The sequence below is a fragment of the Natrix helvetica genome, assembly GCF_964273705.1.
Source record: "Natrix helvetica genome assembly, chromosome: 6".
Taxonomy (NCBI): Eukaryota; Metazoa; Chordata; class Lepidosauria; order Squamata; family Natricidae; genus Natrix; species Natrix helvetica.
The window spans coordinates 7,838,800-8,127,157 of record NC_138553.1 but is presented as its reverse complement, the minus strand read 5'-3'; the positions used below and the strand labels follow the sequence as shown (position 1 = coordinate 8,127,157).

At 42.0% G+C, this 288,358-nt stretch overlaps 5 protein-coding genes across 18 annotated transcripts; 3 read left to right on the top strand and 2 right to left on the bottom strand.

Annotated features, from left to right (window-relative positions):
- Nucleotides 1-10,169: 10,169 nt before the first annotated feature.
- On the bottom strand, nucleotides 10,170-44,486 carry ETNK1 (ethanolamine kinase 1). Its single transcript, XM_081958099.1, has 8 exons — nucleotides 43,922-44,486; nucleotides 35,908-36,167; nucleotides 33,682-33,822; nucleotides 33,323-33,465; nucleotides 27,217-27,300; nucleotides 24,049-24,209; nucleotides 17,582-17,655; nucleotides 10,170-16,549 (listed from the first exon to the last, which is right to left on the bottom strand). Exons 1-8 carry the CDS (start codon nucleotides 44,090-44,092, stop codon nucleotides 16,477-16,479), a joined length of 1,107 nt encoding a protein of 368 aa, XP_081814225.1. The 5' UTR covers nucleotides 44,093-44,486; the 3' UTR covers nucleotides 10,170-16,476.
- Nucleotides 44,487-73,796: 29,310 nt separating this feature from the next.
- C2CD5 (C2 calcium dependent domain containing 5) lies at nucleotides 73,797-161,619 on the top strand. 12 transcript variants are annotated; one of them, XM_081957785.1, is made up of 27 exons: nucleotides 73,800-74,809; nucleotides 84,160-84,246; nucleotides 86,781-86,952; nucleotides 90,462-90,557; nucleotides 91,272-91,427; nucleotides 94,733-94,931; nucleotides 98,199-98,350; nucleotides 101,530-101,721; nucleotides 104,609-104,694; nucleotides 112,161-112,269; nucleotides 127,877-127,991; nucleotides 129,851-129,946; nucleotides 133,357-133,551; nucleotides 135,909-136,095; nucleotides 138,844-139,008; nucleotides 140,730-140,870; nucleotides 142,315-142,378; nucleotides 143,474-143,535; nucleotides 144,521-144,619; nucleotides 147,578-147,667; nucleotides 149,333-149,417; nucleotides 149,541-149,627; nucleotides 154,394-154,444; nucleotides 156,443-156,544; nucleotides 157,470-157,660; nucleotides 159,397-159,543; nucleotides 160,846-161,619. In XM_081957785.1, the coding sequence occupies exons 1-27, from the start codon at nucleotides 74,720-74,722 to the stop codon at nucleotides 160,957-160,959; spliced, it is 3,330 nt and encodes a 1,109-aa protein (XP_081813911.1). In that variant the 5' UTR covers nucleotides 73,800-74,719; the 3' UTR covers nucleotides 160,960-161,619. The 12 variants fall into 12 exon arrangements, 11 of the variants coding, with proteins under 11 accessions (XP_081813920.1, XP_081813911.1, XP_081813912.1 ...); XM_081957786.1 differs by lacking the exons at nucleotides 98,199-98,350; nucleotides 101,530-101,721 and adding an exon at nucleotides 97,125-97,249 and having other exon boundaries at nucleotides 73,801-74,809; XM_081957788.1 differs by lacking the exon at nucleotides 101,530-101,721 and having other exon boundaries at nucleotides 73,804-74,809; nucleotides 129,851-129,979; nucleotides 160,846-161,617.
- CMAS (cytidine monophosphate N-acetylneuraminic acid synthetase) lies at nucleotides 93,655-283,323 on the bottom strand. 2 transcript variants are annotated; one of them, XM_081957861.1, is made up of 9 exons: nucleotides 283,071-283,323; nucleotides 279,858-280,000; nucleotides 279,133-279,288; nucleotides 278,471-278,604; nucleotides 275,554-275,648; nucleotides 273,676-273,847; nucleotides 273,278-273,431; nucleotides 271,395-272,079; nucleotides 93,655-93,664 (listed from the first exon to the last, which is right to left on the bottom strand). In XM_081957861.1, exons 1-8 carry the CDS (start codon nucleotides 283,283-283,285, stop codon nucleotides 271,874-271,876), a joined length of 1,275 nt encoding a protein of 424 aa, XP_081813987.1. In that variant the 5' UTR covers nucleotides 283,286-283,323; the 3' UTR covers nucleotides 93,655-93,664; nucleotides 271,395-271,873. The 2 variants fall into 2 exon arrangements, with proteins under 2 accessions (XP_081813987.1, XP_081813986.1); XM_081957860.1 differs by lacking the exon at nucleotides 93,655-93,664 and adding an exon at nucleotides 268,088-271,251.
- ST8SIA1 (ST8 alpha-N-acetyl-neuraminide alpha-2,8-sialyltransferase 1) lies at nucleotides 173,406-218,088 on the top strand. Of its 2 annotated transcripts, XM_081957384.1 has the most exons (7): nucleotides 173,406-174,057; nucleotides 188,336-188,480; nucleotides 203,399-203,508; nucleotides 204,483-204,575; nucleotides 215,647-216,833; nucleotides 216,950-217,489; nucleotides 217,777-218,088. In XM_081957384.1, the coding sequence occupies exons 1-5, from the start codon at nucleotides 173,855-173,857 to the stop codon at nucleotides 216,113-216,115; spliced, it is 1,020 nt and encodes a 339-aa protein (XP_081813510.1). In that variant the 5' UTR covers nucleotides 173,406-173,854; the 3' UTR covers nucleotides 216,116-216,833; nucleotides 216,950-217,489; nucleotides 217,777-218,088. The 2 variants fall into 2 exon arrangements, with proteins under 2 accessions (XP_081813510.1, XP_081813509.1); XM_081957383.1 differs by having other exon boundaries at nucleotides 216,950-218,088.
- Nucleotides 250,926-259,688, top strand: LOC309394807 (sulfotransferase 6B1-like; the record flags this gene model as incomplete). The annotated part of the gene is made up of 6 exons (XM_081958428.1): nucleotides 250,926-251,067; nucleotides 252,641-252,825; nucleotides 253,721-253,847; nucleotides 256,238-256,332; nucleotides 258,331-258,517; nucleotides 259,570-259,688. The coding sequence occupies 6 exons, from the start codon at nucleotides 250,926-250,928 to the stop codon at nucleotides 259,686-259,688; spliced, it is 855 nt and encodes a 284-aa protein (XP_081814554.1).
- Nucleotides 283,324-288,358: the final 5,035 nt, after the last annotated feature.

Sequence of the window (288,358 nt, the reverse complement as noted above, 5' to 3'; positions counted from 1 at the left end):
GAAAGGAAGAAAGAAAAGGAAAAGGAAGGAAGGAAAAGGAAAAGGAAAAGAAAGGAAGGTAGGAAGGAAAAGGAAAAGGAAGAACGGAAGAAAGGAAAACAAAAAGGAAGAAAGGAGGAAAGGAGGAAAGGAAAAAAGGAAAAGGAAAGGAGGAAAGGAAAAAAGGAAAAGGAAAGGGAAAAGGAAAGGGAAAAGGAAAAGGAAAAGGAAAAGGAAAAGGAAAAGGAAGGAAGGTAGAAAGGAAGGAAGCTTCCAATTTACTTCCCAGCAAATATAAGGACAATTACAAAAAAAAAAAATCTTATTTTACTTTACTAAATAAAACTCACTCTTCAGTGTTATTCAGGGTTTTATTTTCGTAATCATTGAAAGCAAAAGCAAAAGTGCATTATTTTTCCATTTTATGTCAAAAGTCTTTTAAGATCATTCTGGTCAATCATATTGTAGAACCTTCGGTTTTTCTCTCTAATCAAAGAAGCTACCAACTACAGGAGAATATTTGTAGCTAAGGGTTGAAGTGAGGGATCCTTGGTGCTCTCTGAGCTTGCTTGTTTTCTTGAAGACGTTTCATTACCCAAACTAGGTAACACCACTAGCACTGATGACGTTACATAGTTTGGGTGAGGAAACGTCTGCAAGAAAACAAGCAAGCTCAGAGAGCACCAAGGACCCCCTGAAAGAAGTTAGTTTAGTCGACTCCACAAGTTCCATCATCCCCACCAGCCAATCAGTGGTGGGTTGCTCTTACCGTCGCTACCGGTACCCTCCTCGTGGTCCGTTTGTGCATGCGCTTGATGTGCTCTGTGCACACACCTGACATGCACTGTGCTCGCATATGCACTCCACCGCCCGTGACACCCAGCTACTCATCGGAGGTCACGCAAGTATGGAACGCGGGTGGGCTAAATGAGCCACCGTACCGGTACAGTGACAATTGCTCCTGACTACCTGACGGCCATACCAGCCACAACCCACCATTGCAGCCAATCCTCTGTTGTGGGATTCCTTCAATATTTTTGACTCCACAAAGCCTTGAATGTTTCTGCCATCTGCCCAGAGGTGGTATTCAGCAGGTTCCGACCAGTTCTGGAGAACCGGTAGCGGAAAGTTTGAGTAGTTCGGAGAACCGGTAAATAGCACCTCTGGCTGGCCCCGCCCCATCTAGTCTCTGCCTCCCGAGTCCCAGCTGATCGGGAGGGAATGGGGATATTACAGTATCCTTCCCCTGCCACACCCACCTATTACTGTTGGGTCGGTGTGCAAAACAATATGTGCGCAATTACGCCAAAATAGATCCGTTAGAAAACGGGGGAAAGTACATTTTTTGCAATGGAGATGGTTCTGGATATGCAAAATCAAGATGCCAATAGAACCGGTTCGGGTTCATGGGCAGCCAAGTTACTACCTATTGGAACCCACTTCTGGCACCTGTAGTTAAAATTATTGAATTCCCAACACTGCATCGATCTCTCATTTCCAGAATGGCTTTCCAAACACCATTCTAACTTAGAAGATTATTGAGTGACTTTGGGTCTGTCACCATAATACAGGTAGTCCTCAACTTACAAGGACAACTGAGTCCAACAGTTCCATTGTTAAGCGAGACAGCTGTTACGTGAGTTTTGCCCCATTTTGCGACCTGTCTTGCCACCATGTTAACCGAACCTCTGCGGTTGTTAGGTTTGTAACATGGTTGTTAAGTGAGTCTGGCTTCCCCATTCACCTTGCTGAACAGAAGGTTCGCCAAAAATGATCCCATGACCCCAGGACACTGCAACTGTCATAAGTACATGTCAGTTGCCAAGCACCTGAATTTTGATCTCGTGACCGTGGGGATGCTGCAACGGTCATATGTGTGAAAAGCGATCACAAGTCACTTTTTTCAGTGCCGATGTAACTTTGAACAGTCCTTAAATGATTGTAAGTTGAGGTCTATCTAGATTGTCTTCCTTTAATGACCCCATAACCTCTTGTAGGGTGGAGTCTGGGCCACTGAATGGAGCTGAGTGTTTACTGGCCAGATGCCTTTCCTGTCACCAATGCGGAGTTTTGTTCAGCAGATATATTCTCATTGTGCCCAGAGAGAGAAATATCTGCCTCTACGTAGGATCGAACTCACAGCCTCCTGATTGTTTGGCAAGAGCTCTGCTTCTAGGCCACCACACTACTCCTGAGGACTACCTGTATGTCAGGCTTCGAGTCCCATCATCCCAGTCAATATGGCTGAGGATGATGGGGGCTGTAGTTCGGCGCACCTTGAAGACGCCAAAAGGGGGCAAAAGCGAGAGCTGCGTCTTGTCTGGTTCATTTGTGTTGTTGTGCTTCCTGCACCAGCCATTCTGTTCATCATCTTTCTCATTATCCAAATAGGCGAGCTGATTGTCCCTTTGTTCATTCTGCACAGGTTGCAGTTCTGAGTCCATCTCCGCACAGCTGGTCCTGGCGGGCGGCCAGTCACTCCATCCACCTACACGTGGTCTTCTTTCTCCTTTATGGTTGTGATTAGAAGGCAATCTCATGCCATTAGGAAGACGGTCCCTGCCAATGGCAGCGGAAGGCTGTTGTCCACTTAAGTATCCAACCTTGTATCAGAATGCGAAATGGAACAGCACGCCATGTTTTTTAATGTAGGATTGAGTGAGCGAGTACCTAAAAATAAGACAAATGTCTTGTAACCATTTTAAAAAGCCCTACATTGTTGTGGCCCGCCAGCAGCCAGTGGAGCTGGTAGCAGATTCAGACAGTGAGGAAGTTGGGGAGGAACATGGGCCTGGAGCAGGGATAGGTTTCTATACTGGTCGCAGTGGTGGGTTTCAAAAATTTTTAGAAACTTTTCCGCAGGTGTGGCCTGCTTTGTGGGAGTGGCTTGCCAGCCATGTGACTGGGTGGAAGTGGCTTGCCGGTCATGTGACTGGGTGGGAGTGGCTTGCCAGCCATGTGACCGGGTGGGAGTGGCTTGCCAGCCATGAGACTGGGTGGGAGTGGCTTGCCAGGCATGTGACCGGGTGGGAGTGGCTTGCCGGCCATGTGACCGGGTGGCAGTGGCTTGCCAGCCATGTGACTGGGTGGGCGTGGCCAACTTGTAAAATGTGGTGAAACTCATTTAACAACGCTCTTGCTTAGCAACCAAAATGTTGGCTCAGAAACTCTGGCCAGTCTTAAAGCTGTCAAGTTACAAGCTTTACAGCTTGTACAAGACCCTTGCACCCCTAACTCTTTAGGGGAAAAAAAACCCCAGGGGTGTTCAAACTTGACAGCTTTAAGACTTGTGGACTTCAACTCCCAGAATTCCTCCTCTCGTTCTTCATCTTGATGATGTGCGGACGGGTGGGGGGAGGGAGCTGGAACCGGTTCTAAACGGCACTGTAGATTTGTGGAACCTCTTCTATAGAAGAGGTTAGAACTGGCAGGAACCCATTCCTGACCGGTCGGTACCAGTTCGCTGTACGTGCCCTGGGGGCTGAAGCCACACTGGCCCAATGTTTCCTCTTCACATTGGGTAGACCAGATCGAAGCGACATGGGCCAGCCCCTTACATTTTCTAGGATGGCCCCACGGACTGGATCTGACCACATCGTGGGCAAGATCTGGCCCGTGGGCCTTGTGTTTGACACCCCTGCCCTATACCATTCTCTTCTTTAAAGCCTCAGGTGATGGAGCACCCAAGACTTAGAGGTAAACTGTTGCCCTGATTAACTGTTCTCACTGTCAGGAAAGTTCTCCTTCATTCTAGGTGGGATCTATCCTTATTGATCTTCCATTACTTCTTGTTCTGCTCTCAGGTGGATTGGAGAATAGGTTCACCCCCTATTTACATTCCTTGCAGACCGCTGGTCATTTGCATCCTTTTAAGGGGTCATGGGAGCACTTGGAGGTTTCATCTGTGTCCTCAGGGTCACCTGAGTTAGTGCTCCTGGTTCCTGCAGTCTGCAATTTTTTCCTCTGGAAATCCATTCCTACTCCCACACCCTTCAAAGAGCGTCCATCCCAAATTGTATAGCTAAACATCTGTAGAGATTCTTAGTCATCCAGGTCATCGTTGCCCCAAAGATGCTTTTTTTTTCAGGTGGCAACTGGACATTCTTGTTGTTGTTTTTCTTTTGAAGATGTTTTCTCCAAGAGCTTCAATAACACTAAAAGGATGCATATGACCAGCTGTCATCAAGTAATATAAATCCTTCCATTCCCCACTATCCTGTCAAAGCTGAAGAAGTTTCTTGGATGAGAAGCAAAACATCTTCAAAAGCAAAAACAAGGAAGTCCAGTTGCCTCCTGAAAAAGCACATTTGGGGACAACCATGGCCTGGAGGACTGAGAATCTCTACAGAATTCCATCAAACTAATAAGAAGTGGTATCCGAGCATTCACACAATTCTTTTCTCACCTATTGTTTCTCTTTCTAGTTTTATCTCTTTGTTGATTTCTAATTCACACTTGGGGGTGGGCAGGGAATTCCATTCACAGCTCGGATAAGAAGACTTTAAATTTAAAAAAATGCATACCTAGTATGTAAATATGTATTTTCATTTAAATAAGACCGCCAACGAAAATTGCATATGTCAAACATTTGGAGGGTAGAAAAACCATGCAGATTCTTGCTCCTTCAGTAATACAATTGTTGAAATGGACAAGAAATTGGTGGTAAACTCCCTAAGGCTTCCTATATACAGACCCCTCACATTCTGGACATAAATTGTTTCAACTCCTACCCTCAAAATGACACTATAGAGCACTGCACACCAAAGCAACTAGACACAAGAACAGTTTTTCCAGAACACCATCACTCTGCTAAACAAATAATTCCCTCAACACTGTCAAACTATTCACTAAGGCTGCATTACTATTACTATTAGTCTTCTCATTGTTCCTATCAACCATCTCCTCCCACTTATCAGTGCAGGACTGTAACTTTGCTGCTTGTATCCTTACGATTTATATTGATATTGATTGTTTCCTGATTGCTTATTTGTACCCTATGACTATCATTAAGTGTTGTGATATGATTCTTGACAAATGTATTGTCTTTTTATGTACACTGAGAGCATATGCACCAAAAACAAATTCCTTGTGTGTCCAATCACACTTGGCCAATAAAAATGTTTATTCTATTCTAAAAATTGGCTAAAATTAGCCAGAAAAAACTCATAATGGAGAATTTGTTTTAAAGGCAAATTTGAATTCTCAGGATTCTCTCTGATAGCTGAGAATTCAGCCCAATTCTAGCTAAGAGGAGGGGAAAACTTTACTGTAAAATTGGTAGCTTATCAGTATGAGCATCACCGATAAAAACAATTTCAGAATTAAACCCAAAGGGGATATTTTAAGCCTAGCTGTCGCAAAGAGATGCCAAAATGGGCTACCATTTGCTACGCCCATTTAGAAATATCAAACATCTCGCTTGCACATTCCTCCTAAGATCATTTTAAAAATGGTTTCATTTTTATCTGAAAATCTGGGGGAAAATATGCTGTTTTTATAGCCCAACACAGTTGGCAATCCTTCACTTTCACAAAATGTGGGCTGGAACGTGCCTGACTAACGATTAATGATGCTCATTAAAAAATGAAGTTCTGGTAAAAATTCATTAATGCTTGGCTTGAGTCTTGCTAACAGTTACGCAACATTAGGAGCAAGGCAATTACAGATCTTGGCTGCAACTCGTTGGGAGAGAAAAGGAGAAAAAGAACACTTTCTTCTTAGCAACTCACCCACAAGGCATCGAGGTATCTTTGATAGCAACTGGAAAGAGCAGGTGGCAAGAAGGACACACAACTTGTCTCTCGCCACTGCTTTCTACCTTGTGTCCTCAAAAAGATTTTGGGGTTGCAATACTGGCTAGGATTCCTGGAGCACCTCAGGCAAAGAAATGAAACTCCTTATTCATGACAGATTTCTAGAGCAGTGGTCACCAACAGGGGATCCGTGGACCACTGGTGGTCTACAAGAAAATGTTGGTGGTCTGCAGAAAAATTATTTGCATTGTTTATATTGCACTAAATCAGGGGTCCTCAAACTACAGCCCCTGGGACGGATACGTGCAATGAACGTTTGTGTTGCTGCAGAGAGTCTCCTCCTTCAGGGTCCTTTTGTGCGGGTTGGAGGGGGGAAGAAATTCTGATTTGGGGTCTGCTTCGGCCTCCTGGTGCAGGTCTTTGGGCGAAGGCTGGAGGGAAGCGCCACTGGTGACAAAGAGCCGAAGGGCCTTGTTCCAGTGGGACTGCATCATGGCCTGGAACTGGCTGACTATCTCAGCCCACTAAGCCTCCAGGTGCCGGTACCTGGCCTTGAACTCCCGCAGGTCTTCCCTTTGCTTGGAAAGCCTAGGCTCATAGTCCTCAGTGAGGTGCTTCTGCTTCTCGGTCAGATCCAATTTGAACTGAGCCAGCTGTTTTGTCAACTCTTTTTCATGGTGGCTGCTTAGCTCCAGCAACTGCTTCCTGTTGGGGCCCTAAGGAGTCCAGGCGGGCAAGCGAGGAGTGGCGAGTAGAGGCTGGTGAGGTGCCCCTTGATGTAAATAACATTGAGTTGGCCACACCCACCCAGTCACATGACCACTTAGCCACGCCCACTCAGCCAGTCTTTAGGCAGATCATATTAGTGATCTGGGGGATTTAAAATTATGAATTTAGTGATCCCTGAGGTCCGCAAGGTTGGTGACCTCTGTTCTAGGGGACCTCACTTTCTGTATTTTGGTCAGAGCTCAGCAGTAAAAAGTTCACTTCAATTTTCAACCATCGAGGCTGACTCTCACCAGCCAGTGAGGAATCAGTTAATGAGACTTAGACATTTGCTCCTAAGATCCTAAAGAATGTATGTCGTAATTTACAAGTATTTGTTATGCACGTCTTTTCAAGGCTTCTTAGAAATGGATATGAGGTTCCTATAGATCAGGGGTGTCCAACTTGATTTCACTGAGGGCCACATCAGGGTTTTGTTTGACTACAGGGGGTGCATGGAGCCATGGCTAGGTGGGCGTGGCCAGCTCGATGTCCCTCATGCCAGGGTGCCTGTGGCAGCCCAAACGCTCTGCCAGCAAAAACAGGTTCCCGGGCTCCGTTTTCAGCTTCAACAGCCTCCTGCAACCTTCTGCCAGGGAAAATGGAGCTCCATTTTTGCTGGCAGAGGACCATGGGCTGGAGGACCCTGTGGGCCAGATCTAAGCACCCTGCGGGCCACATCCAGCCTGCGGGCGTGGAGTTTGACACCACTGGTATAGATGATCATCTTTATGTCCCATATATAGCTTTAGGTGCATTATTTCTTGACTGCAATCAACCTTTTAGAGCGGACATTGTGTAATAAACAGTGCCACCAAATGTTTCTCAACCTTTAGCCACTTTAAAATATATGGACTTCAATTTCCAGGATTTGGGTGTTGAAGTCCACATATCTTGAAGTTGCCAAGGTTGGGAAACATTTTAAGGTGACACTGTCTTTATTACATTTTGTGTCTTTTCACACACACACACCCCTTGAAAAAATGGGTGCTAGGAAAGACTTCAGATTATAGATTTCAGATTACAGTTAAATCTCTGGTGAAAATGTCTATGGAGATTCTCAGTCATGATTGTCCCAAAGGTACTTTTCTTTGAAGACATTTCCCTTCTCATCCAAGAAGCTTCTTCAGCTCTGCTTCTTCGAAGCGTCTTCGAAGAAGAACCAGGAAGTCCAGTTGCCTCTTGAAAAAGCACATTTGGGTCTCTTGTGAAAAATAAAAACCATTTTTAAGTGTGTAAATTAATTGCCTTAAAGTAGTCGTGTGGTGGTTAAAATGCAGTAGGATTAGGGAGACTCGGTTTTCAGTCTGTTCTCAACCATGAAAATGTCTAGATGATTTATCACTTTCTCAACTCAACTTAATTTTCAGGGTTATTGTCGGAAAAATGGGGGAGTGCGCCAGTGGTAGGTTCTGGGCGGTACGGCCTGGTACGGACATACCAGTGGCAGCTGGCAGCAGAGGCCACTGTACTGGAACGGTGGTTCGTTGGGGCCACCCGCCCATGTTCCTTACCGCTTTTTGAGGGAAACGGGCCAATTGCGTACATGCGCACAGCATACGGCCGCCAAGCTGCCAAGCAGCTGGGGCATCACAGGGTGGTAGCGTGTGCATGCATGCACAGCCCGCGTGTCTGAGGTGGACGCCCGGCCCCGTTGCAACGTACCAGTTGCGACAGGATCTGGAACCCACCACTGGAGTGTGTTGTATGCTATTTCAAGCTTCTGCAATGTACCAATCTAATAGGTTTTGCTCAACGGGTGGTGTATCATAAAATACTTTTTTGTTCTTGTTTTGATATAGGTTACTTGCTTGATATTTTATGAAGTATAATGATTTCATGGCACCTGGTTAGCGCTGGGTATCCACCCAAGTTATGGATGATTAATGTAATCACTCAGATAATTATTCAAGAAGTATTCTGTTACTTGCAAATTACATTTATATCCAAACCTTTCTAAGAATTTAAGGTGGTGTATATGATGCTCCGAATGGGAGAAACATTTTCTGAATATTTTAAGCTTGAAATAGTGTCGCAAATTTTAATGTTCCAGGCTGAAAATATAATACCTCCAGATTTTGATCTCTGTCCTTGGTTTGGAACAAACTTAAGGCATGTTGTATGGTACTATATTGCTTTAAGTGCACCTCTGATTGAACATTTGCTTTTAAAAGACATTATTTATTCCAAGCCACAATGTCCTGGAAAATGCATTACTCAACAAAACAGCCCCCAAAATTGCTCTGGATAAGTTCCCAGTTCATATTTGTATCAATATCATTTTCTGGTATACTTTTTCATATGTAGTGTCAAATGCAAATATGTGTGTGTGTATATAGGTTGTTGAGGTTTCAGCTTGCCAAATATGAAGCTGTGTTGCTGCATTGTTTGTTGAGCTTTGCTGACTAGTCTCACACACAAGAAATAACCCACTATACATGGTCATTAGGTAGTTAAAAATAGCCAGAAAATTTGTTGTTCATCTCTCTATATATATATATCTGTGTGGGTGGGTGTGTTCCAGCATAATCTGGAACGTCTCGAGCAATTTCAACCAAACTTGGTACACAGAAGACTTACTCTCTGAAACAAATACTGTGGGGAGTAAGACACCCCTAACACCCCTCAGCGTGTGTGTGTCCATGTGTATGTGTTCCAGCATAATTCCAGAACGCCTGGGATGCTGAAATGAAAAGGACTGGTTTATATCTATAGTGTCAAATCACAGTACTTTTGAGAGTTTGTTTTGGATTCAAGTTCTATTAAGATACAGCCAAGTTCGAATCTCACCTGACTTAAGGATGACTCAGCCTTCCATCCTTCCGAGATCAATAAAATGAGGACCCAGATTATTGGGGGCAATAGGCCGTTTCCTAGCTGAGGGAACCAGTGTTGTCTGAAGACTTTCCATGGGCATGTGGCCGGCATGACTATATGCCAAGGTGCATGGAAGTGTTACCTTCCCACCGAACTGGTACTTGCATTTGCATGCTAGGTTGGTAGGAACTGGGGCAAGAACAAGTGCTCACCCCGTCATATGGGGTTTGGATCTTGAACTGCCAACTTTCCAGTTGACAAGCCTAGCACCTTAACCTCTAGGCCAGGGGTCTCCAACCTTGGCACTTGTGGACTTCAACTCGCAGAATTCCTCAGGCAGCTGCTGGCTGAGGAATTCTGGGAGCTGAAGTCCACAAGTCTTAAAAGTTGCCAAGGTTGGAGACCCCTGCTCTTGACCACCGCGCCTAGTGGTGTCATGTCTTTTCCCATGGGAAGGCATTATTTAATTGAAGTTGAACCTTGAAGTTCTGAGCTACTGTTTCTCCCCAGGGAAGCAGTTGAGCAAAGTATAATAATCAGATGAGGTTTTGAGTTGTTTTAGGCAAGTAAAAGAAAAGCCTACTAATGAAGATGTGTTGTTTGATACAAATGTGTGAGACATCGATTTAATATTTGCTTATTGGGGGGGAGGGGAAGAGGTGCTACCAATATTTTAATCTGGACTTTCATATCAGAAATACACTTGAAAGCTCACTAGTAAGCATGATTCATTTTTTCTGATATTAAAAATAACCAACAGAGGAGGATTTAGGGGCCATTCAGAAGTCAGGAAACGGTTGATTCTGAGAAACTTTCTTTTCCCCAAAAAAGTTATGAAAAGTAAAACAACTGAAATGCAGTTAAAAACCAGCTTTATTGTTACAACCAATTTTGAATTATTTACATAATATAAATCTCTTTGCAAGATACATTCCTTCATTGAAATCAATGATAAAAGGCCTTAATATAGAGCTTCAACAATGCTTCGCTAAAAAGAAAATTCACTCCAGTACAAGCCAATGAACAGAAAAGCACAATTTTTAGTTCCATTCATAACATACAAATTAGGGATTTTTCCTCTCCCTTTCATTGGACAGGCAACCCTTCACAGGACAAGACTGACTCAACAAACAAAAGATTTAAAATGCAAGGAGAGAAGAGAGCCAAAGTGGTGGTCTACTCCTATATGATGTTGTTGTTGTTGTCGTCACACATGGATGCTCAGCCTCAAGAAATGAATCCTTGTAAATGCAAAAAAATTTAATTGCCCCAAGATGTTAAAAAATATATATTTTACACCGCTGACACAATTCACAATGAAAGATAAGGCTTCTTACACAACTAGGATCCACCTCTGAAAATAAACAGGATATAGGCGTTTATCAGAAACACAAGGAATTTTAACCATACTGAAATTAAGCCCGGCAGTAACGTTGCCGAGCTATCCTTGTGACTGGTATTTTAAATCGGTATTTTCACAGTGGAGCCACTGCGTTTGCTGGTCTGCGTTAGTATTTGTCTTCAAACTACTGAGAATTGCTTTTGCTGTTATTTAGAATTTATACAGCACTTTCCGGCAGCAAAGGCTTACAATTCCTTTAAGTGCTTATTTATTATCTCAATCAACCTATTAATTAGCACTTGCAGTATGGAGATGGAAAGCCAAGCCAAAAAGAACATGATTGGCCACCATACTTCGACTGGGTTTCAGGATTTTGTCAAAATGGCAGGCTCCCCCAAAAGGCTTTAATTTTTTTTAAAAAAAAAATTCTAACACAACACAAATATCAATTCATCATTTAAAGCACATCGGATATCAATGTACTCTACCAAATGAAGATCTTATATAGCAAGTTCTGTTATTTTTCATCTATAATGATGCAGCAGTGGACAATTATTCGTCCATAATGATATCAGATTCCCTACATGTGGCCAATCTGATTAAACAGAAACTGAACTCCAGGCCAAAAAACCCCTCTAGATTTAACTGTTCATTTCAAGCCCTAGCAACTTTCGTGCGTGTGAAGAAAATTTTAAGAATCACAGGTAAATTAATTTTTAAAAAGTAGGCTCAACAAAATACAACTTTTCAAGAACGTGTACCAGAACTGACAAGGACAAAAGTTTCACTTTTAGGGGTTTGGTTTCTTTAAACCAAAAGGAAAATTAGGAGAAATTGAGAAAATGTTCAATTTCATCAATTCTACAGAACCAGCATAAAGCACCCTTGAACTTAAAGCAACTTTAACAACTTTCAAGGGTGTCCACAAATCCTCTATGGGATTTTTTTTTTTTAAAAAAAATGTCAATGAATCAGAGGATGCAAATCCAGATTTTATGAAAAGTCAGATTGAACCAGGAATAAAACAAAGTTCTCTTAAGCACGTCTTACAGAAATTTCTCAACTATGTTAAGGACTTGATTGTATCATTTGCTGCTTCAGTTGTGTGTGTGTGTGTATCTTTCTTTTTGCATGAGCTGTTTCTATTTGCAATAGTGGTGAATTCTATTTCTATGTCTCATGTTTGATGATGTTGCTGCTTTATATGCAGGAGCCTCCACTGTTAGGAATTTGTACAAGGGTTTTTCAAAGCAAGAGTTACCTGTGCATGACAAGCCCAACTCGGAGTGGACCTTCATTATATCTCAGAAGAGAAAACCGTTTTTCCCCCCCTTCTAATTAGCCAACCTGCTTCCTACTGGAAGAATGGATATTGTCACTTGAAAGCAATTGTTGTGCTAACCCATGTTTAGATTGATTAGCTCTTCCAACAAAAATGTATGAATACTAAGGCAGACGCTACAAACACTGTAAGAAAGACACCTTATGTAAGCTAATATGCATCCTCAGGTACTGAACCCTATTGTTTTCCAACTGGGAATTCCCTTGAAGGCAGCCTATTTAACAAAAAGAGTTCAACAGATGTCAAGAACTGGATATTTGGGTTTACATCCAAATTCTACAAAAAGGAACATAAAATGAAAATACATAAATTCATAAATGTGAGGTACCATACAATTCACACTAATTTACAAATGGTTATTTACACTATTATATATACACAGTCAGACCCGGTTACCATAAATTGATTAGCTCATCCTTCTACAAAATTCACATTAAGAACCCCAGGCCCAGAGTTCAAAACAATGCCAATTTTCTTTTAAATCCACCACTGTTACACCAAGGAAGCTTCGATGTCAGAATCCATCGGGTAGGTTGATTAACCTGGTCTGATTGCCAGTGTCATGAAAAATTCACGCATTTCTGCTTTACAAAAGCTACTAGGCCACTATGGTCTGTAGGCTTATGTTTACAGTGTCAAATGCTGTTTCTAGTAACTCCCTATTTTTCACTACATTTTACAACAATGTCACTAGTGATGGCATTAGGATCTTTTAGCTTAATAGTACAGGCAACAGTTTAGTTTGTTACCACAATTACCTGAGGTTGTTTTCTAGAGCTCTGGAAAATAAAAGATTCAAGTACTTGAAAAATGAGAGCAAGCTGGAAAGCGTGACAAAGTCATCTCAAAAATCCAAAATGAGAATTTAAAAAGCGGAGAGCAGAAAACAGCAGCTTCTGAAATAACAAAATGTAACTATATTAAGCTACATGTACTACTCTTTAAGGTAAATGGACATTTTCTCTTAAGATGACTTTAAACCACTAATTATTTTTATACATCTTCAATGTATTCAGAAACACACTGTGCTGGAAAATGTTCAATCTCACACCATTCTGGCAAAAATGGGAACACGATTGAAATCCAGCCACTTTGGAGACTAAGCCAAAATACATCTCTTCTAAAGAGCTCATTATTATTATTTTTAAAGAAAAACTTTTAATTAGTTCATATTAAGCTCAGTTGAAATGTAATAAAAGTTTATCAATATTTGCAGATTCATCCACTGAGGCACATTCTTCTCTATCCAGCTTAACAGAGGAGCTGATACTTTGGATATCATTTTTTATGTATAATAAAAGCTTATTATTATGTAACAAAAATAAGGGAGATGATAACCATTATGATAATGAACTAAAATAACCTTCAAAAATATTACTAAACCTTTAAGCCTTGCCAGGATGGGGGGGGGGGGGAAACGTAGCTGGAAAAGTAACTTTTACTTTTTTCCAACAATCTCTAAAGGTTTAATTCAGAGAGTATTTTGAGCAAAGCAGTTCTAGGCTTTTGAAAATTAAAGCTTTCTGTAACTTAATTCTGCCTAATTCCTAAGGGCCTCACCGTAAAATGGCATTGAAGAATATATAAAATGAATGCAAAGACATAAGAAGGGGCTGTTTTCTTATTTTCTAGAGCTCGAGCAACACCCTTTTACCTGATAAATTAGAAGTTTTCTTTAATAATTGGCTCAACACTGATCATCAAGAGAAGCTGTCCAATTTATGTACAACTGTGGTAAGAGCTGAAATGTATCTTAAAAGTAAAACTACCCTTCTCCATATGAAAGCTTTAAGTAGGAGTAGAATATAATTCCTGTTACCATACTGATAACCTGGAACCTCAGAACTATCCACGCAATTACGTTCATCACACCCATTCAGCACCACACTGGGGGAAACTGATTGTACCCTACTTTCTCTAAACTAATTAGCTGAATAATGGGACGCTTGAGGTATCACTATTCTAAGACAATGCTTTTAAAAATATTTCAAAATGCATGTGGTCATGTTTTTATTTCCGTAAACAGATGTTATCAGTATAATTTTTTTCATTCATATCCTACATCAGATCAAGTCAGGTTTATTTTTTAGCCAATGTTTGTTTTACAGAGTCCCATAAAATATTTCTGAATAAATATTTTACTGAGTCTGGGCAACAGGTTCCTCACTTCATCGCTGTTTAAGGTATATTTGCATTGACACATAATGCATATGAACACACAGACTTCGCATATATGGGCACTTAAGTGACCAAAATGGACAAAAAAATATATAACACCTACAGAAACTATTATTGAACTTAAATGTTGCGACTTTCAAAGTTTAACGCAACTCCCCCATTCTTAAACACGCACACACGTACGCTAGCTAAGTAAACATTGTGTTTCATTTCACATTTTTTTTTTGAAATTTAAACCATTCCTGGTAGGATGGCTTTTGAAAAAGAAGATTAAAATGTCTGTGACCAATTCTCGTTCTTCTAATGCCACTACCATTTACTAAAGAAAAGAAGGCGAAGAAAGTGGAATCAAGGTAAGGGAGTCAATGAAGAAAAATGAGCACTCACCAAGCCTAAAGAAATAAAAATTTAAGTGGTACACTTTTGCTCCCAATTATTACAGGACTTCTCAACAAAAACACTGTTGGTTTTTACTAAAGTTTCTAGCTAATATCTTTATCCCTAGATTTTATAACAAGGTGTTCGAAGATTTCAAAAAACTTGCTAAGGAAGAAAACACGCAACACCTGGATGGCCACTTAAAGCTTACATTTCAGGGTAAGATCCCTCTTCAAATTTAAAAGCTGAGAGAGAGTGGGTATCATTTCCTTAATGCAGTAAGCAGGTCTCCCCAAAATTTTTGCTTCCACTATATACAAGAACGGTCATTCCCCCCCCCCCCCCAATACAGCAGCTTGCTAGAGGTGAGAGAAACAAGAGAATGAAAATTATTTTGTTCCACCCTGATATAATCTCCAGTCAGCACCAGTGGCTCAAGTACAAACTGGGATACCGTTTTTCTCCGAAAATACGACCTGTCCTGAAACTAACACCGTGCCACATTTTTTGCATGGGCAAAAATATAAGCCCACTGCCGAAAATAAGCCCCCTGGACAACCCCCCCTTCCAGCCAGGCAGAGCACCGCTCACTGATCTAGCGGTATCCCGAAAGCACCAAGTTGCGGCAGCCGGGGGGGAGGCGCTCACGTTGCTTGGGGTCTTCGGGATACTGCTAGGTTGGGGAGTGGCGTTCTGCCTGGCTAGAGGGGGGAGTTGCCAGGTGGCTGCTCCCTTGTGAATGGGCTCCCAAAGAGCCGGGCACAACCTCAGGGGCGAAGCAGCCATGAAGTGACCATGCTCATGAGCAGCCGCCCGGCAAACCCCCTCTCCAGCCAGGCAGAGCGCTATTCACTGACCTAGGGGGTATCCCTAAGACGCCAAGCCATGTGGTGCTCTGCCCGCCCCCAGCTGTCTGTCTGTGCGGAAGACTCTGTCCGGCAGCCGGCCCACAACCATAGAGCACACTCCTAGAGCGGCCGCTGCTGGAAGACTCGACAGCCGAGTTTTGGAGTTTGGAAGCTAGTTATGCTCGGAGCACCACAGCAGCACCCTGCAAGGAGAGCTAGGCCAGGGCATGGTGTGTCTGGGAGCATGCTTGCTGGGGGCAGAACAGGTGCTCACGCAACCCCCTTCACCAGGAAGGCAGAGCTCCAGGCACTGACCTAGGGGGTATCCCTAATGTGCCAAGCCGCAGGAGCTGGGGGGCGGGCAGATTGCCACGTGGCTTGGCGGCTTAGGGATACCCCCTAGAATGGTGAATGGCGCCTTGCCTGGCTGGAGAGGGGGTTTGCTGGGTGGCTGATCGTGAGCATGGTCACCTCATGGCTGCTTCGCCTCTGAGGCTGTGCCCGGCTCTTCGGGAGCCCGCTCACAAGGGAGCAGCTGCCCAGCAACCCCAAAACAATAAATCCTCCCCCTATAATAAGCCCAAGGCCATATTTCGTGGGGCAAAAGAAAATAAGACCCTGTCTTATTTTCGGGAAAACACGGTATTTTGTTGTGTAGATTCCATGTGGTTCACGGTTAAACAACTGAATGCTGTACCAATTTGAGATGTAAAAAAAGTTTACAGAATGATCGCCTGCACTCGCTCCCATAAGGAGGACCGATAAACAACAGCAATGGAATGTTAAACTCATAATAAATAATTCATGTCTCACATTAAAAAAAAATACAAGAAAAAGAATTAAATTTGCTCTCCTTGTGTTTCAGAAATCCATTAGCTTCTAATCCTTCCACAATATCCGAAAGACCTTCATTTGAAGTTTACCATTGAAAGATTGTTATTTAGAGGCAGTGAAAAGCAAAAAAAAAGAAGAAGAAGAAGGAATAATACAAATGTAGAGCTTTTCCTATTATGTACTCATGAAAAAAAACAGTAAGGAATCTTCTCAACAGGAGGGTAACCAAGTTCTCAAATTCTACTCAGGAAGTTTTAATGCCATTACTTCATTCTTCATTTTGAAGTACTGATTGAAGCGAACAACTGCATACCTATGTGAGCAAACAAAAGCATTCGGTGAAATATGATTTTGGGTCCAGTTTTCCATGAATCACAATATTTAACTTTTATACACACTTATTTTTAGTTTTTCCTGCCATCTAGTGGTTATGTAATGCTTTCGTAAAAATTGCCAGAGATATGCAGATAGCTTTTCCAACTTTTAAAAATATATATGAGCCAGATTATATGATATGGATAGCAGATTAAGGTTATATTTCCACAGACATTTCAACCTAATCCCAGGTCAACTTGATTAGCAAATATAACCCGTTCAGCATTTATGTTTTGAGTTTATGTAGCCAAAAATCTTGGTATTTATAACCAGCCTTAATAAGGTTAGGATTATGGTTCCGGTAAGCAAGGCATATATCTGGGGCTATATGTTGGGACTTCAATTCCCATGTCACTTCAGCCAATGTGGTACATAATCATGCTGGATGGAGTATTATGGAAATTCAAAGAACACATCTAAGGGATACCAGGTTAGGAAAGGTTGATGCACTGGATTTACATGAAAAAGAAGCATGAAAATTGGACAGTTCTCGCTCTCTTTAATCTATTTAAATTAGTTTAATTCAAAATGATTTAAATTAGACTCTGCTTGTTCAGTTATAATGGGTTTTTAAACATTTTAAAAGTTAATTTGGTTGAACTGCAATTCTCTGAGAGGGGTTAAAAATAGTTTGTATTCATAAATCATTAGCACTTGATCACAAGCAGCTATTCATCAAACTTTTGAATAAATGAAATTTTAATACTTTTAATCAAAGAAGCAGCTCTTTGTGTTTATGCTTTACTGTTTTAGTTTTACACAAATGAATATCCTGACAAAAAAATTTGTATCAACAAAAATCTATTTCACAGTCAATTATAGTTATTTCAAATTTAAAGATCTGTATCTTAAACCAAAAAGTTTACAAAAATATTACTTGAAAGGTGAAGCCAAGTATTTTTAATATAAAATCCTATGATTACAGAATATTTTATATAGCCAACATAAGGTGACTCTGTTAATTACTTACCCTAGAAAATCAAAGTCAATAGTGGAGTATTTGGCTTGAATTAGGGCCCACAATCCCCAGAAGAAATGAGAGGCCTGCAGAGGAAGACAAATAACCCTGATCAGTAAAATTAGTCAGAATGGTTTTGCTTTCAGAGACTACTTAGAAAAAGCAATGTAAATTAATGAATATGCATACTATGATACCAGTTTTCCCCAAATTCAATTTGCACAGACAACCTCAAATTCTGAAAGCTCTAATTGTACTATACTTTTGTTTCCTTTGAAATATTTAAGACTTCTACAAAAAAAAATACAATATCATATAATGTAAATGTTAACAAAACATCTATTTTATCTCTCTATCATTTGACATGAAGAGCTTCCAGTGTAATTTTCAATATCAAACCACAATTTAACAGATATGGTTAATGAGTTTTAAATACATTATCACAATAATGAAAATTTTCTGAAAACTTAAAACTGAAGAGGCATATTTCCATTAGTCCATTGTACCGGTATACTGTGTATATATGTACAATGACAATAAAGTATTCTTATTCTTAAATATTAAGGCTGCAATATCTAACATCCAAAATATGTTTTGAAAGATACCAAATCTCCCTTATTTACAGAGTTGATGTATTTCTGTTTCTATCACATTATTTCATAGTTGCTTGATAACAATTCCTGTTTTTTCTATATTACCCTATTGTGTGATACCTCAAACACAAAAGACACTTTGTTCACATGTAACTTGCAAATTAGATCTTACACATTAATAATCTGAAGTGGCAACATGGCACACACTAAGGCAATATCACAATAATCCACTCATTTATGAAGCAAAGGTTTTACAGGTACTATACTAAATAGTGCCATTCAATTCTACAATCTAACCTGAAAGTTCTTATAAAATTTGTAGTGCAAAATAAAGTTGAAAAACAATTGAAATTAAATCAAAGAATATATACACAAAGAAATGTACATTTTAGACTTATATAGCCAATAAACTGTATTTTATGGGAAATATTTTTAGCCAAGTAGCTTATTAAAGTCACATGTAAGCATTAGGACTCACACGAGTAGATTGGTTAAAATTCCGTGAACCCTCTTGAAGTTTTAATATTTTTCCATAAATGCCACCTAAAACATGATCTGTTCTCCAAACAAATCCTAAAACTAGAGACAACCCAATTAAACAGAAGACTCAAAAAAACATTATATTTGTTCATTTCTTTATTGAAGAAAATCATCTAAAGTTACATATCGGGGGGGGGAGGGGGGAACGTATGTGAACTTCTACAATTATCAGTTTATTTGAATGGGAAATTACAGCCAAGTGCTTCAATCTAAGGGGGATAATCAGGTGCCAAGTATGGAAGATTCTACCTTATTGGTGGAATTAGAGGCAGTCCCTTACCTGGTCACGGCTGGGAAGGACCAGGCCTGGAATGGCTTGGTTTGACTGATGATCAGTAACATTTGCTTAACAAAATTTACATTTATTGCGATCACTAAATCATGTGTTCATGTGACATCTTATTCAGTGGTGGGATTCAAATAATCTCACCACCGGTTCTCTGCCCTAATTATTTCTTCCAACAACCAGTTCACCAAACTGCTCAGAAAGTTCACAACCTTTTCTCCTGAAATGGTACGAACTGGCTGAATCCCACCACTGATCTTATTTTATGAATGCATTGTTGACGACCAAAATTCAAGCCCAATTGTGGTTGTTGAGGACTGAGACTATAAAAGTTACGTTAAAGGGTCCAAAGGAGGAAGTTCATTCAAAGAAGTCGAAGCTGCTCTGTAAGGAGGAATGGCCTAAATTCTTCTAAGATGATGTCCAATTTGATCAACAGACATTGGAAATGTTTAATTGCAGTTATTGCTACCCAAACTGCTACATCACTTACTGAAAACAAAAGCTTTTGCCCTACACAAACATGTAGCTTTCATCGTTTCAAGTAAATAAGTGAATAAATTTGATGTTTTTGATGAATTTAATTGGATTCCTTTTGCCTAGTTTTAAGTCCCGCGTGGAGAAGATATCATATTTTAGGTCATATTGATACAGAAATATTGAAAATTCAAACAGGTTCACAAACTCCTAAGCAGCTCTGCATGCTAGTACTGGTAAGTCACCTCCCCTAGGAGTATCTGCATCCTTTGGAAGGCCTACGCAGCCATTCTGCTGCAAGCGTGGGCACATTCAGCCACTTTGCTAGTGACCCAACTGCTCAGATGGGGCCAGCCTTCAAAGTAGCTATGTGAGTCGCAAAAAGGAGGGATTACCTCTTGAAGAGAAGTAATTTGTTTCTTCTAACACATTACGTAGAGCACCTCTTTAAAACACTTTGTAAAGCCCTCATAAACGTAAGGCAAGATGTATTTCCAACAGTAAAACCGCTTTCAAGTAGCGGAAGATATTCAAGCACTTCCTGGTATAGGGAAATGGCCTTATTCCTACAACACTTTACATTACTAGCTATTTTTAAGCGAGTTTGCTATCTTGAGAGCTACAGCATTTTGTGCCATATTTTATTTCATGCTATATTTCAGTAGGAATTGCAAGGCAGTCTTTGACTTACAACAGTGCGTTTAGTGGCCATTCGAAGTTACGGCAACACTGACAAAAGGGACTGTTTTCCACACGTATGACCACTGCAGCATCCACATGGTCACATGATCAAAATTTATGCTTGGCATAGCATAACGGTTTTGTGCCATAGCTTGGCACAAAACCGATGCTTGGCAATTGACATGAATTTATCCAGGTTGCCGTGTCCCAGGGTCATGCGATCATCTTTGCGGCATCTTTGTGGCCTTCTGACAAGCAAAGCCAAAGGAGAAGCCAGATCCACTTGACCATTGTTACTAACTTAACAACATCAGTGATTCACTTAACAACTGTGGCAAGAAAGGTCATAAAATGGGGTAAAATTCATTTAGCAAATGTCTCGCTTAGCAACAAAAATTTTGGGCTCAATTGTGGTCATAAGTCAAGTAGGTTACTAGCTGTAGTCATCCTCTAAATGCCACCTCTTTTATGAATAACTACAAACATTTGCCTGAAATGGTAGCAGGGGTTTGGACTAGAAGACCTCCAAGGTCCTTTCCAATTTGGGTCTGGTCTCACAATGATGGCATAAAATAGAGGCTAGTTAGGAAGGTCCTTAGAAAACAAGCCAACATGGTTAGCACTTGTGCATACCATGACCAGAATAGACACGGTGGCAACATGATAAAGCCCTAGAAACTTTTTTGTCTCTGCAAATGAACTGTGTACAGATGGCAGTAAGCAATTAAAGCAGACTGATTCCTATTTTCTAAGGATGCTTTGGTTTTGACTGGAAGTAGGTACTTTGGAACATATGGCAGTGTAAACACAATTGTCGGTGACTATCATTGAAGTAGCGGTGTCTGTACCCATACCCTGGAGCCTCACAGCAGCTGCCCTGGCCTGGAGTCAGACACAGCTGCTTTAATGACCATGAAATAGATCCTTCCTTCAAGCTGGGTACTCCTAAATTACTTCTTCCCAAATTGCACAACCCTATTTATTTTATATATGCGTACGATGCTGTAAAATGCTTCTGTGTTCTGTGATGAAGAAAAGCAAATGAAGTAAACCAAGGACTATCTGTAGAGGGATCTTACAGTTACCATCTAACACTATTTTATGAATAACTACATTCCAAATAATTTGGTTCTAGTCTCACGATAATAGCAGAACATAGAGGCTAGTTAGGAATGTACTTAAGAAAACAAGCCAACATGGGAGGAGGAGGAGCCAATGTCGCGACGAGACGACGTGCAATCTCAATGCTCTGAGATCGCTGTCGATACTTTTGCCGCTGGGTGGTCCAAACGGACCTAAACCGTCCCGCAGAGACGGTGAACAGGAAGAACACGTCTTGCTGATCTCAGGGACATCGCAAAGACCATGATCGATCCAAGAGAAGTTCTTCAAGCCGGCGACAAAAAATCCAGCCATTAGGCTGATGAAGTCGGGGCGGCTCCAAAACGGAAGGATACGGAAAGAGAAAGTGTTTCCAGCTGGTGAGGAATTTTTACTGTTTTAAAAGAGACTGCCTATAAAAAACTTAAAACTAATTTAAATTGGAGAACAGAAGAAATAAGCAGTGGAATTAAATTTGGAATCGTTTTGGACAGTGGGTTATCTTACTTTTTAAATGCTATCTTCATGGATGGAATTTATGCAAGCCTTTTAAAACGAATGGATTAAGTTTTCTTCTTCTATTTTTTTTCTTTTATTATTCTTTGTAACCTATGGACTAAAATTCTTCTCTTTCATTACTGTGGGTGTTCTAACTAATTCAAGAATCGGACTTTTTTTTTAAAGTTGAAATACAAAAAAGATACAAAAAGAAACAAAGAAGATTGCAACAATAACACTGCTACTCGGAGGCTGGAGGTTTGTGTATTGGAAATGAAACACTCTTACTTTTCTCACTGATTATCCTGCCTTGGCACTCCAAGGTCTCACTGCTTGTTTATAGAGAATGATAAGAAGAAAAGCTATGCGATTTCCAGCCTTCCTTATCCACACATGAAAAATATTAATGATGGTGAGAGCATGAATAAAATGTACCCAATATAATATTTGAATTTAGTGTTATAAGAAAAAGTATCTCCTATTCCATTAATCAAACTTTGTACTGCAAAATCAGCAATATAAGACGTGGTTTTGCCTAGGAGATCTTAGGGTCTTCAGCAAGACTGAAAGCACTAGAAATTGGAGAATGGAAACAGTATCACTTTAAACTTAGTATTTTATCCTCTGCGAAGACAGCAAGAGAATTTGTTGTAGGAACAGACATTCTAATGGATCTAGATCAAATGGATCGGGAAAAGTTCTGCTTAGAGATTAATAGAGCAGATCTCATGGATTGATGGCAATAGAAAGAATCTGAAGCTGACTTAGTACATGCAGCCTTCACTAAGGATAAGATCTTGAGCCAAAAGAATATTGATTGTATCTCAAATACAGGATCTGTCTGAATAAAAATTATTTGAGAAGATTCCTGTGACTAAGAGAGAGATACTTGGAAAAGGTATCAAGCGGTTAGTCAAAGACATGATTGGGCAACAATCATGCCTTTGACCAAGAACATGGAAGGAAATTGGACACTCCTGCTTCTATCTTAGCCACGGTGGTGTAGTGATTAGAATGCAGTGCTACAGGCTACTTCTGCTGACTGCCAGCAGTTTGGCAGTTCTAATCTCACCAGCCTCAAGGTTGACTCAGCCTTCCGTACTTCTGAGGTTGGTAAAAGTGAGGACCCAGATTGTTGGGGGCAATATGCTGACTCTGTAAATCGCTTAGAGAGAGCTGTAAAGTGATATATAAGTCTTAAGTGCTATTGCTATTAGGTTATTTCAAAGAGGTTGAAATGGGGATTATGAAAGAGGACCTGGTGGGCAGGGAGGCAACTGAACTATGAGAAATGGGCCTTTTGGAAGTTGAATAATCATGAGATGGCCAATTACAATCTTGATAGTCTCAATATAACTTAAGCGAAAAGTCTCAATTTGGACTATCCTGATGAGTAAGAAAGTAATCCAGAAGAGGTCACAGCTGTCTCAGACCTTTTTCTCAGATGAACTCATAGTCTACCCCCCCCCCCAAAAAAAAAGCTAGTGAGGATTGAATAGTATAAATTGGACCATCTTATGGTGGAACTGGTGATAATGGAATTGGAAGTCATTATGAAGGGGCTACTGATGACTAGCACTGATGATGTTACCTAGTTTAGGTAATGAAACATCTGCAAGAAAACAACCAAGTTCAGAGAGCACCAAGGACTCGATACAGCAACAGGATGATCATCTCAAATATGAATGTGCTGAGAAAGCAGTGGTTGCAAACACACTGAAATTTGAATAGAAAGTGTAGAAGGCGCCGGTGAAATAATTTCATAAAATCTAGAAGGTTCTGAAGAGGGCTTAGCATAAATACATAAACAATGTGTGCAAATCACAGTGACCATGCTGAAAAACCCACTTGTTCGATATGTAAAAAAATCCCCAACAGTAATGTTTATTTTTGCTCCTAGTTAAGGACAAAAAAGACATGCATTTTCACTGTAGTAGTAAAGATGACAAAAGCATAGCATTTGTAAATTTGGTATGGCCAATACAAAAGAGAAATTGTGGCTATCCTTTTTAGACACATGAAAGATACTGTCCTGCCCTGGAAAATTTGAGAATGTTTTATTTTGCCTCTGAACTGTCATACCAGAAGTAATTGAGCAGTTTTGTGAAAACTATTTCCACAAACACTCCACCAAAGCACCCCTTGCATAACAATCTGGAGAAAAAATCAAACATTCCACAATCCTACAGAACTTTCTTTTTATGGTAGGTTTGGCATACGAAAGATGAACAACAGGATGGAAAAACCTTGTCAAGATCTCTTGCACCCAGTCCTGGTGTTAGCAAAATAAAATCTAAACTTACCAGAGCAAACTGGTTCACTTGGACGTAAAGTACCTCAACCTCTTTTTCAGTGACATCTGTTCCAAAGCCTTTACATTCCTTGTAAGCTTCCAAGTAAGATCTCAACCATTGTTCTTGCAGCTTTCTGCTTGGATAGAGGTTATAGTCGACCTCACTCACTCCTATAAAACAGTAACTCGTTAAAAAGAAAAATTGCAATTTCAAAATAACAACAACAAATTCTGTATTCCCGTGTTCAGCTTTGCTCTTTATTTATCTCAGAATCTGAAACAGAAAGTAAGCACTCATTTGATCCATGTCTTAGCACCTAACATTCTTTAGTACCCATCAAACTTCCCACTCTTTATTTTTTTAAGATTATTTGTATTTAAAAATAGATAGGGAAAAGGGCAAAGTAGTTGCCTTAAGAGTATTTTTCCCCCAATAATTCCTTAGGCATCCATAAACATCTAAGAAATATTTTTATAAAATGAAAATGGGAGCTGACTAGCCAAAGCTTTTTTTTTTTTTTGCCTCTGGTGCACCGGGGGATTTCTGACTGTATGCAGAGAAGGGGGGTTGGGGGCAGAAGAGCAGTTGGGAGGCAATTGCTAGACACAAGAAAGGAATAGAAAGATAAATTCACTGCTATGCTTTAAAAATTCCATAGGCGGGGTTTAAATCTAAGTGCGATCTCATTTCAAGTTTCACTCTATTTAAATATTAAATCATAATGTCCCACAAAAGAGATTAAGACATTTTGGTTCTGCCTTCTGCAATAAACTAGTTCGGAATGAGTCTTAACTGAAGAAATTTAGGAACCTCTTTTCTTTTCTTATACAACAACTGCCCCCTTTATTTCTCATCCAACATTCTTATTTGAAGGCCAGAGGGGAATAGCAAACTTTTCAGGGTCTTTTTGAAGAGTTCAAGGGTTCTTACAAACCTGAATAGAGAAGTCTAGCAGCTTTTTATTTCACCTTTCACTTTCTCTCTGCCTTCAGCTTGTGCTCTGCATCCCCCTGCTCCTAATCCCGAGCCCTCTTTTCAAAGTCTCTATAGTCATCAGGGCAGGTTCAGAGACTCAAAATATTCACCCCTTAAAGATGAGGTTTCCACAAAAAAAGCTAGTGATTTAACTTCACCACAGCCATAATTACCATAGTGTCAGTTTTGTGAGAGCAATAATACATAGCATGTTCTTTACATAATGTTTTTTTTTTAGTTAAGAGATGGAAATTAGGTTAGCAGTCTTAATGGAACCTGCTGTCATGTGCAGCATTCCTTACTATACAGTATCAAGTTTTGACACAAGTTGGCCAATACAGCACTACCTAACTTAAGCTTTATTCGAGGATTGCTTGCATATCCTTTGCGAGCTTGGTATTCAACGCTAGAGGCTACTTTAGCAGTCAAAAATAAAACAGAATGCTTGAAGCAGCATATGGATTTAGTGCAAAGATGGCTCTTAAAAATATAAAGTAGTGAATAGCATGGATATAAACTTGATTTAGGCATATTTTTCTCATCTCATTCATTTATTTTCTTTATTAGTTTCTCCAATTTGTATAACATTGCACAGCAGATAAATATACAGTACATATACTGTCAGAATTCAAAATGTGGCCCAACGAAACCCCAAAATAACATGGCAACAGGTGCAAGGCTAGCAATTAATTTTAAAAAGCTGGCCAGCAGTTCCTAACCCTAACCCTGTCCTACTATACTGCATTTTTCATAACAATGTAATCCTTATTGCTCTTTACTTAGCAAAATACTCAGGCAATTCTGATTTATTTTATATATAGCTTTTATTAGTATGGTTCAACTTCAATGAGTAAAGCCCAATTTTGCTACACTGTTGGTAAAATCAGACAGACTTTGATTACATCATGTTCTAGCTGTAAATTATAATGTTTTATTCCATTTAATTTGCTGGAAATTATTTGAATTCTGCTCTATGATGATAATAAAGAATTAAAATGTAGTCCTCCCAAAAGAATTTTTCAAAAAGGATTTTTAATGTCAATTCAAGGTACCAATGCAAAGTTATTTAAAAATATGAGCAGCTTCTGCAGATATAGAAAATATTTTTAGAACACATTGTACATTGGCACAAAAGTACCTTAAAATATCCTTGTGATATTTTTAAAGAAAATATCTTAGATGGAAACCAAATCAAAATATTTTAAGTAGTTTTAAAGATGATGTTGGATAGCCATTTGTCTGAAGTGGTGTAGGGTTTTCTGCCCAAGCAGGGGGTTGGACTAGAGACCTCCAAGTTCCCTTCCAACTCTGTTGTTCTTTCTATTTCAAGATGTCTCTGCAGCAATACTAAGGAAAAGAATTCGCATTTCTCCCAGGAATATTAAGGAGAAGCAAATCAGATATAAACGGAAAATTCCGTTTGTTCTGTAAGTCATCTTGGAAATGGAGGGGGGGGGGGGCAGTATCAAAATGGACTTTTAAAAACAGTTTTGCAATCTAGGTGTTTCTTTTTCGCAGATTACATTCCTTCCTCTAAGTAAATGGAGCATGAAGTGCACATAACTATAGCTTCCAATTTTACATAATTTCACATGCATTATGACCCAATTTTCATAGCTGGAATTGGTGTAATAGACCATAAAGAATGCTCTGTTAGAGCATATTCATACAGACTTTCATATAGCCCTAATTAAGAGTTTTAATCCTTCAGCAGGAATACCTGCTACATTATCTCATTGTGGAGGAGCAAAAAGGGTACATGTATTCCTTCTTCCTCTCATTTCCCCCCACAATTCTATAGGGGAAGGCTGTCCCCATGAGCTTCTGAAACCAAGGATGGCCCACGTACTCTTTCTTCCCAGGAATTCAAAAATCTATATTAAATTCTAAATGGAAGACTCCCCGCTTCCACTACAGGCACAATGAAGAAAGGGAAATAAGGAAGTCCAGGGACATTGCAGGCTGACAAGAGGGAAGATTTATCTTAGGTCATTGAGTCTTCTTCCCAGGAAAGCAGCTATGTGTGCAAACACACGGAAGCAATCGGAACAAGTCTCAAAGCACCTGCGCATGCCTTGCAAAAGATGCTTCAAGAAATCTGAGAAGTGGTTCTATTTGTACAGCTGCACATTGTGAGGCACTCATCCAATCCTGATGCAGCGCTAATGGTCCAAGCCATTAGAAGCCAGGTTACTACCGTACCTGCAAACTCATTGAAGTGGTTCCCAATATCATAAGCCAGGTAATTATATCCAGAGTACTCGTAGTCAATGAACCGAACATCACCTACACGAGACACAAAAATAAAATTGGTAAGAGTAAGAGCGGAGCGCTATGAATCTGCACTGTGCCCCTTAATATCTGCCAGTGTGTTCCACTCTGCCGTGCTCTGTATAGCATGCATTTTAGGAAATTCCAAGATTGCATTTTTTTTTGTTTTTTGTTTTAACGAACAGAATAAACTTCTTTTATCAGATACCTTTTTTCTTAATTACTTAGGGATAGAACCTCTGCTTTTGTACCACAGGGGGGCATCAGTTATCTCAAATTCCATTAGTTGGGAGGACTTGGTCTCTAAATATAATATTCAAACCATTCTTAAACTATTCTTCATCCAATGTTAGCAGGGCTGAACACAAAATAAGTTAGTACCGTTACAGGCAAGGGGTTCTTTAATAGACTGCTTATCATTTTGCAAAAGGGGTACTGTATACGTGCTGTTATTTTGCTTCCTTTATACAAAACGTGTTCATTTTGCTTACAGTACAGCACATCTTCCCTAAGTATTTACCTACTATCAGAACAACACCTGCATGAAGCCATATGGGTTGTATTCAAATATGAATTCACATTGTCATTAAGTCTCTCCTGACATATATCTCAGATTAAAATGTGAAAAAAAGGTAGCAGCACTATATATTCCCAAGCAATAGAGTATGAACTTTGAACCCCTGAACAATTAAACTGCTTTTCCTTACTTTAAGTGTGTTTAATATATCACATATGTGGCGATACAATCATAAAAAATAGTTTACATTGTGCAGTGCAAGTAGAGGCATTAAATGTTCTCACTGCTAGGATATATTGCTAGCAATCCTCATCAGTCATTCCAAAGAAGCTCTGGGAAATATAGTTCCATAAAAGGGTTGAGGATATGTCAGTCTATATTCCAAATAGTCTACCTACCATTACATATTTCAGGATTCTTTGCGATTACAGTTAATTGAGAAAAATTCACATCAGATACATAATAAATGTGGTCAACTTTAAGATGCCACAAGACCTAGGATATTTTTTTAGTTGGGGTGGGTGGTGGTGGAACAAACTAATATAGTTAAAACATATATAGAGGCTTCTCACAATAGTATCTTACAAGCCGGGGAGTAACTTTATACCCTACAGGCTAATCAGAAAATATTTTGGATGGCCCCTAAACAAATCCTGTTTCCCAAATCACTCATCTTATAAAGATGATTCATTAAAAACAAATTGCACGGTCGGTTTAACTCTTCTTTTGCCATCCAATGCAGCTAACCCTTAACAGAATTATACTTTATCCAAATGTTTGCAGTTAAAAAACAAAACAAAACCAATAAAGGTAGCAGGTGAAAAACCTGCATGCACAATACTAAGTAAATCAAACATTATTTGTATTCAAGATATACTACGTTAATTATGTCTGCAATGCTGTTATCACCATACGTTAAACCCCTTGCTAACTTTCAGTTATAATTAATAACATTACAAAACAAAAACAAAAAGACAGAAAGAAAGAAAGAAAATGAAGCTAAGATACAGATGAGGCTGTTACCAGGCTCCGTGCTCTCCTAGGGGGAGGTGCATGCGAACAAGTGATGCGATAATACCTCCAGTCAGTGCCTGTAAGTAGCACGGTGCACGCCGCCACTTGGCAGCAACAATGGCATACCTAATCTGTAGCAGATGAAGAAAATTTGGCAAACTCATATTTGACAAGACACAAAACTTTAAAGAGAAAAGTTCTGCATTTCACGGGTCTTTCTTCTGACAGACTGACATTACAGTGGAACTCAGCCTTAAATTTAAGTTTTGCAAGAAATTCAATTACTGCCGTCAAGATGCACAGCTCAGTTTCATTTTGGAATTTAAGGAAATAGGGGCTGCTTCCAGACATAATGTTATCATTTGGATGCAATATTCTTTTGTCTTTTTTTATTGATATAATGAATCATAATTACAGGCAAAGGCGTTGTTTCCCAAATATTCACGGGAATGGCATGTAGCATGGTCCCCAAAAATCCTCAGAGTAATTAGAGCCCGACTCCAAATATGTTCTTAAAAATCCTGATTAAAATTCTGTTTATGGTGTCTGACACATTCAATGCAACGTGAATATCCAGCAGGTAGTGAAAGAAAACGTTTATGTAAAAACAGTTCGGGCTAATTGCCTTTGTCTATTTCCTCTTACAGAGCAGGGATGCAAACAACTATACGAATAGCTTGCATCTGTAATAAATACAAATAAAATTATGACAGTATTTCTTCAGGAAAATTAAAAACTGAATGTCAAAATTAGTCTTCTACTCCCACTTCTTCAAAGCTTTGAGTACTTGCTACTAATTGTGAAGCACTAATGCAGTTTTGCCTGTTATTTTTTTCAGAAATAATTATAGATGTATTATGTAAGGCAAGGTAACACTATTTAAAAATAATGTTGATGCTAGCTTGAATTCATAAAGTACCAAAGACCAGATTTAAAAGGCACATTAAGAATATATTTGGTTTACTATATCTTTAGAGATCATTAAAAAGTATTAATTTTCAAGTGGGTAAGCTACAATGACTAAATTTAACAGATTAATGCACTGATAAGCTTTTATATACAAATGTAATCAGAAAGGAAAAAATGGACTGTTATTTAGATCTGATGTTTAGACATCAGATGCATTGGAACTGGAATTGTATTTGAACACTTTGTTATTATTAATAAGACAATGCAATGTTTTTACTAATAGCTCTTTTTCTGTTTTATATAATTAAAAACTATAAGAGAATATTTTAACATTAAAATAAAATAATCTTCCAGTAGGAAGCTTCAGAAAAATTATACAACTCAAAATTAAGACATCAAATGCTCTTGAAAAATGATTGCACATTCCTCTTTAATTCTACAGTTAAATTTCTCTTCACATCTGCCACCTAAACCTTATTTAACAGCCTATTAACTGGATTCAATTATAACATTTGCAGGAATTATTTACTTATTTATCCAAAAGGAAGACTTACTATCCCTCTTATCCCCCCAAAAAATTAAATTTCCAAAAGGAAAAGTCATCTTCAAATTTGCTGAGATTATAACTGCAACCTATTATTTTTTTCTTCTTAATAATTGGGGCAGGGGTTTCACACATGCTTGCACTTCAGGTAACTACTGTAATTGTAGGTTGTTCTATACTTTTAAAAGGTGTTTATAAGCTTTTATGGATAAAGACCAACTGAATAGTCAATCACATTTTGAAATGATCTAGTAACATTTAAGTTCAAGTCCTTTGAGTAAAAAAAAAGTGCATAACAAGACTAGGTTAGAAATTAAATGTTTTCTGCAGTTGCTTTAATAAATGAGTCACAACAAATGTGCTTTGATTCTTTTTTCCTTGTTGCTGCACTACAGGAGGAAGAGGAAGCAATCAAATTAAGGTTTGTTTAGCATTATATCTGAACTGTTTGCTTCTTATTTATTTATTTATTTATTTATTATTAGCGTTTATATACCGCCCCCTCTCCCGAAAGGGACTCTGTCTGTCTCAATATGAGTTGGGACAATTTGTAATTAGTTTAAAAAACATGATTTCTAGATCCAGATCTGTTTGCACAAAACCATAGATTAAACAAATCAGTTTGTTCAGATTCATACTCCTCTGCAGACATTCTTACATTTCTTTAAAAATTATCTAAACAATTTTCTCTGAAAAAGATTTGTCACTGACACGAATTAAATCAATAATAGAAATAAGGAGAGAGAACACCGTGCATCTTAAAAAAAAAATTCAAGTAGCCTGCAAAACATTTCAGCACGAGTGACATATTAACAGCACTGTATAAGAATTTACCTTCCACAGCACAAAAGTTAAAGTTAAAGCTGAGTTTCCACTGCAAAAATAAATGGTTCCCCTATAATACTGTTACCAGTTTCATAAACACTGTTGCCAAGTACAAGACAATACACAGTTTTTTTTTCCAGTTTACTTATTCCAAGGTTAAAGCAATACTCCATACTGGGGTTGCTCACAGTATCAGAATTAACAAATAATAGTTAGGGCTATTATTTGTTAACTTCAACTACCATAACATAATCAACTTGTACTGTGCCCTAACTGTGTATGTGTTGTGCTGCAACATTTAAACACGTCAGCTTTAATGGTACACTCTAGCTACTATATTCGCTTGGTACTTTCCCCCCCTTTAAAAAGTTGCAAGCAATTTTACATATTGAGAATTCTCCCTCTCCCCCTCCCTGTTCCCAAATACTAAACACTCACACACTGGTTTTTGTAGATATGCTCTTAAATGATGTACTGCTCTCACTGATTTATTCTCCATTCTGTTCACAAAAGAAAATGACAGCAGATTTGTTTCAAAAGTAGGCATGTGACGCCTAGAAACTTTGATAGTGTTCTGAACTGTTTGTCAAGATACTTGTTTGAAAAGAGTTCCATCAGCTCTACAGAAGAGACACTTTCCTCAGATTTGATGAAATAACTGTCAATAATATGAATTAAGTTCACATCTCTTATGCAATCTTACATTAGGACTCAACATCAAATCTAAGGAGAGTAATCTAGACAGATGGCCAATAAGTCACATTAGCGTATCAACAGGTAAGGTCTTGGCTGCAAGAGAAGAGCTATGAGGCATTTAATTTCTGGCTGTGATTAAAATCTCACAGATGGGTCAAAAGAAAAAGCAATAATTTCACTGGTGTCTCTTTAATGTAGAATTTGGATTCAATTGAAAAAAAACAAAGCTAATGTAACTGTCATTGTATGGCTTGCTTAGAAATATAATTTCCACATAGGAGAAAATTATCAATACTTGAAATATTTATAATTACTTGAGAAATCTGAAGTCATATGTTCATCTAGGAATTTCATATACTACTTCAAGTTTTTAAGGAGTTGCTTGTTTCAATACCAGTAAAGAAAGAGAAAATATTAAAAAGTTCCATGCACTTTACTTAAAACAATTTAAGGGGGATATTCTATTTATTTTTATCCCCTCATAAAGCAAGCATCAACTTCAAGGCAGAATGTTCTATGATTTATGTCATCCCATCCAATTCCTACTTTTTTGAATTTTGTTGATTTATTTAATTCAAAGAAAGGTCTTAGTTCAAGTTAATGCTGGTTAAACAGAAGTTGTATTTTGAATTTGGAATGGGAAATAATATTCCTTCCAAAGTAATTTTCTTCTCTATTCCAGTACTGCATTTGTATTGATTTTAACGCAAATAAAGATATCTCAAATAGTCTTGAGAACTCCAAACCATGTTTTCGGTCTTAGGGTTATACTAAGACCATAATCTGAATTGGGATATATGCAATTCCAAAATATAATGAATATGAAAGGAGGGAGGGAAACAGGCATGCATTGCTAGCTTGTCCACATTATTATCAAATAACCAAGTTATGTCACTGAAAACAGTAAATGTTAAAATGTTTTAATACCATTGGACCATGTTATAAATTATAGGCAATTCTGACAATATAATTATTTTCAGGTTGAATGCCTCTGAAACTGATGGAAAATTAAGTCAAAAAGCCAATTTTCAAAATACTTCCAACAGAAAATATATTTACAAACAGATGCTCGACTTTAAGGATAACTATGTACCTCATCAGCAGGTATAAACAGAGACTTGGAAAGTATCTTTTCAGATACTTCACCATGCAGAATTCCTCCAGGGCATCAATATATCTGATAATTCAGAATACAGAGATAATACACAATAACCTAGAGACATTTGCTCTCAAAGCTATCAGAAATAACAAGTCTCATCAAAGATATAGTTAAGACAACAATTTATGCTTAAATTGCTGCTGTCTACACAGAATAAAAATATCAATATGGAAAATAATATAATATTTATTATAAATATTATAAACCTTCATATATTAAAATATCAGTTATGGCTATTAAAGCAATTTATAAGCAACATTTAGAAATACTCTAAAATAGATTTGAAATTGTCCACCCTCCACAAGCCGTTGCTCTATATCAGGCAATATAAAACAATTCTTAAAAGTTACTTACAGCTGTGTTCCATACCTACCTTGTTTTCCATTGTAGATGATATTTTTACACAAAAGATCATTATGACAAAGTACCACTGGTGAACCTAGGTTAGAGAGTCTCTCCTTCATCCATGCCATTTCATCCTGTAGAATTTGACGACTTGGCACATCTTGTAGAAACCTTTTAGAATTTGAGAACGGTTAAAAAAAGTTTCAAGGATACTTCTCAGAATTTTATGAAGGTTCTCTTATTTTGGTGGTGCAAGTTAAAACTTTCTAAGCTCCACATATTCTAAAACTATACTTTCACTTTACATTTTTAAACCAGAGAGTGATACTGAGATATATTCATGTATGAGCTCGGAAATAATTGTCATAGATAGTTGAAAGTATCTACCTCTTATGCAACTCCTCATCTGCAAATTCTGTTGGTGTAAGAGAGAAGTACTTTCCCATCTTTATCCATAAGTTCGACTTGGGTATCCATCCATTATGAGCATGAATAGCATGTATTTTAGCAAGTTGTCTTGCTATCAGTCTGAAATACAGGTAATCCTCCAGTTACGACAGTTTACTAACTGACCGTTTGAAGTTATGCAATAACCCCCAGTATTTATGTCTAAGTCCCAAAATTATGAATGTTGCAGCACCATGGTAGTTATTCACCCTTTTGAACGACCACAGAGGCACTGCAACATTCACCTTATCCCCCCAGCTCCCCACAACTCCTTCCCTCTCCTATCCTGCCACATTGGACACACTTACCCTGCAAAGATCTGTCTCCTCTCTGCCACAGTTTCTTTGCCTTTGAGGGAGAGGAGACCAGGATGATTTCCCTTCTAGAGTCTGATCAGCTTGCAAATGCTTTTTGGGCCGAGAGTGAAATGTTCTGGAGGCCATGATCTTGACTGACTTCAGGCACCCATTCTCTGCAAAAGTGAATGAACATTTCACTCTTGGCCCAAAAAGCATCTGCAAGCTGATTAGATGTGTGGCAGAGAAGAGACAGATCTTTGCAGGATAAATGAGCCCAGCACAGCAGGATGGAAGGGGTGGGAAACATAAGGTATCTCAGTGGGTCGGGGAAGCTTGGTGGCCTGTTCCACCACTAGCTCCCCCCATGGCCTTCCCCATCCTGAGATACCTCGTGCACTTAACAACTCACATATTAGAATAGCAAATGCATGATCACTTTCAACTTTCATTATTCACTCCTATGAATCCTCGAGTTACAAATGTAATTAATTGGCAGGCTGCATTACATTTGTAACTAGAGAATTACCTGTACAATGAAAATTACACTAAAAAAAATCATTGTAATTACAAACACATTGTCTTTTATCAATCTCAGCTCAGAATAATGAGAAATCAGCTAGCTGTATATTATTAGGACAGCAATGGCACAGAAGAAGGACATTAGCACATTATTTTGTTTTAAATGAGAAACTTCACAGTACAAAGTTATTTTTTAAAAAATCTTGTATGTTTGATAAATAGCTGCATGAAAGAGGATGTTGAACCAGAAAGGACTTTAATTCAATAAGATTAACTTCATGGGTGTGTATCTTGATGACTGGAACATCACCTGTTCCATGGTGAGAACTTCCATAATGTTCAGAAGGGTTAGGTTATGACTGGAACCCAAAATTATTTTTCTACTAACTGCATTGCTTCTACCCCCAAAAGATGATTCTGTGTTCTCATCACCTGGAAGCCACCAGGTGATAAAACCTGAACTTTAGGCCTGTAAGTTTTTTGCAGAATGCAGATAGCTAGAAAGGGGGACGGACAGGAATACCATTTTTCTTCTTGTAAAAGCAGAGCTACAGAAGAGCAAGGAGGATCCACTGTATAATATACCAATAGTTCTACAAACCACAAAAACCAAACTGATTCTTTGCAGTAAAATCTATAAGAAATTTATTTTTCTAAAGTCAGCTGATTCAATTACCTTGGAAGAAATTGTATGTAGTATACAAAATGTTAACCATGTATATTTGAAGAGAAATATCCCTATGTATGTTCTGGGATAATTTAAAGCAAGCTGGGGCAAATGACTAAGAAAAAATATTGTAAGAAACTTTGAGTATTATAGAGCACCAATAAAATTCAAGCTAGAAAAATATGTTAGAAGATAGATAAAGCTAAATGAGGAAAGTCCCTGGCAGATTTGCTAAATCAAATTAAACCTTTATTACAGCCTTTCAATCAGAAAGCACAACAATAAAATCTATAGACTCATAATTACTAATAAAATTTTCAAAATGCAATGAAATTATATAAAATACAATGTTATTTCAAGACATGGTCTGAATAAAAAAAGCAAAAATATTTGACAATAAAATTACATAAAAGCTACTCTATCACTCAATCACAAAACAGTACTGCAGAACAAAGGTGACACTGGAATAATCGTGTAAGATGTTTCATCCATTAAAGCCTACACTATTAATTAACTAAGATTTTAAGCTATTAACGAACTGGATTTTAGAACAATAGTTCACTTGATTTCTCTGGAAATTGAGATAAATTTATTTAATCAAAAAACACTACAAGCACGGTAGTGTAGCTAGCAACCTCTTTGAATAAATTGTGTGTTTAAAAAAAATTCCATAATGTTTACCGAAATATCTCTGGGTTGCAAACATGTTCTGGATCCAGAGCTTCTCCTTGCATGAACTCATAGCACAGACCATTGCTGAAGGTGCAATAAAGTTGGGGTGCACAACCATGGGCCTGCAGCACACGGAAGCTCTTCACTTCCTCTTCTCGATCAACTAGGAGTTCCGTCTTATTCCCATAAATTCTAACAAGGACAACATCATCCATTTTTTCATCCATGTAACAGCCAATGAGTTTATTTGTGATTCCATCTGTAAATATCTGAAAAGAAAAAGCAATGGTTATTAGTTTAGTGAAATAGCTGTATATCTTAAGTACTGTTACGCTATGTTTTGGTTACGGCCTTGAAAGAAGTTTGCGTGGCAGAATTTGGTTGACCTTTTCTGAGTTCAGAAGGTAAATTGGATTGGGCCTGGCTAATACAGGTAATTCTTGATTTATAGCCATTCATTTAGTGACCATTCAAAGTTACATCACCACTGAAAAAAGTGACTTATAACTACTTTTCACAATCACGACTGTTGCAGCATCCCTATGGTCATGTGATCAAAATTTGGGTGCTTGGTAACTGGCACTTATTTATGACAGGTGAACTGTCCCTGGGTCATATGATTGCCATTTGTAACCTTCCTAGCTGACTTCCAACAAGCAAAGTCAACAGGGGAAGCCAGAGTCGCTTAACCATGATTCACTTAACTGTGGCAAAGGTTGTAAAATGGGGTGCAACCAGGGGTGCGTTCCTGTACAGGTTGGTACCGGTTGGCTACGCGCATGGCTGTCACAGTTGCCTGCAGTTGCCCGTGCATACGCAGTTGACTGGAAATTGTCCTGCGCATGTGCAGAAACATGCTGGCGATGGCATAAGAGACCAGGGTTCAGGGATGTGGCCAGCCTGGGTCGCTGCTGGTTCTGCTACCCAGGCGAAACCACCACTACCAGTTCAGCCGAACCCGGAGCAGCCCACCTCTGGGTGAAACTCATTTAACAGTCTTGCTTGGCAGCAGACGTTTTGGACTCTATTGTGGTCATAAGCCAAGAATTAACTGGGAAACTTTAAGTCATTTGTTAATCAAGGTTATATGCTAATCAGGAAAGTAAAAACAAAACAAAACATTTTCATGTTCTTCCCAGGATGGATATGGATACGTCTGCATAATCATTAGTATTATGCTGAACTTGTCTAAGACTTAACTTTTCTCCACCAATAACCCAACCCACTTTGAGGGATACAGCTGAGTAAAATTATTTCCTAATTTAGAGATGTCTCAGCTAAATTTAAACATCTTTGTAAATGATGGCACTTTAGAGTCCAGTTTATCATAAAATGTATTAGTCTAATAGAATAACCATAACTCAATAGAAACAAATGTAATTAAAGAAAGATTCACTAAGTGTGAAAGTATGCTGTCAAATGAAGATAATTATTTTATTAAGAGCAAAACCGAGGACCAGTAAATAGAAAGAACAAAAAAAGAAAAAAGAAAAGAATGCTAACAACAAAGTCATTAGGCAAGGAAGAGAATGTAGTGAAATTCAATACTTGAATCAAACATAAATCCAATATCAGTTTAAGTTTTAATGTATTGGCTTTCAGCCAGCCCATTAACAAATGTAGATACCTATTCAAGAGAGCCTTATTAGTTTAGATTAAAAGAAATAATGACGATGCCACATCCCAAAATTTAGGATTAGATCTCTTCTTCAGTGGTTTCACTTAACACAACCATGTTGCTAACTTAATTGTAGTGATTCACTTAACAACTGTGGCAAGAAAGGTGATAAAACTCTATCTGCTTAATACAGAACATGTTTGTAACACTTTTGCAGAATGTATTTCAGTACTTCCTCCCCCCCCCCCCTCCGGTAGTTAGATATTTTAGACAGCAGAGGCTGCTGTGGTACTTTTCTGACTATCCCAGTACTATGATGTCAGTAAATCCAAGTGCGAGAACCTCAAGAAATGGTTGCCAAGAGAGAATATTAATAGAAGAGGAAATAATGGTTTGCTGGTATAACCTGCCTCATGAAACATCAATCCTGACATACCCCTATCTTTATGCTACAGATAGCAAGCATTTCCATAGGAAACTAGCCATTTCTCTTTCACACACACATAAAATATAATTTGTTTTCTCCCTTATTTAAGATATTAGAATCCCAGGCTTTATCATAGTTATTCTTTTACAGTAATGTCCTAGGTATGAATGAGCTACTCACAACTACTGTAATTACCATATTTAGTAATTATTAGTGCATCCCCATAAGCTATGTAGGAAAACATTCTCTTCTGACTCCAATGTGTTCAAATTCTTCATTAAATTTCTATACAACAGTTTGGCATTAGCCAAACTCAATCAAGTAACGCTATCCTTCTTTGTGGCTCTAGTATATTGAATTATAACTGCATTTTAATTTTAGTACTGCACTGCCAGGGCAGCAATGATGTTGGGAACTACACATGCAGAAATTATAAGTAGAAATGATTTCCGCCTTTCAGGAAGAAAACCTATCCCCTCCTGATACAATTGTGATGGCTATCTATCAAATTATAAATATAGGTTTAAGAAATTAAATGTGCAATTATGTTTCACTTGGATGCTTATGTTCCACATTTTGTATAGCATACTATAGATTTATGCCAATTAACAGCGTGAACAAAGCTTACAAAAGAGTTATAAAGTCTATCTGCAAAAATAATTTTACCCAAGAATGCAAAATTACCGCTAAAGATGCTTGCATCAAATGAACTAGAAACTACTAAAACTAACTCATTATAATATATGTATGTATGTATGTATGTATGTATGTATGTATGTATGTATGTATGTATAGATGCATGTAAATTATTAATATTTATAGCATTGGCTGCCTATCCAATAAAAATAGGACGGTCATGTTACAAGAAACCCTTCTTGTAGCGTCGGTGACAAACCACCTGGACACAACCTTCTGCTATAGAGATCCTTTTTGGATTAGCTTAACTCTGAAATAAAGATGCCCTACCTCTCTTGACATACTAGAACACAGTCCAGATATGTAGCTCTTCTTCAGGGCTTATGCAAACTGTTCCCCAGGCTGGAGAGAGGGCGCTTAGTGAACCAGTGTTACCCACCAAGTTGTTTTACATCTAATTATTATAACTGGAATATTACAGTATTAGTTGCTCAACACCTTTGGGCTGAAAAAACTATTTATTTATTTATCCAATTTATTTACAGATAGTCCTCAACTTACAATCATAATTGAGCCCAAATTTTTTGTTGCTAAGCAAGACAGTTAAATGAATTTTGCCCCATTTTACAACCTTTCTTGCCACAGTTGTTAAGTGAATCACTGCGGTTTCTCCAGTAGTAACATTTGTTCTGTGAATCTGGCTTCCTCAATGATTTTGCTTATTAGAGGATCACAAAAAGTGATCACATGACCCTGGGACACTGCAACTGTCATAAATGTGAGTTATTTTTCAAGTGTCTCAATTTTGATCACATGACCATGGGGATCCCACAACAGTTGTAAATGTTAAAAATGGTCATGTCACTTTTTTCAGTGCTGCTTTAACTTCGAACAGCCACTAAATGAACCGTTGTAAGTCAAGGACTACCTGTATTGCCCATCCCACCTGTGTGACTCCAAGCACAAATCTTTACAAATAAAACATATAATTCATTTTTAAATTATGTTCTCAGTTTGTGTATGTGCATATGGATATACTCCCCACGTATCAGGGAGTTGTAGTGACATCATGAGTAGTTCAGGGCCAATTCTGTGGAATGCAAGTTTACAAGTAAAATTGGTAGATTCACAAGGTTCTTATGCTTCCATTCCCACCTTTATATTGCAGTTTCTGACCTAATATTTGTCTGCTGAAATTTAGCTATAATGATGGTGTGATTTAGGATTACTTTGAGATTCTTAAAGGCTGCTTTTTGGGGAGAGCTTTTCTTTTCTTTTTTAAACTAGCATCTCATCTTGTATTAATTCATCCTTAACCAAAGAGTTTACTATAGTATTAAAATTGAAAGGTCATTTGCTGAAGCCATTCTCTTTCCCTTAAGGCTCCTTAACATCTCTTTCATGCCATCAAGAATCTTAACAACTCTTATGATGCTTGCAAGCCAATTTTTCCTACATGTATACAGTATCATTAAAACAGTGAGCTCCCATCCTCACCCCAGCTTCTGCCAACCTAGCAGTTCAAAAGCGTGCAAAAGCAAGTAGATAAATAGGTACCACTTTGGTGGGAGGGTAACAGCACTCCGTGAGGTCATACTAGCCACGTGACCACAGAAATGTTTTCAGACAGTGCTGGCTCAATGGCCTTGAAACAGAGAGCACAGCCCCACTATAGTCACCAATGACTAGTGGAGTAAAATCCTTCACCTTTTTTACTCTATCATTAGTCCTCAATACAAAGCCACATTCATTGATGGATCTCCTTTACGCATCTAATCTAAAAGCATGAAAGCCAGCTGGGTGACCTTAAACCAGCCACTCTCAGTCCACCCCACCACACAGGGTTGTTATTGTGGGGAAAATAGGAGGAAGAAGGAATATTAGGTATGCCCTCAGATATTTATAAAAATAAAGGCGGGATGCAAATAAATGTTTCACAAGTCTCATGTAGTGATGAGTATTTAATTGACTCATGTCTAACGCAATAGTAGATCCTAGACTGCAAAGCAACTATGGCATGATGTAAAATACAAGTCAGTATAGTAAGCAATATGTATGCTATTAATTGCGTAACATATTTTTTTAAACATATCAAAATTAAAACACATAGTTTAAATATTTGATCTAAACAAGAAAAAAGGTTGCAAACTTGTTTAAAGTGATTCAATGATCCATGTTGAGTTGTAGGAAAACCTACAAGGGTCCAGGTTTCCAACACTGCTTTAAGTACATTATTTCTTCTTTGCTTGTTTATTGTGAACCTCAACCTTGTGATGATTTTTAGTTCCTTTTAGCAGAACAAAGCTACAATTACAATATGCAACCTATTTTTCTATCATTATATTATTTGTTTCTGCTGTCTCTCAGCAAGTGTGGCGTAAAATCTAGCTGAAACCAGTAAAATAGTTAGTGCCCAAGCTCATAATAACACTTATAACAATTATATCAGTTTTCCTAAACTGATATAATTCAGTAAATTATCCTTTTCCAAAGTAACCATGTTCATTATCATCTATCTAACATAAAAAAATATTTTCTACTTGGTATCTTTTTCTAAATATGGTCATTGAAGCATAGAAGCAATTACCACTGAATCAGCAATATGAATGAACAAATGCAATTAATTAGTGTTGTAATAGATAATATCTGCTTGTAAAAGAAAGTGTAAATGTATCTATTTCAAACATATCCAAATTTATACATGTTCAATTTTTGGATGTAAGTGAACGCCATTGTTTGAGATTATAATGTTCTGGACCTTAAAACCAATAGGAAAAATGTTTTGGACTATATGCTTTACAAAGTTTTACTTTCCTTCAGAGGACCCTAATTAAAATGTTTTTAGCACTTAACAAGTATATGAAATCAGTGCTCCCTATAATATGCAACATGGGTAAATTCTTCAGTATATCTGATAGCTAATTGACTCAGTCTATTATTACATTTCAAATATTTTGTATTCTCAAAAAGGTTCTATAAATTTTGATATCAAAAATTTTGTAAGAAAATGTGGTTAAAAAAGAAGTCATTAAAAAGTTACCACAAAGCTCATCATAGTACTTTTAAAAAAATACATCTTGCTACTTAATTTTTGTTGTCTATGAACTATTTATAATAAACCTTTTTCCAGACCCTGAAAACATTTTACTGTAATCTGTAATTGTATTGTTTCAGAGTTTTATTATGCACTATTTTTAACTTTTGAAATATAATTGCTTTCTAAAATAATTATATACTATTTAAACTTTCATTATTACTTTAACACCAATATGAAATTTTACTGAGAACAAGTCACATTTTTATAAACATTTTTTACATGTAGAAGAAAAGAAATCAGATAAGTGAGGCAGGAATATAAGGCTACATTTACAGTGGGCCATTTTCAGGCTATGAAAGGCTAGGAATGCAGCTTTCGTCCATATAAGACACATCTTCAAGAAATGAAATTTTAGTGGAACAAAGGTGATGGCCTAAGCTTGCCCAGGTAATTAGCTCCTGGATAGATACAGCTATCTCTGGAAAGGCCAACATTTTATTTTGCGGCTGCAGTAAGCATTCTAATATACATTCAATATCTATATCATTATAACTTTAATATATAGAGCAGTGTTTCTCAAACTTGGCGACTTTTAAGTCCTGTGGACTTCAACTCCCAGAATTCTGGGAGTTGAAGTCCACAGGACTTAAAGTCGCCAAGTTTGAGAAACACTGATATAGAGGGATTTATTTTGTGGAGACATTGGTGCTCTTTGAGCTTGTCTGCCTGCAGATGTTTCCATTACCCAACTATGTAACATTAAACCACCAAGCCCAGAGAGCACCAAGGACTCCATAGTTCAATCCTAAACTACCTCTCTTTATGGGAGAGACCCACTTGCATCAAAGAATCAGGAAATCCTGCATTCTTTATCATTCACACCAAGTTACGCCAAGATGTGCACGTGTATGGTGTATGACAATGACAGAACAATAGCTTTAACGCTTAAAGATTAACAGCATGAATCTAGGCACATCTTAAAGATAAACAGAGCTGTGATGCAAAAGCTCAGGCAGACAACCATTCAAACTCCATCAGAACCCAATACTTCTTTAATGAAAGAGAAGGCTAACCAGGACAATGGGTGCAAAAATAAATAAATAAATGAGAATTGTGCATTTACACCACACTCTCACTTTTGGTCACTTTCCCTGAAAAGAGATGATAATAGGAGCTGCTGTGATGACACTCCCAAAAGCTGGCATAGTGCTAAGCTTGCTTTCTGACCCCTACCAGAACTCGGATGCTGGGGGGTGAGGAAGCAAAGACCCCACATTCATTCCTCCCAAACACACACTCTCTCTCTCTGTCTATGGGTCTTTTCTCACCACTAACAGAACTGGGGTACTTTGGGGGGGGGAGCAAAGACCCCTCCACATTCATTCCTCCCAAACTGTGTGTGTGTGTGTGTTCTCACCACTAATAGATCTGGGATGCCAGGGAATCAAAGACCCCACATTCATGCCACCCAAACTTTGTGCGTGTTCTCACCACTAACAGAACTGGGATGCTTTTGAGGGGAGGGGGTAGCAAAGACCCTACATTCATTCCTCCCAAACTGTGTGTGTGTGTGTGTGGTGTGTGTGTGTGTGTGTGGTGTGTGTGTGTCCGTCCGAAGCTACATCATCCTTTTCGACATGAGGGGTGGGAAAAGCCCTGCCCAACTTCTTCCAACCCTCCCGTTTGGGCGTGTGGACGGGGGGGGGGGGGGGAGAAGAAGGAACCCCCCCTTTTTTTTCTTTCCTTTTCCCCTTTGCGGGAAAGCCAGAGACCCGCTCCGTTCCCCACCCAACCTCCAGACAAGCTCCCTTGACACGCGTCTCGCAGGCCAGCTAGAAAGACGACGACGCAGCTGCCTGCCTCCTTCCTCCCTCCTCCTCCTCCTCCTCCCAGCGAACGAGCCGAGCCGGTGTGTGCGTGTGTGTGTGTGTAAGCCAGGGGGGGGGGGGCTTCCTGAGGAAAGAGGGGTTGCCTCCTTCCCTCTCCCATCCCCGCCGCCTTCCAGCACCGCCAGACTCCCAACTCCCACCGCACCCCGTTGGGGCGGGCATGGCCGCCTGCGAGGGGCGTCCGAGTGGGGGAACGTCGAGGCCTGGCTGGCTGTACTCAGCCTCGGAGCGCCGAGAAAGGCGACCGAAGAGGACGACGACGACGAAGGGGGAGAAACCCGGCTTTGCTTCAGCCCGGGCCCGCCCGCCCTGCCTCCCTCCGCAGCCCCTCACAGGCCGCCGCCGCCGCGCCCCCTTCGTCAGCCGGCGAGCGGCCGCCGCCCTCTGGGCTGTTTTTTCCCCCCCTTCTTTTCTACCTTCAGCGTCACCTCCTCGGGCTTCCAACCGGGCCTAAGCCAGCGAAGCAGCTCCAGGGCTCCGCGGCGGTAACCCGGGTTGCCGCCGCCCGAAGGGTCCCTCTCGCTGACGAAGATATCCAGCTTGGGTACCTCAGGGGAGCCCGACGGGACGTGGATGTAGTTGGCCATGGAGACGACGTGAGGGAAGCGAGAGAGAGAGAGAGAGAGAAAAGAAGAGAGAGAGAGCAGAGCGAGAGAAGCGCCTGAGGAAAGAGCGAGAAAAACGGCGGCAGCAACTGCGGCGTCACGCGAACAGCGCAGCCGGCAAATGAAGGCGCGAGACCGGCGGGGAGGGGCAGGAGGAAAAGGAGGGGGCTGGCTTTTCTTTCTCTCTCTCTCTCCTGCTCCGCCCCCTTTGCGCTACGAAGGGGAAGCTCCGCCCTTTTCTATTGGGACGGCACCACGCAGGCGTCAACGCCGCTAAGCACGCTCCGGCGCAAAGCAGCCTGGGGGGGAGGGGAAGGAGGGAGGAGCGGCGGCCCCTCCCAGGGTCCCCTGGCTGCGCGTGCGCTGTCGCTTTTTTTGCTGCAGAGGGTCGGCTGCTTTTTTGGGGGGGGGGGGGTTTCCTCTGATATTGCATTAAATGCATTTTTTTTGCTTGTTTCCCTCCTCCTTTTTCTGGAATTGGGAATTCGGCGCGAAATGTGCTCTTCGTTTTTAGGAACGTTCCCTTTCAGGCAGTGTGTGAGCCTTGGTAACTTTTATTATAAGATGGGTTGGGCTTCCAACTCCCAGAATCCCCCAGCCAGTTGTTAAAGCAGCCTGTGGGTGGGTCTCCCAAAGGAGAGGGGGGGAAGACCCTCCCCAACCCTTAAAGGAGGCGATGGTGGAACCTTTTTTTTTAATAGAATAGCGTAGACTAGGATATAGAAGAGAATAGAATAATAGAGTAGAATAGAATAGAATAGAATTCTTCATTGGCCAAGTGTGATTGGACACACAAGGAATTTGTCTTTGGGGCATATGCTCTCAGTGTACATAAAAAAAAAACAAAATACATTTGTCAAGAATCATAAAGCACAACACTTAATGATAGTCATAGGATACAAAAAAGCAATCAAATCATACTAGGAAACACTATAAATCATAAGGATGCAAGCCACAAAGTTACAGTCCTAAGTGGGAGGAGATGGGTGATAGGAATGATGAGAAGATTAATAGTAATAGGAATGCAGACTTGGTAAATAGTTTGACAGTGTTGAGGGAATTATTTGCTTAGCTGAGTGATGGCGTTTGTGGAAAAAAACTGTCCTTGTGTCTAGTTGTTCTGGTGTGCAATGCCCTGTAGTGTCGTTTTGAAGGTAGAAGTTGAAACAATTTATGTCCAGGATGTGAGGCGTCTGTAAATATTTTTACAGCCTTCTTTTTGACTAATGCAATATGCAGGCCCTCAATAGAAGGCAGGTTGGTAGTAATTGTTTTTTCTGCATTTCTAATTCTGGAATATATATAGTTCTGAATTTAGGATCACAGCTGAGCCCAAAATTTCTGTTGCTAAGTGAAACATTGTGATTTTATTTTTGTCCCAAGTGATGATTTTGTGCTTTTTGAAAGAGGGAAAAGCCTTAAAGGAGGCGGTAGTGGAACTCCATTCTGGAATACATAAAGTCCTTGATTTAGGATCACAATTGAGCCGAAAATGCCTGTTGCTAAGTGAAACATTTATGGAGTGAATTTTGCCCTGTTTTACGGCCTTTTTTGCCACCGAATCACTGCAAGTTGTTTAGTAACACAGTGGATCGGATTTTCCCATTGACTTTGCTTATCGGAAGGTCAGCAAAAGGAGATCACATGACTCCAGGACACTACGACCGTCATAAATATGAGTCACTTGCCGAGCCTCTGAATTTTGATGATGTGGGCCATGGGGATGCTGCAGTGGTCGTAAGTGTGAAAAACAGTCATAAGTCCCTTTTTTCAATTGTGTTGCAACTTTGGTTGCTAAATGAAGTGTTGTAAGTCAAGGACTACTGTATCTTCGGGTTTCTTTTCTCTCGGCTCCTGCGTGGGACTTCTCTTTAACAACCTTGATGCCAGCCAGTTATGGAGCTGCTCTGAAAATAGCTGTTGATGCCCAGCTGTGATAAGTGATGAGATGAAAATTGGAGCAAGTAAGAGTGTCTCCAAAAAAGCCAGCAGTTAGATTATATTTCTGACCCAAATAGCATTGAAGGCACTTAAGATGTTTTTTGGGGAACTCCCTTTTGATTGATCAAAAGTGTATTTGCTTCTCTGGTTTAAACGTTAGCATTTATTCATCAAGCAATGACAAAAGTTTTGGGATTTCCAGCATCTTAAGGTTTCAGCCTTTGGGATGTAGGAAGTTAAAACCCAGCCCTCTTCTAGAAAAATGAAATATCCTGGGAAATATTAAGGAGGTAGAATATTATATTTCCCTGGATAAGAAATGGAGAAACATGTTTTTAGGCAGGAAACAGACTCACTCTTAATAGCCCCACCTTTGTCAAATGGGCCATTAAAAAGACTGAGCTAGTCTACTCTACATAACAAAGGTAGGATTAACCCTCTACAGAAACTCACCACGTGGCATCTGGGAACACAGTCAAGCTTGGGACTCAAAAGACACACAACCTACAAAGTTAACTAAGGCACACACACACCGGTCCTGGGAGTCTAACAACCAATCAGAATTCATTTCTTACACAGGAACAGGAAACAGTTGGGGCCAAACAAAGAGTATAAAAAACCCAAGAACTCTCAGCAAGCCCCCCTTTCCCCCTTTTTCTTCTTCACCCAACATTTTGAAGCATGTGATCACCTTTTCCACCATTAAACCATCTTTCCAAGCAGCCTCCATGTTCCCAGTGTCTTTTTCCCCACTTGGAACTGAACCCAGAAGGACATTTTTCCAACGGGGGATTTTATCCACAGGTGAACAGGTGTACGCTTTGATGGGCGAGGGGGGGAACCTGGTAGACCAAACACGCCAATACCTCAAGATCAGATCTATTTGTTTTGGTACAGCTGATACTCTGGCTATTTAATCATTATTTGAACAATAAAAACGTTAGGAATTGCGCTTTCGTTAAATGTGCAACCAGACACAAAATATGTGATTGATTTATTAAGCAAAATTAAGAGAGCTGCCCAACTCACACGAAGTGACTCTTGCATAAATGCCGTGGGCTGCTACATTTTGAGCCCCAAAATGAAGCTTCCAGATGCTCCTGGGACAAAACATGCAACCCAAGAGGATGTGCACAATGTGACATTCAAATCAAGGCCTTGCTCTCTGGCGGAAACTTCGATGCTGGGAAAAGTGGAAGGAAACAAAAGAAGATGGCCAGCAGAAAGGCAGATTGGCTCAATGACCGTGATGTTGGATCCACTGTTGAAAAATCCAAAGAAGCAGGCTGGGGATAGATCCTTCTGGGGGGAAACTTTTATCTATGTGGTTTTGTAACAGCAAACACAACTTTTTTTTAAAAAAGTGTTTTATTAGTTAAACATTAGAAACATTGGACATAGTGCGACATTTCTGGCGTAAACGTTTCCATATAGTGATTAGATCTTACAACAATTGCATTTTATAACCATTACATAGGTGTATGTAGTCAACCAGATTACTTGTCCGTTGATCCTTTCTTTTATATAATTACTAATCATACAAATACATATCCTATTCCAACCTATCGCACATTCTTAATACCATTTTCTCCAATTCTTAACTTGGCTCTGTTTCTCTGTCCCGGCCTTTTTCCCCTCATTTCTAACTATCGGTACCATTTGTCCCAGATTTCGTGATATTCTGTCTTACCCTTGTTTTTAAGCTCTAGTCTGTCCATCTCTGCGCATCTCAGTATCTTATTTATTATTTCTTGTTTCGAGGGAGTCTCCTTATTTTTTCAATTTTTGTGCAAAACCCAGTCTTCCTGCTGTTAAAAATGCAGCATTAAATATAGTCCACCCTTGCCACCCTTTTTCTCTTGTGACCCCTAGTCGAAAAAATCCGGGCCACAATTCCATCCTTTGATTTAGCACCTCTTCCAAATATTTTCTTACCTGGTGCCAAAAGGCCCTAGCTTTCGTGCACTTCCACCATATGACCTAGTTACTTGCGGGAGCGCATCCTGCCCCATACATCCCTATGACCAATTCGCTCTCACAGAGAGGGACTCCTCCGGGTGCCGTCCACTAAGCAGTGCCAGAGGGCGGCACCCAGGAGCAGGGCCTTCTCTGTGATGGGCCCAGCCCTCTGGAATGACCTCCCCCCCGACATTAGGATTACTACCGATCTCCGCTCCTTCCGTAAAAAACTCAAGACCCACCTGTTCCAACTAGCTGGCCTGGCTCAACTATAGTTCTATTCCTAATCCTCCTGGCAATTTTAAACTTTAAATTTTAAATTTTAGGGTATTTTAATGCTTTTTAACCTTATTATTATTGTTGTTTTATGTATTGTAACAATTGTTGTTGTGACTTTATACCTCCTCTGTGTAATGTCTAACGTGTAACATGTGATGTATTTATTGTACGCTGCCCCGAGTCCCTTCGTGGAGAGGGAGCGGCTAACAAGTCCAATAAATAATAATAATAAAATAACCATATATGGTAGAAGGTCCCTGGTGCAACATTACATTTCCAACATCATGAGGATAATTTTTTTTGTTAATTTTAGCTAATCTTGTGGGTGGGATGTGCCACCTGTACAACATCTTTTATACGTTTTCCTTATACGAGGTGGATAAAGTTAACTTTCTGTTTCTTTCCCACAAAGCAAACACAAATTTGATGGCACATGGTCAGTGCAATAATCCATGTTTGCTGGAATGGCTTATCAGCAAGCGAAAGTGATTTCCAATATTTACCATATCTATTTGTCCCCCACCTGATTGCAAAATTCAATCCCCACCCACAAGAGTCTGATGATATTTTACAACAAGACTAGAATAAACTTTGGTAGCCGAAGCCATGATTAACATAGGAGGATGGGGGAGAGAGTGCAGTAGGTCAAAAAAATAGGTTCGGTTGGGTTTACGGAAGGGCGGGCAGGGGTCTGAGTTCAGTGATCTGTATATTTTAGCATTTACCAATACAATTTTCCATTACCCCCACTTCTGAATGGTATGAAACCATCCTGGGCCTAAGTGGTAGGATTCAAATAATTTAACAACCGGTTCTCTGCCCTAATGACCAGTTGGGTAGGCGGGACTCATTGGTCATGTGACCACGTGCATGTGGCCAACTCAACATCACTTGGAGGGGCGCTCCGCCTTATCTGTTACAATGTAGCAAGGGTTAACCGGAGAGGCAGTTTCTGTAAGCAGGGCAACAAAGATGAGGCTAGAAACAACACCAGAATTTCCCTCCTGCCTTCCTTACAGGATTAGCCCTGCAAAGTGGGGGAAAAAACAAAATGACTGGTTCTCTGAACTGCTTAGAAAGTTAACAGCCGGTTCTCCCAAATAGGTGCGAACTGGCTGAATCCCACCACTGGTTACGGCCAAAAGAATCGCCCAGAGCTACAAGTTACTCACTGTCACTCTACACCAGTGTTTCTCAAACTTGGCGGCTTTAAGTCCTGTGGACTTCAACTCCCAGAATTCCCCAGCCAGCTATGCTGGCTGGGGGATTCTGGGAGTTGAAGTCCACAGGACTTAAAGTCGCCAAGTTTGAGAAACACTGCTCTACACAATGCAAACAGCTGCATGAGGTTGAAGGAAAGGCGCTGGCTAAAAGATCCCAGATCTAGCCCTGTCCTCTCCTGAGAAAGGTTCTATGTTAAAGTCGTGAAAAGCTGTTGCTTAATAAGGGTCAGGAGAGGGATAGATTAACGAACGGTCTCATTCGGTAAAATCAATTTTCCATGTTCCCATTCTAAAGCACTGTTGGAGCTCTTTCCCTTTAAGCTAACAAATCATGAGGAATAAACTCTATGAAAAAGGTGATGTTGCAAGAACATTTCTAGAATGCTGTGTAAAGTTTCTGTTGTGGGATATGGCATGAAACCATAAACACAGAGAGAGAGAGAGGGAGAGGGAGGGAGAGAGGTGGAAACATTGGTCTACACCAGGGGTATCAAACTCAAATTCATTGAGGGCCGCACAGGGTTGTGTTTGACCTGGGGTGGGAGGAGGTCTGGCATGGATATAGCAAGGTGGGTGTGGCCAGCTCAAAGTCACTCATGTCAGTGGTGCCGGGTTGGCCTGAGCGCTTTGCCAGCGAAAATATGCTCCCGAGCACTGTTTTCGGCTGTGACAACCTCCTGCAACCCTCTGCCAGTCAAAATAGGGCTTGGAGAGGGCTGCATGCGGCCATCCAGAGCTGCATTTTCATTGGAAGAGGCACCGCGGGCCAGTCCGCAGTTTCCCGTGTGGCCCCGCGGGCCAGATCTAAGCCCCCTGCTGGCCAGATACGTCCCCCAGGCCTTGTTTGACATCCCTGGTCTATACACTTTACCTGGTTGTAAAAAACACCAGTTTGGTGACATGGCAAAAAATAAAAGCTTAAGCCATAATTTTAGCCATCTTGAACTACTAGATGTTTCATGTATCTGTAACAGGCTTTCCTTAATTAACCTAACTCGAATCTATTTTTTCTGGGTCGGCATGAGGCGTTTGGCTGTTAATTAATCAACATTAGGTTACAGTGTACTTAGGTTCTTGTTCTTTTTGCTTACACCCTTACCCTGTGTTAACTCAAGCATGGTTTGCCCAATTAACTCTATATTGGGTTCATACAGCACCACTGAACCAATTATTAGCCCCATTGGCTGGGACTGCACATCGCAGTAGATTAAAATGTGGTTGGTAGGTTGATGATCCAGTCTAGCATGCCAATATGACTATTTGATGGTTTTGCTGCAAACGTTTAACAGGAGTAACCCTGCAGGAAACCATTGTGTAGTGAGTATTCCAACTACATATGTTGGTGCCTGGATACACTAAAGCAGGAGTGTCCAACCTTGGCAACTTCAAGACCTGTGGATTTCAACTCCCAGAATTCCCCACTAGCCAATCTTAAAAGTTGCCAAGGTTGGGCAGGCCTGCACTAAATAGCCCAGGTTGAAATGTAAATAGGTAGTTTCTGGTTCATTGTGTTGTCCAACCTCAGGCATTCATGTTAAGCCACTAAACCAGGGGTCGGCAACCTGTAGCTCTGGAGCCGCATGTGGCTCTTTCGTCCCTCTACTGCAGCTCCCTATCACTGGTTGGCTTCACAATTTCGAGAGGAGCTTCCGGTTAGGAGGGGGAAGCATGGCGCTCCAGGAGGAGACTCTATGGCAAGGGGCAGGTTTTCCGGTCAGCTCCACAATTGATAGGGCTTTCGGTTAGGATAGGTAGAGGAAAAAGGATGCCGTGCTAGGAAGGGGGAACTGGACTTCCAGTCGGCTCCGGAATTGAACGGTGGGCTTCTGGTTAAGACCTTTGTGGGTCTTTGATTGTTTAAGGTTGCCGACCCCTGCACTAAACCTTGTGCCAGCTAGACAGGGGTTACACTGTGGACCTCTGTGGAGACAAGCCCACGATCTAAAAAATAAGTTGTGGGGAATCAAACCATTAGATCCAGACCTCTGATGCAAACAATTAAGTACTTGCTAATGAAGGATTACTAAAGCTATCTTGTGAATGCCACTGTCTGTGCTTGCAAACCAACTTAATAATAGCCCATCTTCCTTTTTCAACAAGGATAACTTGACGCATAATATGAGCATACACGACAAATGGGTCAAAGTAGGGGATGGGGAAGGCCATTGCTCTCATCTGTTGCCCTTGCAGAGAGACTGATTTTGCCAGTGGAGGTGGGACAGGGTGGCCCTGAAAGAGCCAATGGAAAACTCCTCACAGGGCATTATCCTTTATCATCAAAGGATGATAAAGTTGGCTAATCCCAGTTTGGTTAGTCCCTGTCATTTAGAAACCTCCTTTCCATTTCTAGATTAACATGAAAGCTGGCTCTTTGAAAACACCCACTGAATAGTTATCTCACTGTGTACATAGGAAAAACAGCATGCACTTTATCGAGTTCCAAAACATGTGGCCGGCATGACTAAACGCTGAAGGTGCACGGAACGCTGTTACCTTCCCACCAAAGGTGGTTCCTATTTTTTCCACTTGCATTTTTACATACTTTCAAACTGCTAAGTTGGCAGAAGCTGGGACCAGTAACGGGAGCTCGTGCTGTTACGCAGCGCTAGGGATTTTAACCGCCAAACTGCTGACCTCTCTGATCGACAAGCTCAGTGTCTTAGCCACTGAGCCACCTTTATATGTAGTTTAATTTTAAGCAAATTTATTCAAACCAGAAGCTAGCACTAATTAAAACGTACACCAAGCACAGAAGGAGTGTGTGATATGATTGAATGTTTAAATTTGATGGATAGATGTTTCATATTTGATTTTTTTTGGGGGGGGGGTGTAATTTTGATACTACATTTGTCGTGTGGCTATTATATTTGAAGAGTGTTTTGCTTGGCAGTGATTCCGATGATTATCTGCCCACAGCCTTTAAAAATGGGTGGCACACCAAATAAATAAATACATACATATTTTACTCAAAGTTCTTTCCAAGGCTTAGAATTTACTTTTCTACATTGACCATGATATAGAAATCAAATGCAATTCCTCATATAACAGCATTTTCTATTCTGCAGCTGAACTGAAGCAGGGGGAAAATATCATTGGGGTTAGGGAAATGATTAATGAAAGTTGATCATTATCTGGTGGAAAAAATGTGCATTTACATAGAAAAGATTAACCCTAAAGGAATAATTCAAACAAACTAGCATCAACTCCTAGTTATTACCGGTTTCAAGAGTAATTTACAAGTCAACTGACACGCCTCCACTGATTGCTGGAATCTATGCATAGTTATGTAATTGTTAGTGGTGCCTTTCATTTTTTACTTTAGATATTTTTGAAACATCTTCCAATTTAGAGTTCTTTTCTTTGTAATTCTTCTTACTACCCTTGTCACAATTCTTCTAGTTTTGACTGACTTTGCTTCTATGCTGTTTGGCTTGTCTTTTTAAGCTGATGAACTGTTTTTGAGTGTGTCAACTGATATCAAATTATTACCTTATTATGTCCAAACTATTCTGTTCAGACCTAGGCATAGGATGAATCTTTCTACTCTTCCCTCACACACACATCCCTCATTCACACAACGCTTAGAGAGTCTGTACTGTAACTTCGTAGGTCACCTGGTATTTTGGAAAACAATTACAAACCATATGTGAGTCCATTCAGGGTTCTCTAAGAGTCCTACTGGACATCATTTAAAATTCTCATCATGGGTTTTTTGATGCTCTCTGACCTTGGCTGTTTTCTTGCAGATGTTTCATTAGCAAACTAGGTAATGTCATCAGCGCTTTGTTGTTGTTAGTTGCCAAGTAGTGTCTGACCCATCGCAACCCCATGGACAATGTACCTCCAGGCCTCTACCCTCCTCCGGAGTCCATTTAAGCTCACGCCGACTGCTTCGGTGACTCCATCCAGCCACCTCATTCTCTGTCGTCCCCTTCTTCTTTTGCCCTCCGTCTTTCCCAGCATTAGGCTCTTCTCCAGGGAGTCCTTCCTTCTCCTTATGTGGCCAAAGTACTTGAGTTTCCTCTTCAGGATCTGGCCTTCTAAAGAGCAATCAGGGTTGATCTCCTCTAGGACTGAAAGGTTTTATCACCTTGCAGTTCAAGGGACTCGCAGGAGTCTTCTCCAGCACCAGAGTTCAAAGGCCTCAGTTCTTTGGCACCCAGCCTTTGTTATGGTCCAACTTTCACATTGCAACTGAGAAAACCATCATCGCTAAAAGTCATCTAATTGGGTAATGAAATATCTTCAAGAAAACTATCAAGCTCAGAGAGCACTAAGGACCTCGCAGTTAAATTCTGAACGACATGTCTATGGAGAGTCTATGTCTATGACATGTCTATGGAGAGTCTATGTCTGGTCACCACAATACAGAAAAGTTCTTGGTGGATTGTGAAGGATTGTAAGGTTTATAGTTATAGAAGACAAAAGGTGCTGCATATAGATACTGCCTTACAATATGACAATGGTTTGCAATTTTTGTATTGAAAGTATAACACTATTTCAGGCTTAACATTTACACTCTTCAGTAAGAAAGATTATTAAGAATTCCTATTTGGGAATATATAATAAGAGCCCTTCTATCCAAGTAAGTTATAGGAGAAACTTCCTGAGAGTTAGAACAATTAATCAATGGAACAGAAGTTGCCTCCAGAAGTTGTGAATGCCCCAACACTGGAAGTCTTTAAGAAGATGTTGGATAGCCATCTGTCTGAAACGGTATAGGGTTTCCTGCCTAGGCAGGGGGTTGGACTAGAAGACCTCCAAGGTCCCTTCCAACTCTACTATTGTATTGTATTGTATTGAGATTGTCAATCATCCAGGTTATGGTTGTCCTAAAGGCATCTGGACTTTCTCGGTCTTTTCCTTGAAAATGTTTAGCTTCTCATCCAAAGGGCTTCTTCAGTTCTTGGATGAGAATCGAAATGTTTTTTTCAAGGAGGAAAAAAAACAGGAAAGTCCAGCTGCCTTTTGGAAAAGCACCTTTGGGACAATCCTGAGCTACAAATATTTTCTTGAATGGAATAGAATGCAATGGCAATACTAATAGCGCTTAGTCTTATATATCGCTTTGCAGTGCTATCTGGTCCCCTCTAAGCGGTTTATAGAGTTAACATATTGCTCCCAACAATCTGGGTCCTCATTTTACCGACCTCCAAAGGATGGAAGGCTGAGTCAACCTTGAGCTAGTCAGGATCAAACTCCAGGCTGTGGGCAGAGTTACCCTACATTCTAACCACTACACCACCACAGCAGAAGGGGACGGGACGGAACAGAACAATAGTGTATATGAACAGAGAGCAAAGCCCTCTCCCTTCTTGCACTGATATTAACTAATTTGGTAATGAAATGTCTGGAAGTAAACAACGAAGCACAGAGAGCACTAAGTACCCCACAGTTCAATCCTAAACTACAAATATTCTATCAATTTTTCCTTGTAGGTCTGTATCGAGGCTGTTAACAAGTTCTATTCAATACATCAGAGCTCTAAATTAAGAGTTTCACTCAATATCATTTTCGCCTTCCACCTTAGCTGCTTGAGGCCCTTAAGTCATTTTGCCTCTTTTAAGAAATCAGGGATGCCCCCCATCCCCACCCCAACTCTCCTGTATTTCTGTGTTCTCTCTTTCACACTGGCTTGTTTCAGCATGGCCATATCCCACTTATTCATCCAAATCATCCATCCAAACAATGAATCTTTGTTGTTGTTTTTACAAAGAACGAATGCAGAGATTTAGGAAACAAAGCAGCTTTCTTTTAAAATGCAGAAAAAGGTTTACACAAAGGTCAGGCGTCCCTATTTCTGACTGAGGTTCATAGAATGATTCTAACTAGGTGTACCCTAACCAGGGGTGGAATTCGGGAGGTTCACACCGGTTCGGGTAAACCAGGGGTGTCCAAACTTGGGAACTTTAAGACTTGTGGACTTCAACTCCCAGAATTCCCCAGCCAGCATGGCTGGCTGGGGAATTCTGGGAGTTGAAGTCCACAAATCTTAAAGTTCCCAAGTTTGGACACCCCTGGGGTAAACTGTATGTTAATTTTGCATCCGGTTCAGTGAACCGGTTGTTGCAAGAACCGGCTGGCCCTGCCCACCTCATCCCTCCCCTCCCAGGAGTCTCCACGCGGCTGGTTCATCATGCAAGGTAAATGCAAGGCCTGCGTAGAGGCTCTGGAAGGGCGAAAAACAGGCCTCCCAGAAGTCCAGAAATGGTCCTCTTTCTGGCCTCCGGAGGGCATCCAGAGCCCGGGGGAAGTGATTTTTGCCCTCCTGGAGACTTGGGGAAAGCCTCCGGAGCCTGGAGAACTCCCACCACCACCACAGTGCAGGCGGCTGAGAAGGCCATGCCCACCATGGCCACTCCCACCCAGCAACCGGGAGGAGAACCAGTTGCTAACATTTTTTCAATCCCACCCCTGACCCTAACTTATAGAAAGGAAGGGGCGAGGAAGGCAAGAGGCATAGAGGAAGGCAAGGAAAGGATTGTTGAAAGAAAGGAATTGTTGAAAGAAATGTCCTTCTGGGTTCGGCTCCAAGTGGGGAAAAAGACACGAGAGACACGGAGGCTGCTTGGAAATGGTTTAATGGTATCCTTCCCCTGGGAGTGGGGAGGGAATGGGGATTTTGCAGTATCCTTCCCCTGGAGTGGGGAGGGAATGGGGATTTTGCAGTATCCTTTCCCTGAAGTGAAAAGGGAATGGAGATTTTGCAGTATCCTTCCCCTGGAGTGGGGAGGGAATGGGGATTTTGCAGTATCCTTTCCCTGAAGTGAAAAGGGAATGGAGATTTTGCAGTATCCTTCCCCTGGAGTGGGGAGGGAATGGGGATTTTGCAGTATCCTTCCCCTGGAGTGGGGAGGGAATGGGGATTTTGCAGTATCCTTCCCCTGGAGTGAAAAGGGAATGGAGATTTTGCAGTATCCTTCCCCTGGAGTGGGGAGGGAATGGAGATTTTGCAGTATCCTTCCCCTGGAGTGGGGAGGGAATGGAGATTTTGCAGTATCCTTCCCCTGGAGTGGGGAGGGAATGGAGATTTTGCAGTATCCTTCCCCTGGAGTGGGGAGGGAATGGAGATTTTGCAGTATCCTTCCCCTGGAGTGAAAAGGGAACGGAGATTTTGCAGTATCCTTCCCCTGCCACACCCACCTAGCCACAGCTACAGCCACAGAACTGATAGTAAAAAAAATTTGAATTTCACCACTGGTGTGTGCGCTGGCCTGCCACTTGCATGAGTCAAACTGCATGCATGTATGTGCATACCAGTCCACCATTTATATGAGTCAAACTGCACATGTATGCATGTACACTGGCCCACCTCTTGTGCAGCCCGGTTCACGATCTAGGGGTTGGAGACCCCTGTTGTTACAGATCTATTCTGTTTAAGGAAACCCATCTAGCGGGACCAAGAAGAAAGAGCCTTCTCTTTGGTAGATCCTTTTCTGTGGAGCTTCATCAATGAAGAAATGAGATTTGCCCCAACTAACGTGCACAGAACGCTGTTACCTTCTCACCAAAGGTGGTTCCTATTTTTCTACTTACTTTTTTATGTGCTTTCGAACGGCTAGGTTGGCAGAAGCTGGGACAAGTAACAGGAGCTCACTCCGTTACGCGGCGCTAGGGATTTGAACCGCCGAACTGCCCATCTTTTTGATCGACAAGCTCAGCATCTTAGCCACTGAGCCACTGCGTGCCTACCAGGGTATCACAGAGCCCATCAAATGGTTGTTTTCAATTGTTGTTGCCAGGGAGGTGAGGGGTGTTTGGTTTTGCATTGGGGTTTTATTTCTGTAAGCCGCCCAGAGTGGTCTTGAGTGAGTTAAGATAGATTTCCTTCGTAAATAAATAAAAGTTCTTCAAAAACTTCCAGAATCAGTACGGCTGGAAAGAAATGTCTCTTGCAGTCTGCAGTTGATCTATTCAGATATGGGTTTGGAGTGGTGAAATTCCATTTTTTTTTCTTGCCGTTCTGTGGGCGTGGCTTGGTGGGTGTGGCCGGGGAAGGATACTGCAAAATCCCCATTCCCTCCCCACTCTAGGGAAAGGATACTGCAAAATCTCTATTCCCTCCCCACTCCAGGGAAAGGATACTGCAAAATCCCCATTTCCTCCCCATTCCAGGGAAAGGATACTGCAAAATCTCCATTCCCTCCCCACTCCAGGGAAAGGATACTGCAAAATCCCCATTTCCTCCCCACTCCAGGGGAAGGATACTGCAAAATCCCCATTCCCTCCCCACTCCAGGGGAAGGATACTGCAAAATCTCCATTCCCTCCCCACTCCTAGGGGAAGGATACTGCAAAATCCCTATTCCCTCCCCACTCCAGGGAAAGGATACTGCAAAATCCCCATTTCCTCCCCATTCCAGGGGAAGGATACTGCAAAATCCCTATTCCCTCCCCACTCCTGGAGGAAGGATATTACAAAATCTCCATTCCCACCCAACTTTGGGGCTAGTCAGGGGTGGTATTTGCCAGTTCTACGAAGTCCTCAAAATTTTCGCTACCGGTTTTCCAGAGCCTGTCCGAATCTGCTGAATTTCACTCCTGGTTTGGATGAGGCAGGAAATAAAGTGAAAAATAGATCCCTTTGGAGATGAAGTAGCTGGACCTCCTCTTCATCGCAGCATCTCTTTCTTTTTTAAAACCTGACCTTTAATTTCTTGCTTTTCTGACATCTATATGAACCCACAACAAATCACATTCTCCAGGTCCCAGAGCCGATTATTTATCAGTGCTGTTCCAACTTGTTTCTGCTTGATTCTCTGCGATTAGCCATGACCTTGGTAGTTGGGGGTTCAAGCTGTATTGGTTTGGGGGAGGGGGTTGAAGAGAGAGGAGGGGAGTCTAGGAAAAGAACAGAAGTCTGAGTTCTTCAAACATCACACTGAAAATAGGCAAAGACTCAAAACTTAAAGCACCGGTTCAATACATTTTAATCTTGGCCTTTCTAGCAAATATCTAGGCCTGCTAAATTTAGGTATTCCTGTATTCTTAAAAATATTTTTGTCCATATTGGGTTGGTGGTATTATTATTATTATTATTATTATTCGATTGTATCACAGCGGCCAGTTGATTCGCCGGATTTGGCATTGATTACTAGTCGGGCCCCACCCAGGGGCCTAGGACGTCGTAACGTATTTTCTTAATATACGTGCAAATCCAAGCAGTGCAGCTTTTTGCATTTGACTGATGGTGATTTTGTCAAGTTTTAACTGTTTTAAATGTAATTCCAGTGCTTTTGGAATAGCACCCAGTGTGCCGATTACCACTGGAATTACCACTGCTGGTTTGTGCCATAATCGTTGGATTTCAATTTTTAAGTCCTGGTATTTCGCGACTTTTTCATGTTCCTTCTCCTCAACCCTGCTATCACCTGGTATTGCGATGTCTATGATTGTAACCTTCTTTTTCTCAACCAGTGTGATGTCTGGTGTGTTATGCGCTAGTATTTTATCTGTTTGTATACGAAAATCCCACAGGATCTTGACCATCTGATTTTCGGTGACTTTTTCAGGCTTATGTTCCCACCAGTTTGTTGTTGTTTTAATATTATAATTTTTGCACAAATTCCAGTGGATCATTTGTGCTACTGAATTGTGCCGCATTTTATAGTCAGTCTGCGCGATTTTTTTACAGCAGCTGAGTATGTGGTCAACAGTTTCATCAACTTCTTTGCAGAGTCTGCATTTGGCATCATCAGAGGATTTTTCGATTTTGGTCTTAATGGCATTTGTGCGGATAGCTTGTTCTTGCGCAGCCAGGATTAGTGACTCTGTTTCTTTCTTTAATGTACCTGCTGTTAACCATAACCAAGTTTTTTCACTGTCCACTTTATCTTTTATTTTTTCCAGAAATTGGCCATGCAATGCTTTGTTCTGCCAACTCTCCATTCTTAATTTTATCACATCTTTTTTGTATTCTTGTTTCGTCTGTTGGGCCTTCAATAGATTTTTGTTCTTTACTTCGATTAATAGATGTTCTTGACTTTCTTTTAAATAATCAGCCAGTGCATGTTTTTCTTCTTCAACTATTTGCTTCACTTGTAATAATCCTCTGCCACCTGATTTCCGGGGTAGGTATAGTCTATCAATATCACCACGTGGATGTAAACTGTAGTGCATTGTCATTAGTTTCCTGGTTTTTCGGTCTAAAATGTCCAAATCAGCTTGTGTCCAGTTAACTATACCAGCTGTGTATCTTATAACTGGTATTGCCCAGGTGTTTATGGCCTTGATTGTATTTCCACCATTCAATTTAGATTTCAAAATTTTCCTAACTCTGTTGGTGTACTCTCCCCTGACAATAGTTTTTACTTCTCCATGCTTGATGTTATCCAACTGCAGAATGCCTAAGTATTTGTAGGCTTCATTTTCGTTGCATTTAATTAGTTGGCCATTGGGCATTTCAATTCCCTCACACGCAGTGATTTTGCCCCTTTTTATGGATACAGTGGCACATTTTTCCATGCCAAACTTCATTGAAATATCGGTGCTGAATACTCGGACTGTGTTTGTCAATGATTGGATTTCTATTTCTGACTTTCCATAGAGTTTCAAATCATCCATATATAATAAATGCGAAATTTTTTCGGCTTCTTTGGCTGTTTGGTAGCCTCATTTCATTTTTTTTAAGATTACTGATAGTGGGATCATCGCGATGATGAAGAGAAGAGGTGAAAGTGAATCACCCTGGAAAATTCCTCGCTTGATATTAACCATTCCGTAGTTCTCATTCCATACTGCCAACTCGGTTCTCCATTGTTTCATCGCCTTTTCAGTAAAGGATGTAATATTTTTGCTAATGCCAGTTGTTTCTAAGCATTTTATGATCCAACTATGTGGCAATGAGTCAAATGCCTTTTTGTAATCAATCCAGACCATATTCAAGTTCATTTTTCTGTTCTTACAATTTTCTAATATCATTTTATCAATTAGGAGCTGATCTTTTGTGCCCCTGCTCCTTCTTTTGTTGCCTTTCTGCTCTACTGGCAAGATGTTGTTTGTTTCCAAATAATCCATAATGTTATCTGCAATAATGCCTGTGAGTAATTTGAAGGTTGTTGGCAAGCATGTTATTGGTCTGTAGTTTTCAGGTATTGTTCCTTTAGTTGCATCTTTCTGAATCAAGTATGTTTTTCCAGTTGTCAACCATTCATCAATTTGGCCATTTTGTAAAATCTCATTCAGTTGCCTGGCCAATATTGCATGTAAACTGGTCAGATATTTGAGCCAGAAACCATGTAATTGGTCCTTTCCAGGTGATGTCCAATTCTTTACTTTTTTTACTCGATTTTTGACCATCTCAGTTGTTATTTCTAATACTTGCATTTGTTTGTTGCCAATGCTTTTCTCAAAGTCATGTATCCATTTTGCTTCCTTATTGTAGTCCTTTGCATTTTCCCACAATTCTTTCCAGAATTCAACTGTGGCCTGCTTTTCTGGTTTTTGACTTTTGGTGTCATCATTCACATTAAGACTTTGATAAAAACGCCGTTGGTCTGATCGAAATTGCTGATTTTGTTTGTATTGGATGATTCGTGCCTCATATCTTTCAATTTTCCTAGCTGTTGCTGTTATCTGCTGTTTTACAATCTCTACAGCTTCATTGATGTTTCTTGTATCCAATCTATACCTTCTGATTAGCTGATCTATAATTTTGTTGTTTCTAAGTCGTTGCTCACGCATGTTCTTCAAATTGCTAGCATCTGCCCTTAATTTTTTGACTTTTTGTTCCAATCGGATTTTCCACTTTGGCTTTGATGCTTTTTCTGTTGTGTAACTAGGTGCTTTGATTTTAATGCCTAGTTCATTAGTGAACTACGGCTACACTGTACATTAACTGGTTCATTTCCAAGATGGATCCCGATTCAATTGTTGAAAGCACTGCATTAACCATTTTCATGATAGGGGCCAAAATTTTCTTAGGCACAGTTTTTAATGATGGTAAACGTTGCCGTTCCTTATTAAGCAGAAAATGCTCCATGATCTTGTCCTTCAATTCTTTTTGTTTCTGAGTTAGTTCATCAGTTGGTTCAGTGATAACTGGTTCTGGTGATAGTGTTGTTATTTCCTCCCCGACAGCTTCTTCTGGGAGTTCTACTACAATGCCTTTAGGTGTGTCTTGAGTATCAGTTATTTCTCCTTGTGGTGTTGTTTTCTTAGTTTTGCAATTTGCTTGAATTTCCTCAAGTTCAACTTCACTAAACACTTTATTCCGTGTAATAAATCGCCTTTGATCTGCAAGTCGTTGTTCACTAACATTTGAATCTGGATGTTGTTGTTTCCATAATTCATACATTCGCTTTAAATAACCTCTTTTCCCAGGCTCTGAGTTGTAATAACAGGCCATTATGGCACGGTTTTCATCTGCACTATATTTTTGTTGTTTTGTTGGCTGGTCCACTTGTAGCCCACTTGTCGACGGATGTCCAGGGACCTCAACATCTGCCGCGGCCCTTGTTAACCCGCGCGATGACCGATGCGGTTATTATTATTATTATTATTATTATTATTATTATTATTATTATTATTATTATTATTATTATTATATACTTTATTCATTAAACATGAAACTCAGCCAACTGAACATTCAGAAATGCATTATAAATACCAGTGACTGGTGCTAATGGTTGATACAGTTTGTTTTCCAGTGAATAATCTTAGCAACACGGTCATGTTGAATATATGAGGAGGTGAATGCTTTTACCTCCTATTTCCCCACAACAACCCTGTGAGGTGGGTTGGGCTGAGAGAAAGTGACTGGCCCAAGGTCACCCATCTGGTTTTTTGACTGTAGAAGGAATGGAGCTCAAACCTTTGTTGCAAATATGGGTATAAAAGGATTTGCAAGAAGAAATAAGATGGAAGGAATCGGAAGAATGTGAGCAAAGAGAAAAAGCCTTTGTCCTCTTCTAATATTAATTGAATTTGGGACTAAGTTGAATCTTCATTATCCCTGCTAGGTTGACCAGATAAGAAAATTAATTCCATAGGAACACTACAGCTTCATTTTATTGAGAGAGGCTACAATAACAAAATTTTGCAAATCTGATTGTACTTTATTCCTTTCCTTCTAATATCCTGGGGAATCAGGACGGCATTTGCATAAGCCTCTTCTGAATATTATCTTGCTTCTCACTGCTAAAAGAATGTTTCGACTTTCTTTGCCTCTGTCAGTCTTCCTCAGTCTTGACAGCTCTGGACATGAACTCCTAGAATTCCTCAGCCAGCATAGGGATTATTGCACATTTCTGTCAAGGTCATCTTCTATGGAAATCTTCTTGAGGAAGGCATTGTAGAAATTGAGTCTCACAGGGGTACTGTAAAAACCTCCCTGATTATTATTGCTCAAATCTTTAATATATCTTATTTTTGGTCCTTCCTTCCTTCCTTCCTTCCTTCCTTCCTTCCTTCCTTCCTTCCTTCCTTCCTTCCTTCCTTCCTCCCTCCCTCCCTCCCTCCCTCCCTCCCTCCCTCCCTTCCCTCTCTCCCTTTTCCTTCCTTCCTTCCTCTCTACCTACTTCCTCTTATAACTCACCCCAATCCAGTAGTAGAATTCAAAATTTTTTATTACCGGTTCTGTGGGTGTGGCTTGGTGGGTGTGGCATGGCTTGGTGGGTGTGGCAGGGGAAGGATACTGTAAAATCTCCATTCCCTCCCCACTCCAGGGGAAGGTTTCTGCGAAATCCCCATTTTCTCCCGATCAGCTGGAACTCGGGAGGCAGAGACTAGATGGGGGCGAGGCCAGTCAGAGGTGGTATTTACTGGTTCTCAGAACTACTCAAAATTTCCGCAACCGGTTTTACAGAACTGGTCAGAACCTGCTGAATACCACCTCAGACCCAATCCCAAAGAATGCTGGGCAATATACAATATCAAAGGCCAAATAAGACAGTTTTAAGTCATTTGCAGAAAAGCAATAAAGTGGAGGTTTGCACAGAGGAGAATTGCACAAGGGGGGGGGGCTGCTACAGAGAAGGCCTGCCATGTTATCTATAGCCCATATACCTCATGGAGAGAGGAAATTCTCTGGATGCCCCCCTCTCTGTTGGATCTATTGTTGAAGTAATGTTGAACTATATTGTGATCTGAGCATAAAGATCCCAAAGGGATCATAAAGAGGTTAAATATTTACAGCTTATCTGTCCAGTCATTCTAAAAACACGTTCTGAATCAAGTCGTCCTGTACAACATTATTGTGTATGCATGTTTTTATGCATTATTAGAGTATGTTCATTCTAAAATCTACTGTTGTGGCCCGCCAGCAGCTAGCAGAGCTGGCAGCAGATCCAGACAGTGAGGAGGATGGGGAGGAACATGGGCGAGTCCTGGAGTCTGGGGAAGGCTCTGATGAGGGCTCTGTGTTGGAGGCAGAGAGGGGGGCAGAGCCATGTGCCAGTTATCAGCTGCCTTCAGAGTCAGACATCAGTGAGGCAGACGAACAGCTGGAGCCTGTTCCCACTGTGCGCATGCACAGAGCTGCCAGACAAAGGGAACAGCTAAAGAACAAGGGTCGACTTGGGAGTAAGGCACAGGTGGATGCTGAATGGCCCCTCCCAGAGGAAATAAAAGAGGAGCGAAAGGGGAGGGGAGTTGGCAGGAGACAATTAGTTTGCTTAATTGGTTCGTGACTCTCTGAGACTCCATTGCTGTCACAAACTTGCCAAGTTGTGCAGATATCAGCCTGTCCCGAGTCCCTTTGGGGAGAGGGGGCGGTATAAAAATCGAAATAAAGGTAAGGTAAGGCTGTCAACTCTCCAAGCCAGATAAGATCTGTGACTGTACATCTTCCCTTGAAAGACTTTGCTGGTTGTGAATGAGCAGAATTCACAGCAAATAATAAAAGGGGTTTTTGTCGGGAAAAGGAGTTTGCTTCAGGCTCTTGGGAAGCCTCGGTCAGAACATCTACCAGATCAGCAAGGATTACTCAGAACTTTATTGTCTTGTGCAAACAAGGATAATCTTCAAAGTAATCATGTACTACCGGTATCTGCTGGTGACTAGGACAGTGCCCTACATGTGCCTTAGAAAACTGAAGTGTGTCTCACATTTCCGTCTCTACAACAGCGGCCCCATCTACATCATCTCAAAAGCAGTTAAATGTTCCTCCACCCACCCACAGTATCCAGCAAAAACTTGTCGTGTTCTTAAGCACAAAAGTATTATACTATTGAGATTATTACAAGGCATTTACTGGAGGAAAGGAAATAAGTCACGCCTGACCTATATTTAAATGGAAAAAGCTCTCAGGAATATATAATGAATGATGGGAGGGGGATTTAAAAACAGACAAAATATCGTCCAGTAAATGTCTTGAATTGTGCATAGATTGTGGGATTCTTGTCCAGATTCTTCCAGAAGAAACTGGACAAAGCCATCACTATACTAAGTGAGAGGGAACCAACAGCATGACCAGTTTTGAAAAGGAATAAATTAATTCAAAAAGGAAGAAATTGTCACTGGCTACCTGCCATGTAACTGTTAAATCTACCTCCAGGATCAAGGACAAAAGATATCAGCATACTAGCAAACAGGATAAGGCCAGTGCTTTTTTGCTGTATGTTTCGTTTCTCTATGGGCATCTGGTTAGCCACAGTGGGAAAGAACATACAGCTCTAGAAAATAACGAGAAGGTAGGTTATAGAATAGAGTAGAGTAGAGTAGAGTAGAGTAGAGTAGAGTAGAGTAGAGTAGAATAGAATTCTTTATTGGCCAAGTGTGATTGGACACACAAGGAATTTGTCTTTGGTGCATTTGCTCTCAGTGTACATAAAATGACAAGATACATTCAACAAGAATCATAAGGTATAATTCTTAATGATAGTCATAGGGTACAAATAAGCAATCAGGAAACAATATCAATCGTAAGGATACCAGCAAAGTTATAGTCATTCATTCGTAAGTGGGAGGAGATGGGTGATAGGAAAGATGAAAAGACTAATAGTAATGGTAATGCACCCTTCGTGAATAGTTTGACATTGTTGAGGGAATTAGTTGCTTAGCAGAGTGATGGCATTCGGGGGAAACCTGTTATTGTGTCTAGTTGTCTTGTTGTGTAGTGCTCTATAGCGTCCTTTTGAGGTTAGGAGTTGGAACAATTTATGTCCAGGATGCGAGGGGTCTGTAAATATTTTCAAGGCCCTCTTTTTGACTCGTGCAGTGTACAGGTCTTAAATGGAAGGCAGGTTGGTAGTAATTGTTTTGTCTGCAGTTCTAATTATCCTCTGAAGTCCATGTCTGTCCTGTTGGGTTGCAGAACCAAACCAGACAGTTATAGAGGTGCGGATGACAGACTCAATCCTTCCTCTGTAGAACTGAATCAGCAGCTCCTTGGGCAGTTTGAGCTTCCTGAGTTGGCGCAGAAAGAACAGTCTTTGTTGTGCTTTTTGGATGACGTTTTTGATGCTAGGTGTCCATTTTAAGTCTTGAGATATGATAGAATCTAGAAATGTGAAGGTCTCTACTGTTGATACTGTGTGAGCAACAGGATTGGGATGATCTCCTTACCTTCTAAGCCACTTGGCAGATTTGCAACGTAAAAATCAATGCATCCATAAATATAGATGCAGCCAAGCAAGGGTTTTTCCAGTGCTTTCGACACCCAGGAAAGATGAGCTAAAGGTTGCAGAGGTGAACCCTTGTGACCTCTTCAGGGTTGTGTATACGAATAGCTGCTCGTAAGGCAGGGGGCTTGGTACTTCTGCATGGCTCATTCATGGGTATTTTTAATCCATGCGTTTTACAGGAAGGCCTGTAAATGGGTCACAACATTCTAGGTGGTTCACTGAGATATGATTGTGTCATTCAATCTTGTGGGACTTAATGACCCTGTCAAACCCAACCTGGGACACCGGGAACTTCCTAGGCATCTTGGATTTGCTGAATCTGCTCAGAGCAGCAAAAATTGGATGTTGATCAAGCACCTGTCAGCCATGCAAGTTCAGATAGAATTATAAAATGTGAGCTAAGAACAACCTCGCAAACATTTTATAATTCTATTTGAACTTGCATGGCTCCAAGTGATTTTTGCTAGGAAATACATCTAGTCCTCAACTTACCACAGCTCGTTTAGTGACTGTTCGAAGTGACACTGAAAAAAAAGTGACTTGTGTGAGCGTTTTTCACACTTACGAATGTTGCAGCATCGCCCAGAGTCACGTGATCGAAATTCAGACGCTTGGCCAGTGACTCGTATTAGTAATGGTGGGAAATATTTGTAGCTCGGGTGGTAGACGGTGGTGGTGGTTTGTCTTCTGAGCTTGTTGTTTGGTTTCCAAATGCTTTGTCACCTAGGCTAGGTAACATCAACAGTGGAACTTCGGTTTTATAAAAGCAAAAGAGAAGTGAAACAAGACACTTCAGTCGAAGGTCTACCGATGATGTTACCTAGCTTGGTGAGAAACATTCCGAACAGAATAGAACAGAATAGAATAACAGAGTTGGAAGGTACCTTGGAGGTCTTCTAGTCCAACCACCTGATTAGGGAAGAAACCCTACACCACTTCAGACAAATGATTATCCAATTTAAAACTTCCAGTGTTGGAGCATTCACAACTTCTGGAAGCAAGTTATTCCATTGATTCATTGTTCTGTCAGGAAATTTCTCCTTAGTTCTAAGTTGCTTCTCTCCTTGATTAGTTTCCACCTATTGCTTCTTGTCCTGCCCTCAGGTGCTTTGGAGAATAGCTTGACTCCCTCTTCTTTGTGGCAACCCCTGAAATATTGGAAGACTGCTATCATGTCTCCCCTAGTGCTTCTTTCTATTAAACAAGACATAATAATAATAATAATAATAATAATAATAATAATAATAATAATAATAATAATAATAATAATAATAAATAATAAATAATAAATATTTATTTCTTAGCCGCACCCTCTCCCGAAGGACTCGGGGCGGCGTACAACAAAACATAGGAAATAAATATATCGACATACATATAACAAAACATATACCAAGACATATACACGACATATACAAGGAGGAGGTGAACTGATAGATAAAAACAAGTAAAAACACAATGTTTAAAAACCCCTAAATAAATTGAATGCAATTAAAATACCCCAAATAAAAAACCCGTCAGGAGCGATATAGTTGGATCAAAGTTGAGCCAGGCCAGCAACTTGAAAAAGGTGGGTCTTGAGCTTTACAAGAAAGGAGCGGAGGTCAGAGGTATTCCTAATATCCGGAGGGAGGTCATTCCACAGGGCTGGGCCCGCCACAGAGAAGGCTCTACTCCTAGGCGCCGCCCCTCGACACTGTCTGGTGGACGGCACCTGGAGGAGGCCCTCTCTGTGCGAGCGGATTGGTCGCAGGGATGTATGGGGCAGAATACGATCCCGCAAGTAACTAGGTCCTGAGCCATGGAGCGCTTTAAAGATTGTTATCAAAACCTTGAAACGCACCCGATAGACCACAGGAAGCCAGTGCAGCTCGCGCAGGAACGGTGTCACATGGGAGTACCTAGTACTCCCCATAATTACCCGCGCGGCTGCGTTCTGGACCAACTGTAGCCTCTGGGTGCATTTCAACATACCCAGTTCCTGCAACCGTTCTTCATATGTTTTAGCCTCCAGTCCCCTAATCCTCTTTGTTGCTCTTCTCTGCACTCTTTCTAGAGTCTCCACATCTTTTCTACATGGTGGCGACCAAAACTGAATGCAGTATTCCAAGTGTGGCCTTACCAAGGCATTATAAAGTGGTATTAACACATCATGTAATCTTGATTTGTTTATGCAGCCTAGAACAGTTGCTGCACACTGCTGGCTCATATTTAAATGGTTGTCCACTAGAACTGTTCAAATACTAAGCAAGTTCAGAGAACAAACCATCATCACCAAGTGACTCATATTTATGATGACTGCTGTGTCCCATGATCAACGTCTGACAAGCAAAGTCAACGGGGGAAGCCAGATTCACATCACATTACTAATTTAACAATCACAGAGATCCACTTAACAACTGTGGCAAGAAAGGCCGTAAAATAGATGAAAACTCACTTCACAACTGTCTTGCTTAGAAACGAAACTTTTGGGCTCAATGGTGGTCGTAAAACGAAGGCTACCTGTACTTTATTAGTCCCTATACATATGAAATATATTGAGGTTATGTCTGCTATTTACTTAATCTAGAAATAAAGGGCATACTTTATAAATGCCCCTTTTCAAAAATATGCCCAAGCACTTTAAGGATGCTTTCGTCAAATTTTAGTGGCACTGCTGTTCACCGTTACAAGATCACGCATGTTAGCAAAAACTAGAGGAGTGGATTAAACCAAACCGAGCCCAAGGTTACTAGGAGGGGAAGGGCAAAACACAGGTAAACTACTAATCTCCACATTTAAACTTGTTCTGAAAAGATTCCATGTTTCATGAGCGTGGGGAAGGAGTAACACGTTTGCCAGGCTGAAAGACACCAAGAAGGGAATTTAGGTGGCTCACGCAGGAGTTCTGCACTACAAAATTCAACAAAGGGAGATTGGGGGTGGGGGTGGTGAGGAAAAGCTGCTAAAGAATCTTGCTTTTATCCCTTCCAGCAAAAGAACACTTCAATTTTCTCCTGCCCTTGGGACTGTACTTGGAAAGGAGGTATGTGCTGGCCTGGGGCCAAAGAGAGGCCCAAGGAAAGGTTATTCTCCCACCCCCAAGAAGGAAGTGGGAGTCTAGCTGGCTCCATCAGCCAGAGAAGGAGCTGCCTCTCCATTGCTTCTTTCTTATCCTGCAGTTCTTTTCACATTTTAGAATAGAATTCTTTTGTGGCATGAACCCACAGCCAAGGCCTGCCTTATCTTTGTATAGTACTTTGAAAACACTAACTGCCTTATCAGTTAAATTAGCAACAATAACTCATAAAAAACGCTTTGAGGGAATTTCACCTACTTAGGGCAGGAAGCCTCCTACCCCAGACAAGGTCCAATCATAAAAATAAGCTCACCAGCATGCCTACCGTCCCTGTCCTACTGTCCCCATTTACTTGTATTCATTTATTTATTTCCTATCCGTTTATATCAATACCTGCTATCTTGTACATGTTTGACAAACTAATAAAATACAGAAATACAAATACAAAACCCAGGTATGGGTAGAAAAGCACGTTGGGATCAACTGGGTGACTCCCAGGTGATCTGCTAGTGATCTGCAGCAATAAAACAACTTTTTTGTGCCCTAAGTTATACTACTGAAATAAAGAACTCTTAAGATGTGTTTGGGGTGGGTGGGTGGTGGGTGGATTCAATTTGTGCAGAAAAGGCAGGCATAGGATCCTTTGAGTTCAACTCTTCCAGTATCTAGGATAGTGTTTTAAGTAAGTTTTATTGCTTAAATTTAGCCATTTGTGTGCCACTGCTGTCTTGAGTTTGTCATGTGTTGCAACAGCAGTGCCTATCTAATGCTTTCTTGGCACTGTGCTGAATCACAAGAAAAGATAGTCTTTTGTTTCCATCTGCTGAATGGGAGGGGCCAATTCAGTGCTTTTCTCTATACTACCACTTGTTTTGTTATTTCTGTTTGCTCCCCTGAGCCTAGAAATATTGGAGGAAAACCTTTTACCTCCTTTCCTCCGTTATACCCCCTGCTTGCATTTATCTCCAAAATAATCCTTTGAGTAATATGGTTGTTACCGTAGACTAAGATTACCAGAAGAATGTTAGGCTGGATAGCAATATGAAACTATGTCCTGACAGTACAAGGCTGGTTATTCAACTTGGGGGAGGGGGGCAGAGAAAGAGAGAGGAAAGGGGAAGGATAGAAAGAGAGAGAGAGAGAGAGAGGGGGGGGGAGGGAGGGAGGGAGGGAGGGAGGGAGAGAGAGAGAGAGAGAGAGAGACAGAGAGAGAGAGAGAGATTTAATCCCCCCAAAAAAGAGTTACAATTATTTAGGCAGTTTTACAATTCCTCAAGCCAGTTACAATATTTAACCTCTGTACTAACATTTTTGCTGCTTCTGCTGTTCTCTTGGATTATTAAATTCCATACTACATTTAATTATTGAAATGGACTTTTTATAATCTATTATTATCTAGTCAACTAAAATTCAAGACTAAATTGGTGCTAGGAATACAAGAGGGTTGAATTTAAGACCTTATCTGGGAGTCTAACAACTCTAGCTTCTGCCCCCCACTCCCACCCCCATCTGCCTGCTCTTCTCCTACATTTTTTTATGGAGTTTATAAACCACCCAGAGTCTATGTTAAATAGAATAAATTAGATAATTTTTAGAGGCCAAAACCAAGGCTTGAAGAAACAATGAATGCCCCTGATTGAATTGAATACTGAAGGATATTAATCCCAAACAATATGACTAATTTTGAAATAGGCAGCACCAGGTGTTATCACATAAAAGTGGCAATTGTTTTATGTTTTCAAAATTGTTATCGTACCGTCTGTTAGCTAATTCTTTTAGCACACTAAGAAAATACCTAACAGAGTTCTATAATAGGTCATTCTTTCCTGTCCCTCTAGTGTAGATAGTTTTCTAATTTTTTTTTAAATGCTGTGGGTGTGAATGAAAATATTATATTCCCTTGAGAATCTGGGGCTACTAATCCAAAACTGAAATCCTGCATAATCTTACTTGGAATTAAGTCCCACTGAATTTAGCACAACCTATTTTTGAATACATATAAATAGGATTTGGCTGAAAATACTACAAATAATCCAATATACAAATAACAATGACTAAACACACATGGGAAAAATTGATTTAAATGGACATAGGTTTGTAATTATGAAGCAACTGTTCATTTAAAAAAATATTTAATAGTCCAATTGTTAAAACTGTTAAAATAACATATATATTGTTGTACCTTATGATTCTTGACAAATGTATCTTGTCTTTTTATGTACACTGAGAGCCTATGCATCAAAGACAAATTCCTTGTGTGTCCAATCACACTTGGCCAATAAAGAATTCTATTCTATTCTATTCTATTCTATATTAAAATAACTGCTAATGAATTAACATTTTCACTCAAAAAAGGGCATTTGGTCTTTAAAACGTCTTTATAATGATAAACATGTCCAGACCTACATCATTCTACTCAATTTTCGATTATGTCTTGCGAAAATCTCTATTAACCACTTAACAAAATTCACGTTGTTGTTGTTTATATAATCTCATCCATTTAAAATAAACATCAATTTATCTGTAAAAACTGTAGCCTTTTAAAAAAGTGGCTGAAACCTTTTATTTACCCTTTAATATATAAATAAATTGAATGTTGAAATATCAGGATTATAGTCTAAAATGACTGTAAACATTAAAAAACATTTTTATATTATTTGTCTAATCTGGTTAATTGCTCAATAAATAGTTCAACAGCAACAAATTTCTGAGATCAGAAAGATCAAAGAACTGAACAGCTTAGAAGTAAGAAAAAATAATTTTGTGATATGCTTCTGTAAGCATTAGCATTCATGTTCAAGACTCTGTACGCAGCCTGCAGATTAGGTACATCCAGGATTTTTCCAAATGAGGACTATGGATTAATTGCCCTGTCTTAAAATCAAAAACTTGCCCTCCTTCATTTGCAGTCTCTTGACTTTATACTTCCCCCCAAAAATGCTATGGAAGGAGATGAACTGAAAAATGTTTTAAGAGCCCTTCATCTGCAACACACACATAGATCAGGCTTAGGGTTACCAGATTTCTAAACATGCAAAGAGGAAATGACATAACTGGAAATGAGAACAAATGGCAAGGAAAGAAAAACATATTGTTTAACTTTCTTGGCATCTGCCAAAAAAACCCTCCCAAGCCTACAAAAAATGTTCTTAGGTCTTTGTGTGGTTGAAATTACTTTTTCCACCCTCCAAAAAAACTGGTTTTCAATTGCAGTGCTTTTCCAATACACCTTCTTTTCAAGAACATACGCTAGCTATAATGTAGAATTGATGATGGCATACTTCCCAAATTTCCCCACAGAAGCATGTAAGTCATGTTATCTATAGACTGGTGTTTTTAGAGTTGAGGGGTCTGCACTACACACAAGGAAAAGAAACAATTTACAAAAGTTTGAATGATGACTGTTGTAAAAATAATCCAAAATAGTAAAAATAATAATCAAAAAAACCTGGGACAATCAAAAAGGGTTAATATTTGATTTTAAAGTTACGCCTGTCAAAGGACATGAAAACAAAGGGGAGCAGACCTCCTCTTTTTGTCCTTCATCTGGTAACCCACAATTCTGATATTTTTATTTGGAATTATAGGATGTGTAGTTCAATAAAAAATAATAAAGGTAGGCAAAAGTCTCATAAAAAAGTAAAATACGCTAGTCTTGATTCATTTACTCCTTTGTCTTACGTTATTTACCCTGTTAGTTTTTTTTCAGTCCCGGACACAACTTTGATACCTGCCTTATGCAACATCATCATCATCGCCACCAAAAGCAACCTGAGTTTGACTGGCTCCATCCCTATTAATTTTCCTGAAGTCCCTCTAAACTTGGTTCTTGTCCTGAGATCCCCAAGAGATCTGTGACTTGCTGAGGTAGCTCCACTGCACTTGACATGTACTGCCAGTTTAAACTTTTAATTTGAAACAATTAAATTAATTTTAATAATTTATTATTAATAATAATAAAGGTAAAGAGGGACGTGGTGACTCAGTGGCTAAGACGCTATCAGAAAGATCGGCAGTTTGGCGATTCGAATCCCTAGCGCCTCGTAACTGAGTGAGCTCCTGTTACTTGTCCCAGCTTCTGCCAAACTAGCAGTTCAAAAGCATGTAAAAAAATGCAAGTAGAAAAATAGGGACCATCTTTGTGGGAAGGCAATAGCGTTCTGTGCCGCTGGTTCTTCGTCTTAGAAACGGAGATGAGCACTGCCCCCTAGAGTCGGGAACAACTAGCACATATGTGTGTGTAACCTTTACTTTTATCTAAGAATAATAAATAATACCGTACATTTTAAAAATTAATAAAAATTAAAATAATAATAATAAAGGCCTTTTATTCAATTTCGCAATAAAATGTAATGTATTGAATTAAAACAATAATTGTAAGCCTTTTAATCCCAATTTTTAATCTTCTCAATCTGTTGGGGTTTTTTCCTGATGATTGTTTTGTAGATTTTATAGTAGCCGCCCAGAACCACGCTCTTTCATTGTAATGGAAAACAAAAAGATGAATGAAATAAAGAAATAAACTTTTATTTTTAAAAAAATAATTTTAATTAATATATTTATTTTAAAAAATAAAGGCTTTTTATCATAATAAAATGTAATGTGTTGAATGAAAAATTAATTTTAATTAATACTATTTTAAAAAACCAATAAAGGCCTTTTATTCAATTTCATAATATAATGCAACGTATTGAATTTTAAAAAAGGAATTTTAAGCCTTTCAATCCCAATTTTTAATCTTCTGAATCTGTTGGGGGTTTTTTCCCCTCGTATGATTGTTTTGTACATTTTATAGTACGCCGCGCACAACCACGCTCTTCCATTGAAATGGAAAACAAAAAGGTGATTGAAATAAAGAAATAAACTTTATTCGGTGGTCGGACCCAAATTCGCAGCGCAAAGCAGAAAAACCTCACATCATTTCAGGCCTTTCTCCGCAGGAGCCACGAAGTAACAACGGCCTCGACGTTACTTCGAGACATCGATCACTCTGGATCTTCCATGCAGCCTGGTAACCTAGGCAACCACAAACAGGTTTTCCCTCATCGAGAACCCCGGTACTCGATTTACCAGGCCTTTTTCTTAATTGCTCTCTCCGTTCCCTCTCTGGTTTGGATAACGGTTTGAGGAAGGAGGCTAGATTACTCGGTAGAGTCCAAACCGTCGGACTATAGAGACAAGCTACGGAACAAAGCTTGTTCGGAAGCGAACGTGAAAATATATAAATTATATAAATTATAAATTATATAAATTTCTGGAATGACGCACCACGCGAGCAACGGAACCCGGGGCGAGGCCACCGCGCACGCGCAGGGGGCACTCATCGAGGCGCGAGTCGAGTGAGGGAGGGGGGGAAAACAACAGGACGTTATCCTGACACAGCGCACGCGCAGTCTTAGAGACGAAAGCGCGGAGGAAGCGCCCCCCTCCCCGCAGCGGGCCGTCGGCGTCCCCCTGCGCGCGCGCGCATGCGCCCCGACAGCCCTTGACCCGGGCGCCTTCCTCCTGCCCGCTTCTATGGAAGAAGCGCGTCGCCCGTTTGCTCCGCGGCCGCCGTCGGGGAAAGAGGCGAGAGGCGGAGCGCTGGGAAAATGCCGGGAAAGCTGAAGGTCAAGATCGTGGCGGGGCGGCACCTGCCTGTCATGGACCGAGCCAGTGACTTGACGGACGCCTTCGTGGAGGTCTGGCGGAGAGGGGCTTTTCTGCGCGGCGACGCTCCGCAACAGCAACGGGGAAAAGCGGGGGAGGGGGGAGCACGTCGTCACTCTCTCCCCTCCCGTATTTGCATATATTTGCATAACGCCCGCGAAACTGGTCCTACAGATTCTAATGGTGCTGCCTTCTCCCCTTCACCGCCTATTCAAGGCAGGGTGGATGTGCTTCGCCTCCAGCAGTTTCCCTTCCTTTTTAGATGCCTCCAGGGAGGTCGATGGGACGCGGTGGCTAAGACACTGAGCTTGTCGATCAGAAAGGTCGTCAGTTCGGAGGTTCGAATCCCTAGTGCCGCGTATCGGAGTGAGCTCCCATTGCTTGTCCCAGCTTCTGCCAAACTAGCAATTCGGAAAATGCAAGTAGAAAAATAGGAACCACCGTTGGTGGGAAGGCGTTTAGTGATGCCAGCCACATGACCACGGAGACATCTTCGGATAGTGCTGGCTCTTTGGCTTAGAAATGGAGATGAGCCCCCTAGAGTCGGGAACGACTAGCACATACGTGCGAGGGGAATCTTTTACCTTTAGGGACGTAACCCTGATCAGGGGTCTTTCCAGGTGGGGACCCCATCTTGAAATTGAGATCCTCAAATTGGTAAATCGTGCTGGGTTTCCCCTCCAGCACAATCTGGGCCTTATGGTGATGATTCAGTCCTGTCTAACTCTCAGCAATTCTAAGGGCCAAGTTGTCACAATCTTCCAACCCCTCGACTTAACAATTGACCCCAACATTTCTCTTCTTAAGTGAGACATTGGTTATGTGAGGTTTGCCCCACTTTGCGACTTTTCCCATTACGGTTGTTAAGTGAATCACTGCCTCTGGTAAGTTAGTAACCCGGTTGTTAAATCAACCTGGCTTCCCTGTTGACTTTGGTCATTGGAAGGTTGCTAAAAGGGGATCCCATGACCTTGGGACACAGCAACGGTCATAAATGCGAGTCAGTTGCCAAGCGCCTGAATGTTGATCACATGATCGTGGGCATGTTGCAAAGGTCGTAACTCTGAAAGCCGGTCATAAAGTCACATTTCTCAGTGCCAAATCTTTGAGCGGATATTAAATGAACTGCTGTAAGTCAAGAACTACCTGCAATTGGTTCCATTCCCAACTCAACTTCTCACAAATGGCACAATGATTCATTTCCCCTTAAAGTTTAAATAGCTAAAATCTCCAGAAATGTGGCAAGTAAGATCTTATGAGCTTTCATGGCACTTAGAAAAAAATGATAATCTTGTGATTACTTTGTAAGATTCAGCAATCGTCTTTGGATAATTTTGGGGATATTTTCACAAGAAAGTGTTGAGCTATTCTGGGGTTCTTTGAGCTTTGGGTGGGGGCCCAGCCACTGGGTTTCTTTGGCAGCCCTCTTTCCTTTTACCGCTAACTTTTCTCCAGAAATCCCTTGCGTGACGTGGCCAAAATAAGTGACACAGTTTTGTGATGTTGCTTTCCAATGACATGTCGGGTGTTATGAACTCCAGTACTTGCTTGTTAGTCACCTTTGCTTTCAAGGAAAACCTAGGAGCCTTCTCCAGCACCACAGCTCAAATGAGTCGATTTTCTTCCTTCTTGCTTTTTTAAAATCCAACTTTCACAACCATAGGTATCTATGGGGAACACAATTAGAGCTACATTTGGTTGGTTATCCAGGCTGATGTCCTTGCTTTTCCATATTTGTTTCTTATGGTAGAAGCTCCTTATATTTCTTACAAGCTGGATACCCATGCTTCGCAATGAAGCTATGTGATCGGGCAATGCAGGAGAAATCCGGTTCGCTCAGGTTCAATCCATTGGCTCAGTGGTGGTCAGTGATTAAAACACATATTGCTCCTGCTGCCTTGAGTCCGGAATCAGTTCCATGGGTGGAAGGCGTAGACATTTTGGTGAAGTACTGACGTTTAGTACTGTAAGGAGCCCCAGACCGCTCCTGAGTGAAGGAGTGCAATGTCTGCCAGTTTGAACTGAGGTAACGGAATGTGAGGCAACTGGAAGTTGGAACAGAGTTCTTTTCAGGTGGGGAGGGGGAGTAGAATGTCTTAACTCCTTAGCATCAAAGCATGCTAATTATTGTATAAGAAATACTAATGATCTGATAGTGATTTTGAAAAATCCTTTCTTAACGAGCACCTAGAAGCCAAGAGGATATACATGCCAAATTTCAATTTTGTAGGCTTTACGGTTCTGGAGATTTCATTATGAGTGAGTGGTATTTGGCTTTTAGATATATAGATCTACTATCCCTTCGTTTTGTATCTTATTTCTGCAAATTACATTGTTTACTATTGTAAGAGGTAGAACCTGGAGTGACAAATAAAATACTGGAGTCCCTCTGGGGTTGATTCAACCACCTGGAGCAATTTTTAGGATGTTTTAATCAACTTAAAAGCCACCTAGAATCAGAAGGATATACAGCTGAGACAAATCATGTTATAGATTACCCTTAGCCAGTGGAGATAGATAGGTAGTCCTTGACTTATGACCATAGTTGGAACCAGAATTTCCATTGCTAAGCAAGGTGGTTGTTAAGTGACTTGTGCCAGATTTTTTTTTATAGCGTTTTGTCATGGTTGTTAAGTAAATCGTTAACTTTTCAAGCATTGCAAGGCTGTTATTTCCATTTCAAATGGCCAACGTGTTAATAAAAAGGGAAGGAATCATGCAGTAATTTCAGCGATGTTACCTAAGAAGCAGGAATTTCGAGAGGAATTATTATCTACTGTGCTGCTTTGAAAACAAAAATAAAAATGCAATTCAGTGGTATGACTTCGGGTAGCCAAAAAGCTGTACGTGGGTGTACTCAGGTGTCTGCATAGGTTATAATTCCCTTTATTGGCTAGGAATCATGGGAATTGTAGTAGCCATGCTTATGAAAAAGTAATGGTTTTGGCAGGCTGATTTAAAATTTGCTTTGGTTTTGAGGAATATGAGACCTTTGAGATAATGACCTATGCCGGTAACAGAAATGCCTTATTAAGAATTCACAGCTAGAGATAAACCAGAAAGAAATTCAAAAGATGAAAGAGTTTGTGACATTGCTGTAGGAAGTATTTGGTAGAGATTAAAGAATTGAGTTTCAATCGTGACAAAACCTCTGGCATCAAGAATGTCACTGATATTTATTGATGTTGGAATGCAATGAAGTGAAACAATTAACTTGGAGACTATTTAAAGTATCTTGGGCTGTAGGGTTTTGTTTACTTTAATTTTTACACACCCTAGAGCTGTGTTGGCACAGCGTGCTATGGAACGCGTGCTGGAAGCGGCATGCAGGGCCATCCCACGCGTGATGCATGGCCTCACTGGCTACTCTGCCGCATTCCTGTGGCCGTATGCGTGCTGGCCAGCTGGCCTTTGCATGCGCGGGAGTGCCAAAACACGGAAGACCAGCATTCTGTCATGCATGTACATGGCGGCACCCAAACTTCTGGGTTTCCAGCACGCGCATGCCAGCTGTTCGTTGAGCATGTACACGTGCCAGAAACTGGAAGTTTGGGTGCTGGCATGCGCATGTGCAATGGAACCCTGGTATTCCGTGTTTTGGCGCTCCCGTGTGCGTGAAGGCCAACAAGCCATGCGTTCCAGGCGGGATGATTTTGCATGCCATTTCCGGCACGCAAGGTCAGCACATGGTGACGTAAAAGGTTAGCCTTCACTGCCCTAGAGATTTGGAGATGCCTGGTGGGCAAGGTAAGGAAAAGGGAAGGTAGACAAATGTAATGAGAAGCCTAGGAGTAATTTTTCCTCGTTATTGTTTGAGCATGGAAACACAAAAGGTTGCATTTACATGACCTGTTGATCTTACTCCTGGAAGGAAGGCTTAATTTATGGATGGCACGCACTATTGGCGCATAAATGCAGAGGACAGAGTGACAAAAGCCTAGAGTGGCCCTATAAAACAGAGCCGTTCCACTTGATCTATCTCTAGATTTTTTTAAATTATTACTATTTTCACAAATGCATCCACCCACAGACCCGTGGGGGTGGGAGGTCACTGGTAGAAACAGGCTGGACCCACCTCTGGTGCTCTGACCCATTTAGGATGTCACCATAAACTTTCCTGGGACTTTGTTCAGAATGAATGGATTCGGGTCACGTTAAGACAGCGCTAGTATGTCAGTTGACCTATTTGCTCTTTATCTGAGATAACCGAACCGTGACCTTGCTTTGTCAGCTTTTGACAAGTTTTTTTTGAGCAAAGATATTTCATAACAGTGTATTTGGCCACTTGTGGATTTTAACTCCCAGAATTCCCTAGCCAGCCATGTTTGCTGGTGAATTCTGGGAGTTGTAGTCCATAGGTCTTAAAGGTTCTGGCCAAGGTTGGACACCCCTGCTTTAAGCCCAACCTGATTAACAAGATCACATGTGTTGTCCAATTCCTATTGCTCTTTAACCAAGTTCAGTTATTTACCGTATTTTTCGGAGTATAAGACACACTTTTTCTTTCCCAAAAGAGGCTGAAAATTTGGGCCTGTCTTATACTCCAAATGTAGCCCCGCCCACCCGCTGGCCCCTACCCTTCGGCCTCTGCGAATCCCCTTCCTGGCTGCAGAGATTGCCACCAACAATGGCTTGTGTTTTGGGCTCCGCGTGTTGCGTTTTCGGCCTCCAAGTGCTCGACGCGCAGTGCCCAAAATGGCAATCCGGAACAGCTGCTGACTTCTCTTACGTCTTCCCCGCTTTGCCTGCTTTAGTGACTGGAGCTGCCTCCCAGGATCAGCTGTGCTTTTGAAGCCCTTTTTCAGCCCAAACACGAGCTAAGCGATCTTCTCTGCTTTGCCTGCTTTTCTAATTTCTGCTCCCTCCGACAATCAGCTGTGCTTTGGAAGCACGGCTCCCATCATCCCCAACCTCAAAACCAGTGAGCGAACTAATGTGCTGAAGCTGACCAGGCTAAGGAGTAGCCAGATGAATATCTGGTAGTCAGAATCCCCCCCCCCCCTTCTTTCCTTCCCAAAAGCTAAGGTGCGTCTTATACTCCAGTGCGTCTTATATTCCCAAAAATATGGGCTATAGGAGTGTGCAGGTCATCTGAACCAGATCAGCCACCGTTTCCAGAATCGGAAATAAGAATAAATTTTACTTTTGAATGTTGCTTAGCAGACATTCAGAACTGATCCGTTATTCTTAAACCAGCCTGTTTTAATTTGATGGAAAACAGTGGTGCTTCGTCAGCGATGCAAAGAGAGGGTTAAAAGGAAGATTGAAGAGAGCCACCTGTTGTGAACAGAGGCTGTCATCGACATGAACTCGGAGTCCTCTTGGATCAGTATATCTGACCTTCTTACAGTTTCAAAATGAAATCTAGTCCAGAATCAGCCGGGGAATTATTAGACTGCCTCTGAACCTTTCATCTTGCATAACGGGCATTTGAACTCTGAAAACCCTCTCGCAAATACGTTGGTCAAAAGCAAAACAGAAACCATTCACATGTATGTTGATCAGGCTGTGTAATGGGAGGTGGTAGGAGCTTGGCACAGGATGTCTTGTGTTTTCACAAATGATCGTCTTTCTTCAGATTTTCCTGCATTTCACTCTGCAGGACTACCCTGTTTCCGTGAAAAGAAGCCCTCCCCGGATAACAAGCCCAATTGGGCTTTTGAGTACATGCACTAAAATAATCCCTCCCCCGAAAGTAATCCCTCTCCGAAAATATTGCAACACAGCAGCAGCCATGAGGTGACCATACTCGCCGCTTTCCGCACCTTAAAAATAATAAGACCTGCCCCAAAATAAGACCAAGCGCTTATTTCGGGGGGGGGGGAGGGGGGTTCAAAAGAAAATAAGACCCTGTCTTATTTTGGGGGAAACACGATATGTGCAATTATGGGAAGTCCTCAACTTATGACCACAATTGAGCCCGACATTTCTGCTGTTAAGCATCCTGCTGGTTAAAGTGCGTTTCACCCTGTTTTACGATCTTTCTTGCCACCGTTGTTAAATTAGTCACACGGTTGTTAAGTGAAACACTGCAGTTAAGTTAGTCACACCATTGTTAAGCAAATCTGGCTCCTCCATTGACTTTTCGTGTCGGAAGGTCAGAAAAGGGGGGATTATATGACCCCTGGACACGGCAGCCGTCATAAATACGAGTCGGTTGCCAAGCCACTGAATTTTAAATCACGTGACTGTGGGGAAGATAAGCATTGAAAACTAGTCATAAGTCACTTAAGTGCCATTGTAACTTTGAACGGGTCGCTAAATGAACCGTTGTAAGATGAGGACCGCCTGCACTTGGCTTCAGAACAGTGTACAGAAATCTGGTTGTACTGTATGCGTGCCCCTAGGCATAGCAGTATGCCCGTTCTTTCAATAGTTTAATCCAGGGGTGTCCAAACTTGGGAACTTTAAGACTTGTGGACTCCAACTCCCAGCTATGCTGGCTGGGGAATTCTGGGAGTTGAAGTCCACAAGTCTTAAAGTTCCCAAGTTTGGACACTCCTGGTTTAATCAAAACTTTCGCCTCCCAAATTCAGTCCTTTTCTTGTGCCCATTAACTAATGTTCACTGTGTCATATTATCTTTTCTCGTACCTAAAACAATTTATCACTGTTTGCCTCCTTTGTAAACACAATCCTCTCCTATTTCAATTGTCTTTCGGTGAGGCACTGGTATTAGGCTGAATCTAGAGCTTTTGTTGAATTTACAAAATCAAGCATTAGCAAATCTCCAATTTAGGCAATGTGGCAACGCAAAAAAAATACCCCCAGTATGTATGCATAACAATGTGTTTGACGTTCTTAAGACTCCTGGATCTTGTTCGTTAAGACAGAACATGATTTGTTTGAATTTGGCCTCAAGTATGTCGTGAAGGCCAGTTATTATGATTTCAAAACCATAATTGATTGCTTAAGCCTTTTGTGTCAACCTATCAGATTGTTTATTTTTTTCGGGTTTTTTCTTTGGTGGGTTAGGTGCTACAACAGCAAGAATGGAAATTTCTCTGGTAATATATTGAATTAAATTTAAGCTATGGATTTGCAATTTACATTTCATAATTTATTCAAAGAAACCCTGGTTGATCAACTTAACTGTCTTTTTTTTTTTTTTCAAACGGCATTCCTTCCAGCTACTCTTCACCGACAATTTTTGATCGGACCAATTCAAATTAATTAGTTGTTTTTTCTGAGATAGCATTAGCTGTCCTTTTCTCTCCATTGAAATTGAATTTGCCAAGGCGATGTCAGTGGGTCGCTGGGATTTTATTTATTTTCCAGCTGATAATCCGATGTATTCGGGTATTTATTTATGGGGGAAAATATCCAGACCAAACAAAATTTGTAATGTTGGCTTTTCCCCCTTACCAGAGGGAGCCCCCTTGTGGAGGACTGGGAAGCCATTGCCATGGCAATTCCACTGCGCTGTACAGTAGAAGCCATTTTACGGCAGTACAGTAGAAGCCATTTTAAGGCACAACAGGCTATATCTTAACAGAACACGCACCCCGAGGAGTGCCAGGGGTTTCTTACCTCTATAGTATTTTTTTCCCAGAGTAAGTCATCTGTGTACCAAGTTTGGTTGAAATTGCTTGAGGCATTCCAGAATAATGCTGGAACATACATACACACAGACACAAACACACACACATTTTCTTATATATATGAAATATATACATGAATATATATATTTGTGTTACAACCCCTGGTATGCCCAAATATGGGAGGGAACTCACTACTCCCCCTTTCTGTCTATCGGATCACTGCAGGAGACCATCCAGGCAGAAAACCATATTTTTAATGTTGCCTTTTTATATTTGTGTTGTTTATTTATTTATCAGCACAAATACAACACACACATATATATGTATATGTATGTATTTGTGTTACAACATACCTATTTCCCTGGCCTAGCTGATAAGGAAGAGAGCCTGTGGCTTAGTGGCAATTACATCGGCCTAATATGCAATACAGCCCTGGTTCGATTCCCAGTAAGGGTATGGCTAGCTGATGAGACCTAAATAGGTTGAAATAGATCTATACTAGTCTCCCTTTATTTATTTATCAGCACAAATACAACATATATATATACACACACACACATGTATACATACATACATACATACATACATACATACATACATACATACATAATTTATATAGCCAGCCACTACATAAACAGTGACTCCAGTTGGATGTGTTCTCATTACCCTAAGTTAAATCTGAATATACCCAAGTTAGTGTGTCTGGGATTTGGGAATCCTTCAACGAAAAACATTATTTGCAGTCTTTTGACTTGCTACCTTCTGAATATCCAAAAATGTCGCATTTCGTGCTTTGAGATGGCTAAGGATGGCTTAGTGATTTTCCATCTGAACACTTTTGCAGTAATATTTGAGATGGCTAAGGAGTTGTCTCATGCCTTAGTGATTATTCATCTGAATTCCTACAGTAATTCGTTGACAAGCCTTTTTTTTTAACCTTTGCTCTGTCCTGTAGTTTGTGTGGTTGTCACCTTTTTCTGACTCACTTATTATACTGACCAGATCTTAGGAAGGGTTTTGCTTGTTCAAAATTAAGTGCTGACCTTCCAGGCAGTGTGTACAGGGAATGCTCGACTTACGGCCAGATGTTGAGCCCAACATTTCTGTTGCAAAGCGAGTCATTTGTTAAGTGAGTTTTGCCTTTCTGGCCACAGTTGTTAAGTGGATCACAGCTGTTGTTAAATTAGTAATACGGTTGTTAAGTAAATCTGGCTTCCCCATTGACTTGTCGGAAGGTCGCAAAAGGGGATCGCATGACCCTGGGACAGTGTGACCGTCATAAATATGAGTCTGTTGCCAAGCGTCTGAATTTTGATCACAGGGTCATGGGGATACCACAAAGGTCATAACTGTGTAAAGTGGTCATAAGTCACATTTTTCAGTGCCGTTGTAACTTTGAACGGTCTCTAAACTAACTGTTGTAAACCGAGGACTGTCTGCACTTGCTTGTAGTGTACTGTCTGAACCATTAGTCCAAACTGAACTTAGACACTTAGTTACTTAGACACTTACATGTGAAAACAAACTGTAAGGATACTCCTATATTGTTGATATCAATATTGTCTTTAAGGCATAGTGTGATAAGGCTAATATTCCTATAGGAGTAAATTTAATGATAAACAGACGAGACTAGAAGGTGGCAGTGTATGCAATAGTTAAGAAATAGTTATTGTTTTATTTTGTTAAGAAAACTATATTAAATAATGACTTGGTCCATTCAACTGAAGAAATTAGGTTCTTGAAAAGCCCTGCACAATATTAAGAAATATTGCAAATGGAATAAAATGCAAAGACAAAAATGATTTTGTTATTAATTTTTCCATGTATTTTTATATTTTTCAGGTAAAGTTCGGAAACACTACATTTAAGACAGATGTCTATCCCAAATCTCTCAACCCTCAGTGGAACTCGGAGTGGTTTAAATTTGAGGTAAATAGACACGGGCATACACAAGCACACATCCTAATAAGCATAATTTATCGATAGGCTCCAAGGAAAACTTAATTATTAATTATGAGTCTGGCAAACCCAATAGAGTGTGTGTGTGTGTGTGAGAGAGAGAGAGAGGGATCTGTGTCTGAATATATATCAATATCGGCAATGTCAATATCCTGATTCTTTTCAAGAGAATTATGCAAGCTGGGTGAAATTGTTGTTGTTAGTTGCGAAGTTGTGTCTGATCCATCGCGACCCATAGACAATGTTCCTCCATGCCTTCCTGTCCTCTACCATCCTCTGGAGTCTATTCAAGCTCAGGCCTACTGCTTCAGTGACTCCATCAAGCCACCTCATTCTCTGTCGTCCCCTTCTTTTGTCCTTCTTTCCCAGCATAAGGCTCTTCTCCACTGACTCCTTCCTTCTCATTAGGTGGCCAAAGTCTTTGAGTTTCCTCTTCGGGATCTGGCCTTCTAAAGAGCAATCAGGGTTGACCTCCTCTAGGACTGAGCGGTTTGATGGCCTTGCAGTCCAAGGGACTCGCAGGAGTCTTCTCCAGCACCAGAGTTCAAAGGGCTTAATTCTTTGGCGCTCAGCCTTTCTTATGGTCCAAATACTATGATATTTTACATATGTCTAAACCGCTCCATTTATGGTGCTTTTTCTGGACCAAAAATGCACATTGAGGAATGGGGGGGGGGGGATGAGAAAACAGGAGGGACATCTGTCGAAGTGGCTAAGAAAAAAAAATATGAAAAGAAAGAGACAGGGAAGATGGAGCTGGTAGGCTGATTGGATAATGTCCTTGACTTCAAGAGGGCCCTGGCCTCCTCCTCCTATCTCCTCAGACCCTTTTCCTCCCTCTTATTCTGCACATAAAGTCAAGTGAGGATGAGGATTTGACAGTGACTAAGTGTCTCTGGAGAGTCTCGGTCATCCAGGTCATGGTTGTCCCGAAGGAGCTTTTTCAAAAGGCAGCTGGACTTTCTTACGGTTGTTCTTGAAGACGTTTCGCTTCTCATCCAAGAAATTTGTTCAGTTCTGACTGACAGTTCGATTCTGGCAGTTCTGATCGTCGGAGCTGAAGAAGCTTCTTGGATGAGAAGCAAAACGTCTTCGAAGAAAGTCCAGTTGCCTTTTGAAAAAAAGCACCTTTGGGACAGTGGCCATAGAGAAAAGAAGACCCTGGGGAAATTGCGGAGAAAGGTCAGTTGCAGAGTTACTGCCTCCGATGTCATTGGCTTTCAGACTTCCCATTTACAGTTTGGCTATGCCTTGCCTTTCCCTCCTTCCCACCTTCCCTCCCCTTAGTTGGCACCATAATGGGGAGGTAGAGAGAGTGAAAAACATAGAAAATTCAGTGGACCGGATACCACACAGAGATCATATAGAGACGTGGAGAAAGGAGTGAGGTGACACCACCCTTGGCCTACTCAGCTTCTCCAGATGTTGTCTCTGCCAAAATCTGGAAGAACCAGTTGTTGTGTGGTTTGGTTTTTACCAGATTACACTTTTCCTGGAACTGTTGGGCAGAACCTCTGTATTCATTTGGGGTCTGAAACAAAACCAATTTCTCTTATTCAGGCGTACCTCTAAATGTTTTACATCTTAATTTCCTTGCCATGTTTGGAAATGTCACCGAGTTTGATAAACAAACAAAAAAACATTTTGGAAATGTATGACAGGTTAAAAAAAACACATTTGTGAAGGAAAAGAAACAGGATGTGGAGAGATATAAACGAGAGGAAATTTGTATTTATAAAAAGGTTAGCTTTTCGTCTTCGAAATTCCTACCCAGATGCTTTTTGTAGAAATTGTTATCTGTTGGAAAAACGGGGCATGAAGATAGAGTAGTTTGCAATGATTTGGTTCAGCAGTGAGCCTACCCATTGGGGAGGATGAGTCTTGCTCTTATATCTCAGAGGAGCAAAAGGTTATGAGAAGATTGATTTAGAATTCGTGTGAAGAAGCCTCAAGGTTAATCATATCCTTCCCCTAAACTGGCATGATTGTAAGAAATGACCAGATGCATTTACTATTGTTTTCAGCTTGCTAGCAGCTTATAGAGCTTGGAACAACTTCATTCAAAAGCTCCTGTTTTGCACTGCCAACTAGGCTGTGCCACATACCATAATTAATGCAGCATCAGTTGGCATTTCAAGCGTATTCCAGTTCTTGATTTCAGTTGCTTCTGATAGAAAGATCCTGTTTGAACTGAACATCGACCCGCCGTTTAAGCTCCCTGCTTAGGTCAAAGCTCTGTTCTTAAGTGCAAGAAAATAGTTTGCATTAGCATTTGTGCATGACCTTGTGACGTGGGGACCTATTCGAACATGACTAAACACCAACCTGACTAATCACCCTGTGGTTTCGTCCAGTTAAACTGCGCATTGTATGAATAAGCGGAAAGCAGAGTTGGATGTGACTTGTTTAGACAAATTATAAATGGACCTCGGTGCGCTTTTTGCTTTGCAATGGCTCTGTTCGGTAAAATGTTGAAGCTTTGTTACACTTCTTCCGTTTTCTAGGTAGATGATGAAGATCTGCAGGATGAGCCTCTCCAGATAACCGTCCTTGATCACGATACGTACAGCGCTAACGATGCTATTGGAAAAGTTTACATTGATATCGATCCTCTTCTCTACAGTGAAGCAGCTACAGTTATTTCGGGCTGGTTTCCGATTTACGACACCATACATGGTGAGATTCTCAATCGTTATGCAGGTAGTCCTCGGTTTACAACCCTAATGGAGCCTGCTCCTTGTGGTCGTAAGCCGTGAAGGTCTTAAAGTGGGTCATCACGTCACCAACTTGATTTTAGGACTTTTCCCCCCGGGGTTTGTAAATGAATCACCACGGTTGTTAAGTGGACCCTGCAGTCATTAAACCAATGCCATGGTCGTTAAGTAAAGCGATTGTTTACTACAAACCGATTTTTTTTTGCTAAAAACAAGTTTTTGCTAAAAAAAAGAGAAACAAATGCTAGCTTTGTACAAAAACATGGTAAATTGCAGTCAGTCACATGACTGTGAGACACCACAAACAAGCATAAATATCGGCCGGTTGCCAAGCACTCAAAATGTAAACAGGTAACTGGAGGAGACAGCAGTCAGAATTCAGTAAAGATAAAGGTAATGGTTCCCCTCGCACATATGTGCTAGTCGTTCCCAACTCTAGGGTGCAGTGTTCATCTCTGTTTCAAAGCCGAAGAGCAAGCGCTCTCCAAAAAGGTAGCTGTGGTCATGTGGCCAGCATGACAAAACGTCAAAAGTGCACAGAATGCTGTTACCTTCCCAACAAAGGTGGTTCCTATTTTTCCACTTGTATTTTTACATCCTTTTGAACTGCTAGGTTGGCAGAAGCTGGGACAAGTAACAGGAGCTCATTCCGTTACATGGTGCTAGGGATTTGAACCGTCGAACTGCCGATCTTTCTGGTCGACAAGCTCAGCGTCTTAGCCACGTCCTTTTCATAATTCAGTACTGGGTTGTAAACACCATTTGGGGTCCATCATAACTTCAGACAGTTGATAAGTGACTGAAGGACTACCTGTATTTTTATTAGACAAATAAACAAATAAAGATCAAAATGTTAAAATAAACAATGCCTGCTGCAGGTATTGTTATTTTAACATTTTGATCTTTCCTAAAGAAATTTCATTTATAATTGTCCTGCATGTTTCTTTTGTAAAGGCATCAATAAGATTAGCAGGAAAAGACTGAGCGTGTGAATGAGAATTCAGACCCCAAACTGATTTTTGTTCATTCTTGGGTTCTTAAAGTTCAAACTGCGTTCTTTAAAACGCCTCTTTCTTTTTCCAAAGACTTGCTTTTAAGAATGTATTTATGGATGCATCCTGCGTCAATTTCTCCATGTAGTATCAGATGAAAGTTACGGTATGAGCTCAATCCTTTCCAGAATTTGCAGGACAGAACATAGGGTATTAAAGCTGTTGTCCCCCAGCCAGCTTCCTGATGGACCTATTGACTCCTTCTTATGTTTCATGAGTCTGGAGTTCAAACACTGGTGAGCAAAGACAATAAAAGAAGGAGGTTTAAAGCACAGTGTTTGGGGGTTCTCCTGGAGCTATAATAAAGTTCCTGCTGTACTCCCAGTTCTTCACTTAATAGGGCCTCATATTTTCAGGATAATTTGTTTCCAAGAAACTTTAATGCACCAAATGTTCAGCCTTTGTTTGTCTGTATTAAATTTACAGGCCACTCATCTCTCTATCAAGCACCTCTGGGCAGCTTACAATGTCATAGAATGACAGCATAAAACAATTTGAACATTGAAAATTAAGCGTTACAAGATAAAACAGTAAAATTACAGCAAACTGGAGAAAAAGGACTAAAACATAAATGCAGCGGAGGTGGGATCTTCTCCTAATTTACTAATCAACTTCAGAATGAGAGGTCCTTTTGATAGGCAAAAGGCAGTGATGGCGAATCTTTTTGGCACTGAAGAGCCCAAATCGGAACGCATACACACTGGCCAGCTGGTCTTTGGGTTTCCAGTGCTACAGCACGCACAAAGACCAATTGGCCGGCACACATGCACATGCCAGAAACCCAAAGAGCAGCTGGTGATAGCACGCGTGTCCACAGAGATGCTTTGCGTGCCATAGGTTCGCCATCACGGGGCTAAGAGGATGGGGAGGACCTCGCCTCAAGGGACTAGATATTCTAGAGCTGCTGGCCAGCTGAGTTCAGCCTTTTTTAAAAGGCATTTTTCGCTCTCCCCAGGCTTTATAGGAGCCTGGGGAGAGCGAAAAGAGCCTCCCCTGCCCCCTCCTCCCCCCTCCCCCCGGAGGCTTCAGGAGCATCCCTGAAACTTCCGCAGTGCAAATAAAACGCACCTATGGGCAAACCGAAAGTTTGGGAACAGACTTCCGGTTTGCTCTTAGGGTCGGTTTAAGCCCTCCGGAGGTTTCAGGGAAGCCTCCTGAAGGTCCCTGAAGGTTCCGGTGTGTGTGTGTGTGTGTGTGTGTGTAAGCTTTTTTCGCCCTCCCCAGGCTCCTATAAAGCCTCTGGAGCCTGGGGAGGGCAAAAAAAGCATGCAAAAAATGGGGAGGAGTGCCTCTCACGTATGCATGGGCAGTTGGGGGGGGCACACGTTGCATTATGGGTGCGGCACACCTGCGCACACACACCCCTGCCCTCCCTCCCCTATGGCATGCGAGCCAAAAACGGTTCGCCCTCGCTGTTCTAGAGGTTTGGAACCATTGCAGAAAAGACTCTGCCAGTAAAAAAATTCCTTGACAGGGTCCAATTTTTGGCAAAAATGCCCCATAACAAACAATAGCAATAGTACTTAGAAATGATTAGGGGACTGGAGACTAAAACATATGAAGAACGGTTGCAGGAACTAGGTATGTCTAGCTTAAGAGAAAGAAGGACTAGGGGAGACATGATAGCAGTGTTCCAATATCTCAGGGGTTGCCATAAAGAAGAGGGAGTCAAGCTATTCTCCAAGGCACCCGAGGACAGAACAAGAAGCAATGGGTGGAAACTAATCAAGGAGAGAAGCAACTTAGAACTGAGGAGAAACTTCCTGACAGTTAGAACAATTAATCAGTGGAACAGAAGTTGCCTCCAGAAGTTGTGAATGCCCCAACACTGGAAGTCTTTAAGAAGATGTTGGATAGCCATTTGTCTGAAACGGTATAGGGTTTCCTGCCTAGGCAGGGGGTTGGACTAGAAGACCTCCAAGGTCCCTTCCAACTCTACTATTGTATTGTAAATATACTGCTCCATGGTGCTTTGTGGCCCTCTCAGCATTTTGCCCCCAACAATCTGGGTCCTCGTTTTACCGACCTCAGAAAGATGAGTCAACCTTGAACCAGTCAGAATCGAACTTCAGTCTGTGGGCAGACTTAGCCTGCAATATTAGTTTCTAACCACTGTGTCACCATGGCAATAGGTTGGCTTAACGACTGCCAGGTTCGCTTCACCACCACCACAAAAAGGGTCATAAAATCAGTTTAGTTGACCTGCATAGATGACCTGCTTTACAACTCATAATGGTCACACTCCATTATGGTCGTAAGTCGATGACTGCCTGTATTCCATTTTTAGAAGCTTCTTTTCTGTTTGAAATTGTATCTGTGTTAGGGTTTAGATTAGAATGATAAGGCTTCAATCTGGTAAGAGTCAGTTTTTGTGTTCTGATGTAAATTCTCATCCTGTTGCTTTCATTTTCACCTCCAGGTATACGTGGGGAGATCAATGTGATGGTGAAGGTAGACCTTTTTAATGATTTAAACCGTTTTAGACAGTCGTCGTGTGGAGTAAAATTTTTCTGCAGTAAGTTGAAAAGCACATTTTTATTTGTATATGAAAAATGAAAGAACCAATGAACCAATTCAGACCATTTAAGACAGGAGTGTCCAAACTTGGGAACTTTAAGACTTGTGGACTTCAACTCCCAGAATTCCCTAGCCAGCTAGGGAATTCTGGGAGTTGAAGTCCACAAGTCTTAAAAGTTCCCAAGTTTGGACACCCCTGATTTAAGATGAAGAGTCTTTAGGTTTCTTTGGATGTTTCCAATCAGATTCCTCATTCTTTGATCATTCTTATTAGTGCACAATTGCCAGAATTGACTGGCAATTGCAGGGTTTCTCTGTCTTGGCAATTTTAAAATGTGTGGACTTCAACTCCCAGAATTCCCTAGCTGGCTTTTATCTTATTGGGTCCTCTCTCATTTGTTACAACTATCTTTGCTCGTAGTGAGATTTTGTTCTCATCCTGAGATCATCTTCTGAATACTCTACCTCAGGGGTGTCAAACTGGCAGCCTGCTCAATTGCTCTACCTCAGTTGCCTTCTGCTCCAACCGTCCTGTTTGGCAGAGGGGCACAACTTCGCAACAATGCAACATGATTTTTTTCTGTTTAATATATTTACGTATCATTGTTAATATATATTTATTGGGAATGTGGGGCTCCCTTGAATCAAAATTACAGCATCTCCATACATTATTTTCATTGATTAAATATAAGTCATACCCTATCTTTAACAGCTACGTCTATTCCGAAATGCTATAAAGCTGTAATTATTCATGGATTTGTAGAAGAACTTGTAGTTAATGAAGATCCAGAATATCAATGGATAGACCGAATTCGTACACCAAGAGCATCAAATGAAGCCAGGCAAAGACTTATTTCATTAATGTCAGGTAATTTTAATTTTTTTTTTAAAAAAATGGGTGTACAAGTAAGAACTGTTTTGCATTATTGTGCATTTTAATGACTAGTTTAATGAGTGGGACACGGTGGCTCAGTGGCTAAGACGCTGAGCTTGTTGATCGAAAAGTCGGCAGTTCGGTGGTTTGAATCCCTAGCGCCGTGTAATGGAGTGAGCTCCCACTATTTGTCCCAGCTTCCGCCAACTTAGCCGTTCGAAAGCATGTAAAAATGCAAGTAGAAAAATAGGGACCACTTTGGTGGGAAGGTAACAGCGCTCCCTGCGCCTTCAGTGTTTAGTCATGCCAGCCACATGACCACGGAGACGTCTTGGACAGCGCTGGCTCTTTGGCTTTTAAATGGAGATGAACACTGCCCCCGAGAGTAGGGAACGACTAGCACATATGTGTGAGGGAATCTTTACCTTTAATGACTAGTTTGTATTATTTAATTTATACCTTGTGTAAATTAATTAGTTGTAACTAACTGGCCAAAATAAAGCTACTGTGTCCTTAAAAAGAAAGAGACAATATTTTGTTTGCATACTGTATATTGTAGTAGGCATAATGGATGTTGTAAAGGCAATGAAATTGCTTTTACATTTCTAGCTAAGAATCTGCCCACAGAAAAATTACCCAAAGAAGTAATTGGTGAGCATTTTACCTGTTAACATATAACTTTATCCCAACAATAATTTACGAACAGATGGTGGTGATTTCGAGTCTGATCTGTAACTGTAGTTAAAGTTATAAAGCAGCCACGTAATCTCTGGCATGTTGGAATTTCAAAGGTCTCTTTGTATTGTTGAACTATGTAAATGTACATCTCAGGATGATAAATTTAGGCGCTGAGTGTGTGAATAACTGAGCTCCGCCATTAAATTTATGCATTCTTTTTCATCCAATTGGAAGCTAATCCAGTCCATAGTTCTAATATAGGAATCATTGAGTTACCAGGGTCTACAGGTTTGTTTATTTTAAAAATTTGTCCCAGAATTATAGATAGCTAACCATGGGTTCAAATTTTAGCTAATTTTTTTTTTAAAGGTTATAAGAATTGGGGGAAAAAAGGATGTAACTGAACACCCTGAATCATTGCACAAATAAACATGAAAATGCCACAGAATAAATTACATTCAGTTAAAGTAGTGTATGCAAAACCACATTCATAATGGAAAAAAGGGGGGAAAATAATATTTTCACAGAGAAGACCTGGGTGTGTTTAAGATGACAAATAGGTGCTTTAAAAAATGCCTCTGGGGAGCCAATGAGAACAGTCCTGAAAATAGGTGCTTTCCGCTTGGAAAAAACCGTTGTTTGAGTATCCTGCAGGAGACAAAGGAGGAAAAAAAAATGTCAGAATTCCTAGCCTGAACCATATATGCCAAAAATAGAAGCTTGAATATGGCTTAATAATTATAGTTATATAGCTACTTCCCCGTTTTGCAGCTTGTCATTCTGCAGCTGCTGCTGTTTCCAAGCTAAAGGAACTTTTGACTTTTGGGGGGGGGGGGGAAGGAAATGTAGCAAGCAAATCCCTATTTTCATAATTTGTTAGAGAAGTGTGGTGAAACTATTTTTAATTTTCCTAAGAATCATAGAGTTGGGAGAGTCCATACAGCAGAGTTACTCTAGATCTGAGGAACTATGGTCCTTTTATGACTTGGGGCCTTCCAGAACTCCTGAACCAGCCATACTGGCTCAGGAATTCTGGGAGTGGAAGTCCACAAGCCATAAAGGGGCCATATATATCGAGGAATTATGTAGCAAGTGTTCAAATGAGGCCAAAGACACCAGGGGTGAAATTGAGCAGGTCCTGACAGGTTCTGGAGAACCGGTAGCGGAAATTTTGAGTAGTTTGGAGAACCAGCAAATGCCGCCTCTGGCTGGCCCCAGAGTGGGGAGGGAATGGAGATTTTGCAGTATCCTTCCCCAAGCCACATCCGCCAAGCCACGGCAAGCCACGCCCACAGAACCGGTAGTAAAAAAAAAATGAATTTCACCACTGAGTGACACTGACACGAACTTGTAGTTTTATACAAATAAATGTATTTAACGTTCATATTTACACCAGACAAGATAGTCAGGGACACAAGAATATTGTGAGGTAAATTAATCTGCAGATAGAGCCCGCAGAAGAAAAAGGCGGGAAAAAGGAAGATGCTCATAGCAACCAATCATAGTGCAGATGACCTCATAGCAACCAATCATAGTGCAGATGGCCTCAATGACTACGATTGTGTGTTCTGGCCTGTTGCACACTTTGCTCTTCCAGCTATTAAATTTAATATCCTGACACCATAGTTCTCCACTTCCGAGCTAGATCAATCTCCTGCTCAGTGCAGGATTTACTAAAACGTTTTGGCGGGATATCAGATGCCTTTTCCAGTCTCTGAAGGTCTCCAGTGAATAGTAAATGTCATTTCACTGATTGAGACTCCTTATCTTTAGCAAAAAAAATATTGGTATCTTACATTTTATTTTATTTTACTTTATTTTACTTTACTTTATTTTACTTTACTTTATTTTACTTTATTTTTTATTATTTTATTTGGTTTTTATCCTGCCTTCATTACTGTATAAGTAACTCAAGGCATCGGACGTACATAATACTCTTTTCTGGTCCTATTTTCCCCACAACAACAACCCTATGAGATGGGTTATTGGACTGAGAGAAAGGAACTGGCCCAATGTCACCCAGCCAGCTTTCATGTCTTAAAACAAGACTAGAAGTCCCAGTCGCCTGGTGACTGGCCCAAAGTCACCCTGCCAGCTTTCATGTCTAAAACAAGACTAGAAATCCCAGTCTCCTGGTGACTGGCTCAATGTCACCCAGCCAGCTTTCATGTCTTAAAACAAGACTAGAAATCCCAGTCTCCTGGTGACTGGTCCAAAGCTACCCAGCCAGCTTTCATGTCTAAAACAAGACTAAAAGTCCCAGTCTCCTGGTGACTGGCCCAAAGCTACCTAGCCAGCTTTCATGTCTAAGACAAGACTAGAACTCCCAGTCTCCTGGTGATTGGCCCAAAGTCACCCAGCCAGCTTTCATGTCTAAGACAAGACTAGAACTCCCAGTCTCCTGGTGACAGGTCGAAAGTCACCCATCTAGCTTTCGTGCCTAAGGCGGGACTAGAACTCACAGTCTCCCGGGTTTTAGGCGAGCACCTTAACCACTACACTAAACTGGCCTAACATCTAGTGCAATTTAGTGCAATACTGAGGTAAAATTGAAGTTCAAAATCATTTTACATTAATTCTGTTTTAAATGATGTGTGTGTGTGTGTGTGTGTTTTTGACAGGGGAACTGCAAAGGAAGATTGGGCTGAAGGTACTTGAAATGAGAGGAAATGCAGTGGTTGGCTACTTGCAGTGTTTTGATCTGGAGGGAGAATCTGGCCTGGTAGTGCGAGCCATTGGAACAGCCTGTACCTTGGACAAATTAAGTAACACACCTGTATTCTTACCTGCATGTAATTCCCCATCCAAGGAGATAAAGGAGTAAGTATGAATTAAATGTTCCCTGGAAAGTTTCTTATGTGTATTCTTTTCAAATTGCATATTTTTTGTATGTGTCTGCTTAAAGATACACGCCCCTGTCTCCCTTTTATATTGACAACTTTGTTTTGTGCTGAGAAACCTGAATAATTAAAGTGACCAGATGTTGTGGGAATAAAGTGTGTGTCAGATGCCTCAGTTATGCATAATTCTTGTAGTTTTGCACAGCGTGATGGCCATGACATTAACCTGTTCTACATTCCAGAGTGTTTTCTCTTCTTAGTGGGTGATTGAAATTAATTAGCTTTAATGGGATGTTTATATTTTGCAATGTATTTTGCAAAATAAAATCCCACAGGACCTCTGTCTTTAGTATTTTTATTCTCAATGCAATTGCTGTACATGGATTTAAGAAAAAAAATCTTCCGTGTAATTCTAAGTTAATATGTCATAACTGAGTGCTATCAGGTTTTTACAACTGTCTGCAACATTTTCCTCTCTCTTACTTAGAACAAATTAAGTTTTGCTGCCCTTTCACTTAATTAGGAGGCAGTTGGTCAACTCTGAGTTCAGTAGCAAAAGTTTAAAGTTTAAAAGTTCAACTTTTAAAATGAGCCAGAGACATAGAAATAACACTGTGCCAATCTAAAAGTACTTTGGGAAAGCTAAGCGCCAATGAAAATATATTACTTTATGTCTTGCAATTATATAGCTCTTTTTATTGAAATCTAAACAGGAAAAATTGCTAGAAAACAATGTGAGATTATCTCAGTCATGCATACTGAAATTTTTAAATTAATTTAATTTAACCTATTGGCCGATACCACTCCCTAGGTTAAAAATAATCTTTTTTTTTTAGTCCAAGTGAGCACCCAAATAAGTGTTAGACTTCTATTTTAAGTTTTATATCTATGGAGATTCTCGGTCATCCAGGTCATGGTTATCCCAAAGGTGCTTTTTCAAGAGGCAACTGGACTTTCTTGGTTTGTCTTTGAAGATGTTTCGCTTCTCATCCAAGAAACTTCTTCATCCTTTCATTCTCCACCATCCAGTCAGAGCTGAAGAAGCTTCTTGGATGAGAAGCGAAACATCTTCAAAGAAAAACCAGAAAGTCCAGTTGCCTCTTGAAAAAGACCTTTGGGACATTTTAAATGTTACTTAAATTAAATACTTACTATGACCTTGTTGCTTTTTATAGCAGCAGAAATCTTTCATTGATTTCACTTAGCCTACTTAGACATTTACATTGATCAGAAATAAAATTAAGTTGGTCCAGTTCATTTCCTTACATTTAGATTTCAACTATTATTGGGGGCTTATTTTTAGCTTTCTAGCTAAACCTTTAGCCGAATTATAATTACATGTTAACTGAGTAATGGTTCTTTAGAGTTTCAATTCTTTAGAGTAGAGGTGTAAAACTCCAAAAGTAGGGCACTGTATTCCTCTGTGTAGATTCTGGAAAGTTTGTCTGTAGATCTTCTATTTTAAAAAATCAATTAGGCTACCCTTTCTTAAATATCAATCTCCCAAATTCCTATTCTCAATGTAAAGCATTGAGAAGGAAGAGGAAGGTCATGTGTGATTATCTAATAAGGTCTTTCTTCACCTTCTCCATGTTATGATCATTAACTAATTGCATGCTTAAGTGTTAAGTTAACTAAATTGCCAAGCTGGAGCCATTGCATCGGTGGATTGAATTTTTAGGAAGCTTCCCAATTTCCCATTCACCCCCCTGATTGAAATTGGTGGAATTTGGCTGAACCCTGGTGGCGTAATGGTTAGAATGCAGTATTGCAGGCTAACTCTGCCCACAGCCTAGAGTTCAATCCTTGACGGGACTCAAGGTTGACCCATCCTTCCATCCTTCTGAGGTTGGTAAAATTTGGACCCAAATTGTTGGGGGCAAGAGACTGACTCTGTAAACTGCTTAGAGAGGGCTGTAAAAGCACTATGTAGCGGTATATAAGTCTAAGTGCTCTTGCTATTAAATCTATGGGCAACATTGGGAATCCCCGCAGACCTTACATTTGACACTCCTGCTTCAGAGTTTGCTGTTCACCAACAAGCAAACCGCAACCGCAACCTTCCGGTAACTAGAACACCCTAGAATAATTTTTTTTTAAAAATGTAACTGCCATTTTTTTTGTATGTATTTTTCCCCCCCTTTCCTTCGATCTCGGCTGCAAATTCTCTCAGGTCTCTTCTGGCTCATCCGCCCAACCATGGATGTCGTTCGACTCACAACAGTCCAATTCACACTGCTACTGGCTCACGGCTTACTCAGAACTTCTCTGTGTCTGTTCCCACTCTCATCTACACTGGTACGCGACTGCTCAGATTCAGAAGCTGGGGAGAGACAGGCGGCAGACACAATGACAGGCAGGCAGGCAGTGTAGGCAGGTACCTATATCCCTTAGAGTTCTTCTTCTCCAGATAAGTCCTTTGTATTCACCTGCTAAGTCAGAGGAAACAGGAGACCTCAAGGATATCTTCTGATCTCTTTTTTTGCTTTATTGTGCATACCTGTTTTCTCTCCTCCCTCCCCCATTATGCAATAATGAAGTTTGCATCTCAGGTGTCTCTCTCGTAGTACGGAGAGAAATGTACAATTTGATCAGGCTTCAGGCTTGATGTTTGATGTTCTCAAAAATGGTTCTTTGCAAGATGTCTTAAATTGGACCGACAGGTAAGGCCTTGCTACCGGTAACAGCGCTTGTGAGTACCAACGTCTGGGTATGATTCTCCTCTTTCCGCTTTGTTTTTAGCTGTGGCAACCTGCAAATGCTAACGGATAAGGAAACTTTTTTTCCCCCAGAAATATATATGCGTCTTTATATATAAATATAAATATATATATATCCATATATAACATATCTGTCTGTGTGTACGTCAAGGCACAGATATATAACCTGCAACCATTGCTTTGTTTTCTTTTGTAAGAATCTGGTTTTAAAAAAAAACATACTGCATTCTTGCAGCCATGGTTTTTGATGGGTTTTATGTTCTTGTTTACTTTCCTGCTTTTTGATGCTTTATGCTTTAGCTGTGGTTTTTATTTTGCTGGTCAATAATGCCCATCTGCCTCCACAAAGTTGTGCGGTGAACAACCTTTTCCAATGCCTGTGGGCATCGTAATCTAGCTTCCCACCTTAAGTGAATCATTGGCCCTGTCCCCCCCGCCCCCTCCCTGTCCACCTCCTGGTTTTGGGATCATCAGCCTGGTCCTTTTGACGTAGGATCACTGAATCTGTTTCCACCTTCTTCTGGCAGGATTCCTTTCAATGAAGATCCCAACCCCAATCCTCATTCATCAGGACCCTCCACCCCTCTGAAAAACCAAATCTATTCCTTTTCACCTTCCAAGTCCTACAGTCGACAGTCCTCCTCTTCTGACACAGATTTGAGTTTGACACCCAAAACTGGTAAGGTGCTTCCACCCACATTATTTTAATTTGTTTGTGATTTGTTTTGCTGAATTTGTGTTGTTTCTATTTTAGCTTTTCACTCATGGCCTTTCTCTGTAAATCTTTGAATTGTTTATTGAATTATGGGGCATCTGGACATCTTCTGCAAACTGACATATAGCCACTACACTAAGATTATCCTAAAGAATTGCCTTTTCATTTCCTCCACATTATATTGCAAATTATGAGAAATAAAAGTAAGCACAATATGTTTGGGAGATAGTCTACCATGTCTTTCTTAATATGTACAAATAGGTATAACAAATTAAAACTTTTTTTTGTACCTGCACGTCTTTATAATCAACTGAATAAGGGCTGGTTGATGTCTTTGGGGCTGCTTTGAAGACAACAATAAGATATCTTTCATTATTTACCACTTTATAATGCCTTGGTAAGGCCACACTTGGAATACTGCATTCAGTTTTGGTCACCACGATGTAGAAAAGATGTGGAGACTCTGGAAAGAGTGCAGAGAAGAGCCACAAAGAGGATTAGGGGACAGGAGACTAAAACATAGGAAGAACGGTTGCTGGAACTGGGTATGTCTAGTTTAATAGAAAGAAGGTCTAGGGGAGACATGATAGCAGTGTTCCAACATCTCAGGGGTTGCCACAAAGAAGAGGGAGTCAAACTATTCTCCAAGGCACCAGAGGGTAGAACAAGAAGCAATGGGTGGAAACTAATCAAGGAGAGAAGCAACTTAGAACTGAGGAAAAATTTCCTGACAGTTAGAAAAATTAATCAGTGGAACAGAAATTGCCTCCAGTAGTTGTGAATGCCCCAACACTGGAAGTCTTTAAGAAGATGTTGGATGGCCATTTGTCTGAAACAGTATAAGGTTTCCTGCCTAGGCAGGAGGTTGGACTAGAAGACCTCCAAAGTGCCTTCCAACTCTGCTATTGTATTGTATTATGTTACAACAATCTTCAGTTTTCTAATTTAAAAACCAAATTTCATGTTAACTTTTTACTATTGTCAAACATAAGATATGACAAACCCAGTGCTTCTACAGATAGCCCCCAACTTATGACCGACCACTATTGAGCCCAAAATTTCCATTACTAAGCAAAATAATGGTTAAGTGAGTTTTGCCCCATTTTACAACTTTTCTTGCCACAATTGTTATGTGAATCACTACAGTTGATAAGTTAGTAACGTGATTGTTAAGTGACTTTGGCTTCTCCATTGACTTTGCTTGTCGGAAGGTTGCAGAAGGTAATCGCTTGCTCCCAGGACGCTGTGACCATCATAAATGCCAGATGCCAATCATTTGAATTTTGATCACATGATCAGAGTTACTTTTTGCAGTGCTGTCACCAAGCAAATGATTTGTAAATTGAGGACAACCTGTATGTAGGGAGTATACGCATACCATACTAGAAACAGAGAGGAGCAAAATAACATCACTTTCATGTGACTGTTTTACTTTGCCTACAAACACAGCGATTCTTGAGCTATTAGCCAGACTTGCCTTGAATGGCACGGAGAGTTACTAAAAAGCCACAATAAACTATTGTTTCGCACTTCTAAGGACAACTCTGAAATGAGAAACAAAGTGGCTGTGAGAAGAGGCCTGATGAAATAGTAAATTTTGTTTATAGTTCATCTTGTTATGCTGGGATTTAGTTAACTGAATGTAAATCTCCCATTCCCTGCACATATTTCTGTTCGTACTTTAAATTATGTTTGTACTCTAAATGACAAATATGGAAAGGCATTTTTTAACAATATGGCTTCACACACATATAATACTGACATATCACGGCTTTAACAGAATTGAAGCACACTTCTCAGTGGGCAACCCCCCCCCCCCCCATACTTCTGCTTTCTCTAAAATAGGAAGGATTGTGCAGGTACTCCTCAATTTACAACCACAGTGGGGATCAGAACACCGGCCAATATGATCGAGTTTATTAAATAAATAGCTGAGCCCAAGACAACTTTAGACTGGATACTCTCTCTCATATTGCACTGTTAAATTAAAAAGGCATTTGAAATTATCTCAAGTTCTATTTTCAAATACTTCCTGTCATTTCTTTTACAAACTAAAAGATAGGAAATGACAAAGCTCTGTAAATTATGTCTAGTATAGAACTTGGAATAATGGGGTTGGAGTGAACCTTGGAGATCTTCTAGTCCAACCCCCTACTCAAGCAGGAGACCCCATACCATTCCAAACAAATGGAATCTCTTCTTAAAAGCCTCCAGTGATGGAACACCCATAATATTTGGAGGCAAGTTGTTCCACTGATCAATTGTTCTCACTGTCAGCAATTTTCTCCTTAGTTTTAGGTTGCTTTCTCTTTAATGCTCTTTCATCCATTACTACTTGTTCTGCCCTCAGGTGCTTTAAAATAAGTCAGATTCACCGCTAATTATAATGCGTACGATATACGGGGAAATTTAGCTGTAGGGGTGTTGTATTACGTTTTAGGGTTATGGAAGTTCGGAGTCTTTTAAAACCGAGAATTGTGCTTTCTTCACTAAATTAACAATCTAATGCAGAGTTTGACTATTTTCTGAATGAGGATTTTGGTGCTTACCCAGAAAGTATATATGTGGAGGAAACTGAAAAGAAAAGAAAACACGGTTATTTATTTATTTTATTTCAAAATCAAAATGCAAAGTAACTTTTTTTTTTTAAATGGAAGGCTTTCAAAGCAAGCTGCTCCCATTTCCATCAGAAAGTGCAAAATCGTTCTGAAAAGGGGGAATATTTTATTTATTTATTTGTTGTTTATCACATTTCTGCACCGTTCATCTCACCTCTGTAACTTATGTGCTTTTTTTTTAAAAAAAAAAGCTCTCATGGAAAATGGGTATTCCTCTCCTGCAAAAACCCCATTCAGTTTGGAATAAGCTGCAATTAAAAAATAAATAAAATAAATGAAAGCATACTTTCATGGCTTTAAAATAATAGGCGAAGGTTTCCGTGTTCGATATGCCCATTCATCACGTTGCATTTGTCATCCTGTGAATTGTAAATCCGTAACGGTTCATGTGCTTTTCTTACAAACCTGGTTTTGTTTAATTCATGTTGCTTTTTTCTTTCTTTTCTTCTTGATTTCTTTTCTTCTTCTTCTTTTTTTTTTGTCATTTTCTGAACTCTACCATCTCTTCACTGCTTTTCTCCGCAGCACTTCCCCCGTGGGGACCCAAGATTTTCCTGCTTCCCAGTTCCCCAACCTTATCTTGTCATTCCCCACCAATTCCAAGGCCCCGTCTTCTCTGCTCCGGCTCTAGTTCTAACCCACTTCACTCTAGCCCTGTGAGCCCAATTCTCAGGAAAAGTATTTCTTTCACTGAAGAGCTACTTCTGGCTGCTTCTGGTAGGATTACTCTTCAATCGCCTTGCTGGTTTGGGTAGTGGCGCCAAGCACAGTCTGAAAGCTTCTTATGATTTGCCCTCCCCCCCTCCCCCGGGACCCGTTTAAAATCCCAAAACTGCTGGCTACATGACGATATAATTATTTTTCTGGGATTGGTTTTCCTCCCACCCCCCCAAGTTTATCATGACTGTTTTTAAAAATCATTTTTATCATGCCTTTTTTAATCATAGTTTTCCCCTCCCAAAACTTCCATGAGATAGATAATTGGCCTCTTTTTTTGGGGGGGGGGGGATTAATTAAATTGTGGTAGAGGCAGTCCTCGACTTATGACACCATGAAGCCCAACATTCCTGTGGCCAAGCAAGACAGTTAAATGTGTTTTGCCCCATTTGACGATCTTTCTTGCCACGGTTGTTAAATGAATCACTGCACGTGTTAAGTTAATAATAACAGTTGTTAAATCAGTGTGGCTTCCCCATTGAATTTGTTTGAGAGAAGGTCACAAATGGTCTTCACATGACCCTGGAACATGTGACATACATGTCCAGGATATGTGAAGTAAATGTGACACACACATCCCAAATGTAAATAGGAACCAGTTGCCAAACATCTAAATTTGGATCACATGACCTTGGGGCTGCTCCAACGGTCATAAGTGTGAAAAGTGGCCATAAGTCATTTTCTTCAACGCCGTTGTAACTTCGAATGATCACTAAACAAACGATTGTAAGTCGAGGACTGCCTGTATAGCCATCCATTTCTGGCTATGTTTCAATGCTCCTCTGTTTCGATTGGGAGGAACGTTTCTCCTTTTTCTTCTTTGTTGTCTTTAAGTCATTCATATTACTCTGTGGACCATCATGTGGCCATCAGTCCTGCTTTGTGTGTTTGTTTTTTACTTGCAATTTAAATGCCCTTCTAAATGTTCACGGTATAAATGTCAGTTTTGCCTGTCCTTTCACAAGGCTGTAAACTTGGTTGATGCTGTGAAGCGATACAGTTTGGGTGGTTCTCTTTCTGGGTGAAGTATATTTCATTTCGACAAACAGCCTTCATTCCATTTCTGTCTCCGCTCTTAGTATCGTTTATAGTCCCTTGTCAGACAGAGTTGACAGCAAAAAGAAAGAAAAAAGAAAAAAATTAGATGGACTGCACCACGCAGAATGGGACTATATAGATGCTAATATTTGTTTCCTTATCCAAAAACAGCTAAAAATGGAGGTTTTTAATAGGACAGGAATGAACGAACAGTGATCTAAATTTAATCATGCAGTGAGCTCTGTTTCTATTGGCTGCTATTTGCCAAGCTTGCAAGAGTTTGAAAAACATGTAATATCATGTTGGCACAAAGCGAACATTTCAATTCAAATGAGCAGGAAATCTTAAAAGTCTCTGGAATTAGATGAATTGTTAATTTTGACAGTTTATCCTTTATCATTAGACCAAGTGCAGGCCTCTGTAATCCCATTAATCGTGTTTAGTTGCAAGAATTTGGCTACTTGTATGTATGTATGTATTATTGTGGCCCTCATGTCCTGGATTATAAACATTCATGTACTTTTCTCCAAGTCTTATTTTACTGAGGCTTGCCCTGAACAGTTTGGAGAGAAACGGAAATGTGAAATAAGACATTTTAAGAAGGCTAAGCACAATAGTTTGGCGTTACTATTCTAGGCAGACCTACATTTCCTTAAAACGTATAAATGTCTTGAATAATAGAGCAGATTTGATTAAGAACCTATCAAGCAATCGTAGAAGGACCTTGCAAATAACTGGTAGTGTCCATTTATATTCCCACTGTGCTTGTCCATGTTCTTCTTTTCGTCACATAAGCTACAGGGTGAATAGTTTAACATAATACCCAACCCTGGAGTTTTTAGTGAAACGAAGATTTTTATGCCATCCTTCCAAAAAAAGGAAAAAGTTTAAAATCAGCTATAATTCTGCTTTATGCAATATTAAATTGCACCCCTGGACTTAACCAACATACTAAGGCATCTCCCTATTAGTTTGCTGGTGGTTTGTTAAGAGAAATTAGAATTCTCTCCTTATTAGTTGTAAATGTGGATCTTGGGTCTGATTAGCAATCCATTCAGCTCACTATTATTAAGGGTTATTATTACTGGAAGTTTGGTGTTTATGACAATTGGGGATACCAAAGACTGATACTGGAAACTTTGAATTTAAATTATATCTTTATGACTTAAATACAACCTTTCCTGAATAAATTTAATGGAGTTACTCCTGTAAACACAGATGTGAAATGCCTTATCATTTCAGCCTTGAAACTACATTATTTTCCTTTATTCTTTTAGCTTTGTAGGATTATATCCTTTTTTTTCTAATAACTGTGGGGCTTGTTAAATCAGCACAGAATTCCAAGTTTTAGTCAAAACCTTTTACGTCAAAATATCTATATGGTCATTCACATAATCATGTGAAAAAAATTGTTTCTCAGACTGCAGTGTGGTAATGTCATCTAAACACTGAAATATTTAACTTTTGAATTCTGTTTGGGATTTTAAACGTTCAAATTGGACTCAGGGGCATAATCTTTGGCCAATGGCGTACTAAAGTTTTCATCTAGCATGATCACGTTTAATAGTTTTTGCACATAAATCATAGGGAATGTGCAGGCTAATTATAATTAAAAACTATAGCCTGTTAAATGAAGCTGAAGCTTACCTTTCCCCCCCCCTACTAAATACACCTTTTCATAAATTAATTGATACACAAATCTGGCTTTTTGATCATCTCAGGTTAGACTTTCACAGGGTTGTCTACATTTGCTAGTAATCAAACAAGTGCCACATTTTAAATATAAACTTTGATGTAATGTCTATTAATTATGTGATTTCACTTTGACTTACGTGCTGATATTCTTTAGGAATGGGAAGTGGTAGTGCTGGAAAAGAAGGGGGGCCTTTAAAAGCTCTGTTAAGACAACAAACTCAATCAGCTCTGGAGCAAAGGGTAAGAAATTCATTAAATCCTCTTATATATTTGATGTATACCAACACAGTTCATGTCTAATGCCATTGGGTTCAATAGGGTTAATTTCTTGGAAAATCTGTGTAGGATTTCAGCCTGGAACTATCATTTTAGAAACATTCCTGTATTTTTCTACTGCTGTGTAGGAAAAGTGTACTTGAATGTTTCCTTTGTTATTAAGTAATTTTCTTTCTGCTGCAATTGTGAATTATATAGGCTGTCCCCATGTATTTGGGCAGAGGGATGAAATGCATATCCCTATAAAGAAGAGATTTACATCATGAAGATTTTCATAGAACTCATAAGGTTTTCATTGGTCTTTTTGCTGATGACATAAAGGTGTGTGATAGAGTTGGGGTTATTCGTAACATGGAAGATGACTTGGCATCGGTGGAAAATTGGTAAAAAAATGTGGAAATTGCAGTTCAGTGTATTTTAATGTAAGATCGTGCGTTTAGAGAAAAGGAATCTTCTGGAAGGGTACAATACTGGAGGCACAACGTTAGACAAAGCAGCAGAAGAAAAGGATTTAAGGTGTACTCATAGCAGATGACTGCAAAAGAGTAAGGAGGGGCCAGGCAGCTGTGTAGGTAAACCAAATTCTGGGATGCATCACTAGAAGGACCACCAGCAAGAAAAAGGAGGGATAATAGGACTATCTAGGACAGTGATGGCTAACCCTTTTATCCTCGCGGGCTGAAATTGCACGCATGCGTGCCCACACCCATAATGCAATGCACCCTGCCTCCAGGGCATATGCACACGCCCAATTGCACATGCGCACGACCCCGTGCCCCGTTTTGGGTCTAGCAGGCCTAAAGCCTCCTGAAACCGAAAATGGGCGCGCAACCCCCCCGTGCTCCCCCGCGCATGGTGCTGCTGCGTGGCAGGATGAACTCCCGTCACTCACTGCAGCTTCTTGATGGAGACATGAAAGGACACCCACCCACCCACGGGTGTAACTCGGTGATGTCACCGGCTAATCCTTTCAACGCAGAAGTGCCTTAAAGCAGTGCTCCCCAACCTTTTTATCGCCGCGGACCGGTAAATGTTTGATAATTTTTCCGTGGCCCGCTTGTTTTGATTTAATAATTTTAATTTAATTGTATTTAAACATGCCTTCAAAATAAAATACAGCTACACCAAAAAATGAATATAAAGTGATTTATTTTATTTAACTCACTAGAATGCCAAATCAATGAGAACCCTGAGCTTGTTTCTTTGCAACGAGATGGTTCCATTTGGGGGTAATAGGAGACAATGACACCCGAAGTGTGTTGCTTATGTCCAGTTTATTCCGTTGTTTTGTTTTGGTTGCTGTCACTGCAGAAAACCCCGCTTCACACAGATAGGTTGTCAGAAATGGCAATAGGGATTTAAGTGCTGTGGTGGCAATCTCAGGGTATTCCGCCATGACTTTAATCCAGAACTCTGGCAGAGTTGTTGTCTCGAACGTAGTTACCAGCATGCCCCTTTCAATACAGAGATGCCAGCATGCCCCTTTTAATACAGAGATGCCAGCGTGCCCCTTTCAACACAGAGATGGCAGCATGCCCCTTTCAATACAGAGATGCCCCAGCATTCCCACTTTCAATACAGAGATCATCGTGCCATAGTGCTGAGTCTCCTCAATAGCAAAGAACCCCCGCCCCCTCCCTCCGTGCACTTATGCCTGAACCCGCACAAACACATTCGACCCAGGAGTTGTTGACCTAAATAAGTGCAATAGGCCTGGGTGAATGATAGGGCATTCTAATAAAACCACTGCTGCTCCTCTTTCCGTTTGATAGTGCTGAGTCCCCCCCCTCCGTGCACTTATCTTACGGCAGCTTCTCTTCAGTCCCCGCGTCTCTGACCTCGAGTCCTCAGTCCTCCCGTGGCGCCTCCTCCTCGGCCAATGGCGTGAGGTTTGCCTTTCGGCCAATCAGGAAGCGGGAGGACCCGCTCCCTGATTGGCCAGGAGGAGCATCAGTGTAACAATAGTGAATTTTCATTCGCTATTGTCACACAATGGGCGGGCTTGGGCGGGCGCAATGCTCTGCGCCTCGGCCGCCTGCCACAGTGAAATGATTTGAAGTTCCTCGGGCGGCCCGGTGCCGATTGATCCACGGACTGGCACCGGTCTGCGGCCCGGGGGTTGGGGAACAAGGCCTTAAAGGGTGCTTCCGACAGGAACCGGACAAGGTCAGAGCCCATTTGGAAAACTGTGCCTGGTTCTGTAGACCTCACTTTAAAAAAAGATATTAAGATTAAGTGAGTTCAGAGATGGACCACAAAAGTGGTGGAAGGTCTGATGGACAAAACCTATCAGAAGAGATTGGAAGAAAAATAAAAACAAAAAAGCCTCATAGAAGGGCAGACTCGATGGCCCCTTAGGTCTTTTTCTGCTGTTAGTTTCCTATGTTTCTGTATGTGTGTGTGTGTGTGTGTGTTGTATTTGTACTGATAAATAAATAAAGGGAGACTAGTATAGATCTATTTCGAGCTAATTAGCTCTCATCAGCTAGCCATACCCTTACTGGGATTTGAACCTGGGCTGTATTATATCTTAGGCAGGAGCCTTAGCCACTAAGCCACAGGCTCTCCTCCTTATCAGTTGAGCCAGGGAAATAGGTATGTATTTGTGTTACAACCCCTGGTATGCCGAAATAGATCTATACTAGTCTCCCTTTATTTATTTATCAGTACAAATACAACACAAATATAAAAAGGCAACATTAAAAATAAAAATATGGTTTTCTGCCTGCATGGTCTTCTGTGATGAGCCGAAGGACACAAATACATACATACATACATACATACATACATACATACATACATACATACATATTTGTTTTCGTAGATTTTCACGGGTGTAGGTATGCTGGTTTTGTTGTATTCGGGTCTTTTCCCGTGTAAGATTGAGATTGTCTTTGCAACGTTTCGGCAGGATCTCACCTGCCATCTTCAAGCGTACCTACACCCGTGAAAATCTACGAAAACAAATACACACACACACACACACACACATACACATCCTTTTCTCATCAGCCTATCTTTTTTATATTTCTATTTCAGGCAACTGAGCTTAAAACAAAAAAGCAATAGCTTACCTTCATGCGAGGAGTGTAATCAAAACAGAGACAAGCAACCTTCCCCATGTCCTACCCGCGGACTTCAATTTTATATCTGTAAATGTTTACGAGAGGCTATTTAAGTCTGATTATTAGAGCTGAAAACCACATTGTGAATAAGGACTTCACTTTCACAGGGCGGATTTCAAATTGCTTGTAGCAATGAAATTTTACTTCAGTGAATGAAGAGGGCTAAGCCGAAAATTACATGTTTATATGTCATGTCCAGAGGTGGGATTCAGCCGGTTCTCTCCGGTTCAGGCAAACCGATAGCGGCGGCTGCGGGAAGCTCCGCCCCCCCTGCCCCAACATAATGCACCAACCATGTGCATGCGCAGTTGAGTTACTTGCGAGCGTGCTGGTGTGCATGCTCACATTTGCGAACCGGTAGGAAAGGTAAGTGAATTCCACCTCTGGTCACGTCCCATTAAAATGTGGATTAATTCAAAATGAACAGCAGTAGCATTGTATCAGTGGATAATTTTCTCCCCATTTTTGTGTTACCTATTGCTAAGGGAGGATCGCCTCATAAATTCTGTAGAAGGCGGGTATGTTCCAATTGCTGTGTGACACTTCACCTCTATCTCTTTGTGTTCATATTTATTTTGAGACTCCTTTTTTTTTCTACCTTGGACCTTTTATTTGAGGAATTTGGAGCCGGTTATTTTTTTTTTCCACATTCCTTATGGAATTGTTCCTAGGCAGAAAATTTTCGAGAAAGCTTTCCGGAGCTTTTAAACAATCCAGTTGCTCCTTTGACTTCCGCATGACTGTACATTTCATGTAACTTATCATTTTTGGGTTGATTTGATTTTGTAATATTTAATTTGAAAGCTAACAAAGGAGGGGGGGGGGAAGTGTTGACTTTGTTGACTTTGCTGCTTCTCCAACTAATTTAGATCTTTTGTGGATAAAGGGGTTTAGCCTTTCGGTTGATATGCAGTAAATGTTTTCATTCTTTACAAATGTTGACTTTGCAGTCTGAGTACTTAAATGTACATTGTTTGTAAGTCACATTCATACAATTTTATAAGAGATCTTTAAACGATTTTGCCTTTAAAATGGCGTATTAAAGGCTACTTCACAAATAACATGCATAGAGAATATGCATGATGCATGTTGAGATTAGCTTCATATTGGAAAATATGATCTTTTATTTGCTTCTGCTTTCCCCCCTATCAAATCACGTCCTTTTTTTGGCATTTATAGTGAAACGTGGCCAATAGTGACTCTGTGGTCCTCCATGGGAAATATAATAGTATAATAGTTATCCTGAAATATAATATCATTTAACCTGTGCATCCTAACGAAGCACCGCAGGTGACAGTAGGAATTGGTAAACTTTACTATTCTTCATATGCATAATTTGTACACTGCAATAGTACAAATTCTGGTAATCGTTTTGTGTATACAGTGAAACTTTCTCAGTTTTCCAGACCTTGATATAACGGACTGCTTGCAACAGACCAGATTTATACAGAGGTTTTACGTAATGTCATTTGCAAGATGTAATTAGCGTGCAAATGGAAATTACTAAGATGATTTATTTTTGTATTTAAGAGATATTATTGAATAACTTGAGATTCTGTTTAAGCAAGGTTTCACTGTATGTGCACTGAATAAACATAGACTATCTTCAACTTGACATCTGCATCTTTTAATTCGGGGATCATTTTAGGTAAATACTAACTGCCAAACTGGCTATGCTGCCCAGACCCTGCTGAATTTATTTCCATTTAGGTAGAATAACTAATATGCAAATCCATGACCTATTTTCACAAAATCTTATTAGACCAAGAAGATTAAAAATGTTTTTATATGAAGAGCGTGCCTAATGAAAAGCATCAAATGAATTAGTTCTGTGCTTTAATATCTTAATTCAACATATTCCAGTTTTTCACCCTACTGTAAAAAAATCTGTGAGTGGTCTTCCAGGGCAGCTCCAAGTAGAATGTGTTACAGTAGTCCAATTGAGAGGTGACCATGAGTGGCTGTTCAAAGGACCTTCTAGTCAGAGATGATATTCAGCAGGTTCTGACAGGTTCTGAAGAACCTGCTCACCTTTCTGCCTAGATCAGTGATGATGAACATGTGACGCATGTGTCAAATGTGACATGCCACAATGTTTTGGGTGACATGCAGCATTTGCAGAGGTGGTATTCAGCCAGTTCTGACCAGTTCTGGAGAACCGGTAGTGGAAATTTTGAGTAGTTCGGAGAACCGGTAAATACAACCTCTAGGACTGACCTCGACCTCATCTATTCTCTGCCTCCCGAGTCCCAGCTAATCGGGAGGAAATGGGGATTTTGTAGTAACCTTCCCCTGCCATGCCCACCAAGCCACGCCTACCAAGCCATGCCCATAAAACCGGTAGTAAAAAAAAAATTGAATCCCACCACTGCTTCTAGTCCAGGAACAGACATCACTGGCACACTTTGATATTCTTGTACACAAAGGCTTCAAGCAGGAGCTTGACCTTAAGTCTGTTCCTCCCCATCTAGACTTGCACATCTGGATCTGATCTCCAACAGCATCTTTTAAATCAGCCCAGGGCCAAGAGGTATAATTGGAGATCATTAGCATATTGAGCCACTGTGGCACAGTGGTTAGAGTGCAGTACTGCAGGCTATTTCTGCTGATCACTGGCTGCCAGCAGTTTGGCAGTTCGAATCCCACCAGGCTCAAGGTTGACTCAGCCTTCCATCCTTCCGAGGTCGAATAAATGAGGACCTGGATTGTTGGAGGTGATATGCTGACTCTGTAAACCGCTTAGAGGGGGCTCTAAAGCACTAAAGCTTTGCGCAGTGGCAGTATCGTAGCCAATGAGGTTTATCCGAGGCGCGATTATTGCTAATTGAAACTTTGAAGCGGTATATAGCTCTAAGTGCTATTGCTATATTGATGATATTCGACCTCGAACTGTTGGATGATCTCACCTAGTGGATTCATGTGGATGTGAAAACAGGAGAGAGCATTGAATCCCGGGGTACTAACAGATGATAGGTGTGATGTGTCAGGATTGAAACTGGACACAAAGCAGGAGAAACCACCACAGAGTAGAGCCTTCCACTTCCAATCCCTGAAGCTCCCTAAGAGAATGCAGCTCTTGGTCATACTGAAAACTACCAAGAGATCAAGGAGCACTAGGATGTTTGTATCATCCCCATCCTGGCCCCTTCACAGATGATCAATGAGCAACACCAAGTGTGGTCTCCATAGCTGCATACTGGCCTGAAATCTAATAGAAACTGGTCTAAATCAGGGGTCTCCAACCTTGGCAACTTTAAGCCTGGAGGACTTCAACTCCCAGAATTCCCCAGCGAGCTTTCCTAAGCTTTGCTTTGCTGGCTGGGGAATTCTGGGAGTTGAGGTCCGCCAGGCCTTCCATCTGTTTTTTCCAGGGTCCTTTAGAGTTAAAGCCTACAGTTGAAGTGTCAGGTTTCAACAGCCATGTTGTATGAATCCTTATTTAAAAATAAATTGCTACAGCAATTTTTCTCCCAAGTGAATGTACGCAGCATTATATAATTTATAATAAGGAGAAGCAGCAGTAAATGAGATCAGCACATAAAATTTCAAAATAAAATTATTACATTCTACAACCAGAGAGCTCTTTAAAATGCATTCCTCTTTTAAGGCACTCGCTATTAAAAACATCTGACTCCCAGCTTTCTATGGTGTCACAGTGTATGGTTAACAATTTTATCCAGTAGCAGGATTACTGGGGGGGAAAGTAGTATTTTATTGGCTTTTGAGATGTCTGCTGCCCCAAGCAAACTGGATGGCATACATTTTGCTTGATTAATGCACAATGTAAACCAGGGAGAGGCAACATCACGATCATGGACACCAGTGTGCAAACGGGCACCTCCTTTTATATCTCTACGCCATTTCATTTTTTTTTTTTAAGAGCAGCCTGCTACAATGCCAGCTTTTAGCTCGGCATCATTTGCATGTCGAAACCCCAGAGACATTTTAAGAAAGTAGAAAATGGGGTGCGGGCGTGTGTGGCTACAGCCCATTCGTCGGATGACGTAAACATCTCCTGAGTGGTAGAATGCACCGGGGGGGGGGGGGGAATCAATTTATCTTTAGGGAGTGAGTTATCTCTGACCATGCAGCAATGGTGCAAAAAGAGTCCACGCGACTTTCCCAAAACTCTACCTGTGTCTGTTGACTTGACGAGGTTGCCAACTCCTGGTATATATTTGACGGCAGCCCTTCCCCAGTTGTTTTCTTTCATTTGTATTTCATGCAATCCATGCATGTCGAGTTGGTGAGCAGTAGGACCAGTTCATAAGGCCAACGGCTCTTTTGTTCTTCTGATTGGCACAGGAATTTCCTTTTTTTACTTTGACGGCGTTTCCTCCAGCCTTCCTCCTGCACGTCGGCGGGGTCGTCAGCGCCCGCTCTGTGAAACTCTTGGACCGCATCCACAACCCAGGTATGTTATAAACCCAAATCTGGCTTACATTTTGCCCTGACCTTGTTTCTTTGTGTTGATGTTTTTCATTTTTTGCTGGAGGACTTGGATGTTGGAGGGTTGGAGGGTTAAGCATACAGGGTGTTTAGCCAACATTTCAGACAGCTTCCTTGTAATGTTTTTTTTTTCTGTTCCATTGAGCTTTATGACTCATTTGATACCACTCTAAAATGAATTGCTTTCATTTTGTTTCCAGATTCTGAAATTAAAACGCCCAGTAAGACATTGAATAAAGAAGGGCAAACTTATTAGGACTTCTGTACTATCTCTCTCTCTTTTTTTTTAACTCTTCATAGGTTTTGGCACCAAAGAATGCCAACTGACATGAAGGATGATGATTTATTATTATTTATTATTCATGCTTCTAGACCGCCCCCTCTCCCAAAAGGGACATGATTTAGATAAGGTTCTAAAAATCACATAAAATGTCTTTTAAAAATCCGTTTAACCCAACCAGAAGTACATTTTGGAAGTACTCTTAACTAGTAAGGAAATTATTGCAAAAAAACTTTGTTAACCAGTGGAGATTCTTAATCATCCATGTCATGGTTGTCCCAAAGATCCTTTTCTAAAAGCTTTTAAAAAACGTTTTGCTTCTCATGCAAGAGAAGCTGCTTCTTTCAAGGAGAAATCCAAAAGAAGTCTAATTGCTTTTTGGAAAAGCACTTTTAGGTTTGCTAAAGATGTTTGATTCCTAACGTCCAATCTGTTCTACTAGGGCTAGAAAATGCATGTCAAACAAAGATCTTCCTTGTAAGGCTGGTCTTTTCATTTTCATTGTGATTATAACCATTTCCCCCCAGTCTAGTATGTTTTCCCACGGAACAGAATGTGCATTGGTCTTGGTGGAGTCTTACTGACTCAGGATTAGTCTGGAAATTAATGCAGGAACTTCTAGGAAATTATGTCCCCTTGGGGGGGGGGGGAAACATTCTACCTGCTTTGGCGAGCATGGATTTAAAGCAGAGGTCTCCAAACATAGCAGCTTCAAGACTTATGGACTTCAACTCTCAGAACTCCCCAGCCATCCAGAAGCTCAAGCAACAACGTGACTCTTCCACAGAGACATTTTTTCTTAGATAGATAGCATTAAAGCCGGCATCCAGATTTGCTTATTTTGTTAGATCATTTAGCCAATTAGTCCAACCTAAATGGTAGGCACATTGAAGAATTTTTTTTTAAAAAAAGATCTCCACTTTGATCAAAACAAGTTAGTCTAAATCAGTGGTTCCCAACCTTTTTGGCCATCCCCCACCTAAGCATCTCTAAAATCCTGATCCCCCCCCCCCCGACATATAATTCTTACTTTACTCAAAAACTGAACTCTACACATGCAGAGGAAGCCTAAAAGGCCATTATCATTAAACAAGGTTCAGATTGCCCCCCTGTAGGGCGTGGGTTCCACGTTGGGAAACACTGGTCTAAATGGAATATATCTTTGAGCAATAACTAGAAGCAGTAAATATGAATGCTGCCAAACTAATTATGAGTACACCCCCCCCACAAAAAAATGTTCTATTTGTAGGTTTTTATTCTATAGTTCAGGGTGTATAGGAGACTGAGTTAGATTCCTTCCCCTGCTTATCCAGTCTTTTTAATTAAATGGCCATATTTCTAAATAAATGAATAATTATGTTCATACAACAGAGTATACACTATTGGTCCTTCTAGCCAATAAAAACAAACTGTGATAATTGACTAGGATGGAAGTGAATTGAAATTGCTTGTCTTAGTTGTGGTGCCACTGAACAAATAAATAAATGTTTGATAGAAGACACATTTTGTTTCCTCCAAGAAGTTTTGAGAAAATTTTCTTAGGGATGTACAAAGTTATCCAGATGGTTCCTCGCAGGCTGATTCCAGCTTGTAGACTTGCCTAGTCTTTTCCCATAATCCCCTCGTGTCCCCTTCCCAACTTCCTTTTGAGGAGATTCTAATATAAATGTAAGTCTCCATTAGGAACGAAAACAGCCTGCAAATTTACCTGCAGGTTGTGTATTCTCCTTTATGATATCTTGAAGGCTTCTCTGGTTACAGAGGTGGCGTTCAGCAGGTTCTGACCAGTTCTGGAGAACCGGTAGTGGAAATTTTGAATAGTTCGGAGAACCGGTAAATACCTCCTATAATTTGCCCCGCTTCCCTCTCTTCTCTGCCTCCCGAGTCCCAAATGATCGGGAGGTAATGGGGATTTTGCAGTATCCTTCCCCAGGAGTGGGAGGGAATGGAGATTTTACAATATCTTTCCCCTGCCACGGCCACCATGCCACGCCCAGCAAGCCACGCCCACAGAACCAGTAGTAAAACCTTTTTGGAATCCCATCACTGTCTGGTTATCTTGTCTGCTTTAGTGGAAGATTAAATTGAATGCAATGTTTTCTTTAAATAAAATGTCAGAAGAATTACCTTTAGCAGAGGAACCTCTATCTTGGATAGCTAATATCAAGACTTTGACTGCAGCAACTATGTTTTGCCATAACAGATTCTCTCTGGGCAATAAGCCAGCTAACCTCCCCCCCCCCCCCCAAATAATCCTCTCCTTGTTAATCTTTGTGGCCATTGCTGTACTGAATACCTTTTTACAAACTAAAGCAATCAATGTCCATATAGTTGCTGCTTAAAATCTTGCAAATATCCATTTGTTTGGGGGGGTGGGGGAAGGAAAATGGTTTTATGATGTTAACCTAGTTTGGATAATGAAACATCTGCAAGAAAGTAATCAAGCTCAGAGAGCCCCAAAAATCCTCTCATTTCAACCTTGAGCTACAAATATTCCCCTTCGTTGGTAAAATGGGTTTATTTATTTATTTATTTATTTTATTTCTTAGCGCTTATATACCGCCCCCTCTCCCGAAAGGGGGATTACCTGATACGTCTCTGTTTTGATAAGAATCAAAAAGAGACATTGGCCTACTCATTTTAATTGGATTTTTTTTTTTTACTTTGATCAAATTTTTAATTCTCCTCATCCTCCACTTTCCCCCACTTCTCAGGTGAAAGTACCAGCAATCAAAACTTCCAAAAACATTTCTTACCTCCAGTTTCCCAAAGAAATTTTCTCCCTTGCCAGATGAGACAAGATTGCCTCTGTCTGGTCTACTCCAGGGGGGGTCTCCAACCTTGGCAACTTTAAGACTTGTGGGCTTCAGCTTCCAGAATTCCTCAGCCAGCTTTGTCTTAAAGTTGCCAAGGTCGGAGACCCCCTGGCCTAAGCGTTGTTTTTTGTACTGTTTATATACCCTATTATCAAAATAATGTTGCTTTCAAAGAGGCAATGTATGTGCATACGTCCATCATATGCTTTGGCATGAACTTTGGGTTGTCACTTTGCTACTTTTGCGGTTTCGTGCTTGTAGGCACAGGTCAACCTCCTAATATGAAGTCAACTCTCTAAGAATTTTGTGTTATTTTTTTAGATTTTTCTACAAATCTTACTCGTTTGCTTGTTTGTTTATTTTGGAATGGTTAGTAAGATAATACCATGAAACGTGATTAAAGGTTATGCTGATAGAATGTTAATATTTTTTGTACCTGCCAACTCTTCTGCTTTAAAAGGGAAGGGGGGGAAAACTCTTGTTATGAGCCACATCTAGCACAAATAGGATAGACTTTAAAATGCACAAACTACTAGCAGTGCATGGAACCGTAACCCAAACTTTCAAAAAGGTTGTGTCAATTACTTTTTATTTGTTTTACTTATTGCCTACGCTTAGATCAGTGTTTCTCAAACTTGGTGACTTTAAGTCCTGTGGACTTCAACTCCCAGAATTCCCCAGCCAGCTATGCTGGCTGGGGGATTCTGGGAGTTGAAGTCCACAGGACTTAAAGTCGCCAAGTTTGAGAAACACTGGCTTAGATTAACACAGTATGTTCCTTCTGTCTTTCTCTGTTTTCATTTTCTTATTAACTCTGCTGTCTGTGTCTTTCCAGTTCCTTTGAAGCAACCCTCTTGTGTTCTTGTGTGCGTGCGCGTGTGTGTGTGTGTTGATGTGTGTGTGCGTTCTTTTTCTTCCTTTCACTACATTCTGCTGCCATAACTGATCTACTTATTTGCTCTTTTGAACTCAGCCTTTGTCGGAATTATGGGTAACACAAGATCATACAAACTACTAGACTGGAATAGTTTCAATTCAGGTATTTTATTAGTCATTCAGTACTACATGCACTGACAAAAATTATGGCAGCTCAGTGAAGTCTCTTTAGAAATACCTTAACTCATTGCCAAGCTAACGTTTCAAATTTTGTTCTTTTTAATTGAGAAAATTTAAAATCACTTTTATGATTAATATAGTAGGTTGTATTATGAAATCAAATCCCATTGGTTCTTGTTAGACTATATGTCCCTAATTATCCCTGTACATCAGTATAATCTAATCATACACTAAATTCTCTCCTTTTGAGATTTAGCTTCTCCTGTACTAGAAGTAGGATCTTCTGTGTGAGTCTCAGCTATGGAGAAATGTCATTTGAAGATCACTATTAGCTACATCTGTATTAGAAGCAAAATGACTTCTTGTTATTGAATAAGACATCTTATTCATGTTGCATTTACTTTCTAGGTTATTTGTGGATTTTAGGTATATTTACTGTTTTAATATAGGTCATTTAATTTTTAAATAATGCCACAGTACTGGTTAACTGAAGAATACAGCCAAACCCACATTATCAAGCTATAATATTGAGGCAGACTGGGAAAACATTGTGTATAATTTAGTCTGTGTATTTTAGATTATTGGATTAAAGATATTTTTTTTAAATTGTGGCTTATTTTTCTATTGAAGATCAAATTTAAATAGTGCTGGCCAGCTGATAGTATGGATGAATATTCAAAATGAATGACATACTCCTCTTTGGGATCTTTAGACAGAGAGTTATGTTGAAGAGCAAATGAATATTCAGCTTGCTTATGTTAATTAAGTTAGGGCGAATTTGCATTCATTTACTTCATTGTAGGAAATTTTAAAAGGAAACCCTATGTTGGTATCTCTTTTCTAGTTGTTCCTTTTAGTTCTACAGGTGTGTACAATTTCAATCAGTGAAAAAGCATGAGATACCATGCCCATAATGTTATGTTGGTACGAACATTTATTTAATCACTGCATTTAAATCCCACCCTTTTCCCCAGTATAGTAGTTTAATTCAAGGAAAAGGGGACAGAAGTAGAAGTACTATAGCTCTCTCAAACTACCGTGTTTTTGGGAGTATAAGACGCACCGGAGTATAAGACGTATATATACCTGATTTTACAATTTCTCCGTGGCGGCTGTTAAGCAAACCCATTGTCCACAATTGGCACTTTTTGAACCAAGATGGTTCAAAACTAGTGAGGAATATGGTTTGCTTTCTCTCTGAAGTTCCAGGGTTCAAGATTGGCGCCCCTGGAATATTAAATCAGTGTTGTTTGGAGAGTGAAATGTTTCTTCACTTGGTTTGAGCATTGCCATTTCCAGTATATGTGTTTTCCCCATTTATTTTCAATTCAGTTGATTGATTTGATTTTGTATAGAGGACTGATGTGTTTGTATTGTGTGGTCTACAAAGTGGTGCTGCTAAAACAATGATGGCCTGTATTACATTGGAAAATGCACTGCTCTGTGGTTATTTATGTTCTGGTTAACTTTAATTCAATACAATACAATAGCAGAGTTGGAAGGTGCCTTGGAGGTCTTCTAGTCCAACCCCCTGCCTAGGCAGGAAACCTTATACCGTTTCAGACAAATGGCTATCCAACATCTTCTTAAAGTCTTCCAGTGTTGGGGCATTCACAACTTCTTGGAGGCAAGCTGCTCCACTGATTAATTGTTCTAGCTGTCAGGAAGTTTCTCCTCAGTTCTAAGTTGCTTCTCTCCTTGATTAGTTTCCACCCATTGCTTCTTGTTCTACACTCAGGTCCTTTGGAAAATAGTTTGACTCCCTCTTCTTTGTGGCAACCTCTGAGATATTGGAACACTACCTCAGGGGTTGCCACAAAGAAGAGGGAGTCAAACTATTTTCCAAGGCACCTGAGGGTAGAACTTGCATTTGGGTTTGGTTCCTGAGCCTCATAAATGGAGAATCTATAATCCCTCAGATGTTATAGAACAATAACTTTGTGAAATTTTATGTATTCATTGGCCGTTGTTCTAGACCTACTGGAAGGCTACAAGTTCTCTATTCATGTAGTATCGATATTTCTGTGGAATAATGATTGTGTGGAATAGCTACTTTAGGTTGGGCTTGCAACCAGTCACATGCCTAGTGCCTTAAGAATTTGGCATGTTATATTTGGAATATTGCACGTTTGATAAATTATCTAAATTCTTTATTTCTGATTCTAGGTCAGGGGTGTCAAACTCAATTTCATGGGGGGTTGTGTTTCACCTCGGAAGGCCATGGTGGGCGTGACACAGGACCGTACCTCCACGCACATAGTTTCATGCACTTATAAAAATAGAGAGGCGTACATTTCTGTGATTTTGTTTTTTTAATACTTACCTGATTTAATTGATCACCTTATGAGAGAGAAATCAGAGGAAGACTAGAACTATAAATTATTGGCATACACTAGAGTAGCAGAATCCTGCAACCCTGAAAAGTAAATTATTTTACCTTTCCTCCCTTTTATAACCTCCTGTGTCAAGGATGGCTTCCTGCAGCACTCTGGCAGTCAAACTTTTTGCTAGCAGAGGCATCATGGGCCAGTCTTTTGCTATTTCCAAGTGGGCCCCATGGGCTAGATCTAAGCAGCCCATGGGCTGGATTTAGCCCGCAGGCCTTGAATTTGACACCCCTGCTCTCGGTAATTATAGGTATTATAGATATAATTCATTCCCCCGACCCACAGTCTGCTCATTGCACACTGTCACATTATAGCAGTGAAGCACAAGCAAGCATATAGTGGCAGCTGACACATAAACCCCTCCCCGTTTCCCTGAAAATAAGACCCAACCAGAAAATAAGTCCTAGCATGATTTTTCAGGATGCTTGTAATATAAGCCCTAACCCCCCAAAATAAGCCCCAGTTAAGGATTGTCAGCCAGATGGATGTATTTAGTACCGTATTTCCTCAAAAATGTCACTACCCTGCATATTACATATCATACAGCATTGAAAACATGGATTTTTAAGTAAGTCATCTTTGATATAAAAATACTAACCAGAAGCAGTTTCGATGTTTATGAATAACTTGATGTAATCAGCAGTTGGCTACAATGGGAGGGCATTTGGAACTTAGTATTGCTTTTATTGATTGCAGAGTTTTTTGGTGATTTGGTTTCCTATTTCTTTTCATAAGACGTTTTACCCTTGTTTTAGATAATAGGGCTGACATCCATATAAACATTAGTGTTTAGAGTTTTGTAGGAATTTATGATTATTTCTTCAATATGACACAGTGATTGTGCTATACCTAAACTAAGATGAAATTGTTAATGTTTCAGTTAATGATATAATCACTGAAATAATGAATTCTAAATTTATAATGATTATAAACTGTGTGTTTATTTACTGACACTTTATTTTTCAACCACTGTGTCTTTTCTTATTTTCTTCTTTTTTAATCAAGTCATTTCTGTTATTCTTTAAATGTTTTAAAATAAATGAAAGGCTCTTCTAGCTAAGTTAGTTGCAGCTCTTCTCATGTCAAGGTATTGCTGCATAGGACATGCTGTCCTATTCAGAGTATGTCCCAGCCCAGCCTAGTACAGGTAGTCCTCAACTTATAGTCAAGGTTATGAGAATGAGCGTTTAGCAATAGACAGATAGATAGATAGATAGATAGATAGATGATAGATAGATAGATAGATAGATAGATAGGTAGATAAATAGATAGATAGATAGATAGATAGATAGATAGATAGATAGATAGATGATAGATAGGATGATAGATAGATAGATAGATAGATAGATAGATAGATAGATAGATAGATAGATAGGATGGATGGATGAGATAGGATAGATAGATGATAGATAGATAGATAGATAGATAGATAGATAGATAGATAGATAGGATGGATGAGATAGGTTAGATAGATAGATAGATAGATGATAGATAGATAGATAGATAGATAGATAGATAGATAGATAGATAGATAGATGATAGGACAGACAGACGGATGGATGGATGTAAGGACAGAAGGCAGTTTGGTTTTTCCCAGGTTCCTAGGCAGAGCTTTGCTGCTTTCTTTAGATGTATCCTGTATGGAAAAGACATATTCCTTAATGCTGAAGGAAGTAGAGGAGAGCATCCCATTGACTTGAGATATCTGAATATTTACCTAGCTTTAAAAGGGGAAATGCAACATATTTTTACAGAAGCTTTTCCATCTCTGCGCCTTCTTGCCCCAAAATTGCAAGATGAATGCATGGTAGTTTTGAAAGTGTTTCCCAGGCACTGATAAAGCCCCATCTTTGAGGGATTGTTGTGCATTGAATCAGCAATTCCTTAGTGCTGTTTGAGCTTAGTTGTTTTCTTGCAGACATTTAATTACCCAAAGAAGTTACATCATCAGTACTAGATTAGCACAGTGCTACATTAGCACGGATGATGTTACCTAGTTTGGGTAAGGAAATGTTCAAGAAAGAAAGGGGGGAAAAAAACCAGCTCAGAGAGCACCAAGGACTCCTCGTTTCAATCCTTAGCTACGGATATTCTCCTTTATTAGAATCAACAATTTGTTCACTCGTATTGAATTATTTGAAAAGATTTTCAAATTAGATGGTGCAGTATTTGATTTCAGCTTTGAACACAACACTGTATTTCAGTTGGTCACTGAATTCACTGTAAAGTCTGAACTGAGTTTCAATCTTATTCTCTCTGTCTTCCAAAATTTGAGTTTAAAAAGTGCTTTCTGTTCTTCACTTTCTATACGCCACGATGAATTTAAGTCGCAAGTGTGATGTTTTTACAACACATATCTTACTGTTTTGTATCAATGCATTTTTCTTTGTTAACACGTTTATTTTTATCTTCCCTTTTTAGTGTCTTTAATTAAACATAGTTCCGAACACTGTTGTTTTACATCATCCCAGTAAAAATCCATCCCTAAGGGCCAGAGAGGAAATGTGCCACATTAAAAACAGGATTGGGAGAGACGGATGTGTTCTTGAAATAAACTTGCAAAAGTTGAGCTTGAATTGAAGAATAACAACAGAGTTGGAAGGGACCTTGGAGGTCTTCTAGTCCAACCTTCTGCTGAAGGAGGAGACCTTATACCCTTTCAGACAAGTCTCTGTCCAGTCTTTTTAAAAGCCTCCAGTGATGGAGCACCCATCGCTTCTGAAGGCAAGCTCTTCCACTGGTTTATTGCTCTCTCTTGCTGCCCGCTGATTTTAAACAGCAGGAATTTCTCATTTACACTGGTTTCGCACGGTTCTAATACCCTGCCGTTCCAAGCAGTAACATTAAAAACTCCAATTGATCCTCAGAGGAAAAATAATAATAATAATAATCTTACATTTGCAGGCAATTTAAATCAATCTCCCCCAACATTTTTCAGTAACCCTTGCTAGACTTAACTTACCGAACCAGATTTTTTTGCTAGAAAAGCTTGTGAGTGGGTGCCATGTTTGCTTGCCTTCTGCTTTCACCAAGATTTCAGGGCCATTTCTTTCTGTGACCATTTCAGTGAGCTGCCATATTTTTAAGTCTGTACCGTCATTGACCCAAGCATGCGCCAAACGATCCACCGTTTCTGGCTCCCGTCTGCTGACTCTGCTTTGCAAGCTCTTCTGTAAGCTTCCGCTGTAGTCTGGAAACACAACAGGTGACGATGCCCTTGTGGAAGTGTGCTGGACACATGCCATCCTGCTGCCCCCCTCCCCCCCGCCCCACCCTCAATTTCTGGACTGTCTATGTAGCTTTACTTCGGTGTGTAAATGCTCTGAATAGCGGTTGCCCTGTGAATCTGTGTGGCTCATGTGTCAAAACCCCAAAGGTGAAGAAAAGCTGCTTGTGAATCACTGTGTCCGAAAACTAAAGCGAATGCTTTTAAGATTGCGTTGCGTTCCCGTGTTTGAATGACGCCTGCTATGTTGTGGTGTCTTGGTTTTTATTTATCTTTTGACACGCAAAGGTAAGTTTGTGTCTATCGTATGTAAATATGCATTGCATTCTGTTTATATGATTTTTATGATTCCCCCCTTTCCATTAATTAGCACTGGGGAGGGGGGGGGAGCTAAAGTCCAGTAAAGTTTACAACATGCAGAAGAAAGTTCATTTCCAAGGAAGCATATTTAAATCTCAAAGGTATTTTATTTTCAGATGTTGCCCTCTTTATATGTTATTTTCCGCACAGAGTGAAGCTAACTCTGTTTCCCAAAACCAGTACTATACTGTCTTTACATTTTCAGGTTTGTGACTTTCAGTGGTTGGGTCTTGTAGCAACTTTTCAGAATTCAATGTTAGCTACTAATAATTCTGGGAAATAACACATGCAAAATTCATATTTGAATGGAATTCGTAAGGAATTACCACTGTAAAATCACAGGAGTCGGAGATCTCTTGTTCAGTAATTTTACAATATTGCTTCTTATTAAAAAGAATCCTTTGAGTGGGAATTCTCTAAAAGATTCTTTTGAACACTTGTTTTACTTTTTTGCTTATACTCTAATAGCTGGTCTTCGAGGCTACTCTCCTGAACATTTATTCACACATCTCTGTTTAAAAGCTTAGGGAATACTTTTAGAAGCTAAATTCGTGCCATACTGCAAGAGAAAGCAAGCAAAAGGAAATAGTTATAAGTACAAAGATAGCTATATCTATAGATCAGGGGTGTCCAAACTTGGGAACTTTGAGACTTGTGGACTTCAACTCCTAGAATTCCCCAGCCAGCCATGCTGGCTTGGGAATTCTGGGACTTGAAGTCCACAAGTCTTAAAGTTCCCAAGTTTGGACACCCCTGCTATAGATAGAGGTATACCCATATACTCATAATAAATGCTTCATATGGTTTGTCAAGATCTTGCCAGGGTTTTTACAATTTTTCACTATTTTTTAATGAAAACGTATTTAATTCAGTTTGCTATGGTAAGATATTATTTAAGTCATATATAATTTCTTTTATTTCCTTGTATAAGCTGGTAATGAGATATCTTATATCTGCATCCAAAGAGGTTTCTGTGCAATAATACACCTAAAAGCCTTGCATTCAAAAATTAAATAACTAGCCATTCCTACCAATTTTTTATAATTTGCAGATTTGAAAATCAAATAAATTCAGCAAAGAGACATTGAAATGTGGGCTTTGCGATGTTGTAGTAAACTATTGTAATTGTAAATTTAGGCTGATTGAGTTGTAAATTGATACCATAATTTTCGATTCTGCACATGTGAATTTTTGAAATAATGTTGAAGAAACCAAAATATAACTCTCCCTCTCAAAATCTGATTCATTGCTAAGTAAAAAGCATATTCCCTCAGTTTAAAATGTAAGAAATGCCACGGATCAAATTTCACTTACTTATCATGATGTAATTACAGCAATTACACTAATTATTATCTTCTATGGTTGAGTGTATACCTAATTTAGAAACTAATATTAAAAACTCCACTCTAATAATGGTCATAACAAATATTGAAACAATAAAAACAATCATATTGCAAAAGATAACGGAATTTGTTAGATAAACATTGATCATAACCATATTTTATGAGCTAAAATTACCAGTTACATCTTGTTGAACGTGAAGAGAAAAAAATGTTTATGAGTCAGGACAGCTACCTGCCTCACCTTGCTTTTAAGTATTAAGCAAATGCACTATAAAAACCCATTAGAGCTTTTATCTTGTTCTGCTAGATGGGTCCTTTATAAATTTGACGTAATTTTTAATAATTTGAAATAGATTAAAACTACATGTCATTTTCTAAAATCTTACAAATTAACACTAAGTACATTTAAGTCTATCTATTCTGTTGACCCTGAAGTACCAGTCTCTTATAAGATCTAAAGTACTACTATGTATTTCAAAAATATGCTTTAAAAAAAAAAAGATTAATTTCAAGAAAGTTAAAAAAAAATTGGGTCTATGATGTAATTGTGGAATGAGTGAAACAATGAATTTTTATTTAGGAATTTTATGCAATCTGAGGATCTCTTCAGAAATGTGTTTTGAGAAGAGAAATCCCAAAGTTCCATCTAAATCATACATCATTGTGCAATTTAGGTTTTGCTGCAAAATTATTTTTTCTAGTCTAGGAAGTCCTCTATTAAAAGCTGATTTTCTTAACAATTTTAAAAGAAGTTTGGCTTATATAAGTCTCCATTATCTCTGGAAATTACAAGCAATTTCCTCCAATATCACTGCAAGTTCATATATACGATATTTAAACAACCAAAGGTTCTTCTGAACGCCCCCCTCCAAACTTGGTACATCTTTGCAAATATTGAAAAAGTGCTTCCATGTACATTTTTGAAAATGTTAAAAGGTCGTGTTTGAAATTCTAACATGAAGCTAATTCAATATGGTTTGCCTTTAATGTGGCAACTTACACTTGAATAATGGTTATAACATTAGTTTTAAAAAATATTTTGAATAATATTTTAATACATGTATTAAATGTACCGTATTTATCGGCGTATAACACGCACAGGCGTATAACACGCACCTTCATTTTAAGAGGGAAATTTCAGGAAAAAAATTTAAATTTCAAATAAAGAACTTTGAAGCAAAATAAGGGTAGCTCAGAACTTTTTTTTTATTAATATTATTACCACTTATAAGGTAAATAATGTAAAAGGACAGTAAAAGCAACTATGAACACTGCTGCTTTCACTGCTACTATCTTCCACCCTCCCTTCCTCCTTCCCTTCCTTCCTGCCTCCCTTCCAGTTCCCTCCTTCCTCTTTCCTCCTGCCTGCCTGCCTTCTTTCCCTCCTGCTTATCTATGCTTCCTTCCTTCCTTGCACCTCCCTCCCTTCTGCCTGCCTGCCTTCTTTCCTCTTTCCCTATCCTCCTATCCTTCCTTTCTCCCTCCCTCCTTCCCTGCCTCCCTTCCAGTTCCATCCTTCCCTCCTTCCTTTTTTTTATTAACTTTTAGTCGGGAGTCCGGGGAGAGGAGAGACGGCTCATCCATTCTCTCCTCCTGTCACCCACACCCCGCTGTCTAAAGCGCTTCCTTTCGCCCGCCCGAGCTCTTCCGCGGGCGAAAGAAAGTGTTTTAGTCGGGTGTCTGGGAGAGGAGAGACGGCTCATCCATTCTCTCCTCCTCTCGCCCACACACCCCTGAGTAGCGCTCCGTGATCCTTTTCTGTGCGCCTGGTGTTTAGATAGATAGCCGGATGTTTAAAACGCCAGGCGCACAGAAAAGCAGCTGCTTTTGGGGCGAAGCGCTCCGCGATCCTTTTCTGTGCGCCTGGCGTTTAAAACATCCGGCTATCTATCTAAACGCCAGGCGCACAGAAAAGGATCGCGGAGCGCTTCGCCCCAACAGCAGCTGCTTTTCTGTGCGCCTGGCGTTTAAAACATCCGGCTATCTATCTAAACGCCAGGCGCACAGAAAAGGATCGCGGAGCACTTCGCCCCAACAGCAACTGCTTTTCTGTGCGCCTGGCGTTTAAAACATCCGGCTATCTATCTAAACGGCTGCTGTTGGGGCGAAGCGCTCTGCGATCCTTTTCTGTGCGCCTGGCGTTTAGATAGATAGCCGGATGTTTTAAACGCCAGGCGCACAGAAAAGGATCGCGGAGCACTTCGCCCCAACAGCAACTGCTTTTCTGTGCGCCTGGCGTTTAAAACATCCGGCTATCTATCTAAACGGCTGCTGTTGGGGCAAAGCGCTCTGCGATCCTTTTCTGTGCGCCTGGCGTTTAGATAGATAGCCGGATGTTTTAAACGCCAGGCGCACAGAAAAGCAGCTGCTTTTGGGGCGAAGCGCTCCGTGATCCTTTTCTGTGCACCTGGCGTATATCGCCTGGCGTATATCGGCGTATAACACGCATACATCATTTGCCCCCTCTTTTTCGGGGGGGAAAGTGCGTGTTATACGCCGATAAATACGGTATTTTTCTTCATTGACAAGAATGAAGAATTTCTTCATTTTCCAAGAATAAGCGATAGAGCTATTCAGCATTAACCTAACAACTCAGTATTTTTCCCCGTTTGAGGTTAAAAGTATAAACAGAATATCTTCATAACTCTTTTGGTGATGGTGATGTTGGTATTTGTCGAATCAGTTAAAAATACAAAAACAAGGACAATTAATTATTTAGGCTTATGCAATAATGTTACATTTAGCCAGAGAGTTTTTAAAACTTTTTTCCCATCAAGTGAGCAGTGTGGTTCAGTGTTTTTTTAACTCTCTAAATTGCACTCTGCTTTTTTAACCCTAACAAAGTTAAACACTTATTCAAATCATCCAAACTCTTAAGTTAATTTATCTTGCAATCTACCTCAGTGAGGGTGAACCTTTTCGGCAGAGTGCTGAAAAGCGTGCACGAGCACTCGTTACCCGTGCAACCTGGAAGGGGAGCTGCAAAGGGGGCATCCATGCGCATGCCGGGAAATACACTTCCAGTTCCCAGTGCACGCATGTGCAGCCGCCACCTAGTCTTCCAGTTACTGGCATGCATGCGTGCGCAATGATCAGTTGGCCAGCGCGCATGCGCCAGATTTCAGCACTGCCGCATGTATGAAGATCAGCTGATCACCACACATGCATGCATACCACAAACCTGGAAGAGGAACGGGTGACGCCGCGTGTACCAGGCAAAATGGTTCCGTGTGCTACTTCGGGCACGCGTGCCATAGGTTCGCATCACGGATCTACCTCCTCAAGTTGCTTTTTAAAAAAATGATGCAAGGGAGACACATTGTGACCAGTGGACTTTTAAATACTGAGATTTGCTGACTGCAAATGTGTAATTGGAGATGCTGTCTCTTTTTTTTTTTTTCATAGTCAGAGATACTTTTGGCGTGTCTCTTGGTAGGTTGAGCATAAGAATGCAGGTGATCCTTGACTACAACCATTCCTTTAGTGACTGTTCAAAGTTACAACGGCATTGAAAAAAGTGACTTACGACCATTTTTCATACGGTCATTGCAGCTTCCCCGTGGTCACGTGATAAGAAGTCAGATGGCAACTGAATATTTAGTGTCCTGGGTTCATGCAATCACTTTTGCAAGCTTCTTACAAGCAGAAGCCGGATTCAGTTAACCATCGTGTCATTAATTTAACAACTGCAGTGATTCATTTAACAACCGTGGCAAGAAAGGTTGTAGAATGGCGCAAAACTCACTTATCAACTGTCTCGCTTAGCAATGGAGATTTTGGGCTCCGTTGTGGTTGTCAGTCAAGGATTGCCTCTAATGGTATTTTGAGCAAAACCATCAAGTATAGAAATCACATCCTACTTAGAGCTCTTATATTCTCTGAGAATCGAAGAGAAATGGACTAGCTTCGATTGCGTGAAATCGCCACCCCACCCAGGTAGCCACACTTGCCTTAATTGGCTGGAAGAAGAAGAAGAAACGGGAATTTTGCTGAGGTCTTATGCTAGCTTAAACAAGCTAACCAGCATTTAGTTAACGTCTTTGCTTCAACCAAACATTTTGCATCTCTGCTGAATAGTAAACGGATGTGCTCTGTATCTTTCAGATGACCCGGAAACACGCGACGCCTGGTGGGCAGAAGTCCGTCAAGAAATCAAATCCCATGCGAAAGCATTGGGGTGCCACGCTGTGGTGGGCTACAGTGAATCAACTAGCATTTGGTAATTCGCTGGCTCAGTTTGTCTGACAATTCAAAGACTTTCCTTCTGCAAGCAGCAGAAGGAAAGGGTGAAAAGAGAAGAACGGAGACCTGTTGTATTCCAATTAATGGGAAGTAGGAAGGCTCAGGAGGATATAAGTGGCGTATAGTAATACAGCCACTTAGCTGCTGGGAAGCGGCAGCGGTGTAGGATGTTATTTCTGCATTGCTGCTGTTTGCTTTGGTGAGCGAAGGAATGGCAAATTCTTCTGAATAGCAGAACCTTCATTTTTATTATTTGTGGCACGAGGCATCTTCACTTGTAGCCTTGTAACCTTTGATCAGTGATGAAGAGGAGATGCCATTTGGGGACATGAAGATAGAAGATAGGAAACAACACTGACTTGAGGACACAGGGGAAAAAAGGGATGGGAAATGATCCACTACATCAGCGGTGGGGGATGATGGACCCTTTAGGACTTGTGGGCTTCAGCTCCTAGAATTCTTGAGCCAACCATGCTGGGTGTTGAAGTCCACAAGTCATAAAGGAGCCATCACTGTTCCCCATCCCCGCACTACATAATAGGGAATTCATATTAGCAAGTACAGGTGGTCCTTGATTTACGAGCGCTCAAAATTATGACAGACCTCCCCAGGGGATTTACCACCCAGTATCAAAGTTTCAACGACCACCCGTCCAACAGAGTCACGTGACTACATTTCAGGCACTCGGCGATCAGCCTGTATTTAAGGCCATTTGCAGTATTTGCCAAATAGCATTTGTTTCCAGTTTTCCGCAAAACCGTCCCATCGTGAACAGTTGGTTCACTTAACAATCACAACATTTGCAACTGCCACAAAAACAGTTTGCAAAATCTGGTCGGTCATAGGACAATCTGCTTTACAACCGTCACAAACCTAGGACTATCATGGATAAACGCCATTGCAGTCATGAAATCAAAGACTACCTGTATTTGATGGATGTGCAAAGGTAATACATTTACCTTTTTGCCCGGCCCTTTACTTTACTTTACTTTAATTGGATTTGTTAACCGCTCCCTCTCCCCTAGGGGACTTCCTCTTTTGGAACCCAGGTCTGGGGGTCCACATCCCTTCGACTTAAAATTCTCAGCCTGGAAAAAGCCCTGCAAACCGAGGCTGCCATTTTAGTTTTGGAGCAAAGCATCCAGCAGATCACATGGAGGCCTAATGTATCCCTCAGGCCCTCTGGAAATGAATTGTCCTTCTCCCAGCCAAAATAATCACTTTATGGCAGGCAGCATATTTTTCAAAACTCCCCTGCCCCAAATGCTCACTTTGAACATGGATTTGGGTTGCGGGTTTTTTATTTTTGGGAAGAGATTTGGCAATGCATATGACTGAACCCATGACTGATTTTTTTTCTTTTTTCCTTCCTTCTTTCCTTCCTTCTTTCTTTCCCTCCCTCCCTCCTTCCTTTCTCCCTTTCCCCCTCTTTCTCTGTTCCCTTCCTTTCTTTTTTCTTTCCTTCCTTCCTTCCCTCCCTTTTCCCTCTTTCACTTCTTCCTTCCTTCCTTTCCTTTCTTTTTTCTTTCTTAATTTCTTTTCTTCCTTCCCTCCCTCTTTTTTCCTTTCTCTTTTCCTCTCCTTCCTTTCTTCTTTCCTTCCATCCTTCCCTCCCCTCTCCTTTCTCCCTCTTTCCCCCTCTTTCTCTTTTCCCTTCCTTTCTTCCTCCCTTAATTTCTTTCTTTCTTTCCTTCCTTCCCTCCCTCCTCCTTTTCTCACTCTTTTTTTCTTTCTCTTTTCCCTTCCTTCCTTCCTTCCTTAATTTCTTTCTTTCCTTCCTTTCTCCCTCTTTTTCCCTCTTTCTCTTTTCCCTTCCTTCCTTCCTTCCTTTTACAGCGAGGAGGTCTGTATTTTGTCTGCCTCGGGCACAGCAGCTGTGCTGAATCCCAGGTTTCTCCAGGATGGAAACATGGAAGTCTGTTTGGAACCAAGGTTGTCATGGCAGCCTGGCTACTTTTCCATAGGGTCAGAGAAGGGAGAGGTTGATTTTTTTCCTCAGAACCAAGATAGTTCTTCTCTATTAGGGTAGGTTACCAGTGGTACAGCCCAGAATGCGGGGCCGACTACTTTACTGATTTTTCACTAACAACAGCAGACGCTGTGGCACTGCCCCAATCACTAGTCTTACTGCTTTAAAATGTCTAACAGCCTGACTAAGGTAACCGTTTGGCTACTAACAACAGAACGCAAAGCCTTCCCCCTGTTTCGAACTGTCCCTCTCCTAACACTGAGTGTGCAAGTGACTCTCTATTTCCCACCATTGTCAAAATTTTATGACACATCAAAGCAAGGTTTCCCAACCTTGGCAACTTTAAAGGCGCATGGACTTCAACTCCCAGAATTCCCCAGCCAACCATAGAGACTTGTCTCTCCTTTTCAAGTTACAGCAAAAATTACCATATTTTTAAGAGTATAAAATGCACCAAGATTTTGAAGAGGCAATTTTTTTTTTTAAAAAAAAAGGTTTTTGCACTCTGCAGACCTCCCAAAAACGGCTCGTTTGTTTGTTTGTTTTAAAAAAAGGGCTGAATAGTCTTTAGGAGGCTTGTAGAGAGCGCTCCTGGGGGGTGCCCCCCCCAAAACAAGGAAAAAGCAGCCCTTTCCCCTCATTTCTTCCCTCCCCAGTCCCCAGGAGCACTCTGAAAGTCTCCTAAAGGCTCTGCACGGCCATTTTGGTGAAGGGGGTGGGGTTTCTGGAGGCAAACAAATGCTGTATTCAGTGTACAAGACGCACCCAGATTTTCAGCCTCTTTTTTGAGGGAAAAAGATGTGTCTTATACTCCGAAAAATACGGTAAGTTCACGGACCCCCATTTTGGGGTCTAGATTTCTATCTCAACATATCCCCTCCTCCCAACAGTTCTGGGTGAGGGAGCTGAATTTACACAAACATGGGTCAGCCATGACAATTTACCTCAGAGCATCAAGCTGACATTTGTCTTGTGGCATCAGTACGCAAATCGCTAAAATTGCCAGAAAGAATATTCTGTACAATTTTACAGGCCTTTTGAGTGCAACGCAGGCCCCCCTCCTCCCTGCTTGTCTGTCAAATCAAGGTTTCACCAAATATAAGTTTTCAATAAAAAATGATAAAGTTCAGCTCTTCAGGAAAAAAAACCCTACCAAAATGTATGAAGTGATTTTAAAAAATGCTGAGATATAATATACAAGAAAAGTTTGGCATGAGCAACTTGAGGTGTTGTCCGTTTTGCTTCTTCGCCAATCCTTCATATTCCCTCTGCTTTCCCGCACAGATGAGTGGAGGTTTTGTAATTTGCCGTTATTTGCTCCAACTCCGAAAGCTATTCTGTGCTTTTCTATTCTCATATTTACAAGTGCTAATGGAGTCAGCTTAATTTAAATAAGCTCCATTCTGATTTACTTAGTAGCTAAAGGATCCGCAGCATTATATCATGTTCGTTATCTTTTAATCCATGTGCGCCTTTAGTTGCTTGTTATATAATCAAACTCGGGTGTCAAACTGGCGGCCCGCGGGCCAGATGTGTCATGCACAGGCCACGCCCTCCCCAGCTCCGCGAAGGGAAAAAAATGTCACGATATGTCACACGCCGCCGTGAGTTTGACACCTGTGCTTTAGATCCACGAGAGACTCCTATGTTAATACAATGCTGAAAGTTCACATTTGAGTCGAAATACATATATGTTAACTTTTGATTAGAGAACAATTACAGGAAGATGGCCGCCTGAACTGGTTTATGATATCCGTATCTCTTGCATTCATAGTTTGTTACATTGAGTTGTATCACAGCTTATCCGTTTCTCTGATGCGGTCTTTTCAGCAATTCAGCGGAAGTTGTGCTCAACAGATCGAAGAAAAAGTCAATTATTACCAGTCCCTCTTTTCTCAGATTCATTTCTCCACCATCTGTTTCAGATGGTTGGGAGATCCTTCAGAAGGCTGTGAGAGTGCAGAGGGGGCCCGAGAAAGATAATTATTGCAAGGAGACATGTCTTGATCAACAAAAAGGTGGAGAAATACCACTGACCCTTACATTTTGTTTCTTAATTAAAAGCATTCTGTAGCTTCTAAGTCCCATCACATGACATATGCTAAGCAAATCACATGTCAGTGAGGCTACTCTTGCAGTCTGATTATTCAGCTTCAAAGTAAAGATGTTTTAGTACATGTCAAAAAATAAACAGTTCAGCTTTTTATCCATATTAAATATATTATGATAAACCTCAATGGGTTTGAAATGTACAGTTGTCAAATCAAGAGAAATTAAATATGATTTAAAAAACCCACTCCCTTCTAGCACTGATGATGTTACCTAATTGGGCAATGAAACGTCTGCAAGAAAACAACCAAGCTCAGAGAAACACCAAGGTTTCCACACTGTCACAAAGTTACTCAGTGATGGCCTGGTCTCCAAATTACGTAAATAACTAAATAAAATAAATGTTTTTTTTTTTTTAAATAGATTTCTCTAGCAGGCGACGCTTAGTTGCTGATTTGCATCCATAGCCAAATTTGCTACAAAACCTAGTTGTACTTCTGACCCACTAAAACTGTTCTTCATGACACAAGTTGTTCCATTCCTATTGAAATAATCGCTTCATAGAACTCTAAACCTAACAGAAATGAGTATTTGTGTTGTTTTGTGTCTTTTAGATCTACTGAAACCAATTCACAAAAAGCTGCTCAGTTTCTACTAATCTGTCCATGCATGTGTTATCTGTCAGGAGTTGTTCTGGTTTTAAAAAGGGGAGGGGAAATTAATTATCTGTTTGGCCTCTTGGGGGAGAAGAATGTCTGTTGACTAACTTGTTCAAATGCAGAAAAGTTTTATAAAAGAAAGCAGACCTGACCAGCCACGTACAGGTAGACCTCAATTTACAACCACTGTTGTGACTTGGATTTCCGTTGCTAAGCAAGGCCCTTGTTAAGTTTTATCATATTTTTGTTGCAGTTCTTAAGTGAATCACTGCAGTTGTTAAGTGAATCCTGCAGTTTTAAGCAAAGCTGACTTCTCCCGTTGGCTTGGTTGTCACAAGCTGCCTGGGAAGGTCGCAAAGGGCAAGTCACATGACCCGGGGATGCTGCCATCATTTTAAGTGCATGCTAATTGCCAAAATTTGATCACGTGACCTTGAGGATGCTTCAGCAGTTTTTAAGTACGAGGAGCAGGTCATTAAGTTGCTTCTTTTCAGTTGCGTCATAACTTTGAACTGTCGCTAAACCATGGGTTGTAAGTCGAGGACTACCTGTGTAGGTTATCTATATAAGCCTTGTGTGAACCCTCCCAACTTCAAGTGACTGACCCTGTTTTGAAAGTCGGGGCCTGAATGGTAATTTTAGACTTCTCACCATTTATCTCTTAGGCTAGATGAAACTTTACCTCCTGGACATTGTGGCTTCTGCCACATCCCTTACGATGAACTCAACATGCCGTTCCCGGCTCGGCTTGCTTACTGCTGCAGCTGCAGGAAGCAGAAAGTGCCCGATGTTCTTTTCACGACAATAGACTTGCCTGTGGACGCAGTGGTGTTTGGAAAAGGCTGCCTCATCCAAACCAGGTACTCCACAGGAAGGAATGCAGGAAGAAGAGACCTATTTTAATTGTTATCAAAGCCAGTGTCAGGCCTGTAATTCTGTTCCTTTTAGGATCTTTGGCCTGCCACATATTTAAAATGTATATATTATGCTGTTTCATTGGTATAGTAGTTGGGAGGGGGGAATAGAAAGGAGTAGGATTGTGGAATGTATTATTATGGATTTCTTAGAAGCTCAAGGTCGTCCTTTGTCTCCGCACCTCGACACCTGGCCGGAAGAAGAGGGGTGTACATGCCAGCGTGGAGGATGAAGATTGGACCATGTGATGAATTATGGGGTGTGGGGATAGATGATGAACTTTTAACTGGGTGAATTCACTGGATGTACGTTAGAGTTGAAATAATGTCAGCGTTCCAAATATCATGCAGAATTAAATCATTGTCCAAGGCAAAGTGATCCTTAAAACTCCAATTTAATAAGACAGGCATGTTGGCATTATGCTGTTGACCTGCTCCGTCTCCGACCTGGGCCGGTTCACCCCTCCTTAGGCAACCTGGTGGCCCTGCCCGCATTCTCCACCAAATAGCTGGAAGACTACGATACTGGCCAGAGAGACTATTGGTCTATACGTTCAAAAAGGCCTTAGATCCCAAACTGAAACAAGCTTGTGCCGTAAGGGGGACCCCAGATCATATCCAAGAATGGTACACCACTGCAATCATACTGGACCACGAGATTAACACCTATCCAAAGCCGGGCGCGGTGGCGCGAGCCTGTAATCCAGCTACTCCTGGAGGCTGAGGCTGGCGGATCGCTTGAGCTCAGGAGTTCTGGGCTGCAGTGGGCTATGCCGATCAGGTGTCCGCACTAAGTTCGGCATCAATATGGTGATCCCCGGGGAGCCGAGGGCCACCAGGTTGCCTAAGGAGGGATGAACCGGCCCAGGTCGGAGACGGAGCAGGTCAACAGCATAATGCCAACATGCCTGTCTTATTAAATTGGAGTTTTAAGGATCACTTTGCCTTGGACAATGATTTAATTCTGCATGATATTTGGAACGCTGACAGCCAGGTTATTAGAGCCACGGTGGTGCAGTGGTTAGAGTGCAGTACTGCAGGCTACTTTTGCTGACTGCCGTCTGCCTCCAATTGGGCAGTTCAAATCCCACCAGGCTCAAGGTTGACTCAGCCTTCCATCCTCCCGAGGTGGGTAAAATGAGGACCCAGATTGTTGGGGGCAGTAGGCTGACTCTGTAAAGTCCTTAGAGAGGGCTGTAAAGCACTGTGAAGCGGTATATAAGTCTAAGTGCTATTCCTAGTACTAGAATTTATATTCTGCGTTCATTATTTCTCCAAGTATCTTAAGGTGGCAAACATCCACTTTCCTCCTCCTATTTTCCCCACAACAGTCCTGTGAGGTGGGTTGGGCTGACAGAGGGTGACTGGTCCAAGGTCGCACAGCTGGCTTTCATTCCTAAGGCAAGACTAGAACTCCCAGACTCCTGGTGATTGGCTCAAGGCCGCCCAATTGACAGGTTCTGGAGAACCGGTAGCAGAAATTTTCAGTAGTTCGGAGAACCCAGCAAATACCACCTCTGGCTGGCCCCAGAGTAGGTGGGAATAGAGATTTTGCAATATCCTTCCCCCAGGAGTGGGATGGGAATGGAGATTTTGTAGTATCCTTCCCCTGCCACGCCCACCAAGCCACACCCACAGAATCAGTAGTAAAAAAAAAAATTTGAATTTCACCACTGGTCTGCAGGCTAAATCATACAATGAATAGCTAAGGGAATGAGGTACATTTAGCCTAATGAAGAGAAGGTTCAGGAGAGACATGATAACAGTCTTCCAATACTTGAAGGTCTGTCATGGGGAAAGGAGTCAATTTATTCTCCGAAGCACCTGAGGGCAGGACAAGAAGCAGTGGGTGGAAGTTCACCAGATCCAGCCTGGAACTAAAGAGGAATTTCCTGATAGGGAATAGCCTAATATCCCAGTATTTGAGGAGCTGCCACTGAGAAGAGGGGGTCAGCTTATTCTCCAAAGCACTTGAGGGCAGGATAAGAAGCAATGGATGGAAACTAATCAAGGAGAAAGCCAATCTAAAAATGAGGAGAAATTTCCTGACACTGAGAACAATTAATCAGTGGAATGTCTTGCCCAATTAACCAGTGGAACAGCTTGCCTCCTGGAGTTGTGGAATGCTCCATCGCTGGAGGTCTTCAAGAAAAGACTGGACAACTATTTATCCAGGATGGTATAAGGACGCCTACCTTGAGCATGGAGTTGGACTAGAAGACCTCCAAGGTCCCTCCTAGCCCTATGACTCTATGATTCCTTAAGGCCACATGACTTGAAATTTATTGTTCACTCCCCAACAGGCTATGCCGGCTGAAAAAGAAAGCCCAAGCCGAAGCCAACGCAACCTGCATCAGTAATCTGCTGCCATTTATGGAGTACGAAGTGCACACTCAATTGATGAATAAGCTGAAGATGAGAGGGATGAACGCCCTCTTTGGCCTACGGATACAGATCACGGTGGGAGAAACGATGTTGATGGGTCTGGCAGTAAGTTTTCCCATTTGTCTCTTAAACATTTTGATTCCCCCCCCCCCCCCCCCTAATCCATCTCACCGTAATCTCCCTCCAGTTTTTCATCCTGGAAAAAATACTTAAGCATTGAACAGAATAGGATGGTTTTACATGTCTTCTTAACCCAGAATGTCAAGAATTTATCAGCTTAAACATTTTAAAAAAAAAGTTGTGTGAAAGAAACAGGCCATGAACTTTTTAAAATAAACCATGAAGATTTCAGAATTGAAAGACTTATAATAGTACATTTTCTAAAGTTAATGAACAGCAGCTGGAATCCGGTTTTTGGTGTTTCAGTCCATTTTAAAAAGTTTCTACCACAGTAAAAGGCTACTAAGGAAGATCTCTTTAGAGGTCAGATGTTATCCCTCATCACTGCTTTTTGTGGGGTTATAGCTACAGCACCTATTGGTGCCTTTTGTGTTTGGCATTAAATGCACAAAGATAATCTGTAAGTTTAAATTCCCAAGATTTCTACAAATTCAGGTTTATAACTTTGAACAAGCTGCATTGTCACACTGAAATATCCCTCAGTGCTTCTTAATTCTTTTTTAATCTATATTTTGACCTGCACTTTCCCACTTAATAATAATAATAATTTTATTTGATTAGCCGCAACCCTCTCCCGAAGGACTCGGGGCGGTGTACAATCAAAGCAAATAAAATACAGATAAAGACAACATACATACATAAAAAACAAAGACATATACATGTGCATGGAGGAGGAAGATTAATAAGTGAAGACAATTAAAAAACACAATTTAAAATCCCATTAAATAAAAATTACCAATTAAAAAACCCGTCAGGAGCGTTATGAAGTTATGGTTGAGCCAGGCCAGCTATTTGGAATAGGTGGGTCTTGAGCTTTATACGGAAGGAGCGGAGGTCAGTGGTGGTCCTAATATCCGGAGGGAGGTCATTCCACAGGGCTGGGCCCGCCACAGAGAAGGCTCTGCTCCTAGGCGCCGCCCCTCGGCACTGTCTGGTGGACGGCACCTGGAGATGTCCCTCTCTGTGCGAGCGGATGGGTCGTAGGGATGTATGGGGCAGAATACGATCCCGCAGGTAACTAGGTCCTGAGCCATGGAGCGCTTTAAAGATCGTAATCAAGACCTTGAAACGCACCCGATAGACCACAGGAAGCCAGTGCAGCTCGCGCAGGAGAGGTGTCACATGGGAGTACCTAGTACTCCCCATAATCACCTGCGCGCCCGCATTCTGGACCAACTGCAGTCTCCGAGTGCATTTCAAGGGAAGCCCCATGTAGAGAGCGTTACAGTAGTCCAGGCGAGACGTCACCAGCGCATGGGTGACTGTGCGTAGGGCGTCCCGGTCCAATAGGGGGCGCACCAGGCGAACCTGGTGGAACGCCCCCCTGGCCACGGCTGTCCCATGGTCATCCATGGACAGCCTGGCATCCAGGAGGACGCCCAAATTGCGCGCCCGCTCCACGGGGGCGAGTTGAATGCCCCCAATGGCCAGAGATGGAATTAACTGGTTGAACCGGGGGGCCGGAACCCACAGCCACTCCGTCTTGGAAGGGTTGAGCTTGAGTCGGTTGTCATCCATCCAGACCCGTACGGCTTCCACACACCGGGACATCATTTCGACGGCCTCGTTGGGGTGGTTCGGGGTGGAAATGTACAGCTGAGTATCATCAGCGTATAGATGATATCCCACCCCGAAACCACGGATGATCTCGCCCAGCGGCTTCATGTACGTGTTGAACAGGAGTGGCGAGAGGACCGACCCCTGTGGCACCCCACAAGTAAGGGGGCTTAGGGTCGACCTCTGCTCCCCTGCCAACACACGTTGCGTCCGGCCAGAAAGGTAGGAGCCGAACCACCGCAAGACGGTGCCCCGGACCCCCTTGTTTACTTTCTGAAGAAAAATGTGACTTGCTCACACAATCCCACCCACCTACACTTATGCTGCACAAACTAGATCAGGGGTCTCCAAACTTGGCAAGTTTTAAGACTTGGAGGACTTCAACTCCCAGAATTCCCTGGTCAGCACAGCTGGCTGAGAAATTCTGGGAGTTGAAGTCCCACAAGTCTTGAAAGTTGTCAAGTTTGGAGACCCCTGGTCTAGATCAATGTTTCTCAATCTCAAGAGTTTTAAGATGTGAGGACACCATTAAAGGAAAAAAAATGTATACAGTTTGGTTTCTACTTGGAAATTTCTGAATATGTTGAAGTCCACACATCTTCAGGGTGCTAAGTTTGAGAAACTCTGATCCAGATAAACGGTCAATAAAGGTAAAGGTTCCCCTCACACATATGTGCTAGTCGTTCCCAACTCTAGCGGGTGGTGCTCATCTCCGTTTCAAAGCCGAAGAATCAGCACTGTCCGAAGACGTCTCCATGGTCATATGGTCGGCATGACTAAACGCCGAAGGCGCATGGAACGCTGTTACCTTCCCACCAAAGGTGGTTCCTATTTTTTCTACTTTCATTTACATGCTTTCGAACTGCTAGGTTGGCAGAAGCTGGGACAAGTAACGGGAGCTCACTCCGTTACGAGGCACTAGGGATTCGAACCGCCGAACTGCTGACGTTTCCGATTGACAAGCTCAGCGTCTTAGCCACTGAGCCACCGTGTCCGCTTTAAACAGTCAATAGCACATTTTTAACTCTTACATTTTTATACCAATAGGAGGAAAGTGTTTAGACTGTGTTTCCCACAATGCCTTAGTTTCTTACTAAGTATACCTTTTTTTCACAGTCTGCTACAGGGGTTTATCTGGCTGCTTTACCTACTCCTGGTGGTATTCAGATTGCGGGGAAAACTCCCAGCGATGCCACTTACGAACAGCATATCTCTCATATGCAGAAGAAAATCAATGACACAATCGCCAGAAACAAAGAGCTGTATGAAATTAACCCTCCGGTAAGCAATGCTGTAGAAGTACTGACACAATTTAAGTCAAATGCTTCTCATAAGGCAGGGACATTTATCCCTTTAATTACAGGTAGTCCTTGGCCACCAGTAGCCTCCCACCGTCCAGTACGACCCCACAGAGTTGGCCTCCTCAGGGTGCCGTCGGCCAGACAGTGTTGGCTGGTGACCCCCAGGGGGAGAGCCTTCTCTGTGGGAGCGCCTTCCCTCTGGAATGAGCTGCCCCCGGAGCTTTGCATAATCCCTGACCTCCGGTCCTTCCGACACGCCCTAAAAAGTTGGCTTTTCCAAGCAAGCCGGCCTGGCCTGTTAATTTTATCTCATTTTTTAAATGTTATTGTCCTATTAATTGGGTTTGTTTTTTTGGATATGTATCTAATTTCTTTTTAACTTACGTGATATGTGTTTTTTAATGTTGTACGCCGCCCTGAGTCCTTTGGGAGAAGGGCGGCATATGAATCCAATAAAACAAACAAACAAACAATAAACAAACAAGACTTACGACCACCATTGAGCCCAGAATTTATGTTGTTAAGTGAGAAATTTGTTAAGTGTGCTTTGCCCCATTTTACGACCTTTCTTGCCACATTTAAGTGAATCACAGCAGTTGTTGAATTAGTGACTTAGTTGCAAAGTGAATCTGGCTTCCCCTATTGACTTCGCTTGTCAGAAGGTCACAAAAGGGGATCACACGACCCAGGGACACTGCAACGGTCATAAAGATGAACTAATTGTCAAGCATCTGAATGTAAAACATGTGACCATGGAAATGCTGCAAGGGTCGTAAGTGTGAAAAATGGTCATAAGTTACTTTTTTTCGGTGCCATTGTAACTTCGAACGGTCACTGAATGATCAGTTGTAAGTTGAGGACTACCTGTATTATGAATGAAAGCTTAGGTGTAGTTGATTTCTGAAAATATAAAGACAATCAATGTTTAGGAGACAGAACCCTATAAAAATAAGGAGAAAGAAAGTGGTCTTATTTTATTTATTTATTATTCATGCTTCTAGACCGCCCCCTCTCCCAAAAGGGACTCGGGGCGGTGTACAGTCCATGCAAAATATATCAAAATACAATAAAATTGAATATGTACAGTTGGAATGGAGGAGGTTAAAAATGGAATTAAAAGAACTGTACAAAGCAATATATATAAATATAGGATTTTGAACCCCTAAAACACACACAATAAGTTAAAAACAATACCCCTAAAATAACCAGTTAATACATTTGCCAGGAGGGACAGTTGTAATTATGCCAGGCCTGCTAATCGGAACAGGTGAGTCTTCAATTTTTGCCGGAAGGAGCGGAGGTCAGTAGTGGTTCTAATGTCGGGGGGGAGGTCATTCCAGAGGGTTGGGCCCATCACAGAGAAGGCCCTACTCCTTGGTGTCGCCCGTTGGCATTGCCTAGTGGACGGCACCAGGAGAAGTCCCTCTCTGTGTGAGCGAATTGGCCGCAGGGATGTATGTGGGAGGATGCGATCCCGCAAGTAACTAGGTCCCATTCCTGAACATGTTTAGTTGCAAAACTAAACATGTTCAGGAATAAAAGGTGGGATGAAAGTTACTCATTTTGGTCAGGACAGAAATAGCTAGGAGATCTCATCCCCTTTTTTTCTTTATGTTGGAGAAAAGTTGTGGTGGTAGCAATATGTTTAAAGTTCTTTAATAAATGTGAGATGCCTACATGACGCCATATTGTTTTGCGTAGGAGACATCTGAAGAAATTCTAGGTTCTCCCATTCCAGAACCGAGACACCGGACCAGGTTGCTAAGATCTCAGTCTGAAAGCTCCGATGAAATTGCAGAATTGGATCTCTCTCATGGCAAGAAAGACGCCTTTGTGTTGGAGGTATGTTCTCCTTCAGAAAAGTTTATTTTCTACCTGATCTTATCAAGAATAAACAGAATTCCATCATTTATTGTTTACAGAACCATTTCATTAATAGTTAAGAAAATATTATGGCATTCTACGCATAGCATATCTGAATTTGTGAGTGAAAGGAGAGGAGAGAGGGAGAGGGAGGGAGGGGGGATAGAAAGAAAAAAAGGTACAGGAATCCAAAATTCTATACCCAGCATGCTGAATTCTAGGCAATCCAACTATTGACTAATCCAAACGGTGTAGGGTTTCCTGCCTAGGCAGTGGGTTGGACTAGAAGACCTCCAAGGTCCCTTCCAACTCTGCTATTGTATTGTATTGTATTATAACAGATTTATTCGACCAAAATGTTAAATGCACCAGTCTGCTACTTTAGGAGTTCATCAGGTAGATGGTTATATCTACTGCCATTTAATAAAAACAGCTATTGTAATCTACTCTGCATTTTTGAAAATATGCAACATGTGTAGTGGAATCTGCAACCAGAGTAGGGGTGAGTTAAGAGGCTGGCTAGCTTGAAATCCCTGTGGGGAATAAATAAGCGTTCCCCCCTTGGGATACTATATTCAGTTCTGGTCATCATAATACAGAAAAGATGCTGAGACCCTAGAAAGAGGGCAGAGAAGAGCGGCAAAGATGATGAAGGTCTGGAGGCAAAATCATATGACAGTCAAGGGAGCTAGGAATGCGTAACCTATCAAGCAGAAGGATTATTGGGGACATGATAGAGGACTTATTCGCCAGAGGGCAAGACAAGAAATAATGGGTGAAAGCTTGTTAAAGAGAGATACAACCTAGAAGAAAGGAGAAATTTTTCTGACAGTGAGACCAATTAATCAATGGAATAGTTTGGCTGCCGGAGTTGTGGGTGTGCCATCACTGGAAGTTGCCACAAATAGACTGAACAACCATTTGGCTGAGATAGTATAAGGCTCCTGCCTTGTGCAGGGGGTTGAACTGGAAGACCTCCAAGGTACTTCCAACTCTATGATTCTATGGGAAGGAAGCAACTGGGATCTGACTTTATCTGAAATTTTTGGAGTCCCTAATCTGGTTGTTTGGAAGACGGTGCAGTTGGTGTGGCGAGAGTTTTTTTTTTTAGTAGGTAAGTCACAATAAACATGTCTCACAGGCTCATGGTGCTCCTTGCGCCTGCCGAAAGGTTTAAAAAAGAAATGAAAAACAACTCACCAATACTGAATTTTAATTTTAATATACTAAAATGTTTAAAATCTGTTAACGAGTCCCCAAATATTTAATTTTAAAAGTCAGATATATGAGTTAGACTTCTCATATTGGCTGATAATGCCTTTATACAATATGTATATTAAATATGCTTTCCACCCAAAATATCTCTTGATAAAGAACATTTCAAAGACCATATTATTATGTGTAGCTATTTCCCCCCCCTCAGATTGATGATACTGATGCAATGGAAGATGTTCATTCTTTGTTGACAGATATCCCTCCACCCTCAGGTACAGTTGATTTTTTTAAAATTCTGATAATATTATAAAATACTCCCAAAGGTTTGAAAATTGCCAGTACTCTTTTCACAGTGTGTAGAATAATCCCATGTACATTTTATGTTAGAAGAGGTCATACTTTTAGATGTCTTGGATGTGATCTTATAAATAGTAAGTCCATTTATTGTTAGATAGCTAGAAAAGCTACATAATTTGCAAGCTCAATAGATATTTGCTTATCTATATATAAAAAAGCGAAATACCACTTGTGCATCATCACGAAATATCCAGAACTGTAAAGCCTACAAACTTGAAATTTGGCACGTACATTCCTCTTGGCTTCTAGGTGCTCACTAAGAAAGATTTTTCAAAATGACCATCAGATCATTAGTATTTCTTATACAGTTATAAGCTCTAATGCTAAGGAGTTCTACTCCCCCTCCCCACCTGAAAAGAACTCTGTTCCATCTGCCAGTTGCCTTATATTAACATACTCTGATGCTAAGGGGTTACACATTTTACTCCCCCTCCCCACCTGAAAAGAACTCTGTTTCAACTTCCAGTTGCAGCTGAGCGCTGGTGGGGTTAAAAGGCTCAAGCCTATCTATTTTATTGTTGTTAGATTTACAGTCATGTCTTAATCTGTAACAGAAATTTAGCTTACCGTCTCTAATGAAATAATACAGTGCCTTTTTTAACTACTCATTAATTTTCAAGCTTTAAGTTTCAATTTATCAAGCCAGATCATAAATTTATCAAGTCCGATCACATAGTTTCGTAACAAAGCACAGGTATCCAGCTAGTATGTAATGAATGTGACACACTTTATTGTAGATTTGTGCATTTAATAAATACTTTCAGTGTCTCAGTGTATTGGAACGTAAGTTATATTTAACTGAATTGAACTGATTCATTCATTCCTAAGTATATACAGTATACATATTTCTTTAAAATATTACTAAATTTACTCTTTCTCATAAAAATACCATGCAAATAGAAAATACAGTGACTTCGTAAATCAGCTATGCTGAAAACCTGAGTGAATGAAAGAACATCGTTATATCTGCTTTTTTTAATACTAAAAAAAATGAATTTGTTCTTTGTCAGGCTTTTATAGCTGCAATACGGAAATTATGCCTGGAATAAACAATTGGACTTCTGACATACAGGTAAAATAGTATTAATATACTCGGATCAATTTTCAAAGTAATAAATAAAGTGTGCAAAACTGCTTTTCTTTCACTTCATATTTGTTTAGGTTTTTAGCATTATCAAAAATGTAGGGTTTTTTCACATAAATTAGGAGTGTAAGTTCAAAAGATATTCTCAGACGAGGCCCCACAATGAAGGATGTTTTCTCTCTGTGTGCCAGTTCCATAACCATAGCTAGTAAAGAAACTTGGAAGAGAGTACAGGTCCTTAACTGACAACAATTCATTTGGTGGCCATTCAAAGTTACGATGGCACTGAAAAAAGTGACTTGTGACCATTCGTCATACTTATGACCATCTGCATGGCCCCGTGTTTTACAATTGGATGCTTGACAAGTGATTCATATTTATGATGGTTGTAATGTAGCGGGATCGTGTGATCAACTTTTGTGACCTGACAAAGCAAAGTCAAAGGGGAAGCCAAGTTCACTTTACAACCGTGTTGCTAATTTAACAACTGCAGTGTTTCACTTAACAACTGCAACAAGAAAGGTGTTAAAATGAGACAAAACCCACTTAACAAATGTCTCACTTAAGCAACAGAAATTTTGGCCTTGATTTTGGTTGCACTTGTATAGATTACTATCCCACGCATAAACTTTCTTGCCGTAAACTTTCTTGTAAGAAATGTCCAATCTTAACATTTGATCCAGAGATTATGTGCCCAGTCCTCTATCTCTTCTCTTATATGAATGTTAACGTACAACACTTCATTTATTTTCAATTTATGGTGGCGAAATGTATTCCTTCCAATCTACATAGGATTGTCCTCATTAGCATGAAATGCATCACACCTGATCTAGTTGGCATAAAATTATCCTAGAATAAATTTCATTTTTCTTTTGTCTTGTACCTCTTATCATCTCAGTTGTAATTCAGCCAATAATAAGGCTCTTATTTATACTTAAGGATGTCAATTCATGATCTTGTTTTCCTGCTTCAGATGTTTACGTCTGTAAGAGTCTCCAGACTTAGCAATGTTACCCTCACAAACCAAACTCTCAACAAGACCTTTAACGATCTCTGTGAGAATCTACTAAAGGTAAGAGAATGCTTGCTGGAATTAATCTAGCTATTTGAACTATTTTGTTTATTCAGTCCTTTGCTTTAGGTGTGTTTGCTTGCTTTTCTGGTGTAAATGATAGATGACGTTAAATAAATGACTGTTATATGGAAGACATCAAGTACCCTGTGTAAAATAATAACTAAGTGATTTTGTATATTATTACTACATTGTCTTCCCATCTTGAGCTAACCTTTGCAGTCTATTCATGGTCTATTTGATTTACTGTTTTTGGCAATCCTTTACATGCTGCAAGAATTGTGGCGGTTTACAGTAGTTTTTACCCCCCCCCCCCCAACTTCTTTAATTTACAATTTTACTCAGACTATTATATGATTTTATACTTGGTTTTATTCTAATCAATCGTGACTCTTTTGTTTGTTTTCTTGGTCAATGACCAAAATAAAACCCAAAAATATCCATGGTAAAAAATTAAAAGCACAGAATGATAGAAGTATAGAATCCAAAGACTATATTACAGTCACCCATGCTAAGTATCACGCATCACTTAGACCCCGTAGAATAGCACTTTTCAAGAATCTTGGAAAAGCCAAACTTTTAGGACTAACCTCAATTCAAGTGAAATCTATTTTAAAACATTGCACTATACTGGACAGGTTCTTCCAATTTACATCTCTGGGGGCGAAACCCTGAACATTTGTAAATTACTTTCCAATCTAAACTAAATCCAGATCAAAACAATATATTTAACATTCATAGTACTGATTAATGCTCTGACTGAAAGTCAAATAAGATTTGGCTTACCTGATTTGCTACCTGTAATAACTGTGGATCTCATAAAATAATACATGTCTGTGATCTTTATTTTCTCTAAAATAATGTGGATTTCCTTTCTGAAATGAGTACAGCTATCTAAAAAAAACAAGTACTCCTTGTCATACTCCTCAGGCAGGCATCAGGAACATTTCATTTGCATAATTTTGGAGCTGAAGCATATTCAAGGTCCATTTGCTTAGCTGTAAGTTTTTCCAGCTACACAATCCATGTCATCAGCTGGGTCGTCTTTTCATGGGGGTAGCATTTTCTCACTAACCCTCTCTGTTTAGGGTATCATGTTCCACAGATCGACTAGGTACAGTCGATGTGTTGGGAGCAGCTTTTTAAAAAGAGCACCTTAGGAGTTAGTTATAAAGAAATGAAACCAATATTTTAAACTTTTCATAGCATGTTGAGCATTGGTATCAAATTGGGGCCAACAGCGTGGTAATCTGCAAGTACCATCTAATTATTGTTCGTACTTGCCAACTACTCAACTGCCCACTTACATTTTTATATTGCCCCCCCCCCCCCAAATAGATTAGATAGACAGATGCAGTAGATAGATGAGATAAATAGATAGTGAAGATGAGGTAGGTAGGCAGTGAGATAGAGAGATAGATAAGATGGATGGATGGATGGGTGGGTGGGTGGGTGGGTGGATGGATGGATGGATGGATGGATGGATGGATGGATCAGAGCTCCAAACTCTAGTTGACTTCTTTCCACTCACAACATGTCTTGAAAGTTTATGAAGAACATTCTTCAGAAGACATAAGAAAGGACTATGCAACCAGAACTCGGCTTTCTGGAAATCTGAACCTTTTTTGAAAGAGAATGTTATTATCTAATACACCTGGGAATTTGGGGAGATAATGAAATGAACAGAGAGCCAGTTTAGTTTAGTGTTTAAGGCTCCAAGCTATAAAACGGGAGACTGTGAGTTCTAGTCCCTCCTTGGCACCTCAGCTGAGACCTAGGAAGAAGAAAACAACGGCAAACCACGTCTGAAATATTGCCAGGAAAACTGCAGGACTATAGGCAGTCCTCAACCAATGACCCTAAGTGGGATCAGAATTTCAGTGGCTAAGCGGGGTGATTGTTAAGTGAGTCACACCCGATTTTGTTGTTGTTAAGTGAATCACATGCTTGTTAAGCAAATCTGTCTTTCCCCATTAACTTTGCCAGCTGGGAAGGTTACAAATGGTGATCATGTACTCCAAGAACATTGCAACTCTTGTAACTTCATGTCAGTTGCCAAGTGCCCACATTTGGATCTCATGACGGTGTGTGTGTGTGTGTGTGTGTGCTGCAGTGGCCTTAAGTGCAAGGACTAGACGAAAGGCATTTTTAAAGAGCTGTTATAACTTTCAGGGTTGCTAGATCAATGGTTATAAATTGAGGACTACCTGCAGTTTCCAGGAATCAACAATGACTCAAAGCCACACACAAAGACAAACAGTGACATGGCAGGGAGGGGGGGGCTGAGCAGAAGGAATACTTGTGTGTTGCTCGGCAACGTGCCTGCATTCATAGAATGTATTTCTAAAGAGAGCAGTTTGATGCCACTGAGGGCCATGTGGGTTGTTTTGAGGTTCCCAAATGGCAAGGCCAATTGTGGATTTTCATCCTTATTTTTTAGGGGGTGAATTGAAGCAGTGACATTGGTGCCTTATATTTGAGAGACAACTGCCTGGTTTTTAAGGTGTAAAATGAGCAAAATTGCATGTTTTAGACACGAGACACCAATTTTAGCTACTTCCATTTATCTTTTTGCAAAAGGCTTTATTGAGCAGAAACCTGGAGGTTCAAAGAAATGGGTTTGTATTTGTTTTTTATTTTATTTTATGCATTTAAACAGTTTCTGTAGCCATCCATCTAATTCTCATCACTTTGGGCAGCTAACCGCACATTTAGAAACTTCAAAGAAAACAGCAAAAGAACATACAGCATAGAGTTTGGAGGCTTCTAACTTTGCTAACTTGCCATTGTCACTAATTTATGACCGACCAAGTCACCCTGGTGCCCTTTGACCGAATAGAATTTTTCAAACGAGAGTCATTTTGCTTCTATGCTGAAAATGCTTCTTAAATTTGTAAATGCTTGCCAGTGCCCCCCAAAAGAAGACGGAAGTTATTAGTCATTTCTTATATTTCACAGAGTCTTTATTTTAAACTCCGTTCGATGATCCCTTGTTGCCTGTGCCACGTCAACTTTACTGTTGCTCTTCCAGAAGATGAATTAGTTCAGGTAAGCCCGTTCTTATTTCCATTTACATCCTGTAGTGTTTACATTATTCCGAATCATGACAGGACTGTATGAAAGTAACATTGATCAAATTGGATCTGTTTTCGGGAAGCCTACGGTCTTTCCCCGAAAATACGACCTACCCCAAAAGTAAGTCCTACCTTGATTTTTACACATGGCCCAATATAAGCACTACCCCCCAAATAAGCCCTAATTAAGACCCTGCCCACTCCAGGATACCCAGGTAAAAATTCAGCTAGAGTGGAGATGCGTAGGTGGAGCTTCCCTACTACTTACCTTCGGACTGTGTTCTGACCGAGGCTTCCCAAGAGCATGAAACAAACTCCTTGTCCTGACAAAAAACCCTTTTATTAATGTACTGTGAATTCTATTCATTCACATCCAGCAAAGTCTTTCGAGGGAGGATTTACAGTCACAGACCTTATCTGGCTTGGAGAGCTGACAGGCCGATATCTGCAAAACATGTGAAGGAGCCTCGGAGAGTCACGAACCAATTAAGCGAACTGATTGTCTCCTGCAAACTCGACTCCCCTTTCGCTCCTCTTTTATTTCCTCTGGGAGGGGCCATTCATCATCTACCTTACTCCCAAATCGACCCCTGTTCTTTAGCTGTTCCCTTCATCTGGCAACTCTGCACATGCGCACACTGGGAACAGGCTCCAGCTGTTCTTCTGCCCCACTGATGTCTGATTGTGAAGGCAGCTGATAACTGGCATATGGCTCTGGCCCCCTCTCTGCCTCCAACACAGAGCCCTCATCAGAGTTTTCCCCAGACTCCAGGACTGGCCCATCTTCCTCCCCAACCTCCTCACTGTCCGACTCTGCTGCCAGTTGTGCTGGCTGCTGGCAGGTCACAACAGATTGTTGCAGCCAAGCCTCGCACACCCAGACACCTGCCTTGCTGGCCCATGTGTTCTGCAGGTGGCAAGGCTTTTCTGAAGGCCTCTGCAGCTGATAACAGAGCTCTGGATAACAGAGCTCTGGATCAATCCAGTTGCAGAGGCCTTCAGTTGCAGAGGCTTCAGGAAAGCCTTGCCAGCTGCAGAAGTAGTTCCTGAAGGCCTCTAACACGGAAAAGGAGGCCAGAGGTGATGCACGCAAGTGAGGTGAGTCAGTGGATGACACACCCCCCCCCGAAAATAAGACCTGGTGCCTTTCTTGGTGGCAAAAAAAAATTATAAGGGTCTTATTTTCAGGGAAACATGGTACTTAGCCTCCTAGTGATCTCTGATCTAAATCTGAAGAGATTTCTCAAAGACAAGATTATGAATGCCCCAAAAGTGCTTTTTCCAAAAGGCAACTGGACTTTCTTGGTTTTTATTTCCCTTGGAAAACTTTTTAGTTACCTTTTGGAAAAGGCACCTTTGGGTCAACCATGACCAGGATGATTGAGAATCTTCATAGACAAGATTATGAACCTTAATTTTTCATTGTAAAATCGTGATGCTGTGTGGGATATATTTCAAGTATGCAACAATTTTTTACGTGGGTGTATGCATGTATATCCTGAGTGTGTGTGTGTGTGTGTGTGTGTGTGTGTGTGTGTGTATTGATGTAGAGACGTGTATTTCTAAGCTAAAGGGAAATTAGAATGAATGAATAAATAAATGAATGAAAAAACTGACAGTTAAATGTTTTTAATTACAGGTCACTGTTACGGCTGTTGCAATAACCTTTGATAAACTCCAGGCTTTGCAAACCACTAAAACTGTAGAAAAAAACCCACAAAGAGGTAAAAAAAAAAACCATTTGAGAATGTACACATTCATTCTTTGCCATTGTGGGTGCTATGATTTCAGGACATCTGCGTTTTAATGGAAAAATCAATATTTATCTACCACTTTATTATTTCAAGCTTCCACAGACAACGAAGAACAGCTGCAATTTCCATTGGAGCTTTCTTCTGATCCTCACACGCCTCAGCAGTTCTCACCGGCTAAAGGTTGGATTTTATTTTAACTATCTTTTAAAAAAAAAGAGCATAGGCTTATCCTTTTATGTTTCATTCACTTGCTCCTTTGCTGCTTGCCCACAAACTCAGCTTGGATTTAGTACCGTTGCTCAGTATGAATTGAATGTTGGCGCTTTCCATCTATTGGAAAGCTAAGCAAGTTATACCTAAAGTGTGTTGAGGAAAATTGATTTAGTTACAATAAGCTGTTAACATATTAGGAAGGAGCAAATGAAAAGAAACAGTTGATTTTTCTGCTTGTTTCTAATTGCAATTCTGTAACTGCTTTGAGGCTGCCAAACAACCAGTTAATTCTGACTCTGAGCTATCTGCATATTGGGAATACATGAAGCAATTCCTAAGTGATCTGAAAATTATCTCGGCTAAATTGAATCAACAATGTCTGGAAACATGACAATGAAATTTTCTTAGAAGCGAGACAATTGTAGCTAAAGTTTTTTTTATTCCTCTAAAGAGAATTAAGTGTTCTTCCTTCAGTCCATTCTTTATTCTAATTCAGAAGGTAGAACCTTCAACGTAGAGAGCTCCAAAAGAATTATTTTAAATCTCCAAAAATGGATTTAGTATGAATTAATGCAGATGTAGATTGGAATAACTATTCCATACTTTGAATGTTTGCTGATAGGATGGAAAGAGATCAACGGAAGATAGATTTTCATTGCAGTAGAAAGGTCATTAAAAATGTGAGCTCAGTTCTGAAAGACCTGGAAAAGGATAGAAAGTAAAATGGGAGGTACCATTATTCATAGCTTGGTATCTTCTTTGGAATATTGTACTTTCCAAATATTTAGATAATGAAGTTGTCACTGACTTTATTTTTGTTTTATATTTCTACTTATCTATTAAAGGAGAATAATTAAACCCTGTCCATGAAGATGTATATCATGATAAATTTCTTAGCTGTTAAAAGGATAGACGTAGGTCAAGGAATGGCAGAACCTGGAGGTGGAGTGAAAAGGGGGATCAGCCTGGAATCTCTACATGGCCACAAGAGAACTAAGCCCAACCTCTTTTGTGCGCTGTTGACACTTATCTAACTCTGAGGTGCCCAGCATTAGTTGAGAAGATTCCTGTGATTAGGCTTTTAGCAATAAATCAGTTTAATTGAATCTTCATCGATTGACCTGGTCTTTTGCACCCAACAATAGAATATTGCACATTTTTATGCAACAGACTAACACCGCTTAATAACATAGGAAATTATGATTAAGATGGCTGACAATGCATGATTTTAAACAAAATAAAGTAGGCCATTACTGTATGTAGTGTGGCTAATCCCTGTACCGTAAGGATGCTTTTATCATCTTGTACTGTCCACGGTTTCCCGATTCTCTCTGCTTTGATACTTGGGCGCAGTTTTTGTTGTTAGCTTGGTGAGTTTTCTTTCACCAGCATCCTCACTAAATTGCCATTTAGCCTTTTTCTTCATTAATCTTTTAATTAATTAGGTAGCTCTCTTTTTGTTTCGTTCCGTTATTGTCTTTCTAAAGACTTGTTAGAGTTAAATATGTTTCTGAGTTGTGTAAAACTGTACTTGTTAAAAAAAAAACTATTGGCCAGTAGATGGGTATGTGGTATCATGTCGGCAAATAGCTCATTGAGCATCAACTGTAGGAAGTGCAGCAAACTTTGGTTGAGACAGTTAGTTCATCAAGTGAATCTCTCAGCTTCTAGACCCCAAGATATCTCAAGGTAATTTTGACAGCAGGGCAATGTGCCATTGCTTTACAACTATCTTTACTTTTTTTAGGAAAAATGTGATTATTGATTTCAGTTCAGCATTAGGCACAAATATTATTCATATGTACAGTATATTCTTGTAAACACCAACAGGGTTAAGCACTGAGAAAAGTGACATATGACCATTTTTCACACTTAATGACTATTGCATCATCTCCATGGTCATGTGATCAAAATTCAGCCGCTTGGCAACCAACTCATTGATGACGATTGCAGGGTCTCAGGGTCATGTGATCACCTTTTACAATCTAACGAGCCAAGTCAAGGGGGAAGCCAGGTTCGCTTAATGACTGTGTTACCAACTTAACAACTGCAATGATTTTCTCAACAATGGTGGCAAGAAAGGTCATAACTTGGGGGGAAAACTCATGTTAAACTGTCTTGCTTATCAACGGACGTTTGGGGCTCAGTTGTGGTCGTAAGTCAAGGACTACTGAGGGAATGACTGCTTAGCTAAAACAGAAGCCTTCTTTGGTTGGCTTATTTTGTCTTTTTCAAGATCAGCACCTTGGACAGCAGAATGTAATTAGCAATCTCCTGCTGAAGGCAAATTATTTACTTGAAGGTTGAACATCACCTCTGTCTCACGTCATACAGAGTTAATTGTACACGTGGGCTTTTCATAAACCAGAGGCAATGCTGATTCTGAGCCAGTGGTCCACAACCTTTCTAGTTTTGCAGACCGGCAGGGAATGGGGAAAGGGCATGGTTCTGCATCAGCAGCAGGTGAGCGCATGCCCAGCTTCATTCCCTTCAAGTGGAGCTGTGCATGCGCTTGCCCGCCACTTCTGCAGCCCAGTTCTGAACAGGCCGCGGCCCAGAGTGGGCTACAGCCCGGGGATTGGGGACCCCTGATCTAAACAATGCATTAAAATGCCCTTTAAAAAAAAAAAGCAGAACAATGTTTACTGTGATTCGTTTCGTTTCCCTTGCTTTAAGATTTACTAGAGAATCGTTCATCATTACTTTAACATTAATACAGTTGTAGAAAAGCCCTCAGATAATGGTTGGAACACAAGCTGTTTGGGGAGGTGGGGGCGGAGAAATGAGGTAAAGGGACTCAGGCGTCTCGCTGTCAGTCGGCAGGGTAATTCTCCAAAACCAGAACACAATGGGATCCAGTGTGATATGATAGAAGAAGCCAGAAAAACAAATTTTAAGTTTGAAAAGGGAGGACTTGGAAGAGAGGAATAACCCCCTCCCCCTCGCCCAGTGCATCCCTATGGGAAGGGCAGTTGCAAAATAACTCAGATCTTAGATCCTTATTCCATTTGAAGGTCCCTCTCTCCCAGTCTCTGAACCAAAGCGGGATGTTTGCTGCCCTCCCTGTGTTTTTCAGTGCATACATGCATACAAACACACCCAAAGGGTAGAATGGAAACACTTACACCTACAAAAAACACAAACACACACAGCATATTTCTTCATTGCTTAGGAGAACATGCATAATGGACACTGCCAATGGACACTGCTGGGAAAGGGGAAGGGAAGAATTCCTGAAACCTTATTCTGCAGACTTTCTCTACCTTGTTTATAGTAAAATATGTTTTGATACTGATTTTTTTTAAAATCACATTTATGCCTTTTTGGCAATTCTCCCTTTTTTTAACATCTTGAGAAGCTCCCTTAAGAATTATTTATTCAAACGTCAGTTTTAAATACACTGTTTGTTCTTCTTTTCTGCTGATTATACGCTCTTGTTTATATTGTGATGGGTTAATGTGTGAAAGATTTTGAATTAGAGACAGACATTCAGATGTGACAAGCCTATTTTACAGGTATCATCTACAGCAGAATAAATTATAAATGTCCCTGGTTACCAAAAGTTTTGGAAAAATGATGCAAAACAAAGAAACAACAACCACTAGAGCTTTCTCAAAGTTATCAAGAAAGCAAAGCTTATTGTTTTTTTAAGGAAAAAATATATTTGTTTGAAGTGTGCGCTGACATAATGTCCAAGGATCTTAGAACAGAAAGAAAGAATGTGGTTTTAAGAAATTCATCAAATTGGATCCGTGACGTCTTTCTTTCCCAAAATGAATTCTTCAGCGTCAAAACTGTACCATGAGCAGTCGAAATGACCTTTTAAACATATGTATGCATTCTATTTTTAGCTCGTGCTTATTTCATGAAGGTTTGAGTACAGGCAGTCCTTGATTTACAACAGTTCATTTGGTGACTATTGAAGTTACTGAGAAGGCATTGAGAAAAGGGACTTATGACCTTTTTTCACACTTACAACCGTTGCAGCATCCCCATGGTCAGGGAATGAAAATTTAGACACTTGGCAACTGGTTCATATTTATGTCCCGGGGTCATGTGATCCACTTTTGCGACCTGCTGATAAAAGCAAAGTAAATGGGGAAGCCAGATTCACTTTAACAACCGTGTTACTAACTTAACAAGCGCAGTGATTTACTTAACAACTGTGGCAAAAAAAGTCATAAACCGTGACAAAACTCACTTAACAACTGTTTTGCTTAGCAACTAAAGTGTTGGGCTCAATTGTGGTCATAAGTCGAGAATTACCTGTAATCCTGTCACAAATATGAGCAGGCCTGAGCTTTGGAGGGTTAATTTAGCGTTTTCATTGTTTGCTTAACAATTTTTTTTTATTGTGATGTACCTTTTTTTAGAGAGTATGCTTCAGTTTTCCCCTTCAAAAATACGTATTTTTGCAAATAAAAATGGCAGGAAACTGCAATGTAATCGGGAACATGGATGGCGTCTAACCCTACAGGAAAAAAAGTCCCTATTTTCTCCCATAAAATAAATCTTCAGTCCTGTTCATTGCCAAATTGGACTTTAGTATATTAGAGTGTTCACTCATCATGTTGTGGTTAATAGCTCCTGAACATTGATATTCAGTGATTCCAGAGTTGATTAGAGGGGTATTTTAAGCAGATCGCCGCTGAAAACTGACATGAAAAGAAATCTGAGCTAATGGAGTTGTCACTGCCTATATCATATTGGTGGACTTCATTTTGTCTTATTAGAGGACCTGGAGAATGCAAGCTCCCACACAGGTATACCAGCTGGTCAAAGAGGTGAGTTTACTTGATTTAGCTGAAAGCCAGAACAGGAAATGCATTCCTGGGTTTGTTGGGAATACATTTGAGATATATAACAATAAATCTTCCAAGCACTAGTTACCTTGGAAAGCATGCTCTGATAATGGCTTATTGGTACCCAAAATACGTATTGGAAACAACAATGGGTTTCAAGTGATACTATTGTTGCCCAGAACAATTTTCTGAAAGGGTTGCTGGTTATTGACTTTCATCTTTCCCTTAATAAGATTTTGAATTACCCTGGATTTTTTTTTTCTTTAACCAAGGGCAGAGATGGGTATAGTAAAACAGCTGTGAATATATCAAGATGACTTCCCTTCATGGAGTCTCATTAGCAGTTTTGATGCCTGTCTACAAACAGTTATCTAGACAGTTTTTATTTCAAAATAAAAACATCCTGAAAAAAAATGAGATGCTCCAGTACTATAAAAAGGATATTACATAGCGTTTATGAACCAGGCCTTTCATAGTAAAATATAAAAATGTTAATGGATTTGACAAAACGCTCTGATCTGATGAATTGGCTGAGTAAACGCCTAAATTCGAATGATGGATTTGCAAGAAGTATTTACTTATCTTGCTCATTCTCCCACTTCGGGCATTAGAACTATTGCCTTAGTTGACCAGGCATTGCTGGGAGAAAGTGGCATTCATATTCCAAGATAAATAATATTAAATATGAATATTATTAGGAATGTTTACCTGAATCCTAAGAAGCAGTGCCTGACTTTCTCCATTGGTCCAACTGGTGCCAGTTACTTTATATTTTGCTTTAGATTTTCACGGTGTAATAAGGGGTTAACTGAATGTCTTTTCTATTTGCCAAATTACATTGAACGCTACTACATCTGATTTAACTTTCCTGGATATTTCATATCACTTTTTTTAAAATTAGTCCAGCTCAACTCATTCCATATTTACTAAACATATTTACTGAATCTGAGTTGATTCAGGGTATTTAACCTTTATTCAGAAATTCAACAATTCCCCCACCCTTATATAATTTTTCATAAGGGTGCTTTAAATCACCTATTCAATACGTTTAATGTATGTATATGAAAAGAAACTCTCCTCTGGCCTTCTGGGCATCAACCTGTGGCAGGCAGTTGAAATAAAAATGGTTTCAGAACTCCCTGCGCTGATCTTAGCGATACCAACTTATAGAAATCTTTGGCCAAATTGGAAACACTTCAGAATTGGCTGTAGGCTTCTGGGAAAATACGAAGCTCTGAATTATTGCAAATAATTGCGAAATACGTTCATAATGGGCAAGTGTTCTTAATGAATTTGGTTATAGGAGATAACACAGAAACGCACACACACACATATACAATTCCCTATCGGCATGATCAAATTTTATCTAAAAGTAAAGATTTCCCTGGCCAGTCAGGTTCGATTCTAGGGCACGCTGCTCATCTCCATTTCTTGGCTGAGGGAGCCAGCGTTGTTCAAAGACATTTTTCATGGCCATGTGGCCAGCATGACTGTAGGCCAAAGGCACACGGAACGCTGTTACCTTCCCACTGAAGTGGAACCTATTAATCTACTCGTGTTTGCATGCTTTCGAACTGCTAAGTGGGCAGGAGCTGGGATGAGGACAGGAGCTCACCCCATTGTGCAGCACTCGGGTCTCGAACCTGAGCTGTCAGCTCTCCCACTGATAAGGTCAACTGTTGGATGCACTGAGTTCTAGTCCTGCCTTACAGGCTGGGTAACTTTGGGCCAGTCATTCTCTCTCTGCCCAACTCGCCTCACAAGGTGGCTGTTATGGGGGAGAACATGAGGAGGAAGATGTGTTGAGTCATTGATGATAACTTCGCCGCCTTGCATTATTGATAAAAATAATGAACGCGGGATACAAATCAAGATGACGGGTTCATCAGAAGGGACGCTTCAATGGGCAAAGGGGCGTCATCCATATTTTCCTTTTCTTTCTTTTGTCCCCCCCTTTTGTTTCTCTGTCTGTGTTTCCAGCCACTTCAGTTGATTACAGTTCCTTTGCAGACAGATGCAACAGCTGGATAGAATTCATTAAACTGAAAGCTCAGACCATAAGGCGTGGATCAATTAAGACAAGTAGGCAGCCGTTTCTACCCCATTCTGATCATTGGGAGCCTAGATTCTGAACCTCTCAGTGGCAAAGGGCAGAGCTTCGTATTCAATAGTGGCGTTGCAAAAATCAGTGTCCCGAGTGTGAAAGCTGCAGGCGCACAGGGGGTCTGTCCAAAAACGGTTAACTTTGGAGCGCGCGGCTCCCCCAAGTCATTGGCGGCATATGTACCGGTGGCCAATACAGGCTTGTGAATTGTAACCACCCCACCGCCCCTCAAATATACATACTCTGCATGGCAGAATATGTATGTATACCTCAGTGAAATTACTCATGACATGCAAGGATTCCCTATGTGACCTGCATGGCTGTAATTACCGAATTAATCCACGGTGAGTTGTTGTTTTTAATTCTTATTTAAGTCCTTCCCTAGATTTTGCTTTATTTGCCCAAGGTGACAATTTAGATGGAAGCTGGAAGAGCTTAGACCAAATTTGCAAAAAGAGGCCAAAAAAAAAAAAAAAAAGTGGAACGGAGAAACATGTCAACTTTCACACTCTTTTCTGTAGACTTTTGTCATTCCTTCTTGCAGAAAATGTTCATCAAATTTTGACTCCCTTTTCGAATCCCTCCACTCTTCCCTCCCACCCCACCCTTTTCTGTAGATCCACTTTATAACCAATCATCTGTCTGTGCAGCTGCTGGCCTCCGTGTTTCCTTTTGCAGGAATGATCCTTTTCTCCCAAAATAAATCCCAGCCAAGCTTCTGGCCTCTCACTTGCATGTGCTGCATGATAATTCGCTTTCTTTGGCTGAGCATCACAGGCAGCTGAATGTGGTCACCCAGCTCTCTCACACCCATGTGGGAGGGTCACTGTTGGTGCTGCCTCCAGCCGGTTTGCCCGGAGTTCCAGTTGAGCTTCTCTCCCTCTCTCTCTTTGCTCCGTGTAGCCATCTCCCTGGAAAAGCCAAGCCCACTGACCGAAGGACAGTGCCGTAACCGTCTGGGACCCATGGGAATGAACTCCACTGTGCCAGTTGTGAAGATGACACCGCTTTCTTTCATCCCCGGGGCAAAAATAACGAAATATCTTGGAATCATCAACATGTTCTTCATACGAGAAACCACTTCTCTACGAGAGGTGAGCTGACAAGTGCATTTCTCCCATGAGTAATTGCAGGATTGAGTTTAGGTTTGGAGTATACCATGAACGTAGATCTTAAATGTGGCATGGCTCCAGAGCAGGGGCGTCAAACTCCAAGGCAGGGGGCTGGATCCGGCCCACGGGGTGCTTAGATCTGACCCATGGGGCCTCTCTGGAAACAGCGAAGGACCAGCCCACAGTGCCTCTGCCAGCAAAAACAGAGCATGGGAGGGCTGCGTGCAGGAGGCCATCGCAGCTGAAAACAGAGCTCGCAAGGGCTGCAGGCGGCACTGCCAAGCTCTGTTTTCGCTGGCAGAAGGTTGCAGGCAGTGGTGGGTTCCGGATCCCGTTGCAACCGGTACGGTTGCAGTGGGGCCCGGCATCCTCCACATGAACGGGCGCACAGCGCGCACATACATCTTACTCTCTAGCGACACCTCCGCAAGTCTCTGCGACGCTCCAGCTGCTTGGCGGAACGTCATGCAGGCACTGTACGCGCTGTGCGCGGAAGCGCCAGAGTTTAAAGACAGGTAAGGACGACGGGCAGGCGGGTGGGCCCTACGGAGCACCGTATTGGAACGGTACCCGGTGCTCCAGGCAGGCACCGGTACACCCGTACCGGGGTGTACCGCCTGCAATCCACCAGTGGTTGCAGGAGGCCGTCACAGCCAAAACAGAGCTTGGGAGTCTGTTTTCACTGGCAGAGCGCTCGGACCACCATAGGCGCCCCGACACGAGCGACATCGAGCTGGCCATGCCCACCCTGCGCCCCTAAGGTCAAACACAACCCTATTCCAACCTTCGGGCTGGACAAGAAGTAACCAGAAGGAGATCATTAAAAAGTGACTCAACCTGGAACTAAGGAGAAATTTCCTCAAAATGAGAACAATTCATCAGTGGGATGACTTGCCTTCAGATGTTGTGGCTGCTCCATCGCTGGAGAGATTGGACAACCGTTTGTCTGAAATTATATAAGGTCTCCTGCTTGAGCAGAGAAGGGGGCATATCAACCTATTGCTCAACAGTAGTAACTGTGAAAGAGATCTTGGAGTCCTAGTGGACAACCATTTAAATATGAGCCAGCCGTGTGCAGCAGCTGCCCAAAAAGCCAACACAGTTCTAGCTTGCATCAACAGAGGGATAGAATCAAGATCACGTGACGGGTTAATACCAATTTATAATGCCTTGGTAAGGCCACACTTGGAATACTGCATCCAGTTCTGGTCGCCACAATGTAAAAAAGATGTGGAGACTCTAGAAAGAGTGCAGAGAAGAGCAACAAAGATGATTAGGGGACTGGAGGCTAAAACATGAAGAACGGTTGCTGGAACTGGGTATGTCTAGTTTAATGAGAAGAAGGATTAGGAGACATGATAGCAGTGTTCCAATATCTCAGGGGTTGCCACAAAGAAGAGGGAGTCAAACTATTCTCCAAAGCACCTGAGGGTAGGACAAGAAGCAATGGGTGGAAACTAATCAAGGGGAGAAGCAACTTAGAACTGAGGAGAAACTTCCTGACAGTTAGAACAATGAATCAGTGGAACAGAAGTTGCCTCCAGAAGTTGTGAATGCCCCAACACTGGAAGTCTTTAAGAAGATGTTGGATAGCCATCTGTCTGAAACGGTATAGGGTTTCCTGCCTAGGCAGGGGGTTGGACTAGAACACCTCCAAGGTCCCTTCCAACTCTACTATTGTATTGTATTGTATTAACTTATCTGTATATGTTTTATAGGAAGGTGGTGTGAGTGGCTTCCTGCATGCATTTGTGGCTGAAGTGTTTGCAATGGTCCGAGCTCATGTGGCAGCACTTGGGGGAAATGCTGTAGTCTCCTACATCATGAAGCAGTGTGTGTTTATGGAAAACCCAAACAAAAACCAGGTAAATATGCTAGCCTTAACCCAATCCTTCATCTGGAGGTTCTTTGTGATAACCCCAAAGCCCACAACTTTTGGCTGAGAAGATGATAGCCAAATTAAAACCATTCATGACTTGTTTCTGGCATTTCCAGAACCAAAAAGGAGAGGCCTCTGCCCCAGGAATTTGAAAAACAACATCCAGTGCTTCAGAAATAATTTGCAAGCGGTCCTTCATGGTGTGTAGCGGCATAGACATACCAGTAGCCCTGTTTGCTACATTTAAAACAGAAGTATCTTTTTCTAAGGCTGCATGGCTGCAGTCCATTCAATTCGAGATGCAGCTGCTTTAATAGGTAAAGAGCAGTGCTAGGCTCATGCTCCTTCATGCTCCAAAGGCATTTTTGGAAATAAATCCAAAGCATTAGATAGCCTAATCTGTAGGCATGTAGCTTTTAATTTAAATTATGGATTAACCCATTCTTCAGTAGGCTGGCATATCATTTTAGGCATGCCAGATCTGTTATTTACCCCAAAACTGATAGGTTCCGCTTAAATATGGAGCCAGGCCTTGCATTTTACCTGGATTAGATATGAACAATGTTTTGTTAACATTTTTAATAATTCATGCTTCTCTAAAAGGCATGCAGTTTTGAGGAGATAAAAACAAAGAGACTCCAAAAATAATTATTTTCTTTCCACCTACAGACCCACTCCTAATTTGAGATAAATGTGATATAGATTCCATCATCTGTGATCCAAGTCTGTAAAGCAGACCTGGACATCTGTGGACCGCATGGCGGTCACTGTCTACTCCAGTGTTTCTCAACCACGGAAACTTTAAGATGGGTGGACTTCAACTTTCAGATTTCCCCAGCCAGGTATGCTGTCGGGGGAAAGCTGGGAGTTGAAGTCCACCCATCTTAAAGTTGCCAAGTTGAGGAGCATTGATCTACCCCTTTGAGACTTTGCAAGCATAACCAATCCCTCCTCTCTGCAATCAGGCTGGCCATAAATTCCGGACATCACTTAGCAAAAAGCCTCTTAGATGGTGGTGGCAATTTATAAATTGTGTAAAAATCATATTAAAAATTTAAAGACAAGAAAGTACACAAACACTACTCCAAAACCTCTTTATCCTGATAGCTGCTCTAACTATCTGCCGAATCCCATCTAGGGCTATTGCTATCATGTATATTTCCCCCCAGTTCTATATCTAGAACTTGTGAAGCTGCCAAAACCACACCCCAACTTATAAATCCTCAGAAACTTCCCGTTTCAAAGTCCATCAGGCATATAATTGAATACCCCTTCTTTGTTGCTGCAGGCCCAGTGTCTAATAAATGTCAGTGGAGATGCAGTGATTTTTATTCGTGAATCTGAACTCGATGGGGTTCCTGCCCAGTTTTCTGCTACCGGTTGCACAAAAGAAACAACATGAAGAACGGAGGTGTTTTTATTCGTGTGACCCTATTTCCAGAGGCTCCGGTGGCCAGGTTTTGTTTCTTACACTCCATATATGAAGGATAACCCTCGTAAAACATCGTTCCCATTTCATAAGATCCAAGAAACCTCCCCAGAGCTCTCTGGACAGGTGAAAGAACATCTGTCTGAAGAAAGAGCTGGACCATCTATTGTTTTTCAGGTTCCTCAGGATACTGCCCTGCATGTCTTAGAAGCACTCTTAGCGATGAAGACGTTGTTAATTCTTTGATAAGGCAGGGGCAGGATATTTATATTGAAACTGGAATAACGGGGAAAACTAAATCTACGTTTTTCCATGAAAGAAGAAAATGGCATTAACGTTGCCAGGTGTTCACCTTGCACAGAGAACTTACCTGTTGGAATAAGCAAGAGTAATAAGCATCCTAAACTGGATTTTGTGGCATGTTTGTTTCTTTGTTTTCATATTAGCGACTAATATGGACTATTTTTCTATTGTAATTTTTTTTAAAAAAAAAAAAGAAAAATTGAAATTGCAGTATTGATTATGATGAGCTAGCCAATGCACATAGGATTGCTGTAGCCCAGGGGTGTCCAAACTTGAGAACTTTAAGACTTGTGGACTTCAACTCCCAGAATTCCCCAGCCAGCCATGCTGACTGGGGAATTCTGGGAATTGAAGTCCACAAGTCTTAAAAGTTCTCAAGTTTGGACACCCCTGCTGTAGCCCGTCTTTGGAACAGCGGGATGTGGGAACAATATTTCTCAAGGCACTGAAGTCCCAGCTGCGTTGGTAGAGAAGATCAGGGTTTCTGATCTTGTCGGGTTGTAAATGTTACCAAAATGGGAGAAATCGCAGATGCTACACACACACACCCTTCCATAAACAGCACTCAGCTTTGGCACTCAAGGCAGGGATTGTGGTAAACAAAAGAAGAATGTTCAGATTACCCTGGATGGAGGATCAGAAAAATCTAAGAACTTGCTGAGAGTGATTTCATCCGTAAATTGGAGAGGTAGAGGAGAATTTTGCACCCAGCCATAGATGTTTTGGGTGGTGACCTAACAGAAAGAAAATAGTTTCCTTGGATCAGTTTCAACTGGTGGACCATTGAACAGACTATCCATCAAATGTCCATTTTCCCTCACCAAACATATTCTCGCGTTAAGAAGAGGCAAGCTGAAATCTTCCAGTGGCTTCCAATATGGAACTTGAAGTACATAATGTAGACTTGAATGTAAAATACATGAGAATTTATTGGATTAAAGAAACTTCTAGATTATTTGTCCAATTCAGAGATTTCTTTGTAAGGAGAGTGGTGAACGTCACATTCCTATGTACATAAATAAAGCCTCTTTATATAAATGTCTGCTTCGATGCTGTGGACAGATATTGGGGGGGGGGGCACTCACACCAGATGATGACATTCTGTTGGGGTTAGCTTTGGTTTTCTTTGTGATCTAGAATTCTGCCCCAAATTTTTCAAGAACTCTTTGATGTCATAATTTGTAAAGTGAAGAAATACAGGATATATATTTTTACCTTACCACAGGGCTGTCAAACTCGTGGCCCGGATGCGATACGCGCTGAACACACCCATGCCTAGTTTAGCGAAGGGGGGGGAGGTCATGGCACGTCACTTGACACCAACGTGACACATCGAGTTTGAGACATCGAGAACATTGTCTCTTTTTTTGCACCAACGTTGTTTTTTCTTACATTCTAATACATCTAAACACTGAGAAAATAGCCAACTCTTAACTCCTACCCACCTCAGCATAGCCAGGTGATGGAGATACATGTGTTTTTGTGTGTCTCTGTTGTGTTGAAAAATCCTGACGCTTTCTTGAGTAGGGTAGGAAGCCTCATATTCGCCCAGGAAGCTTTTTATGAACTCCAAAATTGGGCCACTTGACATGTGTAGCATTATTAATATCCATTGTGATAGTATGTGTATTTAGGGCCCAATCTGGGTCAATCACCAGGATAAAAAGCTTTAGTCTTTCGAGCTTCGGACTCGTGCTGGAGCCCATACTCAGGGAACTTCCCTCCAGCAGACTGTGCTTTGGGCTATTCTCTGTATGATGGTTATTTGGTGCTTGGTTGTATGGGGTTTGTTGTTGACTGGGGTGTTGATGGCTGGCTATTGAGTTGTTTCCTTGTGCTCTCAAGCCCCGGCCTCCTAAGTTCTCGGTAAGCTGGTGGTAAATCAGCACTCCTGTTGAGGGGCCCATTTCCCAGGCTTCAATCATTTCCCTGGCTGTTTTTATATCTGCTGATACAACAATCTGCAAAATTATATGTGTGTCCTTGTTTGTCGCAATGTAAGGCTACCAATGAGTTCGGTTCACCTCGTCTGACCACTCACTTGCGTTCTTGCAATCTAATTGTCAGCTTCCTTCCTGTCTGTCCTACATAGTCACAAGGGCCATGCATGCAGGGGATCTGGCAGACTACATTAAAAATATCTTCCTCCTCCAAGGCAATCTTTGCAATGCATGATTTGTCCTTGTATGGTAGCCTGTGCGATGTGCGGTGCAGATCTTGGAAGTTGTGTTCTACTGCTTCTGAAATGTTTTTGATGTATGGCAAGGTGTACCATGTGGCTGATCTTGTACCTTGTTCCTTCCTTTCTCTCCCCTGCATTTTATGCAGGCATCTTGTGACAAACGCTGGTGGGTTGTGAGCCCATTTTTTTATGTGTGGGTTTTTAAGTGTGTTTCCCAAAAAATAAGACAGGGTCTTACTTTCTTTTGACCCCCCCCCAAATAATACTTGGCCTTATTTTCGGGGAGGTCTTATTATTTTTGAGGTGCAGCAGGCGGTGAGCGTGGTCACCTCGTGGCTGCTGCTGGTGCATTGCTCCTCCTGCTGCTCTTTTTGCGGCGGCCGTTAGTGTGACAGATGGGGCGGGGTGGCTAGCGTTGCAGGGGCGGCCGTTAGATAAGGGCGTGTGGGGTGCATGGGGCATGTTCCCCCCCTTTGCCCCCCCCTCCGACCTCACCTCACCTCGTGTTGTTTGCGTAGCAAGCAACCAGAAGAAATGGCGGGAACAGGCTGTGCATATGTTTAAATATTTTTGGGGAGGTCTTGTTTTGGGGAAAACAGGATAATATGTGTGTTTAGTCTGTATTTAGTCTTTTAACACTGTGGGAGACAGTGAGTTAGGTCCAGATGAGGGAGGATGAAAGAAGTTGTAGATAAACACGGCACTTCGATCAAGGAATTCAGCTTACAAAATTGCCTCTCCTAGAGCTGAACCAACTGCTTTGGTTTTGGTTATTATATATTAGCCCACCTGATGCTTTGGGGGAGGAGAAATTGTTTTTATCCTCCAACAACCGCTAATGTCTTTTTCTCCCAGGAGGGACAGTGATTGCTAATAGGCTTGAAACTCAAAAGCAGTTTGCCGTGGCTTCTGGTCTGTTTCTTAGGAAGTTTCTGCTTTGTAAAATTTGCACACCTCGGTCGGGAGCCTGGGAAGGTAAGAAAGGATCTTTCTTTGGCCAGAGAGACTAATTTTCTCCATCTCTAATCTTGGTGTTGAGTTTAGGTCTAAAACCTAACATAAAACCTGTAATAGTGAAGCCCCATTGCAGTTTTTTCCCCAATCTTAGCCATTTTAAGACGTTTGGAGCAATATGATCAAAGCCATAGATTTTTTTTCCTTCCTTAAAGATATTTTGTCGGCTACTCGGATTTCCAGGATAATTTTAGCCATCTCATTCAACATCTCAGACATTGTCTCAAAATTCAAATAAGATCTCTCAAATTTGCCTTAATTCTAAAAATTCTACTGCCTTCTTCAAGATCTCATGTGGATTTGAAATTAAGGGGTAGCAAGATCATGTGAAATGTTGCCACTAGTAAAATATTCAACTTGGGTTAATGCCATGGCAGCTGTCAAAGGAAATTAAAGGATTCTTTGGTGCCACGGCTCCTGTGCTGTTATACAGTGAGAGCTATTTTAAAAAATTAATTATATCAGTGTTGTCACACAACTCTTGGGCTACAGAAGTGCTACTGATGCAAAGTTGTTGCATCTCCACAAGGGAGCAACAGAGAACGAAAGGAACTCAGTCCATCTTGACTAGCAGTACTGTTCTTAATTACAAAGATTTCAGTTTGTTTGGAAAACATGCAATTACAGGGCATTGCTAGGCACATTGTCTAAAGCAGGGGTGTCAAACTCACATCATGGTGGGTCACATGACATATCGGGAATTTTCTCCCCTTTGCTAAGCCGGGCGTGGGCATGGCCAGCATGTGACGCATCCGGCATAAGGACCGGGAGTTTGACAGCCCTGCTCTAAAGTAGAGAACCAGAATTGGAGAAAGGTTAGTGCTTGCTAGGCAAGATGTCAACCTGTACTCAACCTCTCTCCTGCCCCAAAGCAATCAATTTACGGTAGTTAACAGTAAGTTGTCATGGTTTGTTAGTTACAAGTATTCCCTGAAGCTTATCAACTTTTCAGCCAGCCACATAGGACCTGTTTGTTACACATAGAACTTTAATTATTGGAGGTTTTATGGCGTGGACATTTTTGTAAGCAAAAATAATGATCAGTTGCTAATCATTGCAACACAAACACACCTTTAATACCACAGTAATCTAGAAAGAATGGGACGCAGTGGCTCAGTGGCTAAGATGCTGAACTTGTCGGTTAGAAAGGTCGGCAGTTCGAATCCCTAGTGCCGCGTAATGGAGTGAGCTCCCGTTACTTGTCCCAGCTTCTGCCTAGCAGTTTGAAAGCACGTAAAAATGCAAGTAGAAAAATAGGAACCACTTTTGGTGGGAAGGTAACATCGTTCTGTGCGCCTTCGGCGTTTAGTCATGCTGGCCACATGACCACGGAGACGACTTCGGACAACGTTGGCTCTTTGGCTTTGAAACGGAGATGAGCACCGCCCCCTAGAATCGGGAACAACTAGCACTTATGTGCACGGGGAACCTTTACCAAATCTGGACAGAAGAATAAACACTGAGAATTTGTTCAAATTTTCCTGAACCATCTCTGTCTCACTCTAGTTCAAATAATATACTACTAATAATATAATAATAATTACCTATTATTATTGTTGTTGTTAATAATAATAATAATAATAATAATAATAATAATAATAATAATAATAATAATAGACGTCCTAGGCCCCTGGGTGGGGCCCGACTAGTAATTAATGCCAAATCCGGCGAAACAACTGGCCGCTGTGATACAATTCTGTTGATGCAATAATAATAATAATAATAATAATAATAATAATAATAATAATAATAATAATAATAATAATAATAATAATTTCACCCCTGCTCCAAGGTCTTTCCAACTCAATTCTGATTCGTATATTCCCTATTGCCATTACAAATGTATCTCCAACCTCTTCCTCATTGGTTAAGTAATAATGATGTAACAACCTATCCAAAGTATCTAAAATGAATGGGTGTTGGTCCTTACCTGATACGCTCATTTTCTGGTAGAGTAGAGACAGCAGCCAGACTGGGTATGCTCTGTCCATTAACCAATCGGACTGAGTCTACACTTATGATGTCATTGGGCCCTTATGGCTCCTCCCCAGTTTCAGATGAAGGAAAACTGTAGACTCAAGTGGGAATTGTGAGCAAAATGTGAAAGTCCATAGTCACTGTATATATATCTCTCTCTCTCCTCCGCACAAGGAATCCCCTCGCGTGACCCATACCAAGGCGGGACTGGCTGCTGTCTCTACTCTACCAGAAAATCAGGTAAGGACCAAAGCCCATTTTTCTGTTATCATAGAGACAGCAGCCAGACTGGGACGTACCAAAGACTGGGCTGTCCACTAGGGTGGGAAATTGTAAAAAAGGTCCGTTAGGGCACAAGCACTTGTAGCAGCACCCTGTGCCCAAAGGCCGCATCAACCGATGCATACTTGTCCAACTTGTAATGATGTATGATGACTGTGGGAGACGCCCAGGTGGCCGCCCGGCAGACTTCTTCCAAGGTGGCTTGAGTGGACCAAGCCACAGATGTCGCAGCACTGCGTGTAGAATGAGCTGTAGTGTTTGCAGGGACCTGTATGATTGAGGTTCGTAAGAACTTATCCAGCGCCCCAAACTAGATGATGAAGCCTTGGTACCCAAGGAGGCCTGGCAAAAGGAGATGAGTGGCGGAACGAGGCGGTGCGGTCGATGTAGATCTTGAGGGCACGACGTACGTCAAGAGTGTACCACTAGCGCTCCCTCTCGTGACAGGGAGACAGACAGAAATCAGGTAAGGTCAACTCCTGACCTCGGTGGAAACAGCTATTGACCTTCGGTATGAATGTCGAGTCCAGTCTTAAGACAACTCGGTCTAGATGGAACACGCACAAGTCATGCCTGACTGAAATAGCCAAATCAGAAATACGTCTGGCTGAGGTTAGAGCCACCAAAAACAGCATTTTGAAGGACAACAGTTTCAAAGAAGTGGAACTCATAGGTTCAAAGGGCGCGGAAGTCAAAGCCTCTAGGACACGAGGTAAGTCCCAAGTTGGACATCTATGTATGGCAGGGGGACGCAGGTTGGACACTCCACGGAGAAATCTCCGGATCAAGGGGTGAGAAGGTAGATGTTCAGATGCCAGGCTGTCCAGAACAGAGGCCAGAGTGGCCACCTGTCAGCGTAGCATGTTAGGGGTAAGTCCCTGATCAAGCCCCTTCTGCAGGAAGTCCAATATCTGCGGAATGGATGCCCTAACTGGGTCAACAGTCTGGTTGGAACACCACAGAGCAAAAATACGCCACGTGGTGTCATAAATGCGGTTAGTAGAGCTTCTGTGTGATGCCTGAATGGTAGCAATGATGTTGAGGAAGATGGTATCGGCTATTAAGGCTTGCCGCTCAATTGCCATGCGGTTAACTGCAGTCACTGGGGGTCGGGATGACAAACTGACCCTTGGTGTAGAGACAGCAGAGACCGTGGGTTGTGCCATGAGGTGGAGATTGACAGAATCACTAGGTCGGCATACCAAGGTCGGCGTAGTCAATTCGGCGCTAGCAGCAACAGTTCTGCCTCCTGCTCCAGCATTTTTTGAATTACCCTCTGAATGAGGGGAAGGGGAGGAAATGCATACAGGAGACCGCTGGGCCACTGGCATCTGAGAGCATCTACTCCTTCTGCCATAGGGTCCATGAACCTCGAGTAATATCTGGGTACCTGGTTGTTGTCTGCTGTCGCAAACAGGTCTAGGACTGGGATGCCGAACCGTAGTGTCAGTCGATGGAAGAGGTTCGGATGAATGCTCCACTCTGCCTGATCTATCGTTGTCCGGCTCAGCCAGTCTGCTTGGACATTGGAGACCCCTGAGATGTGTTCTGCTCTGAGAGATGACAGGTGAGATTCCGCCCACTGGCACAACAGGTTGGACTCCTGCATCAGGGACCAGGAACGAATTCCCCCCGTCTGTTTATGTGTGCCTTGGTCGTGGTATTGTCCCTGAGGACTAATATGTGTCGGGCTTGAACTTTGTGGTGGAAGTGTATGAGGGCGAGGCGAACTGCCCGCAATTCTAGCCAATTTATGCTGTTTTGGCTCTCTTCAAGGGACCCCTGACCCTGAGCCACTGGGTCCTGCATGTGTGCCCCCCATCCTGTCAGACTTGTGTCTGTCGTAAGTGTGAGATGGCACGGCTCCCTGAACAAGGTCCCTTGCAAAATCGCCAGGGACTGCCACCATTTGAGACAGTGTAATACCTGTCTGGGAAGAGGGACCCTGAGAGGAGAGCTGCCCCTGTCGGCCTTTTGATGTGGAAGCATAAACCATTGAAGGCTCCTGCTGTGAAACCTGGCCCAGGGGACAATCCCAAAGCAGGATACCATCTTGCCCAAGACTTGGGAGAGAAGAAGAAGGGATGCCTTGTGTAGACGTAGCACCTTCCTGCCAAGTTCCCTCAGACTGAGAATGCAGTCGTTGGATAGGAACACCCTCTCCGCCATGGTGTCTATCAAGACCCCGAGGTGGAGAAGGCGAGTGCTGGGAACGAGATGACTCTTTTTGAGATTCACCCGAACCCGTGATTCCGCAAGGTGTGAATGGTAAGGGCAAGCTCTCTTTCTGCCTGAACTGGAGACCTGGACAACAAGAGGATGTCGTCCAGGTAACAGAGAATCCGAACTGGGGATGACCTGATGTGGGTGGCCAGTGCTGCCAGTACTTTTGTGAATACCCTGGGGATAGAAAGATAGACCGAACGGAAGAGCTCGATACTGGAAGTGCCTCCCCCATAGGAGAAGTGGAGATATTTTCGGTGGTCAATGAAGATGGGGATGTGAAGGTAAGCTTCGGTCAAGTCTACCAACGTGAGGAAGTTGCCTTTCCTGACCACCTGGAGGATGGTGTGCAGAGAATGCATTTTGAACCGCTGATAGACAATGTGGAGGTTGTCTGTTTTTAGATCTAGAAATCTTTTTTGGCTTACCTCTTCCTGCTGCTCTTTGCCCCTGATTGCCCTGCCTCCTCTAGTCCTCCATTTGTATCCATAGCTGGATCAGCCATTTCCCCAAACATAAATCAACACCCCAATAAGATTCGCAACAATCTCACCCATTTGCTGGCCAGGCGCTCCTGATCCAGTCCACCTGGGGTGATCCCGTGTTGCTTGGCACTCCAAACAGCTGCAGTAGAGTTTGCGCCTTTTTCAAAGTGTCCAAAATGGCCGCCTTTTTTTCTCTGAGGCTTTTCTGAGCCTCAAAATGGCCACCACTATCTTCGTGGGCTTTTCCAACCTGCAAAATGGCTGCCGATACTAAGTGTGGCCAGGAGATCTGCAGAATGACCACCGGACTCTCCTGGAACCGCTGCACACGAAACGGCCAGTCGCGCGTCCCTCCGAGTGCCCAGAATCAAGGAGCACCACGGGGAAACAGCCGTGGAGCCGTAGCTCGCGAGTTGGCCGATCTGATTGCAAGGCAGGCTTCCTGAGCGAACTCGGGGCCGCAGGCAATCAGACGGCTGAGGCGAAGCAGACAGAAATCAGTGTCGAATTTCCCTCCAATTTGTAGAATAAAGGATTGTTTAAGGAACCAATTTAATAGTACATTTATTTTTGAAAAATTCACCAATTAAAGATATAATTAAATAATTTGGAGAGATCAATTCTCACAGCCAGTCCAGGTTTGACTGAGTCTCAAACTGGGAGGGAGCCACAAAGGCCCAATGACATCATAAGTGTAGACTCAGTCCGATTGGTTAATGAACGGAGCATACCCAATCTGGCTGCTGTCTCTACGATAACAGGAAAATATATTATCTCCACCCCTGATTACATTTCCCATTACTCTAATTCTATCATCCCCTGCCCTTATTTACAAATTACATTTTATGGTATTAGTTCCTAGAGATTGTCTCTAGAGTAACTATCATATCAGCATTTCTTGGTTAGGTCTGGTTTCTAGCATAGCAGAGGCCTTCCCATATACAATTCTCAAGATTAGAAATATATATAATGTATTTTCTTCACAGGCTAGCATATCTTCTTACAGTTTCTTTAAAAACAATAAGCTCTGTTTCCCACAGGTTAAAACTACTTTTTAGATAAAAGACAGAGGCTCTTAAATCATATCCGAATTTTTCACAATTTCGTAATTCTCTTTAAGACTAGAATAGAATTCTTATTGGCCAAGTGTAATTGCACACACAAGGAATTTGTCTTTGGTGTATATGCTCTCAGTGTACATGAGAATAAAATACATTCGTCAAGAATAAAAAGATACAACACTTAGTGATAGTCAAGGTTACTAATAAGCTATCAAATCGTATTAGGAAACAATTAAAAACAATATAAATTGAAAGATACAAGCAACATGGTTATAGTCATAAGTGGGAAGAGATAGATACTAGTAAGGAAGAGAAGAATAATAGTAATACAGTCTTAGTAAATTATTTGAGGGGGGAAATTGTCCATGTGTCTAGTAGTTCTGGTGTGTAGTGCCCTATAGCATCATTTTGAGGGTAGAAATTGAAACAATTTATGTCCAGGATGTGAGGAGTCTGTAGATATTTTCACAGCCCTCTTTTTGACTCGTGCAGTATACAGGCCCTCGATGGAAGGCAGGTTGGTAGCCATTGTTTTTCCTGCAGTTCTAATTCTCCTCTGAAGTCCATGTCTGTCTTGTTGGGTTGCAGAGCCAAACCAGACAGTCATGGAGGTGCAGATGACAGAGTCAATCATTCCTTTGTAGAACAGAATCAGCAGCTCTTTGGACAGTTTGAGCTTCCTGAGTTGGCACAGAGAGAGCGTTCTTTGTTGTCCTTTTTTTTGGATGATTTTTTTGGTTTCATACACACGTCTCTTTCTCAACAATTATTTTTTTCCCAAGGTCATATCCCGAGACCTGGGTTTGCACAATCTGCCGTCATGGGCAGATGGCTGCTCACACTGCCAACGGAAATTATTGTCATTCTGCCATCGGTCTGTCTAATTTGCAGCCAAGTTTTTTTCTTGTTGGCACAACCGCACCCATCAATGGCGCTGCAGTCACTCCAGACAGAATGACCCAAGTTTGAGAAATCCATATGCAGTCAATCCTTTCCAGATATGAGCCATTTAATCTGGCAGAGCCTACTTGTATGAATTCAGCTGTTGGGTTTGTAGAACTGGGTTTAGGGCAGTGTTTCTCAGCCTCAGGAGGTTTAATACAGGTTAGATGTCATTGCCCAGAATTGCCCAGGTGGCATGCTTTGCTGTATGTGGGCTTCACACACACCCAGAATTCCCCAGCTGGCATGCTTTAAAATGACCAGGTTCAGTTCCCAGAATTCCCCAGCCAATATACTTTAAAATAACGGGATTCAGCTCCCACAATTCCCCAGGCAGAATGCTTTAATTAGTATATGTGGGCTTCAGCTCCCAGAATTCCCCAACCACCAAGGTTGAGAAATTAGGATTTTAATTAGGGTTTTTTCGCTTCAGTGCCCAATTAGCAGCGCAATTCATTTTCCCACCACTGCTCATTTTTTAATAAGGCAGGGCTGGCCTACTCTACACCATTCCATTTTCCCTAAATCTCCTACTCCAGCAGTTTTCTTCACCACCACCGTCTCAAAAAAGCATCTATTGTGCAGGAGATTGCACCCAGGAAGGCCAACCCAGTCTGGGAAGCGGTGTGTGTGTGTGTGTGTGTGTGTGTGTGTAAACCTGGGAAAAGGGATGGTGGAAGAACAGAGGCTTTTTCCTTTGTGAGGGGGAAAAAGGGGGTTGTGGGCCTTCCCCTTAATCCTCCCTCACCTCCCCCACCTCCAGCAGGTTCTGGAGAACCAGTAGTGGACATTTTGAGTAGTTTGGAGAACTAGCAAATACCACCTCTGGCTGGCCCTAGGAGTGGGAAGGGAATGAGGATTTTGCAATATACTTCCCCCAGGAGTGGGGAGGTGTGGGAAAAAATATATTTGATATATTTTCTATATATTAAAAAAATGGTCAAGACGACTATGATCAACAAAAAGTATCTATTTATTTACACCTGCGCAAGTGGATTCTCGGAAAAGTCCAACAGGTCAGACTTAGTCTCATGGGCATCATCAAAGTGTATAATTACACTAATGTACTTTGCTTCCATTGATTACAATAGTTGGCAATAATTAAGCTAAAGCCCAAAAAACAGATCTTCCGTGTTCTTCCTTGTAAAGTTTCCCTTCACATTCTTGATGAGCGGGGAGGGAATGGAGATTTTGCAGTATCCTTCCCCTGGAGACGGGAGGGGGATTTTGCAGTATCCTTCCCCTGGAGTAGGGAGGGGAGGGGGATTTTGCAGTATCCTTCCCCTGGAGTGGGGAGGGAAGGGAGATTTTACAGTATCCTTCCCCTGGAGTGGGGAGAGAATGGGGATTTTGCAATATCCTTCCCCTGGAGTGGGGAGGGGAGGGGGATTTTGCAGTATCCTTCCCCTGGAGTGGGGAGGGGAGGGGGATTTTGCAGTATCCTTCCCCTGCCATGCCCACCAAGAACCGGTAGTAATTTTTTTTTAAAAATTCACCACGGCCCACCTCTGTTCCTATCTCCTCTGTTCTCCATCCTCCCACCACCACCACCACCTCTCCGTTCCTAAGCCCAGCCCGCCCTCCTCCTTTTCTTGAGAAGAAAAACGGGGCGCTTTGGGGGCGCTCGCGCGCTTTCCCCCTCCCGCGCGGGAACCTTTCCCAGCGCCTCCTTTCCTCCCCCCCCACCTCAATTGGGCCTTTCACTACCCCCCCCCCCCCGCCTTACTCCTTTTGTCCTCGCGACAGGAAGTCCGCGAGGGGAGGGTGAGGGGGGGAGCGGTTGGGGGAGCCAGCCAACACCTCAGACTGGGCGAGCGCGAGGAGGAGGAGGAGGAGACTGAGGCGAGGGCGAGGCGAGCATCCCCCCAAAACGCTCGGCGCGCGCCGCCCTCGCCACACCCCTCGCCCCCTCCTCCTCCTCCTCCTCAACCCCCGGCTGACGGCCGCCGCTTTTTCTCCCCGCCTCGCCCTCCCCACGCCCCCATTTCCTCGCCAGCCGGGCGCAAGGATGGGCGGCCGAGGGGAACCGCCGCCGCCGCCGCCGTCCCTCTAAAGCGAGGGGCGGCCATAATAGAGACCGGCGGGGAAAGCCCCGTTGCTTCAGCCCGCTGCCCTGAGGAAGTCGAAGGCCAGGCAGGCGGCCGCCCGCCCGGCTCTTGCATCTTCTTCCTCGGCGTCGTCGGCAGCAGCAGCAGCCGCCTCCGCAGCATCCTCGGAAGCCGTCTGGCCGTGAGGTCGGCGGCGCCCGCGGCAGCCGCGCGGGGCCGTCCGTCCCTGCATGGGTGGTCTGGGGTCGCCCGCCTTCCTTCCCGCCGGCCCTTGGAAGAGGAGGCGGCGGCGGCGCCGGCGGCGTCTCTCGCCCTCGGCCTCCCCGGGACTGACGACTCGTCGAGCGGAGGATGGCGCCGGTCTTGGCGCTCTGCAAAGGGCCGCGCGGCTCGCGGCTGCCGGTGGGCGCCAGCGCTCTGGGCTTCCTGGTGCTTTACTGGCTCTACATCTTCCCGGTCTACCGGCTGCCGGACGAGAAGGAGATCGTGCCCGAGGTGCTCCGGCAGCAGGGCAGGGCTTGGCGGAGGAACCTCAGCGCCGCGGCTGAGTTCAGGTGAGCTCTCCTCCTCCTCCTCCTCCTCCCGCGGGGAAGGGTGGGCAGCCGGGATGGGGGCATGCATGGCATTGGGTCTTCCCTGTTTACAGTCAATGAAATAGGGATATCCCCCCCCCTCTCCCACAAATCAAAGACCCGTTAAACAATATTAATGAATTGCATGCGAAACTCCTGTTTTTGCAAGCTATGGAACTGGATGTAGTGAGAGTTAGGGGTTTTGTGTGTGATTCTCCACTGGGGAATAAGATGATAGGCTGCCCCGTTTGGCTGAAAAATACACCGTTAACCCCGGAACAGCCCTCCAAGCAGTCGTAAATTGGGTGCAAAGCTCACCCAACAAATGTCTTGCTTAACGACAGAAATGTTGGCCTCCGTTGAGGTCGTAACTTGAGGATCACCTGTATTTGGTCTTGAATCTAGAGGGAATTTGTTCTTAAAACTCATAAGCCCCGTCCAAGTGATAAACCCCCAAAGAATCATAGTCGCAGAACTGAGAAATAGTTTTAACAGGTATAACAACGAGGATTGACTTTTAATACAATACAACAGCAGAGTTGGAAGGGACCTTGGAGGTTTTCTAGTCCAACCCCCTGCCTAGGCAGGAAACCCTATACCGGTCCAGACAAATGGATATCCAACTGTCCAATTTTATATTCTTAGCCTGTAATGAAACATGTCTACTTACCCTGCAGTTTTGTATCAGGATTTGTCAAAGGCATTTTTTGTAGGAGTGCGCCAAATTTGGGCAGAAGGAATGTTGTGGATTTTTTTTTTTAAGAAAAGACTTGGACAAGTCCCTTGTCTGAAATGGTATATAGGACCTCCTGCTTGAGCAGGGGGCTGGACTAGAAGACCTCCAAGGTCCCTTCCAGCTCTTTTCTGATTATAATTGTTATTGAGCCCTGGGCCGCCCGGATCATTGATATGACCACACCGGTGTGTGTGTGTGTGTGTTAGTCCTCAAGACAGAGCACGCCCCACTGGCCAGTGTGCAGCATGTGCGCTCAGAGCCAGACAAAGAGCCCTGAGTTGCGCAGTGAATCTTGAATGGCATCGCTCCTTTGGATACTTTAAAATGCGTGTCTCTGTCATGAAAACTCGGGGCGCCTGTTTTAGAAAGATCTACCCCCCCTCTTTGAAAACCTTTCATCCCCCTGGGGAAGGAGCTTGTCAGCAGGATTTTTTAAAAAGTTGTGTCCTTGCTGATAAAATGCAGGGAGGATGAAGGTCCCCATCCCCTAACCAAGGCTTAAAGATCTTTTCTTAATGACCATACATACTTTTTTTTAAAGGTCTAGGAAAAACATATTCTCTATTTCAAGAGTGGGTCTGTTTCAACCCTTTTACTCTACCGAGGTTTTAATTTCATCTTTTTTAAAAAATTATTGGGCTGTTCAGATAATGCGCATGGGCTGGTTGAATGCAATGTTGCATAAACCTTCTAAGCAGATCACACCCATCCCAGTTAAATATGACACCTATGACAGCAGTGCATTTGAACAGGAGGGAGTTCACTTAAGTTGAAGGTAAAAAACCCTGGTGATCTGAATACACCGAATGGGGCCCAACACCATTAATGCAAAGATGGGGTTATCTTAAAGTGATTCATCCAAACGTGTTTCTTTTTTTTCAAAAGGCAACTGGACTTCCTTTGTTTTTTCTTGAAGGCATTTCACTTCTCATTAAAGAAGCTTCTTCAATCCCAAAGGTGTTTTTTTTTTCTTTAATAGGCAGATTGAGTTTTTTTTTTCCTTGAAAATGTTGAAGAAGCTTCTTGGATGAGAAGCGAAACATCTTCAAAGGAAAACCAGAAAGTCCTGTTGCCTCTTGAAAAAGCACCTTTGGGACAACCTGTATGATTAAGGATCTCCATAGACATTTAGCTAAGGAAAACCTTTTGGGGGTAAAAAACACGTTTGGGACAACCATGACCTGGATGACTTAAAAATCTCTATAAACATTTAAGAAAATTCAGGTGTTCTGCAAGACTCTTATACAAGATTGCAGGAAGTGCCTGCTTTAGCTTTTAACATGCTATTGCTTCTCTTAGTCTGCATTTAAACAGTTAAAATCTCACTTCCTTCCTGAGGACACGGCTAAATTAGTAGAGTCTTGGGGCAGTGAAATCTGTGCTTTAAAAGCATCCTTCCCTTTATGCTTTCTTTTTAAAGAAAGCTTACCTCAGCAATCCTTTTTGTAGGTGAAGCAATGTACTGTTTAGATGGCTGGTTTAGTTGGTGAGATAAACACACCATCTTTTTTTTTCCAAAGATTTTTTTTAATTTTTTATTCTCTTACATACCATTTTAAATATACATTCACATGATTGTTGTTATTCTTTAGATTTATCATTCTTATATATTTATTGTTTCATTTAATAGATTATAATATATAGTTTGGGTTGCTTTATTTACCATCCCTTCCTCCTTTTGTAACATCTCCTTGTTTTCCCTTTCTTTTCTCCATCCCTCCCTTCTCTATTTGCTTTCTCCTCTCCTTCCCCTTCCTTCTTCCCTTACCTTTCTCCGACTCCTACTCTTCCTCTTGCCCTTCCTACCCCCTCTCCTTCTTTCTCTCCCTTCCATCCTCCTCTCCTTACCTCTTTCTTCTTTCCCTCCTCTCTTTACCTCTTCCTTCTTCCCTTGCCTCTCCCCTACTCCTACTCTTCGTCTTCTCCTTCCTACCCTTTCTCCTTCTCTTCTTCTCCTTTCCACCTTCCTCTCCTTACCTCTTTCTTCTTTCTTCTGTCTTCCTTTCATTCTCTCCTCCTCTCTCCCTTTTTCTATTGTTGTTAGCGTTTATTTCAAAACTCAGTTTATGTTTCCTTGGGATGGTATTTCCGCCAACCCAAATATAATTTAGTATCATTTCTTATTCCCTTACTTTCGCTAGTCTACCCTAGTTATGTGTCCCCCCACTTTAGATCTCACTCTTGAATATATACTTACATATTTAATATTTTCTTTTCTGTTTCCCCTTCTGCCCCCTCCCCCCTTTTCCATTTAATAGCGCGTCATCTGGGTACTTTATCTTCTCCCTACTTTCTTTTAACACCATCTTTAAGAAGAGAATCTGTAGCTCAGAATTGATGATCTCTGAACTTGATTGTTTGCTTGCAGCTTCATTAGGTTGGCAAGAAAATAACTGAGCACAAAGAGCACCAAGGACTCCACAAATATGTTCCTTGCATTCTCTCCACGCTCGCCACAGCCTTCAGAGAGCACCAGGAACTCCACAAATATTTTTTTCCCTGTGTTCTTTCCCTGGTAGTTACAGTCCTGAACATTTAGGATTGAGTCGATGTTGAACAGAAAGACCCGGAAAGCTAGACCCGTAGACCCTTTCTGTTCAAATGTCAAGACAAATATTTACCTTAGATTATTGAATCAACCCTTTTCTGAACACAATATGTTGAATCATAGATTAAGCGAACAGGCTTGAGTTCTTACAGCGTGCTAATTCCCATTCCACCCGTCCCCCACTTTTTTTGTTGAAAAAAAAATCCACTTTACAATTTCTTACGCGTTGTGTAGTTTCTTCGACAGTGTAGTTTCTTACGCACTGTGCTCGCAAGTCCCTTTGGACCAGCTCTTTTACGATTTAGGATATCCTGTGAATGCAGCTGTGAGACCTTTAATTGGCGTAATGTAAGCTTCATCCCTAATGATGTTGTGTTTAGGGTTAAAAGAGTTCAGCCAAATACTGATTAAAATCACTGCATTTCACTTTCGCTACTGTAAATTTGTAGAGCATAATCTGTGCTTAGACTCTGGCGTGGGAAGGTAGTTGTAAAATAATTATATAACATGCAATTGCCATCATGTCTGCATCTGTCTCTTTGGATGTTGGTACACATGTTTGCTTTTGAATTCAGCTTTTTGTTGTCATGCATTCCACATAGAATACAGATGATTTATTTGGGGACAGTTACCTCTCTATGCAGCCTATACAGGTGGTCCTCGACTTACAACCACAATGAAGCCCAACATTTCTGTTGCTAAGTGAAACATTTGTTAAGTGAATTTTGCCCCATTTTATGACCTTTCTTGGCAAAGTTGTTAAGTCAATCGTTTCAGTTGTTAAGTTAGTACAGGTAGTCCTCAACTTATGACCACAATTGAGCCCAACATTTATGTTGCTGAGAAATTTGTTAAGTGAGTTTTGCCCTCTTTTTGCGACTTCTCCCACCACATTTGTTAAGTGAATCACTGCAATTCTTAAATTGGTAACAGGGTTGTTAAATGAATCTGGTTTTCCCATTGACTGCTTGTCAGAAGGTCGCATAAGGGGATCACGTGATTTCAGAATACCGCAACTGTCATAAATGTGAGTCAATTTAGGCATCTAAATGTAAATCACGTGACCATGGGAATGCTGCAAAGGTCATAGCCTTAGGTTACTTTTTTCAGTGCCGTTGTAACTTTGAACCGTCACTGAATGAACTGTTGTAAGTTGAAGACTACCTGTGACACGGTTGTTAAGTGAATCTGGTTTTCCCATTGACTTTGCTTGTCAGAAAGTCACAAATGATGATCATGTGACTTGGGACAATGCAACTTTCGTAAATATGAATCAGTTGCCAAGCATCTGGATTTTAATCAACTGATCAATTTTGACCTGCAACTACTGCAATTGTGAAAAACGGTCACATCACTTTTTTCAGTTCTGTTGCAACTTAGAACGTTCACTAAATGAGCTGTTGTAAGGCGAGGATTACCTTTACCATGTTAGTTGTAGTATGCATCTCAGCATTCCATACCCTGGAATAATATTTTTCATTGTAAACTTTTTATTTAGAAAACATTCCTTGGATCGCACTGGAATAGAACACATTAGTAGGAAGGTGCAGGCCAGATATCACAATAAGGATGCACTTGTGAAAAATGGGTCGATTTAAAGTTTGGCTCATTCAATGAATTTTGCAGCCTTACCTTTTAATAATAGTCCCCGGATTGTTTTTCATTAAAGAAAATAAATTGTGAAGGTAACCTTTGGACCTTTGCTGAATGCTTAGAAGCTAGAAATATGGAACTGATGTAGGAGACGGGCAGATGGAGAGTGAGGGCAGGGGTCAAACAAGTCATAAGTTTGGAATTGCTACACTCCCAGAAGAGATTTAAGTCCAGCTCCCTGTGAAATCTGTTGACTTCACAGATTTCTGTGAATTCAGTCTGTTGAATCCAGTGCCATTTTGCCTTGACCATTAGTAGACTGGATTCTTGTAGGATGAAATAAACTCTTAGTACTTTTGAACTCTGTTCCATCTCCTGGTTTCTTGCGCCTGACACCTGATCCCAAAAATATATGTGCCAGCTCCCCCAAAAGGAATTTCCAAGCAAAAAAATTGGCCCAGTTTTGTTAGTCTGGAATCATACATAATTGAAGATTTTGATTAAGAAATTTTTACATAGATGAAAGATAAGCATGAAAATACATAATGATGAAAAGTTAGAAAGGAGAAAAAAACAGGCAAAAAGCAATGTAATAAAAAGAAAAAAATGCAATTACTTCCAATCTTCTTTGCAACAGTTATAAATGATCTCTCCTCCCTCTCTCAGATTACTTCACAGAGACATTCCTTCTATCCCACATTCAATTTTTTGTTCGATCATCAAATCCAGAACCCATTTCAATTTTTTTTTTTCAGAAAAAAGATCATAAAAGCCCATTAGCCATTTCTGCTAATGTTGCCATCTTTATAATCCATTGCCATATGTACCAGTCCTCCATTGTCGGTATTTCATTATTTCTCCATTGTTACGCATTTAATAATGCTGGAGTTAACCATATACAAAATCAGCCTTTCATAAATCATTTCCATTTGGCTACCTGTATGTCCCAATAAAAACAGTTCCTATTTCATCCCAATATTAATCTTTAAAGAAATTGTGCATACTTCTAGCCATTGGGCTGTCCGAAAGGAATTGCCGAGTGGAAATAATGTTAACAATCATGGAGTTGATGTTTTGATCCATAAGGAAAAAAATAATTCCCTTGAAAGCTTAAAAGGGACAATAGCTTAAGGGAACACAGGTAAGAAAATGTCTCAAATTAGCCTTCCATTTCTTAAGTCAGCAGCCTCAATTGGGCATAGCACTGAAAGTTGAAGATGAAATGTTTTGATGCTTACCTTAAATAAGTCCCGCTTACAGAATGGATCGTGTGAAATCATGTTGACCATCTGTTACAATAATAGCTTGGAAGGATTTACAGATGGTTTTTGTGTGTGTGTGTGTGTGTGTGTGTGTGAAAGAGAGAGAGAGAGAGAGAGATGATGATAGATAGATAGATAGATAGATAGATAGATAGATAGATAGATAGATGATAGATAGATAGATAGATAGATGGCTCGCAGTTAAAGATGTTGAGCTTGTCAGCTAGAAAGCCAACATCCTAGGTTGAAGACCAGCGTGCCACAGGATGGAGTGAGTTCCCAATTCTTGCCTCAGCTCCTGCTCACATAGCAGTTCGAAAGCATACACATGCGAGTAGATAAATAGGTACCACTTTGTTGTGAATATGACAGTGTTTCATGCGCTTCGGCATATAGTCATAGCTGACCATGGAAATGTCTTCAAACAATGCTGGTTCCCTCGGCTAAGAAATGGAGATGAGTAATACCCCTAGAGTCGGACACATCTGGACAGAAAAAACCTTCATATATATAAGCCCAAGCCTGAAGATGGCAAGTGAGATCTTGCCGAAACGTTGCCAAGACAATCTCAATCCTACACGGGAAAAGACCTGAATACAACAAAATTATAAATATATTTATTTGTTTGTTTGTTTGTTTGTGTTATATTTGTGCTGATAAATAAATAAAGGGAGACTAGTATAGATCTATTTCAAGCTATTTAGCTCTCATCAGCTAGCCATACCCTTACTAGGATTTGAATGGCTATACACATACACACACACAGGAATTTCCAGTTCCTTGCAAAAATCCACCTCAAAGCAAACAATACATTCACTTAATGACCACAGCATTCATTTAACACCTGCTGCAAACATGCTCATCACATAGTGACATGCTTTAAAATTGTGATGACTTATGCCCATTAATTTCCAGGCTCAGTCACTGTTCAAGGATTACCTGTCATAAAATACATCAATGGCTTCAATCCCCATCCCCTGACCCAAATTCAAACGATTAGACATTTGCAAAATGATTCTAAAATAATGTATTGGAAGAACGAGAATGATGAAAAATAGGGACCATCAAAAGTGGTCCTTATTTTTCTACTTGCATTTTTTACATGCTTTCGAACTGCTAGGTTGGCGGAAGCTGGAACAAGTAACGGGAGCTCACTCTGTTACGCGGCACTGGATTCGAACCGCTGAACTGCCGAACTTTTGATCGACAAGCTCAGTGTCTTAGGCACTGAGCCACCGCGTCCCTTTTTAGGTTAAGCTAAAAGAAACAGTGGATTCAAGGTCAGTCTACCAGCTTCTGTTCCTAAGACATGCTAGAACTCTTAGTCCCCCAGCTTCTAAATTAGCTAATTAACTGCTGTACAAAACTGGCTCTTCAGGTCAATTGTGAAATGAAGCAAGTTAATAATAGAAAGCTGGCTGGACATTCAAAAGAATTGGGTGGTTCGTGACTAGTTGGGATTATGGAAATTGTGAGAGGGATAAAGGAAGACTTGGGTATGAATTCAAGAGAAGGCTGAAGATTATGTGAAGATCCAGCTTTGGGAAAGACGGTTAATGCTGGGAAAGATGGAAGAAAAGAAAGGAAAAGAGCCAGCCTGGGAGATGGATTTGAGCTATGGTGTTGATGAGTCCACCACTGAGAGACATGAAAGACCAGGTTAGGGGTGGATCCTCTTGGAGAGCATCTATGTGGACACTAGGAGTCAAAAACAACTTGAGTGGATCAAGTGAAGGTAAAGATTAGGGATGGCAGTGGCAAACTTTGTCTTTTCCTGGAGAAAAGCTGGAGAAGGAAACGAGTTTGTGATTCAAAGAACAAAAGACTTTTTTCACAGGGAAATAAACCAGGTGAGACAGTGCGTTGAGCTGGGCTCCCGCTGGAGAAATCTCTACTGGATTGGAACCTTTGAGGAAATGGTTCATTAAGACAGGTTGGTGAGTCCTTGCGTGCCCCTAATGTTCGTTGCCATCCAATAAAAAAGAAAAGAGGAAACTTAACCCCCATTGGATCACGTGAGACATCAAACGCATTGCTGCACTGAATATGGATAGACGTTACGAAAATGGAATCCTCTGCGAGGGGAGAAAAATACCCATTGGAAAGTTGCAGGAAATAGGCCTAGGAGTGAGCTTGCTGAACCAAAGTTTTAAACTAATATAATTGCAAAATGTGTCAGACTAATATTTCCAAATGTGCTGACTTGTGGAAAGTCTGTCCTTGATGTAAATATATATTTAGTACAGGAAGTATGAGTTGGCGGGAAATGAGGAACTGAAAGTAACAGGTATCTGAGAACTTCAAATCCACATAGGGCAGGGGTGTCCAAACTTGGCAACTTTAAGACTTGTGGACTTCAACTCCCAGAATTCCCCAGCTGGGAGTTAAAGTCCACAAGTCTTAAAGTTGCCAAGTTTGGACACCCCTGACATAGGGGTATGTGGAGACTGCAGGGGACAGGACATCTCATACGGGCACTTTGACCCTGCAAAAAGAGGAAGTTACTCTGGCGATATTCCATAGGAACAGAGATGTGAAAAAGGTATAAAAAGGATGGTTTGTAATCAGGTCGATGCCATTGATGGTAGCTGCTCCTCATTGGACATAGCTGCAACCTCTGGCCCGTATTGCAATACGCCCAAGTAGGTACAGTCTTACTAATATAAAATTCTGGCATCTTTCGTGTTTGAACTCACCATGGAAAAATAAACTTTTTGATTCAAAGCAGAATTGTGGTTGCATGTTTGCATTTCTATTTTTAGTGTTTTTGAATTCTTCTAACACCTGTGAGCAAAGAAAGTATTTTTTTTTAATCAATTTTTATTAAGTAAAATGTTCTACAGTTTAAAAGAAATTCGAATTGGGGGACGGGGGTGGGGAGAGAACAAAAATGGAGAAAAGGGCTGAGTAAATAAGGCAGAAAGAGTGAAGACAGAGTTAACGTGATTCTTACACATGATTTGCGCTGGGAATGTTGATAACATGTAATCACAGCAACTGTGTGTCAGTGATAAAGACATCCTTCAGCTGCCTTCCTGTTCCTGGCAGAGAACTGCAAAATTTCATGGAAAACTTCCTCCTTTAAGCTGCTTTCAAAATAAAATCCTTAATTGCTCTCTTCTCCCCTTCTCTAAAAGCTGCTGCTTCCTCCTCCTCCTCCTCCTCCTCCTCCTCCTCCTCCTCCTCCTCCTCCTCCTCCTCCTTCTCCTCCTCCTCCTCCTCCTCCTCCTCCTCCTCCTCCTCTTCTTCTCCTTCTTCTTCTTCTTCTTCTTCTCCTCCTCCTCCTCCTCCTCCTCCTCCTCCTAATTCATTTACTTTATTGCATTATTTCTTCCTCCTCCCCCTCTTCAAGGCAATAATAACACATTCCTATTTTTTTTCACCAAGAAAAAAACCAGTTGGATATAAAATATAAAATGATAGATGATAGTTTGGAGAACACTGGATTGTAGTGTAGTAACATGTTACGTATCTCTCGATCTTAACTTCTTATAGTTAAGAAGTTAAACTTCTTGTATAGTTATAGTCCTTGGCTTAAAACCACAGTTGAGTCCAAAATTTCTATTGCTAAGCAAGGCTGTTGAGCAAATTCTGTCCTATTTTACACCTTTTTCTTGCCAAGCTGTTAAATGACTCACAGCAGTTGTTAAGTTAGTAACACGGATGTTAAGCGAATCTGGCTCCCCCTTTACTTGCCAGAAGGTCACAAAACGTGATCACATGATTCCTGGACACTGGAACGGTCATAAGTACATGCCAGTCGCCAAGCTACCCTGTGACCATGGGGATGCTGCAACAGCCGTAAGTGTGAAAAGCGGTTATAATCACTTCTTTTAGTGCCATTGTAACTTCGGTCGCTAAATAAATGGATGTAAGTCAAGGGCTACCTTTACTTGATTTACCTTTGCTATTGCCACTTCTGGGGTGGTTCTCCCAAGCTCCGTTTTCATTGGCAGAGGGTTGCAGGAAACTGTCCCAGCCCATAACAGAGTTCGGGACTCATCTGCCTCACTGATGTCTGACTCTGAAGGCAGCTGATAACTGGCATACGGCCCTGGTCCCATCTCTGCCTCTGACACAGAGCCCTCGTCAGAGCCTTCCCCAGACTCCAGGACTGGCCCCTGTTCCTCCCCAACCTCCTCACTGTCTGAATCTGCTGCCAGCTCTGCTGGCGGGCCACAACAGGAGTATTGCTGCCTTCCGAGGTGGTATCAGAAAATTCTTCCCGATGTCCACTCAGATTAAATCTGCTGTTCTTTATCCTGTTTTCTGGAATCATTCTGAACAATTCTGCCCTGTCTTTTAATGACAGCCCTTTACATATTTGTAAATAGCTACCCTGTCTCCTAGCAAACTTCCCATCTCCGGGCTAAGCACACCCAGTGCATCCAACTTTTCATTGTACATTTTTTGCTGCAGGCCGCTGATCCTCTGAAATGTTCTCCTTTTATGCCTGTTCAAGTTCACCTCCTGCCAAAATGCAGTGTCCATAATTGGATGCAATTGTATAGGCGCAGCCTAACCAGTACAGAAAAGGGAGAAATTATGAGTTATATTTATCTGCAAGGAATTACAGGGTTATAAAAGCTATCCTATCATTACCTCTAGCCCCAGCTCATGCATTTCTCTGGAATCCTTTGATTGGCCCCTGTTGGAAATTTATTGGAATTGGAAATACCTTTATTCTAAACTACCAAGACTGTTATAGGCAGTAAACGTTTGGCTAAGCAGCAAGAGGGGAATAGATAAGTTGCTATTGGCAATCCTCAGAATATATAAGGAGTTTTGACTTTTAATTATGGAGGTAAAATTGAAACAAGGGCTTCCTTAGCTTAGGGAACTTTCACAGTGGATGTTTGTGTGTGTGAGGGTGAAAGAGAGGGGGGAAGGAGAGAGAGAGAGAGAGAGAGAGAGAGGGAGGGAGGAATATAAAATTCTATGTTCAGCTTGCTGAATTTTGGCAACCTGATTATTAACTCATCTACAATTGTGCTCAGACTGTGAATCTGGGCACCTATTGCATAGCTACATTCATACCTCATGATTAACTTATTTATTAAGTACATCTGGTTTTGCATAATGCCTCAAGGGTAAACCAGATCTGGACAAAACACTAACCCATAAAAATGCACCAGCCTTTGCACGCTCAAATGCACTTCATCATTCCTCGACATGGATACATGAATCTAAATACTATCTTGAAGGATTCAGAGGCAGGGAAGAAGGGCATCTAGTGTCCTCTTAAACTAAGAGTCAATCCCATTGAAGTCAGTGGGTCTTTCTTTCAGGAAAAATGCTGTTGAGAGCGTAAATCAGCATTAGCCAGGACTCCGTCTTCTGCCCTGTAACATTACAAGGTTGGATCATTTTGCAATTCTCCCCACCTTTCCCCTAAGTCAGGGGTCAGCAACCTTAAACACTCAAAGAGCCATGAAGGTCCTAACCGGAAGCCCCCCGTTCAGTTTTAGAGCCGACCAGAAGTCTGGTTCCCCCACCATAGAGTCTCCTCCTAGTGTGGCATCCTTTTTTCCTCTACCTGTCCTAACCGAAAGCCCTATCAATTGTGGAGCTGATCGGTGACGGAGCCGCAGCAGAGGGATGAAAGAGCCACATGTGGCTCCAGAGCCGTGGGTTGCCTACCACTGCCCTAAGTCCACATGGTCCAAATTTCAGCTTGTGAATCTCCTTCTGCATTATTTTTGTGATCCCCGGGTGCTTTAATACAATCCATTTTTAGCAAACGTGACGCTAAGAAGGCTCAGAAGCAAAAAGAAAAAGAAAGAAGGAAAGGACTTATCAGCTGTCTGATGAATTAATCATCCCATTAGTCACAGATGGCAGGAAATGGCCAAGGTCGTTGGAGGCATCACTTCCATGTTGCTTAGAGTTCCAGGGCCCAACCTCTGGAATTATTTTAAATCAGAACAGAATGAGTGCCAAGCAGTTCTCCTTTTGCATTTCTGTTTCAAAGCAGGGTCACCTTTATTTACCAGAAGGTTTCAGCTTCATAAATCTCATCTTAAAATGGAGACTGGCTGTTGCCCGTAGCAGGAAGTGAGCCCATCTGCCCAGGAAGAAGAGACAGATGGAAGCTTACCATTTAGAATAGAATAGAATAACAGAGTTGGAAGGGACCTTGGAGGTCTTCTAGTCCAACCCCCTGCCTAGGCAGGAAACCCTACACCACTTCAGACAAATGGTTATCCAACATCTTAAAAACTTCCAGTGTTGGGGCATTCACAACTTCTGGAGGCAAGTTGTTCCACTGATTAATTGTTCTAACTGTCAGGAAATTTCTCCTCAGTTCTAAGTTGCTTCTCTCCTTGATTAGTTTCCACCCATTGCTTCTTGTTCTACCCTCAGGTGCCCTGGAGAATAGTTTGACTCCCTCTTCTTTGTGGCAACCCCTGAGATATTGGAAGATTGCTATCATGTCTCCCCTAGTCCTTCTTTCTATTAAACTAGACATACTCAGTTCCTGCAATCGTTCTTCATATGTTTTAGTCTCCAGTCCCCTAATCATCTTTGTTGCTCTTCTCTGCACTCTTTCTACAGTCCCCCACATCTTTTTTACATCGTGGCGACCAGAACTGAATGCAATATTCCAAGTGTGGCCTTACCAAGGCCTTATAAAGTGATATTAACACTTCACTTGATCTTGATTCTATCCCTCTGTTTATGCAGCCTAGAACTGTGTTGGTTTAGAACTGTGTAGGGTTGTCCAACCTTAGCAACTTGTGGACTTCAACTCCCAGAATTCCCTCTACTTGGACTCCAGAAGATAAAAGGAGATAAAGGAGATGGGCCCAACCCTCTGGAATGACCTCCCTCCCGATATTAGAATTACCAATGACCTCCGCTCCTTCCGACAGAAGCTCAAGACTCACCTGTTCCGACTAGCTGGCTTAGCTGATTGACAGTTCCCTCTTCCACCTCCTGGCAAACATTTTATTGGGGAATTTTTAAGGGAATTTTAATATTTGTATTTTAACTAAGAATTGTACAGTATATTTTTAACCTCCTCCGTCTACGTCCACGTCCACGTCTATGTCTATGTTCATGTCTATGTATTTGTATATGGTTTTAACATGACTGTACACCGCCCCGAGTCCTGCCTAGGAAAGGGTGCGGTCTAGAAATAAAAGTTATTATTATTATTATTATTATTATTATTATTATTATTATTATTAAAACTGATACTGCAGTTGACTTCCATTATAATATCCATATGTAACTGTACTACGTTGGGCAGCTAAAGACAATCTCAAGAGCAGAAATCCAGGAACCTTTAGATCAGTGGTCACCAACTGTTGGTCCGTGAGAAAATTTTGCGGTCTGCAGAAAAATTATTTGCATTTTTAAATATTTATCTTTTTTAAAAAATCATATTGGTGGTCCACGGGAATTAAAATTATGAATTTAGTGGTCCCTGAGGTCCAAAAAGTTGGCATCCCTTGCTTTAGATAATCATTTCTCAATTTTAGCAGCTTTAAGATGTGTGGACGTCAGCTCCCAGAATTCCTCAGCCAGCATGCTGAGAAACACTGTTTTACCAATAAAGGAGAATATTTGTAGCTCAGGGTTGAAATGAGTGGCCCTCGGTGCTCTCCGAACTTGGTTGTTTCCTTGTAGACCTTTCATGCTAGCCCTGATGATGTAACCTAGTTTGAGTAATGAAATGTCTACAAGAAAACAACAAAGCTCAGATAGCACCAAGGACCCCTCAAACGCTGCTTCAGATGAGAAAACAGAGGCAAAAGTAACTCCTCATACAGCTCTGGATTAGTTTTAGTCTCCACAGACTATCCTATAAAAAGAACATATCTGGATCTTGGTTCTACCACCAGTTTTGGGTTGAGAATTTGCCTGATTCTGCTTCAGAAAGCTTACAAATGCCTCTTACCAGTGCTGGGATTCAACGGTGTAACAACTGGTTCGCCGAACATGTACTTTGCTCACACTGGTCTTCAAACAAAGCAAATATAGGACAGACTAGTGCAGGGGCAGGTGGGCAGGACCGACTGATCACCGGAAATACTGGTTCGCGTAATGCCGTCCCTGCCTCTTACCATAATATCTACCGTGGTTGTTTTGCCATATCTCCTTCCTCTTTTCTATCAGGAAACTTCTCGAAGATTGTTGTGATCCGAGCCATCGCTTTGCAATGACGAAACAAAATTCGCCGGTGGGAAAGAGCATCTGGTACGATGGCGAATTTCTGTACTACTTCACAATTGACAACGAAACCTTCTCACTGTTTCCAAAGGTTAGTGACCTAGATGTACTCTTGTTGTAGAAGGCTACTTTGCTTTTCCCAATATGTTCTGTGAACATATAATGATAGCTTGCTGAACACATCACCATTGTCGGGATTGCACACCATGCCTTATTTAAATTGCTGAGTATTAAGATTAGATTAGATTAAATTAAATAGAGTTGGAAGGTCATATTGTAGGTCATCTAGTCCAACCCTCCATCCAAGCAGGAGACCCTACACCATTTCTGACAGATGGCAGTCCATTCTCTTCTTGAAAGCCTCCAATGATGAAGCTCGCATAACTTCCAAAGGCAAATTCTATTCCATGGGTTGATTGTTCTCAGTATCAGAAAATGTCTCCTTATTTCTTGGTTGAATCACTCCTTGATCAGTTTCCATCCATTATTCCTTGTCTGGCCTTTAGGTGCCTTGGAAAATAGCTTGACCCCTTCCTTTCTGTGGCAGAGTAATTATGAGTAAATCATAATTGGTATCACACTGTACTTAATAAATCATCCCCTTTGGATATTGTAGCGGCCACCTCACTGGAGGCTTTTAAGAAGAGATTGGATAACCATTTGTCTGTAGTGGTGTAGGTTTTCCTGCCTGAACAGGGAGTTGGACTAGAAGACCTCTAAGGTCCCTTCCAACTCTGTTATTCTATTCTATAAGCAGTTTATTAGGGTACCCTGATAAAGTGGGATCTCTCTAGGAAAAAGGAGTTTGAGAACCCCAAGCCCCATGTTTTAAAGTTAACACAACCAAAAAAAAATGCAAAAGGAAAGTTGATTGGACAGAATAAAAGTAATCTCTCCTTTGTATAGATATTAAGTTACATGTAGTCAAACATGTTACATATTTGCATCCCATAATATCACACATGTTCATTAAAATGAGGTTTGGCATCAGAAGGGGCGTACATTGTAAGGAAAAAGGTTGTTTGGAGTTGACAAAAGAGATATAAACCAGATGCCAGTTTATATTAAAAACACTTTTTCCTAGCCTGTTTATCAATTTAGGAATGCTAACAGCTAATAAACCTGAACATCATTTTAAAAGAGAGAAAATAAATCAAATTAAAATACAAAGTAATGATGTTAGTGAGCAATTTACAATATCCAGGCCATTACTTATACTATTAAAGATGGTATGCTTGCCGTATTTTTCCAACTATAAGATGCACATTAGCTTTAGAGGAGGAAAACGAGAAAAAAAAAATCTGCCTCTGCCTCCCAGCATCCATCTGGCTAACGTCCTTGCAGCAAACAGCCTGGTCAGCTTCAGCACATTGTCTCAGCCCCAACACGTTCGTAAGGGCTCTGCTCCATTGCCCCCACCACTGATCAACTGAGCTGAGTTGCTGTCGCCGCCGGTGAACACTGGAGTCTTCGCTGAATATCAGCTGTTCTAGGTGGCGGAGATTGCCGCCGCCCATTCGCCACCAATAGGCAGCGGCGATCCCCACCGCCTAGAACAGCTGATCGGCCTATCACCAACTCCCCCTGTCACAATATTCACTTTATAAGAAACACCATCATTTCCACCCAGTTCTTGGGGGCAGGGGGGGGGAGTGCGTCTTATAGTCCGAAAAATATGGTATACTATTCACTGCTATTCACTGCTTATGCTATTAAAGATATTTGCTACTACTGTTACTCACTACTTATACTACACACACACACACACACACACACACACACACACACACAGACATATGAATGACTGTGTGTGTGTGTGTGTGTGTGTGTGTTCCAGCATAACTCTGGAACTCCTTCAGCAATTTCAACCAAACTTGGTACACAGATGACTTACTCTCTGGGGAAAAATACTGTGGAGGTAAGACGCCCTTAACACCCCTTGGGGGGGTGTTTTATTAAGATATAGCCTGTTGTGCCTTAAACTTGCTTCTACTGTACTGCCATAAAATGGCTTCTATTGTACAGTGCTGTGGAGTTGCCATGGTAACGATTTCACAGTACTCCACAAGGGGACTCCCTCTGGTAAGGGAGAAAATCCAACATTAGAAATTACGTTTGGTCCGGACATTTTCCCCCTATAAATAAATACACGGGCAATGCTCGGTTATCGGCTAGTTAAAGATAAACTGTCAAAATTCCTAAGGAAGAGCTTCTTAACTCTCTTCGTCTCAACCAACTATCTAAATTTCATTGTTTTGTGCTCCTCTGAAATTCAGCCCTTCACCCCTGGGAATCCAGAGTACATTCCACTACACCAGAATTAGTAAATAGATACAGGTACTCGATGTCACTCGTGTCCGGGGTGCCTGTGGTGGTCCGAGCACTCTGCCAGCGAAAATGGGCTCCTAAGCTCCGTTTTCGGCTGCGACAGCCTCCTGCAAGCCTCTGCCAGTGAAAATATGCAGCTCTCCCAAACTCCACTGGCAGAAGCACAGCAGGCCGGTACTTTGCTGTTTCCAGGGTGGCCCTGTGGGCCAGAACTAAGCACCCCATGGGCCGGATCTGGCCCCCTGGGCCTTGGGTTTGCCACCCCTGCCATAAATGTTTGGTAGAATAAAAGTTACCAAAGCATGAAAACATTAAGTGTAAGTAAGTGGACAAGAGACCATTTAATGAATACAAAGAGATGGAAGGATGGTGGTCTTCTCTCTATAGTAAACATGCACATAAGGAAAGCACAATTTCTTCCCAATGAGTAACTGACCACATCGTTCTGCTACATTCCGCTGAACTATGTAGGGTTAATCATCCACAGCAGTAGGACACTATGCAGGACTCTGCTAAGTAGTGATTAATAGTGAGTGATTCATGATTGTGTTCTCACAAGGTCAGCACAATACTGTTTCAGAATCCCGAGTGCTGTTGTGGTTATTTTCCTTAAGTACTATGGGGGGGGAGGGGGGGAATATCCAGGTTGTGTGAGAAGGTTTCACGGGACTATGAGAAATTGCTAGTTTCAGTTTAGAGAAGGCTAACATTTTGTCAGTCCCACGGTGTAGGCCAAACCAAGAAATCTATTCCAACAGAAGGCTAGAAATTTGTTAATATTGGCTATAGTATTTAGCACTAGCACTTAGAGAATCATACAGCACTTTATAGTGCGTTATACCAGGGATGGGTTCCTGCCAGTTCTAACCTCTTCTATAGAAAAGGTTCCCCAAATCTACCGTGCCGTTTAGAACCGGTTCCAGCTCCCTCCCCACGCCCGTCTGCACATCATCAAGATGAAGAGCGAGAGGAGGCATTCTGGGAGTTGAAGTCCACAAGTCTTAAAGCTGTCAAGTTTGAACACCCCTGTTTTTTTTCTAAAGGGTTAGGGGTGCAAGGGTCTTGTAACTTGACAGCTTTAAGACTTGCGTGCTTCAATGCCAGAGTTCCTGAGCCAACATGACTGGCGGAGGAATTCTGGGAGTTGAAGTCCACAAGTCTTAAAGCTGTCAAATTTGAACACTCCTGGTGTTTATTTTTTATAAAGGGTTAGGGGTGCAAGGGTCTTGTAACTTGACAGCTTTAAGACTTGCGTGCTTCAAATGCCAACATTTTGGTTGTTAAGCAAGAGCATTGTTAAGTGAGTTTCGCCACATTTTACAAGTAGGCCACACCCACCCAGTCAAATGGCTGACAAGCCACTCCCACAAAGCAGGCCACACCTATAGAAGAGGTTCTAAAAAATGTTGAAACCCACCACTGCTCCTCCCCCACCCTTTTCCCTCTGTGTGGCAACTGAGGAACAGAAAGATGGCTGCAGCCAGGTTCAGTTCAAAGTTCACACTCTTTCCCAATAACTGGGAGAAAAGTACCGTATTTTGCAGAGTATAAGATGCAAAAAAGAGGCTGAAAATCTGGGTGTGTCTTATACACTGAATACAGCGTTTTTGGCCTCCCAAAACCCCGCCCCCTTTGCAAAAATGGCTGTGCATAGCCTTTATGAGGCTTCCAGAGTGCTCCTGGGTGCTGGGGGGAGGGGGCAAAAATGAGCGAAAAATGGGCCAATCTATGCTCGTTTCCCCCCCCCCCCCCGCCCCAGGAGCACTCTACAAGCCTCATAAAGGCTATGCATGCCCTTTTTTGACAAAAAACGGGCCCGTTTTCATGAAAAAACGGGCCATTTTTTGCAGGGTCTGCAGAGTGCAAAAACTTTTTTTTTTAATTTGCCTCTTCAAAATCTTGGTGCGTTTTATACTCCCAGTGCATCTTATACTCCGAAAAATACGGTAGTACATTTTTCAAATAACCATAACTTTATTGACCCTAATACTTGGTATATTTCTTCCTGGATAAGGAGCCTTCCTGAAAAATTATGCCTGCCATTGTCGTCGAGCTGATTTTTGCCTGCTTTTAGAGCAGGCAAAATAGAGGATCACTTCACTTGCTCCTAGCACAGTATTCCATCATGTCTCTATAGAGACCACAACAAACCTGAGTCATTGCCAACTTGATGGCACATAATCTGGTTTAATGGGTAAATTAAATCTAAACTTTTGAAGGGAGGACTTTGGGGAGACGTTTCTTGTTTACGGCGCCAGGAGCAGCTTTCCAGCAAGAGAAATCATGACTTTCTCGTGCTTTCAAAACTGAAATTGTGTCTGTATCATGAGGCTGAAAGCAGAGTCCTTCACGGCTAAATCTATCCAACAGTCAGCAAAGACATGCAATAACCGATATACATCCTTAGCATGACCCCAGTGATACAGGTAGTCCTCGACTTAAAAAAGTTCATTGAGTGACCATTGGGAGTTACAGCGTCACTGAAAAAAGTGACTTAAGGCCATTTTTCACACAATCATTGCAACCTCACATGACCAAGGTTTGGGTGGCAACTGGTTCATATTTATGAGGGTTGCAGAATCCCCAGATCATGTGATCCCCTTTTGCGACCTTCTGACAAGCAGAGTCAATGGGGGAAAGCGAGATTCACTTAACAGCCAGGTTCTGAACTCTAACCACTGCGATAATTTACTTGACAACTGTGACAGGAAAATGGGGCAAAAGTCACTTAACAAATGCCTCACTTGGCAACATAAATTTTGGGCTCAATTATGGGCCATAAGTCGAGGACTACCTGTACTGTCTATTGCAGCCCTCTCGGGTTTTTTTTTTAACGCTGTCACTAGGTTGTAAGTACTTTTTGTGATATCTGCCGTAACTTGAAAGGACCACTGAGTGACCTGTTGTAATTCAAGACCTACCTGTAATGACTGACTGTGGAGTTTCTCAGTCATCCAGGTCATAATTGTGTCAAAAGTATATTTTTTTTAAAAAGGCACCTGGATTGTTTTTTTACTTGAGGAAGATGTTTTGCTTCTCATCCAAGAAGCTTCATCAGTTCTGCTAGCCTGGCAGGGGCTATGGAGAGATCAGTTCTCACAGGGTGGGGTGGTTGGAAGGATCGTATTTCTTTACAGTCATCTGGTCCTTAGCATTCTTCCTGAGAGCTCTTGAGGGTCCTCAAGGGTTTACCTGTGCCCTTAGACCATATTCTGGAGAGAGAGAGGACCATTGGTTTGAAAGAGGCCATTGATGTTAACAATGAGCAGCCATCTCTCAACCGAGAGCGAGAAATAAGACACAACCTAATCTCCTGTGTACAACGCAATCCTTTCAGCAGTTCCAAGAAGGCTCACCTCCATTTGCATCTGATGACCCTGTGGCGCATATAAAACCCCAAAGTAGCCTTGAGAGCTTTTAGAGTGATAAACGAACAGATAACTGCAGAGAAATAAGATCCTTCCAGCCTCCACCACCATCCTACCAGAAACGATGACTCTTCACGGATGAGAAGCAAACTATTACTACTTCTTCTCCCCTTCCTACTCGTCCTGCTTCTGCTTCTTCTGCTTCTCCTCCTCCCCTCTCTCTCCTCAAGGCAATAATAAACCACTCCTTTATTTCTTTTTAATCAAGAAAGCCAGTTGGATTGAAAATATAAAAATGATAGACGATATATTGCTGGATGACGGCCCCTCTGAAAGCGTGCCACATATTGCTAGAGACAACTATGGATCTTTCAGAGAATTAATAGTGTTTACGATGTGGCTAGACTGAAGCCTTTGGGATGATATCTAATTGGTGATGTTACCAGGCAGGGGGGAAAGAAATCTGAAGGTACAAAAAATTACAGAACGAACAAGAAATGTAAGAAGCACAAGGAGAGGAAAACTGAACAAAATGAAAGATGAAATGATTATCAATTGGCACCTAATCAGCAACAACTTGATAGTATGCAAACAATCAATCACTCAATCAATTATGTCATGCCAGAAAATAGATAAATTCAGTTAATTTAATTAAATGTAGGTAGCCCTCAACTTACAACCACAATTGTGCCCAAATCCTTCTTGCCACAGTTGTTAAGTAAATCGCTGAGGTTGTTCATTAGTAACACAGTTGTAAAGTAAATCTGGCTTCCCATTACCGTATTTTTCAGAGTATAAGACGCACCTTTTCCCCCCCAAAAAGAAGGGTGAAAATCTGGGTGCGTCTTATACACTGAATACAGCATTTTTTTTGCCTCCCAAAACCCCTGCCTCCTTTGCAAAAAATGGATGGGCAGAGGGTTTGGGAGGTTTGCAAAGTGCAACCCCCCCTTTTTTTATTTACCTCTTCAAAATGTTGGTGTGTCTTATACTCTGGTGTGTCTTATACACTGAAAAATATGGTAACTTTGCTGGTCAGAAGTTTGCAGAAGGTGATTACATCACACACACACACAAACACACGGGACAGGCCACGGGGATGCTGCAAGGGTGAAAGTGCCGTTCTAACTTTGAACAATCATTAAATGAATGGTTATAAGTCGAGGACTACCTCTATTTAGTTGGAATATGACCGTGGTATGGTACAGTACTTTCTCCACTGTTTCTCAAACTTAGCAATTTTGAGACGTGTGGACTTCTTCTCCCAGAATTCCCCAGCCAGCTGATTTCTAATCGTCGTTTTAAAATGTGTGCCTTTTATTATACAAGAAATCTAAGCATCTAAAGGGATGCGGTGGCTCGGTAGCTAAGATGCTGACCTTGTCAATCAGAAAGGTCGGCAGTTCAGCGGTTCAAATCCCTAGTGCCGCATAACGGAGTGAGCTCCCGTTACTTGTTCCAGATTCTCCCAACCTAGCGGTTCGAAAGCACGCCAAAAATGCAAGTAGAAAAATAGGAACCACCTTTGGTGGGAAGGTAACAGCGTTCCATGCACCTTCGGATTTAGTCATGCCAGCCACATGACTACGGAGACGTCTTCAGACAGTGCTGGCTCTTCGGCTTTGAAACGGAGATGAGCACCGCCCCCTAGAGTCAGGAACGACTAGCACATATGTATATGCGAGGGGAACCTTTACCTAAGCATCTGAGAAGAAAGGATTTTGAATTCCTGCACTTATGCCCCCTTATAAATTAATCCTACGAGAAAAATGACTTTATTCCAAGCCAGGGCAGTTTTGAAAAGTTATTGTTTGCATTAGAAAAACAGAAAAAAATTCATATGTTTCCTACCTATTAAGCAAACACAAAGGGCATTATCCTTCCCCAATATATTACTGTAGATAATTCAGAAAGCATTTCCCCCGGGCTTCTTCTTGAAACAGAAAACAGGTTTACAAAAAATGGCTCTGAAATCACCATGGATACCAATCTTAGTGCCCGCTAGGCCTCTTATCTCTCTCTCTTTTTTTTTTCCCAAGTAAAATAAAATGAACAAATAAATACAACAGTCCTGGTTGTTGTTGTTTTTTACCAAGAGAAGCACCAGCCCTGATTTTATTGCAAAATTACATTATCTAACCAGGACAGCAACTCTCTCTGGAAGGTTTGCTGCAAATAATTTCTTTGATGTTATGGCAGGGAAATTTATAGACTCAACCTCCAAAAGGTAACAAAGATGGGACAACTCTATTCGCTTGCTTGCTTGTTAATTTAGATTTATATATGTTCTCCCGATTCTGGGCAACTAACAACAAATAACACAATAGCAGTGACAACATAACACAGGCAGTCCTCGACTTACGACATCAGTTGAGCCTAAAATTGACGTTGCAAAAGTGAGGCACTTGTTAAGTGAAATTTGCCCCATTCTAAGACCAATTTTTTTTACACAGTAGTTAAATGAATCACTGCAAGTTAGAAACATAGTTGTCTATGGAGATTGTCGGTCATCCAGGTCATGGTTATCCCAAAGGTGCTTTTTCAAGAGGCAACTGGACTTTCTTTGTTTTTTCCTTTGAAGACGTTTTACTTGAGAAGCGAAAAGTCTGCAAAGGAAAAACAGAAAGTCCAGTTGCCTCTTGAAAAAGCACCTTTAGAAACAACGGTCGTTAAGTGAATCTGGCTTGACTTTTCTTCTCAAAAGGTTGCAAAAGGTGATCACATGACCCCAGGACACTGCGGTTGCCGTAAATATGAGTATGAACCGGTTGCCAAGCATCTGAATTTTAATCATGTGACCATGGAGATGCCACAGCAGCCATAACTCTGAAAAATGGTCTTAAGACACTTTTTCAGTGCCATTGCAACTTCTCATGGTCACTAAATGAACTGTTGTAACTCGAAGACTACCAATAGTAATAGTAGTAGTAATAATAATAATAATAATAATAATAATAATAATAATAATAATAATAATAATAATAATAATAATAATAATTCCCCAGGAAAGCACTCTCTTGATGTATTTGTGGGACTTGTGTGATCTGAGGAGGATGAGCACCACGCCATATGTTCAGCCGTACAGGTCAAGTGTGTCATAAAAATATCCCAATAAAAAAACAAAGGGAAATCACAAGAAATAAATCTTACTTTAAGATCAGAGGTTTCTTAATTCATGAGCAATTTGGAACATGAATAGCCAACATAGCAATGCAATTGCACAACAAGCCTGTCCTGAGCTAGGCTTCCTGAGAAAGCATAACTCACAAACTTAGTCCCAAAAACCCCTCTTTTTATTTAAACGACGGTGAATTATGTTCATTCACGGCCCATAATGATTCACAAACAGTCTGTGAAGATTCCGACAGATGTCTGCTTGAGTTGCCACAGTCTTTCAGGGTAATGTTGATAAGCACCCACCTTTATCTCCCTTGAAGTGGTGCCAGAGATGTAATTGCCAATTAATTTTGCAAGGCCAAACGGAGCACAGAGTCAAACGGAGCTTCAGAGCTTGAATTGACTATATGAACCAATTGCTTCCTGCAAAGGCTCATGTCTGTTTGCTCCTATTTTATGTCTTATGGGAGGGGCCAATCATCCCCAAGCCTTACTCCCGAGTCAGCCCTTTTGTCTTAACTTTTTTTGCCTTCTGGCAGCTGTGTACATGCACACGCTGGGAACAGGCTTACAATATTCTTCTGTCTTGCTGATGTCAGATTCCAGAGGCAGCACATCACTACCAGATGGCCTTGGCCCTCTCTCTGCCTCCGATGCAGAGCCCTCGCCCGAGCCTTCCCCAGACCCCAGGACTTGCCCATGTTCCTCCCCAACCTCCTCACTGTCTGAATCAACAACACGTGACAGATAGCAAGCCCTACAAGGACTGCTATTTGGCAAAGGACACCATTCTCATCTCGAGCTACGTTTCTTATACCTTCTTTTTTACTGACTTACGCATTCTGTAGTTTCACTTCCTTGTTCTTTCTTACATTCTTACTGACCGTCACTCTCTGCAAACACCTATGTACATTGGAAGTTCTCAGCCATTTATTACTTTCAGTTTCTCATTTCCCACCATCTTAATTCTTCCTGCTCTAAATATATATCTCAAGTACAAACTTTGCAAAAAAGGCAGCTGACACAAGCCAGCACGTTAGAAATGCGTCTGGTACATTTTGCAATTATGTTAGTTTAAAACTTTGGTTCAGTGTGGCCTGCAAGCTCACTCCTAGATCTTATTATCTGCAACTTTCTCTTCTTACAAGTGTTATCCGACGAGCTGGACAAACAGTGTCTCTCCCATCAACAATGTGGGACAATATAGATGCAATTTGTAGAAACCCACACTGGATCAGTAAATGTCTGGGTAAACAAAGGCAAATCCAAATCAACCACAGAGCCAACCAGAGGCAGCACCAACCCTCAACCAATCCACACAACTCCCCCCCAAAGCAGTTCACCTCCCAATGATGTTGACCTGATGTAATCTTGTCACATGACTCTCACCTGACCCATCACAAGACCCTCACTTGACACACCCACACCTGAAGCCCTTATAAACAGAAGAACACGGACATCCCCTAAACTCCCCGGAAGAAGTTTCCTAGCCTGATAACCAAATGTTTGGAAACCAGCCCACAAGCTCCGAGAGCAAACCTTCCCCCTCAAACGAAGACCAGCCTAAGCGTTTGAAGTTCCTGGACAAAGTCTGGAACGACCAGCACATGCATGCAAGGAGAACCTTTTACCTTACTAAACACATTCAGGAAGGACCTAATTGTACTTCAGCTGGCAAAGCCGCCATGAAGTCTAGCAAATTAGTTAATGCGCGATGGCTGTTTTTCTAGGACATCCTCCCCGTGATAAGCCTCTTGTCCTTGGTTTGCTGCCGAAATTGGATGACAGATTTTGAGGCCGAATCCCTCAGGCAGCAGACTAAAAGCTGTGGACACCACTGTGAGGATAACCTGTGATAGCTCCAGATTCACACAGAGCTCAGCAGGGAGGTGAAACTGGAAGGCTAAGGAAAAAGCTACAGAGCTAAATTACTGAGCCAAATTATCTTTATATGAGCAAAGGGAGGAAAAGTCACATAATGGGAGGTTTGGAAGCATTTTTTTTTTAAAAAAAAGCAGGGCTGTAGGTGATTTAGTTCTTTCAGAATTATTTAATAGGGATGCAGACTTTTTTTAAAAAATGATTTGTTTGTATTTTACAAGCAGTTGTGATTTTTTTTATGGTGGGGGGAGCATGATTGGGGGAAAGATTCGTGCTTTGCATAAAAAAGCTTTTAGTTTAATCTATAAATCCCTTGTTAAGGGGCCTGGGAAATTACAAGATTATGCTGTATGGGTCACACCAGAAGTGGCATTCAGCCAGTTCTGGAGAACCGGTAGCGGAAATTTTGAGTAGTGCGGAGAACCGGCAAATACCACCTCTGGCTGGCTCCGCCACCATCTAGTCACTGCTTCCCGAGTCCCAGCTGATCGGAGTCCCAGCTGAATGGCTGGCTCTTCTTCTGTTGCCCTGCACAGGAGAACGGAGCTGGAAAGCAGGTTAGTGGAATGGGGATTTTACAGTATCCTTCCCCTGCCACGCCCACCAAGCCATGCCACGCCCACAGAACTGGTAGTAAAAAAATTTGAATCCCACCACTGGATCACACAGAGCTAGAATTAAAGTATGAAATTGTGAGTTTGGAAGAAGGTTGGGAGGGGTTTAGTCTTTCAAAAAATGGTTAGTTTTTCAAACTTGGCAACTTTTAAGATGCTGGCTGGGGAATTCTGGGAGTTGAGGTCTCAAAATATCTTAAAGTTGCTAAGTGTTAAAAACACGGCATTAGGGCCATTGAATGAATGTAATTGAGGGAGAACAAAACAAAGAAAGCATTACTTTTGAAAGCACTTCCTTTGTCCCTAGAATTCATTATCAAATGCAGTAATAGCCACTACACTGGGTGGCTTTAAAGGGAGATCAGATACACTCATGGTGGACAGGTGTGTTGACAGCTATCAATCTTGAACATTTGATGATGTTTCTGAGTTGGAGCAGCATGCTAGCAAGAACAACGTAGGAAACACCATCGTTTTTGTTACCGTAAAAGGAACAGAGAGCGCAAATTATGGTTGACGTATCAGAGTCAAATATTTAGTAGTTTTTCTTCTATTTAAACATGATGGAATGATGGAGAAAACAGCAGGGATCTGAAGTATTAACAGCAGAAAAATAAATTTATGGCCCCAATTACACAGTGGATTAAAGATGTGATGGTATTTGAGACTCCTAAACAAGTTGTTTACAGACAGATTATAAATGGATAATTATAATGAAATATGTTTGAACAAACTTGTGTAAAGATAGATAGATAGATAGATAGATAGATGATAGATAGATAGATAGATAGATTTATTGATTTATAGCTACATAGTATTGATTGTATTGGTTTTTCCCCCATTTTGGTTATTTTTTTTAAATCTTTTTTTTTTCTTTTTAAATAAACAGTCAAGAATGGAGTGGTATTTCAGGGGTATCCCCACGGTAATGTTTCTGCCTTTCAGAACATTTTCTTTGGAATATGTCTTAGCTTTCTTCAAGGGATATGAGCTTTTCAACCTGAAAATATTTTATTTTGCATTTAAAATAGTTCCTTTATTTAAAATGAATTGTTCTATCCCCTGATTTATGGTAATCCCAATCTGAAAGGATCTAAGAAACATAAAATATGAGTCTGCCTTGTAAAATTGATCCATAAATGTGACAGAAATCTTCATTCATGTGTATGAGGAATTTGTGACTTCTATATTTTTCTAAATTAATTGTTTGAGTCGAGCAAAACAGAACAGAATAATTGAGTTGGAAGGGACCTTGGAGATCTTCTAGTCCAACCCCTACTCAAGCAGGGGACCCTATACCCAGTGGCGTAGCGTGGGGGGTGCAGGGGGGGCCGGCCGCACCGGGCGCAACATCTGGGGGGGCGCCCTGACTCGCCCTGCACCGCCCTTTGCCGGACTGTGGCCGTCTCTTTCCTCCCGAGGAGGAGCTTGAAGGGCAGCGGGAAAAGGCTCGACTGAAGGGAAGCAGGTGCCGCGGGGGTGGGAGGCGCACCGGGGGCTTCGGGAAGGCGCCGGCTTCCCGGGGCGCTCCAGGCGGAGCCGAAGGAGAGCGGCGCTGCGCTGCGCTCCGTCTGCCCGCCGCTGCAACGCCACCGCGTCCTCCCGCTCCGCCTGGAGCGCCCCGGGAAGCCGGCGCCTTCCTGAAGCCCCCGGTGCGCCTCCCACCCCCGCGGCACCTGCTTCCCTTCAGTCGAGCCTTTTCCCGCTGCCCTTCGAGCTCCTCCTCGGGAGGAAGGCAGGAGGCCAGCATGGAGAGCCTCACTTGACTGATGCCGACCCAGGGGCAGCTGCAGTCGGGCCGCCCTCGCTTTAGGGGGCGCAAATTACTTGCCTTGCCCCGGGTGCTGACAACCCACGCTACGCCACTGCCTATACCATTCCAAATAGTTGTCTAATCTCTTCTTTAAAACCTCCAGTGATGGAGCATTTACAACTTCTTTTTTTAAAACATGTTTTATTTGCAGTTTTCTTTTCAAACCATACATATTTTATGGACAGCGTATTGACTAGGTCAAGTCTTTTTTAAACAACGTTAAAAATAATAATACAAATAGGTACGTGTAATCCTAATCTTCCAACTTCACCAACGCTATTCTCTTTTTATAATCCTTTATCATTTTCCCATTGATTCATTTAAACATGCATAACATTTCTATACGCCTTGTATTTGTTATCCCCCTACTAAATAACTATTATTTAATGTTTTACGAATTACTCATTATTCCACCACAACTTCAATGTTCCAAATGTGTAGGATTACTAATAATGCCAAATATTACAATACTTAATCAATCCCAGGAGAGTATCTCAAAATCCCCACCATTTCCAATCCTTAATATTTTAAATTCACAAGATACTTGAGCACCTACAGCTTCTGAAGGCAAGCAGGGCCTCTGATGAGGATTGCTTGGAACTGTGATTAGGAAACATCTGGAAGATTGCCAGTTGCCCACATCCACCACAAAAGAAGAATAGGCATGTCAAATCAATCTTCGCATTTGGCTATTCACCTTCTCAGTGGTTCCAGGTCTACTGCACTGTATTGGGTTGATATTTAAGTATAGTTTAACTCACTACATGTGGTTTTGCTGTTATGCCACAAGTTCAGTTGTTTTCCTGCTACTGGGAAAGAGGAAGGAAATCGTGTAAAATGTGTGTATCTAGCTGCAAGTGTCACCTTTCCCATTGCCTCTAAAGTGGGCATCCTGTGCAATCCATAGGGTTTATTTTCTGACCTTCAAAGGCTGCTTGTGGTTCAAATCCTACTCCGGTCGTGATTTTAGTAAAAGTTGATGTTCAGAAGCCCATAGACAACATAAGAATATAAGTGGTGCCCTGCTGGATCACACTCATCCCATCTTTACCTGAAATGGTATAAGGTTTCCTGCCTAAGCAGGGGGTTGGAGTAGGACCTTTGCCGCCGGGCCGCGGGCTAGGATGGGGAATTATTTTACTATATTACTAGCCAAGGGAAAATGTCCGGACCAAACGTAATTTCTAATTTTGTGGAGTACTGTGAAGCCATTACCATGGCAACTCCACTGCACAGTAGAAGTCATTTAAAGGCACAACAGGCTGCATCTTAACAGAATACACTGAGGGGTGTTAGGGGTGTCTTACCCCCCACAGTATTTTTTTCCAGAGAGTAAGTCATCTGTATACCAAGTTTGGTTGAAATTGCTCGAAGCATTCCAGAGTTATGCTGGAACACACGTGCGCACAGAGAGAGAGAGAGAGAGAGAGAGAGGGATATATATATATATAGAGAGAGAGAAATTAATTCATTTGATTCTTTTTGTTAGTTTTATTGTTTTAAATGAGGTTTTACATTCTGTAAGCCACCTTGAGTCGCCATGGGCGAATAGGCAGCAATATAAATAAATAAAATAAACAAACTGTTATTCTATTCTAGTCCAGCAGTACACAACTGCACAAAGTCTCCCAAGAGGTGGTCTTCAGAGGTGTCCTATAGCCATTTGAACCCAGAACTTATTGAATTGAATTGGTCCAATCAACCACCATTCATCTAGCGTTAATGAATTCCAAAATTTAATAGCTTTAAGTTAGATACAAAAGCATGTCTCTTGAAGAACAAAAGTCTGTTGTCCGGCAATACTGTGCTCCCACCACCCTCCTTCCAAAATCATCAGATGCATCATTACTTTTCAGGTGTGATGGTGACCCCTGTTTTCTCTTTCCAGGTGATGCCATTCCAGCTGCCGTTGAAGAGGTGCTCTGTAGTGGGCAATGGAGGGATTTTGAAGAACAGCCGCTGCGGCAAGCAAATCGATCAAGCGGACTTCGTCATGAGGTAAGCCGCCATTTTGACTACGCTTGCCTCTTCTCCCTTCCACTGTTTTTTCACAGTACAGGTAGTCCTCAACTTATGGCCATTCATTTAGTTATCGTTAGAAGTTCCGACAGCACTGAAAAAGGTGACTTAAGACCATTTTTCACACTCATAACCGCTGCAGAATCCCCATGGTCATGCGATTTACATTTGAATGCTTGAAAACTGGCTCAAATTTATGACAGTTGCAATGTCAGGGGAAGGATACTGCAAAATCCCCCTCCCCTCCCCACTCCAGGGGAAGGATACTGTAAAATCTCCATTCCCTCCCCACTCCAGGGGAAGGATATTGCAAAATCCCCATTCCCTCCCCACTCCAGGGGAAGGATACTGTAAAATCTCCATTCCCTCCCCACTCCAGGGGAAGGATATTGCCAAATCCCCATTCCCTCCCCACTCCAGGGGAAGGATATTGCAAAATCCCCATTCCCTCCCCACTCCAGGGGAAGGATACTGTAAAATCTCCATTCCCTCCCCACTCCAGGGGAAGGATATTGCCAAATCCCCATTCCCTCCCCACTCCTAGGGGAAGATTACTGTAAAATCTCCATTCCCTCCCCACTCCAGGGGAAGGATATTGCCAAATCCCCATTCCTTCCCCACTCCAGGGGAAGGTTACTGTAAAATCTCCCTTCCCTCCCCACTCCAGGGAAAGGATACTATAAAATCCCCATTCCCTCCCCACTCCAGGGGAAGGTTACTGCAAAATCCCCATTCCCTCCCAATCAGCTGGGACTCGGGAGGCAGAGAATAGATGGAGGCAGGTCAATCAGAGGTGGCATTTACTGGTTCTCTGAATTACTCAAAATTTCCGTTACCGGTTCTCCAAACCGGGTCAGAACCTGCTGAATGCCACCTCTGCCAAGGACCCCTCAAATGTATGAATAAGAAGTATAATTTTTTACAATATGGTTTTCTTTTTTCCTTCCCTTCAGATGTAACCTCCCTCCACTAAGCAAGGCACACAGCAATGATGTAGGATCAAAAACTCAACTGGTAACAGCGAATCCAAGCATAATTAATAAAAGGTAAGGAGAAGGTTGTCTGTTTCTTTGTGAATTCCTAGGCTGAGTACAGAAGGGAAAAAAATGAGGCATCTTGGGGTCTCTTTAAAAGAAAAGAAAGAAAGGAAAGGAAAAAAAATTAATGTGAGAATGTTGTGAGAAGAATTGTCTCTCTAGTCACCTGTGTACAATCAACAACAATTTTAAAGGGTGGGTTAAGAAATGAAAAGACTCTGTTGTGTCCTGCCAGCGGCCACAGAGTTGGCAGCAGATTAGGACAGTGAGGAGGTTGGGGAAGAAAATGGGCCAGTCCTGGAGTTTGGGGAAGGCTCTGATGAGGGCTCTGTGTCGGAGGCAGAGATGGGGCCACAGCCGTATGCCAGTTATTAGCTGCCTTCGGAGTCGGACATCAGTGAGGCACACAAACAGCCGGAGCCTGTTCCCAGTGTACACATACGCACAGTAGCCAGGAGAAGGGAACAGCTAAAGAACAGGGGTCAACTTGGGAATAAGGCCACAGGTGGACGATGAATGGCTGCTCCCAGAGGAAATAAAAGAGGAGTGAAAGGGGAGTGGAGTTTGCAGAAGACAATTTGTTCACTTAATTGCTTCGTGACTCTCCAAGACTCCTTGCCAGGTTTTGCAGATATCGGCCTGGCATCTCTCCAATACAGATAAGGTCTGTGACTCGAAGCCTAGGTCAGAACAGAAAGATTGTAAAATGGGGCAAACTCACTTAACAGATGTTTCACTGGGCAACATAAATTTTGGGCTCCATTATGATCTAACTTGAGTGTCACATTCAGGCGTTGACATTGAATGCAAACAGAGAGTCAGTTTGTTTGGTGAGTTTGTTTGGTGAAAAACCTGTTTGGTAAGTCAGTTTGTTTGGTGAAAAACTTTATCTCTATCTAATATTAACCAGCACTAAATGACAATGATACAAAGGTAATCAAATCCAAGTCAGTTCTAACCAAGTTAACACCATCACTCATATATATACCATTACCCCACCCAGCTCCACCCACAACTTCACCCAGAGGACACCCAACCACCATCACCAATCACCATGACCCACACCTCCAGCCACACCCCCACTCAGTGTCATCATAGCCTCTTTCCTGGTTAGCCGCCGCATCCAAGCAGAAGAGTTACGTCAGAGTAGGCAGTTGCACCTGAGTAGAAGAGTTACTCTGCAGAGCGGTGAGGGAGAGCTTACAGAGGACTACTTGTGCTATGTATCACTGGTCCCACAACCTTTTGAGCACTGCAGACCGGCAGTGGAGGCAAGGGGATGATTTCATGCATGCGCCTGCCGCTTGTGCAAATGGAGCGTTGCACGCTTGCACAGCCCAGTTCCCGATGGGCTGCAGCCTGAAAGTTGGGGACCCCTGCTATATTCTGTATATAATACTAGATGCCTTCACATCTCTGAATCCCGATATAATTTCCCTGCCTAAACAAACAAGAGCTAAAAACACCCACATTTAACTATCAAAAAGTGACTTTGGAGGAGTGAAATACAAGGAAGTAGCTGAAATTCTGGACTTCTACACACTGAAACGGTTTGAGAACGCACCGATATTTAGGTTCCTCCTTTAAAAACAGAACCAAGCTGAAACAATCATTTGTACTCACACGGTGTTACCTTTGTGTAAGAAATGAAGTCATCTTCTAGATTTGAAAACTGTTCATTTCATGTCTGTGCATAACTTGGTTAGAGTGTTTATGAAATTACAGGTCCTTTGCTTTTATTATTGTCTGGAATCGGAGCTTTTTTTTCAGCATTAGTGTCTAAAAATTATGTAAACTGCCTGGGTGTGATTTTCCAAAAATCTCACAGGCTTTGGTAAACTCACAGACAGAGTACCAAGATTTATTTTCTGCAGAAAGATTTATGCCCACCTCCCATACAGCAGAGCATGGACATTTCCTTCAGAATTCAAAGGTGTTGTGGCCTCTCAGCTGTCGGCTCCAGCAGCCAGATCAGTTGTTCTCCTTCCCCCTGTTCTGACCAAGGCTTCCTGAGAGCATGAAGCAAACTCCTGGTCCTGACAAAAAACCCTTTTATTAATTGACTGAATTCTGCTCATTCACACCCAACAAAGTCTTTCAAGGGAGGATTTACAGTCACAGACCTTATCTGGCTTGGAGAGCTGACAGGCCGATATCTGCAAAACTTGGCAAGGAGTCTCGGAGAGTCACGAACCAATTAAACGAACTAATGGTCTCCTGCAAACTCCACTCCCCTTTTGCTCCCCTTTTATTTCCTCTGGGAGGGGCCATTCATTGTCCACCTGTGGCCTTACTCCCAAGTCGACCCTTGTACATTAGCTGTTCCCTTTGTCTGGCAACTCTGCGCATGCGCACCCTGGAAACAGGCTCCAGCTGTTCGTCTGCCTCACTGATGTCTCACTCTGAAGGCAGCTGATAACTGGCATACGGCTCTGGCCCCCTCTCTGCCTCCGACACAGAGCCCTCATCCAAGCCCTCCACAGACTCCAGGACTGGCCCATCTTCCTCCCCAACCTCCTCACTGTCCGAATCTGCTACCAGCTCTGCTGATGGGCCACAAAACCTCCATCTTTTAATTCAGTTTTGTTCTTGTTGTACCCTCAAAAATATTTGTTCCTTGCCAAAAAGTGTTTGTTTGTGCTATAAATTAAGTGAATTGAAATGATTTTAAAATGCAAATTAAAACAAAACTAGTCCTTTCCTCTTCATTCTTTCTCCTCTCCTCAGCTGTTTTTTTCCCCCAGGGTGTCTTGAAAATACCATTCGAACAGTCAGAGTGTGGGCTTTGGTCCAAAGAGATCGAAATATGCTATTTTTTAGCACTGTAAAAAAAATGCAGTCCTTGTTGATATTACAGCACATAAAAAATGTAAGCACTCTTCCCCCTGATCACACTGATCAAAATATTAACATCTGAGCTTGATACAACCACCCATTTTCTTCTTTTGCCCTCATTCTGTTTTTCTTACTTAACTTTTTTAACTGCAAGCACCCCATGTGTGCATTTATACTTATTTCCTAAATAAACGTTAACAGTTTTCTTGCAAAAGAAGAAGAACTTCTTGGCATGCCCCAGACTGCTTCTCTTTCTATAAATATGCACTTCCCCCCTGTACTTAAATACTTCATCTTTTCATCATCATCTATGTTTATTTCAGGATAAGCTTATAATTTTGTAATTGAAGAGTAGCCCTTCCTGAACATCTGGCTCTCTTGTTTTGTCTTTGGGTGTTTTTTTTTTCCTATCACCTATTTTTTTTCCTTTTGTCTATTTTCTATTATCGTGATCTCTGTTTTGTTAAGATAAATTTTGCCTTAGTGTAATATCTCTGATCTTCCCAACAAGCAATAAAGCATTCACGCCCTGGTAGAAGATGGGTTGATTATTAAAATATTACAGCTCTCGGCCCTTTTGTCCCCAAAAGATAAGGCTGATACCAACTTTCTAGCTAATTTATCTGCAACAGGAAAGCCAGAGTTAACCCAGAATCAACTGCTAGCTGGCATGAGTTTCTTGACAAGGAACTCAATTTTAGGACTAGGATGTGAGGCACAGAGGGAAATCCTCTAAAAACTAGCTACACCAATGCTACAGTTAGCTGGAGGAGGATTGGACATCTGCAATATGTCCATGGAAGGTGCCAATGAAGTTGACGTATCATGGCATTTATTGATATTGATTGATTGATTTGTATCATGTCTTTATTACTTTATAAGTAACTCAAGGCAGTGAACATGCATAACATTCTTTCCTCTTCCTATTTTCCCCTCAACAATAATCCTCCAAAGTGTGATGGGCTGAGAGAGAGAGTGATTGGCCCAAAGTCACCCAGCTGCAGTGGTGGGTTCTGGGCGGTAGACCCTGGTACGGGCGTACCGTTGGTAGCTGGGAGCAGCGGCCACCGTACCGGAACAGTGGCTTGTCGGGCCCACCTTCCCACCTGTGTTCCTTCCTGCTTTTTGAGGGAAACGGCCCAATTGCGCACACGTGCACAGTGGGGCGTCACAGTGCGGTCGCATGCGCATGCGTGCACAGCGCACATGCCCGAGGAGGACACCCGTCCCCATTGCAGCATCCCGGTTGCGACGGGATCCGGTACCCACCTCTGCCCAGCTGGCTTTCATGCCTAAAATGGAACTATAGAACTCACCGTCTCCTGGTGATTAGCTCAAAGGGGGGAGTCTTCTGCTGATTGGTCCAGTCAAACAGTTGACTTTCAGGACGAGATCTCACAATCTCCTGGTTTGAGAATCTGCCTTTTTTTTTTTTTCAAAAAGTTTTATTGGTTTTTTTAAACATTTATAGGGAAAAGGGTAGGTGGAATGGTGTACAAATTTTGGCAGTTGCAAGTGTGGCAGACGCCCCCTCCCCCCAAACTCATTAATTACATCTAAATATAAAACATTAATACATGATCATATAAAATCAGCATATTAATTCTAGAAAAATTTTTCAATCAATTTATATATTATAATATAAAGTCTGCATATAATAATACAATAATACAATAGTAGAGTTGGAAGGGACCTTGGAGGTCTTCTAGTCCAACCCCCTGCCTAGGCAGGAAACCCTATACCGTTTCAGACAAATAGCTATCCAACATCTTCTTAAAGACTTCCAGTGTTGGGGCATTCACAACTTCTGGAGGCAAGCTGTTCCACTGATTAATTGTTCTCACTGTCAGGAAATTCCTCCTCAGTTCTAAATTGCTTCTCTCCTTGATTAGTTTCCACCCATTGCTTCTTGTTCTACCCTCAGGTGCTTTGGAGAATAGTTTGACTCCCTCTTCTTTGTGGCAACCTCTGAGATATTGGAATAATGCTATCATGTCTCCCCTAGTCCTTCTTTCTCTTAAGCTAAACATACCCAGTTCCTGCAACCGTTCTTCATATGTTTTAGTCTCCAGTCCCCTAATCATCTTTGTTGCTCTTCTCTGCACTCTTTCTAGAGTCTCCACATCTTTTTTACATCGTGGCGACCAGAACTGAATGCAGTATTCCAAGTGTGGCCTTACCAAGGCATTATAAAGTGGTATTAACACTTCACGTGATCTTGATTCTATCCCTCTGTTGATGCAGCCTAGAACTGTGTTGGCTTTTTTGGCAGCTGCTGCACACTGCTGGCTCATATTTAAATGGTTGTCCACTAGGACTCCAAGATCCCTTTCACAGTTACTACTACTGAGTAAGGTATCACCTATACTGTACCTGTGCATTCCGTTTTTGTTGCCTAAATGTAGAACCTTACTCTTTTCACCATTGAATTTCATTTTATTAGATAGTGCCCAATGTTCAAGTTTGTCAAGATCCTTCTGTATCTTAAGCCTATCTTCTGGAGTGTTGGCTATAATTTCATTATTACTTTCGGTCTGTTTATAACAAGGTGTTTTTCTTATTCATTTTTGTGATCTGAGCTTTCTTGGTGTTGCCCCTTCTCCCCCCGCTGGCAGAGCTCCGGCCCCTCCCGTGTCCTGAATAACCGTTGTAGAGTCTTCTGTTTTTTCTAGGTTCGCTTTGTTTTTTTCCATAAAGGCCTGTGCCTCTATGGGTGTATTGATTCTAATTCTTGTCTCCTCCCAGAATACGAGCATACCTTCAGGCATCAACCATCTAAACCACACACCCTTCTGGTATAATTTATTCGCCAGTTGCGAATAATTTTTCCTTTTCTCCCTAACTTTTTTGGGGATCTGCTTCAAGATGGTTATCTCCCTGTCGTGATATGTCAATGCTTGCCCCCTTTGTACACCCAGAATTTCGTCTCTTGTGCTTTTCCTAAGAAATTTAATATGGACCTCCCTGGGTACATTGTGTGTTCTGGCATATGCTGAATTCACTCTATAGACCAGATCTATCTCCCATTCCATCTGTTGTTTATCTTTATGTATGTATTCAGCTAAAATATTAGTCATAATGTCCCTTATATTTTCCCCATCCGCTTCTATAACATTTCGAAATCTAAGATAAAAGGACATTCTCTCAAACTCTGTTTTCATTTGTTGGATATCAAGCTCTTTGTTTCCCTTCTGCAATGCTTCTACCCCCCCCTCGCCTCCGCCACCCCACCCTCCACAAGGTCCAGTCTCTGTGAATTCTTATAAATTTGGACTTGATTCTCTTTAATTTCTTCCTTCATTTCCTTTAACTGTTTCTTAATTTCTTCCTGGCCCTGTATAAGTTGCTGGAGCATTTGTTGCAAATCCATCTCTGTACTCTTAGGTTGCATCAGTTCTGTAATCTTTGACTGTGTGGCAGGGCTGGATGTTGCAGATGTCGGTGCAGAAGTAGCAAAGCCAGGTTTTCCAGGGGGTGGTCTTTTTGGAGACATAGTTTATAAAGTAGAGAAATCAATCAGTGTAGAGAATGGACAGCTGGAGAAGTAGAGCAGACAGATGAGTCCAGGAGGCAGAAGACCCAAGCAGATGGGAGTTCCTTTAGTCAGTCTAGCAATAAAGAGGAATTTTCCCCCCAGGAAGTTCAAGAAATAACAATCCACAAGAGAGTCTTCTGGGTGACACGGAGACAAAGACCGGAAGCCTGAATTTTAAAGGTGGAGTCAGATTTCACAGTTCATGAAGACAACGGAAGTGTGCCATCTTGCCCTGCCAGCTTTGGGCTCGGAGGCATAGTAAAGTTTTAAAAAGTTCACAAAGTTCTCAGGTCATTAATAATTCCTGGAGCTAAATCCAGTGAAAAATACTTTTACAGGGGTGAGGCATCATTGGTTGGCTCTCCCTCCTCCTCCTTCCCCTGGGGGCGAAAGCAAAATTTTCTCAAGCCGCTTGTCCAAGGGGGGGGGGGAAATCCCCCTCCCTCCAGCCGCACCTCCAAGAAAATCCGAGAGTTTTACTTTAGGATTGCTGAAAAGTCCATCAGTTCAAAAGAAAGGGAATGAAGAGAGGAAGCATCTCACCACACCGCCGCTGCTTCGTTCAATTTTGCATCGTCCGATCAGCCTGGAGCGAGACACACGCGCACGCGCGCCCTCTGAGACTGCTTCTCGATGCCTGGAGCAAAGCGGAGAAGCCCCCACCAGCCGCTGCCGATGCCAGGGTCCTCCGCAAGCCGCTCCTTCGGCAGGACGCCCCTCCAGGGCGTCCTTTGCCCCCCCAGAAGCGGGGGAAGCCCACCGGGGAGCGGGAGCGGGCAAAGAAGTTGCCCGTTGCCGTGGCCGCCGGAACCGGAAGACGAGAATCTGCCTTGATGGGGTGCATCAGTCACAGCCTTATGACCCAGCTGTAGCATGCCCAAGAATATGCCTTTTATTGTGTCGGTTCTGTGGCTTACCAGATGCAATCTAGATTGTCCATGGGATTCTGTCCTAATGGTTGTGTCATAAAGTTTGGCTTAAAAGTGATTTAATGAACAAAACAGCTCTTAACAATGGATGTTCAGTGCTAGGCCGTTGCCTGGCGCTGCTGTTTCTCACCACAGCTGCACTCAAGGGTTAAGACCCAAGTTGTCTTCATTAAGCCACAGCCCTTACCACAACACAAGTCATTTTACACATAGACAAGTCTTTATAGTGGGTTTTTGTGCTGCAGCAATTTTGTGGGGGAGATAGCACTCATGCTAGGTTTATTTTCGCCTAAGATTCTCTCTCCTGCCTTGAATCTGTGGTTACTTCAATGTGTCTTCCTGGCATCTCTGCAGCTTCTTTAAGGAAAAGTGTGTGAGCCACAGAAATGCCACATTTTGATTCTGCAGTACGACCTAGATTGACTCTGGGACTTGCTGGTTGGCAAAGAGAAAGGAATGCAGGAGAGGAGACCTCTGCCTGCCAGCTGCTCTTCTCTGCAGCAAATGAGTCTTTCTCTTCTTCACATTCCTGGCCATCTAAGATGACTTTTCCCACCAAAGTGCTTTGAAGGAGATGCTTTGTAGATCTCCGGTATTTTCCTCTGAAATATCCTGAGAAACTTCAGATAGGAATGTAACGATAGGGCAGAGGATAGATTTTGGAAGGCGTTTATCGTGTAAGAAGCAGAGCAGTGATTTGATGGTTGGATCGGGGACATTTAGTAGAGTTTAGTAGAAGGAGTTAAGTTAGTCTGTGCTGTGCTTGGATTGCAAAATTTTCACTTTGGCAATTGCAAGCCCTTACAAACAGGAATTGCAATTTTAATCTACAACGACTTAGAATTATTGTCACTTTAAAAGTACCCTAATTGGCATACATTAAAATGAAATTTCATTGCATATAATGTACAAGTAGTCCTTGGCTTACAACAGTTCATTTAGTTAGAATAATAGAGTTGGAAGGGACCTTGGAGGTCTTCTAGTCCAACCCCTTGCTCAAGCAGGAGACCTTACACCATTTCAGACAATTGGTTATCCAATCTGTTCTTAAAAAACTACCAGTGGTCGAGCACTCACAACCTTTGAAGGCAAGCCATTCCACTAATTGTTTCACTATCAGGAAATTTCTCCTTAGGTTGCTTCTCTCCTGGATTAGTTTCCACCCATTGCTTCTCGTTCTACACTAAGGTGCTTTGGAGAATAGCTTGACTCCCTCTTCTTTGTGGCAGCCCCTGAGATATTGGAACACTGCTATCATGTCTCCCCTAGTCCTTCTTTTCATTAGATTAGACCAGGGGTGTCCAAACTTGGGAACTTTAAGACTTGTGGACTTCAACTCCCAGAATGAGTTGAAGTCCACAAGTCTTAAAGTTCCCAAGTTTGGACACCCCTGGATTAGACATACCCAGTTCCTGCAACGGTTCTTCATAGGTTTTAGTCTCCAGCCCGCTAATCACGGCATTCAGCTCGGCCACTGAAACATGGGACGGCTACCTCGAGTGGTTCGAGTGCTTCCTGGAGGCAAATGACTTCACCGGTTTGTCCAGTGGCCGTAAAAGAGGATATTTTCTCAGCGCATGTGGCCACGAGGTGTTTGGAACGGCCAGGGCTTTAGCAGCCCCTCAATCCGTCCATTCGATGCCTTGGGAGACTCTTTTGGAGAAACTTAAAAATAATTACTCTCCCAACTCCCTCGCGCATAGCCAGACGTTATGCGTTTAGGCAGAGGACCCAGAGAGAAGGGGAATCTGTGAGCGATTACATGGATTCCCTCAGAACAGCGGCCCTGCACTGTGACTTTCCTGTGCTGGATGATGCCCTGTTAGAACAGCTGGTCTGTGGTATCAAAGACCTCAGACTTCAGCGGCGCTTGCTGGCACGAAAAGAGCTGAGCCCTCAGGCAGCCGTGGATGAAGCCACAGAATATGAAATGTCGGACAAATCCACCGCAGAAATTCAGAGATTTCTGCCACCGGCCACCCATTCCAGCAGGGGCCATACTGTCCACCACGAAGAAGACAACGTCGAAGACTTCTCAGATGAGGAAGAAGTGATTAGCTGCCTCAAACTGGCCACCAGAAAAAAACGGACTCAGGCTGATTTTTTACCTCAGTAAATGGGGATTCTGCAGTATCCTTCCCCCAGGAGCGGGGAGGGAATGGGGATTCTGCAGTATCCTTCCCCTGGAGTGGGGAGGGAATGGGGATTCTGCAGTATCCTTCCCCCAGGAGCGGGGAGGGAATGGGGATTTTGCAATATCCTTCCCCTGGAGTGGGGAGGGAATGGGGATTTTGCAGTATCCTTCCCCCAGGAGCAGGGAGGGAATGGGGATTTTGCAATATCCTTCCCCTGGAGTGGGGAGGGAATGGGGATTTTGCAATATCCTTCCCCCAGGAGCAGGGAGGGAATGGGGATTTTGCAATATCCTTCCCCTGGAGTGGGGAGGGAATGGGGATTTTGCAATATCCTTCCCCTGGAGTGGGGAGGGAATGGGGATTTTGCAATATCCTTCCCCTGGAGTGGGGAGGGAATGGGGATTTTGCAGTATCCTTCCCCCAGGAGCAGGGAGGGAATGGGGATTTTGCAATTTCCTTCCCCCAGGAGCAGGGAGGGAATGGGGATTTTGCAGTATCCTTCCCCCAGGAGCAGGGAGGGAATGGGGATTTTGCAGTATCCTTCCCCCAGGAGCAGGGAGGGAATGGGGATTTTGCAGTATCCTTCCCCCAGGAGCAGGGAGGGAATGGGGATTTTGCAGTATCCTTCCCCTGGAGTGGGGAGGGAATGGGGATTTTGCAATATCCTTCCCCTGGAGTGGGGAGGGAATGGGGATTTTGCAGTATCCTTCCCCTGGAGTGGGGAGGGAATGGGGATTTTGCAGTATCCTTCCCCTGGAGTGGGGAGGGAATGGGGATTTTGCAGCATCCTTCCCCCAGGAGCGGGGGGGGGGCATTCATTTAACAACTGTCTTGCTTAGCAATGGAAGTTTGGGGCTCAATTGTGATCGTAAGTCAAGGACTACCTGTTAGTTGCCATTTTATGAGCTGCTTATGACAACCTCTCAGAAACCCACGAGTTAACCACCAGCATTGATTTACATTAGCCTGTTTGCTTATTTCAGAGTTTATCAACCGTGGTTACTCTAAGATGTTTGGACTTCAATTCCCAGAATTCTTGGAGCCCAGGCATCTGAAAGTGACCATGGTTGGGAAACCCTAGCTTATTTCTTTGATCCTAGGTGCAGCAAGACTCTAAATCTTCACTAACTTTGACAAGTTACTCTTATCAATATTTTGTTTCCCTTTTTATAATATGCTTTGAGTAGTTGGCAAAGCATGAACTTGCTATCTAACTTATTTCTCCTCTACCCTACTCTCATCTCTGCATGCTTTCCTTCTGTCCTCCCTCCCGTCCTCCCTTCTTTCCTCCACTCCTCTCCTCTCCACATGCTTTCCTTCTTTCCTATCTTCCACCCTCCCTCCTTTCCTCCTCTCCTCCCCGCATGCCTTACTTCTTTCCTCCCTTCCTTCTTTCCTTCTCTCCTCTCTGCATGCTTTCCTTCTTTCCTATCTTCCCTCCTTCCTTCCTCCCTTCTATCCATCCGTCTGTCTTTCCTTTCTCCTCTTCCCTTGCCATCTCTCTGCATGCTTTTCTTCTTTCCTATCTCCCTCCTTCGTTCCTTGCTTAAATCTTTCTCCTTCCTTCCTTTCCTTCCTTCATCCATCTATCCATCTATCTTTCCTTTCTCCTCCTCCCCTCTCCTCTTTTTCCTTTTCTTTCCCAGGTTCCAGAACCTTCTTTGGTCCCGAAAAGCATTTGTGGACAACGTTAAAGTCTACAACCAGAGCTACATCTACATGCCGGCTTTCTCCATGAAAACAGGGACCGAGCCTTCCCTCCGAGTCTACTACACCCTCACCGACGTCGGAGCCAAGCAAAAGGTGATCTTCGCCAACCCTAACTTCCTACGGGACAGCGGCAAGTTTTGGAAAAGCAAAGGGATTCACGCCAAACGGCTTTCCACCGGCCTCTTCTTGGTCAGCGCGGCTCTCGGTCTCTGCGAAGAAGTGACGATTTACGGTTTCTGGCCTTTTTCAACGGACCTCCATGGGCGGTATATTAGCCATCATTACTACGACAACGTCTTGCCAGATTCCGGCTTCCATGCCATGCCGGAGGAGTTCTTACAGCTGTGGTTTCTCCACAAAAGAGGGGTTTTACGAATGCAGCTGGAGCATTGCGAGGACTCTTGAGTTTGCTCTACAAGGAATGCCAAACTTTGGGTTTCACGGTTGCCGGTGCTTGCTTCATCCACCATCGGCATAAAGAAACAAAACAAGAAACATTGTGGGTGGGAGGGAAGGGTTTGTGGGAACAAAACAACCTTTTAACAAACGTGCATGGACTTCAATTCATAAGCTGAACGCCAACTGAAGACTTGAGATTTTATGGCATTGATGTGGGAGCTCCCCGGTGGATATTATTTTGCAATGCAACGGTCCGTTGGGGAGCTTCTAAGTAGGAACAGAAGAGTGTGTTTACAAAGGGCTTTCAACAATCGCGTGGAATACTTCCCATTGCTCAGATATACAACGGATTCCCAAAATTACTGGGAGATGCGTTTCATTTGCTTTTTTTAATTTGTTCCCGAGGTTGGATTTCCAAAAGGTGCCTGAGTTTCATTTTCATTTTGTTCGCAAAAATATGGAAAGTATAGCAGAAGGGGCCAAGTTTTCCTCCCCCCCCCTCCTCTCCTCCTCATCATTAAGAAAACTGCAACTTACTTTCAATGGTGTATTAAATAGTGTATTGAAAAAATATTGAAAGTATAGCAGAAGGGGCCAGATTTTCCTCCTCCTTCCCACTCCTTGTCCTCCCCCTCGCCCCCCCCTAAGAAAACAGCAACTTACTTTCAATAGTGTATTAAATAGTGTATTGAAAAAATATTGAAAGTATAGCAGAAGGGGCCAAGTTTTCCCCCTTCCCCTCCCCTCCGCCTCATTATTAAGAAAACTGCAACTTACTTTCAATAGTGTATTGAATGGTGTACTGAAAAAAATATTGAAAGTATAGCAGAAGGGGCCAAGTCTTTCTCCTCCTCCCCCCCTCCTTGTCCTCCCCGTTGTCCTCCCCCCTCCTAGTCCTCATCCTTAAGAAAACTGCAACTTACTTTCAATAGTGTATTGAATGGTGTACTGAAAAAAATATTGAAAGTATAGCAGAAGGGGCCAAGTCTTTCTCCTCCTCCCCCCTCCTTGTCCTCCCCGTTGTCCTCCCCCCTCCTAGTCCTCATCCTTAAGAAAACTGCAACTTACTTTCAATAGTGTATTGAATGGTGTACTGAAAAAAATATTGAAAGTATAGCAGAAGGGGCCAAGTCTTTCTCCTCCTCCCCCCTCCTTGTCCTCCCCGTCGTCCTCACCCCTCCTAGTCCTCATCCTTAAGAAAACTGCAACTTACTTTCAATAGAGTATTGAATGGTGTACTGAAAAAAATATTGAAAGTACAGTAGAAGGGGCCAAGTCTTTCTCTTCCTCCCCCCTCCTTGTCCTCCCCGTCGTCCTCCCCCCTCCTAGTCCTCATCCTTAAGAAAACTGCAACTTACTTTCAATAGAGTATTGAATGGTGTACTGAAAAAAATATTGAAAGTACAGTAGAAGGGGCCAAGTCTTTCTCCTCCTCCCCCCTCCTTGTCCTCCCCGTCGTCCTCCCCCCTCCTAGTCCTCATCCTTAAGAAAACTGCAACTTACTTTTCAATAGTGTATTGAATGGTGTACTGAAAAAATATTGAAAGTACAGTAGAAGGGGCCAAGTTTTCCTTCTCTTCCTCCCCACCCTCCCTCCTTCTCCTCCTTCCTCCTCCCCTCCTCATCATCATTAAGAAAACAGCAACTTTCAATAGAGTATTGAATAGCGTATTGAAAAAATATTGAAAGTACAGCAGAAGGGGCCAAGTTTTCCTTCTCCTCCTCCCCCTCCTCTCTGAAAACAGCAATTTACTTTCAATAGTGTACTCTACAAATTTTGTAGCATAAACTGGGATTTTTAAAAAAAAGAATTAACCAAGGAAAATGTTTTTAGCCAGATTTTTCTTATGAAACGTCAGCACTTTCCACATAGATCTGTGGAGGTGAAATGTATTAGTTTTCAGAAGAAGAAGGTCACTCTCTTCTGGTCATTTAAAGTCACTCCTATCTGAGCCTGCAAAATAAAACTAGAAACCGTTTCTAAGCTGTTGGTTTTAATATCAAAATATTCATGCTGGATGATAAAGAAAAAACAACATGTTCTGTGAGTTCTTTTTCTTTGATGTCTGAAAGTAACCTGCGCTCTATAAATTTGGACTATTCATCATACATTTCCAGGACTTGTTAAATGCATTGCATTGTCTTTATAAAAAGCAGAAATTTCAACCCGAGGCCACAGGCTCATACACATAGTCCTTGACTTATAACCACAATGGCGCCCAAAATGTCTGCTGCTAAGCGAGGCAGTTCTTAAGTGAGTTGTACCTCATTTTACGACCTTTTTCTCACAGTTGTTAAACGTATTGCTGCAGTTGTTAAGTATATCATACAGTTGTTAAGCAAATCTGTCTCCCTCCCTTTGGCTTTGCTTGTCCAAAGCTACCTGGGAAGGCTACAAATTGCAATCACATGATCCCAGGGTAGAGCAACCAGTTGCTAAGTACCCAACTTTTGTGACCATGGGGATGCTGCAGATGTTCATAAGTGTGAAACCGGTCATGAGTCCCTTTTTCAGTGCTGCTGTACCTTTGAATGGTCATTACGTGGATGGTTGTAAGTCAAGGACTACCTGTGGTTGCATTTTTGTCAATCCCCAATATCTCCACTTAATGTGACAGAACATGGTGAAGAAAACTGGCTCCAGATTGTCCACCGTGTGTGATAAGACTGTATTCTCTCTCCCCTTATTTATTTAAACCCACATGCTGAATATATATATATTCAAGTTTGTAGGTTTTACAGTTCTGGAGATTTCGTATATATATATATATATAAAAGCGAAATACCACTTGCGCATCATCACGAAATCTCCAGAACTGTAAAACCTACAAACTTGAAATTTGGCATGTTCCTCTTGGCTTCTAGGTGATCGCTAAGAAAGGGTTTTTCGAAATGACTATCAGATCATTAGTATTTCTTATATTATTATTAACACGCTCTGATGCTAAGGAGTTAGACGTTCTACTCCCCCTCCCCACCTGAAAAGAATTCTGTTCCAACTGCCACATGGGTGTGGCCAGCATGTGACTCACCTAGTCTGCAGGCTGGGAGTTTAGACATTCTTCTTCCCCCCCCCCCCCCCGACCTGAAAAATGCTCTGATGCTAAGGGGTTAGACTGAGGGAGAGAAGGAGATAAGATAGGAGAGGGTTCTGTGGAGCAAGCCTGAGGGAGAGAAGGGGAGAGGAGAGGATCAATGTGGCCAGCCTAAGGGAGAGAAGGGGATAAGATAGGAGAGGGTTCTGTGGAGCAACCCTGAGGGAGAGAAGGGGAGAGGAGAGGATCAATGTGGCCAGCCTGAGGGAGAGAAGGGGAGAGGAGAGGATCAATGTGGCCAGCCTGAGGGAGAGAAGGGGAGAGGAGAGGATCAATGTGGCCAGCCTGAGGGAGAGAAGGGGATAAGCTAGGAGAGGGTTCTGTGGAGCAAGCCTGAGGGAGAGAAGGGGAGAGGAGAGGATCAATGTGGCCAGCCTGAGGGAGAGAAGGGGAGAGGAGAGGATCAATGTGGCCAGCCTGAGGGAGAGAAGGGGAGAGGAGAGGATCAATGTGGCCAGCATGAGGGAGAGAAGGGGAGAGGAGAGGCCGATCTAACTGCTAATTAATTTTCAAGCTGTAAGTGTTGATTTATCAAGCCCGATCACATAGTTTCGTAGTGGAGCATGGGTATCCAGCCTAGTATATATTAAAGGGAAGCTGGACTGGAAGAAGGTGGTTTGGTATTAAAAACGTGGGAAAGAAACATCAATAATCTGCTCTCTGCTGATGGTTTTTGCTTTGATAAAACTAAAAAGGCCCTGTAAACAACACAAGTCCTACTGCCCTTTCCATGGATGCAACACAAAAGCCAACAGCTGCTGTTGTTTGCCAACTCTTAATTTGCCCATATTATTAATATTATTTAATTTACATCCCGCTTTCATTATTATTTTTTTATAAACAACTCAAGACAGAGAACCTATGCAATGCTCCTTCTTCCTCTTATTTTCCCCAACCCTGTGAGGTGAGTTGGGCTGAGAGACAGTGACTTGCCCAAAATCACCCAGCTGTCTTTCATGGTGAAGGCCGGGACAAAGAATTCAGACGTCTCCTGTGATTGGCTCTAGGGAAGACGCAGGATAAGTCACTGAAATGTTAAGCCCTGGAAACTTCGTCTAAAGAGTTAAGTAGTAACATAATGCCTATAAAAAAAACATACATTATTAATGTCTTTTGGGGGGGGGGACCCAGCATTTTTGCTTATATATCATTAAAACCCAATTTCATTGATAAATTGAATAGAGGACACAAAAAGCTGAAAGTCAATAAGAGATTTGGAAGGGACCTTGGAGGTCTTCTAGTCCAACCCCCTGCTTAGGCAGGAAACCCTACACCACTTCAGACAAATTTTTGCTTTCTTTTTCCTTGCTGAAACTATACATCCAGACTAAATTGCAACATATGAAACCAATAAATCATGGGAATTGAGCATACAGCCTTATCACATGTGATTAAAATTCAGATTTCCAAATACAAATTGGCCTTCTCCTTTTAAAAGGAAGTTGTTATGTTTCTGGCTGTGCTTGTGGCCAAAAAAAAAAAAAATGTTGAGAAACGTTACTTAGAAATTAGAATGTTCTCGTATGTTTACATCCCTGAGGTGTCAGTATTAATAAACCCCTGTGCATAAATCTGTTGTAATTAACTTTACTCTGCACTGTTCTACATTTGTACATTTCTTTGACTCCAGTCATTCTTCCTTCTAGATTAGTGGCAATGTGATCACCATTTCCTATCTTTCCTCATTTTCTCCAATAAAAAGAATTTTGAAAAGAAAAAAAAAGCAATTATTTTGGAAAAAAATAAGAGGGTTGAAACAAGGATTTTAAAACACGTTAAGATACTGGGAGATGTTGCTTGATTAATTTTACCCAGCTTTGTCGCTGACAGAATCATAATGGAATTCTTATTTTTTAAAAAAGAGGATTTTTGGTGGGTGCCATTGTCTAGCTTTGCTTCCCCAAATGGCAATCATTGCTATGATTGATTGCCTAAAAGAGGGGTCCCCAACCCCCGGTCCATGGGCCAGTACTGGGCCACGGCATGCCAAAAACCGGGCCACGCAAACAAGCGAAGCCCCATCCGCAGAATGCAAGCAGCACACAAAACCAAGCTCCCTCCAGTCTGCAGAAAAACTTCCCTCCAAGGAACTGATCCCTGGTGCCCAAAATGTTTGGGGTCGCTGGCTTAAAACACCAAATAGTAGGAGGAAGTGTCTCACCAAAGAAACTGGCAGCATCACTTGACATTTTGTATTGTATCTCCATTTTTTAAAGGCATTTCATGGGCTCAACACATCTTCATACATCTCTCTATATAAAAATAGCGGTGGGTGGTGGGTGTATATTCCAGAATAACTCAAGCAATTTGAACCATACTTCGTACACAGATGACTTACTCTCTGGAAATAGATACTGTGGAGGTAAGACTCCCATAACACCCCTCGGTGTGTGCGTTCAGTTAAGTTACAGCCTGTTGTGCCTTAAAATGGCTTCTACTGTACGGCACAGTGGAGTTGCCATGATAACGGATTCCCAGTACTCCACAAGGGGGCTCCCTCTGGTAATGCGGGAAATCCAACTTTAGAAATTGCAGCGACGTTCATGGAAGGAGGGTTGGGATAAATAAATACCCAGACAGCGCTGGGTTAGCTAGTTTTATCTAACTGCAGACAGGATCAAAAACTTACAAGAAGCTCACTTCAGTGTCACACCAAAAAGTTACCAATGAAATGTTAATGACCTCAAATAGTAAGAAAAGAACATTTGAGGAGGAAAGTCAAACATACCTTAAGATTTTGTTTAGGGTTATTTTTTTTTCTCCCATCCAAGAGGTAATGTGTCTCTAATCTCTAGGGACAAAGCAATCAGAATCATCAGCAGTTTGTACTGGAGTAATGCAGTATTTTTGTCAATTAATGTTTATTTTTGGAGGCAATGCTCACCATAAGTCTCCTTCAGCTGACCATTTCGGTGCTCAGTTGATTTACAATTTCCTCCAAATCCTTTGGTGGATTGAAGAATGGTTGCACAATAGAAAAATTTAAACACACATGTTTAATGTCAACTTCTCCAGAAACCAAGGAGCTGTCCAGGAAAAAAAACAATATTGTGTAACTTTATTTTCAAGGATCATTGCTGGGAAGGCTGTCTTAAATCCAAAAGTCTTCCAAATTAAATTTAAAAGTATGTCATCACAGTAACATATGTCACTTGGTATTTTAGCAAAAATGGATGAAAATGACATCATTCAGCTCATCCATTAGAAGTGTGCCACCATAGATGTTTCTGTTTCTGTTTATTTGGATTTATATGCCGCCCTTCTCCAAAAGGACTCAGGGCGGCATACAACATTAAAAAAACACACATCCCAAAAGTTTAAAAAATTATGCTTTAAAATCAAGATAAAATTGATATTAATGTAACTCCTCCATTCCGACTACCATATTTTTCAGAGTATCAGGTGCACTGGAGTATAAGACACACCTAGATTTCGAAGAGGAAAACTAGGAAAAAAAAGTTTTTGGCCTCCGCGTTTCCGGTTTTTGCCCTCCCCAGCCCCCAGGAGCACTCTGCAGGGCTCCCAAACCCCTCACATGTCCCGTTGGCTCATTTTTGGCGAAAACGGGACACACGGGGGGTGGGTGGGTGTCGGGACACCAAAAACAGGCCGTATTCAGTCTATAAGACGCACAGACATTTCCACCCACTTTTTTGGGGGGGGGAGTGCATCTTATAGTCCGGAAAATATGGTACTTTGATCTGTTATTTCAGACATGTCCAGACAGAAATCTGGTCTGCTGCATCCAAAGTCTGTTAAATGAGAATTCCCCATCATTTTAAGGAGTTGACAAACTTCAGGAAGAGCCTTTTGACAGGACAAAGAGCCACAAAGGGCAAAGTGGATGGGACTATGCTACAAAAAATGTAAGGATCCAAAATGGAGACAAGAAAGTTGTTTGTAGGACTTACGCCCTATACGTGTCATGGCAGGAAACTGTTCTGACCTAGGCTTCACCAAATCACGCAACAGACGCCTTGTCCTGGAAAAAAAACCACCCTTTTTATTTGGCTAATGTCCATTCCCCCACTTGGGACTGAATCCAGATAGACATTTCTTCCAACATTGCAATAATCAGGGAGACGCTATCATAGCTTGGTTCTCTCCAAAGTTTCAACTCAAACCATTCCCTCCTTCTGATCGACAGGCTCAGCATCTTAGCCGCTGAGCCACCTGTAAGGTTTAAGTTACAACTCCCTATTTATTTAGTTTTTATTTCTCAAGGAATTTATATTCAAGTATTAACCAAGTTAGACCCACCTTAGCTTTATCAAGATCAACCAGCTTCACTATGGGGTAGGCTTAAGTTACATCCCCTATTTATTTCTTTTTAATCATCAAGGAAATTTATCTTCAAGTATTAGCCAAGTTAGAACTATCTTAGTTTTGTCAAGGTCAGCCAATTTTGCTAGGGATAAAGTTAACTTATATGCCCTTGTTTGTTTGTTTGTTTGTTTGTTTCTTATGGACATTTATTTGGCCGTCCAACTCACAGTGACTTCAGGTCAGGGATGAAATCCATCAGGTTCTGACAAGTTCTGGAGAACCGGTAGCGGAAATTTTGAGTAGTTCAGAGAACTGGCATATGCCACCTCTGGCTGGCCTCAGAACGGGGTGGGAATGGGGATTTTGCAATATCCTTTCCCCTGGAGTGGGGTGGGAATGGGGATTATTGCAATACCCTTTCCCCTGGAGTGGGGTGGGAATGGGGATTTTGCAACACCCTTTCCCCTGGAGTGGGGTGGGAATGGGGATTTTGCAACACCCTTTCCCCTGGAGTGGGGTGGGAATGGGGATTTTGCAACACCCTTTCCCCTGGAGTGGGGTGGGAATGGGGATTTTGCAACACCCTTTCCCCTGGAGTGGGGTGGGAATGGGGATTTTGCAATACCCTTTCCCCTGGAGTGGGGTGGGAATGGGGATTTTGCAATACCCTTTCCCCTGTAGTGGGGTGGAAATGGGGATTTTGCAATACCCTTTCCCCTGGAGTGGGGTGGAAATGGGGATTTTGCAATACCCTTTCCCCTGGAGTGGGGAGGGAATGGGGATTTTGCAGTATCCTTGCCCTGCCACGCCCACCAAGCCACGCCCACAGAACCAGTAGTAAAAACCTTTGAATTTCACCACTGCTCCAGAGGCTTGTGGATGACTGCCACTAACTTTCTTCTGCTTAGTGGATCATGCTAGACTTGGAAACAAAGTTTAACCGTTTAGCTGTGTATTGTTCTCATCAAAGTCCCTCTGGGAAGCTTTCTCCAAGCAACGCAAAACGCAAACACCGTTAAAAAAGTTAAACCAAAACATGTCGGGACGCATAGCTTGAATCCAAGAGGCCAAACATGCGGGCGAGAAGACGTTGTTGTTGACCCTTAGTTCACAATCCTGGTATTGAGCATTGTGTTATTTTCCTTTTCTTCATTTAGTTTTTGGACTTCACTCAACACAGTGTTATGTGCTCTCGGCTACTTTCCTTCGCAATTAGTGGCATATTTGCCTGACTTATAACCAGCCAAGACACAATGAAGACCTATTGTGTTATTTATTTATTTATTTTTTTATTGAAAAGTTTTACACAAAACAAAAAAATATTTTTTAAACATTTTTTCTCCCTCCCCTCCCCCTCCCCCCACCCCCCCCCGTTTCCCCACCCTAACCCTCCCTAACCCAACCCCTGACTTCCCAGATAGAGACAGAAGCACAGTTACCAGCAAATCTGAAAAACAAATATCCCAATAATAATATGCATATATCAGAATAAGAACAAGATAATACAAAAAAGACAAAAAAGGAAAAAAAAACATCATAACCTCCTTTCCAAAACCATTACTACATATTTATGAAACATTTCTCAACCAAATCCCATAGACACTTCCTTTGAACCGTACCTTAATTTTACAAAATCAATCCAGGGATACCAATCTATAATATACTTATCGTAAGAGTGATCTTTTAGATATACAGAAATTTTATCCATTTCGGCAAGATTTGCTACCTTAAGTATCCATTCTTCTATAGAGCATAATTCTGCTTTCTTCCAATATTGTGCTACCAGCAGTCTAGCTGCTGTAATCATATACAATATTGATTTAGTTTCAACAACAGTGCAGTCAGGTACTATGCCCAATAGAAAAAATTGGGGAGCAAATTTAATTTTTCTTTTAAGAATCTTCTTCTGCATTATCCACCATATTTTAATCCATAAAGCCTTAACTTTCTTACAGGACCACCAAATATGAAAATAAGAAGCGTTTGAACAGTCACACCTCCAGCACTTAGGATTGTGATTTGGATACATTTTAGACAGCTTAGCTGGATCTAAATGCCATCTATAAAACATCTTGTAAAAATTTTCCCTTAAATTCTGAGCTTGCGTAAACTTCACATTTCTAATCCAAATCTTCTCCCATGTATCTAGCATTATAGGCTCCTCTATATTCTGTGCCCACTTTACCATACAATCCTTAACTAACTCAGAAGCAGAGTCTCTCTTTATCAAAATATTATATATTCTTTTAATATGAAATTGTCCTTGGTCCCTAATTTGCTCAGTCAACTCATCATACGTATTCTCAATACCTATCCTCATATCTTCCTTAAACCTAAATTGTAACTGTTGATATTGAAACCAAGTCTGAACAATCTTTTTATCTTTTAGTTCATCTATCAACTTTAGCTCCCAATGATTATCTACCCAATCCAACAGTTGGGCATATGTAGTTTCATCGTGCCTCTGTGTTATACTAATATTTTCTATCATATGCCTTGGTATTACCCAGTCAGGAATCTTACATTGCATATTTGGCTGATACTTCTTCCAGACTCTTAACAACGCAGACCTGTATATATGCGTTCTAAAAACAAAATCCTGCTTTTTACCATACATTAAATACGCATGCCAACCATAAAGCAGATCATATCCTTCTAGATCAGTGCTTCTCAAATAGTGGGGCGGGCCCCCCAGGGGGGGCGCGAGACTCCGTAAAGGGGGGCTCAGCTCAAATTATTTTATATATTTTTGTTTTGCAGGTTAAAGTTTTTTTTAATATTGTGTTCCTTTAAATCCTGTGCTCCTTTAAATCTTTTCTGCTACAGTTAATAAAGCTATTTTTTGTTGTAAATTGATCCACATTTCTTTCTTTTTTTATTCTCTTATACGTTAATAAGGATACAGTGTTATGCAGAGGTGTACTTATAACAATTTTATAGACAAATGATACTATTTACAGTCGCGCGGGGGGCGCGAAATGTTTTCTTCTTCCTAGGGGGGGCATGACAGAAAATAATTGAGAAGCACTGTTCTAGATTAAGAATTTTCTCCTCCGTCATATTTATCCAGTTACTAATTGCTCCCAGGACAGCTGCATCATAATACAACATCAGATTAGGCATTTTCAATCCTCCTCTCTCCCGCACATCTTGTATAATCTTCAACTTAACTCTGGGTTTTTTCCCATCCCATATAAACTTATTTATATCCCCTTGCCACTCTAACAAGGTAGCCTCTCTTTTAATTATTGGTATCATCTGAAACAAAAATAAAAACCTCGGTAGTATATTCATCTTAACCGCAGCTATCCTTCCTAAGAAAGACAGCTTCAATTTCCTCCACGAGGCCATTTCTTGTTGAACCTTATGCCAAAGCAGCTCATAATTATTTTTATAAAGTTTTGTATTAGAGTTTGTTAAATAAACCCCCAGATATTTAACTTTTTTAACTACTTCAAAACCCGATAACTGCTGGAGTCGTTCAGCTTGAGTACTAGACATATTCTTAAGCAACATTTTTGTCTTAGAATAATTCACCTTAAACCCCGAAACCGCCCCATAATCCAAAATCTCATGTAATAACGGTTCAATAGATTGTATAGGTTTCGAGATAGTAAGAACTAAGTCATCAGCAAAAGCTCTCAATTTATATTCATGATGCCTAATCCGAACACCTTGAATCTCTGTAGATTGACATATCCTATTCAACAATATTTCCAATACTAATACAAATATAAGTGGAGATAGGGGACATCCTTGTCTAGTTCCTTTCTCTATTTTACAATCTGTAGTTAAAGTATTATTTATTATCAACCGAGCTGTCTGTTCTTGATATATAGCTCTAATAGCTTGTAAAAAATACCTACCCATACCCATCTTCTTCAATACCTCAATCAAAAATTGCCAGTGTACTTGATCAAAAGCTTTTTCAGCATCCAAAAATATCAAAGCCGCTGGGTATTGACTATTCTTTTCTAAATATTCCATAAGGTCCAGTACATATCTTACATTATACTTCATAAATCTACCTGATATAAATCCAGTCTGGTCTGGATGAATAATTTGCTGTAGTATCGGCATTAATCTATTAGCCAATACCTTTGCAAATATCTTATAGTCTACATTAAGTAAAGAAATAGATCTATAATTCTTTGGTTGTGATCCCTCCTGACCTTCTTTAGGTATCAGAGAAATAAAAGCTGTTTTCCAAGATGGGGGAATCTTTCCATTGACCATCACTTCCATAAAAAGTTTTTTAAGAGGTTCCACCATCTCTGCCATTAAGGTCTTGTAATAAACAGCTGTAAGACCATCCGTCCCAGGGGCCTTCCCAGTCTTCAATTGAGTAATAGCCTCCCTTATCTCCTCAGTTGTTATTGGCTGGTCTAACCCTTCCTTCTGTTCTAATGTAAGTTGTGGAACTTTAACCCGTCCTAAATAGTTAACTATACCAGATAATGTAATCTTATCCTTAGCATATAACTTAGAATAAAAGTCTACGAACACCCTCTGAATATCTTTTTGTAGATAAACCATTTTACCCTTATCCTCAACCTTATCTATGATATTTTGAGTTCTCCTTTTCCGTAGATGATAAGCTAGCCACCTCCCAGGCTTATTGGCATTACAGAATGTATTATGCTTAAGGTATCTCAACTGTATTGCAGTCCGTTCTGCCACTAACATGTTCAGCTGCCCTTTCAACAATTTAATAGTAGTATAAATTGACCTATCTTGAGGGCTTGATATCAGCAATTTCTCTTTAATCTTAATCTCCTTCTCCAATTCTTTCAATTTAGCTTCTCTATCCCTTTTAATCTTATTATTCAAATAGATCAGTATGCCCCTCATATAAGCCTTACTAGCGTCCCAAACCATCTCTGTTGAGGTGCCTTTATCCATGTTAAGCACAAAAAATTCTTTCAATTGTTTCTTACACTCCAACACATTCACATCATATTTAAATAATCCCTCATTAAGCCTCCAAGATCTTCGTTGAGTCATCAAGTCCTGTATCTCCATCATCACCGGGCTGTGGTCTGAAATAGTTCTCAGGAAAATCTTAACATCTTTAATCCTAGAAAGCAAATCATTTGATATTAACATAAAATCAATTCTAGAGAAAGACTGATGTCTGTCCGAGAAAAACGTATAGTCTCTTTCCTTCTCATTGCGGAGCCTCCAGACATCCATTAATTCCAATTCATCCTTCAGATCAAAAAAAGCTGAAGGCAACCGCCCTCTACAAGTTGAGGTTGAAGCTCCATATCTATCCATCTGTGTGTCTATAACCCCATTCCAATCCCCCATAAAGACAAATGATTTGTAGTCCAAATCCGATATTCTCCTCTGCAAATCCTTAAAGTACTTCATCTGCTGTTGATTAGGGGCATAAATCCCAACAAGTAATATTTTCTGATCCAATACCATAAGTTCCACTAAAATATATCTCCCTTGCAGATCTGCTTCCAATAAATTAGCTGACAAGTTTTTATTAACATACAGCACCAAACCATTCTTTTTTTCAGGAGCTGAGGCTACAAAGCATTGTCCCAATTTCCGATTGTCCAAAAATTTTTGATCACTAGACTTAATATGCGTCTCCTGAAGGCAAATTACATCATTTTTATGCTGTTTCAAATAATAGAAAACCTTTCTTCTTTTTTTGTGGGGAATTAAGTCCATTAACATTCCAGGTCAGCAGCCTGACCATCGTCAAGCTTAGTTTGAAGCTTCTGAAGCATAGCCCTCATATCAGTAGGAAATCTCTTAGGCCTTGCTCCTCCCACGGCTTCAGATTGTGTAGGTACATCAACAGAGATACTCGAAGTTTGCTGTATAGTCTTCTCCATTTTCTTTGCCGTTGCTCTAGTAATTCTCTGTTCTTTAAATTCCAATCCCAAGCCTACTGCTTCTTCCAGTCTCTCCACAAGCTGTTTATCAACTGAGGCAAGTGCCGAGGCTGCTATCTCTATTGGCTCCTGCTGAACAGGCTGGGTCTTTTCCGATTCCAATCCTGGCTCGCCAGCATTCAGAACCTTGGAATAAAAATCTCTGGCCTTCTGAGTAGAATCCAGTCGATATCTTTTCCCAGAGTAAATCAAAGTAACGCCAATTGGCAACTCCCATCTAAATTGCAGGTTACGTTTCTTCAGCTCATCCGTCAAAAATTTAAACTCTTTGCGCAGCCTAAGCATTTTCAATGGTATTTCTTTCAAAACTTTCACCTCCTGATCTCGCACAGTACATCTCTGATGATATGCAGCCTGTACAATCTCATTACGCAGGTATCTCCTTTCCAGATGAACCACCACATCTCTTGGCAAGTTTCGCTGTCTTGCATACCAGGAGTTAACTCTGTAGGCTTTCTCAATCTGTTGGAGAATCTCTTTTGGATCCACTTGTAGAAGGGGGGCAAAAGCCTCCGCGCAAATCACCCTCAAATCTTCTCCTTTCCCGCTGTCTTTATCCTCTGGCAAACCCCTTACCCGCAAAACAGCCTCTAACTGCTTGTACTGGAATAGCAACTGCTCAAGCTCAATTCTATCCGCCCTCTCTTCCAACTTGTCTGCCCGGTATTCCAATTTTCCAACATCCTTCTGAGTCTCTTTAATCGCATCATCCAGGAATTCCAAATTTACAGCCAGTCCAGAGAGGGCAGAAACAACATCATTTCTAAGATCTTGATTAGCCCGAGCTGCCTGATCCCTCATCTCTTCCATAGTTTGGTTCATTTGATCCATTTGGTCCTGTTGGCTTCTCATTTGTTGTTTCAAATCCAACATATTTTTCTCCATATTACCAAACTTAATGTTCAAAGTATCCAATATTTCTTTATTGGTAATTGCTGCAGGTGGTGGATTTTGGGATTGAGATTGAGGTTGTGCCAACAAGGACAGCTGAGATTGTTGTAAAGGAGAGGAGGTGCCCTTAGGCTTGGTACCTCTCTGTGCAGCCATAACTTGCCAAGGCGCCAAGCAAGTAAAAAAAAAAAAAAAAAAAAGGAAAATCCTCTTTTCTTTTTTCCCCCCTCTTTTTCAATTCCAACCACCAGATGGCACTGTTGTATAAGGTTTCAGTAAGAGTCAATTAAGGGGAACAAGCAGAGAAAGAAAAGTAGCCATTTTAAAAGGAAAAAGTTCTCCGTTTTTTTTTCCCCCAAAGTGAAAGTCTTTGTTATAAAGCTGTAGAATAATAAGAGAAAGCAGAAAAAAAACCCCAAAAATACTTGCAACCACTGCTTCAGTCTCAGTCTGTCCGTTACAATTCAGCACCAATCAACAATGTAAACGGAGACGTGCCTTCCAGAGCTTGCCCTGCAAAGCAGGGGGATCCAGCTGTTGGAGCTTCCTCTCGGGCTACCTGGGGAGCATCGCTTCTACCTCCAGGAATTCCTTCCTGGAGGGTCCAAACGGGCTCAACCCAGCCCGAAAAAGCTCTCCTCCGCCTCCTTGCCCGAAGCAGAGGATTTTCGCCCCTGGGAATCGCCGATGTCCGCGATTCCTGGCGAAACAATCAGCTGTAGATCAGACGCTCTAAAGGGAGCATCCTTTGCCCTGGTGGCATCCTATTGTGTTATTTATTGCTGTAGGAAGTTAGTACCCACCAATCCTAGGAAAATGAGATATTTTAGGAAATATTAAAAGGGCAGAATATTTCCCCTAAAAGGGAGGCAGGAACCCCCCCCCCCCCAATTGTAAATGGTCCATTAAGGCCTGAGCCAGTCTATTCTACATAACAAAGATCTACCTCCTTCAGGCAGAGCCATAATAGGAATCCCAAATCCCTTTCGTTACATCATCACCCAGCAAGAGTCAACCAAGCTTGGGACTCAAGACAGCCTACAGAGTTGCCCCTGCATGACCCCAAGGGAGTCTGACAACCAATCAGAATACAAGCTCAAAAGCCCAGAGAGGGCATACAACAGGGGCACTCTCACCATCTCTTCCCTTTTCCCCCCCAGGACCTCAAACCATGTGGTCCTGTCTACCAATAAAACCATCTTTCCAAACAGCCTCCATATTTCCAGTGTCTTTCCCCCCCACTTGGAACTGAATCCAGAAGGACATTTCTTCCAACATTGCAATAAGCAGGGAGAAGTAAGCATAGCTTGGTTCTCTCCAAAGTTTCAAGTCAAACCATTCCCTCCTTTCTACACCTATCCCGGCAGCGACATCCCTCCTTGTTCCCCGTTGGCTGAGGTACTATGAGGTTACGCTCTTTTCTGACCGCCTCCTACACATTTCCTGAGACCCTCCTTAAACCTACTACATCACATATCAGGTGTGCATTGTCATTAGCATATTACATATGCAAGGCAGGTCAATTAATATTTTACACCGGCACTTTGCTTACTACTGTAGGAAGTTAGCACCTACCCACCCTTCTAGAAGAATGAAATATTCTTTCCAACAGCATGTTTCATCATTTCTCCTCCAGGAAAATCGAATATTCTGCCTTCTTGATATTTCTCAAAATATTCCATTCTTCTAAGAGAGGGGTGTGTGGTAACATCCTCCACCCCGTTGTCTTTGCCAGCTCAAATGCTTGCAAGTAGAAATTGCATACATCAGGGTACTGCAACCATTGCAAATATCTGCCAGTTTCAAAGTGCACAATTTTGATCACATGACCACGAGGATGCTATGACCGTTGTAAACGCAAAGAACAGTTTATAAGTTGCTTTTTTTCAGCGCCATTGTAACTCTGAACCCTCACTAAACCAATGGGCATAAATTGAGGATTGCCATATAAGGCAGCCCTGCATATCCCATTAGCACTAGAAAGTGGCCGGAATGCAATACCAGAAAGTGGTATTCAGCCCTCAGGAAAGTAAAACTCTCAAATCCATTAAGTTGAATCAAAACAACTTTTACCGAGAGAAAGTGATCGCAGGAAAGCAAGGCGGAATCTGAAAAATCCCGCACAAAGCACAAAGCAACTGTTTCGTTTCTCCTAACCCAATTCCGCCGATCTGTCCACCAGCAGCCAATGTGATGCCAAAATGTTGTTTTGAGAATGCTGAGGTGCTGGGCAGATAGCAGTTCACCCTTAGGGCACAAGGGCCTTGAAGGTCAAACCAAGATCTGGACTTATTGGAAACCTGAATATTTGATTCTGACCTTTCCAAAAGTTTCTTTTAATGTTTCTCCGCTCGACAGCCTTTTCCCTGATGAATGAAGCCGCAGGGTTGATTTGCAGCAGGCTGCATTATTCCGCGCCACTTTGAGCGCGCAGGAAACTCACAACACAAAGCAACCTTTTCCATTTCTTTGTGCCAAAAGTCTTTTCTTCCTACAGGCTCCCATTGCGAACAGCCGAACATATGGGCTTGCATAATATGCATCTTGCCTTTTTTTTCTCATCGTTCAGCCCGACAGTGCTACAACGTTCCTTCCGTGGAGCTTATAGAGTCACGCTAGCCCAGTCTTCGCTTTATTTTCCAACACGAAGGAAATGCGGGTAGCATACAGCTTGTTAAAGAATAATACATTCTTTTGGTACACTTCTGTGTTGATCATAATCTAGAACTCAAATGTCAAAGAACATCCGTCAAAGAAGTACTTGTTTTTTCCCCCATTGCCTCTTGCGATGTGATACTCCTTGATGAATAACAATAAGTGTTCCATCTGTTCTGACCCAGCCTTAGCAGAAGCAAGAAACAGTCTCCTTGTCATGAAAAACCCCTATTTATCTCTTGTGAATTAATGGCATTCGCCCACCGAAAGTCCAGGCAATAGTCCTGCAAGGAGTTAATTGCAGTAACAGACCTTATGAGTTCCTTGCGATAATTGCAAGGCCGTGAGCTCCCAGCCAAAAGGCTGCAAATTAAGTTCTGGCAAGCAGTCTTTGCTGCACGAAACACGATGAGCAAAATCCCCAGAAATGTGAACTGTTGTCTCCTACGACAACCACTTCCCTTTCCTTCTACTTATTCCCCAGCTGGGGAGGGGCCATTCAGCGTCCACGTGTGCTTTGCTTCCCGAGTCGACTCCTTGTCCTCCGTTGTTCCCCTCTCCTAACTGCTCTGTACATACGTTGTCCGGAACAGGCTCCAGCTGTTCTTCCACCTCACTCATCTCAGCCGCCAAAGGCAGCTGCCTCTCCGGTGGCTGGGAAATGTCGGACGGCCCTGGCTCTATTTCTGTGTCCGACGCTGAGCATCCATCAGAGCCTTCCTCAGGACAGAACTATCCAGAACTGTCCCAAGTTCCTCCCCAATCTCCTCATTGTTTGTGTCTGCTGCCAGCTCTGCTGGTGGCTGACGGGCCACAATACCATCTCTGTTCTGGGATTTCAGGGTAGCTCACATAAAGAGAGGTAAATTGGGCTGAGAGGGGATAAAAGTCTATCCAGGTGGCCTTCAAAGCAGATTTTGGCCTTTGTCTACTCTGCTGCCTCTTTGCACCAAGTGGCTGTGCTTTCTTCAAACATTCACTGAAACAAAAGACAAAAAGCAGATTCTAGGAAAGAAACACAAATCCTGATGCTCTCTGATGCACCAGCGACCTCATCAACAACACTGATGACGTTACCTAGTTGGGTCATGAAACGTCTGCAAGCTCAGAGAGCACCAAGGACTCCACGGGTCAACCCTGAGCTACAAACATTCAGTATTTGCCCTTTTTGCTACTGAGAACAGCCTCATACTCCATATAACGGTCGATGTTACAAGTAATGCACCCATGGATAGCAGAACTCCGAGGCGGGTATATTCCTCAAGGAGCAATTTATTGGATACTTCATATTGGCGCAAATGGTGAAAACTGACTCTGAAGGTTCACGTTTTTCACCTGATTAAAAAGTAAACATTCCCCCTTCCCCCCCAGGTCACCAGTCATATTGTCCAATAGTGGTGTTGGCAGGTTGCCTGGTTACTCCACTCCTCCTCTTCTCAGACACTTGTTGGAATGACCTTGGTTCCCACAGGAAAACTCTTTATTTTGGCAGCCAAGCCGAACTGTATAAAATTTTCCCCTACCTTTCTCCCTCTTCACTTTGTGGCAACTATGAAGACTCAAAGATGGCCTCAGCCAGGCTCTCTTCAGGGTTGCCAATAACTTTCCAATGATACTTTCATTTTACTTGCTTCCAAATCTTTAACTTTACATATGCCGGAAAAAAAGGGCTGTTGCAACGGAATGGGACAAGTCATCCTGGCTGACTCGCCACAGACAATTCTCCTCACGGCAATTTACCACAGGACACCTTAATGCAGGATCACTCAAGAGAGGGACACGGTGACTCAGTGGCTAAGACACTGAGCTTGTCGATCAGAAAGGTCGGCAGTTCGGCGGTTCGAATCCCTAGCGCCACATAACGGAGTGAGCTCCCGTTACTTGTCCAAGCTTCTGCCAACCTAGCAGTTCCTCAAGAGAGGGACAAGTAGCATTGCAGCTCAGCCCAGCCTCAAGGACTTCTAACTTAAGAAGGTTGAAACCTAAAGCAAGAGAAGATACACCGCAATTCACTTGTCCTTCTTTGAGTTATCCTGCATTGAATCGCCTCACGGTAAGTTGCCCTGTGATTTATCCGGTGATGAGTTGTCCCAGGGCAAGTTGGCCGAGGAAAGACATTTGGGTGAGTCAGTTGGGGTCAATCGGCTGTGGTAAATTGTTCTAGATCCGGGGTGTCAAACTCAAGGCCCGGGGGCTGGATCTGGCCCACAGGGTGCTTAGATCTGGTCAGTGTAGCTGCCCTGGAAACAATGAAGGACAGGCCCACGGTACTTCTGCCAGCAAAAATGGAGCTCAGGAGGGCTGCAGGAGGCTGTCGTAGCTGAAAACAGAGCTTGGGGTCCTGTTTTCACTGGCAGAGCACTTGGAACACCACAGGGGCCTCTGAAATGAGTGACATCAAGCTGGCCACACCCACCTTGGCCAAGCCTCCTCACAACCGTGATGTGGCCCTCAATGAAATCATGTTTGACACCCCTGTCCTAGATCTTTTGTAATACTTCAAACTCCATTTCAAAAAGGATCTTTGCAGCCAGGACCATGTGACAGCTTCAAAGGGGAGCTGAATCTTTCTGGAATAGGATATAGATGCTTTAAAGAGTTGTAAGGGAATATTAAATTTGAGGGTCAAATTATTTCCCAAAAGCTACTCAGTCCTTTTTAAAAAATCATTCCGTCTAATTAACTGATCAAAAAAGTTTGAGTCTATTTGAGTATCAGGGGTTGCCACAAAGAAGAGGGAGTCAAGCTATTCTCCAAGGCACCTGAGGGTAGAACAAGAAGCAATGGGTGGAAACTAATCAAGGAGAGAAGCAACTTAGAACTGAGAAGAAATTTCCTGACAGTTAGAACAATCAATCAGTGGAACAGAAGTTGCCTCCAGAAATTGTGAATGCCCCAACACTGGAAGTCTTTAAGAAGATGTTGGATAGCCATTTGTCTGAAACGGTATAGGGTTTCCTGCCTAGGCAGGGGGTTGGACTAGAAGACCTCCAAGGTCCCTTCCAACTCTACTATTGTATTGTATTGTATTTTTTTAAAAAGGAAAGCTTAAAAATGCAAATGATTCTATTAAATATTCTCTTTAAAAAAAACCACCTTCCGTTTCATACTGAATCTTTCTCTGGCTGCAGTTTCTTTTCCAATATCCATTCTACCCAACCCTTCTGTTCAATGTTTGGAGACACTTTGTAAGGTTGGAAAGAAAGAATAAAAGTGACTGTGCACTAAGCTAGAGAACAGCATGTTTTGATAACTGACCTGCAAAAAAAATAAAGAAATAAATCGAGAATGATTATCTCAGAAGCTTTTAGTAAAACTCATTTATTAATTTTTTAAAAATAGCATTCTTGGCTCAGTCTGTCAGTGGCTTCAAGGCCACCTTATATTTTCATTCATTTATTGTCCCTTGGAAATGCGTCCATCTATCTTATTACTGATGGATTAAACTCACAAAACTTGCAAGCTTGTAGGAATTCTGTTTTGTAACACAGGCCTGTCCAACTTTGAATTAAAAACTCATAAAGTCAGATTTTATCCCATTCCAATTCCATTTAGAGGCAACAGAGGTAAGCAGGGGTTGTTGTTTTTTGCCACTCTGATTCTCAAACATTTCAGTAGTTTAAAGGTGAAATGTTGCGTTCAATAAAACAATTGATTCAATTAAAGCAAAACACACCCATCCTAGCTTTTTCTGAAGCTTAAAGTTTGGAAGGTTTAAATTATTCAAAATATACAATTAACATTTCTTGAAAACCCTTAGTATGTGATGTCACATTTAAATAGCTATATATTATATAAATGGGTTATGAGCAGGCGTGAGCTGCTGGGGTTTTGCATGGGTTTGGCCAATCTTCTAGAGAAGATTCTGTATGGTTCAGTGAACCTTGAAATGTCACCCCTGGCTGGCCCCACCCATCCTGTCCCACCCCTCCCTGCGCCCCTCCACCCCAGGAGTCTCCACGCCAGAGGTGGGTTCCTACCGGTTCGGATCGGTTTGACTGAGTAGGTAGTAACTCGGCTGCTCACACATTCGAACTGGTTCTATCGGCGGCGCCATCTTGTTTTTTGCCATCTCAATATTTTTACTACTGAGCATGCAAAAAACAAAGTGCGTTCCTGAGCGAACCAGCAGCAAAAGAATCCGGAACCCTCCCCTGCTCCACGCCAGCCCGTTCATCATGCCAGGTAAGTCCAGAGCCTGCGGAGAGGCTTCTGGGAGGGAGGGGGGAAGTCTACTGGAGGTTCCAGAAGACTGGAAAGGGGCCTGTTTCCATCCTCCAGAGGGCCTCCGGAGATCGGGGAAAGCAGTTTTTGGAAAGCCTCCAGAGGGCCTGGGGAAAGTGAAAATGCCCCCCTACCCCGGCCATGGTGCAGGAAGCCAACTAGGCCATGCCCACCATGGCCACACCCACCCAGCAAAAGGGCAGCAATGATGCCATTTTTGAAGCTCAACCCTGGTTATGGGGTTCCTAACCAACCACGGGTTGTTTTGCAACTTGAGTAATCTAATCATTTTTAGCAAGGCCACCATAAGGACATTGTGGTTATGTCTCGGCAGCACACTCCTTAATTCTCTTTTACTCAAATCAGTCATAAATTAATCATGCAGGCAAGATCTGTCTAACACGCTTGGCTAAAATCTGACGTACCCGCTTATAGTTCCGCGTTTCATGGAAATAGTGTTTCGTAGAAACGTTATGGAAACTACTCACTTATGATGGGATGTGTGGGTGGCCTTGGGCAGGGGTGGGCTGCTGGGGGTTCGCAGGGTTTCGGGAGAACCTCTCCCTAAGATTCTGTGCAGTTCAACGAACCTCCAAATCCCACTGCTGGCTGGCCCCGCCCACCCCTATCCCTCCCCTCCCAGGAATCTGCACGCGGCCCATTTTAGATGCAGGTAAGTGCAGGGCGTACGCGGAGGCTCAGGGAGGGCGAGAAATGGGCCTACCGGAGGTTCAGGAAGAAGGCCTCCGGAGGCTGGCGAGTCCATTTTCGCCCTCCCGGAGGCTCGAAGAAAGCCTGGGGAGGGCAACCTTCCCCCCGCCGTGGTGCAAGAGGCCGACTAGGCCATGCCCAGCATGGCCACGCCCACCCAGCAACCAGGCAGAGAACCCGTTACTGAAATTTTTGAAGCCCACCCCTGAACTTGGGGAGACAAGAGGGAGAGAAGCTGCCAAAGACACAGAGAAAAAAAGGCATGAACCCCCCTCTCCCCAGTGGCTTAAAGATCAGAGAAAGAAACTTAGGAAGGACTTCGCTAATGCACCAAGCAATTTTGACGGCAGGAAGTCTTTGCCTTCAAACTTGTAAGATAGCAAGAACAATAGCACTTCGATTTTTATACCTCTTCACAGTGCTTTTACAGCCCTCTCTAGGCAGTATACAGAGTCTGTCACGATGTTAAAAAGTTTGCTAGGCCTGAACTGCCTGAATTGACACTCAAGAGTTAAACTAAGAAAGCTTTATTGCGCAGGTCATAAAACAAAAAAAAGGTTCTTATCTGAAAGTGATTCATTGCGCACACGTTACACATTCCAAATTCCTCTCTTCTTTGTTCGGCAGCCAACTTTGGCAAACGTAGCTTTCATTATCAAAATGTAACCAATTAGTTATTTTCTGTTTCATTTACTTTTATTATTTTATTATTAAAGTTTGTTTATTAATTAGAATACTTTTGAAGATTTTTATTTTTCTCAATATCTCAAAAGATATGCGGAAGGGAAACAGCCACGGTCCATTGATCTCCAACAGGGTGTTTTTCCCCTGACAGAGTCAGCATATTGCCCTCAACAATCTGGGTCCTCATTTTACCGACCTCGGAAGGCTGGAAGGCTGAGTCAACCTAGAGCCAGTCAGGATTGAACTTCTGGCAGTGGGCAGAGTTAACCTACAGTGCTGCATTCCAACCACTGCATCACCATGGCTCTTCTGGTGAATGGCATCACCACGTCTTCTGCTAATGTTGCTTTACAACAAAGTAGATTTAGGCCACCTAGTTGTGTTTTCTGCCTAGTTTACTCCGGAGAGCCGGGACCTAATAGCTTGTGGTCAAAGCTGAACTACAATTCAGCAGGAGATTTAAAGCAGACGTAAGGAAGCACTTCTTCAATTAGCCTGTAATTAACCAGTGGGACTCATTAGCAGGAGACGTGGTGATGCTGCTAACAAGAAGCAGATTGGATGTAGGGAGTCCTTGACTTACGACCATTCGCTTAACAACTGTCCAAAGCTATGATGGCACTGAAAAGCGGTCGTGAGTCACGTTGTAACTTTGAACGGTCACTAAATAAACTGTCGTAAGTCAAGGACTACCTGTAATTCTTCTCCCTGTCGGGAAATTCCTCTTGGCTTCTAGGTTGAAGAAGGAAGAACAGGAGAGAGATCTGGTTGGCCAAGGTAAGAAATTGCTGATCTAAGATGGGAATTGACCTGATCCAAGAGGTTGGCAACAAAAGTGCCTACAGTCAAGGTGAAGAATGGAGGCCTTTGAACTCTGTTGCTGGAGGAGACTCCTGCGAGTCACTTGGACTGCAAGGCGATCAAACTGCTCAGTCCTAGAAGAGATCAACCCTGAATGCTCTTTAGAAAGCCAGATCTCAAATATGTTGGCCACCTAATGAGAAGGAAGGACTCCCTGGAGAAGAGCCTCATGCTGGGAACGATGGAGGGCAAAAGAAGAAGGGGACGACAGAGAATGAGGTGGCTGGATGGAGTCACCGAAGCAGTCGGCGTGAGCTTAAATGGACTTCAGAGGATGGTAGAGGACAGGAAGGCCTGGAGGAACGTTGTCTATGGAATCACGATGGGCCAGACATGACTTTGCAACTAACAACAACAACAATGTCTTTTCTCTCTTTCTATCTCTCGTTTGTCTCTCTCTCTCTCTCTTCTCTCTCTCTCTCTCTTTCTCTCCCTCCTCTCTTTCTCTCTGTCTTTTTTCCTCTCTCTCTCTCTCTCTCTCTCTCTTTATCTTCTCTCTCTTTTTCTTCTCTTTCCCTGTCACTTCTTTCCTTCTCTCTTTCTTTCTCTCTTCTCTCTCTCTCACACTTTCTCTTCTCTCCCTTCTCCTTCTCTCGCTCTTTCGCTCTTTTTATCTTCTCTCGCTCTTCCTCTTCTATTTCCCTCTCTCCATCTCTTCTTTCAACTACTTTGAAACTCAAATCCTTTGGCCACCTGATGAGAAGGAAGGACTCCCTGGAGAAGAGCCTCATGCTGGGAAAGATGGAGGGCAAAAGAAGAAGGGGACGACAGAGAAGGTGGTGGCTGGATGGAGTCACTGAAGCAGTAAGCGTGAGCTTAAATTGACTCCGGAGGATGGTAGAGGACAGGAAGGCCTGAAGTAACGTTGTCCTGCAGTATTGCAAAACAAGGAGAGGGAGGGAGGGGAGAGTTTGCTGTGGGACATCCTAAGAAGATGATTATGTTGCAAGTTTTTTTGTTTTTGTCTCATTGTTTTACTGTTTTATTGTTTTATGGCTCCTGGTTTTACTGCTGTCTGAGTGTCCCAGAGCACTTGACAATGTGTGGCCATATAAATCTTTTAATAAATAAATACACAAAGGAATTTTTTGTTTTACAACAAAGGCCATCTCGCTGCTTGCCTTTCCTTGGACTTTAGATGACAATTAAAGTTTCATAAATGATTTTATGCGTCTCTCGGTTATGCGTCTTGCCGGGGGGGGGGGGGGGGGACCTTCCTTGGGTTTGATTTGAAAAAGCCCAGGCTATTTCTCATAAGACACTAAACATGAAGTAAACATGAAGGAACAACCAGCCATTTTCTTCCAACCTCAAAGGGTGTCCTACCACCCTTGTTTTGACAGGGAATTTACCTTTGTCTTTTGAAATGTGAAAAAGAGCCTGCTTCCTGTACAATACAATACAATAGCAGAGTGGGAAGGCACCTTGGAGGTCTTCTAGTCCAACCCCCTGCCTAGGCAGGAAACCCTATACCGTACCAGACAAATGGCTATCCAACATCTTCTTAAAGACTTCCAGTGTTGGGGCTTTCACAATTTGTGGAGGCAAGCTGTTCCACTGATTGATTGTTCTCACTGTCAGGAAACTTCTCCTCAGTTCTAAGTTGCTTCTCTCCTTGATTAGTTTCCATCCATTGCTTCTTCTCCTACCCTCAGGTGCCTTGGAAAATAGATGGACCCTCTCTTCTTTGTGGCAACCCCTGAGATATTGGAACACTGCTATCATGTCTCCCCTAGTCCTTCTTTTCATCAAACTAGACACACCCAGTTCCTGCAACCGTTCTTCATATGTTTTAGTCTCCAGCCCCCTAATCATCTTTGTTGCTCTTCTCTACACTCTTTCTAGTTCTAGAGTCTCCACATCTTTTCTACATTGTGGCGACCAAAACTGAATGCAGTATTCCAAGTGTGGCCTCATCCCAGATGCATCAGTCTAGGGTAGGACACTTCCAAATGGCAATGGGAATAGCAATATACTGCTTCAGAGTGCTTTATAGCCTTAGAGACGCGGTGGCTCAGTGGCTAAGATGCTGAGCTTATTGAACAGAAAGGTAGACAGTTCGGTGGTTCGAATCCCTAGCGCCGCATAAGGAGTGAGCTCCCGTGACTTGTCCCAGCTTCTGCAGTTCGGAAGCACGTAAAAATGCAAGTAGAAAAATAGGGATCACCTTTGGTGGGAAGGTAACAGCGTTCTGTGCGCCTTCAGCATTGAGTCATGCCGGCCACATGACCACGGAGACGTCTTCAGACAGTGCTGGCTCTTCGGCTGTGAAACGGAGATGAGCACTGCCCCCTAGAGTCAGGAACGACTAGCACATTTGTGCGAGGAGAACCTTTACTTAATAGTTTAAAATGCTCTGGGTTTTGCCAGCTTTGCTCAAACTGATAGATTTGCAACATCTCCAAGAGGGCTTCTCATCCCCCCCCCCTCAATCAAGCAATTAATCTCAGATGCATTTTTAGTAAATTAAAAATTGATGTAGCCCAACCCATTAATTGAAAGTCGCTGTTTCAGTAGGAGACATCGTTGGACAGCGCTGGCTCTTCGGCTTTGAAACGGAGATGACCACTGCTCCCTAGAGTCGGGAATGACTAGCACATATGTGTGAGGGGAACCTTTACCTTTACCTTTAAACAGTTTACAGAGTCAGCTTATTGCCCCCAACAATCTGGGTCCTCATTTTACCGATTCGGAAGGATAGAAGGCTGAGTCAACCTTGAGCTGGTCAGGATCGAACTGCCAAATTGCTGGTAGTCAACAGAAGTGGCCTGCAGTACTGCATTCTAACCACTGTGCCACCGTGCAGTGATTAGAATGAAGTATGGCATTTATGTATCTTAACAATACAAGTAAAGTACACAAATAAAAAAAAACCATCACATACTTTTATGACAAAATGCTTAACCCTGGCCAACTCACCATGGCCAACTAGCCGCGGGAAAATCCAGCAGTTAGTTTAATTATTTAAAATGATTTTTAAAATATTATAATTTTTGTAATTCACATTTCATTTTGTCCCTCCGTTTGCACCCTTTCTTTAATGATTCTATTCCACCATTTCTTCAATTTTAGTGTAACTCTTTGCTCCTGCCGAGTTGTCCCACAGCAAGTTGGCCATGGTTAGTTTGGCCAGGCGAGTTAACCGCAGTAAGTTGTCCCGTTCCTTGCGATCTTCTCCAATTCAGATTAACAGAGTTTGAAAGGGATATGAAAAGGAGGAGAGCCTGTGGCTTATATATATATTCAGAGAAGTTGATACAAATAGCCTTTCAAATTCTTCTCCTGGGTGCGTTTCAAATTATTCTTCTGAATACTGAATAGTCCTGGAAAAGGAAACGAAAAAGAAAGCAATTCTCTCAAGCAGTCATCCCTTAGGACTATAATGGTGAACCTATGGCAAGCGCCCTCTCTGTGGGCAAGCGAGCCATTGCCCCAGTTCAGCTCCGCAGCGCATGTGATGAGCACTGCCCCCTCAAGTCGGGAACGACTAGCACATATGTGCAAAGGGAATCTTTACCTTTTACCCCTAATCCTCTTTCTTGCTCTTCTCTGCGCTCTTTCTAGAGTCTTCACATCTTTTCTACATCATGGCGACAAAAACTGAATGCAAATATTCCAAGTGTGGCCTTACCAAGGCCTTATAAAGTGGCATTAACCCTTCACGTGATCTTGATTCTATCCCTCTATTTATGCAGCATAGAACTGTGTTGGCTTTTTTCTGTGCCATCCACAAATTCTGTGTGCCATCCACACATCTGAACTCTTTTCTGCTCTGTCATCCCTTGCAGCCCTTTTTAAAAAATCCTTCCAAAGCCATCTACCATATTTTTCGGAGTATAAGACGCACCTTTTTCCCTCAGAAAAGAGGCTGAAAATCTGGTTGCGTCATACACTGAATACAGCATTTTTTGCCTCCCGAAACTCTGCCCCTTCACCAAAATGGCTGTGCACAACCTTTAGGAGCCTTGCAGAGTCCTCCTGGGGGCTGGGGAGGGCAGAAATGAGTGAAAAATTGGTCATTTTGCTCAATTTTGCCCCCCCCCCGCAGCTCCCAGGAGCTCTCTATAAGCCTCCTAAAGACTCTGCATGCCCTTTTCTTTGACAAAAAACGGGCCTGTTTTCATGAGAAACAGGCCATTTTGAGGAGGTCAGCAGAATGCAAAAACTTTTTTAAAAAATTGGTGCGTCTTATACTCCGGCGTATTTCCATCTACTCAGGTGACACCTTCCATTCACCAAGAGGGGAGAAACCATTCTTTTGGAAATGAGCCCCAACTCTTATGCCTGTGAGAGCTTGTTAGTAAATATATCGGCTTCCTCGGGTCGCCCACTTCACTTTTAAGTCAACAAAGTTGTTTTCTTAAGCAGGGAACACATAGTGCCCTCAATGTTTCTCCACCGTTCGTAATTTCCTTATCTTCTTCCCAGCTGATGACTGCGGATGATCATAGGAACATTGAGTTCAAAGAGTTTAATCCTCTCCTTAGTTCAGGTGTCCAAATTAAAAGGTTTATGAGAGGTGAACACATCTAAGCATTTCTGTGGGTAATTTTCCACCATGGCTAGTTTCCTTACCTGCTCTGCTGAGGCTCATCACGGTACGCTTGAGTTGACAAGGGTAATTATCAAATGTAGGTCCAGCAGTACAACGGGTTGCTTCCCAGCTGCTTAGCCGGTAGCTACACTCACAGGGATGTTTCACTGACAGCCTAGAGCCACAATTGACAATGGAATCTTGGTCTTTGAATGAAGTGGTTGTTAAATGAGTGTTAAATCTGTGTGAATGCTTCGCTCAACGACTGCAATGCCAGCAATCCCAATTGCAATCATTAAGCCATGTCTCAGCTCAATAGGTGGACGGAATGAAAGGATTACCAATTGAGTTCAGCTTCCCTGGACTGGATGGTGGAGAATGGAAGTATTTATACTCCTTGCAGACAGCTGGTCATTATTTTAGCAGGTCATTAAGGTCACCTGGAGGTTTATCTGTGTCTTCAGGGTCACCTGAGTGGTGCAAATGGGTGTGGAGCCTTCTTGGAACTTATGAAAGAACTGTGTTGTACATTGGGGATAGATGATGTCATATATCTCCCCCTCTGTTGAGAGAGGGCTGTTCAATGTTGACATAGGTGGCCTCTTCTACCCCTCATTCAAACCAGTGGACCTCTCTGTCCAAAATGTGGACACACAGTAGAGTGTTTTCCTTTTGTAGATGGGGTGGAAGATTATGGCTCAAAACTGCTAGCCAAAATGTTGGGACAGATCTTATTATGGTGGCTTGCAGGAATGAAGCTCAGATCGTCGGGATCTGAACTCTCCACCACATCTGAGTTTGGTTCTCTTCTGTATGTAGACGAGAATTGCTCTGGGTGGCTGGAGGAATGGAGCTCAAATATCTGAGTAGTGTTTCTGCACCGCAACAAATGCATTCAGTTCCTCTTGAGAGGCAGCTTTTTCAACCAGTGCATAGAGATGAGAGAAGTCCTCTGGCAAGTTGAAGCAGCTCTCAACCTTTCCTGCTGGCTTCCCCATTGACTTTCTGGGAAAGCCAATGGAGAAGACTGCAAGTGGTGATCCCATGATCGCAGGGCGCATGGCAACTGGCCATAGGTGTGAGTAGGTTGCCAAGGACCTACATTGCAATCATGTGACCATGGGGTGGGTGGCATAACATTTTACAAGAGCCAAAAGAGCTTCACAAGCTGTAAAACACCCCTTCCAAGGCCATCATACCTTTGAATGGTCATTAAATGATCAGTTAGAAGTCAAGGACTATCAGTCATGTCATCTGGGTTTCACTGTCGCTGAGACATTTTGGGATCCATCTCAGTTCCAAGTGTCTCATTAAAAGGCATGATGTCTTAACGTCAACCATCCAGTTCAGTCATCAATGGGATAGTGGGATGCAGCTATGACACTTCAGTTGTAACCAAGTCCAATTGAAAGAAAAAACTATAGAAAGGGAGGATAAAGACACCAACCAATAAAATACCAAGTATAGCCGTTTTAGTTAAAATTTGCTCTGTTACAATGATGGATATTTTAGATACTCAGATTCAAATGAGATTTCATCCAATTTAAAGTAACCTCATGATGATGTTTGTCCATTGTGTTCGAAGAGGACCTTGACAGGTTGTAGGTTGTCTCCGATGTGTCCGCAGGTGGCTGGTAAGGCCTATACGGACATAAAATGTTCTGCCACCTGTCGGGCAGACATGTGTGGGTGCCATTGTTGCAGCATTTGCAACTCTGGTTTTGCGGAGTGCTCACTTCTCTTGCGCTATATGTGTCAGGGTTCCAAATAGCATCTGAAAGTAAATCAGAGTCTGAGGCAAAAGATTCCTCAAAGTTCCAATTTATTAAGAGAGCCATGTTGGCACATCTGGGAAAACCCGAATCTGAAAGATTCCTGGTTTTCCCACCCAGTTGAAAGTTCAAGATCTTGCCCCCACACCAGTGGTGGGTTTCAAATTTTTTTAGAACCTCTTCTATAGGTGTGGCCTGCTTTGTGGGAGTGGCTTGCCAGCCATGTGACCGGGTGGGAGTGGCCAACTTGTAAGATGTGGTGAAACTCACTTAACAACGCTCTTGCTTAGAAACCAAAATGTTGGCTCAGAAACTCTGGCATTTGAAGCACGCAAGTCTTAAAGCTGTCAAGTTACAAGACCCTCGCACCCCTAACCCTTTAGGAAAAAAAACCCAGAGGTGTTCAAACTTGACAGCTTTAAGACTTGTGGACTTCAACTCCCAGAATTCCTCCTCCAGTCATGTTGCTCAGGAACTCTGGCATTGAAGTGTGCAAGTCTTAAAGCTGTCAAGTTACAAGACCCTTGCACCCCTAACCCTTTAGAAAAAAAATCCCCAGGGGTGTTCAAACTTGGCAGCTTTAAGACTTGTGGACTTCAACTCTCAGAATTCCTCCTCCAGTCATGTTGCTCAGGAACTCTGGCATTGAAGTGTGCAAGTCTTAAAGCTGTCAAGTTACAAGACCCTCGCACCCCTAACCCTTTAGGAAAAAAACCCAGGGGTGTTCAAACTTGACAGCTTTAAGACTTGTGGACTTCAACTCCCAGAATTCCTCCTCCAGTCATGTTGCTCAGGAACTCTGGCATTGAAGTGTGCAAGTCTTAAAGCTGTCAAGTTACAAGACCCTTGCACCCCTAACCCTCTAGAAAAAAAATCCCCAGGGGTGTTCAAACTTGGCAGATTTAAGACTTCTGGACTTCAACTCTCAGAATTCCTCCTCCAGTCATGTTGCTCAGGAACTCTGGCATTGAAGTGTGCAAGTCTTAAAGCTGTCAAGTTACAAGACTCTTGCACCCCTAACCCTTTGGGGAAAAAAACCCCCAGGGGTGTTCAAACTTGACAGATTTAAGACTTCTGGACTTCAACTCCCAGAATTCCTCCTCTCGCATCTTCATCTTGATGATGTGCAGACGGGCGGGGGGAGGGAGCTGGAACCGGTTCTAAACGGCACTGTAGATTTGTGGAACCTCTTCTATAGAAGAGGTTAGAACTGGCAGGAACCCACCCCTGCCCCACACCCTCAAGTCCATCACATGGTCCAATTTTCCACTGCCAAATAATAAAAAAAGCATGACAGGCCTAAGATCCAAAATAAAAGACAGCTGCAGGCCTGACACTATGGTTGTTCGTCTGCCCTCAGATATCTGGCAGCCTTGATGGATCTGCGTGCGCCCTGTCAATCTGTCCATTTCCAGGGACTTGAAGGAGACTTTCAATGTGTCTTTGTATCACTTCCATTGTTCCATTGTCCCGCCCTGCCCCCCATGTTCAATCTCTTTCCTTGAAACAGCTCACCATAGAGGGGCAGTTTGGGGATGCGATGGTCCTTGCAAGAGTAATCTCATCTCAAACTGATCTCAGAATCTCAGAAGGGCAGACTCTGTTACCATAATTTTTGGAGTATAAGACACACTGGAGTATAAGACGCACCAAGGTTTTGAAGAGGGAAATTAAAAAAAAAAAAAGTTTGTGCACTCTGCAAACCTCCCAAAAATGGCCTGTTTTTCGTGAAAACGAGCCTGTTTTTGTTCAAAAAAGGGCATGAATAGTCCTTAGGAGGTTTGTAGAGTGCTCCGGGGAGGGGGGGGGAATGAGCAAAACATGGCCTGTTTTTCGCAAAAATGGGCCTGTTTTTTGTCCCAAAAAAGGGCATTAGGAAGCTTATAGAGTGCTCCTTGGGGCTGGTGGGGGGGAGGCAAAATTGAGCAAAAAAACAGTCTATTTTTTGCTTATTTCTGCCCTCCCCAGCCCCCAAGGAGCTCTCTGAATGCCTCCTAAAAGCTATGCACGGCCATTTTGGTGAAGGGAGCAGGGTTTCAAGAGGCAAAAAAATGCTATATTCAGTGTATAAGACGCACCCAGATTTTCAGCCTCTTTTTTGAGGGAAAAAGATGCGTCTTATACTCTGAAAAATACGGCAATTTTTCAATGGGGATTTCCACTAAGAAAGCATTTTGATACCACTCCGAAGATCACTATATGAACATATTCACCAGGAATCAAAAGAAATTCACTGAACCCAAGTTATTCTTCATTAGGTGTTATTGATTCCCAGTTATTCTTTTTTAAGGAGGCTAAATTTGGATGATTGAACTATAGGAATTATTTCTGAATGTGTAGCCATTAGTATATTCTATGGAGATGTAGTTTCTATGGGTCTGTCCCCATTTTTGTCCTTTGAAGTCTTATTACCATGAATGAGTCACACCTTGGCAATGGTGAAATCTCCACTCTGTCCTTATATATTAACTTTCCTCTGTTCTTTGAGCCATAAATCACTCAACAATTTTTCAGATATTCCTTACCGGTTCCTGTTGTGTGATCTTCTTTTATTTGTTTTATAAATGTACCTTCACTTTTGGAATAAAAATAGTCAAGATGACTTATGAAATACTGGGTTAAAAAGAAAAGAAGGAAGGAAAGGTAAGAATCAAAAAGAAGGAAGGAAGGAAGGAAAGAAAGAAAGAAAGAAAGAAAGAAAGAAAGAAAGAAGAGGAGGGAGAGGCGGAGAAAGAAAGAGGAGAAAGAAAGAAAGAGGAGAGAGAAAGAAAGAAAGAAAGAAAGAAAGAAAAAAGAAAGAAGGGAGAGGATGAGAAAGAAAGTGAGAGAAAAAAAGAAAGAGGAGGGAGAGGGGGAGAAAGAAGATGTTGGGTAGCCATTTGTCTGAAACGGTATAGGGTTTCATGCTATTCTGGGAGTTGAAGTCCACAAGTCTTAAAGTTCCCAAGTCTGAACACCCCTGGGGTAGTTGACTCCCTTGACATCATTGACTCCCCATTTTTCACTCCACTTGCCTCTTCTGCTATCCCCAGAGCTCTGAGGAGTGGGAAGGCCTTGTTGTTATGTAGGGGATATCCTGTGCTGGAGAGTTTGGGGGGAAAACCAGGTGTCATTCGTCCATTTTAAGGGCGGTGTCTTTTCCCACAATGAGGCCAACCTGATAAAATATGCACTATGATATCATCGTGCAAGCTCCGCCTTTTGAATTTGCATGGTGAGATAGCCCACATGATGTTACAGGTCGAGTTTGCATTGGTCATTAACCTATGCTCACCTCCTGAGTACACTCCACGCTCCCAAACGGGCCCAGCCATACAGTGTTCCCCCCCCATTCTGGAGACCCCCATGCCATCATTAACCCAGCCCACAGCAGTCCCTAAGAAAGTGAAGTATGGCTCTCTTGTGCAACTACCCATATCTGTCCTGAAACCTCCTGAAGAAGAACAGGAGGAAAAATTAGTTTTCTGGGTTTCATAAAAAAAAAGTCAGCTACTACTCATATTTCTTAATATCTCTTAAAATTCTTAAGAGGTGATGATTTTTCTAAAGGTTTCTAAAATCCCAAGCATTAGAGCCATGGTGGTGCAGTGGTTAGAATGTGGTATTGAAGGCTGACTCTGCCCACTGCCCGGAGTTCGATCCTGACCGGCTCTAGGTTGGCTCAGCCTTCCATCCTTGCGAGCAGTGGTGAGTTCCTACCAGTTTGGACCGGTTTGGCCGAACTGGTAGTGGTTTGGTGTCCTGGGCCGTTGGAATCGGCAGCTACCCAGGGCCTGCCACGCCCCCAGACAAGTTCTACGGCTGGCACCGTAGGCTCCGCCATCTTGTTTTTTGTTCTGTGCATGCACAGAAGAATTTTAACTGCACTGTGCATGTACATGCATCGCACATCAAGTGCGCACGCGGCATACACATGAGAGAAAACAGTATTACGTTTTCGCGAAAATAAGAGAGGGTCTTATTTTCTTTTGATCCCCCCCCTTCCCCGAAATAAGCGCTTGGCCTTATTTTCGGGGAGGTCTTATTATTTCTGAGGTGCAGGAGGTAGCAAGTGTGGTCACCTCATAGCTGCAGGTCTCTTGCAATATTTTCCGGGAGGGCTTACCGTATTTTTCAGAGTATAAGACGCACCTTTTTCTTCAAAAAAGAGGGTGAAGATCTGGGTGCGTCTTATACACAGAATACAGCATTTTTGACCTCCGGAAATCCTGCCCCCTTTGCAAAAATGGCCGTGCACAGCCTTTAGGAGGCTTCCAGAGTGCTCCTGGGGGGTGGGGAGGGCAGAAATGAGTGTAAAACAGGCTGTTTTTTGCCCTCCTAGCCTCCAGGAGTATTCTATAAGCCTCCTAAAGGCTATGCATGCCCCCCCTTTTTTTTTTTTTACAAAAAACGGGCCCTTTTTTGAGAAAAAACAGGCCCGTTTTTGCAAAAAACAGGCTGTTGTTTGCTCGTTTCCCCTCCAGTCCCTCCCCCCAGCCCCCAGGAGCACTCTACAAGCCTCCTAAAGGCTATGCATGCCCTTTTTCTTGACAAAAAAACGGGCCATTTTGGGGAGGTCTGCAGAGTGCAAATTAAAAAAATTTGCCTCTTCAAAATCTTGGTGGGTCTTATACTCTGAAAAATGCTTTTCAGTATTTTCAGTGGAGAGCTTATTTTAGCGCATGCACTCAAAAGCCTGATTGGGCCTATTATCCAGGGAGGTCTTATTTTTGAGGAAGCAGGATATTTCCATCCACTTATCAGCCCTTCAGTGATGGAATTTTGCAACCAGACAGTGGCTATTTCTGACACTCACGTGCTACACTGGTTCATTAGGAACTCAGCTCCTGAACTGACACGGCCCTTGCACTAAGGTCACACTTTGTTAATCAGTTCCCTGCACACCCTGCTTGAGTTACAAGTCCGAGGATGTTTTTTTTTCCACTTGTGGATTCTCTGGCCTCCTTATCTCCAGAGGCCAAGCATCGTGTGAACCAGATTTCTTGGTTTATTTGTTTTTGCAAGCGTGGCTTATCTGGATAACCTTTATATTGCTTTACAGGTAGAGTAATCCATAAAGATAATCCTCCAAATACCTTTAAAAAAAAAGATTGTCCAAAGTGCATAAATATGTCTTTTCCGATGCTCTCCCTGGTCAGTTCTAACCATCTGGTCTGCAAGGGTATTTCTTCAACGGTCTCTTTGCAGTGGTAGCCTCTGATTCTATTGCAAATGTCGTGGAGCGAAGAGAAACTCATGCACTCTTTCAAAGGCATCAGGTTTACGACAAGATCCTCACTGGAACTTTTAAATTCTTTGGCTTCCTTTCATGCTAGAGAGGACGATATTCTGTTGGTTTCCTATCCCAAATCTGGTAAGGGTTCTTTTGGAATTTGGGCTGGAAGAGGATTTGTTATACAGTTAAACAAATGAGAAAAGATTGCATGCAAGAATTCAGTCGGCTGAACTCGTTCAATATTGTCGTAAGCTGAGTTAGAAATTCTCCAGAATAAGAAATGCAACAAATGCAACTAACCAGATTAAAGGCTTGAGAACTGCATTCATGCACACAATAAACTAAGCTATGTTGGTTTTAATATTACTTAGATGGTTGGTTTTCTAAGTGCATAGCCGGTCATGTGAATCCAACCCAATTGGTGAGTTTTTGTGATTACTGGATATTGTGTTGTTGTTAGTTGCGAAGTTGTGTCTGACCCATCGCGACCCCATGGACAATGTTCCTCCAGGCCTTCCTGTCCTCTGCCATCCTCTGGAGTCCATTTCAGCTCATGCCTACTGCTTCAGTGACTCCATCCATCCATCTCCTTCTCTGTCGTCCCCTTCTTCTTTTGCCCTCCATCCTTCCCAGCATGAGGCTCTTCTCCAGGGAGTCCTTCCTTCTCATTAGGTGGCCAAAGTACTTGAGTTTCCTCTTCAGGATCTGGCCTTCTAAAGAGCAGTCAGGGTTGATCTCCTCTAGGACTGACCGGTTGGATCTCCTGGCAGTCCAAGGGACTCGCAAGAGTCTTCTCGAGCACCAGAGTTCAAAGCCCTCCATTCTTTGGTGTTCAGCCTTCCTTATGGTCCAACTTTCATTTGAAACCCACCACTGCTCCATTCCCTCCCCACTCCAGGGGAAGGATACTGCAAAATCCCCATTCCCTCCCCACTCCAGGGGAAGGATACTGCAAAATCCCCATTCCCTCCCCACTCCAGGGGGAAGGATACTGCAAAATCCCCATTCCCTCCCCACTCCAGGGGGAAGGATACTGCAAAATCCCCATTCCCACCCCACTCCAGGGGGAAGGATACTGCAAAATCCCCATTCCCTCCCCACTCCAGGGGAAGGATACTGCAAAATCCCCATTCCCTCCCCACTCCAGGGGGAAGGATACTGCAAAATCCCCATTCCCACCCCACTCTGGGGCAGCCAGAAGTGGTATTTGCTGGTTCTCTGAACTACTCAAAATTTCTGCTACCGGTTCTCCAGAACCTGTCAGAACCTGCTGGATTTCACTCCTGGTCAAGGATTACCTGCAGTGCAGTGAATTCATGCTTCAGCATGCAATGTTCACCTGCCTATCCTTTTCATTATTTTCTTCTCGTTGCAAACAGGTGGTAGGCTTTGTCTAAGCCTGCTTTCACACAACCTAAAGGTGCTTTTTCAGGAGGCAACTGGACTTTCTTTTTTTTTTCTTTGAGGACGTTTCACTTCTCATCCAATAAGCTTCTTCAGCTCAGACAGGATAGTGGGGAAGGGAAGGATTTGTACTCCTTGCAGGCAGCTGGTCATTTGCATCCTTTTGCCTTCTGAAAAAGCACCTTTGGGACAACCATGACCTGGATGACCGAGAATCTCTCCAGACTTTTTCACACAACCTCTGTCCTACCCTGGTTTGACACTCTGCCAATCCAATGCCTCTTCCCCCTTTTCTCCCCCCTGTTAGGAACGCACTGGCTGGCGGAAATCCTCACACACATCTATGCATCCAAAGTGGCTTTGACTTCTCCAATTGAATTTGGAGACCTTTCCAAACTGGATCAACTGGATCGCCTTTCCTGCAAAAGGATCATTCCGACCCACTTGGACAGCAACCTGCTGCCACCAACATTCAGAGTCAAGCATTGCAAGGTTAAAAAAAAACCCTCATTTAACTTAAGTTCTTGGGAACACAGTTGTTGTTATCTGTCGGCCGCTGGCCCTCCCAGGAGCCAAATCAGAGGAGGAGGAGGAGGCATCAAGGCAACCTGAGAGCTCCGAGGGGGAAGAGGGAATGGAGCTGGCAGAGAGGGAGAGAGAGACAGAGGTGGAGTCTGGGCCGTCCGTCAGCCCTCAGATGGAGAGTCAAGAGCCCCCAGGCTGGAGGTGGCTGATGAGGAAGAGGAGGAACAGCTAGCTCCAGTGCCTGACACGCGGATGCACAGAAGTCAAAGGAGAGGAGAGCAATGGAAATCTGTGGGCTGGTCCTTGGGATGAAAGAGCCACTGCTGCTAGCAAAGCCTCACCCTAGCTCTGGGGAATCAAAGGCAGGGGGCAGAGATGAATAGATGTGCCAGACTTGTTAGCTTGTGTTGAGAGAGAAACTTATTGCCGGCACTGCTGGTGCTCCTCATAAAGGAATCATTAATTTAACTACAGAGGGTTTGTCATGTTTGGGGAGCTGGGTCAGAACAACAGTGTATTGATTGCATTCACACAAGAGGTTTAACCTGGATCCTGAATGAAGTCACATCCTGGGTTCACACAATACAATCATACTTTTTAGTCAACCATAAACTGGATGGGTTAATGCAACACCGCCCAACAACAAACAACAGCCTTCTAATAGGTGCATATCATCTTCTTTACAAACTTTAATAGTAATCAACATAAGCAGGTTGAAAAACCTACCCACCCCCCAATCAAACCCACATTAAAAAGTAAGCAAATTTAGGATGCTAGATGAATGTGGATGCTAGATTTTTAAAGTTTCTGGATGAACCCAGCTCTTGCGGTCCAATTATAACATTCTGTATCTATTTTGTAGGCCATTTATATAGTCAGAAATCCAAAGGACATCGCTGTATCCATGTTCCATTACTATCAAGAGAATCCAAATCTTCCCACCGTCGATTCCTGGCCGAATTTCCTGGAGATGTTCTTAAAAGGAGATGGTAAGATTTAAAGTGTGGCTATGTTTATTGGAAACCAGCCGATAACCCGGCGTAGCCTGGTATTTATCCCAAGCTTGTATTAGAGGGCGCCCCCTTGTGGACCACTGTGAAGCCGTTACCATGGCAACTTCGCTGTGGTGTACAGTAGAAGCCATTTTAAGACACAACAGGCTGTATCTTAACAGAACTTGAATCCAAAATCCACAAAATCAGTCAAGGGATTCTTGACTGAAACCGATTGGAACACAATTTAGATAGACAAAAGAAAGTCCTCCACACAACAAATAATTCAATGGAGGAATTTCTGATCTCTTCAGCAGGTCTTAAACACCCTGGGCTTTCCACCTGAATGGGCTCTTTTGCACTGTCAGATCCAAGTCACAAGGCTTATAGGATTGTGATGACAAACTCATGGCATGCGTGCCAGAGATGACAGACAGAGCCCTCTCTGTGGGCACGCATGCTGCTGCCAGCTATTCTTCTGGTTTCTGGCCAGTTGGTCTTCATGGGTCCTGGAATGCTGGAAAATGGCCCCCAAAACAGCAAAAAATGGCCATTTTCAGGCTTTTTTTCAGGCCATTTTTTTGATTGTTTTTGGCCCAAAATGGTTTGAAAACGGCTTGAAAAATGGCCAAAACCACCCAAAAACCAGGCATGTGTGAGCTGGCCAGCTGGTCTTTGGCTTTCCAGAACTTTGGTGCGCATGGACACGCATTCCGGTTTGGGCATTCGGTGCTGAAAGGGTTCACCATCATTGCTTATAGGACTTGGCCATCCTCCTTGAATTCCTTCTCGAGGTCAAGAGTGGAAGGATTTTGTTATCTCGATGCTGTTCAGGCTGATTTACTACACGGCTGTAAAAAATGGACAAATCCAAAGATCAGCCAAGAAATAAGTAGAACTGGTGTTATTAAGGGAAGAAAACAAAGTGGAGTTGTGATTTTAAGAAGGAAGGGGAAGCAAAGAGCAGGTGAGAAGGATACAATATTCAATTTATATAATAGCTCTCTTCATTTTAGCAATGTACTCATAGGGATCAATGTTGGTTTTAATCTAAAAGACAGTTAAAGGGCAATCCTAGATATTTTGAATAGTTAAACCCATTTTGGAATACTTGGAACAACATCATAAAAAGCAAGCCACACTGATTTTCTTAGAAAAAGCCTTTGAAAATTTGCATTCATGTTCAAAGTTTTGGAAGGTATAAATTTTGGACAGAACTCTATAAAATTAGTAAGACTGATTCTTCAGAGAAAGCACCAATAATTGTTAATGCAAATTTCACAATGTTGTGAACAGATGCCCAGTCTCTCTTGTTTATTTTGGTTCTTGAAATACTGAACAGAGGTAGAAGACAGGATGATAAGAATTGTGGAGGTAGAGATTTTAAAAAAACTATATGGTTTTAATTTCAAGTTTAAGGGTCTCTGCAGATGACTTGAGGTTGGTTTTGGAAGATTTAAAGGAATTGAAATGTTAATGCAGGGGTATTCAAACTTAGGAACTTTAAGACTTGTGGACTTCAACTCCCAGAATTCCCATTCTGGGAGTTGAAGTCCACAAGTCTTAAAGTTCCCAAGTTTGGACACCACTGTGTTAATGGGAAAACTAGAAGAATTTGATGCATTAGCAGATTTCTGTTAAACAAACAGAAGAGGAAGATTTAACAAATAACATGAATATAGAAGATACCTCAGAGGAGATAATAAGGAAGATACTAACTAGTCTGTGCAGAAATGGATAGACTAATGTTAAAAATAAAAGACAAAGGAGAGACATAATTTTATGACACATGGAACAGATTCTGTCGATGGTTAGAAGCACGAGGTGGAAGTCGGAATACGAAAAAATTAGAGGGACCTGGAAAGTAGAGGGACCTGGAAATCTATATATGCATCATGGTATTAGAATGAATATGATGGTCAAAAATAATTGTACATTAGCACTTTTTAAGTAGTCCATGTATTATTTGTTCTCACTTTGGTTTTTCTGGCAAGTGAAATGCCAGGACAATCACACTGTGTGTTCAATAGACTTCTATGTAAATAATAAAAAATAGATTTTAAAAAAATATTACCTCATACTTGCTATAAGAACACTATGCTAATCCACAAAATGGTTTATTTAGTTTAGCATATTGTGTGAACTTGAGTAACATTGTCTTATTCAGTAAGCCACAATTAAACCGAGATGTATAAAGAAGGCCACGGATGTGTGGCAAGTGAGTCATTTTGGATATCTAACCTGTTGTAATAATTTGACTTTTGTCTCAATATTCAGCTTGCATGGCAAAATCAATTATCGTGAAGTTGCAAATGCCAGCTTCCTGGCTCATCATGTAGTGATGCAAATGTCATTTCTTTCTTCTTCTTCTTTCTTTTTTTAAACAGTTGTCTGCGGATCCTGGTTTGATCACGTTTTAAGCTGGGAAAAACACTTGCAAGAGAAAAACATCCTGTTCTTATTCTATGAAGACATGAAAAAGGTAAATTGGCAACCCTTTCTCATTTCTGAACAGATGAAGGAGGCAGATGCCAAAGCATTTCGCTCCATCTTGTTTTTCTTTCGCTAATCGTAATAAAGCTGCCCGTAACTTCATGCATTTTAATGTGTTATCATCACACAGCCACGTGGCCAGGGAATTTTGGTATTGTAGTTCAGTGCAAGGACATCAGATTGATGACTGTTAGAGTCTTACCTTTCCAAGAATGGTAGGTTCTACCTACATAATTTATTTGCTATTTTATAACCACCCTGCTCCTAAGTGGACACACACTTATATTGTCTTGCATGTATTCATGTGGATGTGCAAAACCTACCATCACAGGAACCACTCAGCTATTAAAGATTTGTACAAAATTTGATTCTTTGACCTCCAGAATGGTAGTTGTTGAATATTCTCTTTATCTCATTTTCTCTCTGTATGTGATTTGTGTTTCCGTGTGTATGTGTGTGTGTGTTAAGGGATCTATCTATCATCCATCCAGCCATCATCCATCCATCCATCCATCCATCCATCCATTATCTATCTATCCATCATCCATCCATCATCCGTCCGTCCGTCTATCATCTATCATCTATCATCTATCTATCTATCTATCTATCTATCTATCTATCTATCTATCTATCTATCATCTATCTATCTATCAATAATCTATCTCTATCTATCATCTATCTATCTATCTATCTATCTATCTATCTATCTATATCTATCTATCTATCTATCTATCTATCTATCTATCTATCTATTCATCTCTATCCATCCATCCATCCATCCATCCATCCATCATCCATCCATCCATCCATCATCCATCCATCCATCCATCCATCCATCCATCCATCCATCCATCATCCATCCATCCATCTCTCTCTCATCTATCATCCAGCCATCTATCTATCTATCTATCTATCTATCTATCTATCTATCTATCTATCTATCTCTATCCATCCATCCATCCATTCATCATCCATCTCTCTCTCATCTATCAATCATCCACCCACCTATCTATCTATCTATCTATCTATCTATCTATCTATCTATCTATCTATCTATCTATCTATCATCTATCTATCTATCTATCTCTGTCAGTCTCTATCCATCCATCCATCCATCTCTCTCTCTCTCTCATCTATCATCTATCTATCTATCTATCTATCTATCTATCTATCTATCTATCATCTATCTATCTATCTATCTATCTATCATCTATCTATCTATCTATCTATCTATCTATCTATCTATCTATCTATCTGTTTGTTTATTTATTTCATTAGATATTTACCCAGCCTTATAAGTAATCCAGAATGGTGAACATACCTAATACTCCTTCCTTCCTCCTCTGATTTTCCTCACCACAACTCTTTGAGGTGGGCTGGGCTCAGGGAGAGTGACTGGCCCCAATGTCACTTAGCTGGCTTTCATGCCTAAGGTGGGACTAGAACTCAAAATCTCCCTGAGGGCTTTAATGCCTCAGGCAGGACTAGAACTTACTGTCTCCTGGGTTCTAACCTGGCACCTTAACCACTAGGCCAAACTGTTTTTTTTTTTTTAGAAAAAAACCTTTAAAATCTTTCCTCACCAGAAAACAGTAATCTATATGGTTCTCCGTTTCATTCTGAAAACAACACCATGAGGTGGATTAGATTCCATGTTCCTGTAGGAGAAGATAAGATAATAGATTGTGTCCTCAGGAGAAAAAGTCCTATGTACACCATTCTGTTTAAGCCCGGAAAAATACTGAAATCAGCATGAGAACGTCTTTACAGACTCTCTGTAAAAACATCAAAATCCCTTTTTCAGTTTCTCATATTTCTTCTTCTTCTTCTTCTTCTTCTTCTTCTTCTTCTTCTTCTTCTTCTTCTTCTTCTTCTTCTTCTTCTTCTTCTTCTTCTTCTTCTACTACTACTACTACTACTACTACTACTACTACTACTACTACTACCACCACCACCACCACCTTTTTTCTGTTGTTTATACATTCAGGATCTCCCCAAGGTGGTGAAGAGATTAAGTGCCTTCCTAGGGCTCAACCCCACTGAGAGCCATATCTATGAAATCTGCAAAAAGTCTTCCTTCCACGAGATGAAAACCAATACAGAAAAGGAAAATTCTGATCAAAACCACACAGTCTGTGTACTCACTTCCAACCGGGAATTGATATTCCGAAAAGGTAATTTGAAGAGTGAACATAGAGAATAGGATAGGATAGGAAAGAACAGAACAGAACAGAAAGGAGTAGAAAAGAAATAGGAAAGGAACAGAACAGAACAGAAAGGAATAGGAAAGGAATAAGAAAGGAATAGGATAGAACAGAACAGAACAAAAAGGAATAGGTAAGGAATAGAATAGAATGCAATGGAATAGAACAGAACAGCGCAGCATGGAAAGGAATGGAATAGAACAGAACAGAACAGAACAGAAAGGAATAGGAAAGAAATAGGAAAGGAATAGAACAGAACAGAAGGGAATAGGAAAGGAATAGGAAAAGAATTGGATAGAACAGAACAGAACAGAAAGGAATAGGAATAGCATAGCATAGCACAGAACAGAACAGAACAGAACAGAACAGAACAGAAAGGAATAGAAAAGAAATAGAAAAGGAATAGAAAAGAAATAGGAAAGGAATAGAAAAAAACAGAAGGGAATAGGAAAGGAATAGGAAAAGAATTGGATACAACAGAACAGAACAGAAAGGAATAGGAATAGCATAGCATAGTACAGAATAGAACAGAACAGAAAGGAATAGAAAAGAAATAGGAAAGGAATAGAACAGAACAGAAGGGAATAGGAAAGGAATAGGAAAAGAATTGGATAGAACAGAACAGAACAGAAAGGAATAGCATAGCATAGCATAGCACAGAACAGAACAGAAAGGAATAGAAAAGAAATAGAAAAGGAATAGAAAAGGAATAGAAAAGGAATAGAAAAGAAATAGGAAAGGAATAGAACAAAACAGAAGGGAATAGGAATAGAATAACAGTGTTTGAAGGGGCTTTGGAAGTCTTCTAGTTTATGTCATCTAATAAAATATCTTTATAACAGTCTTTGACCAGCCTTTACATTTATGTAAATTTGTAAAATAATACCATTTAAACCTGTCCTCTTTCCACGCTTCCCAATTCCCACCCACCCCCCACCTCCTGTTGAGGGACTAAGATGATGCTCTTTTTATGGGAATGACTTGGGAAAAACGATCCTTCCTCATGTCTCACCATTTCTTAGGTACCGTTGGTGACTGGAAGAATCACTTCACTCCCAAACAGAACCGGCTGTTTGAAGAGACATTTAAGAAGAAAATGACATGCAGCGAAGTGGCAAAACATCTCGTTTATGAATGTTGACTTGGAAATGAACCCCTGAACCCCTGGATCAGGAATATGTTTAAAAGACCAATAATTCTTGACATTGGAGAGACTCGTTTTCTTCCAAAGAGAAAGAGGAGGAAGACACATGAGGGACCTGTGAAGAAATTCTGCTCTTGAAGATTACAGCTGTTTCATTTCTGTTCTCCTTATTTGTTTTTTTCTATCCCATCTTTTGTAATAAGGGCCTCCAACCTTGGCAACTTTAAGTCTGGAGGACTTCAATTCCCAGAATTCCAGAACTTCAACTGGAGGACTTCAACTCTCAGAAGTCCACCAGGCTTAAAGTTGCCAAGGTTGGAGGCCCTTGTCTTATAACAATCAATTCCGTGTACCATAACAGATACACAGGTCCAGTTTTCACCAAAGTGTTTTGTTTATGACTCCTTAATCATTATCTTCAGGTTTCTGTTTGGCTCTGGAGTTGCTTGACACCTTCTTGACACCTTCTCTATTCTGTGTAGACGATGCTGTTCTTCCTATTGTAGGTTAAGGAACCACCGTTATAGCCTGAAACAGGCAGAAAATTTGTGATGATGTGGTGTTGATAAGCTCCGTGAGGGAAATTCAAGATTATTATTATTATTATTTTGCTTTTCTGATGAGCAACATCCGTGATAGAGAACAAGCTTGTTCTCCCTTCATGGGCTTCCTTTCCCCAGAGATTTATGTGGAAATGTAGAAATAGTGCATTGAATCAGAAGTGAACTATTTAAGGAACAATGAATTAATAAACATAAATGAACAGTGAAAAGACCCACAAGGATCTGTTCTGTGCAGGAATTTCCATTAAATCAACATTTCCTAACCTCAGCGAGTTCACAACGTATGTACTTCAACTCCCGGAATTCCCCTGCCAGTCTGGTGGCTCGGAAATTCTGGGAGCTGAAGTCCACTCATTTTAAAGTTGCCAAGGGTGGGGTCACCCTGGAAAAACTGCTGTCCAGCAAAGTTAAAAAACACTTTTAGAGGTCGAAAGCCATAACTATTATAGCTACATTGTTCTACTGTTGTACAACTCTTATTGTCGTTTCCTGAACATATGGAATTCACTTGTTCATTGTGCACAAAATCAAATTCGTTTTTGCAATGAGTAAAATATATTCTTATCTGACAGCCCAAATCCAGGCCAATGTGTTGTAACTGTTAACATTTTTGAGGTGGGGATCCCAAGAGTGTTTTGCATGATGACCTCTAGGTTGAATATGAGCTTCAGGTTCTCCTTTGAAGACAGTTTGATTCAATAATCAAAGAAGAGGGAGACAAGCTATTCTCCAAAGCACCTGAAGGCAGGACAAGAAGCAAAGGGTGGAAACTAATCAAGGAGAGAAGCAACCTAGAACTAAGGAGAAATTTCCTGACAGAACAATCAATCAGTAGAACAACTTGCCTCCAGAAGCTGTGAATGCCCCAACACTGGAAGTCTTTAAGAAGATGTTGGATAGCCATTTGTCTGAAGTGGTGTAGGGTTTCTTGCCTAAGCAGGGGGTTGGACTAGAAGACCTCCAAGGTCCCTTCCAACTCTGTTATTCCATTCCATTCCACAATCTACTTCTTGGTAAATAAAATCGAACCTTGGAAGAATTGGGACAGACCAAAGGATTTTTTTAAGCATGGCACGTAATTAAATTTTGGAATTGTACCATAAGATAAGGTGCTGACTATCAACTTGGCTGTTTTTAGAAAGAGTGAGACCAAGCTGTGGGATCAGGGGCTTTTGGTCTTGATGGCCGTGGGACTGCCTCTGAAGGTCATCTACTGAGAGACTGGAGGACTTCCTTGTGTTGTTGGTTGGTCACTCCTGAGAACAGACTGATGGATTAGACGGGTCAGGGGTCCGATCCAGGGATACAACCTTGCTTGTGATTACAATACTGGTTACTGCTTTGTGCTTCCTAATTCCCATGACCAACGTACTGAATTTGTTTGCTATACATCAGGAGTGTCAAACTCGATTTCAGGGTTGTGTTTGACCTCAGGGGGCTGGGATGGGCGAGGCCAAGGTAGGTGTGGCCAGCTTGATGTCGAGGGCGCCTGTGGCTGCCTGAGCGCTCTGCCAGCGAAAACGGAGGTCAGGAGGGCCATTTTTCTACTTGCATTATTACATGCTTTCGAACTGCTAGGTTGGCAGAGGCTGGGACAAGGAACAGGAGCTCACTCCGTTAGGCGGCACTAGGGATTCGAACCACCCAACTGCCGACCTTTCTGATTGGCAAGCGCGGCGTCTTAGCCACTGAGCCACGGCGTCCCTTTAATTAATTCATTCATTAAAGTGAAAATACCCAATTCTAGCAACCGTTTTTCATATTGGCCTCCAGTCTCCTATTTTTGTTGCTCTTCTCTGAACTCTTTTTTAGAGTCGCGATACCTTTTTTTATATCATGGTGACCAAAATCGGATTCAGTATTTTAAGTGGGATCTTACCAAGGCATTAACATTTCATGCGGTTTTATCCCTCTGTTAATGCAGCTTAGCACTCAGTTGGCAACTGCAAACGCACACTGCTGGCTCATATTTATGTGATTGTCCACCCAGGACTCCAAGATCAATCCCAGACAACTATTTATTCATTTGCTTTTTTTGCAGATAAACTAAAGCCAGGAATTACCTGGGCCTGCTAAAGGGCAGGTGATGAGAATTGCACAAAATCATGGCTCAGCTCCGTTTCCCCGCGAAAGTTTCAGCTATTTTTTAGCGCCATCTAGCGATCGAATGGAATTGCGGGCTTATGGTTTTCTTGGCCCATCTTCAGATGCAGATGGACGTGTGAGATTGCTCTACCCAACAGACAAAGCAACACGCTCCATTGTTTTTACTGTCAGTCTGGTTGCACTGGGGGAGCCTTCGCTATGATAGGTGAATTTCCACACATTCTGCAATATCTATGTTTGTTATAGACCTTTCATCATAAAGGTGTGCTGATTGATCCAGGGCAAAGATTCAAATCAATCAATCAGAATAGAGCTGTAAAGAACCTGTTATAGAATCTCTATTCCTATTCCAGTCTGTTCTATTCCATTCTATATTTTCTATTCTATATTTTCCATTCTACATTCTATTCTATTCTATTTTTCTATTCTTTTATTCTAGATTTTTATTCTATTCTATTCTAATTCTATTCTGTATTTTCTATTCTATTCTAGATTTTGTATTCTATTCTAATTCTATTCTAGATTTTCTATTCCACATTCTATTCTAGATTTTCCATTCTACATTCTATTCCATTCTAATTTTTGTTTTGTTCTAGATTTTCTATTCTACATTCTATTCTATTCTAATTTTATTCTATTCTAATTTTTAATTCTACATTCTATTCTAGATTTTCTATTCTACTCTAGATTTTCTATTCTACATTCTATTCTAGATTTTCTATTCAACATTCTATTCTAGATTTTCTATTCTACATTCTATTCTTTTTTTTTTATGAATAATTTTTTATTGTTTTTGTCTTTTTATCACATATTACACTCTTTATATCAACAGTTTGTACAATGTTACATCGTCGTATCTATGTATGTTTTCCTCTCTTTACCATATATTACAATCCTTATGTGATTTTATCTATACATTTTTATGATATTTAACATATTTACCTATTTTTATATACAGTTCTATGTTTATTTATGTATATTGTTTTCGGCTTAAATGTTTTTCTTATTATCCAACCATTCATACCACTTATTCCAAATTTCGTAGTATTCCGATTCTTCTTTGTCCTGTAATTTTTGAGTTAGTTTGTCCATCTCTGCGCACTCCAAAGTTTTTTTTATCACTAATTCGTCTGGCGGTGTATTGTTTTGCTTCCAGCATTGGGCGAAGGCAATTCTAGCTATAGTTAATATATGTGTTAGTAAATATTTAATTTTTTTTGTATAGTTCCCTTTAATTATTCCTAATAAAAGGGTTTCGGGTTTATACTTTACTTGTTCCCCCGTAATTTCTTGTGCCCACTTCCAGATTCTTTTCCAGTATTTTTGCGATTCCGGGCATGTCCACCACATGTGGTAGTAGGTCCCTTCTTCTTTTTTACATTTCCAGCATATCGATTTCAGTGTTGGGTACATTTTTGCTAATCTTGTTGGTGGTAGGTGCCAACGATAAAACATTTTATATATATTATCTTTCAGTGTCGCTGATCTGGTTAATTTATAATTTATATTCCAAATTTTTTCCCAATCCGCTAGATCTATGTTATAACCAAAATTTTTGGCCCATGCTATCATACATCCTTTAACTATTTCTTCTTCTAAGTTTATTTCTAACAAATATTTATACATTTTCGTTATAAATTTGTTTTCTGGGCCAGTTAAGATTTTGTCTATTTGTTGCAATTCCGTATATATTCCATATTCTTTTATATCTTTTTTATATCTTGATTGTAATTGGAGGTATGGCCACCAATCTATATTGATATTATTCTCTTTTAGTTCTTGGTTCGTTTTCAAATTCCCCTGGTTATCTAATATTTCACTATATCTAACCATTTTTGATAAATCTAGCGTATTGGGGTGTATCATGGCTTCCATGGTGGAAAGCCATGCCGGTATTTTCATATAGTGTTTTGCTTTAATTTTATTCCAGACTTGAATTAATGCTTCTCTAATGTAATGTCTATGGAAATATTTTTGCTTCTTTTTACTCTCTTCCCATAAGAAAAAGTGCCATCCTGTTTGTAGGTCGTGGCCTTCTATTGCTAATATTCTTTTGTTTTTTAGATTTATCCAATCTTTAATCCAAATTAGTGCTGCTGCATTGTAGTAGAGTTCCCAGTCAGGTAGTCCCATACCACCTCTGCTTCTATCGTCCTGTAATGCTTTCAGTTTTATCCTAGCTTTTTTCCCTTGCCATATACATTTTAGTATTATTTTATTCAATTCAGTAAAAAAAGTTTTCTCTAGTTTTATGGGGATCGTTTGAAATAGATATAGGACTCTTGGTAGTATGTTCATTTTTATAGTTGCTATTTTCCCTAATAGCGATAGTTGTAGTTTCCCCCATAATTCTAGGTCTTTTTTTATTTGTTGCACTAAGTTTGTGTAATTATTTTCTTTTATGGTTGAGCACTTTGCAGTTAGCCATATTCCTAAATATTTGACTTTCTTTACTACCTGGAGTCCTATTGTTTTTTCTAATTCTTTGTTCTGTTTTTCCTTCAGATTTTTGGTTATTATTTTAGTCTTTTCTCTATTAATTTTTAGTCCTGCCACATCTCCATATTTTTCTAGTTCTTGCGTTAACCTGTTCCCTGTTTCTAATGGATCTTCTATGATAAATACTAAGTCATCTGCAAAGGCCTGTATTTTGTATTCTTCCTTTTTAGTTTTGGTTCCTCTTATTTCCTGGTTTTTTCTAATTCGTATCAGAAGGCTTTCTAGCGTCAGAATAAAAAGCAGAGGTGATAGTGGGCAGCCTTGTCTCACTCCTTTCGTTATTTCAAAAGACTCTGTATTCTCCCCATTCAATAGTATGCTTGCCTTTTGGGTCTACATTCTATTCTATTCTAATTTTCTATTCTATTCCAGATTTTTTATTCTATTCTAATTTTATACTGGATATTCTATTCTAAATTCTATTCTACATTCTATTCTATTCTAATTTTTATTCTATTCTAATTCTATTCACAAGAAAAATCAGATGATGTTTCCCAGGAGGGTAAGAAAAGTCAAAATCGTCCAGAATGAAGGCCAAGAAGACTGGGGTTGAAATCCAAAGCACATCCTTTGTCTCCCATCATACTCATAATGTCCTTTCACTGTGGCATAAGGATTTTCAGTTCTGGATGAGAAAAACATCTACCACAGGCCTGAGGTGAGGAAGCCCATAAGCATATTGTCCACTTTCAAAGTCGCAAATTGCTCTTGGGTTCAATTCTCACAAAACACTCAAAGTGGTCACTGAACCAACGCATTTTCTGAGTTTGTGAGACCAACCCGATTGGATTGGCAGAACAGGCTATGCCAAATACAGGTTAATCCTCGACTTACGACCACAGTTGAGCTCCAAATAGAAATAGCATTAGCACTTAGACTTTTATATCGCTTCACAGTGCTTTCCAGCCCTCTCTTAAGCGGTTTAGAGTCAGCCTCTTGTCCCCACAATCTGGGTCCTCATTTGACCCACCTCGGAAGGATGGAAGGCTGAGTCAACCTTGAGCCTGGTGAGATTTGAACTGCCAAACTACTGGCAGCCAGCAGGCAGCAGAAGTAGCCTGCAGTACTGCACTCTGACCGCTGCGCCACCATGGCTCAGCACAAAATGTGTGTGGCTGAGTGAGACATTTGTTAAGTGACCTTTGTCCCGTTTCACGACCTTTCTTGCCACTGCTGTTAAGTGGATCACTGCAGCTGTTACGTTAGTAACACGCTTGTGAAGACAATCTGGCTTCCTTGTCAACTTTTGCTCGTCAGGTCACAAAAGGGGATCATATGACCCCGGGACACTGCAACAGTCATAAATATGAGTCAGTTGCCAAGCGCCTGAATTTTGATCACCTGACTATGGGGATGCTACAATGGTCGTTATGTGTGAAAAACAGATTTCAGTGCCGTTGTAACTTCAAACATCCACTAAACAAATGGTTGTAAGTTGAGGACTAATACAGTGAACTCCCTTAAACCTATTGTGTGAATACATCCTTAAACACTTGATTGGTTCCTATCAAGGTGGACACTTCAGTACTGGAGGATTATCAGAAATAGGAAGCTGAGATGGAAGCAGAATCTGTCACATGCAACGACTGTGAAACACAGAGCAAGTTACTCATCACCCGTTTACTCATCGTGCGGTATTGGTTTCCATTGGGAAGAAAGAAGAGCGTCAATATAGTAGCACAAGTTTTTTTTTTATTCTTGAACCTTAAAAAAAATAAAGCCTATTTGATTCCATTTTATTCACACTTATAAATAATCAACAAGACAAATCAGTAAAGAAGCATTTGAACAGAATTCATAGTTCCAGAAAATGCACCGAACCTCGGCATCTGGAAGAGGCGGCATTTGATAGTCTGATATTATATAAATATATTCATATTTCATATTTATAAACCAGTGGCAACTTCTTGACCGTTTTTCTCCCCTCCCCCAAAAATCATTTTTAGGTGATTTGAGTCCTAAGAGGGGAATATTATCTTACTTCAAAGTTCTATTTCATCCTTCTAATCTAAATAACAGCTATTCTACTTCATATCGGGATATTCCTTCATCCAGCATTAATACGTATCTTAGAAATTTGGCTCTTTTTCCCTAGTCCAGAGTTCAACAGATCTCTTTTGGACAGGCAATTTGCATATTAAAGTGAAAGATAAAACAAGGGTGAAAAACGGGGATAAAAGTAAAGGCTCCCCTTGCACATGTGCTAATCATTCCTGACTCTAGGGGGCGATGCTCATCTCCGTTTCAAAGGCAAAGAGCCAGTGCTGTCTGAAGACATCTCTGTGGTCATGTGGCCGACATGACTAAATGCCGAAGGCACACGGAACGCTGTTACCTTCCCAAAGGTGGTTCCTATTTTTCTACTTGCATTTTTATGCGCTTTCGAATGCTCGGTTGGCAGAAGCTGGGACAAGTAATGGGAGCTTACTCCGTTACACAGTGCTAGGGATTCGAACCACCAAACTGCCAACCTTTCTGATCGACAAGCTCAATGTCTTAGCCACTGAGCCACCGCATCCCTTACCAATTCACATAGCTCAAGATAATTCATGCCCGCTAAATTGGCCAGAGTTTACAATAGGACAAGACATGAAATGTTACAGCAAGGTGGGCTTCTGAATATATGTATTTAGGGGTGCAGTGGCTCAGTGGTTGAAAACGCTGAACTTGCCCGCTTGAAAGCTTCGAGGCTTGACGGGTGACAGGTGAGCTTCTGTTTCTTACCTCAGCGCCTGCCCATCTAGCAATCTGAAAGCAGGCAAGCGTGAGCAGATCAATAGGTACCACTTCGGTGGGAAGGTAACGCAAATGTCAAAATCACTTTGCCCAGAATGGTATTGCATGGAAATTCTCCTTGGGTGCAAATAGCTAGAGAGAACATTTCTAGCTCAAGGTCTTCTCACCTTCCTTCACAGAAGGAAGAGACAGAACATAAAATTCCTGCCAGAGATCTCCATTAGAGCAGGGGTCTCCAATGTTGGCAACTTTAAGACTTGTGGACTTCAACTCCCAGAATTCCTCAGCCAGCAAAGCTTGAAGTCCACAAGTCTTAAAGTTGCCAAGGTTGGAGACCCCTGCTCTAGAGCGTGGAACTGGGGGAAAGGAAAAATCACAACATAGTGGGTGTCATTGTGACTTTTCATACCCTCTCTGTAGATGCTCCATGCGCCCGACAGATACCTTTCTTCAAAAGGCTAACAAGGTAAGAGGAAACTTGGAAAAAGCATGACTGAAAAAAATGGACACCAATTTATTTATCCAAAATCTCATTTAGTTATCCTCCCCTTCTGAGTTTGGGGGGGGGGATATAAAGCCCCCATGCCCACTGAAAAGTAAACAACCACAAAAAGGAATCACAATTGATCTTCATCACAGATTAAAAAAAAATAATCAAAAACACAAACATGAGAATCCTGGGATTTTTTTTTAAAAAAAAACACCATTCACCACCTGTAAATAACAGATTATCTGATGTACAGTTGACTCAGGAAACTTGTTTTAGGCCATCGATTTAGTCAGACAATAATAACGCGGCCTAATAATGAAACAAATAATTGCAACAGCAAATGAGATGATTCAATCACCTTAAAACAAGGGTGTCCAAACTTGGGAACTTTAAGACTTGTGGATTTCAACTCCCAGAATTCCCCAGCCAGCAGGCTGGGGAATTCTGGGAGTTGAAGTCCACAAGTCTTAAAGTTCCCAAGTTTGGACACCCCTGCCTTAAAGTTAAAGAGCTCACAGGTACAATCCGATAACACACAAAGCTTTCTGACACACAAGTTGTTCCTAAGCAAGACAGTTCTTAAGTGAGTTTTGCTCCATTTTATGACCGTTCTTGCTGCCAGCTGCCAAAGTTGTGAACACCGCACTTGTTAGCGTGGCAACGTGGTGGTTAAATGAATCTGGTTTCCAGCTTACTTGCCAGGAGGACACAAAAAGGTGACCCCGGGACACTGCAACGGTCATTGACATGAGTCAGTGGCCAAGCATTCAAATTTTGATCACTTGACCACGGGAATGCTTGCAATGGTCGTAAGTGGAAAACGGTCTTCAATCTCTTTTTTTTAAGTGCCGTAACATTGTAACGGTCTCTAAGCAAATGGTTGCAAGTCGAGAACTCCCTGTACTGCAAGAATCTGTTCCACGGCAAAGGCAAGGATTCTTTCGCATTGCCGTGTCTTTCCTTCAGAATAGGCACGTTTCGGGTGCTAGAAGTTTGAACTGAACGTGGGAATCCCACCGATTCTGAGGTAGCAAGGGGAAGAAAAACACCCGATTTCCATCTCTCGTTAAGTGCTTTTTAAATTTCCTAAAGACGTTCCTTCATTGTCCAATGGCTGCTCTCAAGAGAACAGAAGTGCACCAGGTGCAAAAGATCGGATCTACAAAAAACGGGATCACCTCAGATCACTGTCTAGGGCAGAGGGGAAGAACGATGGCCTTTTTTCAACTGGTGGACTTCAACTCCCAGAATTCTTGCATCAGACTGGTTGAAGTCTACCAGTTATAAAAGGGTCATTCTGGAATTCTGAGAGTTGAAGTCCACCAGTCATAAAAGGGTCATTCTGGAATTCTGGGAGTTGAAGTCCACCAGTCATAAAAGGGTCATTCTGGAATTCTGGGAGTTGAAGTCCACCAGTCATAAAAGGGACATTCTGGAATTCTGGGAGTTGAAGTCCACCAGTCATAAAAGGGTCATTCTGGAATTCTGGGAGTTGAAGTCCACCAGTTATAAAAGGGTCATTCTGGAATTCTGGGAGTTGAAGTCCACCAGTCATAAAAGGGTCATTCTGGAATTCTGGGAGTTGAAGTCCACCAGTCATAAAAGGGTCATTCTGGAATTCTGGGAGTTGAAGTCCACCAGTCATAAAAGGGACATTCTGGAATTCTGGGAGTTGAAGTCCACCAGTCATAAAAGGGTCGTTCTGGAATTCTGGGAGTTGAAGTCCACCAGCCCACATGTCATAAAAAGGCCGCAGTTCACCACCGCTAGTCTGTGCATGCGTTTAGCTTGCACGCACGCCTTCCGCGCATGCACCCAGCCTCAAAAATGTGCCTAAATAGGACAGCATAGAGCCTAGGGGCGGGGGGGGGGGCACGGGGAGGGCCCACCTGCGATTTCTGCTAACCGGTCCGAAACCGGCTGAATACCAGGGCCTGAGGGAGGAAGGTGCAGCGATGTAGCCAAGCAGATGAGCTGGGTCATCCCATCAACAAGTCCCCCTCAAGGAATTCACAACGGAAGCCTTTTATCATTACCGGTGGCCCTTAAACCTTTAAAGATTAACCACCTGCCCCTCCTGCTCGAATCTCTCCTCCTCAAATTCAGGAAAGGAAATGATAGGACTCTGACCAGGCAGCATCACTGCCCTTTCCCCACTCCTCAATTATTATTTGCAACTTCAGACCCCCCCCCCCCAAGTAGATGCTCTTCAACTGAATAGGTGACAGGATATCATCTTCTGTGTGACCCACAGCGTTCCTCAATCTTGTCAACTTTAAGACCTATGGACCTCAACTCCCAGAATCCCCCAGTCAACATGGCTGAGTGGGGAATTCTGGGAGTTGAAGTCCATACGTCTGAAAGTTGCCAAGATTGAGACATGTTGACTTAGAGGAGCCAAAGTAGAGCAACAGCCTAAAATAAAGCTTGTTATGGAGAATCTTGAACATAAAATCAAGAATGTATACTCCTACCGGTCGGGAGACTTCAGAAATTAGAAGACACCCTCTGGCAAAATAGTAAGTTCCATTTGATGTCCGTACACGGTTATCAGTTCCTTATACATGGCACTGTAGCCAGAATTTTTTAAAAAACCAGCATTTTTTCCTAGTGCTTCTATTTTTAACAAACTTATTTTTGCCTAAATCAGAGGTCTCCAAACTTGGCAAGCTGGCTGGAGAATTCTGAGAGTGGAAGTCCACAAGTCTTAAAGTTGCCAGGTTTGAAGACCCCTGGCCTAAATGATAAGGCTGCAAAAACAAACAAGCCAACAAACAAACCTAAGATAAAATCAACTTTTTTTAAAAAAAAACCCAGGGAATAAGGCTGTAAACGTTTCAAGCCTTCTAGGAACGGCAATTTTTTTAAAAAAGATGCAACTGGTTTTTTTCTTTGAAAACGTTGCGCTTCTCATCCAAGAAGCTTCTTCAGCTCTGACTGGATGGTGGGGAACGGAAGGATTGATACTCCTCGCAGATCGCTGGTTTGAAACAGAGGTCAAAGAGGGGCCATCTATGTCGAAATTGAACAGAGGGGGTGTGATACGACATCATCTCTCTCCACTCTACAACACAGTCCTTTCCACAGTTCCAAGAAGGCTTCGCACCCATTTGCACCGCTCAGGTGACCCTGAGGACAGAGATAAACCTCCAGGTGGCCTCAAGGACTCTCTAAAACAGTGTTTCTCAAACTTGGCGACTTTAAGTCCTGTGGACTTCAACTCCCAGAATCCCCCAGCCAGCATAGCTGGCTGGGGGATTCTGGGAGTTGAAGTCCACAGGACTTAAAGTCGCCAAGTTTGAGAAACACTGCTCTAAAAGGAAGCAAATGACCAGCTGTCTGCAAGGAGTCTCAATCCTTCCATTCCCCACCATCCAGTCAGAGCTGAAGAAGCTCCTTGGATGAGAAGCGAAATGTCTTCAGAAGAAAAACAAAGAAAGTCCAGTGGCCTCTTGGGGGAAAAAAAAGCACCTTTGGGACAACCATGAATCTGGATGAACGAGAATCTCCACTGACATGGATGGCAATAACGTCTCTTTGGATTTGCTGGGTTTTCCTGCCACTTTGGCTCTGCGTCAATTCAGTAACGATTCCGTCACCCGTGCAATAATAATAATAATAATAATAATAAAGCAGATATTTTAAAGATTCTCGTTGGGGTCCTTTTTTGGGATCCTGGAAATGTCAAAAGCCAAGCAGAGAAAGACACACCCCAGCCAAAAAATAAAAAATAAATCAACGAAGCAGAACTCCATCTCTCGCAGAGACGCTGCTTGGAGGTGACTTAACTAGCTTGTTCGGCCCAAGTTTTTTCCAGCCGAATTCACCTTTTCCATCAAAAGGACGATGTGCTCGGCGAACTCCCGAACGGCCCCGCGGCCCCCATTGGACCTGCAGATGTAGCTCGCCGCTTTCTGTGCAGACGGACAAGCGTCGGCAGGGACGGCACTCATGCTGGCTTTCTTGAGACACTCCACATCCGAGTCTTCATTTCCTGCGGTGACGGGAGAAGAAAAAGCATCTTCGGTGAATGATCACGGTTTTTAAATTGTTTTTAATCGGTTAAATTTGGTTAGAGGTGTTTCTGAGATACCGTAATTTGCGGAGTATAAGATGCGCCAAGATTTTGAAGAGGCAAATTTTTTTAAAAAAAGGTTTTGCACTGTGCTGACCTCCACAAAATGGTGTGTTTTTCATGAAAACGGGCCCATTTTTGGTAAAAAAAAAAAAGGGCATGCATAGCCTTTAGGAGGCTTGTAGAGTGTTCCTGGGGGCTGATGGGCAAAAATGAGCAAACAACGGCCCATTCTTTGTTCATTTTTGCCCTCCCCAGCCCCCAGAAGCACTCTACAAGCCTCCTAAAGGCTATGCACGGCCATTTTTGCAAAGGGAGCAAGGTTTTGGGAAGCCCAAAATGCTGTATTCAGTGTATAAGACGCACCCAGATTTTCACCCTCTTTTTTGGAGGTGGGTGGTGGGTACGTCTTATACTCCGAAAAATATGGTAATTGGAAAAAAAATGGTGGGATTGGAAACCAAGGGCCAGACTCTTAAAAGCCTTGGGCTGTACTCATTCTGAAAACTGATTTTGAATATAAAAGATGATTTGATGTATAGGCAGTCCTCGACTTACACCCACAATTGTGAACTTCAATTCCCAGCATACTGTTTGAATGGGGAATTCTGGGAGTTGAAGTCCAGACATCTTCCAAGTTGCCAAGATTTTAAAACATTGGCTTATTCTATACTATCTGAGGTAAAAATGAGGTAAAAATGATCAGATCAGTGAGGATGGGACTCTCTTTAAGGACCTCCAAGTCCTTCATTTTCAGTCACATACAGATAGTCCTCAACTTACGACCACTATCAAGCCCAAAATTTAGGTGGTTAAGTGAGACATTGGTTAAGCGAGATTTTCCCCAACCCCGACCTCTCTTGCCACAGTTTGTTAAGGTAAAAACTCACAACAAATGTCTTACTTAACCACCAAAAATTTGGGCTCAATTATGGTTGTAAGTTCTCTTTTCTGCTTCCAATGATTGAGAGAAGCTCAAAAAGCATCCGCCGGGGAAATAATGAAGCAGCTGAAACATAAAGTGGAAAAACGGAAACCTCGTTCGAGGAAGCTAATTTTTCCGGAAACTTCCAGCGGAGCCAACGCAATCAGCAATCGCATTCGGAAAGGGCCTCACCTAAATACGCCACCTCCTTCCAGCACAACCCCATGGCCTTCCGCCATTTCTCCACGACACCCAGCTTGTCTATCACCCCAACTTCCGCGGGGCAGCCCAACTTCGAGGTGAAGAGCGCCTTGGTGGAAGAGTCCCTCTCGGAGATCAGCCGCACCTGGAAGAACGAAAGGCTGTTAGAAGCCCCACCCTAGCTCTGGGGATAAAAGGCAGGGTAAGTCCCTTCCGCTCTCAGTGTCTTCATGGTGTCTCCATACACTCGAGCAATGGGGACATGTTTTGACATTTTGGCCTCCCCCCATGAAAATTAAAAGTCCACCTCCTTTCCAATAAAGGGCAAAGAAATTTTGTGATATCCCCATCCTAGAAAACTATCCCCAAAGACAATAATTAAGATGTACCTCGACGCCTCTTTTCTGAAGCTGATTGATTCCAACTGCATCTCTGACATCATAGGAAACCATCTCTTTCCCATCTTCGGAGATGTAGATGTGACCGGTGGTGAGGCATCCATCAATGGTACAAACCAGAAGCTTCACTTCCTTTAAGGTCTCCTTCCCAAAGTAGCCATACCTGGAAATATGGTTTACAATCGTGGTAAAGGGGGGGGGGGGAGGGACCCAGTTTACTTATGTTGCATTCTATGGGCAAGAAGAAGGCTGAAAGACCAAGAGGAAAAAAGAATGCACAGTTCCCCTTGAGGAGGTAACAGAATAACAGAGTTGGAAGGGACCTTGAAGGTCTTCTTAAATAACCTCTTTAAAACTCTGATGGGAGGTCCACATGTCTCTATATAGGTGACTATTACAGGGAGTTTCTCTCTCTCATCGTGTATTTCATTTCTCTCCTTGTATTCGTACCTGGTAAAGGATTTATCTCTGCATGTAAATGTTTGTATATATTTCTGTATATATATAAACCACTATTAACTGTCTGAAGGCTCTGTATGCTGTGTTTTGCTCCTGGTTTATCTCATAATACTAGTCGCACTGCCAAAACTCTGACATCTTCTTTAAAAAGATGTGGTTACTCCAGTGGCGGAGTAACCACAACCTCTGGAGGGAAGTCGCTCCACTGATTGTTCTAACTGTCAGGAAATTTCTGCAGCCTACTAGTTTTTCTGCATGTGGGTGCATACGATTCACATATGTTACTAAGAACAGAGGGACTCAAAGTTCTAGTCCAGCCTCAAACATGAAATCCCACTGGGATGTCCTTGAATCAGTCCTTCTGTCTGCCTGACACATCTTGCTTATTGCGAAGATAATGCTGGAGGACAGGTATGTACATTGCCTTGAACCGTTAGAAGACCAGAAATCTTGCCAAATAAAGTAAGACTAATATTTATTTGGGAGATACATCCCTTTCTTCAACTTACTGTATTTTTCGGAGTATAAGATGCACCAAGATTTTGAAGAGGTAATTTTTTTAAAAAAGTTTTTGCACTCTGCAGACCTCCCAAATCCTCTGCATGGCTCGTTTTTTTGTGAAAAACGGGGCATGCAGAGAGTTTGAGAGGCCTGCAAAGTGCTCCTGGGGAGTGCGGGGGGGGGGGGGGCAAAAACAAGCAAAAACGGCCAATTTTTTGCTCATTTTTGCCCTCCCCAGCCCCTAGGAGCACTTTGCAGGCCTCCCAAATCCTCTGCACATCCACTTTTGCAAAGGGGGCAGAGTTTCGAGAGGCCAAAAATGCTGCATTCAGTGTATAAGACGCACCTAGATTTTCACCCTCTTTTTTGGGGGGGGAGGTGCAACTTATACTCTGAAAAATACGGTATATGGACCTGTTCTCGAACAAGGGTATCCAGAGAAAAGAACCTTTTGTAGGTCAGGATGGAAATGAGGGGTCCTTGGTGCTCTCAGAGCTTGCAGACGTTTCATTACCCAGCTAAGTAAAGAGCATCAGTAGTAGAAGGTAGCTTAACTGCATCCCCTTCAAGCACTGATGACGTGACCTAGTTGGGTAATGAAACGTCTGTAAGAAAACAAGCAAGTTCAGAGAGCACCAAGAACTCCACAAGGGTACCTCTTTGTCCTGCTGATGGTACACCCTAGAACTACGAGATTTCTTACTTGTACCCTATGACTATCCTTAAGCGTTGTACTTTAGGATTCTTGACGAATGTATCTTGTCTTTTTAGGTACACTGAGAGCATCTGCACCAAAGACAAATTCCTGGTGTGTCCGGTCGCACTTGGCCAATAAAGAATTCTGTTCTATTCTTTTAAAGGAGGACAACATCACCGCAACCATCCGAGAAAACCCGTTTTGGTGCTTACCTTAGGACCCGTTGCTCCGCGATGGGCCAATCTATATCCACGTCTATGTCTACGCTATGCTCAGCGCGCATTTCGTAGTATGCCATTTTCCCACCCTAAGTAAAAATGAAAGCATGGGTCAGTCAACCATGCATGCCCACACCAGAGGGCACATCCTGAACGCTGGCCAGGGTTTCCACAGGGAGGTCTGCAGAGAAGAGACAGAAAATGCATTCCAGCCCAATTTGCAGGCAAATCTCCTTTTTCCACCCACCTTTTAGAACGTTATGGAGTGAAAGACCCGCGACCATGTGAAGCTGTGAAAGATAGCAACAGCAATAGAACTTAGACTTATATATCGCTTCATAATGTTTTACAGCCCGTCTTCTAATCGGTTTACCGATTCAGCATATTGCTCCCAACAATCTGGGTCTCCATTTGGTCGACCTTGGAAGGATGGAAGGCAGAGCCAACCATGAGCCGGTCAAGAACTAACTCCTGGCAGTGGGCAGATTCAGCCGGCAATACTGCAGTCTAGCCGCGGCGGCACCATGGCTCTAGATTAACATTATAGATCATTATCTTCTAGATCCAGTCAGACTCAGGAGATACTGTCAGAGTATATTCACGAACTGAAATGGGGCATAGCAACAAGATCACTCAATGAGAGCTGAAACATTTTTGAGCCTGGGCGTGTCTTAGCTTTGTAGCTCTGAGTCTGTGCAAAGCTAAAATTAGTCTGCTGCTGGAAATAAAATCAATCTCTCCTCTCTTATCATGTTGGAAGAACCACTCTTGGTATTGTACAGATGTCTCATGTGTTATATTATGTATATAAAGAGAAGTTAATGAATCCTGCTGAATCAGTTACCTGTGTGTGCTTTCTGGATCTGATTTCTGCAATAAACTCTGACATACACAATAGTCATGTAATTTTCTATTTCAGTTAAAAAGAAAATACATAACCAGCAAGAAAGAATTATAAACTGGGAGAGGGGTATAATTTAAAAAAAAGCAGATATTTTGTTTGGAGGATTCCTCACAGAAAAGTATTTATGCCGTTATGCTGTTGCTATTTATTGTTGATTGGGAAGCTTCTACATTTTCTACTAAATACTTCTTCCTTCAAGCTTCGACCCAGTGGTGGATTACAGGTGGTACGCTGTGGGACGGGCGTACTGGAGCCTGCCCGGAGCACCGGATACTGCTGTGGTACGGTGCTCCGGAGGGCCCACCCACCCGTGATCCTTACCGGTCTTTTAAGTCTTTGGCGCTTCTGCGCACAGCGCATACAGCGCCTGCTCCACTGAGCAGCTGGAAGACACATTGGAGGACGCTGGTCTAACAAATGGAAAAAGTTCTCATGAAGGAAAATCTAATTAAACCAATCCATCCAATTTAAAGAAGAATGGGCAAGAATTATGCACACAATATTCCAAACAACTCACTATGATTGGTCTAGTTCCATGATCGCGAACCTACGGCACGCGTGCCACAAGTGACACGCGGAGCCATTCGTCAGGGCATGCGAGGCGTTTCCCTGTCAGCTGGCCAGCTGACTTTGGCCTTCTGGAGCGCGAAAAACCGGCCCTACAGGCAAAAAGGAAGTTCAGGAACGTACTTCCGGTTTGCTTGTAGGGAAGCCTCCTGAAGGCTCCTGAAAACTCCGGAGGACTAAAACCGGCCCTACAAGCAAACCGGAAGTCCGTTCCTAAACTTCCAGTTTGCCCATAGGGCCAGTCTTTCACGCTCCAGAGGCTTCAGGGAAGTTCCTGAAGCCTCCGGAGGGCATCCAGGGGGGCAGGGGAGGCTGTCTTCGCCCTCCCCAGGCTCCTATAAAGCCTCTGGAGCCAGGGGAGGGCGAAAAAAGGACGCCAAAAATTGGGGGGGGGGGGGGAAGTGCTGGTCATGCGCGCATGCACGCTGGGGTTGTGTGCATAGCATTATGGGTGTGGCACGCCCGCGCACGACTCCCCTGCTCTCCCCCTGCTATTGGCATGCGAGCCACAAAGCTTTGACATCACTGGTTTAGTTCAACTACTGTATTTTTCAGAGTATAAGTCGCACCTCTCCCCTCCCTAAAAGTGGGTACAAATTTAGGTACGTCTTATAGACAAAAACTGAGGAAAAATATTCAGCCAGTTCCTAAATCGGAGCTATTAAAGGATAGCATCAAAAGAAGCAAATAAGGAGTGGTGTGTGGTGGCCTAGAGGTGGAGCTCTCGCCTCACAATCAGGAGTCTGTGAGTTTGATCCTAGGTAGAGGCAGATATTTCTCTCTCTGGGCACACTGAGAATATACCTGCTGAACAAAACTCCTCATTGGCAACAGGATGGGCATCCGGCCATTAAAACACTCAACTAGCTCCATTCAGTTGCCATCCCACAAGGGATTATGGAGTTGTTAAATGATGATGGAAAGGAGTACCGTATTTTTCAAAGTATAAGACGCACCTTTTTCCGTCAAAAAAGAGGCTTAAAATCTGGGTGCGTCTTATACACTGAATACAGCATTTTTGGTCTCCCGACACCCCGCCCCCTTCACCATACCCTTATGGAAAGAAATGAGTGACAAATGAACCATTCCAGGAGTACTCTATAAGCCTCCTAAAGGCTATGCATGCAATTCTTTTGACAAAAAATGGGCCCGTTTTTGCAAAAATGAGCCATTTTTTGCTCGTTTTGGGGGGGCACCCCCAGGAGCATTCTGCAAGCCCCCTAAAGGCTATTCATGCCTTTTTTGGGGGGGAAATGGGGCCATTTCCACGAAATATAGGCCATTTGGGGGAGGTTTGCAGAGTGCAAAACCTTATTTTTTTTTATTTGCCTCTTCGAAACGTTGGTGCGTCTTATACTCTGAAAAATACGGTAACGTCTTCGGAAACCAAACTCAGAAGTGTTGCGGCAAAAGAAGGACAAACAGGATTGGCGCACCCACCTGCAAATATCCCTTTTCAATCAAGGCTCTTTTGGCAAAGTAAAACGATCCGTTTTCATAAAGTTCACCATCCCAGTCCTGTCGCCGAGGGCGCTTGGCAGGATTCAGATTTTGCGGGACGGTCGCTTCACAGACTGTTAAAAGAACAAAGGGGGGGGGGTCGGTGTGTGTGTGAAAAGATGGATTTGATGAAAACGGCCTGGAAACAGCCTGGAAAACAGCATGAAAATGGCCCGGAAATAACCAGTTTTCTGGGCATTTTGGGGGCCGTTTTCAGGCCGTTTGTGGGTCAGCCTGAAAACAAAATGGCCTGAAAACAACTTGAAAAATGTCATGCAAAACAGCCTAAAAGCGGCACAGAAAACAGCATGAAAATGGTCTGAAAACAGTTCAAAAATGGCCGGAATAATGATCTGTTTTGGGGGCATTTTCTGGTGCTCCGGCACCCGTGAAAAGCAGCTGGCGATGGTGTATGTACCCACAGAGAGGGTTCTGCGTGCCACCTCTGGTGCCATCATGGCTCTAGGGGAATGGTGATCACCTCCATTTCTTTGCCGAGGGAGCCAGCTTGTTCGAGGCCAATCAATAGTAGATGTGAATAGGTCCCTATCTGAAGTTTTTATAAGTAATAATATCCAGTCTGAAAGATGCCCCTCTCTTACCTCCTTTTTTAATTTCCCTCCATCTGAACTGGTGCCGCCGCACGACTGAAAAGACTGAGTCAAAGCCATCCTCACGGATCATTTTGACCACTTTGATGAGGTCGGTGGGATGCAGGCAAGGGGAAGTTGCTTGTATGTTTCCTACGACGTCAACCTCTGGAGACATGAGAGAAAAACACGGAGGAGATAAGGAGCTCTCTCTCTCTCTCTCTGTCAATTGTTAACCACTGTCAATTGTCTAAAGGCTTTGTGTGCTCCTGGGTTTATCTCATAACAATAGTCACGCTGCAAAACTCTGACCCCCTCAGATATTGGAATTCAGCTATCATATCATCCCTAGTCCTTTTTAAAATTAAACTAGACATACTGTTAACTTGTAAAGCGTTACCATGACTATTATCAAAATGACATTGGAGGGAGGATTCCATGCATACCTTCGGCCAGAGTCGGATCTCATATTTCTACAACCTCATTGGTGGATATGATTTATGACACAGACTGAGGGAAGGGAGTGTTACGGGTAAAGTGCAAAGGCCATTAACCTGAAATCACTTTCGGCTCCACAGAAGAACATGCCAAAATGTTGATCCTAATAAATGAATGGAGGCTTGTAAATTAATTAGGTCATCTTTTGGAAACTTCAGACATACCTGTATTCAAATCCAGAATATGAAAGCTGAAAGATCTGCCAAAGCAATACTTAAAAAAAAAAAGCACCAACATACCTTCGTGATATTGGAGAAACTCCACAATGGTGTCCAAAGAGGTAGAAGAATCTTTAGACACTTCCGAGCTCCTCCGGTGAACCTGAGCTCCAAACTGCTTGGCAATTTTCTCAATTTCATCGTGATCTGTGGAAATCCATACACTGTGGGGAGACAAAGGGAGCAGCAACATTGTCGGCCCGTTAGAGAAGTTGTGACACAACACGACAAGCCTTGAGATATGAGTCAATTCTTTATCTCATATTCCACCCACCCCACTGAATCCTTTTTGGAAAAGCCAATAGTTAAAAGCATTCTCTTCAACCAAAGACCTCTAGGAAAATCAGAGGGGTTTTTGGCCTCAATTTTCCAATCTGTAAAATGGGCAGATCACGTTGGCAAACAGAAAGATCGCACAGCACTTCAGATTTGGAGGCAAAAAAAAAGAGTCCTTGGAGGATATTAAGGCATACATCCAGCACCCTCTGCAATGGGGCTATCTTTTTGCCCGCATACGCTTTGAAATACTTTCCACCCCTTTATACCAAGTACTGCACAGCCTCCGCAAAAACTTAACTTTCTGTTTTTCCCTCTCCAGAAGGAACCAGAATAGGAAGGTACTTCTATCTACCTCAGAGAAACAATCTGAAAATATATGGTTTAGTTTCAATTCCCAATCAAAACTCCCCCTCTGAAGTAGAAATAGCAATAGCCCTTAGACTTCTATACCGTTTCACAATGCTTTTACAGCCCTCTCTAAGTGGTTTTTCAGAGTCAGCCTCTTGCCCTCCAGCAATCTGGCTCCTCATTTTACCCACCTCGGAAGGATGGAAGGCTGAGTCAATCTTGAGCCGGTCAGGATCGAACTACTGACAGTTGGCCAAGTCAGCCTGCAAAATTGCATTGTAACAGTGGTGGGGTTCCACTTTTTTTTTACTACCGGTTTGCTTGTGCGCATGCACAGAAGTCTCTGGGCGGGTGGGCGGAGCCTCCCGCCGCTGTTACTTCTGGTTCGCCTGATCCGGGCCGAACCGGGAGCAACCCACTTCTGCACTGAAACCACTACGACACCTGGGCTTTTATAATAAACTGAACACCCTCTTCAATGAAGCAGAAGGCGCAACCTTGCAAGTATTTCTTTAAACGAGTAGATTTAATAAATGAACGGGTGTTGGGCAGCCCATACTGTACATTTAATTAAATAATTACACCGGTAGTCCTTGACTTATAACCATTCCTTTGGTGACCGTTTGAAGTTACAACGGCACTGGAAAAAAGAAACTTATGGTCATTTATGATCACCCAACTTGCCTCCAGAAGTTGCGAGAGCTTCATCGCTGGAGTTTTTAAGAAGAGACTGGACAGCCAGTTGTTTGAAACGGTATAAGACAGGGGTGTTCAAACTTGGGAACTTTAAGACTTGTGGACTTCAACTCCCAGAATTCCCCAGCCAGCATGGCTGGCTGGGGAATTCTGGGAGTTGAAGTCCACAAGTCTTAAAGTTCCCAAGTTTGGACACCCCTGGTATAAGATCTCCTGCTTGAACAGGGGGCTGGACTAGAAGACCTCCAAGGTCCCTTCCAGCTCTCTTCTGATTCTGATTTTTCACACTTATGACCGTTGCAGCATCCCCATGGTCACATGGTCAAAATTTGGACACTTAGTAACTGGCATGTATTTATGAGGGTTCCACTGCCCCGGGGTCATGTGGTCCCCATGAGTCACCTTTCCAGTTGACTTCCTGCAAGCAAAGTCGGGGGGGAAAGCCAGAGTCGTTTAATCATCGCACGGTCCACTTAACAACGGTGGCAAAAAGTCATAAAATGGGTCATTTAACAACCGTCTGACTTAACAGTAGAAAATGTGGACTCCACTGTGTGGTCGTAAGTCAGGGACTACCTACAAAACATATAAAAGGCGTACCATAAGTGCAGCCTCACAATTTATTATAGAAATTTCATTCAACATTTGAATTGTTTGCCATTTTTATATAAATCTTTTTAATAAACTGGAATGAAAATGACGATTTTCTTAGCTTTGCTGACAAGTGGCTGCCCAACTCACGCATGGGTGATTCCGTGCAGCTTGCATTTAAAAATCCCCAACATAAAACCCTATAAGCCTTCATCCCACCTGATATAGAATAGAATAGAGTAGAATAGAATAGGATTCTTTTTTTGGCGAAGTGTGACTGGACACACAAGGAATTTGTCTTTGGTGCAAATGCTCTCAGTGTACATAAAAAGACAAGATACATTCATCAAGAATTATAAGGTACCGCCACAGGGGTGGGTTCCTGCCAGTTCTAACCTCTTCTATAGAAAGGTTCCAGAAATCTAGAGTGCCATTTAGAACCGGTTCCAGCTCCCTCCCCCCACCATCTGCACATCATCAAGATGAAGAGCAAGAGGAGGAATTCTGGGAGTTGAAGTCTACAAGTTTAAAGCTGTCAAGTTTGAACACCCCTGGGTTTTTTTTTTCTCTAAAGGGTTAGGGGTGCAAGGGCCTTGTAACTTCACAGTTTTAAGACTTGCACACTTCAATGCCAGAGTTCCTGAGCCAATATGACTGGAGGAGGAATTCTGGGAGTTGAAGTCCACAAGTCTTAAAGCTGTCAAGTTTGAACACCCCTGGGGTTTTTTTCCCTAAAGGGTTAGGGGTGCAAGGGTCTTGTAACTTGACAGCTTTAAGACTTGTGTGCATCAAATCCCAGAGTTTCTGAGCCAACATTTTGGTTGCTAAGCAAGAGCGTTGTTAAGTGAGTTTCACCACATTTTACAAGTTGGCCATGCCCACCCAGTCACCTGGCTGGCAAGCTACTCCCACAAAGCAGGCCACACCTACAGAAGAGGTTCTAAAAAAAATTGAAACCCACCACTGGTACAGCACTTAATGATAGTCATAGGGTACAAATAAGCAATTTGCACCATGCTATGAAATTAACAATATATCTCTATAGCCACATCTGCTAGAAACTTTTGCAAGATATATTTAGAAAGCCACCCCCCTCAAAAACCCATCCTAGATTTGAAACCTCCATGGATTTTCATCTACTGATTCTGAGAGCGCGTGCTTTCTAATAACGACAATTAAGCCCTGTGTTACGTTTTGAGCATGAAATTCCTTAAGGAATCACATTGCAACCGGAAGTTTCTGTTGCAGACAAAAGAACTGTCGTTTCATTAAAAAAACAGGGGTGGGAGAAAGAACGTTGACATTCGCGCATGCGCAGACCTCTGGAAGGCGCCGGAGTCCAGGGCTGCCCTCAATACCCAGCCAATCAGCGGGACGCCAGCCAGGAGCTTAATGTTCTTCAGCGGGATCCCTTTGCTGCCGCCTCGAGCCAGGATCAGCGCCGCTATGTGAGGGGACCCCAAGTCGGCATCCCCCGACGGCCGGGAAGAGGCGACAGCGAGCGAAGGAGGATCCCCAACAACTGTCGCAGCCATGGTTTGCTGACAGAATGGACATAAACCGCCCTGCCACGTTTAAGCCCCGCCTCCCCTCGCGCAGCCGCCCTCCCACACTTCAGCCCAGCCCCTCCCCCCGCGCAGCCGCCCTCGCCACGCCCGCCCTGAGGAATGCTGGGAGTTGGAGTTTTTTTTCCAGGCGCGTATATTTTAACGTTCCCTCCACGCCCTGCTTCAAGTCTTCTGAGGCGGCAGAGGGCGCTGTTTCTGCGGCGGCTTGGAAATGGAGGAGTTTCGTTGGCCGATGGGGAGTAAAAGCCAAAGGCCCTTCCGGTGGGATGCCGGGAAACGTAGTTCAATGGATAGATGGATGAATCTAAAGTGGATCTCTGCTGGACATGTGGCCGTTCCTCTCCAAATGCGATGGGCTGCAAATCCCATGTGCTGGCTGAGTGTGATGGGTGTTGGAGTCCAACATATTTAACAAGATAACTTATTCCTGTGATCTTGTACAGGAGATCAATCAATCAATAGAATAAATAAAAATAAATAATCTGGGAAGCACCTGGTCGAATGGGCTGGAAGGAGAAGCATCCCCGAAGTTCCTTCAGCCAATAGAGAAATGGCACAGAGGCGTTTCACAGATGGCTTCAGAACCAAAAAGCTGGATTTTTTTTTAGACTGCCCTCGCCTGGAGAAAACTGCAGACGATATCTTGGGCTGCAAGAAAAAAAAAGCATGCAATATTTTGTAGGAAATTAGCACCCACTAATGAAATATTCTAGTGTTGGAAGAAATGTCCTTCTGGGTTCAGTTCCAAGTTGGGGAAAAGACACTGGAGACATGGAGGCTGCTTGGAAAGATGGTTTTAATGGTAGACAGGATCGCATGGCTTGAGCTCCTGTACTGAAAAGGGGGATCAGATGCTTCCAGATGTTGGGTGAAGAAGAAAAAGAGTGCGAGATGCTGAAAGTTCCTGGCTTTATGCCCTCTCTGCCCTTTGATCTTGAGCTTGTATTCTGATTAGACTCTCATGGGGCCATGCAGGGGCAACTCTTTAGGTTGTGCTTTGAGTCCAAGTTAGGTTGAACATTGCTTCTTCCCAGGTGAGATGTAAAGGGCTAATACTATCATGCCTTAATCCCATCACCCTGGAGCTGAAGAGGGAGATCTTTGTTATGTAGAATAGACTGGCCCAAGCATTTTAATGGCCCATTGACAAAGGTGGGGGCGATTAAGAGTGAGTCTGCTTCCTGCCTAAAAACATGTTTCTCCATTTCTGATCCAGGGAAATATAATAATCTGCCTTTTCAATATTTCCCAGGATATTTCATTTTTTCTAGGAGAGGTATGAGTCCTAACTTCCTACACTAGAACAGTGCGAGTGAACCTTTTCAGCACTGAAGGCCCAAACCAGAACGCACGCGCATATGCGCGCCAAAGTGCTGGAAACCCAAAGATCAGCTGGCTGGTGCACTCATGCCTGCTTTTTGGGCCATTTTCAGGTCACTTTTTGGGCCATTTTCAGGCTGTTTTTCAGGCCCGAAAAATGGCCTGAAAACAGCCCCCCAAAATGGTCCCTAAAAACAGCCTAAAAATCGTCTGGTTTTTGGCCAGGGTTTTTTTGGGGGGGGGGGGGGAGCTTTTTCAGGCCGTTTCCCAGTGCCCTGGCACCGGCAAAGACCAGCACGGAAACCAGCTGGTGATGTTGATGGACCTATAATCAGAAAACAAATCTGCCGGCAGGAAGTACTAAAACCAAAGTTAAAATGTAGATATTATGGACAAATAGTAAGTAGGTATTGAAGAAGATTCTCAAAGACAATAACAAAAGCAGACTGACGAAACAAGATGATACACTGATGACAGAGCAGAAGCTTACAAGAACTCTTAGAAATAATTGCTGGAAAACATTTCTGACCAAGTGGTGTCTTATCAATCTATCGTGACATGTTGGAAGCAACAGAACAACTAAATAACAACAAATCTATAAGGAAATAAAAACGGCACAAAAACCTGGTTAGCGTAGAATTCATTCACGATGGGCTTGTATTCAGTGGCAGGATCCAAATAATTTAACCACTGGTTCTCTGCCCTAAGGATTTGTTCCAACAACCAGTTCACCAAACTGCTCAGAAACCTAACAACCAGTTCTCCCAAAGTGGTGCGAACTGGCTGAATCCCACCACTGCTGGTATTTTCCCTTAGTAAATTGAACCATTGTCTTCCAAAGCCACTTTCCTGGGTTTGTGTGACAAAACAACTATAGGATAATTCCTTTTGCTAGGTTCGCACAATAAGCTAGGCTAAATTGTGGCCGGCAAGCTTATATTCAGAACATAAAGTGAACATAACACTCCCCTAATCTAATAAATGGTGTCATTGCATATTTTTCTCAAACAGCTGCTACAGTAATGGTGCCCTGTTTCCTGAAAATAAGACCTCCCCTGATAATAAATCCAATCGGGTTTTTGACCGCATGCGCTAAAATAAGCCCTCCCCCAAAATATTGCAACACAGCAGCAGACATGAGGTGACCATGCTCGCCGCCTCCTGCACCTCAAAAATAATAAGATCTCTCCCGTTACAAGGCCAAGTGCTTATTTCAGGGATCAAAAGAAATTAACATCCTGTCTTATTTTCGGGGAAACATGGTATAAATGAGAGCAGTAGCAGATTGCAGCTAAATATGGTATATAAATATGAAGATATGGCCTTTTACTGTTGTTCCTGCAAATCTATTTTAATCCCAGCAGAGTGCAGCCTTTTCACACAGAAGAAAAGCCAGAATTAAAATTGAGCTCTTCTGGTTTTAAAGTATTGCATTCCTTCTAGTTCACAATTTTTGCTATGGATACGATCTGGCACATTTGAGTGTTTGAGACCTTCCTTGTTTGGGGGCTTCCCCAGCCATTTCGGTCTGCTGTGGAAAAAAAAACCTCCCCTCTACAATCACTGATCTGTTGTGGTTTGGAGTTAGGAGGCACAACAACTTTGTCTCCAATTATCGGTCCAGTTATCACTTACTCAAGCTGGCTGGGGGAATTCTGGGAATTGAAGTCCACCCAACTTAACCTTGCAAGAGGTTGGAGAGACTGCCTTGCAGTTTTCTTGGGTGGATTTCAGAAGCGGTTTTCCCTCGCCTCCTTCCTAGGGCTGAGAGAGGTCCTGGCCCAAGATCACCTGGCTGAGTTGGTGCCTGAAGTGGGATTAGAATTCAGTTTTTCCCTACTTCAATCCAGTATTTTAACCCTTGGAGTCCAAGGGTGAAATTCAGCAGGTTCTGGAGAACCGGTAGCGGAAATTTTAAGTAGTTTGGAGAACCGGCAAATACCACTTCTAACTGGCCCCAGAGTGGGGTGGGAATGGGGATTTTGCAGTATTCTTCCCCCAAGAGTGGGGAGGGAATGAGGATTTTGCAATATCCTTCCCCCAGGAGTGGAGCGGGAATGAGGATTTTGCAATATCCTTCCAACAGGAGTGGGGTGGGAATGGGGATTTTGCAATATCCTTCCCCCAGGAGTGGGGTGGGAATGGGGATTTTGCAATATCCTTCCCCTGCCACGCCTATCAAGCCATGCCCACAGAACCGGTAGTAAAATAAAAAGAATGTCACAATTCTTTTGAATGTCGCCTTGGACCAAAGAATGTCGCCTTGGACCAAACCACTTCCCTACCAACCACACCCATTTAGAATTTTCCCACGACAGAAACTTCTCTGTGTGATGAAGATTCTGTCATCCTTGCCTCCAGTCTGGTCTGCCTGATAAGAGATAACAAAAATGGATTTATAATTCAGGGGGCCTGGGATGTTAAAAAAAGGTCAAAAGGCCCACAACTGCGCAAAGACCCACCATTTAAAATGTAAATTGCAACGCATCTAAAAAGAGTGTTTGATCACATGGTTAGGCGTGTTATCATAAAAGAGGATCTGATCTGGAGCGCTCACTGGTCAAAAGGGCCCAGCAGAGAATATACTACCTGAGACTTCTCAGCAGTGGTGGGTTACGACCGGTACGTCCCGGTACGGCGAACCAGTGCCTGCCGGGACCACCAGGTACCATTCTGGTACGGTGATCCGGAGGGCCCACCCGCCCGTCCACACTCCTTATTTGAGGTTTTCGGGGCTTCTGTGCACATCCATAGAGCATACGGCACCTGTGCGATGCTCCGCCGAGCAGCTGGAGGGTCACGGGCAGGAAGTACGCATGCGTGTGCACGCTGCACATGTTCATGTGCTGGACGCCTAGCCCTATTGCACTGTACCAGTTGCACCAGGATCCAGAACCCACCACTGCTTCTCAGGAAACAACAACTGAATGAAAAACTGCTCTACCGCTGCACCATAGAGAGCATTTTAACTGACTGTGTATGGTTTGCCAATTGCACAGTGGCAGATAGAACAGCGCTCCAGGGGGTTAACATTGCCCAGAGGATAATTGGTTGCCCTCTTCCTCTTTGGAAGAGATTTATAGCTCCCACTATAGGTACCAGCCAGTGGTGGGTTGCAAATATTTTTACTACTGGTTCGGGCCCACTCCCGTGTGCGTTCCCCCATGTGCACAATGCTTATGCCTCCTGCCGCCGCTACTACCGGTTCAGCCAAACCGGGCTGAAGTGGGAGCAACCCACCCCTGGTACCAGCTAGAAAACTGGAGGCTGTGAGTTCTAGTCCTGCCTTGAGCCCAAAGCCACCTGAATGACTTTGCACCGGTCACATTCTTTCAGCCCCTAAGAAGGAGGCAATGGCAAATCAATTCTGAAAAACCTGGCCAAGTAAACTGCAAGGACTTGTCCAGGCAGCCTTCGAGAAGCAGGCACAATTAAATGGAAAGGGGGAGAGGGAATAAAAAAGGGTAGCTTGATTTTTAATTTTAGGAAAGAAAGCAAAAGGGTTGAGGGTTTACTTCTCAGCCGACAAGAGACGATGCAACTTCCTTTCCTCCTTTCATTTGCAGTGATATTCTGCCTTTCACAGAAAATCAACAGTTTCGGGGTTTTTTTTTCCTTATCAAGAGGAGCTGAAAATCTCCAGAGGGAGATCCCCCTCTGTCCGTGGACCGAAGTTTTTTGTTTATATTACCCCAAGTACATTTTAGTGAAGAAACAAGA

What these genes read in the sequence shown, in the direction of transcription:
- ETNK1 (XM_081958099.1), bottom strand. Translation starts at nt 44,092, where the DNA reads ATGGCCAACTACATCCACGTCCCGTCGGGCTCCCCTGAGGTACCCAAG. An exon ending in CCGAGGAGGTGACGCTGAAG is followed by an intron (nt 36,168 to 43,921) that starts GTAGAAAAGAAG and finishes TTTTCTTTTCAG; the next exon opens with ATATTTACAGATGGAATCAC. An exon ending in ATTGACTTTGATTTTCTAGG is followed by an intron (nt 16,550 to 17,581) that starts GTAAGTAATTAA and finishes TTGCTCACATAG; the next exon opens with GTATGCAGTTGTTCGCTTCA.
- CMAS (XM_081957861.1), bottom strand. Translation starts at nt 283,285, where the DNA reads ATGGCTGCGACAGTTGTTGGGGATCCTCCTTCGCTCGCTGTCGCCTCT. An exon ending in GAGGGAAATTAAAAAAGGAG is followed by an intron (nt 278,605 to 279,132) that starts GTAAGAGAGGGG and finishes TTCTTTTAACAG; the next exon opens with TCTGTGAAGCGACCGTCCCG. An exon ending in GAAGGAGGTGGCGTATTTAG is followed by an intron (nt 272,080 to 273,277) that starts GTGAGGCCCTTT and finishes CCGTCACCGCAG; the next exon opens with GAAATGAAGACTCGGATGTG.
- ST8SIA1 (XM_081957384.1), top strand. Translation starts at nt 173,855, where the DNA reads ATGGCGCCGGTCTTGGCGCTCTGCAAAGGGCCGCGCGGCTCGCGGCTG. An exon ending in CAAGCGGACTTCGTCATGAG is followed by an intron (nt 203,509 to 204,482) that starts GTAAGCCGCCAT and finishes CCTTCCCTTCAG; the next exon opens with ATGTAACCTCCCTCCACTAA. An exon ending in CCAAGCATAATTAATAAAAG is followed by an intron (nt 204,576 to 215,646) that starts GTAAGGAGAAGG and finishes TTTCTTTCCCAG; the next exon opens with GTTCCAGAACCTTCTTTGGT.
- C2CD5 (XM_081957785.1), top strand. Translation starts at nt 74,720, where the DNA reads ATGCCGGGAAAGCTGAAGGTCAAGATCGTGGCGGGGCGGCACCTGCCT. An exon ending in TGTATGAAATTAACCCTCCG is followed by an intron (nt 139,009 to 140,729) that starts GTAAGCAATGCT and finishes TGTTTTGCGTAG; the next exon opens with GAGACATCTGAAGAAATTCT. An exon ending in TCTGTGAGAATCTACTAAAG is followed by an intron (nt 144,620 to 147,577) that starts GTAAGAGAATGC and finishes TATATTTCACAG; the next exon opens with AGTCTTTATTTTAAACTCCG.